The sequence below is a fragment of the Carettochelys insculpta genome, chromosome 3 (genome assembly GCF_033958435.1).
Source record: "Carettochelys insculpta isolate YL-2023 chromosome 3, ASM3395843v1, whole genome shotgun sequence".
Taxonomy (NCBI): Eukaryota; Metazoa; Chordata; order Testudines; family Carettochelyidae; genus Carettochelys; species Carettochelys insculpta.
Window position 1 is genome coordinate 30,916,046 of NC_134139.1, and position 288,358 is coordinate 31,204,403.

A 288,358-nucleotide genomic window follows, 5' to 3' on the forward strand; every position below is an offset into this window, starting at 1 on the left:
GGAGAAACAGGTCAGCATCGCTGTCTGGAAGCTGGCCACTCCAGACAGCTACCAATCCGTGGGCCAGCAGTTTGGCGTCGGCAAGGCCACCGTCGGGGCTGTCCTCATGGAGGTAAGAGGACCCACGGGGGGTGGGGGGAAGGCAGCCCTGGAAGGGGAGGGGGGCCCTGGCCGGGGAGGGCAGGGCAGGGGAGGGGAGGGGGGCCCTGGCAGGGGAGGGCCACACACACCCTGCTCACCCCTCATTGGTGCTCTCCCATGTGCTTCCCCTGCAGGTCGTCCACGCCATCAACGCCATGCTCCTCCACAGGCTCGTGAGGCTTGGGAACCCAGATGCCACCATCACGGGCTTTGCCACCCTGGGCTTCCCCAGTTGCTTCGGGGCTCTGGATGGGACTCACATCTCCATCCGTGCCCCGGAGCACAGTGGAGGACGTTACATCAACCGGAAGGGCTACCACTCAGTGGTCCTCCAGGCCTTGGTGGACAGCCAGGGCCGTTTCCAGGACATTTATGTGGGCTGGCCTGGCAGCACCCACGACGCCCGGGTATTCCAGAACTCGGGCCTGTGCCACCGACTGGAGGCGGGGACCTACATCCCCCAGAGGGAGATCCCTGTGGGGGACACCACCATGCCCCTCTGCGTCATCGCAAATGCGGCATACCCCCTCAGGCCCTGGGTCATGCACCCGTACACGGGCCATCTGTCTGCCAGCCAGGAGCGCTTCAACCAGCACCTGAACCACGTGTGCCAGGTGGTGGAGCGCACATTTGGCTGCCTCAAAGGGCTCTGGAGGTGTCTCCTCACCTGCCTGGATGCGGGCCCCACCAACATCCTCCAGATTGTGGGTGCGTGCAGCGCCCTACGCAACCTGGTGGAGAGCAAGGGGGAGGCCTTCTTTCAGGGCTGGGCTGTGGAGGCCGGCAGGGCCGCTGTGCAGCCACCCACTGCCCCCAGTCGCCAGATGGACCCCAAAGGGACCCGGGTCCGGGAGGCCCTGTGGGCCCACTTCGATGAGGCCACGGGGTGAACACTGGCAGGCCCCCCACTGCCCCACCCCAACTTCCACAACACTCCCTGCCCCTACGCCCACACCACGGAGCACCCAACAGCACACCCTCCCCCGACACTTTTCTTGTACAAATAAAAGCAGACACTTGTTTGTGAAATCAAACATGTTTACTTGAACTCTTCTTAATAATAACTATAGAACTTCTAACTAACATATATTACATGTATGTATATTAATATAAAAACAGATAACAAGGAAGGGGAGAACTATTTACATGGGGGGGGGAAGGATCAGACAGTGAAAAGGGGGGTCACAAATAAATAAATACAAACTATGTACAGGGCAAAAAACCAAAAAAGTGGGGGGAAGATATACAAAGCGGGGGGGTCCACGTCCTGGGCCCCACGCCCCTACAGTCCAGCACTGGGGGTGGGCAGCCGGGATCCCCGCCTCGGCCGCAGCCCTGGCCGGGGCTGACTGGGGGCTGGGCGGACTAGAAGATATGGCCGGCGAGTGTCAGCTGGCCCCAGGTCCCCCTCGGCAGAATAGCCCTCGGTGGCGGGTGGCAGGGCGACGGCGGACGGCGCAGCGACTGGAGCAGCGAGTGGTGCAGTGGGTGGAGCAGGCAGGGCGGGCACAGCGGCGGCTGGCGCGGCATGTGGGGGGCCAGGTAATCCTCTATGCGGTTCAATGTCTGCATGTAGGCCCCCCATGCCTCTTGGCGCCAGGCCAGCACCCGCTCCTGCAGGTAGAGGTGGCGTTGCTCCACCCGCAGCCGCTGCTCAGCGACCTCCACCTGCCGGCGGTGGAGGGCCAGCAACTGGGAGTCCGTCGCTGGCGGCTGCTGCTGCTGGGTCCGCCGTCTTGCCCGCCGTGGGGCCAGTCGTTGCTCCACCGAGGGGCTGGCCTGGAGCGATGGCCCCGGAGGGGATTCCGGGACCACTGAACCCTCGCTGGCGCTCTCCGGTCCTTTCGATGGTGCAGCTGCGGAACACGGGGGGGGAAAGAAGAGTGGAGACCCCCGTTAGTGTGGGCCCCGAGCCGTGGCCCTTGTCCCCCCACCCCTGTGCTGCAGGTTCCCCATCCCTGTCCCCGGGAGATGCTGCTGTGATGGGGTTCAAGGGTCCCCCTGCACTGCACTCCGTCCGCTGGCGGGCGTGACTCTCACTTCACTCAGCAGGTATGACAGGAGAGGTTTCTTAGGCAACAGATGCCCAGTTTCTCCCAGAAGCGACAGTACAGCAGTCACAGACAGTCCTTCCAACCCGTCCTGGGGAGAAGACCCCAAGGGGTGCCTCTTTGGGGTGTAGCTTTCCCCCTCCTCAGGCAGGCAGCCTTCTAGCTCTCCCTTCCCCTAACCTCTACCTGCGGCCCCCGATTCAAACCCAGCTCGGCTCCTCCCTCTTCTTTGTTCAGGGCAGAGGTGTAACCTGCCACTTGTAGCCCCAGGATCATCCTTAGCCACTGGGAGCTATTCAGCTTGTTGCTCATATCTAGCCTGAGTCTCGCATTTGCACTCCCCCCAACTCCATCACATGCTGCTGCTGCTGTTACTGCTGCTGGGTGTCCCACCCCCTCCCCCCGGGGGACCCTAGAGTTTCCGCTCCCCGCTGCCCCGGGGATGGGGCATGGCACTGTTGTGCTCGGGAGGGCAGGGGCTGATGCACTCCTGTGAGGGACATGCCACTGCTTTCCTTGGGGCCATGGTCATCTGGGCATGTGGAGGGCCCTGGCCATATCTATTACCCCTGCCCTCAACCCCGGGAGTGTGCACTGGGGGGGGTACATACCTGACAGTCCACTCCCACGGTCGGGGAACACCCGGGGGGGCGGATGCCCGGCTGCTGCTCCGGGATGGCAGGAGGAGGATCTGGAGGCTGGTGTTGGTGGAGGAGGAGTCCCCCTCCTCCTCCTCCTCCTGCTCCGGTGCCCCGGGGGTGGGCTCCTGGGGGGGGCCCCGGGGTGCGGGGCTTGCCTCCAGGGTGGACTCCGGCTCTGGGGACTGCTGGGGCTCCTCAGCCGAGGTGCCAAGCGTGGCCAGAGGGGAGGAGGTGTGCCGGGGGCCCAGGATGTCTCTGAGCTCCCTGTAAAAGGTGCAAGTGATGGGGGCAGCCCCAGATCAGCCAGCCGCATCCCGGGCCCGGGCATAACCCTGCCGCAGCTCCTTCACTTTACTCCGGACATGGTGCAGAGTGCGGGCAGGGTGAACCCGGGCGGCCAGGCCCTCGGCCAGCCAAGCGAATGCATCCGCGTTCTGCCTCTTGCTCCCCATTACCTGGAGTACCTCCTTCTCGCTCCAGAGCCCCATCAGGTCCTGAAGCTCGGCCTTCATCCAGGAGGGGCCCCGCTGCCGCTTCCCAGCCTGGCTCCTGCCCTGGGAACCCTGGCTCCCCTTCAGGGGGGTTTCCTGAGGGCGCTGGGGGGGCTGCCAGGTGGCCATCAGGTCGGTTGGGGGTGTGGGTGGCTGAAGAAGAACGTGCAGGCAAGCCACGTGTTATTGCTGCTGCCTGCACGCTCTCTCAGCTTCCTGCACAGAAAGGGAGGGGGTGGGGACCTTTAAGGGGCCGCTCCACGCGGCCACCATTGAGCTGAGGGGCTGGAGAGAGCGTCTCTCAACCCCTTAGCTGATGGCCGCCATGGAGGACCCCGCAATTTCTAAGTTGCAGGACATGCAATGACTACACGTTCCCTACTTCGACATTGAACGTCAAAGTAGGGCGCTATTCCCATCCCCTCATGGGGTTAGCGGCTTCAATGTCTCACCGCCTAATGTCGATGTTAACATCGAAATTGCGCCCAACACGTGTAGCCGTGACGGGCGCTATTTCGAAGTTAGTGCCACTACTTCGAAGTAGCTTGCACGTGTCGACACAGCTACTGAGTGACATAAGTTACACCAACATAAGCTGCCTTACACAATGGGGCTCCAGTTTTGATTGGTGGTTTTGGGTGTCACCTGATCATAAACAATACAATATTGAGTTAGAAATAAGGTGTGTGAAATAATATTTTTACTGAACCTGCTTCTGTTGGTGAAAGACACAAGCCTCTGATCTACACATGGCCCTTAACGGACATCACACTAGTCCCTGCCCTAACAGAGGAAGTAGTTTACGGATCAAATCTTTCCTTGTGTTTGACAAAATCTGAGACCTTTGTCAGTTAATCAGCAGTTACTCACACAAATGCCCATTGACAGCTAGGACTTCAACATTTATCTCAGTTCACATCCCTGTTTTCAGGGTTTGTTTGCTTTGTTTTTCATGTTCTTTAAACATTTGCTTTATCACAAAGTTTATTATTTTAATACATAACATTCTGACTTTACTAAGATTCCAGAACACTATTATGTGTGTGGAATGTGATTGTTTTCTCCTCAGAAAGAAAGGGAGAGGGGTTCTGGTATCAGGGATAGTTATACTCCAGAATGACTACATGGGGGCAGCAAACAAGCATGTCAAGCAGCCATGGAGCTCCACTGGCTGGGCAACACGACCTCCATCACCCCAGGGCATCAGCCACTCAAGGGCAGCAGCCATCCCCCAGGCAGCGTGGCCCACACAGTCCCAGTCTGACTCCTCGAAGCAGCTGCTGGCCATCTCCACCTGCTGTCCTGAGCCTTCCCATACTACCCAACCCCCTTCCCTCAGTCCTATACCCCTTCCCTGAGCTCCTTCACCACTGTCCTAACTCCTTCATTGCCCACCTCCTGTCTTGAAATGCCCCCCAGTCCCTGCCCAACCTCATCCTCCTGCCATTCCCTACGCTGAGCATCCCACGCACACCCAGACCCCTGCCCTGAGCCCCTAACATCTCCAAGCCCCTCCGCTGAAGGACCTGAACAATGCTGGGTAAATCTCCTAGCATAATCACATAAAAAAGCTGTGGGAAGACACATTGCTAGTCTGATTCTTCAAAGCTGCCAGTGAATAAAGTAAAACCTGCCACAGGATGAATGTAATATGATAAACAAAATTCGCACCTGAAAGCTGTCTGTGGTTTGTTCTGTCGTGACAACCAATCCTACCAGCTAAATGAATGTCTTGAATTGGAAATGCTAATGATCAGATCTTTAATATATACTAATCTTGAAAACAGAGCAGCTAGTTATTCATGAATATTCAAAAAAATAGTACATTGTTTTTAAATGATCATCCTGTGGTGCAGATTTGCACTGGTTGAGAGCAGGTTCTGGCAGCATAAACCAGCACACACAGATCTGCGGGCCAGAAGGTCCTCTAGAGAAGTATGTGGCAGCACAAGGCAGGTTACAATTTCCTTTCTATTAAGGGACCCGCCAGGCCACCAGCAGCCCCCAACAAGTGTGTGGCTTGGTTGGGAAGAGAAGGGAGAGAGCCATGACTGCAGTAAACCCTGACAATGGGCTCCCTTGCAGCCTGAAGAAGAACTGCAGCCACTGACCCTACGGGCCCGGCGTTACCTTGGAGAAGTGGGGTCCTGGGACTCAGGACATGGTGCAAATTGTAGATATCACCTAACACCTCTGAGAAACAGGCTCTTGGGTGTCAGCTGATTGGTTAATTTGCCCACAGAGGGGCCTAACCCAGCAAGGAGTGGGGCAGTACATGGATCTGTGACCAAGCTCAAATCATGGCAACCAGGGACCTAGGCAAACCAAGAAGTGGATCTCTTATGGCAGGGGTGGCCAACCTTTTTTCATTGGGGGATATATAGCAATTTTTTACATGTTTGGGGGTTGAACACAAAACAGTCCCAAAGCTGTCCCCTCACGCCCCCAGGCTTAACCCCTCTCAGCCCCAAACCACCCTCCTCCCCAGGCTTAACCCCTCATAGCCCTAAACTCAGCCCCAGGCTTATCCCTTCTCAGCCCCAAACCCAGGATTAACCTACCTCAGACACAAGCTTCATGCACAGCCACCGCTGGCCCCCACTGCTCCTTTGCAGTGGCCACCACCTCTTCCTCAGTGTGGGTGCATGGCTCCCTCCCAACTCTCCTAATTCCTTTCCCCCACCTGCAGCATGGGTGGCTCCCTGCCCTGCCATGCTGAAATAATGGAACTCAATTTAATTGGTTTAATGTCTGGATCCCTCTGCTGGCTGTTAAACGAATTAAATTGAGTTCTATTATTTCAGCACAGAAGGGCAGGGAGCTGGAGGAGGAGTTGGGATGTCAGTGTCCAGAGCCGCAAATGGCTTCTTAAAGAGCAAAGTGTGGCTCTGGAGCTGCAGGTTTCTGGCTCCATGCCTCACAGCTGGCTATGAAAATGGTGCTGTTGCTCACTTTGTGGGCCAGATGAAAAGGCTCTGAGAGCTGGAGTCTGGCCCTTGGGCCATGTGTTGGCCACCCCTGCCTTATGGCCATATTCCCAATCTCCTATAATGGAGTAGGGAGACCCAGTACTCCTGCTAGCAGCCAGGGAGCATTTGCTTGATTTGGGGGTGGGGAAGGGCAAAAGATCTGCTATACTTTTTGCCTCCTGCCACAAACATACATTTCAGCTGCGGAAGAGGGTGGTGAAGTCTTAACTCTGACATTTATGGAGCAGTCCAACCACTCTCAGGTGTTGTATCAGGTTTTCTGCAAATTCAGGTAAACACTTCTGCTTCACTGACTCTCAGTTCATGTTTTCTAATGGCCCTTTGAAATCCTGAGGGCTCAAAAGAATCATAGAGTCATAGAATCATAGGGCTGGAAGGGACCAAAGGAGGTCATCTAGTCCAGCCCCCTGCTTCAAGCAGGATCCAGCCCTACTAAGTCATCCCAGCCAGGACCTTGTCAAGCAGGGACTTAAAAACCTTGAAGGATGGAGAATCCACCACCTTTCTAGGCAGTACATTCCAATGCTTCACCACCCACCTGGTGAAGTAGTTTTTCCTCATATCTAACCTACACCTCTCCCTCTTCAACTTCAGACGATTACTCCTTGTTCTCCCATCTGACACCACTGTGAACAGTTTCTCATCCTCCTCTTTAGGGCTCCCCTTCAGGAAATTGAAGGCTGCTATTAAATCACCCCTAAGTCTTCTCTTCTGTAAACTAAACAAGCCCAAATCCCTCAGCCTATCCTCACAGGTCTTGTGCTCCAGCCCCTTAACCATTTTTATTGAAGCACATCCACATCCTTTTTATACTGGGGGGCGCAAACTGGATACAATATTCCAGATGTGGCCTCACCGGTGCCGAATAGAGGGGAACAACTACTTCTCTAGATCTGCTTGAAATACTCCTTGTAGTGCATCCTAGTATGCCATTAATCTTCTTGGCTGCAAGGGCACACTGTTTACTTATATCCAGCCTTTCATCCACCATAACCACTAGGGCTACGTCTACACGTGCACCCAACTTCGAAATAGCTTATTTCGATGTTGCGACATCGAAATAGGCTATTTCGATGAATAACGTCTACACGTCCTCCAGGGCTGGCAACGTCGATGTTCAACTTCGACGTTGCTCAGCCCAACATCGAAATAGGCACAGCGAGGGAACGTCTACACGCCAAAGTAGCACACATCGAAATAAGGGAGCCAGGCACAGCTGCAGACAGGGTCACGGGGCGGACTCAACAGCAAGTCGCTCCCTTAAAGGGCCCCTCCCAGACACACTTTCATTAAACAGTGCAAGATACACAGAGCCAACAACTAGTTGCAGACCCTGTATATGCAGCACGGACCCCCAGCTGCAGCAGCAGCAGCCAGAAGCCCTGGGCTAAGGGCTGCTGCCCACGGTGACCACAGAGCCCCGCAAGGGCTGGAGAGAGAGTATCTCTCAACCCCCCAGCTGATGGCCGCCATGGAGGACCCCGCTATTTCGATGTTGCGGGACGCGGATCGTCTACACGTCCCTACTTCGATGTTGAACGTCGAAGTAGGGCGCTATTCCCATCCGCTCATGGGGTTAGCGACTTCGACGTCTCGCCGCCTAACGTCGATTTCAACTTCGAAATAGCGCCCAACACGTGTAGACGTGACGGGCGCTATTTCGAAGTTACTGCCGCTACTTCGAAGTAGCGTGCACGTGTAGACGCAGCCCAGGTCCCCTTTCCATCTTACTGCTACTGAGCTAGTCGGTCCCCAGCCTATAACAATTCTTGGGATTCTTCCACCCCTCGTGCAGGACTCTACACTTCTCCTTGTTGAACTGCATAAGACTTCTTTTGGCCCAGTCCTTTAATTTATCCAGATCACTCTGGATTCTCTCACTACCCTCCAACGTATCTATCTCTCCCTCTAGTTTTGTGTCATCCGCAAACTTGCTGAGGGTGCAATCCAGTCCCTCATCCAGGTCATTAATAAAGATGTTGAACAACACCAGCCCCAGAACTGAGCCTTGCGGCATGCCGCTTAAAACTGACCACCATCCAGATATTGAGCCATTGACCACTACCCATTGAGCCTGACCATCAAGCCAACTTTCTATCCATCTTATAGTCCAAGGATCCAATCTATATTTCCTAACTTATGGGCAAGAATGTTGTGGGAGACCATATCAAAAGCTTTGCTGAAGTCAAGGTATATTACATCCTCTGACTTCCCCATGTCCACAGAGCCTGTTACCTCGTCATAGAAGCTAATCAGATGGTCAGGCAGGACTTGATCCTGGTGAATCCATGTTGGCTACTTTTGATCACTTTCCCCTCTTTCAAGTGCTCCAAAATGGATTTCTTGAGGCTCCCCTCCATTATTTTCCCAGGGACTGTGGTAAGGCTGACGGGTCTATAGTTCCATTGATTGTCCTTCTTTCCTTTTTTAAAGATGGGCACTATGTTTGCCTTTTTCCACTTATCTGGGATCTCCCCCCGATCTCCAAGAGTCTTCAAAGATAATGGCTAAAGGTTCAGCAATGACATCTGCCAATTCCCTTAGTATCCTTTGATGCATTAAATCCAGACCCATGGATTTGTGTACATCTAGTTCTTCTAGATAACTCAGAACTTGTTTTCTAGACAGCTCATAACTTGTTCCTTTCCCACGGATGGCTGCCCTCCATCTTCCCATACTGCATTGTCTACGACCGTGATGTGGGAGTTGACTTTGTCCATGAAGACTGAGGCAAAAAGATCATTGAGTTCTCTCATCCAGTAATGACCGCACACCTTCTCTGATAACCCGTTTATTGTTAACATGCCTGTAGAAACCCTTCTTGTTACTCTTCACATCCCTTGCCAGCTGCAGTTCCAATTGTGCTTTCACTAAAAAGCTGCATTTAAATAATGAAAGGGGAAATTCTAATGTAACCCCATGATTCCATGAGCTGGCACCCTAAGTATGGGCTTATAGAGACAATGCCTGACTGTCCTTTGCAGGTAAGATATTCTTGTCTTCTACGTGCAGGGAACTGGAACACACAAGGCTTTGCAGAAGCTTTGCATCTATTTCACTCAAGTGAGCCCCTCACAGTGGCTGTGCATTTGCTTTTCAGCCTGAGGGAAACAGTCTCAGTGCAGATTCACTTTTACTTTAAAAATAAGCATAAAACATCAAAGCTTTGCTTTCTAAAAGTTTTCAGGCATGGGTCCTAGTACACTCCGTGTAAATTCACCCTAGAGCTGTTCACTGGCATCAGAATTTGAAACCATAGTTTCTAAGTGGCAAGGACTGTCATAGGTTAATAACTGAAAATTTTCATGGGTGTAGATCCTCTGATATCTCTTCAGGTGCACTCATTTAACACAGTGGTAGTGTACCTACTTATCTTTCTCCAGCACTGGAAAGTATGGATGTACTTGAATAACAGTACTAAATGCAGGTTTCATAAACACTGTTCCAAACATGTTTAATAACCACATCGCTGTAAGTCTGACTCTTTTAGCAGCCATCATAGAGTGGAGAGTGAACAAACTGACATACAGTGGGAAGCTTGTGTTAATAAACATCAGTTCACACCTTGTAATTGTGAATAGGGTTGCAGACAACATTGGGTTTAAACAGAGCTGGTTGTCAGCTCTTCCATTATTTTAAGCCACTGAAACAAACTGAAACAAATCTATTTCTTGGATGTACTCCCAATTTAAGGTGACCTAGAAAGAGAGAGAAAAAAAATGCATTTCAGCTTTTTTTTTCCTGATGTTCTAAGAAGCCATTCAAAGGTTTTGGGCTTTTTTTTTTTATTATTATTTTGCAATATTTTCCTGCTTTTGTTATATTACATGTTCTGGTATCATTTATCCTTTTTTTGTTTTTTTCAATAGACAATATGGATGTTTCATGAACAGCTGTGATTATTATACTAGATTATTGTGCTTGAGAAACACTTGGGAACAACTTTTCTTTTTTAAGGATCACTTTGACCTTCAGTTGAGGGCTAAGAACATTCACCATCCATATTAGAGACTTTGAAGTTCTCAAGCATAATCCAGAGAAGACCAGGACTGGAATTTGTGATGTTTCCCAAAGGAGAGAAAAAAAAACAACTTACCTTTCCCTCCCCTCAACCAAAGCTTAATTGGTTTATTGATATTTCACAAAGGGTTCTACCTCTGACTTTTCCCCCTTCATTTGTAGGTCATTTTTAAACATATTGTTAATTTATCAGGTTGCCCATTAAAGGAATCATGCTTCATGTAGTCAGGAGATTACCACCAGATAGTGGAATGGCCCTTCAGTACTGTAGCACCACTGATAGATGATCATTGTCTTTACCTAGGCACATGTGAGTTTATTTTCACACTGCTGGAGTGTGCTCTGCATTCTGACTATGTATAGACCTTCTTATTTATGGATCCCAGGGTAGGTCCATTTCAGCATCATTGAATTCTAAACATCAAGTTGGCCATTTACACGGAGGAAAAATAATCTGTATTTTGAGCTGTGAAGAATATTAATTTATCTCAAATCAAAGCCTTGAATGCTTTCCTCTTGCAGCTTTCATATTGCTAACATCCAGCTTCTTCTTGTCTTTTCATTTCACATTTAAAGGTAATTTATTTTCCCTTTTTGTTGTTGAGAGGAAGCTAGTGGAAAGCCTACCTTTTAAAATAGCAATGAAGAAACAATGTTGCACATTACATTTTTTATAGCTGAGGGGATTAATGTACTTGCCTTTAGCTCACATATTAGTGTTCTTAGCTATCCAGAACAAAACATAATTTCTTTTTTTCAGAGCATTTTCTCTAACTTTAAGAGATATGTGTCCTTGCTGGAACAAAAAAAAATAATTTTACCTAGCAATTCATTCCTCCTCTGTCATGTATTACTTCCTCACACCAAATGAAAAAGCTCTTAAAAGCGGCCTTTAGCTGGCTTTATTATTTTTAAAACTTTCCAAACTCTATAGAAGCTGTAGTAGCAGTTCACCAGTCTTGATGGTACCCAGATGATGTTTTCATCAACACAAGTTTACTTGGGTATCAAAAGCCTTTTCTCTCCTCTTTATTATTCACATCAGTTAAGCACAAAGCAAACAAGTGGTAAAAACCTGATGTACAAAATTCTATCCAATGAACCCTTCTGATCCAGAGAGAGAAAAAACTGATCTCTCCTGAGCAATTTTTTTCCTTTCACAATTGTAGCATGAACTCACTCAACTAGGTCAAAAGCTCTGGATGCCTCTGGTCACTAACCTGATGCCACTACCCAATGGCAAGCTATGAACAGCTAAAAATACAGGTCTTTCCCATGAAACCTCATTAACTAACAAATACATGTGGTAGTCTTTGAGGTGCTGCAGGACCTCTGATTTTTCATCTCAGGTTTCTGAGTTTAAAAAATTATAAGGCTGGACAATTTGCTGCTTAAAACTACCAGCTCTTTTCTTCTATCTCCCATGCTTCAGGTACCCTTATTGGCCTAACAGCCTAATGAACTGGTAAACTAACAGATCAGGGGATACATGTCGTCTTCAGTTATACTCATATATCCTCCTGCCCTTCAGTGTGGTTAGACAAGCGTAAATCAGAGCGGATTTGACTACACTGGTTCTGTTTAAAGAGTTATGCTGTAGTATTATAGGAGAGACAATTTGGAGTTCCATGGTGAAAAAAAGAAATGAATATATGTCTGTAACATTAACTGTATTATAGACCATGTCGTGCATGTAGAAACCCCAATTAAGATCTTTGTCTGACAGCAGAGCTACTGAGCCTTACAGTTGTCAGGTTGACTAATGTCCAGTTGTAATAGTTCTGATGGTCACATTTTATATTAAGAATATATAAATACTATTAGCATGTTACAGAAAATACTGTAGATGTTTTTTAAGCAAAGGTTGTTAACATAAGAATATACAAATGGCCATGCTGGGTGAGACCAAAGGTCCATTTAGCCCAGTTTCCTGTCTTCCAACAGTGGCCAATGCCAGATGTCCCAGAAGGAGTGAACAGAACAAGGGTAATCATCAAGTGATCCCTCTCCTGTCATCCATCTCCAGCCTCTGACAAGCAGAGGCTAGGGATACCATTCCTATTCTTTCTGGCTAAGAGCCATTAGTGGACCTAAAGCTCCATGACTTTATCTAGTTCTTTTAGAATGCTGTTAATGTCCTTGTCTTCACCACGTCCTCTGGCAAGGAGTTCCACAGGCCTACTCTCGGGGCTGCCTCCTCGCTCTGACACTGTGCAGAAAGTGGGGGCTTACAAAAACCTTAAAAAATACCTTGCCTCTAAAGGTTTGGTTTAAAAAAAAAACAAGGTCACAAATTCCAGGACCCTGGGAGGTAAATACTGCCATCTCCAAGTGGAAAAAGCCCCCCTTAAGCCCAGGAAGACACACTTGGATATCTTCCTGTGGGATAAACCCCAAGCTTCACCCTTTCCTTAGGAGATACCTTGGAAACAAAGAGCTGTAATCTGATAGCCAACCTTGCTTTAGGCAGACTTTCACACAGACACTCCCTAGGACACAGAAATCAAATCATTGCCTTAAAAAAGTAATTTATTCACAAAACAGAAGACAGAAAAAAATCAAGAAAATAACTAACCATACTTAGTTGCTAGATGTAATTAAACAACTAATATTAGAGCTCAGAGAATTACTTTCCTGGGATTCAGTTTAGAAATTACAGAGTGCAAGGGAAGAAAAAACCCAGCCAGAGAAAGTTCCACACCAATTTCAAAATAAACATAACTTGATTGCATCTAACTAAACATTTCCTTTCTACTTACATGTCTGCGTGCTGATTAGGAGACAGCCAGGAGAGTTACTGGATTCATTCAAGCTGCTTAGGATCAATCATTTTTGTCTGTCTTCTCTGCATCAGCCACACAGACAAAGACCCCTCAGACTGCAATTGTTCTCAGTTCAAAAGAATTTATCTTCCTCGTGTTACCTGGCTGCCCTCCAAAGAAGCCCTCTAAGGGTTAACCTCATACAGGCATTCATTCGTGACAGCTACCGTGAGCTGCATGAAGAAAAACTTCTTTTTGTTGTTTTTAACCTGCTACCCATTAAAATCATTTGGTGACCACTAGTTCTTAGCAGCTCACACATACCTCCTTCAACCCTCCCCATTCCAGTGGGCATGGATAGGGGTCCTGCCTGTGGGGAATGTCGCAAGTGTCAGTTCCAGGGTGTGCAGGACTCAGGTGGACGGTGAGTCCTGCCTCTTGCCTGCAGCACCATGGAGAGGTAGCCCTTGCAGCTGACGTAGTCCTTGGTGGGAGGGAGAAAGGATGGGGATATGCATTTTGTCTCAGGCCTCCAGCCCCTACAGTTGAAGTCCATGTCGACAAAGCCATCCATGATGGCATCCACATTTCCCAGAGTGACAACCATGCACAGCAGCACCTAGTTGCTGGTGGAGACAACCTGCAGGAGCATGATTCTGATGGTGGATTTCCTCACACTGAACTGGTTCCGGACAAAGCAGTAGCTGTCCAGCACAGCACATTTCTGCAGGGTGATGGTGACATGTTTTCGCGTGGGGACGGCGAGTTTTATGCTGGTGTCCCGTTGCCTGAGGGCAGAGGCGAGCCACTTGCCAAGCTCCTGGAAGATCGCCTTCATCACGCAGAAGTTCTGCAGTCATTGCTGATTGTCCTAGCCCAGTAAGACAATGCAGTCCCACCAGTGGTAGCTGGCGTCACATGACCAGAAGTGGTGCTCCAAACTGTGCAGGGGATTGAGGATTCTGTGCAGCAGTAGGACCTGGGTGAGGGGGTCTGTCTGGTCTTCGTAATCTTCCCACTGGAGTAACATGAGAGTGGCTTGAGGAAATGTGCCATGGGATGCAGCATGAATCCCATGAGACTGGCAGTGCTTTGCGGCTGCCCGGGTTCCATGCTGTGAGTGCTGTGGCATCCGTAAGGGCAACTAAAGCATAAGGCTGCATAGTAACAGAGAGGAAGCCGTGCTAGTCTGTACACTATCAAAACAAAAAGCAGTCACGTAGCACTTTAAAGACTAGCAAAATAGTTTATTAGGTGAGCTTTCGTGGGACAGACCCACTTCTTCAGACCACAGCCAGACCAGAACAGACTCAATATTTAAGGCACAGAGAACCAAAAACAGTAAGCAAGGAGGACAAATCAGAAAAAGATAATCAAGGTGAGCAAATCCGAGAGTGGAGGGATGGGGGGAAAGGTCAGGAATTAGATTAAGCCAGGTATGCAGACGAGCCCCTATAGTGACTTAGAAAGTTCCCGTCCCAGTTTAAACCATGTGTTAATGTGCCGAATTTTATATTTTATATTCAAATTAACACATGGTTTAAACCGGGACGGGAACTTTCTGAGTCACTAAAGCTACGTCTACACGTGAACCCTACATCGAAGTAGCTTATTTCGATGTAGCGACATCGAAATAGGCTATTTTGATGAATAACGTCTACACGTCCTCCAGGGCTGGCAAAGTCGACGTTCAACGTCGATGTTGCGCAGCATGACATCGAAATAGGCGCAACGAGGGAACGTCTACACGCCAGAGTAGCACACATCGAAATAAGGGTGCCAGGCACAGCTGCAGACAGGGTCAAAGGGCGGACTAGCACTTCCGGGGCAACAGCTAGCCGTTCCCTTAAAGGGCCCCTCCCAGACACACGCAGCCTGCACAGCACGCGGTCTGCAGAGCCATAGGCACGCACACCTCGAGCGACGCAGTCATGATGGACGCCCAGCAGCAGCAGCAGCAGCAGCAGCCAGAGGTCCACCCAGCTGCCCCTGTAGGAGCAGTGCTCGCCCTGCTCCATGCCATGCAGGAGGCAGCTGAGCACCTCCTTGCCACAGAGGAGGAGCTGCCCGCAGGGGAGGAGGACGCAACCCCCAACCCTGCAGCACCCCAACCCCCCCCCCACCTCATACGCCACCAGCTGTGGAGCTACCCCACCAGCACCGACTCGTGGGAGCGGCTGATGCTCAGAGAGTGGGACAACGACCACTGGCTCAGGAACTTTTGCATGAGCCCGCAGACATTTCTGGAGCTATGCCAGTGGCTCACCCCCACACTCAGGCACCAGGACACCGCCATGCGGTGTGCCCTCAGTGTGGAGAAATGGGTCGGCATTGCTGTCTGGAAGCTGGCCACTCCAGACAGTTACCGATCCATGGGCCAGCAGTTTGGTGTCGGCAAGGCCACCGTCGGGGCTGTCCTAATGGAGGTAAGAGGACCCACGGGGGGTGAGGGGGGAGGCAGCCCTGGCAGAGAAGGGCCACACACACCCTGCTCACCCCTCATTAGTGCTCTCCCATGTGCTTCCCCTGCAGGTCGTCCGCGCCATCAATGCCATGCTCCTCCACAGGCTCGTGAGGCCTGGGGACCCGGATGCCGCCATCATGGGCTTTGCCACCCTGGGCTTCCCCAATTGCTTCAGGGCTCTGGATGGGACTCACATTCCCATCCACACCCCGGAGCACAGTGGAGGACGTTACATCAACAGGAAGGGCTACCACTCAGTGGTCCTCCAGGCCTTGGTGGACAGCCAGGGCCGTTTCCAGGACACTTATGTGGGCTGGCCTGGCAGCACCCACGACGCCCGGGTATTCCAGAACTCAGGCCTGTGCCACCAGCTGGAGGTGGGGACCTTCATCCCCCAGAGGGAGATCCCTGTGGGAGACACCACCATGCCCCTCTGCATCATCACAGATGCGGCATACCCCCTCCGGCCCTGGCTCATGCACCTGTACACGGGCCATCTGTCTGCCAGCCAGAAGCGCTTCAACCAGCACCTGAACCACGTGTGCCAGGTGGTGGAGTGCTCATTTGGCTGCCTCAAAGGGCTCTGGAGGTGTCTCCTCACCTGCCTGGATGCGGGCCCCACTAACATCCTCCAGATTGTGGGTGCGTGCAGCGCCCTACGCAACCTGGTGGAGAGCAAGGGGGAGGCCTTCTTTCAGGGCTGGGCTGTGGAGGCCGGCAGGGCCGCTGCCCCCAGTCACCAGATGGACCCCGAAGGGACCCGGGTCCGGGAGGCCCTGCGGGCCCACTTCGATGAGGCCGCGGGGTGAACGCTGGCAGGCCCCCCACTGCCCCCCCAGCCTCCACAACACTCCCTGCCCCTACGCCCACACCACAGAGCACCCAACAGCACCCCCCCCCCCATTTTCTTGTACAAATGAAAGTAGACAGTTGTTTGTGAAATCAAACATCTTTACTGGAACTCTTATTAATTATAGAAATTCTAACATATATATATATATTATTATAAAAATAGGGATAACAAGGAAGGGGAGAACTATTTACATGGGGGGGTAAGGATCAGCCATTGAAAACGGGGGTCACAAATAAATACAAACTATTTACAGCCCAAAAAAAAATGTAAAAGTGGGGGGAATATATACAAAGGGGGGGGCCACATCCTGGGCCCCACTCCCCTACAATCCAGCACTGGGGGTGGGTGGCCAGGACCCCCGCCTCGGCCGCAGCCCTGGCTGGGGCTGGCTGGGGGCCGGGCGGACCGGGAGATATGGCCGGCGAGTGTCAGCTGGCCCCAGGTCTCCCTCAGCGGAATGGCCCTCAATGGTGGGTGGCGGTGCGACGGCTGGAGCAGCGGGTGGCGCAGCAGGTGGAGCATGCAGGGCGGCCGCAGCAGTGGCCAGCGCGACATGGGGGCCAGGTAGTCTGCTATGCGGTTGAAAGTCTGCATGTAGGCCCCCCATGCCTCCTGGTGCCAGGCCAGAGCCCGCTCCTGCAGGTGGAGGCGGCGTTGCTCCACCCGCAGCCGCTGCTCAGCGACCTCCACCTGCCGGCAGTGGAGGGCCAGCAGCTGGGGGTCCGTCGCTGGCGGCTGCTGCTGCTGAGTCCGCCGTCTTGCCCGCCGTGGAGCCGGTCGGTCCTCTGCCGAGGGGCTGGCCTGGACTGATGGCCCTGGAGGGCTTTCCAGGACCACTGACGCCTCGCCGGCGCTCTCCGGTCCTTCCAATGGTGCAGCTGCGGAACACAGCAGGAGGGGAAGAAGAGCGGAGACCCCCGTTAGTGTGGGCCCCAGGCCATGGCCCTTGTCCCCTCACCTCTGTGCTGCAGGTTCCCCATCCCCGTCCTCAGGAGATGCTGCTGTGATGGGGTTCAGAGGTCCCCCTGCACTGCACCCTGTCCGCTGGCAGGAGTGACTCTCACTCACTCAGCAGGTATGACAGGAGAGGTTTCTTAGGCAACAGATGCCCAGTTTCTCCCAGAAGCGACAGTACAGCAGTCACAGACAGTCCTTCCAACCCGTCCTGGGGAGAAGACCCCAAGGGGTGTCCCTCTGGGGTGTAGCTTTCCCCTTCCTCAGGCAGGCAGCCTTCTAGCTCTCCCTTCCCCTAGCCTCTAACTGCAGCCCCCGATTCAAACCCAGCTCGGCTCCTCCTTCCTCTTTGTTCAGGGCAGAGGTGTAACCTGCCACTTGTAGCCCCAGGATCATCCTTAGCCACTGGGAGCTATTCAGCTTGTTGCTCATATCTAGCCTGAGTCTCGCATTTGCACTCCCCCCACTCCATCACATGCTGCTGATGCTGCTGCTGCTGCTGCTGCTGCTGGGTGTCCCACCCCCTCCCCCCGGGGGAGCCTAGAGGTTCCGCTCCCCCCTGCCCCGGGGATGTGGCATGGCACTGTCATGCTGGGGGGGCAGGGGCTGATGCAGTCCTATGAGGGACATGCCACTGCTGTCCTTGGGGCCATGGTCATCTGGGCATGTGGAGGGCTCTGGCCATATCTATTACCCCTGCCCCTCAACCCCGGGGGTGTACACCGGGGGGGTACATACCTGACGGTCCACTCCCAAGGTCGGGGGACACCCGGGGGGCGGACACCCGGGGGGCGGACACCCGGCTGCAGCTCTGGGATGGCAGGATGACCTGGAGGCCGGTGTCGGTGGAGGAGGAGTCCCCCTCCTCCTCCTCCTCCTGCTCCGGTGCCCCGGGGGTGGGGTCCTGGGGGGGACCCCCGGGGTGCGGGGCTTGCCTCTGGGGCGGACTCCACCTCCGGGGCCTGCTGGGGCTCCTCAGCCAGGCTGTCAAGCGTGGCCAGAGGGTAGGAGGTGTGCCAGGGGCCCAGGATGTCTCTGAGCTCCCTGTAAAAGGGGCAAGTGACGGGGGCGGTCCCAGATCGGCCGGCCGCATCCCGGGCCCGGGCGTAACCCTGCCGCAGCTCCTTCACTTTACTCCGGACATGGTGCAGAGTGCGGGCAGGGTGACCCCGGGCGGCCAGGCCCTCGGCCAGCCAAGCGAATGCATCCACATTCCGCCTCTTGCTCCCCATTACCTGGAGCACCTCCTCCTCGCTCCAGAGCCCCATCAGGTCCCGAAGCTCGGCCTCCATCCAGGAGGGGCCCCGCTGCCGCTTCCCGGCCTGGCTCCTGGTCTGGGAGCCCTGGTTCCCCTTGGTGGGGGTCCCCTGGTGGCACTGGGGGGGCTGCCGGGCGGCCATCATGTCGGGTGGGGGTGTGGGTGGCTGCGGAGGAGCATGCAGGCTAGCCGCGTGTTACTGCTGCTGCCTGCATGCTCTCTCAGCTTCCTGCACAGGAAGGGAGGGGGCGGGGACCCTTAAGGGGCCGCTCCACGCATCCACCATTGAGCTGAGGGGCTGGAGAGAGCGTCTCTCAACCCCTCAGCTGATGGCTGCCATGGATGACCCCGCAATTTCGAAGTTGTGGGACGTGCAACGACTACACATTCCCTACTTCAGCGTTGAACGTCGAAGTAGGGCACTATTCCCATCCCCTCATGGGGTTAGCAGCTTCGACGTCTAGCCGCCTAACGTCGATGTTAACATCGAAATAGCCATAGAGCTATAGCCCTTAGCCCAGGGCTTCTGGCTGCTGCTGCGGCAGCTGGGGATCCATGCTGCATGCACAGGGTCTGCAACCAGTTGTCGGCTCTGTGGATCTTGTGTTGTTTAGTGCAACTGTGTCTGGGAGGGGCCCTTTAAGGGAGCGGCTTGCTGTTGAGTCCGCCCTGTGACCCTGTCTGCAGCTGTGCCTGGCACCCTTATTTCGATGTGTGCTACTTTGGCGTGTAGACGTTCCCTCGCAGCGCCTATTTCGATGTGGTGCTGCGCAATGTCGATGTTGAACGTCGACGTTGCCAGCCCTGGAGGACGTGTAGACGTTATTCATCGAAATAGCCTATTTCGATGTCGCTACATTGAAATAAGCTACTTCGATGTAGGCTTCACGTGTAGACGTAGCTTACAGGTATTATTGCACATTAAAATCACAGCATAGCTTTCAAGAGCACAAGCTAGCCCTGGGCACTTACCTTTGAATTGTGAAATAACTTCATGCTTTAAATGTGGAGTTACATAACAAGGTGAAGCTCCATGGTGAGAATAGCTGTTATCGAAACAATACATTCATTTTGGCCTAAATGGAGCACACAGAAGTGACTGCACTGTCTGCATCTGTCACATTTGAAATGCAAAATATAAATACCTGAACATGTATTCAAATTAGCTAGTCTGACTTTCTGCTTATGCCTCACTTTAGAAACTCTAGTCCTAATCTAGTCTAGTCTACTGCTGAATGCAGAAGACCCTAAACAGCCACATTGGTTCAGCTTGTCTGTCTTAAGCCTGAAACAAAGTATTTCATCTCAAGGCCAGCACAAAAGTATTAGCTTCAAACTCCTCAACATCACCATGCAGAAGACCTGGGGTGGAACTGAAGGGAAAGCAAAAGAAGACAATGGATTCTAACTTGGACTAATCTATGGAAAATTTAAAAATTAAGTGGACCTGTGCAGATTTGGTCACAGTTATTCAAAATAACTTGATTTTTTGTAATTATATGTTAGTCACAAAATTTTTTCTTTTCACCCTTAACAAGGGTTTTGAAATGTTAGTACTTCAGCGACAGCTACAGCTTCAGCTATTTATTAGTTCCATCCAAAGCCAGTAACTTAATGAAAGTTATTAATGTGAGTAACTCATTGTCCCGTTCTGTAAACAGATGAGGTGAGAACACATTGGCTTCTTTTCTCCTTCCCAGGCTTGAATTCTAGTGCCTGCAAATGAGCTCTTGTATTTTCTGGCTAAAAGGTGTACACATTAAAAAAGTTAAATGTTAGATGTAATACTAGGAAATGAAACAAAGTAACTTAACTGCGGTGCTCTGTGCACCAATCTGTGAGTATTAAAACCTATGAATATTTGGTTTTGTTTTACTGAAACAAACTGAAGACAACTGAACTAGGGAAACTCTCCTTTTGTAAGACATTACAGCTACATCTACACAGCATGCTGCTGCCAGCAGGATCATATAAATGAAGGCACTCGACAATGCAAACAGTTGCTCATTTGCATAGTAGTGTATCTCATTCACATAGTTGCATGAGCTCTCTGTCCCTGCAGAGACTTCTGTAGTCACAAACCAAGCCATGTAGACAGGGATCTGTTGACCAAAACCCCCTTATCGACAGCCCCTCCTTCCTCTTTTTTTCAGGTTTGTGATGACAGAAGCCTCTGCTGGGACTATACAAATAACACACATGACTATGCAAATGAGTGGCCATTTGCATGACCCTGCCAGCAGGAGCATGCCGTGTAGACGTAACCTAGCAGTATGGATTGCTTCTGTACATTTCAAGGGGCTGGGAAGGTGCAAACCTGCAAAACAGCTGTTCCAGCATCTTGTTAACAGGATAGAAGCCAGTCCTCATGTACAGAGAGGTAACTTCAGAAGCCTTGACTCTATTAATGGTGCAGAACATATGTTACTTACAGCATACAGCCAATTCTTACAGTAAATCGGGTAGTTTCAGAGTTGCAGGCCTCTCCCAGGACCTGCAGCAACAAAAGGAGTAAATTGTGGGACCCCTGCTCCCATCACTCCATGCCAGCAGGTACTCCAGCACGGCTGCCCTTGTACCACCCCCTATCTCCAACCCCAATCCTGTCCTCCCACAAGGCTACTCAGACCCACACAGGAGACCCCATTGCATGGAAGGGCTGGCAGGGTACAGTGACACCAGAGGAGCTGTTGGAAGAACCAGGTCCTGCTCCTTTTGCCACTGTAGTTCCTGGGAGACCCCTGCAGTTGAGAAATCAATGTCTGCTGAAATCGGTATCTGGTGCAGCAAAAGGACAGAGCCTCCTCTAGGTAACATGTGAAAATGAAGGGACAGGGAGAGTATGAGGGGCCTCGGGATGCGGATAGATGGGGAGGAGTCACATGGGAGAGTCACATGAGAAGGTCACCTGCCCCATCTTTAGGTGGTGCCCCCTTTTGTGTCCCTTCTATGGCTCACCTGTGCATGCTGATAAGTATTAAAATCTATTTGTACCACTGGCTTAGATCACATTCAGTCAAGGACCAAAGGGAACTCTGCTTCATTTGGAGCTGATCCAATCCCCATTGACTTCACAATGGAGGGGAGGGTGAGAATTTTCCATTGATGTCAGTGCTGCTTAGATTTTCTCTAATATATAGCTTACCAGATGCACACTGAAATGAAGCAAGGCTGAGCATGCAAGGTGGGCTTAAGAGTTTGCTCAGAATAAGAAAGGAAATCTAAGACCTCCTGCGTAGAGCAGGGTAGCTCTTCATGGCTTCAGAAATAACAGGTCAAATAAAACATATTACCTGGCCTACCTTGTCTCTCTCATATCTTATGATCAACATGGCTACAACAACACTGCAAATTGTCTTGATTTGCCATAATTTTAATGTAATTCCACACAGAAAGCATAAGTTAATTATAACTGATATGTGAACAAGGATTAAAAAAACGATGAGGGCTCAGCCCATAGTGAGAAAGGCTGCAAGTAAATATTTGCATCATGGACCAAGATCATTTGTTTTCAATGTATAATGCTGTTGATAGTGCATGGGAGTATGGTTTCTGAAAGTGATGGTATTTCCTCAAAGGAATTACAGTGTTCAGCCTGGGCTCTGTGTTAACGTACAGATATCCAAAATAGTTTTTCCTCTTTCCTGTTTTTCCATGAATGAATGACAGCACTACTGCTCTCTTTATTTTTTTCAGATAGTCAGTAGATCTATGAATATTGATGAAGAGAGAGATCGTGCAAGTCCACAGCAGTGAATCGCCTCCAACCACTGTACCTTTACTTTAACGAGCAGATTGTTAAAAATAATAATCTACTGTCCATATAGCCCCAACATACTGTAGTAGCTGGTGTTCTGCATTGCACTTGGCTATGTTGTGTCAAAATATATTTTAAAAAACCCAAAAAATGAAAGATGCTGGGGAGTTGCAAATTTCTATGAGCCTGACGCAAATAAAAGAAAGCGTTGGTGACATTACCAGTTCTATGCACACTTATGCAAATTCTGTACTGTACCTCATCCATTATCAATTGTAAACATGTATACATGAATTTAAATGCAGAATAGCTAAGACTGGGTGACATGAACAAATCCCCTTCTCTTGCATTTGTCAGTTTGGAATTTATGAACAAATTTCTGATTTACTTCAATGCTGTTGACTAGATATGAAAGTGTATCAAAAATGGGGGGAGGGATAGTATTGGCATGACACACACTCAGTGTGCTGGTAACTAAATAAAAGCTCAAACTCTTGTTGAGACTCTTAATGAGATTATTTATGAGCAAATATCTCTACAAAGGCTTCCTCAGCCAGGCAGCTTACATCGTTTCTTAAGAGCATAATACTGTTTCACTTCTAAAAGAAGCAGTGAAGATAAAAGACAAGTCCTTAGACTAAAGGATAGTGCACTCCACATGACAAGGTATACCCAGTGAAATGGCTGGCTTTGTAAAAACCCTTTGTGCATCTTAGCCATTATCATACACTTCTGAGTGTATTTTTAGTACAAGTGGGAACATTTTAAAAAGGACTCCTCTCAGGAAAACCATTTTTTTCTGAGTTCCAGAGACAATTTTTGTGGATGTCACTCTAATTTTGTCCAAAATCAGTTCTTGGGTTCTCTGAAATTCCCATTGGGTAAATAAACTTATAGACTATCAAAACAAAAAAGCAGTCCAGTAGCACTTTTTGTTTTGATAATATATAGACTAGCACAGCTATCTCTCTGTTGCTAAACTTATAGACTGTGTGTGGTACTTTTCTTATTTGGATAAGACCCACATAAGTTTCAGAAGGAATTCTACCTGAATAAGGACTGCGTATCTTGGTCCTATGTCTGTGAGTTCAAACTAAACCACAGCCTATAATAAAGAGATTTAAGTGTATGGCCAACTTTTGCTCTTCTGTGAAACTGTAAACTGAAGACTCCTAGGTTTTGATATCACCCGTTCCTACTTTTCCCAAAGAGAAAAGAGAGCAAAAGGTGGAAAGAGTAGATGTTTATGGGTGCCAGTACTAAAACGGGCTTACAAAAATACACAAAGCAAATATGGACATTATCACTACCAGACATGTTGTACAGAGGATGTTGTATTTCTTTTTTCAGATTCTAATTACATTTTGCTTTTAAGGCTGGGGGATCTCTGTGCAGTGTATTTACTGAAATTTATTCCTTGCTTGCTATTTTTATTTAAGTGTAAGCTGCCCACTTGGCTATGGCATTTTGGGAAGAAGAAAAAAAACAGGAAAAGCATGAATATTTCTGTAAGGAAAGACAGAGTATGCTCCTTGAACAATGATCAAGAATGAGAGGGAAATATTCACGAAAATAGTCTGTCTCAATCTTTGAACAGGTAGCTGGCTGGTGCCAGTTTGTGAGAAGCTGATGAAGGCCTTTCAATAAAGCTGTGATGTGATATCATTAAAACCCATAATCTGTGGAAACATCCCCATTTTTTGTCATTGAATCTCCTGGAAAGATAGAGAGAAGCAGAAATATCATTTGGATGTGCTACACATTACTTCATGGTTTGCAAAGGAAATTCCTTCAAGACAGGGTCATTAAAATTCCTTGCTGCCAAGCGCTGTTTCCTTTTGCCTTCAGAACTGTATGAATGATATGTCTTCACTGCAGAGTCACCTCTGCTGATCAGCACCTGGGTATGAGAAGCTATGCTACAAAGCCACACCTGAATCACCGTGTCATCCCTGAAGACACAACTGCTTGTGTATGTCACGAGAACTCCTGGGGCTAGACCCAGAAATGGTTCTTAACACTTCAGTAACCTGGGCCACTTGCGTGTCATTCCAAGTACACAATGGGGAATTTGGGAAGGCACTGGAGATCCATCAGCACTGGAGTACATTCAGCTTGTGTCCTCATTGCCATGTGGATGGAATACAAGCCTGAGTGAAAGTGGACCCTGGGTTTTAACACCCACCCTCAGATACGCCATGTATTCTGGGTTGAAAACACCCATTAACTTGGAGGTGAGAAGGTTTTATATGTGGCTTGGAGGTGTTGCAGAGTAGAGATGCAGCACATAAGTAAGCCCTTGGGCTAACTCTACAATGAAAATGTATTCATAGACTACATAAAAACAAAAATGAGTCTGGATCAGTGAACATTCCACTTACCCCTGCTTGCAACTTTAGGCAGGAGCCTCTGGGTATCTTGAGTATAACTGGTCTTGATGGCTTTACCATAACAAAAGGCTGCCTGTTTCAGACATGCACCTTTCCCCAGGTAACCACAGAGTGCATCTTATTTCTGGTAAATTGTCAATGGTGATAAAAACCTCCAGTAGGTCATTAGTCAGACAATTTAACTGCTTGACAAGACAGCAATATATCTCACTCACTAGGTGGAAAAGAGCTGGACCAATTCAAGCAGAGCCTTGTTGCGGAACAGTGCCCAGTGCTTCTCACTCATAGCCAAGAAAAGGGCATCCAACACTACATAGCAGGACATTTGACATCTGCTTTTTCAAACAGTAGGTAATAATTATTGACTCATGGGGATACCAGGATGGGGAATACACACTTGAAAAGCTGATAAACGTTCATTATCCTATTTGACAAACTTGGTCTGAGACTTAAAACTCTGAGTTTTCTTCAAATCTGAAATTTTCATGTTGTCACCTGACTCCAGGAGCTGGCGCTTTAAGGAAAACACCAAATACCATGAGACTTGCAGTATTTGTGAAACTCTTTCATATCCAGCATTCTATTAACTGGAACTCTCAAATAACTGGCATTTAACCATAAGTAAATTTTAGTTACGTTTCTCATAAGTACAGTACAGTGAAAGTAAATACAAATAAAGACAGCAAACACAGTATACGTTTATAGTGTACAATAATACTGCTGCTAGTAAATAAAGTATTCTGTGTGAATTTTTGTTTGTTTCTTAATACTGAATCTTGTTTTTCTTTAGTGCTATGCATTGCTAGGTTTACCTCTCTATTTTCCAGACTATTTGACTAACCAGTAACCTCCTGGTCCCAGAGCTGCCAGATAAGAAGGAGTTTACTGTAATCAGAAACAATAGAAGTTAAAAAATCATAGCCGTTTTCATTCAGTTTCCTTCTCATTCTTCTGTTACTGGAGAATGCACAGAACTCAGCTTCCTTACAGCTCCAGTGACCCAGCATTGTGCTGGGTATTCTGATAGAAGCAATGAAAATAAAGGATATACATTTTCATGTGCTTGCACAGTTATGAAGTGGTGTTGGCACAGAATGGATGTAGCAGCTGATGTGACCTTTCAGGTACACATAGGAATGGATTCACCACTCTCAGGGCTTAATTTGTAATAAAAGACGTGCTGTAGCTCCATCGTTTTTTCTTTTAAATTCATAGAAGCAAGCAAGATGTGCTGGGGCTGTGAATTGCCAAGCCTGGCACAAATTAAGCCTTGCATACTCTACTTCACTAGGGTATCAGAACCAAGAATCAGTCCTACAATGTGTCTTTGCGATGTCTCCCTCTGAAAAGATTTGGTCAAAGGAGGTATTTAAAAACATGTTTCTTCCGACAAATTTGTAATCAATTTTATGTTAAATTCTGAAAATAAAAAGGAAAATCTTCCTTGAAATTAAACTAACTCAGTGTGTGATAACATATACTGAGGGAACATGTAACTGACATTAGCTTACGCACTTCATTCAAGATTAGTATATTGCCAAAACATACTCACTAGAGCCCAAATTCTTCTCATGCCATTTATTTCAGTGGCAGCAATGTTCACGTTTATCCAAGGGCAGAAGCCATCCCTAGAGAAGACCTAACTTCCTTTGGCACTTAAGCTTTTAAAGACTACTGGATCTAGGTTTGTAATTAACACTTCCTTGCAACAAAGCAGGGGTCAAATGTTCAGTTTCTTGCAGCTAATCTTATTATCACACTTGTGGAGCATCTAAGCAGTATAAAAAGCAACAAGACCTTATTGCCTGTGGTCAAGTGCTTTACCACAGATGAACTTCATGGCCTCTGGGACCAAGCTGTAAGAAACAAAGAAACGTAAGATTATATTAACCTTTTAACTTTGGAAGCTGAACAGAGGAACAATCTAAAATAAAACTCTCACTATTTGGTGATTCAGAATTTCTTTGTAAATGATCCTCTGTATTCTAGGGCTGGATTGACTGAGGCTTCTGATATTTCCTCACCTAGCACTAAATATAAATCAGAATACTACAGACACAATTACTTACATACTTGAAACTTGAAATGAAAAAAAACAGGAAACAAAACTGATTTGAACATTACAAGCAGGAGTTTCAACCATTCATTGAAGTAGAGAATGAAACTCTAGCAAAACATATTGAGAAGCCTTTGTCTACTTCAGAAAACCTACAAAAAGCTAAAGGGCCATTGCAGAAACCTTTGAGTTCTGGATAAAGCTATGCCGCCTATACAATCAGCAGCAGATGCTGCCAACACCACTTCATAACTGTACAAATGTATGTCCTTTATTTTCATTGCTACTATCAGAATACCCAGCACAATATTGGGTCACTGGAGCCATAAGAAAGGTAAGTGCTGTGCATTCTCCAGTAACAGAAGAGTGAGAATGATGGCATTAAAAAAGCTCTCGGACCAACAATATCCAAATTAGCTCCTATCAAAGGTGATTGGTGAAGGATACGCCTGGTGAGGGAGGACCTAGGGGGGCACCAACCATACACCTTCCCCCAGCCTATGGAGGGGCCAGGACCAATCCCCTCCACCCCAGGCCCTGCATCTCTCTGGCCTTGCTCTGCCCCTGCCCAGGCAGTCCAGAGCATGAGTGGGGCTCTGGGGCCAGTGCCAGCAGCAGCAGTCTAAGACGGCCCCCATCTCACCAGCACTCACCAGCAGTGACAAGGAAAGCACAGCAAGGCAGCTGCAGCTCACACTGCTTTCTAGCTGTGTTGCTCTGGGTGAGGGTTGTAACTGTGCCCATACTCACTTACAGGAAGCAAACAGCACAACCCTGAGCTGCCTGGCTATGTCTTCCCTGTCACCAGCCTCCAGCCCTGCTAGTCCCTCTGTCAGCCACTGGCTGGGGAGGCACATGGCCCATCAAGTCCCTGCAGCCCCTGTCCCTGCATCACCTCTTGCTACAAGTACTTGCTGAAAGGGTCTGTCCACAGATGCAAAGTGGACTTTGAGCAGGCAGACCTGCAGCGGCTGTGGTATTCTCCCTTCACTTACCACAGGCGAAAAGCAGAGAGCAAGGGGAATTAGTTGTTACTGCCTTTGTTGACCTGAGCAAACCGTTTAATGTGGTTAGTACATTCAGTCTGTACAAAATACTCTGAAAATGTTGATGCTCCCCAAAGCCTCTCAGCATCATACAGTCTTTCCACAAAACCACACAAAGTATAGTGCAATTTGAAGGTAACTCTGAAGTTTTGAGATTAAAAAAGTGGAGTGTAACTAACTTTAGTCCTGGCACCTGCCTGGAATATTTTGTGTACTTTTGAGCCATCCATTTAAAATATAGAAAATCATGTTCACCTTCATACACAAGCTGATGGAAAGCTCTTTAACCTTCCAAGACTGTAAGCAAAGACGAAGGTGTGAAACATTGCTCGGAGAGACCTCCTTTATGCAGATGACACTGCTCTGTTCTCTGGGAACGTCTACACTTGCACTTGATTGACAAATCTTTTGTTGTTCATGAGTGCTTAAGGCCTAACACCATGAGCACCAAAGTTTTGCTGTGGCAAGTGCAAATGTGAATGCTGCTTTTCTCCTGCTGGCAAAATGAAAGCTGCCCTTAAGGGTGGAACTATTTTGCCAGCAAAAGTGCCAAAAATGGCATTCATGTGTGCTGACTTTAGCAAGAGGTCTGTGTCGACACAGCCTTGTTGCTAAAAGCTGCATACTAACACAAACCCTTGCACAGCAAAGTTCAAGACCTTGTGCATCACCTCCAAAATGAATGTTAAGATGACGGTAGTCACCATCAATGTGAAAATGACAGTAATCATACAGCAAGGTACAGAATGCCGGCCTTCCTCTTAACAAAAAGCTGTCATGGGATGAGGAGCTGGACGTACATATTGGGAAAGCAGCCACCAATTTTGATCACCTCAAAACAACAAGCACGAAAGAAAAAGATACTTATAATGAAGACAAAGATCTTGATTTTAAAAGCCTGCATAGTCAGCATCCTCACTTATGGCTTTGAAACATGGACTTCATATAGCAGGCAAAAAAAAAATAGTCTATATTTGCTTTCTTCTATGATGCCTGAGATCCATTCTAGGCATCCTAGGAGAAAACTTACTAACGGAATCAAGAACAACCATTTTCATTGATTAGGTCATGTGCATGGGATGCAAGATGGAAGACTTCTTAAAGACATCTTATGTGGTGAGTTATGAGGGTCAAAAACAGAGCGGATGCCCAAGACTAAGGTTTCAACAAGGCAGCAAGAGAGTTAAAATGCTTGGGTATTGAGCCACCGTGAGTTTTTAGCATGTTGCCATTTCACAAAGCCAAAGGGGTAAGTCAAAATCTCTGATTTTGGTAGCAGGGAGGGCCCCCCTTCTGGCTGAGATGGGGCCTATTCTGGTTAGATTGGCTCTGAAGTCTGGTATCTCCCCTCAACAGTTTCTGCAACCTCTCTCTCACCTGTGAGGGTTGGTACTTTAGGCTGGCCTATGGCTGGAGGTATGGGCCCTCTGCTATTGAAGGGGAACCCAACTGCTTGGTTAATAATTCTTTAAAATAACTCCAGACTATGTCTACAATAACAGGATAAACAAGTCTTGGGGTCAGACCAACACATCTCCCTGTCTCCTCTCTGTGCACATGTTGTGACCTGACGGTGCTTCAAACTGGGTGTGGATTAGGGATAATGGCACTTTGTACAAGGGTCTGGGCACATCCCGAAACAACCAGCCAGTCATCTCTCTCCCATTTACTCACAATGGGATGTTCAGTTTGGCTGGGTCCCCTTAGCATGCTCATGTCTGCAGGATCCACATCATCCCAAAGTTGCGTGAGATATAAGGACAGTCTCTGGATGCTTGCCCACAACATCCACTTGTAAAACACCAATCCTGATCTTTAGTGGTACATGGGGTTTGCTGTCTGAGTACTTGGTTGTTCGGGTCCCCAGGAGCTTCACTGAGTTCCAAGCCAGGCAGGGGTTCTTGCAGCACCTTCTGTAAGTCTGTGGTGTCTCAAAATGGGATATGAACAAATGGCTCTAGGCTTCTGGGATAGGCAACTCTGGCACCTCCATGTCTTCAAGCCCTCTGGGACTCTGATAAGTAGGGAACATGTCTACGCTTCTCAAGGTCATGATCTCAGAACAGTGCCACCACACCCATTCTTTTCCTCCAGAGGGATACTGTATGCACTGCTTTAGTAGGTCCAGTTCAGTAATATGTGCTCCCATCTTTGTTTCAGGTTTGAGCTACACCCAGCACAAATCCTCAAGTCTGTCAGCTTCTGGGTATCCAAACAGAGCTGGGCTACCTGTGCATACTGTTCCCCATAGAAATGTTGCCACAATATCTCCTCCACGATATATGGGTATCAGGGATCTCTGCCTTAACTTGGGCGTATGCCTAGGCAGAAGCAGGGTCCAACATACACCATGTGGTCTGTGCTACCCTGGTTAAGTATGGGCCAACATGGCAGCTCAGTGATTTCAGGGCCACTGGACAACCAGAGCCACTCACTCCAAAGTTTCTAAGAAAGCCTCAGGATCATCACTGAGCCCCAGCTTGGCAAGCCTGATAGGGGCAGAGTTAGGCAGCTCTGCTAGAGCAGCAAGACAGAGGTCACTTATGGGACCAGCTGCTGCTGTGCTGCCAATTCACCAGTTAACTGCTGTGTGGCCATCTGCTGCAGCAGTTGCTGCTGTGGCTGTTAATGGCGTTTTGCTCAGCCAGTCATTTTGGCAGTTGTTCCACCTCCATTCAAGGGATTGTTTGTTTGTTTTATAATTAATTCCCTCCAGCAGGGACTGGGGTGATGACCACATTGTCCATCATTTGTGGCAGGGCCTTCAATGCCAGGGCAGCCTAGTGCCTAGATCAGGGATGGGCAATAAGAGGCACAGGGGCGGATGTGGCTCATTGGGGTTAGCCCTGGCAAGCCCCCACACACTTTATTTACCTGCACCTCTGCAGGTATGGCCACTTACAGCTCCAATTGGGAGCTATGGGAAGTGATGAGCAAGATCACTGGTTAGGAGACTAAAGTCATCTCTGTCTCCCACTGGTCCTGGCCCAGGGCCCTGCGTCACTCAAAACCCCAAGATCAGGGCTGGGGAACCTGCAGCCCATGGTCTGGATAGAGTCCATGGTCTGTATCTGGACCCTGAGGCTCAGGGCTTCCCTCCCCAGCATCTGGCCCACAGCAGGTGTGGCGTGTGGAACCGAGAGCCTCATGGGCTGGATCCATGCCAGCTGGGTCTGGATCTGGGTCATGGGCTTTGCCTGGAGGGGGCAGGAATCAGCTCCACAGCCTCTGCCACTGCTGTCTCCACTCTCCCTCCAGCTCCCCAGCTGGGGATATGGCAGCACAGCCCTGCCTGGAGAAAGGCTTCCCATGCTACTCTCTCTGATTGGCCAGAATCTGGGCAATCAGAGCAAGGAGGGGACAGTGCCTGAGAGCACAGAAGAAAAGTTTCTCCAGGGAGCTTTCCTCCCTGCTGCCTTTCCTCCAGCCAGGGGAGGGGCTGGTAGCAGCGCATGGAGGTAAACCTCCCCGCATAGCCCAGCCTGCTCCTGCCTCCTCCTCCTGCACAGACCACCCCAGTCTGCCCATGCCTCCCTTCCCACCCAGACTCCCAGACCCACCCTTGTCCACCCTGTTCCTGCACCCTCCCTCACAGAGAGTTTTAGGGCGTGCCTCTGTCTGTGTTACATTTGTTCAAGAACTCCTCTGAAACCGTTATCAGCTAGGACCACCAGTTCGGTATGCAGATTCCTCTCAGCCTCATTAAATCAAGGTCAGGGTTTGGATATGCATGAACCGGGGAAAGTGCATGAAATCCCAGGATTTCCCAGAGTAAGGAAAGGGAGAAGCATCAAAAGGAGGGGTGACATACTTATTGGGAGCCACAGGGAACCACAGCTCCACCCCTGCTTCTTTCACCACGGTTGGCACAAGAGCGCCGGCCCCAGCCCTCACCCTCTATGTCACTCTGACTGGGGTTTATTGCGATTGTCTAACAGTGGCAATATTCATTATATAAGTGGTCATGTTTCAGTCATACAGCATCATAGATGATCCATCGGAAAGAGAAATATAAAAGGTGGTAAACTGGGATGGTGGAGCTTTGTGTGAAGGTTTTCTTACACTGCAAATGTCCAGGGTTCAGATCTGCATCCACCTAAGTTTCTTTGGTTTCAACGCAACTTGTTGTTTGAAAGCCAAGCTCAGTCAGAACCTGACATTTCAACCTAGTTTCAGCGTCTACTGCTAATTTTATTTGATTTTGTAGCAAGCCCACATATCAATCCGCATGTCATCACAAGTTTTGTGAAAAATAGTCAGCCTTAGACACAGTCAGGCTGCGTCTACACGTGCACGCTACTTCGAAGTAGCGGCACTAACTTCGAAATAGCACCCGTCGCGGCTACACGCGTCGGGCGCTATTTCGAAGTTAACTTCGACGTTAGGCGGCGAGACGTCGAAGTCGCTAACCTCATGAGGAGATAGGAATAGCGCCCTACTTCGACGTTCAACGTCGAAGTAGGGACAGTGTAGACGATCCGCGTCCCGCAACGTCGAAATTGCTGGGTCCTCCATGGTGGCCATCAGCTGGGGGGTTGAGAGATGCTCTCTCTCCAGCCCCTGCGGGGCTCTATGGTCACCGTGGGCAGCAGCCCTTAGCCCAGGGCTTCTGGCTGCTGCTGCGGCAGCTGGGGATCCATGCTGCAGGCACAGGGTCTGCAACCAGTTGTCAGCTCTGTGTATCTTGTGTTGTTTAGTGCAACTGTGTCTGGGAGGGGCCCTTTAAGGGAGCGGCTTGCTGTTGAGTCTGCCCTGTGACCCTGTCTGCAGCTGTGCCTGGCACCCTTATTTCGATGTGTGCTACTTTGGCGTGTAGACGTACCCTTGCAGCGCCTATTTCGATGTGGTGCCGCACAACGTCGAAGTTGAACATCGACGTTGCCAGCCCTGGAGGACGTGTAGACGTTATTCATCAAAATAGCCTATTTCGATGTTGCTACATCGAAATAAGCTATTTCGATGTTGGCTTCACGTGTAGACGTAGCCTCAATGTTTTAATTTTGTAACCGAACATACACAAGTATATGAGCTTTCATAGATTATAAGGCCAGAAGGGACCATTGCAATTACCTGGTCTGATCTCCTCCAAAACACAGGCAAACGAATTTCACCCAGTAATTACTACGTTAAGCCCATAAGCTTTACATTGTTTTGAATTTTCTTCCAGAGATCTAGCACACTAGTTACCATTAAAAGGAATGTGAAAGATATATGTGTGCTGCTATTATGACTGCTGCTCCCAAATAAAACGTTAAATAAATGCCAAAATATTTGAATCTGAAATATGTTACCCATTTTTTTTCCCTTTTGGAAATCCTTTTCTTCTTTTTTGAATGTAGAGAATAATAATAACTGAACATATTGTTTTATAAAACAAAAGCATTAGACCTACTACATATAAGCAATGTTGTATGTTTTAAATTTTCTCTGGGAGTCAGTTGAACTGTTTCCTTCAAATGTCTGCTTAAAGTTTAGCCATTCAAATGCAGCCACACAAACACAGGTACAGACATTCAGTCTGGCCTCTCTACATCCAGAGTCAAATATTGTAAAAGTATCCACATAGGCCAAACAAGTCATAACACACCATTGATACAACATTTGTAAAGGCTGACACACATACACACACCCCAAATTGCTTTTTAATAAATTTCTTTAAAATAATGATATAACAGTGACCTAGCCAATGTAGAGTCTACTGTTGTAGAGTCTAAAGGGAAGACAATTTGTAGCAAAATTGATTTGGAATAAAATTGTTTTGGCCTGGACCAAGTGCTTTTATTGTAAGTTTACTTGATAAAATTGTTTAATGTAAGTTTACACAGTATATAGATGTTCCATACTGATTTGGTAATATTGGAGATTGCTTTGTTCAGTTTGTCTTGATACAATTGTTCTGTACAGTCAGAGGTTTGCTTTTGAAATTTCTGTTCTGTTCTGTGATGAAAAGACACCAGCAAATTACAAAAGAGGCAGTTGAGCAAATTAAATCACAAGCAACATTATCCTGAGATCCCTATGGCTGGACAGAAAATGCAAATTAGGGATACCAAAGTGCAAATGCACCTGCCCTAAATCAAAAATAAAATGCAAAATAAAAATAGGTGTAAAAAACAAAATATTATCAATGAAAAAGAACTGTGAAAATAACCAGTTTGTAATTAATAATCCAAGCATAACATGGCAAAGTCCATAGGCTCATACGAGGATTTGTTGCTATAAAATTTGAACAAGAGTTAGGGGGCTTTGGGATGTTATGATATCCACTTTGTACTTTAAATAAATATGGCAGATTGCATTTTAGTTCCCTGAAAAAAAATTCCACATGCTTTTTAAAAGCATAGCACTCTTACCCAAGCTGACCTTGATATGGTAACATCAATTAAGCTCATATTTTATTTCTCTGTCTGGAAGTTCAGGTTTTTATTATTATTTAAACACCACATTGAAAAAGTCTAGACAAAATGACTATGCGGAGTCTGATTCCCTATAACGTCATGTCTAATACGGTCGTTGACACCTGAGCAAAGCGGCTATAACTGATACCAGGCTGAACTGGGAGCACTTTGCAGCACCTTTACAGGGGGCTTAGATGACCACACAGAATGCAGAGCAGTGAAGAATCAAACTCTTTTCTTTAATGCTCTTGCTTTATCTCTTCAGTACACTGTTGACAGCTGATATCTTTTCAGTGGTATCCTTGGAAACAAACTGGCAAAACTGACAATATGCTTTACCCAAACAGATATGCAACAGAACAGGATTGAACTAAAAATGTAGTAATTTTGCTTTTTAGATTCATTCACAATTTTTATTTTAATATAACTGTGATGGGTTGGGGCCCCCTTGGCACTCTCACCTGATGTGGTGAGATCCCACTGATCCTGCTTACCCTGGTAGCCTGGGCATCCTGCAATATGTCTTAGTAACAGAGAGAAAGCCGTGCTAGTCTATATACTATCAAAAGAAAAAAGCAGTCAAGTGGCACTTTAAAGACTAGCAAAATAATTTATTAGGTGAGCTTTAGTGGGACAGACCCACTTCTTCAGACTATGGCTATGGCTGTGGTCTGAAGAAGTGGGTCTATCCCACGAAAGCTCACCTAATAAATTATTTTGTTCATCTTTAAAGTGCTACTTTACTTCTTTTTTGTAACCTGTCTTGTTGAGCTCCGCTCTCCAGCCTTCATCAGCTGACGCACAGGGATAGGACCATGACCCTAAGTCTTCAAACACACACAGTAAATAGCACAGTGTGAGACCGTTTCCCAACACTCACGCACACAACCCCTCTGCAAGATGAACTCTAGAAAATTCCATGTTATGCTGTATAGATATCTATACAATGCAAGCGTATGAAATTCATCCTCTTTCTCCATACATAGAGATGCACAGGTTCTTTGTTCCCTCAGGTAGTTAATTATTTACTTATGTTTATTACTAAACAAAAGTGATTTTATTAAGTATAAAAAGATTTAAGTGGTCATAAGAAGTAGCAGACAGAACACAGTAACTGAATGAGGAAAATAAATACACAAGCTAAGCACAATGCACTAAAGAAACTAGGTAGATCTACAATTTCACCCTAAATGTGGTTCTAATAATTTTCTTCATAAGCTACACACCTTTCCTGACTGGTTCCAGTTCCTTCCCCCAGTTCAGCCTTAGTTATTTCTACTAGTCATCTTGAGAGGAGTGTCTGGTGAGAACTCACAATCAAGATTACCCCTCTCCCCAGCCTGGCATAGGATTTGCCTAAGACAGAAGTCCTGTGTTTTACAGAGTTCCCCAGGCATGATCCATAATAAAGCTTGTACTATCCTGCTATATTTCCATCAGCTTCAGTGGCCTTATATCTGACTCACACCTGTGTCAGTACAAGGATAGTCAAGCCCTACATTTTTAAAGGAGTTATAAAACCCCCAACTTCCTCACTTTTTCATCATTCTTACTGTAAGAGAGGATTAGAAAAGAGGACGCTGTTTCTGACTAGAAGATGCTGCATCTGAGGTAAGCTTCCTGGGTAACTGCATTCTTTAAAAAGATGAGAGAAATAGTTAAATATTAAATAGTTACTTTCACAGCCTCAAGGACAAGCCCAGTGAAGCTTTAGCAAGCCACCGGGGTGAGCTATGCTACTTGATATGCAATGTAGTGTTTACCAGTTACTATTCAATCAGATATCTGTATGAAAGATATCCTGAGAATCTTAAGATGGGTGAAATGAATACTAACACAGCATCATATGGTAACTTTCATTAGATTCTTTGACTGAGAACAACATTGAAACAAGGCCAGCTGATGGAATAAGCCAAGACATCTCAGGTAAGGAATCAAATTTACAAAATCAGGTGCAAGTAGGATGTGATAAGTTCTGCAATTCTTCTGCAGTAATAGAAGAAATCAGAAAGAGAATCTCATTTGAAAGGGTTTACAGAATATTTGCCATGCCAAATGACCTTGTTATCCATTAGTCATGATAGCAAAGAACATGAATGCCACCCTGTGGTTATTGAAATTATGGTTAACATGACAAATTTCTCCATAATTAAAAAGTAATTAAGTCTTCCTTATTGCTAGCAGCTAACGTTTGTCATATGCCATTCTTTTTATATATACAAATACCAAAATTAAAGGGTCACAACATTTATTGAATGTTTCTGGAGGAGAACGTGCATAGAAATAGGATATAATCTGACTAATCCTACACTAGTTAAACAGTGCAAGTACAAACATGTTTTCAGTTGTACTTAACCTCCCTGCTTCATTTCATAATGCAAATTAACAAAATAGTGATTTTTAATTATTACTGTATGAGACATACAATGTGCAAATTAAATATATCACATAGACACTCAACTCCACTAATAAAATTGTAAAACCAAGTACAGTAGATCCCAAATTTACGTGGTGGTTGTATTCTTGCTCAACTCTGTGTAAGTCAAAATTTGTGAAACAAGGGGGAGCCAGGAAACTGACCAGTGCAGTTTCCTGTCTCCTGTGAGTGGCAGGCAGTTGAAAGCCTGGCTCTGGGCTGTCCGCTGCTCACAGGACAAGGGAAGCTGAGCAAGCACAGCAATCTGACTACTGGTTCCTGCTCCTGTCAGGGGTGGCAGACTAACTCGCCGCCCCTGACGGGAGCAGTTTCCCCACTCCTGTCAAAGACAGCAGCTGCTCCTTTCAGTGGCAGCAAACGAGAGTGATGCTCTCAGCTGCCCCCACTGACAGGAGTGGGCAAACTGACCAGGGCAGCATCCCTTGTCAGTTTCCTGGCTCCAGTGAGTGGAGGGAAGCCTGGTTTCTGGCTCCCTGCTACTTGCTGGAGCCAGGAAACTGAACAGTGCAGCAATGCCGGTTAGTTTCCCCACTTCTGTCAGTGGCAGCAACCAAGACTCTCACTGCCCCTGGCAGGAGCAGCGAGGCTGCCACCCTTGACAGGAGCTGAGAAACCACTCTTGCCAAGGCAGGCAACTTGAGTCTTGGTGCTCTGCTCCTGTCAGGGGCAGCAGCTGCTCCTGTCAGTGGTGGCATCTCAGCTGCTGCCACTAACAGGAGTGGGGACACCTCTCCCATCAGTGGTGGCAGCTATGTCAGCTTCCACCCCTACAGAAGCCAGGAAACTGACCAGCACAGCAGCGCTAGTCAGTTTTGCCATTCAGAGTGGCATTAACCTGAGATACGCACAACTCAAGTGCGTGTATCTTGGGGGTCTACTGGTCTGAAAATTTTTTAAATGCCTGAATTAGAGTTGTCTGTGCAACCTTAATGTGCACCATCTATGAGTATGCATTATCATACAGTCTTTCATTATGTAATCACATACTATTTTATATGACCCCTGCCTCATTCAGGCATAGAAAACGTGGATCAGGGCTCTTGCAATAAAGGAGGCTGTTTTTGTTTGTGGCAGAAGTTGGAAAGTATGTTATAAATGAGGCAAGGGGATTCAGGAAGAAAAGAATAATCTCATGGTGAAAATAATTGAATCCTGCTCTAGAACTCAATTCTATCTCTATCTCTGTCACCAAGTTCCTGTGGGACACTGAACAAGTCACTTAAACCAAACTTTTCACAGGTGATGCATTCTTCAATTTCAGGCAGCTCTGCTTGATACTTTAAGGTCTGGATTGCAGAAGTGCTGAGCATTCACAATTGCAAGCGGAGTTAAGGGGAGCTGTACCTTGCACGTATAAATACTTTATAATCCTAACTACTGTGAAATGTCAGGTCCTATGTGTCTCACATTGGGTACTCAAACTTATTGGAAACTTTTGACCTTAATGCTTTTATGTCTCAGAATCTACACTGTACACTGCAGAAAAGATCACCCTCTCACAAGGGTTTTGTAAAGATAAATAAAGATTTTGTATTGCTTAGAATCTATAGTGATGACTTCCACAGACAAGCCTATGAAGAAATTAATAATTCTGTCTTCAGAGGAGTGTTTCAATAGTATATAGTAAATTCTTGAATAGTAACAGAGAGGTAGCTTTGTTAGTCTGTATTCTAACAAAACAAACAAGCAGTCACATAGCACCTTAAAAACTAACAAAATAATTTATTAGATGATGAGCCTTTGTGGGGCAGACCCACTTCTTCAGATCTGCCCCAGGAAAGCTCATAACTTAATAAATTATTTTGTTAGTCTTTAAAGTGCTGCATGACTGCTTTTTTGTTTGGTTAGCAAATTCTTCTGAGAGCCATATACTGAACAATGAGGATTAAGTAAAATATTGAATAGTTGCTCATTCAGCCCTGGTCTGCATTAGAGGGGTCATTTCTAAATAACCCCAGTAATTTCACAATAGTGAGCTGTCTGTGAACACTAGACAGCCCATTATTTTGAAATAGCTGGGAGTTACTTTGAAATAATGTAGTCCTGCTGTTGGGAGGAGTAAGCACCTATTTCAAAATAGATATTTTGAAAAAGCACTAATGTGCACAGGCAGGGGGCTGTTATTGTGAAGTAACAGGCCTTCAAGGCCTGGCACAGCTGCAGAACCACTCTGCTGCTCACTCTGGACCTCCCCACCCCCCTTGAAGCCTTAAAGGAACCAGACAGAAGCAGAAGGGCTGGTTGCACATGATCTGCCCTGAAGCCCTGTGCTGCAAGGAGCCAGGCCAGAGCTCCAAGCAAGCCCCCACTGGTTGACAGCACTGCCAGAGCTTCTTCCACAGCACCTAGTGCCCCCAGATGCAGGCGAGTACCGTCCTGGACCAGTGTGGAGATCCTGGACCTCACAGAGCTCTCGGGTGAGAACACTCTCCCGGATCTCCGCATAAGGAGGCAAAATGCTGAGGTCTATGGCTGGATCAGCACCAGCCTGGCAGAGAAGGGGCACACCCGGAACCTGAAGCAGTGGCAGCTTGAAATCAAGGAGCTGTGCCAGGGCTATCACAAGGGCCAGGAGTCACCCTTCAGCTATGTCTACACCGGCCCGGCCTTTGAAAAGGGGCATGCAAAAACAGCCAATCAAAAATGCAAATGAGGCATTGATTTGCGTATTCAGTGCCTCATTTGCATAATGGCAGCCACTCACCATTCTGGAAGCACTGTTTTTGAAAGCCAAAGAAGCCATGTAAATGGGGTTCCTTTGAAAAGAAGCCCCACTTTCAAAAGCACCCCTCCTCCTGGAAAAAATTAGGAAGAAGGATGCTTTCAAAAGTGGGGCTTCCTTTCAAAGAAGCCACATTGACACAGCATTTCTGGCTTTCAAAAACAGCACTTCCAGAATGGTAAGTGGCTGTTGTTATGCAAATGAGGTGCTGAATATGCAGATTTTACTGCTTTCTACCTCAGGCCTATGGCCTGGCTGATATGTTCCCATGACTGCTTGTCCCTGGGCTATGGGCATTGCAATGTTCTGCTGAGACATCTGTGCCCCTGCTGAACAGTGCCATCTGTCTGGGCAACATATGGCAATGCTCAAATCACATCACCAACACCTGATGAAAGACCTTTGCTCTTGGCTCAGACGTTGGCACTGAGAGTCATACATAAAGTCCCTCAAGATGACATTCCTCATGACTTCTCCTCAGAGGTGGGCCAGCTGTGATGGTGGTTCATCCCCCATCTTCCATGCCATCCATCTGCCTTTTTGGGATTCGCAGGAGGAAACACTCCTGAGACAACTTGCACCAGAAGCAGATGGCCTGCCTGTGGACTATCATGGAGGGACTGAAGGAGGAGTGAACAGAGAGACAAGCAGAGGGGGGGAACTTCCAGGCCACGTAGGACCACCTGATGTGCAAGCAGAACACCATGGCTGCAGCAGTGGAGCACCTGCTTTCTTGCATGAAGTGGTCCACCAGCCATGTCCCCATTGGGGCCCCTGAACATAGGGCAGTGGAACTCCCCAGGCAGCCACAGCCTCCCCATCACCTGGAAGCAGGCAGTGCTTCAGCCTCATCCCTGAGCTCACCTCCCCCATCCTGCATTCCAGGTACCTGTCCCCTTCCCTGCCCTGTTGTATGTCCTCCCAATAAACATTTTGTTTTGTTTCAGAAAGTGTTCTTTATTGTTTTTTTCTGAAGGGTGGGGGGGAAGGACAATGGGAAGGGAGGGCAGGGGAAGGGCAGGGTGGGGATGAGGCACACACGGGAATGCAGGGACCCCTTGTAGAGAGGCATGGAGGAGACTCTTATAAGTAGTCCTGCAGAAAACTGTCCTTCATGGCCTTCCTGATATGCACATCTCATTGATGTGCTCTATGTGTGCTACTGGGGTCCAGATGCTCACAGACCCTGGCTAAATGTTTTGCCTCAGTCCTCCACGCTGGCAGGAAAGCATCCCCCTTGTTCTCACATAAGTTGTGGAGCACACAACAGGTTGCCACCACAAAGGGGACATTACACTCGCTGAGCTCCAGGTAAGTAAGGAGAGTTTGGAACCTACTCTTGAGGCAGCTGAATGAACATTTCACCACCATGCGGCACCAGCTCATCCTTGTGGTCTACAAGGGCCTGCATGAGCATGGAGATGTAGCACTTGTGGTTGACATAGTCCTCATCCTGGTGGGTGGGAGGCAGTATGGGGATGTTCTTCCATCTAGGGAACCCGGCTGGTCCTCGTCATCGTCCTGCTGGAACAACTTGCAGGAGGCTTGGAGGAAGTGTGCCATGAGAAGCAGCACCTGACCTATAAACTGGTTTTCAGAAGTCATGTTTATTCCTTAAACCCAATGCACTCTTACCTACTATATATATTAACCAGTTCAGACTATGTGACTTTTGATAGGCGTGTATCCTAATATATTTTGTACCTAATGTTATTCCACTAAGGTTCTACAGTGGACAGACATAAATATAACCAGTCACCTCAAAAATCAAAATCTGATGTGAAGAACACATGCTGTGGGTGGTTAGGTGTAGAAAAGGTTTTGCACTCCCCTCCCCACCTACCAACCAACTCGTTGACTTCCTGGTTGCCTGTCCTCTGCTCCACAGGTAGGTTGACAGGGAGATATTGGGCGGGAGGGCAGCTCCCTGGCTGCAGCTGCCAATGGCTGCCACCCCAGCTGGCCTCCCTGGCTGCCCCATGCCTCAGCACACCAGGAAGGACATGGCAACTGCACCGGTGCTCCTCCTGGCTTCCCCAAGGCACCAGAAGCCAGGAACCAGGCAGCAGCCACTTGGGTGGGCTCCCAGCTCTCCACACCTCAAGGAGCCAGGAAGGAAGTGACAGCCGCTCTGGTGCTCCTTCCAGATTCCCTGAGCTGCAGGGAGCTGGGAAGGAGAAGTAAGCAGTGCTGATGCTCTAGCTGGCTTCCCCCAAGCCTAAGGGAGATGGGAAGAAAGCAGTAGCCTCTCGAGTGCTTGTCTCAGCTCCCCAGGGCGCGGGGAGCTGAGAACCAGGTGGCAGCCATGGGGATGGGCTCCCAGCTCCCCAGGCCTCAGGGAGCCAGGAATGAAATAGCAGCAGCGCCTGTGCTCCTCCTGGCTTCCCTGAGGCATGGGGAACTGGGAACCAGGCAGCAGCCACAGGGGTGATTTCCCAGCTTCCCTGCACCTCAGGGAGCCGGGAAGGAGGAGGCAGCCACCCCCTGTGCCACAGCATATCTCTCTTTCTACAGGGCCCCTGCTGGCTCCAACTAGCTGCTGTGCCTGTGTGCCAGCAGGGAGCTGGATACAGGGCAATTAGCCCCTTTGTTAAAATAAGTCAGGAGGCCTTTCTGTCACCCAAAATATGGGGCTGTCCTGCTAAAGATGGAATGGATGGTCACCCTATCTTACAGGTGAAGCTCTGATGTGTATCACACACAATGCTGTGACTGGCTCTTGGAGCTGTCTCCTGTGAGAGCCAAGTTACTGGAGAAGGGTGCTGGGTCCAGTCCAGTGTCATGAGCCAGACCAATGGTGCTACCATACAGATTGTGCATCAATCACTGGGCCCAACCCCACAAGGACAGGATAGAGCTGGAATAAAAGCAGGACTTAGTTGGCTCATTCTGGATCCCACCATAAGACAAGAGCACTGCTGCCCAGATTGTTCATGGGCTGGCTTGCTCTCCACTCTCATGTGCCCAGACCTTCCCTCTTCATTGGGCCAGGATAAAGTTGTGGGACAGGAGCTACCATTGTTGAGGATAAATGCAGGGCAGATTCAGCCTCTAAGCCTCTCTCCTTAACTCCACACCAGATCTCCCCTCCATCAGTCCAGGATGGAGCAGGACCCAAGCACCCCCAGTACCTCTAACAAATATCTTCACCCTTCACCTGTGGTGATTATAACAGCTGCAGCACAGTGTTACCATAGTAACCAAGGCTCTAAAGTGATCTAATCTACTGCTAAATTTCAGCTTTCAGACTGATAAAAGAAACATAAGGATAAAAAATATGTAAATTGAGAAAGACAACTAGAATATTTCAAGTGAAATGTTACATCAGCTCCCCAAAATTATATCACAAAATCATAATAAATTTGAGAAGGTATTTTTAGGCATCTGAGTCAGACAGCCAGTGCATTTCTGTTTCTAATTTTGATTTAAAATTAATAAATTGCAAATTTAGAACAAGTATGTATTTATTTGAGGTTGGGATCTGTGTTTGTCCCCATTGCAGAGCTGGGGAACGAGGCTGAGTCTACACTACAGATAAAATTCGATTTCAAGTAGTTTGCTCAATATTAAAATGTCACTGCCTTCACTGTTCATACTGTTAGCTTGATTGAATGAGCCATAATCCTGATTGCAAAATATTGATATTACAGGATGGGCATAGCATCAAATTCAAATTTAAAATCTAATATCAAGGCTAGTGTGGAAGCTCCATGTCCTTAAGTCGAATTTATTAGCCTCCAGAAGTGTCCCATATACGTCCCACCAAGCTATGTGGTGACCCTCCATGTATGGTCACTTCTCTGTATGCTGTTCTCCATCCAGGTGTGCAGGAAGAAGGTCACAGTAAGCCCATGAAGTTTTGATTGAATTTGAATTTGAATTTGAATTTGAATTTGAATTTGAATTTGAATTCAGCAGCACCCAGCCCTGCAAATATAAAGAGAACCCATTATGAAAAAATTCCTTTGCCGATTGCATTGCACCGCTTCAGTAGCAATTGCATCATTAGACATATACAGCGATCATGAGCACTCAGGGTAGCGATCTGCCCAGTATTTCTCAGGGTTGCAGACAGCCCCAGCGCAGACCCACTCGGAGAATCTAGATCTTCTTGGAATTTGGGGAGACCAATCAGTGACAAAGAGACTTAGGGTGGCCAAGAGAAACGCAGCAATCTATTAGCAGAGGGTGTGCAAGATGACCACCCGAGGTTACTCCCAAGACTCAATGCAATGTCAGGTGAAGGTGAAAGAACTCTGGCAGGCCTATCAAAAAGTCCAGGAAGCCAATCAGTGGTTAGGGGCAGCTCCACATACATACCACTATTATGAACAACTTATGGGGAGCAACCGCACCATGGAGCCCGGTCTGAATTAAGACATCTCTGGAGGCCCTGTTATGGAGTTTGGGATGAGCCCAGAGGAAGAAGGGGGCAATAACCAGGGGACAGAGGAAGTTGTGCCAGACAGCCCAGAGCTCTTCACCGTAGACCTGGAACCAGTCCCCTCCATGCTGGGCCCCTCCATGCCGGTCACCTGGATGCCAGTCCCAGAGCCTTCTGGACCAAGTGGTTTGGGCAATTATGTATTCTGCATGCTGGAAGCAGGTTGGGGGTGAGTATAGCTATAGGGCTGTGTATGGGTACGGATTTGCTAGCTATGGTTCTATGCCCCTCAGAACAGCACGTTACTGTTTCTTGTGATGGAGCACTTCTCCTTTTTGGAGATCTCCTTGAAGGCCTCATACAGGCACTCTTGTATTTTTTTCATCAGGTTCTTGGGCAGGCCTGACTTGTTGCAGCTTCCATGGTAGCACACCTTGCCACACCAAGCTACCAGACAGTGATCTGGTGTTATGGCGCCACATAGCATTTTAGCAAATTTTCACGGCTTTTGGTCACACAGCATGAGTAGGTGTTCTTTCTCCACCTCTATTAGTTTTAGGAGGGTGATGTCTTCTTTGGCAACCTGCAGAACCACAGGAATTTGCATCTTTTTTTTTAACATGCTTCCTGCCCCTTTACATTTGCCTGCAGCAGCTGGTGGAGTCTCCATTCCCTTCCCCCAACATGGTTAACAGGTTTAGTGGGGCTTCTACCCCCTGCATGTCCCTTTCCCCCAGTATTTCCTTTCATTTTTCAGGATTCCCCAGCACCACACTGCTGCCATGCACTGCTGGGTGTCTCCCCTCCCGTGTTCCTTTACATCCAGCATTTCTTTTCATTATTTATTTTATTTTTCTTTACATTTCTTTCGTTGTATATCATACCTCCACACACAACCATCTGTGTGGCTGCAGTCAAACCCTTCCCCACCATCTCCTCTACACAGCTTGATCATTGAGGAGGATTGCTCCAGAAACAGCCAGAAAAATTGCTTCCCTGTCACAGGACACTCCCCAGGACACCTGGTGGCTCCCCTTGCTTTTCAGCCTCTCCTTCCCCCAAAAAGTGGACAATTGCTTATAGCTTACCATGTCCACAAAGAAATGTACTGGATAAGTGATGGCAACTGATGTATTGCGAAATGCACTCTTACTATCCCATCCTTAATAAGCTGTCAGTGGCTTTCGAAAAGTTAACTTTCCCTGAAAGTAGACACAGAGACCCATTCGTTCCATTTCAAAGCACATTATGTGGATTATATCTTAATTTTGACCTTCATTTTCCAGAGCCAATGTCCAGCATAGCAAAGAAGAACAGAAGAAGAAAGAAGTGCAAACAGGATCTTATCCCGCAGCACATGGAAAATATTGAGGCAGAGCATACCAAGCTGACAAATGATGCTGCTCGTGCCATCACAGTACAGCTGAGTGGCATCACAGTCAAGCTGAGTTTAACCAAAGAATGCTGAACTTCCATCAGCAGCAAGCGGCAAAGCAGAGTGAGACCATTGCAAAGCTCGTAACAGCATTTACAAAGCAAACAGAGGTACTGTGCTCTCTGCTTCAGCTGCAGAGGAATTCCCAACACAGCAGTGCAGGAGCAGATACCTGCTGCCCAGAGTCCCCTGAGGAAACGTCACTCCCCATGCCCCCGTCGTCACAGTCCCCAAAGGCGGGGAGGGAGGACAAAGAAAGTCTGTTGCTCCAGCCACAATGGTCACTGCAAAAGGCTATTCAAGCACCCTTGAGAAGGCTTCTTTTCCTGGCCACTTTAGCCTCTCCTCCCCACCAACTAAAATCATTCCTTTGAGCTTTGTGTGATTTCATGGCATGCAGGAGCAGGGGGGAAACACGAGTCAAACCAGGAGATTGGGAGAGGGCTGAAGGCACAGCTGCCTACTGATGCTCCCAGGTCCACAGCACAGCAGATATGCAGCTGAGAGAACTGGGCAGGTTGAAGGAGAGCTGAAGACACAGCTGCCCACTGATACTCCCAGATCTGCAGCAGACACACGGCTGAGGGAACCAGGAGGTTGGGAGAGGGCTGAAGGCACAGCTGCCCACTGATTAGGGTGACCATCCATCCCATACTAGGTGGGACAGTCCTATATTTGGGACACCAAAAAGGTGTCCTGACTTATTTTAAAAAAGGGACAAATTGTCCAAGCCTTGAGGAAGCAGGGGGATTGCCAACAGCTGCCACTTCCCTGGGGCTCCCAGGGAGTGCTGGCAGCTATGGCTCCCCCTGGGCTCTTGGGGATCACCAGGGGATGCTGCTTCCAGTGTAGGATGGTGTTCTGTTTGGGTTGGTTGTAGGGAAAGGGATTGGTGTGGGAGGATTATGTTTGTGTTATTTCTTCACTTTATATATGTACATGATACTGTATGGTTATATTGGAGAAGGCAGTGAAGATGGAAAGGTCTGTGATGGTCCTCAGCTCTTGGTGGAATTGGTTTTATAGTCTGGGATCAGATTTGGAGAAAACTCTCCCAGGACCAAAGGGATGTACCTGAGAGGGAGAGACCCCAGAAACAGAGGCTGTCTAGTAACTGTGGAAAGAAGGGTTAGCAGCTCACAGTGGCATATTCAGTGAGAAAGACTGTAAAATTAGAGAAAGAAAATGCAGGTATCCCTGCAATGGTGTTAGGAAATAATTTTTATAGAAAATGAGACACACTGGAAAGCATTTTGATACAGTTGACTAGGTTATTAGCTGAGGTAAAGCAATGTAGCTCCACTGACTGTGATTCCCCCTGGAAGTGGATGTGGCTCACTCTTCACCACTAAGGATACCAACACCACCGAGTTGTGGTTGGTATGTTTGTTTTGTTGACAGTGTTTTTTCTTCAGACTCATGTTTTGCCAACTTGCCCTTCTTGTAGTTTCTTCTTGTATTAAGTTAATGAAGCCCAATGTTCAAAAGTAGCCTCCTACACTGGGTAACAAACCTTGCCAGCTGTACATGTTAAAGGCATTGAGGTCATGGTTATGATCTTGTGACTAAAGAACAAGACTGGAGCTGGGCACATGGGGTTAATTTTTTGACTTTGGCATATATTGCCTATAGGCTTGACAGGTCCGCACTATGATGCCTCAGTTTTGCCATCAGTAAAATGGACTTCTATACTTACCTATACAGCAAAGATGTGAGACTTTAATGCTTGTAAGGTGTTTTGTGACCCACAGGTGAAAGATGCTATAGAAATACAAATTGTGATTATTAGTTACTCAGTTTGTACATAGTTGTATGTTTGTGTGCACATTAAAAGAATTGGTGCTTACAATTCAGACAGCCATATCTAAAAACTGGGCTTCAGATGTCTGTAGACTAATTTACTCTTTGGTGCCAGTGGAAGAACTCCCATTGACTCAAGGCATGATCCTTCAAACAGCTTAGAAAGGTGTCTCCCACCCACTTCAGTAACACAGAACACTTCGATGAGACAAACAATTCCACAGCACATCCACTTTTTTCATGTGAATCGTTTGCTCATAAACAGCACATTTACTTACATTTACTGTGGTTATGGTCTTACTAGAGAGGTTTGCAACACAGCAGTGCACACAAGCTAAACAAGCATCAAATGTATTAATGTTTCAAAGCCACCACACAATACGCTGTCTTAAAGAGCGAGCACAGACACATTTTCAAAATCTGCTCGGTGCCATGTTAGGGATGTTGAGTAAACAAGCAACCACAGAAAGCAGGCACCTTTCCCTGCCAGCCTGTTGGAGCCAGGATGGAGCATTTGCACTGCATCTCAGCTCCAACAGACTCTCACCGTACTTCCCCTGTTGCCACAGCAGGGAGTGGGGGCAGGCTCCCTGCCAGATTGTTCAGGCCAGGAAGCAGCATTTCAGCTGCCTCCCAGCATGAGTAGGGTCCAGTAAGGTCAGCATGTCCCCTCATGGTGTCTGGCAAAGAGCCACAGGGAGGGGAAATTGACAAAATTCCATGGCACACTTGGACAGTTCCTGCAGCACATGCCACATGCACATTGGTTGAAAACTACTGGATTAGAATTCGGAAATTGGTGGGGCACTGAATTGGAAAGACGTTCTGTGCATGTCGATCTGTTGGGCAGAGTAATTCAAAAGTATTACCTGACAGATTGCTGTTGAACGGAATTGTTGGATTGTAGATGGAGGATTTACACTGATACAGGTACAAGCAAGTCTATGCTGCCCCTGTATTGTTGTAAGTCCACTGCCAGGAAGCTATTGTGTTCCAAAAGGTGGAATTAAAATGATAGAAAAGAATTTGGACTCAACACAGGCTGTGCCAACAAAAGGCGAAGTCTGCGAGCACAACTTTTGATTCTAGCCCAGGGCGTGAATGTGTCTGCATCAGGGAAATTCAGTTCACATTTCTGAGGTTTCCTATGCAACTATAGCTGCGTCTACACGTGCACGCTACTTCGAAGTAGCGGCACCAACTTCGAAATAGCGCCCGTCGCGTCTACACGCGTCGGGTGCTATTTCGAAGTTAACTTCGACGTTAGGCGGCGAGACGTCGAAGTCGATAACCTCATGAGGAGATAGGAATAGTGCCCACGATCCGCGTCCCACAACGTCGAAATTGCCGGGTCCTCCATGGCAGCCATCAGCTGGGGGGTTGAGAGATGCTCTCTCTCCAGCCCCTGCGGGGCTCTATGGTCACCGTGGGCAGCAGCCCTTAGCCCAGGGCTTCTGGCTGCTTCTGCGGCAGCTGGGGATCTATGCTGCAGGCACAGTGTCTGCAACCAGTTGTCGGCTCTGTGTATCTTGTGTTGTTTAGTGCAACTGTGTCTGGGAGGGGCCCTTTAAGGGAGCGGCTTGCTGTTGAGTCCGCCCTGTGACCCTGTCTGCAGCTGTGCCTGGCATCCCTATTTCGATGTGTGCTACTTTGACGTGTAGACGTTCCCTCGCTGCGCCTATTTCGATGTTGGGCTGAGCAACGTCGAAGTTGAACATCGACGTTGCCGGCCCTGGAGGACGTGTAGACGTTATTCATCGAAATAGACTATTTCGATGTTGGCTGCACGTGTAGACGTAGCCTATATGAGCTAGACACTTACTTTTTTAAAAGGTGAAAGCTGAGTTTCAGGAGAAAAAGATAACTGCTTTAGAAAGGTGCTTGATTGTATGAGCCTGCTTCTGAACTAGCATTACAAAAATTAGTAAAGTTACACGTCTGTGATCAGAATCAAAGTTTTTGTGATGCTTATGACCATGACGTTACTATTACAATAGTCATCTGAATCCAGATGGACAGATTTGTCTGCACTGAGGTCATAGGATGTCTGTATCTATGCTGTTGGATGATGCAGCTCTGTGGTGTCTTTTATAAGCAGGCTAGAGATGACTTAGTCAATCCTGCTGAAACCTGTTACATCGGGGTGGGTGATGGGGGGCCATTCCAAGATTTTGATAAGTGGTCAAGGGCTGCGCTTCTCTAAGGAAGTGGTGTGGGAGGTCTGAGATGAAGGCTGGTACAGAAGAGAGCTTTGGTTAGGGGGCAGAGGTGCAGAATAGTAGGGTGGCAGGTCTGAGCTAACTCCGCCATGAAGCCTCTATGAGTTCCATGCCAGTCTCAAGCCTGGATGAAGGAGGAGGATTGGCCAGATGTGTGTCAATGCCCTGACCGTCAAACAACAGTATGAATTAAATCTGATGCCAGTACAACTAAATGACAAAAGATGCCGACTCAGACATCGCCTGGATAAACAAGGTCCACGATGCCAATCAAGCGACCGGAGTTGGGTCTATAAGTTGGCTACCGAAAGAAAATAACAGCAAACACATATGCTATCCATCGGAACATGGAACTTCCGAACACTGTGTGCAACTGGAAAATTAGAGCTGCTTCTGAAGGAGATGGAGAGATACTGATGCAATATACTCGGACTGGCAGAGATGCATTGGATGGGATCAGGAGCAATATGCAGTTGCGAAGTCATTTGGTCAGGAAACGAAAAGACAGTACAGAGGAAGAGATTGGGCTATTCTATAAAGACTTGACAAAGACGATGGAGGAGATACTGAAGAAAGATGTGTTGATCATCAGAGGAGATTGGAACGTGAAGGTTGGAACAGATAATGAAGGTTGGGAGAGAGTCATGGGAGGGTTTGGATATGGAGAAAGAAATGAACGAGGTGAGAACCTACTAGAGTTTGCTACAGAGCATGAGATGGTGATCTGCAACACAAGATTCCGACAAAAGGACTGTAGGAAGTAGACATGATGATTGAATGATGGGAAGTCCAAGAACATGATAGATATGATTTTTATAAGAAGAAGATGGATAACATCGGTACAGCAATGCTGAACTTTCCAAGGAGCAGATATAGACTCAGACCACAGTCTAGTGATCGCAAACATCAAGATAAAACTCAAAAGAAAATGTAAGACACAGCTTAAAAAAAGAAGAGACGTGGCAAGGCTATGTGAGGAAGAAAGAGGGAATGTTTACAGAGCAGCACTCGAAGAGAAGATTAAGAATATCGCCACAGAGAGAGACCGAGATAAGAGTGTTGCAGGGATAGCCATTGCTATAGAAGAGGCAATTGAGCAGACTGTTCCAGAAGAAGAAAAGATCAATAAGAAGTGGATTACCCAGGAGACACTGAAGTTGGTTCAAGAGAAAAGAGCGTTGAAGATCAGAAGAGATGTCTCTGAGATGGCAGAACAGCAATATAGGGTGAAATGCAATGAGGTAAGAAAAGCAGCCAGAAAGGACAAGAAGAAATGGTTAGAAGAGCAATGTGAAGATATAAGCTAAGTCTACACGTGTATGCTACATCGAAATAGCTTATTTTGATGTAGCGGCATTGAAATAAGCTATTTCGATGAATAGCGTCTACACGTCCTCCAGGGCTGGTGCCGTCGATGTTCAACGTCGACGTTGGGCAGCACCACATCGAAGTAGGTGCTGCAGGGGAGCATCTACATGTCAAAGCGGCCCACATTGAAATAAGGGTGCCAGGAAGAGCTGCAGACAGGGTCACAGGGCAGACTAGCACTTCCCGGGCAACAGCAAGCTGCTCCCTTAAAGGGCCCCTCCCACACACACTTGCACTAAACAGCACAAGATCCACAGAGCCAACAACTGGTTGCAGACCCTGTGCATGCAGCATGGATCCCCAGCTGCAGCAGCAGCAGCCAGAAGACCTGGGCTAAGGGCTGCTGCACATGGTGACCATAGAGCCCCGCAGGGGCTGGAGAGAGCGTCTCTCAACCCCTTAGCTGATGGCCGCCATGGCGGACCCTGCTCTTTCGATGTTGCAGGACGCGGATCGGCTACACATGCCCTACTTCAACGTTCAACGTCGAAGTAGGGTGCTATTCCCATCTCCTCATGAGCATAGCAACTTTGACGTCTCGCCGCCTTACGTCGATGTCAACTTCGAAATAGCGCTCGCCCCGTGTAGACATGGCGGGCGCTATTTCGAAGTTGGCACAGCTACTTCGAAGTAGCTGGCACGTGTAGACGTGGCTATAGAGAGGTATTATGGTGAATATAAGACCAGGGAGGTGAATAAGACAATTAGGATTATTAATAGGAAATGGCAACCAAAGCAGATGGCGATCAAAGATGAGAACAAAGAAGTGCTCATAAACAGGGAGAAGATTGTGCAGCGATGGACGAGATATTGCACCGACCTATACAAAGCACCGATGGACCCAAGTGTCTCAGAGAGACTGATTGAAGAACTGAAAGAGATATCTCCACCAAGAATCGAGATCGGTATTTCGAATGAGGAAGTAGAAAAAGCAGTGAAACAACTAAAGAACAACAAGAGTCCTGGAAATGATAAGATCACAGGAGAGATGATCAAATACAGTGGAGAAAGCATGATTCAAGAAATACACCAACTATGTAATATAGCATGGAAAGAAGGGAAGGCACCTAAGGAACAGACAAGATCTGTGCTAGTGACAATACCCAAGATAGGAAGTACATTGGAATGCAAGAGCTACAGAATGATTGTCCTAACGAGTCATCTAGGCAAGGTGCTGATGACGATACTGACTGAGAGACTAAGATCGCAGATAGAAGAACATACAGCAGATGAGCAAGCGAGGTTCAGAAAAGATAGAAGTACCATACAGCAGATATTGGCACTAAGACTGATAGCGGAGAAAGCTCGACAAAAGAACAAGAACATATACACTTGCTTCATTGATTTTCAAAAGGCATTTGACAGTATAGATCAGAAAGAAACTTAGGCAGTGTTGGAGTCATACAGAGTGAATAGCAGACTGATACAGTTGTTGAAGGATGTCAATGAAAATGCGGAGGCAGTGGTGAGAAGATGCAGGGAGTTGGGAAGTTGGTTTAAAACAAGTAGAGGTATGAGACACAGAGATCTAATATCACCCCGTATCTTCATCGCACATCTGGAGAGAGTGATGGACAAGATCAAGGAAAAGGTGGAAGGGGTATCTGTGCACAGGAAAAGAATTAACAACTTGAGGTTTGCAAATTATATAGTTATTATTGAGAAAGATGAGGAGAAGCTAGTGAAAATGGTGCAGGTGCTAAACAAAGAAGGGAAGTGGTACAGACTGATTATGAACATCTACAAAACAAAAATAACGGTACTTGGAGATAAGGAAATAGGAAGAAAGATCAGTGTTGATGGTATTGAACTAGAAAATGTAGAGAAGTTCACATATCTGGGGAGCAACATAACGTATGATCTAGACTGTAAGAAGGAAATAGTGACTAGAATAGCAAAAGCAAGAGCAAGTTTGAAGGCGATGGATAAGATCTGGAAAAGCAAAGCAATTAGCTTAAGAATGAAACTGAGCGTCTTGAAAATGTGTGTATTCAGCAGCATGTTGCACGGATGTGAGATATGGGTAATAACAAAAGATTCGGAGAGAAGAATATTGGCATTCGAAAGGAGTTGTTATAGAAAGAGTCTGAGAATAGGATGGATGCAGATGTCACCCATGAGGAATTATATAGAAAGATACAGCCGAAAGAGAACCTGCTGCAGAAGGTTATAAAACGGAAGCTACAACTATTTGGGCATATTTGCAGAATGAACGACGAATGAAAAATCAAGACCCTGGTATTTGGCATAATGGATGGTTTGAATAGGAGAGGCAGAACCCACAGAGAATGGGTAGATGTTATAGTAGATTGGTGCAGAGCTAGTCTACAGAAACTAAGCCACTCTGCACTGGACAGGGAAAGATGGAAGGAAATAGTGAGAGAGGCATCAGACACCAATGGGCGCTGAGCCCACAGTTATTGATGATGATGAGGAGAAGGAGGTCTGAGCTGGAGTTCGGGTGAAGGCAGAGTTGACACCTGCCCTTAGACTAGTGGGGCTTGTCTACACTACCACCTTCCTTCGAAGGAAGAATGGTAAATAGGGTGTTGGTAGTTTACTAATGAAGTGCTGCCAGGGCAACTTCGAAGTACCGGTGGGTGAGCCGAGGCTAGATGCGTGCCGGTACTTCGAAGTTTAAAACTTTGAAGTTGCCATGGGGAGCAATTTGCTTAATGAAGTGCTGCCTATACATGGCAGCACTTCATTAGTAAAGTCCCAACACCCTAATTACCATCCTTCTTTCGAAGGAAGGTGGTAGTGTAGACAAGCCCATGGGGTCAAATTCTCTCATTTGGCCATTGTGGTGGGCTTGACTAAGGGATTCTGCCCAGTGGTGCTGCAGTTACCACAGCGTCCTGTGGTTTGAAGTAGTATTAACAAATACCAACTGTATGGTTTCCATCAGCAGTACCTCTACTATAAATTTTGTTCCAGAACCCCTGCTTTGTTCCCCAAGGCAAGGGAAGGGGAGTTGGATTCTTAAAAGTAGCTTGGCTAGAGGTCAAGTCACCTGTATGAGGAGAGAAAGCTGAAAATATGCAGGGGAAAGCTGTGGCAGAGTGTTGCAATCCTGGGTTTTGCTGTGAGATGGTGCTGCCAGAGGGTGTTTCTGATATCTCCTTACTGTTAAAATACCCTTAAATTGTCTTCAATTTTCTTCAGTGAAGGTTGGGGTTTTGTTGGTGCTGGTTCTATTTATTTTTTTATTTATTTATAGTTTTTCTTTGTTCTCTTGTTTTGTTTCCTGTTAACTTGCATGTATGATAGAATACTAACTGGGAAGTAGTCTCTAGTGGATATTTAATATATTCTTATGTTTCAGTAAGTGAAATTTCTTTTTTTCTAAACCATGCTTAATACCCATGGCTTTCAAATCTAGAATACTGGCAGTAGGTGAGTCACTGGGTGGTTCGTTCTTTTTATGTCTAAATTTTTCTTTGGGTTTAACTAAATTGCTCCCAGCAGCTCATTATTTCTTGTTCTGTCCTTGATGACAATGTGACTGTAAATTTTTATGTACCTCCTGTTACTTCCTCTTCTTAATCAAACCAAACAAGTTAAGTATTACAGTTTTAATGCTATTTTTATATAGACACTACTATGTGTGTAGAATGCTAGTTTACGGTTAGTTGACCTTGAACTGTTATATCTGAAAAGCATTTCTCTTCCTCATCTACTATAGTCTCTCCTCCTTGCACCTTCAGAACAGAATCCACCTATTGGCCATGTGCACTAATTCCTCCTGAGCTTTGAGTCTGAGTTTTCTGGACTAAAACAGAGGGTTTAAAACAAGCTTTCATTTTGTTTAAATATTGTGTTTAAATCACTTTCTTTCAAAAGCATTTTTCCCAAGTGTCTCACCTTTATGTACAATTTTTCAAATGTAAATTAAACTCTTAAAACTTTAAAACAGCCTCCTCCTGAGGTAAACTAGCTAAAATAACCATCACTTGCAGTTTAAAGAGCAAAATTCTTCCTTCAGATCTGAAAGATAGAACTTACAATCCTCTCCTATCACTACAGCAACAGTAATTTCAATGTCACTACATCAGTAGAAGAGAAAAATATAAATTTAACTTCGACATTTTGTATTCTCATTTCTTAAACCTGAAGTATGTAATAAAAGATGACTGATTTAAGGGCTTGTCTCCTATGTCATCTGAAGAACATCAGAATTATACTTCTGGTTGTGTACAGAATATGCTGCATATTTTTGTAAGCATTTGAGACCGCGGTGATTAAACAGGAATATTTTTTTTAAATCGATTCATGTGCCTTTTGGAATATGAGTGTATTTTGCTTATGGTTTTTATTTGATAGTACCAAGTTGTCTGTTCTTTCTGGTTGTTCTAAGTCATGGCAAAAGTCCACCATTAATAACACTGAGTGCTGACAGTTCCTGAGGGAAGACATATATAATAAAAAGAGCAATTATGTATTTTAAGATTCTGTAAATCCTGGTAAGGAAGACCAAACTAGTGTAAACGTAAAAGTTTGTACAGCATTTCCTCATACTGGGGTATAATAGTAGAGTAACATTTTTGCTCTATTAGTACATGAAGAATTAGTATGCTGCAGCTGTGCCTATTTTCTTCTCTGATAAAACTTAGCTGGAGAGGTATTTGCTGATGATTGTCAACAATCAAGTGAATTATAGATGATGTTGGCAAACAAATGCTGCCTTGATGAATGATGAGTTAGCTATAATATGACAGGACTGCTAAGTCATTCAAAATACTGATTAAACCCATTACAGTAAAATAATCACCATCCATTACCTTTAATGTCGTGAACTGACAACCTAGTTAAGGCAGCTGTTGGTGTCAGTAAAATGATTTGTTGGACCTCAAGTCCAATGATAATAAATCATTTCGATAAATCAATGAACAGTAGCAATAAAACAATATATTTTCATTTTTCTTGACATTCAATTACAGAGTGTGAAAACTGACTTATTCTTAAACACTAACACTGATATGACAGGATTCAGCATTCAGCAACAACTAACATTTGGGGAAGGGGGAGCTCTCCCCACACAGTGCCCATCATGGCTTTTTTAGCAGTATCCGCTGTTTCTGAACCTGAAAACTTAAGTAGTAGTTGGTAGTGCTCCTTCTTCTTCTTCTTGTTGATAAATTCGATAATTTGGCTTACAGGCTGGCAGATAAAAAGTGTTTCAGGTCACCTTTCAGCTAAGACCAACTTTCAGGCTTCTGTTTAACTTATAAATGAACAGCTGATAATATTGCTAGCACTGAAAACTAGCAGGAAGCTGCAGACCTTTCAATATTTTGATACCCCTAGGGGAAATGCAGAACTCTGAACCAGTCTTCATAGGCAAGCAAAGAAGGACAGTATAGTCATACCGCCTCACATACACGTATATATGAGAAACAACTGTATTTACCCACCCTCTGCTCCAAGGGTCAGCACCCCCAGCACAAGTGCCAAGAGTGGCACATGAGCTAATTTTCATTGGCATGCAAGGCAGGAGCTCAGACTTACCCCTCCTCTCCCATGCAGCCAGGAGTTTACTAAAGCCATGCCACCTGTGGATTAACAAAAGACCAGTTAATGCTCCCAACCACCACCTAAACAGTAAAGCTCTGCCTTTTAATTTATTAATGAAGCTGTCAAAGGTCAAATTTTGGCACTCGCCTTGGATAGGTTGCTGATCCCTGCTCTACACATTTGCTCTTAAATCCAAATACTGATCCTATTGAAGTAAAAATCCACACCTCTCAATACTGATGTGAAGCAAACCATCCCCTTAATGACTTGCAGTCTGAAAACTATATTCATGTAAAGTGTTCTGTCAATTCAGAAAGGCATGAGCCAAATTTTAACTGCATTCTTTTTATCAAAAGAGAGGCTTCTAGGACTAGGACAGCTCCTCCTCTAGTTCTTTTTCTCTCTCTTGATTAAAAACCATACCCAGAAAGAAAAGCATATCTCTGACTGAATGCATCTCCATGACTGCGACTTTTTGAAAGATGGTCTTCTGGAAGATCTGTTTTGAAGGAGTGCAGCCACACACAAAAAAGCGTATCGAAAGATGGATCCACTCTCTGAATAGAGAGCATTCACACAAGCCCCGATCTTTTGAAAAGAGTCTTAAGGATGGCTCTTTCGAAAAAAGAGCCTGCAGAGCATCTACACATTTTAAAAAAAAAAAAAAAAAAAAAAAAAAAAAAAAAAAAAAGCTTTTGAAAGCAGGTGCTCTTCCTGATACAGGTACAGAAGATGGCTTCTGGAAGAAAAGCGGCATTCTTTTGATTTCAGATTGAAAGAGCGCATTTTGTGTGTGGATGCTCCGCATGTTCTTTCAAAAAAGGGCCTGATTTTACAAGACCTTGCTAGTGTAGACGCAGCCAATAGGATGAGGCTTTTATAGAAACAGACTGATAAGAATAAGAGAGGGCTGAAAAATCATAGAGCCTTTGGACCTACTGCATAGGTCCTTAGCATATAAGCTATGCAGTTGTTAGGACTTTGTTTTGTCCTGCTGTAACCTTAAAGTCCTTGGAGAGTATATGCAGGTGTGGCTATTTCATCTTTGCAAAGATGTGAATTTAAGACCTGTGGCATTTGCATCAAGAACAGTACCAAAGCCTGAGTGTCATTTCTGTGATAAAGAGGCCATATGCTTTACTTTGTAAGTTGGTTAAAATTCCATCAGCATCTTGATAAAATCACCTTGAATTTATAATCAGTTGCAAGCCCATAGTAGAGATGCTGTATCCATCAAGCAACCAGGATGCAGAGGTCAGCCTTAATCTTACGCTTACCTCAGTAACACAGACATTCTGAAGGTGGGTTGGGCAGAAGAGGGACATAGCCAGTCTGCCCTTCCCACACTGAAAAATGAGAGACTTCAAATAGATTAAAGGGCTGCAGAGGGTCCCAGCATGGGACAATGGAATATATCATGTACAAGCATTCAGGAAAACATGTTAATATTGACACATGATACCTATTGTCTCTGAAATAAAATATTGTTTGTCTTTATATAGAATCTTTCCTAAAAGTTCTTCCTATTGCAGACAGAGATAGTCCTAGAAAATAAACATATTCCATATGGCTTATCACATGCACGTGAGACTTCTTCCTTCTTCCTTTTTAAGATGGGAGATGTCAGTAGAGAATGGTTCCCATTGGGCGTATTGGTAGCTGTATCAAAAAGCTGGACATCACTAAAGTACAGTAAAATGAAATGATGGCTAGAACTTATTTTGGTGTTCATATTTATATGGAGCAGAGTCTTGGAAAAATAAGTCAATCCAATGCAAAATGGTGAGCATTTGATGTAGGTGTCTTGAATATTACAAGTACCCTGGACAGGTAGAATAAGTAACAGAGTGGTCCTACACTGGACACAGTACCTACAAAAAAAGAGAAGGACTTTCATCTTTTAAGAATGTCCCTAGTAAGCTACCTAAATAAGCATTTATTTGGTGATCCCTGGGAAAAGACTGTTTGATCTATAGGCATACTCCATAACACAATAATGTCATAAAAGGCATGACTATATCTGACTATAAAAGATCTAGAAAAATGAACCCAGGACAGAAATAACTGGTGCCATTTGACTTCTGTTTTATGCATCTTATGGTCCAGGGAAGAGGACATTAAAGAAGAACATAGGAAAGAAACTAAGCAGTGTCGATTATGTAGTAGCTACCTGTAAGGGAGTAAGAGGAAGGCTGGTCAAGGCAGGAGTTAAACAGAGCCAGTTTGCCCAATTAGCCCCATCCCAGTTCACCTGCAGCCAGTGTCAGGTTTGGAGGCAGTATAAAGGAGGAGAGGATGGCCCAGTTTGAGGCTGACCAGCCAAGAGGCAGGAGCTTGCTCTGGCACATGCATGGCCTGAGATCAGAGCTGCCATCAGGTCAACTGTTGGAGGAAGGAGCCTCTGAGCCCTTCTCCAGGCAGGGAGATGGGGAAGAGCCCCAGAGAATGCCCCCACCCCCCGCCCTGCAGAGGGGAAGCTAGACTCTCGGGGCCACTCCCCAAACCAAAACTACAGGCTGCACACCTATACCCTGGGCATCTAGGTTCTGCAAGAGGCCTAGACACTAAGCCACCCTGTCTTCTGGGGAACTGCTTACACTACCAAATAAAATAGTCCTTATTACTGGTGGAAATAGCTGCTAAGCCCTGGAAAAGACTTGCTCTGAGTTTACAGAATAAATGATCAAATAGTGCATATTAAAGCACTTCTTAAATGCAGACTTCCAAAGCAATGAAGAATATATTTGCTCTATATGATACAAATATTGTTTTAGAAAATTGTTTTCAATTTGTGTGGAATTTCAAATATTCCTCAGGGGAAAAAATCATGAAAGAGACTTGCTTAACACCCAGTGTCAAATTGTTTGGCAGTCTGGAGTATAGGGTCATAATTCAAAATGATCTGGATAAATTGGAGAAATGGTCTGAGGTAAACAGGATGGAGTTTAATAAGAACAAATGCGAAGTGCTCCACTTGGGAAGGAACAATCAGTTTCACTCATACAGAATGGGGAGAGACTGTCTAGGAATGACTACAGCAGAAAGGGATCTAGGGGTTATAGTGGACCACAAGCTAAATATGAGTCAACAGGGTGATGCTGTTGCAGAAAAAGCAAACATGATTCTGAGATGCATTAACAGGTGTGTTGTGAACAAGACATGAGAAGTCATTCTTCTGCTCTACTCTGCGCTGGTTAGGCCTCAGATGGAGTACTGTGTCCAGTGCTGGGCACCGCAGTTCAAGAAAGATGTGGAGAAATTAGAGAGAGTCCAGAAAAGAACAACAAGAATGGTCAAAGGTCTAGAGAATGTGACCTATGAAGAAAGACTGAAAGAATTAGGCTTGTTTACTTTGGGAAAGAGAAGATTGAGGAGTGACATGATAGCGGTTTTCAGGTATCTAAAAAGATACCTCTAAGGAGGAGGGAGAAAACTTGTTCTTTTTGGCCTCTGAGGATAGAACAAGAGGCAATGGACTTAAACTGCAGCAAGGGAGGTTTAGGTTGGACACTAGGAAAAAGTTCCTAACTGTCAGGGTGGTCAAACACTGGAATAAATTGCCAAGGGAGGTTGTGGAATCTCCATCGCTGGAGATATTTAAGAACAGGTTAGATAGATGTCTATCAGGGATGGTTTAGACAGTATTTGGTCCTGCCATTAGGGCAGGGGGCTGGACTCGATGGCCTCTCAAGGTCCCTTCCAGTCCTAATATTCTATGGTTCTATGATATGATTCTATGGTTTGTCCAACACAACTGGGGGTTAGAGTAGGGGAAATGGTGAAGAACAAGGTAGAACTCATAAAATGGTGGGAAATCTTCTTTTTCAAGCCACTGTCTTTTTCTGTCTTATTTGTTCTGGGGAGAAAACTTATTGGAAGAAAACATGCCATGTTGAATTCCTATTTGTAAAGGAAAAAAATCAGCGACATAGACTTCTGAACACCAAAAAAGTTTGCTCAGGTTCAGGGCAAAGTTTCAGGTAGATTTTGATTTTATCTAAACCAGATTTCAATCTCCCTTATTTTTTTAAATCATGCTAAATGACATTTCAGCTGGTAATTATTCAAGTTATTTAACAGGCAGTTATCCCACAGGGAATGAAGTAACGATAACTTTGCAAAAATAACATGCAGTTGATAAGTTTTCAGATGATGGCCCTTCACTTAGAGTTGCACAATGTATTTATTTTACAAAGCCAGGCAAATACTTTCTACACTTCTGATCACTGAGCTGTGTAGTTAGTTGTTATATAGTACAGATAAAATGTATTGCACATGGGCATTTGGCCACTCTAAGCTTTTGGTTTATTGCTTAATTAACAGTCAGATGCTATATACCTGTTAAATAATCAAGTAATGTATATATGTGGAAATATCCAAGTTACATCACTTGGAAAAAGACTTTATGCGTGAGGCAGGTTTCCTGATGGTAGCTGCTTCTCTTACTAGACTGATCACAGGTGTAAATTAATACATATTTTTAAGAGCAGAAAAAGTTTAACTGTTTAAAAACACTTGTCAGTATTTTTGTCCCCTTGGATGGGTGTACTGCTGCTGTCATCTTACAGCCAGCAAATAGCATTCTGTGGTCATTGAAATTCAGGGAAGATTCAATACATTAAATCTACGCAGTGGAATAATTATTTAAGAATGATCCTGATATGTAAGTCTCCAGAGGAGAAAGCCTGGCTCTACAGAACAGCTGTGTGATCTGTCTAAACATTTTTGTGACATCCTTGTGAAGATAGAAAGACATTTGAGATAAAATTTTAAATCCTAATTTAGAATACTGATCCAGTCTTTCTTTGTTTTGCAGAATATAGGTTTAAAAACATGTCAAATTCAGCCATAATTCAATTAAATTCTGTTGAAGGACATCATGGCTAGTGCAACTATAAATCATTCTTCTGAATTGCTCTGAATTTATCCGTACAAAGATATTTAACTAATACCACAAGTGTTGTTTTGTTTTTCATCAGTAGTGCCCATTGGACCATCTCCCCATTCCCATCTCACATATGTATAGGATGCTTTTTTACCAATGTAAGTTTAGCATTTTCAGCTATGAATAGCACATGAATCTTGAATAGTGACAGAGAGGTAGCCATGTTAGTCTGTATTCTACCAAAACAAAAAAGCAGTCGTGTAGCAACTATTTTGTTAATCTTTAATGTGCTCCACGACCGCTTTGTTGTTTTCACGTGAATCTCGGTCAAATCTGAAATGTGACTAGCACACTAACTTCATTTCCTAGTGGACAACAGTCAATATCACAGAACTATAGCATGGAATGAACTTCATTCTGGCATCTCTGGCAATCAGGAGTGCCTCACAGCTGGAATTAGCTGGGGCACAGATTACTGAATAATCACTGACTCACTGAGAAGGTGAATCTCAGTAGACTAGGACAAAGATCAGTAGCAGATGTGGAGGGAGAAGAGTGCAATCACACTGAGTTTTTATAACTTTGGCATATGTGTTGTCATAGTATTTGACACCTTCCCTACAGTATATGCAGAACTGAGCCAAATAATGTCTTACCACAAAGAGCAAAGCCATGGTAGATCATTAAGGCAATTTTATTTCACAGTTCACCATTAAGGTCTAGTAAGTAGCCACAAACCAAAGATGATTACCTGGGAATAGGATTAGGCGTTCTTTAAACTGTTATTTTCCCACTCCTCATCACCTCCCCTCCGCTCACTGCAGTATGTTGCCTTTGAAACCACTAGAGTGAATGAATGCCAATTGCACTGACCAGACAGATACTATGGCACTGACAAAACTGCCAGCACCAACAGCCCTACCAGTGCCCCATCCACTTCAGCACCAAGCAAGTCTTCAGGCCTATCTGCTGGCTGTTCATGAGCATGCACCTTTCTCTTGTCATCAACACTTACCTACAGCTGATAATCTTCCCCAGGAGTTCAGACACCCCAAGAGCCTATTTCTATCTGATATGCCTGAGTCACCACTACTCAGACAACCTCTCTCTGCTTTCATACTTTTCTCACGCTACCTTTTCTCCTCTAAGTTCAATGCCACCCTTTGCCAGTGATGCACCTTCATACTTGGGACAGGAACAAAAGATGTCATCTACATGTCCTTACTATCCACAATCTACAACTAGACAAGGACCAAGGTATGGACTGCCATGGTTTCAACCCCATGTGCCACTCCCTCTATGTGGCCATATTGGGATCCTTGGGCCATGTACAGAGCATAGTTTGGGATGCCTCTGATAAAGCACAATTAGACACCTGCATAGTCACCAACTTCCTCAGTCTCTCAATCACTGGAGGCTAGGTCTCTCCCCACAGCAGATGACAGGAAGAATAAGGAGAGGAAGTTCTACCTCAACTCTGCTTATCCTCTTCTTCCCCTAATGAGGCTCTCATGTCTCTACCACCTACTGCAGCTCATTACTTTAAATACTTCCAATAGTTGTTTTGCAGGATTGAAGACTCCCTCCAGATTCCTTTGGAAGAAATCAAAGATCAACAGCATAACCTGCTCAACATCCTCAACACATTCTCATCTCTCCAAATAGCCCTCCCTATCAATGACGCCCTTCTCAATCCTGCCAGGGTGCTCAAGAAGAGCCCCACAGCTATCCCAGGAGGTACCTGATTTCTAATTTGAATCTCTCTGGCTATTATTAAGCTTTGTTGCAGTTACGAATCTGAAGTGCTCCTTATCTGGTGATAAGCCTTCACAAGACTTTCAGTTTGATAAATCCACAGAATAGGTAGGATTGGAAGGGACCACAGAAGGTCTTCTAGTCTAGTCCCCAGCACTCAAGGCAGGACTGTGTAATAACCAGACAATTTCTGACAGGTGTTTGTCTAAGCCAGTGTTTCCCAATTTTATTTGGCCAAGGAACCCTTTTAAACTTGAAAGAATTTTACAGAACCCCAAGCTTTACCCACATCCTGCAAACCCACCCCACCATTCCCAGGCTTAACCCCTCTTGGTCCCAAAACCTCCCCATGATTAACTGGCTCCTGAGACTAACCCATCCATGGTTCTGTGGGGAGCCTACACTGGGGAGCCATGTATGCCCAACATAAGGAAGGCTGACATGGATGTGTTCTGCTAGTACTAGTGAGCTCAGCCACACCCACCAGAGGGGTGAGGCCATGGGTAGCAGGGCAAGTGAGGGGCTCCCTGACCTGCTGATGCTGAAATAATGGAACTAAATTCGGTTGATTTAATGGCCAGATCCCTCCTGCTCCCTGCCGGCCATTGAACCAATGAAATTTAGTTGTACTGTTTCATCAGCAGCCGGGCAGAGGGATGCAGTGGAGTCAGCTATTGTAATGGAATTTTTTCACTGAACCCTTATTTTCACTTCGCAGAGCCCCAGTCTAAGCAGGTAGAAGCCACCCTTTTAACTCATGCTTTTATTAGTGTTTGAGTTTGTGCATGTGCACCTTCTGAGATTTTTAGTAGGTTTTATGTCCTTTTGGAGTTTTGTGTTTTTAAATCTTTCTAAATATGTTTATATTTTTAAAATATTTTGTAAGCCACTTTGAATATTTTAGATAGGCAGGGTAAAAATATTTTAAATAAATAAATTAAATAAATAAAGTCTCCAATGATGGAAGTTCTACAGCCTCCCAAGACAATTTATTTCAGTGTTTAACTACCCTGATAGTCAGGAAATTTATCCTAATATTCAACTTAAACCTCCTTTGCCACAATTTAAGACCATTGCTTCTTACTCTACCCTCAGAGGTTAAAAAGATCAATTTTTCATCCTCCTGCTTATAGCAACTCCTACATACTTGAAATTGTTATCATATGCAACCTCAGTCTTGCCTTCTGCAAACTAAATATACCCAATTCTTTCAATATTTCCTCATATGTCATGTTTTATAGTCTTTACTAATTTTTGATGCTCTCCTTTGAATTTTCTTCAATCTATCCACATCTTTCCTGAATTATGGTACTCAGAACTGAATACAATACTCTAGTTAAGACCATATCAGAGCTGAAGATTTCCTTCCAACACTTCTGCTAATACATCCCAGAATGGTGTTTGCCTTTTTTTGCAAGTTACACAGCTGACTCATATTTAGCTTGTTAGCTACTGTTATTTACAGACCCCTTTCTGCAAGTACTTCTTCATAAACAGACATTTCCTTTTTTATGCTCCTTCCAATATGACAGCGCTTTATCGGATGCTGTCAGAAACAGGAGCGGCGTCAAACAAGGATGTGTGCTTGCTCCGACATTGTTCGGGATCTTCTTCACACTCCTCCTGAAGCATGCCTTTGGATCTTCAACAGAGGGCATCTTGCTGCACACAAGATCTGATGGGAAACTGTTTAATCTTGCAAGGCTGAAAGCTAAGTCTAAGGTGTGGGAAGTCCTCATCAGAGACATGCTGTTCGCAGACGATGCTGCTGTAGTGTCTCACACAGAAGACCAGCTTCAAAAACTGCTGGATCAGTTCTCCAAAGCGTGCAAGGACTTTGGGCTTACCATCAGCCTAAAGAAGACAAATGTTCTCGGTCAGGATGTTGCTGAATCCCCATCAATCAGCACTGACAATTGTACATTAGAGGTCGTCCACAAGTTCGTTTACCTCAGGTCCACCATCACTGACACCCTGTCATTGGACACTGAGCTAAATAGGAGGATCGGAAAAGCGGCCACAACTCTGTCCAGACTCAGCAAGAGAGTGTGGAACAACAACAAGCTGTACACTCACACCAAAATGCAAGTCTACAGAGCCTGCATCCTCAGCACCCTCCTTTATGGCAGCGAGACTTGGACCCTGTATGCCCACCAGGAAAAGAGGCTGAATGTCTTCCACTTGCGCTGCCTCAGGCGCATCCTTGGAATATCATGGAAGGACAGAGTGACCAACACCGCCGTCCTTGAGCAAGCCAGAATCCCAACCATGCACACCCTCCTCAGGCAGCGTCGACTCCGCTGGATTAGCCACATCCACAGGATGAATGATGGAAGGATTCCAAAAGGCATCCTGTATGGTGAGCTAGCCTCTGGCAAAAGACCTCCCGGACTCACCCAGTTGCACTACAAAGATGTCTGCAAGAGAGACCTCAGAGAGGTAGACATTGAGCTGGACAACTGGGAAGAACTAGCAGACTACCGCAGCAGATGGAGGCAGGGGTTACACAAGGGCCTTCAAAAGGGCGAGATGAGGATCAGACAGCTAGCAGAGGAGAAGCGAGTGCACAGAAAGCACAATAAGGACTTGCCAGACACCCACAACATCTGCAAGAGATGCAGCAAGGACTGTCACTCTCGTGTGGGTCTTCATAGTCACAGTAGACGCTGTAAATGAAGCCCTCAATTGAAACTATAAAGGGCACGATCCACAGTCTATGCAGACTGAAGGATGCCTACTAATATTGCTCCTTCCAAAGTGGAGTGCTTTGCATTTTCCTTCTTGAATTGTATCCTATTACTGCAGACCTTTTCACCAGTTTGTCCAGATTATTTGTGTTTTAATCCTGTTCTTCAAAGGATTTACAACCTCTCTCATCTTGGTTTTGTACTGAGACTTTAAGTATATGGGCTTAATTGCAGCAAGGAAAGTTTAGGTTGGACATTAGAAAAATATTCCTAACCGTCAGGGTGGTGAAGCACTGGGATAAATTGCCTAGGAAGGCTGTGGGACCTCCATCATGGGAGATTTTTAAGAGCAGGCTAGACAGACACTTTACAGAGTTGGTGTAGATGGTTCTTGGACCTGCCCTGAGGGCTGGGGACTGGACTTGATGACCTCCTGAGGTCCCTTTCCAGTTCTAGTGTTCTATGATTCTATACTCTCTCTATGGCGTTGTCTAAATTATTTATGAAGATATCGAACAGCACGAAATCCAAGATCGATCCCTGAAAGACCTCATTTGATATACCAACCCAGCTTGATTGGGAACCATTGATAACTACCTTCTGGTGATGGTTTCAAGCAGTTATGCATTCACTTTATAGCATCTCCATCTAGGCTGTATTTCCCTGGTTTGTTTATGAGAAGCTCATGCAAGACAATATCAAAAGCCTTTACTAAAGTCACACCTACCACTTTCCCTATCCACACGTCTTGTTACATTGATAAAGAAACCTCTTACACTGGTTTGACGTAATTTGTTCTTGACATATCCATGTTGACTGTTATTACCTGATCTTCTAAGTATTTTGCAAATTGATTGTTTGATTATTTGCTGAACTAAACTGTCTCCAATTCTCTGGGTCCTTATTTTTCCCCTTTTTATAGTTTGGCACTATATTTGCTGTCTTTTGTGTGTTTTTGAAGATGATCACTAATGGCTTGTATCTCCACAGGACACTCAGGAAGCTGATTGAGATGTATTTCACCAGGATTCTGCCAACTTGAAGACTTCTAAATTTTCTAAGTAATTTTTAACTTATTATTTCCTTTTTTTAGCCTCAGATCCTACCTCACTTTCACTGGCATGAAAACTCTGGCTATGGTAGGCATAAGATTGATACTAACAGATTAGTGGAACAAAAAGTATCACTTCTGCCATTTCCACGTTTTCTATTATTGGTCACCCTCACCTTCATTAAGTAATGGGACTATGCTGTCTGTGGTCTTCCTCTTGCTTGTAATGAATTTGTCGATTTTTTGTTACCCTTGATCTCTCGCTAGTTTAATAATTGTGCCTTTGTCTTTCTAGTTTTCATCCTACATGCCTGTGGTCTTTTTTAATATTCATCCTTCATAATTTGTCCCAGTTTTGTATTTTTATAGGACTATCAGTTTCAGAATTCTGAAGATCTCCTAGTTAAGACAAATTGGTCTCTTGCCATAATTTCTGCCTTTTCTACACAGAGGGATAGTTTCCTCTTTTTCCCCTTACTCCCCTGTGCAGTCTGCCTGACTCTGTTACTGATTTTTTTTTAGAAAGTGTTCAGTGAGGCTAGGTAAGAGGCCAATGTTTGAGTGAGAGATGATACATCTCACCTGGGTGTGAGGGAGAAGTACGGATCTTTCGTTCACTCCTCACAAAATGCTAGCAAGAAGGTGAGCAGGCAACTTCAATTCTCCCAAAAGACACTACCAGTAAAGCTGGTTGGAAAATGGGTAGGAATTTTTCTGCAGAAAACTGAAAATCATCATTGAAAATCAGGACACAAAAAATTTCAGATGAAAACAGAAATATTCCTATTCAGAAAGGCCCAAGAAGTGCCTTGTGCTGCATGCACAGGTGGGGCTCCCTGAGTGGACCACACCTTCATGTTGCAGCAGTGTCTCTCCCCTTGGGGCAGATGGTGCAATATGTCATGGCAGACAAAGCCCAGTCACCGAGCCCAGGTGTTAGAGACTAATGGGACAACTGAACTATAACTTCCATGTGCTACTGCAGCAACCGTCCAAGCAACACTCTGTTTTCAGCCATGATACTTTGTGTTTCCAATGAAAAGTCAAAACTTTTTTTCCTGTGGAAAATAGACACTTCTTATGAAAACACTTCATGAAGTCAAACCTGCAGTTTTCCTTTGATAATAAGTGACTCCCCGTAGTACCTCAGCCCAAACTATCAGGTAAAGGCACTGAGGGATTGTCATTGAGAGAGCAAAGCATATGTTGGGACAAAGGGATTCAATGTTAAGGTTCAGAAGGTGGCAGGGGGTCCTCACAATGCCCAGGGGTGGGCTGCAGGGGATCCTAGACCTCCAATACCAACCAGTGTCCATGGATCTCCTGGCCACCGTGCAGCTGCCCCACTAGGTAATATATGGACCCATGGAGCCCCATTCTTTCATTGACATTTTTAGAAAAAGTAAGGTCACCACATCCCCCATCCTGAAAACGGGATGAGGGTGATGAGGAATGGCTCCCCGGCTATGGGTGCCAGGGCTGCCACTCTGGGGAACCTTCCCGGCTGCCCCATGCCTTGGGACACCGGGAATCAGGCAGCATCCACACAGGTGGCCTCTTGGCTCCCCGCACCTCTGGGAGCCTGTGAAGGAGGTGGCAGCCATGCCATTGCCCCTCCCAGCTCCCCCGAGGGGTGGGGAGCCAGGAACCAGGCGACAGCTGTGCCAGTCACATCTCCCTGCGCTTGGGGAAGCCAGGAACTGGGCAGCAGCTGCTCCACTGCTCCTCCCAGCTCCCCAGGGCCATGGGGAGCCAGGCAGTAGCCACACTGGTCTGGCTGCCATCTCCCCTGGGGAGAACCAGGAAGCAGCTGTGCTGGTCCAGCTCTCAGCTCCCCCGAGCTGCAGGGAACCAGGAGTCAGGCAGCAGCCACACTGGTCTAGCTCCCAACTCCCCCCATGGGAGCCAGGCAGCAGCCACACTTGTCCGGCTCTCAGCTCCCCCCACACCGCAGGGAGCTGGGAGCCAGATAGCAGCCATGCCCCCCAGCTCCTGGAAGTTTAGGATTTTTGTCACCACAAAGGGCTATATGTAAGTGAAGCAGCTCAGGCTAGTTCTGGAAATCAAAATCTTTACAACAGAAACTGACATACAATTTTAATGCAGGTGGTTCTGCCACTCAGCCCTAGCTATATTATACAGTTAAAAATGGATTTTGAAGTAATTAAATAAATCTTAAGCAAAACCACTATCATCACCCCCAGGCTTTGTGTGTTACAGAAATGAAAAAATCCAGACAGCAAAACTCAGTGGTAGAACAGATAATAGTTCAGCATCTCCGTTGTCTCCTTCAGTAGTTTTGTTGGGAGATAGTTCCATGTAATCTGACAGAATGCAACTTTCTACAGCCTGCTGAATAGATTTCTTGGAACTGAGTTATTCCAATTCTTAAAGAACCTTAAAATAGAATATATTGTTAAAAAACTTCTCCATATGAAAAGAAATACAAGATTCTTTCTTTCTGAGATATAAGACCTTAGTCTTACAGTTCCCAGTTCCTTGCCCTCAGGAAGTGAACTAGTTTCTCTTCTCTGAAAAGGTTTTGTGCATAGTAAAACACCAACGAGTTCAGGGAAGTATACATGTACTTCTCTTATCCCTGTGCTGGTTGGAAACACAGCCAGTTGAATAGCAGGCTTTTCTTGGTTTTGATTTTTAGATTTGAATCAGAGGGGCAGTGTTAACCACTTGATTTGTCCTTAGCTTTCTGAATATGGATATTGAGTCACAATATTTGTGGTGTCACAATATTCATTACTCATAGTTCTTTGGAGAGCCACATTCATAAAACGTACACAAATCTCAAAGCTTCAGGAGTTTTCACCCAAATGGCTATTCATACAGGCTAGTCATAAGTATTTGTTCTTTTTCCAATAATTGCCAGTCTAATCAAGAAGCAGAAAGAAAACCACATGAGAGAGGTAACCAGCCATACCACACACAAGCAAGGAAGTAAAAATAGTTGAAGAAAACAATTTGTATTGACCCATGGGCTGCCATTATCTTAACGCCATTTGGCACAGCTCAGAGGAGAAGGGACATAGCTGATGGTGTATCATCTTTGTGGCCCAAGATCCTGGAGATAGCCAAGGACAGTCTGGTCCCCTGAGAAACCTTCAAATATTGTCATAACAAGCAGGAATTACCAAAGCACAGCAAAGGTCTGATCTACCATCTTCTATATTTATGCCCTTTCACTAGATCTAATTAAGGGAAATTTTCTTGTGGCCAGTTAAATTGCAACCATGTTGTTAGCTGTCAATAATATCTGTTGCATATAATATGAAATTAGGATTATTCATGAGAGCATGCTTCAGCCTATGGCATGAACACAAACCATTAGCCCCAGCTCCATATTTGGGTTGTGCTATTTGCCTTGTGCTATTTGCACTTCATACTTGGTCACATTGAGACATGTGCTATTGTTTCTTCTCCTTCCCAAACCAATGGATAACTATGTCAGAATATATGTAAACATTTCCAGTGGAAATGGTTGTGTAAATATACACACACTTTGTGAGCTTTGCTATGTGAATATGCATGTAACCAACACTTTCCCTTTCCACACACATTCTTTTGAACGAACTTAATTTGCACAAAATTTGGGGGAAACCCCATTTAAGGGATCATGTATGTTCTCAAAACACAAAAACTAGTTTTACTGGAATGAAGATTCTTTCTTATTTTAGAGATGTAGCCGTGTTAGTCTGTATCTTCAAAAACAACAAGAAGTCTTGTGGCACCTTATAGACTAACAGATATTTTGGAGCATAAGTTTTCGTGGGCAAATACCCGCTTCATCAGATGCATCTGCCAAAGAGGTTCTTTGCCCATGAAAGCTTATGCTCCAAAATATCTGTTTTTCTATAAGGTGCCACAGGACTTCCTATTGTCTTTCCCATTTTGAATTTTAGCAGTGCTTTATTCTGGATTGTGCAATATTTTTACAAAATATAATTTTGATTTATGAACACACTGAGTCACAATTTGCATGTGAGTTAAACTTAATTTAAAAAAAAAAGTTGGAATTGCCTTGCAATAACAAGACTCCAGGAGTTGGGGCTTTGGTTAGGGGAACCAAACCAAGCTAAGTGTTTTGAGACTTGATGAAATCACAGAAGTTGATGACATTGAATTAGCTCACATATTCTTTATTACTGAGTATCTTTAGGTCATAGGCATGACTGTCTCTCCAGACACCTGACAGTCTGAGCCTACAGAAAGATGGAAAAAATGATTAAAATGGCTATACTATAGTGATGTCTCTTTGGCCTGAGCAGTTAGATAGTACTGAGGACCTTGAAGGTTTGTTTTTGTTTGGAAGAAAAATCTATACAGCATAAATATATTCTTGTTTACAAATGGTTGTACAAAATCCTGTTTCTGTGGACACTATGGCTATGTCTACACAGCAGGCACTATTTTGGGATATGGTGGTAGCCCGAAATAGCTGCCTGCATCTAAGCAACGGGCCCATTGTCTCGAAACAGTTTCCAAGATAATGGGCATGCTATTCCAGCATCCCTGTATACCTCATCACATGAGGAGTACAGGGGTGCCTCAAAATAGGGCTTTATTTTGGCAGGTGGCACCATTAGACAGTGCCACATCTTGATACAGCCTATTTCAAAATCTACTCAAAATAAGCTATGCAATTTGCGTAGAACAAATTGTATATCTCATTTTGAGCTTATGGCACCATGTAAACATAGCCTATGGAAAGAATTCCTTTCTTTAACAATATTGCTATACCTTTGGGCTGTGGAGGAGAAATTGTTAAATATTCCTTTTCCCACCATTCCTTCTTCCTAATATTCTTTTCTGCTTTCAAATCACTGAGGTGGCTTTCTTGTAGGAAGATATATGCTTTCAGACTTGTCAGATGGGTGATAATTTTTTTTCTGTTTAGCAGATGATTGACCCTTATGCTGTTCCAGGAAACACATTTTATATTAACAGTCATGCAGCACGTTTTAGTCAATATCTCTTTATCAGGTGCTAACTTAACCCATATGCTCTGGGAATGCGCCTACATCCATATGCTGGGGACAAAACTTAACTGCAGAGTTAATGATTTTCCTATAAAATTATGCTACAAACTGAACACTTAATTTTACACCTAATGCATGATAATTGGAAGCTCCATAAATCTGAAACCCTCCAGTTTAGCACAGCACTAACATTTGCTAGAGGTCTAGCACCACACAGAATGGAAATTCAAAAAGCAACAAACAAACAGCTGAAGACTGCATAAATATCTTAAGTTTGGCCACCATGGGAAGAATTGTGTAGTATAAGCAATAACTTCCTCAAAAATTCGTAGAGATTCTTTTCTGAAATTATCCAAAATATCCTGTTAAATGGATCCTTCCTCTCCCCACAACCCTGCCCCTCACCACTCTCTAGCTTCCTTCTCTGAACGTGGCTTTTGTTCTCTATCATAATTTATTTTTTCTTTAGTTGAATTTTTACAAGCATTGTGGGTTGTAAATTGTGTAATACAAATAACTTATTTACATTTTAGCCATTCATATGAACTGTCTCAAGTATAGTAAGGTTAAATAACAACTTGCTTATATATTATGAAAAGAACTGGCATTGACTAAATGGGGTTGGGGGGTGATCCTTGGGAGAAGATGCAGGGTGGCTGTGGAGTCCTGCAGCTGAGAGCCAGGAATGCAGCTCCTCAAGAGAGCACCAAGCCCAGTTGCTGCTGAGGTCCACCCCTGGCCCCAAGCTGTGGGGCTCCACAGCCACCCTTCCTCTTCCCAAGTGTGACCCCCATCCCCATGCCTTCCCTACCCTGTTTTTCCTTGTATTGTAGTCTTGCTTTCCATGGAACCTTCCCTAGCAGCTCTCTGAGTTTACTTAAGTCTTCCTTCTTGAAATCACTGTCTTTATTTTGCTGTTCTCCCTTCTACCGCTCCTTAGAATCAAGAACTCTATTAATTTCATGTTCACTTTCACCCAAGCTGCCAACCACTTTCTAATTCTCAACAACTTCTTCTCTATTTGTTAAAATCAAATCAAATTTATTCCATGATAGCCTTCTCCTCCTTCTTAAATAAAAAATTGTCACCAATGCATTCCAAGAACTTGTTGGATAATCTGTGCCTTGCTGTGTTCTTTTCCCAACAAATGCCTGGATAGTTGAGGTCCCTCAAGACCACCACGTTCTGTGTTTTGGATGATTTTATTAGTTGTTTTAAAAAAGCCTCACCTACCTCTTCTTCCTGATTAAGTGGTCTGTAGTAGACACCTACCATGATATCTCCTCTGCTTTCTACACTGTTTAACCTTATCCAGACACTCTCCACAAGTTTGTCTTCTATGTCCATATCAACCTCAGTCCAAATATACACATTTTTAATATATATGGCAACACCTCCTCCCTTTTTCCATAGAATCATGGAATCCAAGGGGTGGAAGGGACCTCAAGAGGTCATCTAGTTCAGACCCTTGCCTAAGGCAGGATCAACCCCAACTAAATCGCCCCAGCCATGACTATGTCCAGCCAGGACTTCAAAACCCCTAGGGATGGATATTCCACCACCTCTTTTGGTAATGCATTACAGTCCTTCACCACCCTCCTGGTGAAATAGTTTTTTACTACTATCCAACCTACACCTCTCCCTCTGTAACTTCAGACCATTGTTCCTTGTTCTGCTATCTGACACCATTGAGAACAGTCTCTCTCCATCCTCTTTAGAGCCCCCTTTCAGGAACTTGAAGGCTGCTATCAAATTGCCCCTCAGTCTTCTCTGGGACCTAAATAAACCCAAATCCCTCAGCCTCTCCTCATAGGTCATGTACTCCAGACCCCTAATCATTTTCATTGCCCTCCACTGAACCCTCTGCAATGTATCCACATCCTTTCTACATTATGGGGCCCCGAACTGGACTCAGTCCTCCAGATGTGGTCTCACTAGCGCCAAATAGAGGGGAATAATAACTTCTCTTGATCTGCTGGAAATGCTTCTCCTAATGCACCCCAATATACTATTAGTCTTTTTGGCTACAAGGGCACACCATTGACTCATATCTAGCCTCTCATCCACTGTAATCCCCAGGTTCTTTTCTGCTGCACTGCTACTTAGCCAGTCAGTCCCCAGCCTGTAACAGCACTTGGGATTCTTCCTTCCCAGGTGCAGGACTCTGCACTTCTCCTTGTTGAACCTCATCAAATTTCATTTTGCCCAACCCTCCAATTTGTCTAGGTCATTCTGTACCCAATCCCTACCCTCCAATGTATCTACCTGACCCCCTAGCTTAGTGTAATCTGCAAATTTGTTGAGGGCGAAATCCATCTGCTTATCCAGATCATTAATAAGGATATTGAACAGTACTGGTCCTAGAATTGATCCTTGGGGCACTCCATTTGAAACCAACTGCCAAGCAGACAGACACTGAGCCATTGACCCATGGCTCATGCTGGGCCCATCCACCAAGCCAGTTTTCTATCCATCTTACATTCCCTGTATCCAATCCATGCTTCCTTAACTTATGGATGAGAATGTTGTGGGAGATGGTGTCAAACCTTTGCTATAGTCAAGGTATATAACATTCATTGACTTACCCAAGTCCACAGAGCCAGTTACCTCATCATAGAAGCTAATGAGATTTGTCAGGCACAACCTGCCCTTGATGAATCTGTGTTGACTATTCTTGACCACTTTCCCCTCTTTGAAGTGCTCCAAAATGGATTCCTTGAGAATCTCCTCCATGATTTTTCCAGGGACTGAGTGAGGTAAGGCTGACTGGTCTATACTTTCTTGGATTGTCCTTCTTTCCTTTTTTAAAGATGGGCACTACATTTGCCTTTTTCTACTCAACCAGGACCTCTCCTGATCTCCACGAGTTTTCAAAGATAATATCAAAGACTCTGCAATGACATCTGCCAATTCCCTCAGTACCCTTGGATGCATTAAATCTGGACCCATGGATTTGTGTGCGTCTAGCTTTTCTAAATAGCTCATAACCCGTTGTTTCTCCACCGAGGCCTGCCCACCTCCTTCCCATATTGCATTGCCTAGTGCTGTAGTCAGGGAGCTGACCTTGCCTGTGAAGACTGAGGCAAAAAAGCACTGAGTACTTCTGCCTATCGCACATTATCTGTCCATGCCTGTCCTTCCTGACCATACTGTACCCTTCTATACTAATATTCCAATCATATGTATTATCCCACCAAGTCTCTGTAATACCAGTTATGTCATACTTGTGTTTATTTACTAGCATTTCAAGTTCTTCATGCTTATTACCCATACTTCTTGAATTTGTATACAGGCAACTTAGATGCTGATTTGATTTTACCCTCCATTTCTGCCTTATCCCTCCTTTATTTCTGCTATTATAGCCCATGCACCCTCCAGTTCCTGACTTATCTCCAAGCTGTCCATGGTTTTCACTTTCCTGTAGGCTTTGGTAACCTGCCCCCATCGAGCCTAGTTTAAAGGCCTCCTCACTAGGTTACCCAGTATGTATCCAAATACTCTCTTATACTTCCTATACCTCTGCTTAACAATCCTTCTTGAACCAGCTTCCGGTGGTCAAGGAAGCCAAATCCCTCCAGGCAACACCATCTCTGCAGCCAGGCATCCACCTCCAGAATTCACCTGTCTCTGCCCAGGCCTCTATCTCTGACCAGAAGGACTCAAGAGAACATCACCTGTGCTTCAAACTCCCTCACCTGTACCCCCAGAGCCCTGTAGTCACTCTTGACCCGCTCAAGGTTATACCTTGCAGTATCATATTGTCTTCTTTTTTCATAGGCTCTCTGAGACTGCAGGCAGGGAGAGGATCTGAATCTTCGGCTGTAGAAACCGATTTGCCTCTTTTTGGGCTGAGCTATGCACATGCTCAGTGTTTTCAAGGGTGGCATGGGAATCTTTTAGCATGTGGAGAGAGGCATCTGTCAAACACACAAACAGTTTCTTTCTTTCAAATGGTAAGTCCTCTGCTGTGTTTTGCACCTCCTTAGAGAAGACTGAGAGATGCAGCCAGGAGGCTTGTCATATTATGACTGCTATGGTAAATGACCTGGCTGCCATTTTTGCAGAACCCAAGGAGGCCTGGAGAGCTGTACTGGTCATGAGGGAACCCTTCACAAGAGTAGCCTTGAACTGGTCCCTTGTGTCCTTGGGTAGCTTGTCAATAAAAGATATTAAAGACTCAAAGTTGTTAAATGTATATTTTGGTGGCAAACAGAATAGTTCACAATTTGGAACTGGAAGGAGGCCGAAGAATATGCCTTTCTCCCAAACAAATCCAGTCTTTTCCACTCTTTGTCAGAAGGTGTGGACTTAAACTGAGTCTGTTTTCCTCTCTGATGTACTGCACCATGACCAGAGAGTTGGGCATGGGGTATGTAAATCCTTTTGCCAGGACGTAATATTTTTGTCAGCTTTTGTTGATGTACGAGATATGTTGGCTGGTATCTCCCATATTACTCTGGCTGGGTCCAGGATAGCCTTGTTAATAAGGAGCGCTATCTTGTTTGATGATGAGGTCTGGAGAATGTTTGTGACCTTACATTGGGATTTTGGCAGGTCTATGAGTGAGATCTCCAATGAGTCCACTCCCCTTTTACACAAGACCTGAAAGGATCTGAAGTTGTCCACCACCGTGGGAGGAAGGAGCATTATTGTTTTCTCTGGTGATGAAAAGGAAATGTGTGACAATAACATGCTGTCCTGTTCCTGGGGGTCTTCTACCTCTTCCTCCACCTGCTCTCCATATGGAGGGAGGCTGTGTAGGCCCTGGAGTGGTGGGCTTCTGCACTGTCTGGTTTTGTGCCTTAAACTGTCCATAGGTCTCAGAAAGTCCATGTGGTAGGCACGAGCACTGGGAACATCCAGGGAAAAAGCTGTCACTTTGGGTTGGCTGGGCAGGTTGTTTGGGAGAGGACAGGTTGGGTATCTGAGGAGTTAGTTCTACCTCCTCCTCCCTGTCAGAAGAAAATGGTGGTGCAAAGCTAGCTGGCATAGATAAGAAAGTGGGTGCTGATCTGCTGGGGGTAGCATCAATGCCAATGAGTGATGCTTCTGGTACCAAGTCAAGAGCCAGGTCTGCTTGGGTTGGCAAGGGTGGAGGTACTACAAATGCCAGGCTGTGTACCATGGCTTATGTAGTTCATGGTGTTGGAATGTGCACTACAGAAGTAACAGGTACCACAGTGTTGGTACAGAGGGCTTCAGTGCCATGGACGTGTTTTGTTTTTTCATCCTTGTACCAGCAGCAGGGAGAAGCTTAGCCATTGCCTTCTCCCCTCTGTTTCTTCGATGTTCCTCATGCCTCATGGTCTGGTGGAGCTGGTGCTGACAGTACCAAGAGAAGGTTCCTTTTTGGGCCTATCTTTCTGGGGTGAAGACTGCATCCTGTGTTTTGTTGGCTGCTTAATTTTGGATGTGTCCTGGTCTGAGGCTGCTGTTGGAGACATCTCTGTGGGTGAAGCCCTAGTTTCTGGGTCTGAGGCTGGTTTAAGAGATTTATCCATTAAGATCAGCATCAGCTGTAGGTTTCTCACTTTGAATGGTCTGGCAGAGAGCCTTTTATAATGTGGACACTTTTGGGTGACATGTGTCTCAACCAGCCAGCAAATACCCTGAGTGCCCATCAGACATCAGAATGGAGACTCCAAGGTATGCATCTCTTGAACCCTGGTAAGTCTTGAATTTCAGTTTTAATTTCTCCTATTTCTTTCCTTAATCCTTTTTTTTCCTTTTTTTCTTTCTTTTCTTTTTTGAGGGACAGAAAGGGAAAAAAGGGTGCCAATGTTGACAAGAAAACTTTAAAAATTATTTTTGAAACCAAGTAACAATGAGGTCTCAATAACTTGGGGGAACAACAGGGCAAACAACTAACTAATTTACTCATGACTAACTATTTTGAGAGTTAAAAACAGAGAGCTGCTGGAGTTCTGACCTCAGCCATGGATGGTAGAGAAGGAACTGAGTGACAGTTGATGGTGCTTGGTAGTAGTATCTTACAGACATGTAAGATGCATATCCCACATGCATGCGGCACTGGGGCACTGCTGCTAAAAGCTTCCAACTAGAAGTGCAGGGTACAGTAAACAGCTTTTGTGGAGGACCCACAGGGACACTCCTCGAAGAAGAACTACTACTTACAAAAGAACCCAACTTACTTAGAATACAATGCTGATATCTTCAAGGAGCAGCTGTTCTTTTAGATGTTCTGGTTTTGAGAAAAGGCCTCAGTTCTCTGTAAAATGTTGTGAACGTGTTTTCTTGTTGCTTTCCCATCTCAAGCAGTGGGTAATGGTGTGCATTAGATAGAGTTAGCATTATTCCTTTGTGGCAAATCTGCACATGAACAGGATTCAGACCTGGTAAGTTTCTTGTGTGTCTGGGTTGGAGGGAGAGGAGGTAAGGGGCAGTTAGTGAGCTAGCTGGCTTCGGGTTGTGTTAATACCTCTGCACTCCCTGCACACTGCTCATTTTTAGAATAGCAGCACGTGCCACAGCTTTTCAGCTTTTCTGAATCATGCTGCCCTGTGAACAATTGTGTGTTAGAGACACACAAGCCCTCCAGACCGCTGCTAGCACTCCGCTCCCTCTTCTTCGCTGGCAATGCTGAGGTGCAAGAGGTGATTTTTTTCAACTTGATAATGTGCCCATTTACACAGTACAACTTCAACACCAACACAACTTTCAAAATGGAAGCTTTGGAGTGCCTCTCCACTAAGAAGCTGTAAGAGTAGAAGGGTCTTCGTGTAATGAAAATGTTGCTTTCATATTTTTGTTTGCTACTTTTTCAAAACCAATAGTCATTTAGATTATATTTAATATTAAATTGTCTGCTTGCACAATCCATTTCTGGCATCACAGCAGCAAGCCCTGCATCTCTCCAGTTTCATTTCATACCCATGCAGAGAAGGTTAAGCACTGAATTAGCAGGCAACTTTGACTGTGTCATGAACAACAACCGGCTGCAATACATTATCAAATAATAGACTATAAATTATGTAAGCATTGAAATACCAGCCAAACAGCAGACCAGAATTTTTGCTGCTAAATAGAAAAGCTAAATAGGTTAGAAACCACAAGCCATAGTGATAAATTCATTTTGAACGCCAGAACAGTAACACTCAGCATCCAGTTCTCATTTTCTTTTGCCTTTGCATATAATGAAGTAGATTTCCAGCAGATTTCCCATTATTACATGTTCACCAATCAAGGGTTGCACCCAGGAAAAAACCTATTTAAATAAATATACATGTCATGCATCAATATATAACCTCTTACATGTGCCTTGGAAAGAGATCCTATCTCCTTAGGAGGGACACCAAAGATGCCAGAAGCAAATGGTATCCTTGGAGTTTTCAGTCAAAGGCTTCCCCTTTTCTAGCTATTATGGACGATGTTCTGCTGTGCTTAACCATAGCAGTGATATACACACTTGTATACCATGAGATTGCTTATATGATCAGGTGGTGCTTTATGGCATGCATGGGAGCCAGCGTATGGTAATGGTCTATCGGGCCTTTGCAAAATGAGAAATACACAGCAGGCAAGGAGAGAGTAAGAAAAAAGGAACTTCTTGTTGACTAATGGCAACTAACTTGTGTGTACTTTGGATTCATTGACTAAAGCTCCATCTCTACAGAGCTCAGAGTCAGCTGCTCTGCTAGTGTCTGGGTCAAAATAAGGAGACTTCAATGGGTTTTGGATCAGACTTTTATTGAGGGTACTCTTAAGTTCTAAACTCACTTTTCACCAAGGCACAAGCAGCCTGCAGGAGAGTCCCAGGAGCCCAGCTGTAAGCATGCCATGATGACTCCTGCAGCAGAGTGCCCCAGCCAGACAACTCCTTCCTGCTAGAGCAGCATACTGGCTTACTTTTATCTCTGGTCAACATTACTACCAAATCCTTATGCTTCCCTTCAACCTGCCACAGCTCCATGGTTTATCAGGAAGTGTATGGCAGTGATATCCGTCTTCCTCAGATGCAGAGGCACGTACATCTACTCATACCTCAATAACTGACTGATCAAAGGCTGTTCACAACCTCAAGTCCGGGAAAGCATTAGCACATGCAGGCCACCTCCCAGGCACTGGGCCTGTTGATAAATAAACAAAAGTCAGTTTTGATCCCTGTTCAGATAACGGTGTTCATCTTGGCACTGTTCAACTAAGCCAGATTCTGAATTATATCGGGCCTGATCACCTAGGTCATAACTCATCTGTGTTCCCTGTACACTGAGCACATGCATGGCCCTGAAAGAGAGATTCACGTGCCACCCAGTCATTAAGCATGTGTTCTGCTGTCCTTTCCCCCCTCCCTTTTCTCCATCCTGCAGATGCTCCTTGGAGGAACCCTCCTACTAGCTGTACAGAGTGGGGTGGACAGCATGGAAGTGCTGATTTCAGGGTGTGCCCCTGGGAAGGAAACAGGGAGCAGGGGCTCATTGGAGAACTCTGAATTGCTGCAGTCTGAATCATTGCTTTTCTTACAGAGACAGTGCACTACTTCTGAGATTTCCACAGCAGCCAGCTCAATCTGTCTGTCTCCTCCATTCCCCTGTACTCCGGCTCCTTAAAGCAGAGAAAGCAGACAGACCTTGGTTTGGGAAGACTTTTGCTGTGTACTCTGAGTTTTACTCTGAAGGATGAGTCCCCTTCCTAAAGTAACAGTGCACTGTTTAACCTGAGATTTCCTCAGCAGTCAGCTCACACAGTCTCGCTCTCTCTCACTCACAAAATGTAACCAAACACACTCTCTGCTGACCAAATGGGCAATCAATTCCCAGACTGCCTGAAAGAGAAGACTCCAGCCTGGTGTGCAGCCTCCGCAAGTGATCTCCAGCCAAAAGAGACCCTCCTTGAGATACAACGGCAAGCAGCCCACCTTGCTGAGAGCAGGTGAAGGAAGAACTATACTAGTAAAGGCCCCTTGGGGTACAGGAGGGGAACCACACACTGTTCTGGTAGAATCTGATGCTAATACTCACCTGCCAGGCAATCTGAGGATGGAGGAAGGCATCATGGATGTTGAACATGGGAAGGCTTGTATTTATCTGCAGAATGAGGACAAACAGAGATAGTAGGGAGGACCCAACATCAAGCCACCACTTCAGTGGTCTATGGCACGGCTAGCATGAGCAGCAATTTACAATACTCTACAGTGCAAGAACTGAGTGAAGAGGCACAGGCCAATGCTGCAGAGTCAGAAGCAGACCTGGGTCAGGTAGCTGTGCAGGACCCACCTCCACTGAAGATGCTAGAAGAAATGTTGAAGCAGAGTGCAAATGTATTTTCTAAACATGACCTTGACTTGGGGTGTACTTCCACAGTCAAACACGAGATACCTCTGACTGAAACTACTTCTGCGAGGCAACCCTGTTGGAAGATACCTACCTCAGCACAGTACCAGGAGATCCACAAGCACTTGCAGAGGATGGTAGAGGCAGGAACAATCAGACCACATCAAAGCCCATATGCTTCACCAATGGTGGTGGCAACGAAGAAATGGCAGAAGAAGATAAAGCCAAAACTGCATTCATTATGCCCATGGGGCAATTTGAATGTAATCAGATGCCCTTTGGTCTATAGAATGCACCAGGTACCTTCCAGAGGTTGATGAGACATGTCATTGGCCGGGCATAGAGTTAATCCCAGGCTGCTAGGCTACCTGAGGAAGAATTGAAGAGGCTACAAGAAAACGATGCAGTAATCTCTCGAATAAGGCCTACATGCCCAGACAACTGGCACCTAGTGCCAGGAAGAGGCAGAAGGAAGTAGCACCAGTGAAGATATTACTAAACCAATGGAAATGATTGCTGTTGGTAGAAGGGATCCTTTACAGGAGAAAAACAGTCCCAGGAGAGGGACAGATCCAACAGGTGGTGTTGCCAGACAAACTCCAGAGAGAAGTGTTTGAAGCTCTGCACACAGATATGGTATATATGGGGACTGACCATACTGTGAATCTCATCCGTACTCACTGTTACTGGGCAGGCATGCAGTCTACCATCCAGAAGTGGTGCCTTGCCTGAAAAAGGTGCTGCCTAAGAGAGAAAGGCATCCCTGAAAGAAGAGCTCCACTTATCTCAATCCATACAAGTAGGCCCCTGGAGCTAGTATGTTTAGACTTCCTCATCCTGGAACCATCTTGGGGGTGTGGGTATCAAGAATATCCCTGTAGTTACTGACCACTTCAGTTGCTATGCTCAGACATACCCTACTCATGACCAGGAGGCATCTACTGTGGCCAAGGTTATGTGGAAACAGTTCGTCCGCAATTACAGCATCCCTGAAAGGATACATACAGACCAGGGGAGGAATTTTGAAAGTAACCTTCTTGCCCAGCTTTGGAAACTGTTGGGTATTTCAAAGAGCAGACACATACCCTATCATCCTCAGCGCATGGGACTACTGACTTGTTCAACCGAATACTCATGAATATTCTGAGAACCCTGTGCTCAGGGCAAAAGGCAAATGGAACTACTATGATTCATGCCTACAACTGCACCCAACATGAGTCCACTGGGTTTTCCCCGTTCTTCTTAATGTTTGGCTGGCAGCCAAAGCTGAAGATAGATCTGTCCCTGGGTCTCCCCCACTGAGGAAATTATGGGGGAGGTGTGGAAACGTATGTCTCCCAGCTCAGAGAATGCCTACAGACAGCATACCATCAGGCTGCACAGGCATCTGAAGCTGCCAAACATCACCAGAAAAAGTACTATGACCACCAGGCACAAGAAGCCCCATTGACTCCTGGAGACAGGGTGCTAGTAGCCAGGGAAAAGAAAGGGAGACAGAAACTGGAAGATAGATGGGAACCAATTCCCTACATCATGATTAGAAAACAAGGGGACTGGCCTGTCTATGTGGTACAGCAAGAATAAGGAGAGGGGGAACGAGTGATACACTGTAACCAAATTACCCCATAAGTGTTTTTACTTATCAGTGGAGTCCATCAACCAGAGGCAGAGAAAGAATTTATCGGAGGCCCTGTTGATAGACCAGACTGCTCAAGGGGGAGGACATACACAGGGAATACCTGGGACATGGGGCAGGAGCAGTGCGATGAAGGGGAGCCAGGGTTACTGTGCTGGGAGTCCCCAGACCCAGACCATTCTGACTCAGACTCCCAGTACTCTGACCTGGGTGAGCCTGACCAGCCCATGGAGGCAGCAGAAAAGGCTGACCAAATTGAGGAGAGTCTGATCAGACCACAGAGGTGCCTAGATATAACCCACCAGCCCTGCAACACTCAACAAGACAGCTCAGAGCACCTGTCCAGTTTAGAACAGAGGGCAGCCTGAGGAAAGTAGATTTAAAAAAAACAGGTTTTTGACTGAGGGAAGGGACAAGGACACCCTTTCAACAAGTGGGGGAAGGGTGTAGCCCAAGGAACAGTGCGCTTCAGCAGTAGCCCTGGGAACTACAAGTAGTGGACTACAAACTGCAGCATGCTGGGAGAATTTCCTAGTTCCTGCCAGGATGTGCCCTCTGCCCCCAGCAGGATCTCAGCAGAGACTGTGCTGGAAGCAGCATGCAGGCTGCAGGCAGGGAAGAAGGGCTGCTGAACTGTTATTCTGTTTTGTGGGTATTTTTAGAGAATAATGCCTGTTCTTGGTGGTTTGTCTGAGTGTGGCTGGTCTGAGGTACACACATTAATACACAACTCAGAGCACACCAAGTAGCCTGAGGCCTATTCTTCCCCAGTTGTGTAAGAAATCACAAGGCTTCCCCTACATTGGATAACCTCACACTACACTAGTGAACAGAAGGGGTTACACTAGGTATTACAAAGCCTTCTACCTGTTCTACCTACCTGGTCAAGTGCAAACTTTTCACTTGGTGGGCCTTCAAACAGAATCTTTCTCTGTCCTGGTCTTCTGTACAGTCTACCTTGGATTATCTGCCCCATCTAACATATAAAGGTCTGTTTCTTTCATCTATTAAGTTTCATTTGTCATCCAACTCAGCCTTCTATCCTCCAGTGCAGGGCAGACCAGTCTTCTCCCATTAGAGGTCAGTTGGGTTGCTCAAGGGCCAGGAAAAAATGTTACCCTAAGTTTATGACCAGATTCCCCCCATGTGCCTTAAACTTGGTCCTGTCAGAGCTCACAAGGCCTCCCTTCATTACCGATCTCTTGCTCCATAATGCTTCTTTTTTGGAAGACTGCCTTCCTGCTTGTGATCACCTCAGCCAGCAGTATCTCTGATGTCAGAACTCCTTACATGGTGTTCTTCAAGGATGAACTCAAACTACACCCTTATCTGGCCTGTCTCCCTAAGGTAGTATCACAAAACTAGGACATTTTTCTTCCAGTCTTCTTTCTGAAACCTCATACGGTCACTGGAGAATGTCAGCTCCATACAGAAATGTTATGTGGGCCCTTGCTTTCTATACTGTGGGGACTAGCCCACCTGAAGGTCTCTTTGTAGCCGTAGTAAAAGGTTAAGAGGGCTACTTACATCATCTATGTTCCCTCTAATTGTTGCCACCCCAGGATCATTGGAGATATTTTCTCTTCACCGTCTTGGAAAGTTTGGATAAATTTCAGAAAATAATTTGCAAATGGATCTACACCACATTACTCTGAATGAAATGTGTGGACTGGTGTTACATGACCCTAAAAATCCTACAGCTGGCTGGGAAGAAATCACCTGGCATAGGCACTGCTAGAGATAGCCAGAGGACCTCATTAAAGTCCCAGGTGTAGGGTTGAGAAGCACATGCCAGGGGCAGGGCTAAAGAACAACGCTGAGGCAAAGAGATTACAGTCAGCAGTGTGCTGTATACTGTAGCCCAGGGGTGGGGAACCCCTGGCTCACTGTCTGAATCCAGCCCATGGCTTATCTAGATCCAGACTGTGATTTGCCTGGATTTGGAACCCAAGGGGCAGGGCTCTCCTCATGGTATCCAGCCCATAGTGGGATGGCGGGTGTGGAATGCTGAGACTCTCAGTTCCCATCAGGAAAATTGCAGTCTAGATCTAGACTGTGGGCTCTGCTGTGGGTGGGGCATGAAGTGGTTCTGGGCTCCACTTGTGGTTGCTGCTGTTCCCCCAGCCAGAAGATGGGGATGGGGAAGAGCAGAGGCCTGGGCAGCCTGCTTGGAGGCTTCCTACCAATGCTCTGATTGGTCAGAATTCCCACCAATCACAGCAGCAAAGGGCAGGATCTGGGAGAAAGTGGGAACTATGTTCTTCCGGGGTGCTGCAAAGGTAAGTTGCACTCCCGTCACCCAGACCCTGTGCACCCAGACAGCCTTTGTGCCAAACTCCCATCTAGACCCTCACTCCCACCCTCGTTCTTTCCCTTCCCTCCCAGACCGCTCACCCCCACCCTGACCCTCCTTTCCAGACCCCACACCCTGCACCCTTTCTCTCACTTAGACCCACACCCCCAGCTAGCACCTGCACCTCCATCTGTCCAGACCCACCACCCATAACCCACTCCTGAACCCCTCTCCAGCCCAGATCACCCACCCCTAACCCAATCCTGCGCTCTCCCTCCCACTCAGGCCCTGTAGCCCTGGCCCCCATCCAGTCAGGGACCACATCCGTGAGGGTTTCTTTGTTTTTTTCAGTTTGGGGTTTATTTATTTATTTGCTTCTCACTTCTGTGGCCCCTGACCAATGGGTCAGTGGCCCCCAACCCAACCCTGCTGTAGCTCAAGGGGAAAGCTACTGTAATTACAAAAGGCCCTCAGCAGTTCACAGCGCAGCCATGATTTGGGAGGGTGCAAAAGTCATTTAAATCCCGCACCAGCAGCAAAGCTCTGAACTGTCTTTCCAATAAATGCAGACTGAATCTCCCCAATCTGTTGGGACTCACCTGAGCCTCCAGATGTTTTCCAATTTGAACTTATAGGTGCCTTGGTGCCCTAGCCTTCATAACAAGGGCAGGAGATGGATGGCAGGAGATAAATCACTTGATCATTGTCTTCTGTTCTCCTTCTCTGGGGCACCTGGCATTGGCCACCGTCGGCAGATGGGATGCTGGGCTCGATGGACCTTTGGTCTGACCCAGTATGGCCATTCTTATGTTCTTATGTTCTAACTTTACTGCCTATGTTGCGGGAGGTTTTTAAATCTCTTAATAGTACTCGTTCCTCTTTGCGCTGTGTGACTCACAGAGGGCAAGAAAATGGGATCCAGGTTTGTAAAAATAGTTTGCAGCCATCCACATGCAGTTTGTGGTTGGGCTTGTTGCTGCTTGAATTGTTATTGTCAGCTTGATCCAAAAGGCATTTTTATTTTTCTTCATAGCTAGACAGAACACAATAGGATATGTCATTAGTTGATGAATTGTGTCACACCAAACCAGAGCTATAAGTCAAAGGATAAAGAAAATTCCATTAGGGGCACAGAAAGATGAAATATGCTGGGAGGGGGATTGTTTTTTGAGAGTGGCTTCTTTTATAGTTTTTCTTCTTTATATTTAAAATGGTCATTAGCTTTCAAATTGTTTCAAATATTTAGCTCTGTCTTCTGGCTCCAGCATTGTCTTAGGGTCCAGAAAATGCTGGAGGGCTCTCTTTTGAGAAGCAGAAATAAACCTTAAATCCTAAACACATCAATTCCTTCAAATCTTATGAGAATTTTTGTAGAAGTCGGGGTATTTTTATGCCCTGACTAAATTTCAATTAAAGTAATTTATTTCTTTGCTAGATCAAAAGAGTCCTTTTACATCTAGTTTGTACAGTTTATTTGGATCCCTTTGAATAACGAGTAGCACATACATTTTAGGAATAATGAGAGAGGAAGGATAGTCCAGTGGTTAGGAAATTAGCATGAGTCTGAGGAGAAGTGGCTTCAATCCGCAATTTTGCCACAGACTTCCTTGTTGACCTTGGTTAAGTCAATTAGGTCTCAGTTTGGTCTATCTGTAAAACGGGTAAAAACACTTCACTACCAAACAAGGGTGTTATGAGGGAAACATCAAGTAAAAATTATAGGTGCTACTACAGTAATGAAGGCCAGAAGGTTGAGGGTGTGAAGCTTGGTTTTTTTCACTATTTGCAGTTTTACTAGCACTTCTCTCTTTGTCTTGGAATGGTTGGAAGGATTGCACTTCATCCCCACTGTTAGAGGGGACTCAGGAATGTTGAGGAAAGGGAAGGGCTGAGAAGCCACATCTTCCTTTTCAAAAGTGAGCACCCAGCTACCAGATGGACCTGGCTTTTTCCCCCACCCTGTGCTAAGAACATGTGCAGGAAGACCAAGAACCAGCAATTCCTTCCTAGGTTTCCTTTCGTGCAATTGTGGCAACTTGTTTTCAATAACAAACCCTCAGCCGGGAAGACCTACATTGAATCCAGTTGATTTCTCATAGCTCCAAGAAATATTACATAAATGAAAGTTTATTAAAGCCACTTGGAGAAGTTATTTCATTGTAACACACATCCTACAAAGATGTGCAAATGTTTATCTTTAAGCAAGTGACAGAGAGGTAGTTGTGTGAGTCTGTATCCTAGCAAAACAAGCAAGCAGTCCTGTAGCACTTTAAAGACTAACAAAATAATTTATTAGGTGATGTGCTTTTATGGGGCAGACCCACTTCTTCAGATGTGGAGATAGTGCTGTAAGCAAGTGGGTAGTGAAGATAAATCTAAGCATGTGCCTGCAGGACTGGAGTCTACGAACATGTTCTATTATATTATATGATAAGGGCCAGATTCTGGTGCCCTTATTTACGTTTGGTAGCTCCAAATTCCATAAATAATCTTACTGATTTATGTGGAACTACTAGTGAAATAAAGCACTATTCATCACGGTTACGTCCACACTGGGATGCTACATCAAAATAGCTTATTTCGATGTAGCGAAATCTAAACAAGCTATTTCAACGTGTAGCATCCACACATCCTCCAGGGCTGGTGCCATCAACGTTGAACGTCGATGGAGGAAAGCACTAAATCAAAATGGGACCCACAGGGGAGTGTCTACACACAAAAGTGGCCCTAATCAGAATAAGGGGGCTAGGAAAGTCTGTGGACAGGGGCACAGGGCAGACTAGCCCTTCTGGGGCAACAGCAAGCCACTCCCTTAAAGGGCCCCTCCGAGGCACACTTGGCCTGCACAGCACAGGTCCACAGAGCTGACAACCGCTTGGAGACCCCGTGCATGCAGCATGGACCCCCAGCAGCAGCAGCCATAAGCCCACATGGCCGCCTCCAAGGCAGTGGCCACCCTTCTTAGCATGGTGGAGGAGGCCGCCTAGCACCTCCTGGAAGATGAGCTGTCCTCCTTGGAGGATGAAGGAGCTGCCCCAGACCACCATGTAGCTGTCCCAGCTCCCCTGCTGGGTGTGCCGCCGGCTATGGAGGTACCCCACCAGCACAGAGTGTTGGGAGCGGCTGGTGCTTGAGAAGTGGGACAACGACCGCTGGCTCCGGAATTTCCAGATGAGCCAGCAGACGTTCCTCAAGCTCTGCCAGTGGCTCACCCCGCCCTGCGGCACCAGGACACCCCTATGAGGCATGCCCTCACCGTCGAGAAACGGGTCAGCATTGCTGTCTGGCAGCTGGCCACTCCAGACAGCTACTGATCCATAGGACAGCAGTTCGGTGTGGACAAGGCCATCATCGCAGCTGTCGTCATGGAGATCAGGGGACCCTGGGGGGGGAGCCTGGGGGGAGGGGGGACCCCTGGGGGAGGAGGGGAGCACAGAGGGAGGGGGAACCCCAGGGGAGAGCCAGACACACCCTGCACACCCTTCACGGGTGCCCATGTCCTCCCCCTGCAGGTGGTCTGCACGCTGAATGCTCTGCTGCTCCACAGGCTCATGCAGCTCAGGGACCTGGATGCATCCATCGCGGGGTTTGCTGGCATGGAGCTCCCTAACTGCTTCAGGGCACTGGACGGGACCCACATCCCCATCTGTGCCCCGGAGCACAGCGGAGGACGCTTCCTGAACAGGAAGGGCTACAACTCGGTGGTCCTCCAGGCCATGGTGGACAGCCAGTGCCGCTTCCTGGACATATATGTTGGCTGGCCTGGCAGCACCCAGAACGCCCATGTTTTTAGGAACTTGGGCCTGTGCTGCCGGCTGGAGGTGGGGACCTCCATCCCCCAGCGGGAGATCCTTCTGGGGGACACCACTGTGATCCTCTGCTTCGTGGCAGATGCAGCCTACCCCCTCCAGCCCTGGCTCATGCACCCCTACATGGGCCACCTCAGCGCCAGCCAGGAGCGGTTCAACACCCGCCTGAACCATACATGCCAGGTGGTCGAGCAGACTTTCGGCCGCCTCAAAGGCTGCTGGAGGTTTCTCTTCACCCGCCTGGATGCAAGGCTCCCCAACATCCCTCAGGTTGTGGGCGCATGCTGCGCACTCCACAACCTGGTGGAGAGCAAGGCGGGGGGCATTCGTGCAGGGCTGGACTGTGCAGGCTGGCACGGCCTACCCCCAGCCAACCGCCACCCCAAGCCGCCAAGCCAACCATGACGGGATCTGGGTCCTGGAGGCCCTGTGGGCCCATTTTGACCAGGAGCGCGGTTAGCGCTGGCGGGGCCAGCCTGATGGGCCACCCACCGCCCCCCACACTGTCCACAACACACTACACTCCCCCCACGCCCACACTACATGCCCTGAGAGCACACGACACACATTTGTTTTGTTTTAAATAAACTGAACATTCTTGAAACAACAAAAACAATGAACTTTCTAAACATGAATGCGGAACTATGTACATTGGGCGGGGAACAGCTACTAAAGCGGGGTGGGACAAGGCAACTATTTACAAAATGGGGGGGACTATGTACAAATGGGGGTTTGGGGGGCCCAGTCCTTGGCCCCCTTCCCCTTCCCCCACTACTGTCCAGCGCCTGTTGTGGGGGGGCGCGACCCACATCTGGGCTGGAGGCCCCGTCGAGGCTGGGTGGGGGTCAGGAGGACTGGAAGGTATGGCCGGGCTGGCCACTGAGCCCCATGGTCCTCCTCCTCGGCAGGCTCCAGGGCAGGTGGAGGGTGGCTGGCAGGGACGGCAGCCAGAGCGGCAGGGGGTGTGACATCTGCTCGGCGATGTGCTTGAACATCCTCATGAAGGACCCACAAGCCTCCTGGTGCCAGGCCAGTGCTCTCCCCTGCAAGTGGAGCCAGGACTCCTCCACTTGCTGGTGGCGCTCTGACACCTCCTCCTGACACCGGAGGGTGGCAAGGAGCTGGGGGTCAGCGGCCGCCCATGCCTGGCTCTGGCAGTGGTGGGCTCATCCCAGGGCTGGTCCCTGCTCCGCCACCTGGCTGCCATGGTGCGACATCCCTGCTGGGCTGTCTGGCACAATGGATGTGGAACCCATGCTGCCATGGCCCTCAGATGATGCAGCTGCTGAATAAAGTGGAGAAGAGCGAAGAGGCCATTAGTCTGGGCCCTGACCTGTGGCCCAAGCCCCTCACCCCTCCGCTTCAGGGTCCCCATCCCCTGTCCCCCAGGATGATGATGGGTGTGGTGTCCCTCATGTGGGTGACCCCCTTCGGGGGTTCTGCTCCCCCTATCCCCAGGGATGGGGCGTGGTGCCATCCTGGGGGGCAGGTGCTGACAGGCTCTTAGGGACATGCCACTGCTGTCCCAGGGCTGTGGTCTGGCTGGGCCATGGTGGTCCGGGATCAGCTGGGTGTGTGGAGGGCCCTGGTCCTGTCCCTTGCCCCTGCCCTTTCACCCATGGGTGTGCACCTGGGCTACATGCCTGACGGTCTTCTCCCACAGTTGGGAGACACCTGGTGGGTGGACGCTCTGCTGGAGCTGCAGGAGGGGAGGTCAATCAGAGCCCCCGTTGCTGAAGCCCTCCTCCTCCTCCTTCGCTGTCCCAGGGTGGGCTCCTCTGGGGGCCCTTGGGTGCAGGGCTGGCCTCCAGGCCGGACTCCGGCTCCAGGACCTGCTGGGGCTTGTCAGCCAAGGTGTCAAGGGTGGCTGGGAAGGGGAGGAGGTGTACCAGGGGCCCAAGATCTCCCTGAGCTCCCTGTAAAAGGGGCAAGCAGCAGGGGCAGCCCCAGACCAGCTGGCTGTGTCCCAGGCCCGGGCATAACCCTGCCAGAGCTCCTTGACCTTACTCCTGACATGGTCAGGAGTGCGGACAGGGTGACCCCGGACAGCCAGGCCCTCAGCCAGCTGGGCAAAGGCATCTGAGTTCCGCCACTTGCTTCCCATTACATGGAGCACCTCCTCCTCGCCCCAAAGCCCCAGCAGGTCCCAGATCTTGGCGTCCGACCAGGAGGGGCCCCACCACCTCTCTGCCCCCCCTCCCCCGGCTGGTGGGCTGGGAGCCCTGGGTCCCCTTGGGGGGATGCCCTGGGAGCACTCGGGGTGCTGGCGGGCTGCCATGGGCTCTGGGTGGTGGATCAGGGTGTCTGGAGGGTGTAAAGGCTGTGCAAGTGTCTGTGCTGCTACCTGCATGCTCTCAGCTTCTTGCCACAGGAAATCAGGGGGCGTGGAGCTTTAAGGGGCTGCTGCACGCAGCAACCATAGAGCCCAGGGGCTGGACAGAGAATCTCTCAACCCCTCAGCTGATGGCCACCATGGAGGACCCCACTATTTCGACGTAGTGGGACTTGGATCATCTACACATGCCCTACTTTGACGTTGGATGCCAAAGTAGGGAGCTATTCCCATTTTCTGATGGGGATAGCAATTTCAGCATCTCACCATTTTGCATCGATTTCAACTTCAAAATAGCCAGCTAGTGTAGACGCAGCTCATGAGTAGCAAGAACCCAGACCTGATCCTAAATGACAGCAGTGATATCTCTTGGAGACAGATGCCTTAGAGATGAATTATTTAGATTGTATTACTATTTCATGTAAATTTGATTATTTAAATAAAAAATTCTCTTTCACAGTAGAAAATCCAAACCAAATAAGCATCAGCTGCTTTTTCGTGGAGGTTCTCAACCTTTTTTTCTGTGCCTCCCCAACATGCTATAAAAACTCCATGGCTCTCCTATACCACATCTGCTGTATTTCCACATATAAAAGCGACTGTCTGCGTTAGCAGGTAGCAAGCAGGGCAATTGCCTGGGGCCCCATGTCACAGGGACCTACACATTATTCAGGCTTCAGCTTCAGTCCTGGGTGGCAGGGCATAGTGTCCTGGGCTTCAGTCCCATGCAACGGGATTTTGGCTTTCTGCCCTGAGCCCTAACAAGTCTAATGCTGGCCCTGCTTGGTGGACCCCCAAAACCTCCTCATGGCCTGCTAGGAGCCCCGAACCCCTGGTTGACAAAACACTGTGTTAAAACAAAGAGTAGACATTCAGTTTCTCTTTCATAATGTTGAAAAACAGCTAGTGGCAGTTAGAGCCCTGGTTAGCACTTCTGTGGTCTATTTAGCTCACCTATCACCATTGTAAATAGCGTGCAACACCCTGTAACCCTTTACAAAGTAACTGGGTGATTTTAAACGATCCTTTATCAATATTACCTACATAACTGCACATTGATTTCATGACAACACCACACCCCCTTCCCTTTAATCTGCTATTGGGACTAGTTAGTCATTTAAATCTTCTTTGGAGAGTTTAACAAACGTTAATTTGTCATTTTTACCTTTCTAGTTATTTCATTGAGTTTTAGGATCAAATGCGTTTCCCAAAAGTGTCCTATTCAGTGTCTTTCATGTATCACTCAGTGCAGAGCTCTTACTTCTCTCATGCAGAGCTGGTTCCTCCTAAGCAGTGTGAGGTCAAGAAAAGAGGTAAGATATTTTTTACTCATTGCGGGGTATCTTCAAAGTAAAGACGTAAGAAGTAGAAAGCATAAGTGGCATATGGCTTGCTGTTAAAATATCTCCATTGATGCATCTGCTATATTTTAATGCTTGACATTCATCCAATTTGAGAGGAATTTGGTGGAATACAGTTTGACTGGTCATGTTAATGTCGTTAACAGCCAATCTATTGGGGCAAAGATATAAGGCAAGTTTTCTCTGATGCACTTCAGTACTCAAAAATATTTATGCTTTTCCGCTCTTGTATCTCTTCTTAGTAGAAGATGCTGTATGTTTTGAAGATTTGATTAGACTGTTTCTATAATCTAATTTATTTTATTTCTTAATGAATGCTTCTTTAATTCAGATCTCTTTCATTGGCATAAATAAGAGCTTTACAGTGGATATGATGCTGTAAATCTTCCTGGATATTAGGCATGTGAAATTTAGAAGAAGATAAGGTAGTGCCAGATTGTCAGGGAAATGTTATTCTTACCATTCTGATGAAAATGAATGTTCTCTTTGGCTACGTCTACACTAGCGCCAAACTTCGAAATGGCCACGCAAATGGCCATTTCAAAGTTTACTAATGAAGCGCTGAAATGCATATTCAGCGCTTCATTAGCATGCGGGCAGCTGCGGCACTTCGAAATTGACACGCCTCGCAGCCGCACGGCTTGTCCAGACGGGGCTCCTTTTCGAAAGGACCACGGCTACTTCGAAGTCCCCTTATAAGTCCCCCATAAGAGGACTTGGAAGTAGGCGGGGTCCTTTCGAAAAGGAGCCCCGTCTGGACGAGCCGCGTGGCTGCGAGGCGTGTCAATTTCGAAGTGCCGCGGCCGCCCGCATGCTAATGAAGCGCTGAATATGCATTTCAGCGTTTCATTAGTAAACTTCGAAATGGCCATTTGCGTGGCCATTTCGAAGTTTGGGGCTAGTGTCGACACGGCCTTTGTGTGTTAAAAGATTGTTCCTCACTTGATTTAGTAGCTGAGTCAAATATTGTAAGCCCACTCTAATGAATCTGGGAATGTATACTTTTGAGAAAGGGTGTAGTCTTGGTTGGCACTTTAAACATTGCAGGGGAAATTTCTGAGGACACAAATGGCAGATAGGTGCCTAATCCCCATAGAATTCCAGTGGGAACTGGACACTGATAGACTCTAAAAATCTCCCCTTTCCTCTGTTGCTTTACGCCTTTATGGCCCAGTCCTGCGGTTATCTTTACACTGTGCCACCTCATCACATCCCGTGGAAAAACCCTTGGGAGGGCTGTGGAAATGCCTCCACAACTCTGTCATTCTGTGGGGGGGCCCACAATAAGCCATTGCTGAGGGCAGGGAGATGAAAAAGTGTTTATATGGAAACATCTGGTAGAAATGAGCAGAGGGATTGTGGCTGCTTTTCTGGCCTGAAGCTTGGGTATCAGCTCGAGCAGGGTAGGGCTACCACAGGAAGGGGCAGTGCCAAGGGAGCCATTTCAGCAGGGCAGAGAGGGCAGCAGCTGTATGTATCAGAATGCTGCTTGCCTCTTCCCATTCCCAACTATCAGGGAGCAAGGGGAAAGTATAGGGCTTGCATGAATTACTCCTCTGCCCCCTCCCCTCACTGGCCAGCAGTGAGAGGCATGCACACAAGCCATGTACTTTCCCCTCGCTCCCTGACAGGGGAATGAGAAGAAGCAAGCAGTGTCCTAGTACGCATGGCTGCTGCCCCCACCTCCTCCCTGCATCTGCTTCTGAAATGGCACCCGTGGCCTGTGTTATTTTGCTCTGCTTGGGGTTTGTGTGTATGAACTTAGTCTCCCTCAGCCCTGGAGCATTTCACCTGCACAAACCCTGAATCCCATTTCTGAGCATGGCATTAGGGACATCCAGTAAGCAGTGTTGGAGAATCCTCTAAAATCCTAACTTGAGGCAGGCTCTCCCCAGGCAGAGTGAAAGATTGTCAGGGAAAATATTGGAAGGGAGACACAGCCAGAAATAATCCCCTCCGCCCCCAGCCTATATATCTGCTCTCACCACTTAGGGAGAGCCATTTATACCGGTGAGCAATTAAACCTTTAAGAAGCTAAAAGGGAAATGGTGGGAAGAGCTCAGAAACGTAGGGTTTGGCATGATAAATGTAATGCCTTAGTCCTTCTCTTCCTATAGACCTGTTCATTATTCCATCATCTGCAAAACTGCTGTTTAATAGGCAGGCAGGTCATAGACAATTATATAACCAAAGCTAGGCAGTCACAGTGGAGGAAATTTAATCTCAAATACTGGGCATGTCTGTGCAACTCTATATAATTTTTTTAAGTCTGTTATTTTCCCTCTACTGGATTCAATGTTTCTGTTCGGAGAGTGAATGGGTTCCCTCTTGTGGCTAATTTAATATTTTTGCTGTTTGACCAAAGACTCTGAGAAATCTGGTGACTGAGATTATTGAGTGTGAAACCAGTATTTTTAATAATCAGTCCACCATCTGAGGGGAAGGATGTTTTATTTGTAGCACAACACCAGGATGTGGGGGATAGTATCTGACCATTTAAAAATATTAATTTTCAGCATTCATGAAAAGGCCAACCTAGAAGATGTCTTTAAAGATAATTTTATATGTTCAGAATAGACATAGGTTTGGTCTACACTGCATATTTACTATGGCATAACTATAAAAAATCCATCCCCTCAAGTGATGTTATTATACCAACATTAACCCTCCCTGTAAACAGAAGGAGAGTTTCTCCCATTGAGGTAACTACTGCCTCTCTCAGAGGTGGACTTACAAGGACAATGGGAGAACCCTATTCCATGTGCTTAGAGCATCATCATCAGATGTGGTGCAGCCATGCTGATGTAAATGTTAAGTGTAGACACGCCATAAGGCTCATGCTCTCATGTTTTGCTTTAAGGACATTTGGGCTATGTCTACACTAGCCCCCTCCTTTTGGAAGGGGCATGGTAATGAGCAAGTTGGGTATATGCTAATGAGGTGTTGCCATGAATATGCAGCACCTCATTAGCATAATGGCAGCCGTGCACAATTCAAAACTCTCTGGACTTTGAAAGCCCCTTCTCCCTATTTAGTTTTAATCTGGGAGTGGGGGGGTCCTTTCCAAACGCCTTCATCTACACAGGCAGTGCACAATTAGAAAGGAGCACTTTCGAATCGTGCACAGTCTCCATTATGCTAATGAGGCACTGCATATTAATGGTACAGCCTCATTAGCATCTTCCCAACTTGCTCATTACCATGCCCCTTCTGAAAGCAGGGGGCTAGTGTAGACTTGGCCTTGATGTGTGGCTTCAATGGGACAGTTCACACACTACAGTGAACTGGATCTAGCTCTGCTGGATCAAGGGCCAAATGAAACAAAAACAAAGGAGTCAGTTCCTGAAAGTAAAATGACAACTAACTTCCCCTGCTCTACCTGACTCATCTTATATTTAGAATTCTAAGCTCTTCAGGACAGAACCAAAAGATCACGCATTCTGGTAAATGAACTTCAGTGTGCTGATGGCGCTGTAATGTGTGCTCATTCAGAAACGGATATTCAAGTTACCCTCAATGCCTTTGTTGAAGCATACCAGAAAATGGGCCTGACACTTAACATCTGCAGAACAAAGGTCATCTATGAATAATTGCTAGTGAGCAGCTCCTAGCAATGGCAATCCAGCTCCATGATAACCACCTACAGAAAGTGGTACATTTCCCATATCTTGGAAGCCACCTCTCACAGACAGCTGACGTCAACAAAGAAATCCTGTACAGGCTCAAATGTGCTAGCTAAACTTTTGGTCATCTGAGAAAGAAGGTGTTTGAAGATTGCAACATCAGCATTAAAACCATAGTTCTGATTAAAGAGCTGCTGTGATCCCTACCCTATTATATGAGGCTCAGATGTGGACAACATATAGGAGACATCTTAAGATGTGGGAGCATTATCATCAACCCCCGTATGAATAAGATTTTTCAGATGAAATGGGCTGATAATGCACTAACATCAGTGTCTGCATGCAAGCTAATGTCATAAACATTGAAGTTATGACTATGAATCATCAGCTTCGCTGGGTGGGTCACGCTGTTCAGATATGCCTGATTCTAGACAATCTAAACAAATTTTTTATTCTCAACTCAGCAAAGGCAGGCCAGAGGAGGGAAGAAAAAATGCTACACAGATATCCTCAAAGTTAATACGAGGAAATTCAGCATTGACATCAACTTGTGGGAATGTATAACTCAGGACTGACAACAATGGAGGAATTGCTTGAGGAGGGGACTCTGTGCTGGGAGAACCAGAAGCAACTATGTAACAGAAGAATGGTAGTGACGGAAAGAGTGCGCCATGGTTTGAACCAACACCGCAGGTTAATGCTCACCCTGATTGGGAATACATATCTATCAAGTGCCAGAGTCTGTGGCTCTAAAATAGGCCTCATCAGTCATCAGCTGGCCCAGAGATAACTTGAAATGGACAGTCCATGAAAGACAATCATCCTTGACTTAAAGGAGGGCTTGCCAATGACTTAGATATATAAACTCATCATGGCAGGTGACACCTTTTGTTGTGCATTTTTTCCAGGGCAAATAAAGCACCAAAGAGTCTGGGGTTCATAGGTTCTACCTCAGAACAAATAATAAATAATTCCGTAAATCCCTGCCTGGGTCCTACATCTTGGAGCAAGGGATTGTGAATGATGACGTCTTTTCTCATTGGTTCTGTGTATCACTATTTCATTATATCCTTCCGCAAGTCATCTATTTCTTCACCCAACTATGTTTTATTGAATACTTTGTGGGTAAATAAAGCTAAACTGTACAATGGCTTTTACCAGCTAAGAAGCACCATTCAAGGACTGAGGCCTTGGAACCTGCATTTAGCGAGAATGTTTACTTAATTTGCCATAGAAAAGAGAGACAGAATAGAGAGACAGAAGCAGGAACAGTTCCCTGCTTCCTGGCTTGTTTATATGCTTAAATACTTGACAGATTTTGTGTCTAAAAAGAAAGTAGAAGTCTTACCTAAGAATATATTTGTATAGCACCTCTCAACAAGAAGGATTCTAAAGTGCTTTATAAACTATGACCCTGATTCAGGAAAGCATGGAAGCACATGTTTCTAATTAAGTATGTGTTAGAAGTACTTTCACATATAGGGATGCTTTCAATATTAAAGTCTTAGGGTACGTCTACACAGCAAATTATTTTGGAATAACAGTCATTATTTTGAAATAACTATCCTAGAGTCTACACAATGCAACCACTATTTCAAATTAATTTTGAAATAGCAGTTGCCAATTTCAAAATTGGTAAACATCATTCTATAAAAATAGTGCCAATTTCAAAATAGCTATTTTGACATAAGTGCTGTTAAGACAGGCTGCTTCTATGCACGCCTCTTCCTCTATTGAGTAAGAAAGGGATTCCAGAAGGAGGGTTTCCTTCCAGGGAATCCTCGTGGGCTGCACATCTACATGTCTATTTTAGAGTTTGGAAAAGCTTGGACATATGTTAATGAGGCCTCATTAGCATCTTCTGTGCTGCTCATTACCATATCCCTTCCAGAGGAAGGGGTGTGTGTAGAAGCAGTCACAGGGAATAGAGCTTATTTAGAAATAAGCCATAGTGCATCCAATGGCTCTATTTCAAAATAGGCTCTATGGCTGTGTCTACATCTGCCTTCCTCTTTCAAAAGGGGCATGCAAATGAGAGAAATAGAAAATGCAAATGAAGTACCTCATTTGTATATTCTTCTTTCGAAAGAGCTTCGTTCGAAAGAAGAGACAGCAGTGTAGATGTGGCTTTTTCCAAAGTAAACCCCATCTTCAAAAGAACCCTTCTTCCCATAAAAAATGGGAAGAAGGGTTCTTTCAAAGATGGAGTTTACTTTCAAAAGAGCCCACGTGTACACTGCTTCTTCGTTCGAAAGAAGCTCTTTCGAAATAATATGCAAATTAGGTGTCAGATATGTAAATATGCACCTCATTTTCATTTTTGAATTCCTTCATTTGCATGCCTTTTTTGAAAGAGGAATGCTAGTGTAGACACAGCCATAGTGTGTAGATGCTACATTTCGAAATAGCTAAGTGCTATTTAAAAATGCATTTTGTGTGCAGCAGCATTATTTCAAAATTAGGTATGCCAGAGTGGCTCTTCCAGAATAACTTACTTTGGAATAAGGCTGCTGTGTAGACATACCCTTAGTCTACTCTACAGCAATCACTTCAGCACTACTGAAGCTATCATCTCTGGGGAAGAATGGTGCAGCTACCCTCCAGTGTAAATGAAAGTACAGGGTAGCCATCTGAAACTGAGCATTAATTTAGATGGTCATATATGTTGCATGCTTAGTCCAGAAGAAATGCCATTTCCTCTTTAGTTATTGGGAAGCAAATATGGCCCTCAGCGTATGGATTTCCTCACTTCCACATAGAAGAGACTCAGACAGCACTGCAGCCTAATTCCTACACTTGCGAGGCCCTTGAAGCCCTGCCTGCATAGAATGAGGTCAGTGCTGGAGCAAGGGGTCCCATTTATTTCCAATCATGTGGACAAGCCTCCATCAAGTCTGATGAGTCATTATGTCAGTGTCACAGAGATGACTAAATGCTTTTTCTATGTGGCCTTCTCCATATAGACTCGGCTAAGAGCAGTTATGGCAGTTCTAGGGACTGGGAGGGAGAGTTTATGGGTGGCTTGTGTATGTACACACATATGGGCAGGGTAATGACTGCAAAATCATTCAATGTTGGCCCTAACTATTTCCACTGTTGTCAAAAAGAGCAGTTAAGCCAATGCTGAGCCCCATGCTTAATTTGTTCTCCCTAGTAGAAATCTAATTCTTTAACTCGCACAGGCATGTAGCTTATCTGTCATATTTAATTAAACTCTTCTTGTTTGTTCCTAAGTTGCTTCATGTTTTGGCAACTTCTATCTAACCACCAGAGAAGAGACTTCACCCTTCTAGAGCCAGAGCCCCAGCTGTTGCATATTGGTGCATGCCAGTTCACACTGGCTGAGAATTTGCTAACCAAATGTCCAACAGCTATCAATAGATAAATGAAGGAACGAGATCCTAAGAATGGAATTAAGGTTAAGATAATTGTAAAATATATCTATAAAAATGCTGATGGAAAAATAGAAATTCAGAGACAATTTATTGGCTATAGTTATTAGGGAAAATTTTCCCTTCACTTATTATATAGATGTGAAATCCGGGGCTAGGTTTTGTTATATCTAGTCCATCCTCCAAACCCTGAACCAGGTGATCTGTGAGTGTTGGGAGCAGACTTGATAAGGATTGGAGGTGCATTTCCTCACACTGCTGGAGGTAAGCTAGCACAGAATACATAAGAGGTGACTGAGAGCTTAGCTGGCACAAGGTATCTTTAGTGTTGCCTGGTCTCATACCTTTATGTGAGTGATGAGATTCTGTCTGGGGCTGGAACCAGAAGATCCAGACCTCTGGTAAATGTGAGCCCTGCCAGGCAGCTGTGACCCTTTCTGCCACTTACACATCTTCTGAGGCAGTGTTTAGCTTGGAATGAAAGAGGTGCTGAAGCTCAAGTGATTTTTTTTAACTTGCATAACTGGTGGAGCAATCAGACATCCTACAGCTATGAACTAACTGCCAAGCCTACCGATTCTGGGGCTCAGCACAGTCATACCTGGCTGAGCAACTAGCACTGCCCCAAGAACAGTTCTCAGAAACCCAAAGCCATTCTGCCTGTCATACAGAGGTAGGAACAAAGAGCTCTGCCACTCAAGTTGGCTCCATTCCCTCCTCTGTGCAGTGAGAAGAGATGGTGTGCATGCTCCTCCCTTTCATGCAGTGGAGCACAGGGAGATGAAGAGGCTCTGGAGCTACTTTGCCCCATCCTGAAGGAGGGAGAGGTGACCTCCTGAAGCCTCTTAGGCCTGGGAGAAGGGAGTGAAGAACCCAGGAGAAAAGGTGAGGCAGGGAAGTGACTGGTGAGATCTAAGGGGTGGGAAGTGGCAGATGTGTGATTGGGAGTTCCTGCAGCAGGGATCCAAAACACCTTAACAAATAAACTTGGAAGAGTGGGAAACACACACTGTCCCCTACACACACTGGAGATGGGCAGAAGGAGACCAAGAGAAAAAATAAATAACATGTTCACTCATGGTTTTAGGGAGCCTGACCCATGATTTTTTTTTTTAAATCTCAGAACTTCATCCGTATGAGAGGCCCTGACCTCCTACTGATCCTCTGAAATATGTAAAGGTTTTTAAGCTCCAAAGGGTTTGTGAGTGGGCCCCACAGCTTGCTCCATGAGCTGTAGTAACTCTTCTTCCCAAGAGAGAGAGGAGCCATGATGGTCAGTGAAGATATTTAGAAGAACTGTAACAGCTTTATTATCTTAGTGTCCTGCTTTTTCTCAGACCTTACTCTTTTTTTTTTTTCAGACACAGTGGTTTGTTCACAGATGTCTATTGTAAGGCAGCAGGTAAAGAGTCTAATTGATATTGGTCATGTATTTAAAAAGTCAATGATTTTATATATAATCTATATAACTATATAACTATATATATATATAGTTGTACTAATATTTTAGAGACAGGCCTTCAGCTGTTGTAAATTAATGTAGTCAGTAGCCTTCACTGTTGTAATTTGAGAATAACTTGGCTGAAGACAATGGAGCAACTCCAACTTCAAAGCAGCATAGGGGAGCAGAGTCTATCCCTTCAGAGGAAAGGTTGAAAATCTCTTATCAACTCTTGCAGGCTGAAGAAACTCCTTTCATTCTTAGGTGATTGTTGTGAATCAGACACTGGATCTAATGCAGAGGGTAATCCAGTGTTGCCAATGCCCAACATTTTATTGAGTCTCTACACATGGTGGCTTTTTTTGTTTTGTTTTGTTTTGTTTTGTTTTTAAAGCCCTGACTCTTAGGCTGGGTCTACACCTGCCCCCTCCTTTCGAAAGGGGCATGTTAATGAGCAGGTTCGAAATATGCTAATGATCTATGATTGGAAGAAGGGGTTTCAAAAACTGGGGGGGGTCCTTTTGGAAGGTCCTGTCTCCACGGGCGGCGCGCGATTCAAAAAGCTGCACTTTCAAATCTCCACGGCCGCCCTTATGCTAATCAGGCGCTGCATATTCATTGCAGCACCACATTAGCATATTTTGAACCTGCTCATTAACATGCCGCTTTTGAAAGGAAGGGGCATGTGTAGACCCAGCCTTAGGCTCATACTATTTTGTGAGAATCGCAGCATTTTTTAAAAACTGTTTAGCCTTCACTGTTGCAAAGAAAAGCTTGAAAATGTCAATTTCAGAAGGTTAAACTGAAGAATCCACCTTTTTTGAAATACCTGATGATTTTGGGGTGCTCGAATCATGATTTTAATTGGTTTGAGTTATCAATACTTGTAACAACAAAGCTTATTTAACTCTTGATTGCTGTGGCTTTGAAACTCGATAATTAGGAAAATATTTGTGTGTGTCCCATGATGATGGTCTAAATTTAATCTCCAGCATCCCCATTCTTTCATATATGGTTTCTACCAAGACTAAACAATAGACGTATGTGGGTAAATGGACCCATAATAAATCAAATTGAGATCTGTATTGTTATGCTGCTTTATGGGTACTATTTAACAGATATATTAACAAATTTCAGTGTAAGATTAAGACATTCCTCTCTGACTAAATGTTCTTCTGCCCCACGTAATTCTGCAATATCCTGGCACTTTTAATAGAAATTTCAGTTAAAAGTTTCAAGAATTAGAGATTCAGTACAAGAACATCTCAGTCCTATTGAATTTTTTGGCCAAATCCCAAAGCCTTTATTCAAACCAGCTTCAGTGAAGTAATATGTTTGTCATTTAAATCAGTGGCAGTTTGTTTGAGTGAGGACTGAAGAAGAGAGTTGGCTTGTTAATTTTGGTTCCAACGTTTCAATTAGAAAATGAGGGAAAGGTTTAGTTTCCTACTTCTCATATGAGCTACTGTAAGTTCCCAGAATGATTCACTGTATGGAAATAGTTGCGATACATCAAGGATACTGATTTTGTAACAACAGTAACGAAAAAGAATTTAACATCTGCCCATCACTAGTCACGCTACAGTTCATGGAGAGGGTCTGGTTCAGTTCTCATGTACACAGCTATAAATTAGGGATGACTAATGTAAAGGAACAACCTCCCCAAGACTGAGTCTTGCCCCACTGAAAACACTTCTTCCTCTGTCTCCCAGGCAGCTGCTCTGGCAGCCCTTCCCATTTGCCTGCACATGAAAGTGGAAATGAGATTAAATCCTTGTTCATCAGAGACCATTTATTGTCCCTGTGTGCTCTCTCACAAAACACACAAAGCCAAGAAATGAGCTCAGGTGGTCCCCTAAAAGTAGGAGAAATTTTAACAAAAAAGTTGTATTTTGCTTTGGTTTGGAGCAGTCCATTCTTTTAAGTCAAGACCTTATTCAATAAACTGCTGCTTGTTAACTTACCATGCACAGTTTCATACAAGTTCACGGGTTAGTGTAGGAGATTTATAACAGCAATGTTAAAAGCAGAGCACTCTGTCACAGTCGTGAAATCACCATATCCTCCTCAAAACCTTATTAAGCTCCAAAATGAGTCTCTGTTGCTCTGCTCTCTGTTTTAAGACCCGTATTGAGAAAAGATCAGTTCAATAAAGCCACAGAGCCCATGTGTGCTTGTCACAGGAACAACTATGAAAGCAAGCATACAAGTATAAGCACTGTCGCATTTGTAACAAGAGAAGGATCCAGCAACAACAGGTAAAAGTTCTTAGGCCTGACTACTTATTGTTTCATGTTGTAGATGCAAACCCAGCTGTAGAAATTGAACTTTTTGTAGTGCACCACTTTAAACATACAATAAGTTTTACCAGATGTGTTCCTGTTAGCATACAGCTCCTCTCCATACCATCCCTAAAATGCTCAGGGAGGGCAGACCATGAACTGAAACTTTTAAAGAAGTCAGCCCTTAAAAATCACGTGATTCATTTCAGCTTTTAGGGCGGATCTTCAATTAGGAGAATCATTCCTGGGCAGGCAGTGGAAGGTTATGGAGCTTTCCTTTTAAATGAGGGAGGAGAGCACAAATGCAAAGACAAACATGTCTCTTTTTTTAATCTCTTTGGTGGCTTTCCTGGGCAGTTGCTTGGGATGTCAGCATCATCTCTGTCAGTGCTCTGACAGGGTATTCATCTGCCAGGAGAGCCAAGTGACCCAGATTCCTCGTGACATTCCCAGGAACTCCACTGAACTGTAAGTAGGGAATGGGAGCGGTTGCAATTTTCAAGCTGCAGCTTTGCTGGTGTCTGGCAAAATAAACTGCTGCTTGTTAACTTACCATGCACAGATTCATAAGAGTTCATGGGTTAGTGTAGGAGATTTATAATGGCAATGTTAAAAGCAGAGCACTCTGTCACATTCATGAAATCACCATATCCTCCTCAAAACCTTATTAATCTCTAAAATGAGTCTGTTATTCTGCTCTCTATTTTAAGACCCGTATTGAGAAAAGATTAGTTCAATAAAAGTGTATGAAACATTTTAAACAGCTTTCTTTTGGTTCAAAGAGTTTCAAAAGGAATCCACATTTGTATTACTTACTCTATCCTAGTATCTAAGAATCTAAATATGCTTTGCAACCTGCTTCAGCATAACAGAAAATAAATGTAATATGTATCAGGTTTTGCCTGCCATCAGGAACTTTGGAAATATTTTTGTTCATATAGTAGTAACTCTCTAGAGAAAACAAAACTTGTGGTTTTCATGTGCGGTCATGCAGCATTTTACAAGGTTATCAGTTCCACCCAGGCCTACCCCAAACCATTCAGAGGAAAAAGGTGATTCTGATCATTCATTGAAACACTGGCTCCATTAATAATAATAATTATAAAGAAAGATTTAGTGTTCTCAGCTAATTGTTTTATTATTCTTAGAATCTCTAGCTGTTTCCCGTAAGATAACATGTACAGTATTGGACATCAGATGTCTCCCAAATTTAGTGACAGAGCTAGCAAGATAATTCACATAAAAGCCAATATTGAACAATAAAATAAGCCAAAGTGTGTTCTCTCTTTCTTTGCTTTGAAGCAGCTACTCCAATAATCAATTAATAAATAAACCTAATGCAAAATAAGCATACTGGGGTAAATCTTTAAATAGCAATTATAGAAGCCAATTTAGATGGAAAGCAAAGGTAGAATAACAGAGATGATACCTCACTAGCTAGACCTTGCAAACCATTTTACATCTGCTACTATAAGATGACCGCACAGCTTTCGAGCACAAAGAATTTTACTTGTAATCAACAGAAGTAGTGGTCAAAAGGTATGTTAGGCAAGCGGCTTTAATAAAAGCAACACTCCAGAATAATGCCTAACTTAACTACAGACAAGCAGTGGAGGTTTAAGTCATTATACACCAACTAGAGGGAAAGTCCTCCACCAACAATCTGGGTGGTCTAAATCCTGGGTGAACCACTCCAAGTATTTTTTATTTGTTTCTTTAGACTACACAGTTAGGACCTAAGCAAACCAGAAGATATTTCTTTTTTCTAAAAACTAGAACTCCTAAAATATTGGCACCTGTTAAAGAGGGGGCTTGGGAAGGAGTGGGCAACCATTTAAGAGGTTATCAGGGAATTACAAATTAGTCAGCTTCTCAGAATGACTATTAACCCTGTGGAGCGTGATCTCTGAAACCAGTCTTTGTTTGTATGGTTGAAAATAGGAAATAAATGCTTTCTTCTTGAAATATTGTTTTTCTAATTACATAGCCTTGAGAGTTAGAAGCATTAGGCCAGAACAGTTTAGATCCCTTGATGAAATCTTGGCCACACTGTCATCAATGACCAAACTTTTACTGATTTCAGATAGGTCAGGATTTTCCCCATAATCATCCCTAATATATAGCTGTGCAAATGAGAAGAGAACTAGACCTTCTCCATGAGCTGTGGCCAGATTAGTGATGGGAAGCCTCAAAGGTCCATGCCGTGTCCCAAAAGGGATGCTAGAAATGGCACATTCCTATTCAAGATGCTCTGCTGTGGGTCAGGTGCATTGAATGAACTGCACTCTCCAACTAGCACTGCAGCTTCAGCATAGCAAGATTCTTTTGTAGCTGTGCAACTTTCTGACAGCATTGATTCGCCCAAAACAATCCACAGGCTATGTACAGTTTGAATAATCTGCATAATCACTAAGGAATGGTGCTATAGAAGAGGCAAAATCTTTTCTCCTTTGGCTGGCATCATTTCTTTTTGCCCAGGTTCAGCTTCTGCCATCTGCCTTTCGCTCAGGCCCTGACTGTGTGAGAGAGCTGAAATATGGTGAGGTTCATTTTTTGCCTTCCTCTGGGCATGGATCACTTGCAGGTTTAAACTTGCATGAACAGTGAATACTCTGGAACTTAAAGTATTTAAACTGTGATGTGAGAACTTGAACTCAGCCAGAGGGTAAGGGTTTATTTCAGGAGTGGGCGATGTTCTGTGGACTGCAATGTGCAGAAGGTCAGACGAGATGATCATGAGGTCCCTTACAACCTTAAAGTCTGTGAGAGAGAGGGTCTTGGTGGTACTCAGCAGACTTCTGGATTTCACTCTGGTTTTTTCACCAGCTAACCTAATGGCTTCATATAGGTGCCTAATCATGGAACGAGCCTTGAGCCTCCATATGTGAAAGCTTTAGGAGTGCAGGAGGATTTGCCCATTGCAAACCTGTGGGGGTTAGTCCAAAGGGAAGGACCTGAGCCACTTTGGGATGTCTCTGCTCCACCCCAATATATGGCAAATTTTTGGAAGAATGTTCTGCTGCCGGTTGTTTTCTTGCTGGATTAGAAGACCTGCCTGGGTGCAGGCCCCCTGGAATTCCAGGCCCCAAGGCAGCACAATCAATGAGCCCCCATTCTCCCTCCTTCAGATAGCACGACAGGCCCCCCACCCTCCTGGCCAGGGAAAGCCTGAGCACCACCCAGAGGACACACTTGTCAGTTGCAACTCCATCCCCCACCAGCCTGCAGGTGCCCCTCCCACTCTCCTTCCCTGTCTGCCAACCCTGCCTGGCTCTGCCCCCTGGTGTTCCTGTGCCAAGCTCAGCTCCTTTCCCCCAGCCCAGCTCTGCCCACCATTGGTACTGTGCCCAGCTCAGCTCCTTCTCTTGTCTGCACCTGCAACAGTCCCGTGCCTGCCCCCCACACTCAGCTTCTTTCTCCCAGCTGTTCCTGCCTACCTCTGCACCCCCTTCCTTACCCTTCCCACCCAGTTCCTCTGCCCTCCCCACAGTCTTGTTCCCGGCTCTACCCCAGCCCAGCTCCCCTTCCCACTCACTCACACAGTTACAACCGCTGGACTTCCCCTCCCACCCTGCAGCTCTGCCGATCTGAGCTCTGGGGTTCCCCTCAGTCCTACCACGCTGTTACAGCAGCACTATTTAAAAAAGCCGGAGACCCAGGCAGGGCTACAGCAGCACAGTGGCGGCTGCAGGCTCAGGCCCCGATGCAATTGTCCCCACTTTATCCCCACATCAGTGGGTCCGCCTGGATGGAATTTGGTAGGGTCTAGGCATTCTAGGAGACCTCTACAGTGTTACTCCTGCCTGAGGGAGAATCTGCTCTATTCAGGACAAAAATCTGTCCAGGGTGCAGCTCGCTGTATGTTTCCACTGGTAACTGATGATAAAACAAAGGTGGAGATTTCAAACAGCCCAGAATCTTTGGCTATTGAATCAAAGGGTTGATTAGCTGGTTGATTTTTAGACAGGTCTGCCAATGTCTCCATAAATAGCTTAAATGCAGGGCACTATGCTTATTGAAGACTTAAATGTTTTTTTGGAAGCCATTATTTAAAGTTTTAGTCTTTTCTTCCTGTTCTTTGTTAACATGAAAATTAGGTGTGGGTGAACTTTTTAGGGTTAAAAAACCAGATTTGCCTTAGATCCTTCTTGGGATTTGGCAAAATACACTTCAACAACAACAAAATATGCACTGTTGTTCTTCATGGTTTCAGCTGGGAGTGAAACTAGAAATATCACAAAAGAAGTTCTACTGTAACATGCAAATCACAGCATTGGATTTTCCTTGCCTTCTATGTAGGTGTCTTTATATTGCTGCTCAAAGATATTTATTTTTCTACCATCGTGTCAAGCTTGGAATAGTCCTTTTGAATAGCCAGCCACCTTGGAATAGTAAATTCTGTATCAATCACAAACAAGCTAGATGTACAATCTAGCACCTTGTACAACAGCTGCAAATGCTATTTGCAACAGGATTTGCCATCATTTAAACTCTTTAGCAAAATCTTTAGCAAAAAAAGTTAAAGGCTTGTGCTGTCATGAGGTTTCATAGGTACTGTTCCCAAATTTTCAACAACACTGGTAAATCGCCTTAAAAATAAGGTGTCTTCTTCCAGGTTCCTGATGAGATACTTGAGTTCATGTGCTGAGATTCAGTAATGAGAAATGAAGTCCTGTGCAAATATCAATGCATCTCTTAAAACAGCACCGACAGTCCCACAACAGCTTGAGTCTCACCTATCTCTAGTGAAGCCTGTCAAATTATATAGTTGTAAAGTCTGTGTGAGCCCAGAATCAGGTCTCCCGAGTGCTGTCCCAGCTTGCATTAGACTCAGCATAAAACCTGGAGTAGACTATCTGAGGCTGGTCATCTTGGGCATTTCTAAAGCCTTTCTGTGGGGCCTAGAGGAATTCAATACTATACAGGGAGAAATGAGAATATGAGAGAAGTAAAGGAGAAGCCATAAAAGCAGGTGGTACCATAGGAGAGGGAGGGAATGAAACAGATACGACGGGAGTTAGCAACCTGTGGTCTGGAGCCACATGTGGCACTTTAAGGAGTCATGCTGCCACCACTGACTTCTCTGTGGCATTCTACTGCACCCCCGTGACAAGAGCCCTCAGGCAAGGCCTGGCCACAGTGCTGCCTCAGGCCTCAGAGCTATGGGAGTGCTGTGCGCCTCTGGGCACGTGCATCCCTCCCTAGCACTTCAAAGGAGAAACACTGGGCAGCAGCAACAATGGCGAGTCATGGCACTGGATTACAGTGCAGGGGCGGGGGGGCTGTGGGGTGCCTGGCTCTGGAGGAGGGGAGGGGGATTGAGTTAAAGCGAGGGGGCTGGGGATATCTGGCTCTGGAGGAGGGGTGGGGGATTGGGTTAAAGTGGGGAGACTGGGAGGACTTATAATTTTTCTAAAAAGGGGATATTATATTTTTTTTAAAAGAAGGTTGAGAAACACAGGCGTGGAGGGTTGATGTAAACACTGCTCCTTCCTACTTAAGAACCTATCCCCAGGCACAGTGTTTTCCTTTTCCTCATTTGCTCTCCAAACCGGGGATGAAAGTAACTTACAATTTCAAACTGGCACCAATCATTGTGTGCGTACTGTTCTTCAAATAGGGGTAACAAAAAGGACAGTTTGACATTACTTATTAGGGACTGTCTCATATTCATGTGCACTGCGGCTCTTGAAGTATTGATTTTGTAACCGAATTTGAAAAAACATCTTTTCTCGCTATTTTGGTTGCAGACCCCTGAAACAGGAGAAGATGACAGGGAAAGGGAAGGACAACAGACACAGGCAGTGGAACAAGGCAAAGAGAAATATGTGCAGGAGCACAGCCATCGAAAGTAGAGACATTCAGTAACCAATAGGAGAAGGGAAAAGACAAGAACAAAAAGAAATTAAATAAATTCAGAAGGTCAAGAAAAGAATAAAATTAGTGCAAAGGAATAGCAAAACAAAAGTTTAGGCCAGTGGCTCCCAACCTGAGGTCTGTGGACCAATGTGGAGGTCCGCATGGGTGTTGCAGGGGCTCCATGAAATAAAATAAAAGATAAATAAAAATGATCATAGAAAATAAGTTTTAAATAAATTGTAAAGTTACAATCACTATTTTTAAATTAACTATCTTCCACTAAATTTTATTAATTGCTGTCCAAAAATCTATGTTGTAGTTACCTTTTCATTTAGTGAACTGTGCATAGTGGCTAGAATTGGCTTTGATGGGGGTCTATGAATTGTTTGGTGGAGGTGACTGAGGGTCCTAACTAGTGAAAAGGTTGTGAACCACTCATCTAGGGAATTGGGGTGGAAAATTTAGATAGCATCTGAAAGGATAAAGTGGCAAGAAATGTGCACAAAAACAGGGAAACGGGTAGGGTATGTGTCTAATTTCATGTTTTAGTGGTAATTTTGGCATTTACCCATTTTTCACCATTCCTGAAATCAATCCAAGCCAAACCTGGGAATTTGTTTCAGATTTTCCATCAGCAATCATATGTATGAAAAATATTGAATCTCACAGTGATTCAGACTTAGAACACGCAGGCTATATCTAGACTTTGGTTGCTATTTTGGGAGGCAAATGTATCCCAAAATAGCAACCCTGTGGCTAAACACCGCTTGGGAAGTAACGGAGCTATTTTGAGCACAGTGTTTCGTTCCTGCTACCCCTCGTCGTGAGGGGGGTAACAGAAAGTTCAAAATATGCATTTATTTTGAAATAATTAGCATCGTGCAAATTGTATAAGTTATTTCACGTTACAGCTACAGTGTAGCCATGGCCTTAATTCCCTGCACTTCCTCTTCTCTGGTGGCCTGAGGCCTAACTGCTGCTTTGTGGTTCCTTCGGTCTCCCTCTTCCACACAGTGTTACTTTTGGGGGAGTTACTCCCACCCTCATGCTTCTGATCTCTGTCAGCTTTGAAATATCTATCTCAGGTTTCAGGCAGGGTTGGTAATCAGCATGTGAGGAGGGGTCTTTTATTTCTACTTTGAAAACACATGGGGGAAAAAAAGAGTGCTACACATAAACCTGTCAGTGAGCATTTCAATGGAGTGGGCCATACTGTTAAAGACCTGAAAACATGTGTCTTAAAATGAAGAGACTTTAACGCCGGATTACAAAGGGAGACATCTGAACTAGAGTTAATCCTCAAATTCAGTACTTTGCTGCTTGGCCTCACTAGAGATAGCAATTACCTTATGCATTACAATCTTTGATATTCGTAGTGATCTCAGGAAAGTCACTTAGTAGACACTTGCAGTAAATAATTTTCCCCCATTCCTCCCCACCCTTCACTCCCCCCTCTGTCCTGTGCACCAGATTTGTCAGTTTTCATTTCATTTTTTTTGGTTTATATCTTTGTTATATAATCATCATGCCAATTCACTTTCAGTACTATTTCCAGTACAGCACTATTTCCAGATCTGAAGAAGTGGGCCTGCCTCACAAAAGCTCACCACCTAATAAATTATTGTTTTTAAAGTGCTACCTGACTGCTTTTCTGTTTTGTACAGCCCTCATTGTTCACGTTTGTGTTTGCAAAGCAAGGGCAGTGGGTTTGGTTTCGAGAGGCACAGACATGCAGTCAGTGTGAGGTCTCCCCCCCACACAACATGGCTGTTCTCTGGGATGGTCCCTTGAAGCCCATCTCGGCAGCATATCTAAGGTAATAATTCATTGGAGATGAGCAAACAGAGATAAATTTCCTCAGTGTTATCAAGTAGAACTCCCCCTGGTCACTGTGCACGATATCAGTCTTCTCTGAGCCAGAGAGTATGACAGGGAGTGGATGCTGCATTAATGTGTCCAGAAACCTGGAATTTATGCGACTCTGCTTTGTGCTGCAATCACACCAGATCATTTACTGCTGGCTTGGTGTGGTGGAGTGTCCGACTGTGGAGCATGGATTAAGGCGGCCCTCCCCAGAAACCTTCTGAGAAGGATTTCCGAGTACCCTGATGAGAGCTTTGTAGAGATAATGCAGGCAGGATTCCCACTCCATTGCCAGGTGTGTTAACAAGCTTAGCCAGGGAGTAACTGTTGCGGAGGTGGACTGGCAGCCACTGTATCCCAGTTGTTCAGGACAGATCAAATATTAATCCAATTACGTAAGTGGGGTCCTCCCCACCATCAGGGTCCAGCAACAATATGTCATGAGAAGAGCATGGCTCCAGAGCAAGGAAAGATAATGGGGTTATTTGTTTGGTTTAAGTTGTGATGCTGAAGGTTTCCAATTACTCTGACATGTTACTGGGGTCATGAGAATTGCATGGGAAAAGCATCAGCAAATTAAATATTTATCATCTTTAATCTATTTCATTTTGAAGGAAAGGAATTTCTGCTTTATCTAGTTTTACTTGGAACACTAAATGGTGAACTACGTAACAGCTTTGAAAGTCTAAAAGTATTTGGGACAAGTCCACCATTCAGTTCAATTGAAATTTTTCACCAGTTGAGGATCAGGCCCCCTGGCAGGAATGCGGAAGAACACTAACTCTTAAAAGAAGCTGTTAGTGATGTTTATTCTTTGTGCCAAAAAAAAATTATAAAAGGTAGGTGCTATTTTTCATAATGGTTTATATTGGTTTTGCCTATGAGGCGCAAACACTCTAGTAGAAATGGTCACATTCTTTTTCAGAACTTGACCTTTCCAAGAGAAACAAGTACATTTCATTTTACACTGTGTGCTTCCCATTTGATTAGACTGCTCTCTGTAGCAGTAAAATTTAGGTAATTAAAATTTGGATCATATCAAGTCATAGGGCAGATTCAAGCCAGGATTTCACACAAGTTCAGAGAATATAGATAATTATTCTTCTTAATTGCCTTGAAACATTTGTTTTTAATAAGGAGTTCTACTGAGCCATCGTTATTCAAGCATGTAAATGACTCCAATCCTGCAACTCTTAGGGCCAGATTTTTAAAGATATCTAGCTATTGCTATGCTCAGTTTTGCTAACTGATTTAGAGCCTGAATCTCATTTTCAAAAGGGGTTTAACAGCCAGATGGTTTTGATACAGAGCATTGCAACATCTTCACCTGTGCTTGTATACATATTCCTTTCTGGAAATCTATGCATGAGTAAAAGTTGCAGGAGTGCAGAATTCAATTTTACTGGACTTTGTCCTTTCACTCTCTGCCAGTATTTGCATTTCCAGTCTCCAATAAAGTCCTGGTCCATTACTTGTGTAATTAAGTGCAGAAAACAAAAATAAATCTCTCCATTTGTGTATGTGACCAAAAAGCATCAATCCTGTTCCATACAAACCCTTCCTGAAGGAAGAGTCATAAGAAGAATCCAATTTCAGAAAATAATTTGGAATATCAAAACCACCTCAGGAATCCCAAGCCCAATAACAAAAATGTTTCTCAAGTTCAGGCTTAGAAAGGGGATAAATGGTGCATATCTTGTCTAATTTCAGACAGATGGAACAGTCAGTTATAAAACACAGAAAAATCACAAAATGTTTCTGGAAACAGAACGACTTCTTGTGCAAATTCTTTGGAGGAGGAGGGAGTCAGGTATGGGGGAGGGTATACTATTTACTGTAATGCTTTGAAACGTTATTAAATGAAACTCAGGAAACAACAGCATTGGGGAGGAATGAAAATGTAACTGAGAGGAATGGCAGAGAAAGAGGAGGAAACAGTTTTGTTCAGAGAGAGATAAAAGGGCTTGTGATGTACTCTATGCACATTCCAAGCAGAGCATGAAAGCAAAAATCCATCAGGAAGGAGATGAGACAAATGCTTTCTTTTTTTCTTCATTTGGCTTCTTTCAGTAGGGTTTGTATTTTCAAAGAAGGGGAGAGACATGTGTGGTCTTTAAAAAAAAAAAGGAAAAAAAAGCTGTGATGTAGGAGGCAGGCAAGGGGGAGAGGGAGAACCATTATGTTTGTGGGGGGTGTTGTTTTTCATATCTGATAAAGTTACTATTGGGAGAAGAGGGAGGTGCTTGCTGTCATTTTCCTCTTTCACTTGAATATTCTGTTAACACTGAGAGCAGGTGTGGCACAGAGAAAACAGTTAAACACCTTTTCAAAAATGAATGTATGGTAAACCCTCAATTTAAAGGACTAATAGAGGGGAAGGCGTGACCGTTAATGCCGAAAGTCTGTTATATCAAAATGGTTATACTGTATGATGATGCACTGACCTTCCCAGCCCATCACTTATTCCTGTCCTCTGTCCTTCCCAGCTCCTGCCCCATTCTTCCCCTCACACCTCCATCTCCCTCTCCCAATGACCAGGAGAGGAGCTGAATGCCGGCCTGGCTCTAAGCTGCCCGTGCAAAGGTAGAACATGGTCGCCCCTAGCCTGCCAGAAGGCAGCAGCCTCTGACGCCACGGTTGTTGCTCAGCGCCACTGCAGGCAGCAGCGGCTGGGCACCGACATGCTCCACACACACAGGGTTGGGGGAGGAGAGCTCTTGCACCCTGCCATAGCCACCCATCCCCCCAGCTCCTCTGGCCCCAGTGGCCCCAGCTGCTGCGCTGGTCCCTCCAGCTCTGGTAGTCCCAGCCATTCCAGCAGCTCTTCCAGCCCTGGCGGCGGCTCTGGGGAGTCTCCAGCATGTATGTGGGGGGAAGACAGGAGGGCTGAAAGACAGCATCTGTTGTTTCCAAAGTCCATTAACTCAAGGGTTTACTGTAGAGGAAGCCTGTCAAGCTGCTACGTTAAAAATGTGACCAGCTTTCTTTATGTAGGTCTTTGAAATCTACGTCCGCTTGTCCTCTGTAACAACTCCTCCTATTTATCTCAACGCGGGCCTGGTCCTTTCACTCCGTTACATGTGCTCGTCCCCCACCCCTGCCACAGAATTTGGCAGAATTAGGATCCAGATCTTAACTTCAGATCTGATTCCCTGCCTCCCATTTCAGCACGTGACCTAGATGCAGCGCATTACTGCTTTCAGGGCTCCAGCAAATACCCTCAGGAAAACACTCCATGTCCCAGGTCATCCAATGTCTGCAGCAGCACTCTGCACCCACTGCAAGGTCCTACACTGATAAGCAAGCAGTACAATTGGTCTGGCACACAATACCTGAGCGCCTGCCTTAGAAAACAATTCCCTTAGTGCTTCCCCAGTCTCTCTCTCTAGCTGCAAGAGGAGCCAAGAGCAATGGCATGACACTTGTTGGCCCTCCATGATGTTCTGTGCTTATGTAAGCAGGGGAATGGTCCTGCTATTGAGGGGACCTCTCCTGGCTTCTATACTACCCCTGTGAAATGGGCCAGCAAACGGATCTGAGTCTGCTCCCACTTCTTTACCCAAAGGCCTCCCTGACCCCTGACTTCCACTCTCCTGTGTGGCAGAGTCCGTGTAACCCCAACAAAGCTGGCACCCAGAATCTCTGGGGGCTCAACCCCCACCTTTGTATACACTACTCCACTCTACGGCACAGAGACCTCACAGACAGCATCTCTGGTATCTCAGACCAGGTCACACTTAGTTTCTTGTACGTCCCAGGCCTCCTTCTCAGGCCCTGGCTGTGCTGCAGGGATGCAGCAGGTCAAACGCTTGCTCTGGGTGGCAGGACCTTTCTCCCCAGCATCAGCCCCTCCCAAGTCTGGCCTGAAAGGCCTCTTGGCTGGTGGAGTTCCCCTGCTTTGGGCCTGTACCCAGGGTCCCACTGCTCTCCCCTGCTGTTCTCCACACCTAGCTCCAACATGGTCCCACTCCACTCCCTGCTGCATTGCCGCTAGCTCCTGGGCTGCTTCTCTGGCCCCTCTGGCTCTGTGGGTGCAGCCCCACTCCCAATATGGCTCTGCCCTCAACACTGGGTCTCAGGATCTCTGGCTGCAGCTTCCCCCCCACAGCACAGTTCTGCTGCTGGACTGACTCTCAGGATCTCTCTGGCTGCCACGGCTCTGCTCCCAGCTCCGCTCAGGCACACGTTGTCTTCCTAGCTTGGCCAGTTTCACACAGGCAGATCCAGCTCACATGGAGGATGGGACTCCCCTTGCCTTCTGACTCTCTCATTAGCCTGCCCACCCTGTCAATCAGGCTGACCTGGCATGTTCACCCCTTCCCATTGTTCCTGGCATTGTCGGTCCCATCAGAAATCAGAACCCTTCCCTTTCTTTTGGTACTGGGGCTAGCCAGCCAAAAAAGCCCTACTTAGTTTTAGTAACGAGCTAAGAGTCCCTTCCACTTATGCTCCTAGCTGGGGAATGGACAGCTCTGAACTGCTCGCATGGAGGCCTGACATCTCATAGCAAGAATACTCCTGGAGGTGTGAAGAGAGCAGAGAAAGTAAGATGGTAGAGCAAAGGATTTGTAAAGATCTCCTTGCTGACCTTGGGTGAAGAGTTGACCTGGAGGAGCACCCTGTCCCTGAAGACTGTTCAGGGCAGTGGAAGTGCTCTAATGAGAAACAAAACAAGTAGTGGGGAATGATAAAACAAACACTGCATTATATGGTGAAAGCAGCAAAGCAAAAAATGCCCTGACCCAAAACAGCTCCCTTTGACTTGAATAGTGTCTCCAAAACTGTCTCTGACCAATAAATATTTCACCACAGTCTGAGGAACTCTCATTTTCCTAGTGGTCACATACATTGCTGCAGCTCTGCTTGGAACCACACAATTTGTATCGTAACACTGGATATTTTTTTATAAAGCAAATGCTTATGTTCTTTACAATATCACTGCCACCAGCCTCTGCCATCACAAACCTACAATAAAACCTAGCATCCCAATCCTGCAAATGCGTACGCTTAGGCTAAATTTTACCATGTGATCAGCCCTCTTGAGTTCAGTGGGATGACACTTGGCCCACCTTGATACTGATAAGTGTTATCTATGTCAGGATCCCATTTTGTTGTAAGGTATGGAAAAACATCCGTGAAGAAAGAGATGTCACAGGGGTGGAGCTCAGAAAACTAGTTGTAAAGAGTAATATTTCTTTTAAAAACAAAAAAAAGCCTCAAATCAGGAAATATTCTGATTTTACTATTATACCATTATATTTAATTTTCATAGTATTGCTCTTCAAAGAATCTGAGTGTTCAAAAATTATTTATTAAATAAGCTATGGCTGTGCTGCTATCTGAGGTGTAATTGCAACAGTAGTCCACAAAGCCACTCTGAAACCAGCAGTATGGCTCCAGTATAGACTGTATGTGCTCCCCTGTCTCTTTCCCTCAGGGCTCTAGAAACATACTCATGCTGCTAGCCTGGGATGAAGCCCAACATGTGACCTCTTGTCTAGCAGTGAAGATAGTAAGTATCACACCACCCCTGATAAGTAAGCGAGTGTAGTTATCCTCCTTTCACAAAGGGCTAGTGATAGCAGTCAAAGGAGAAACTACTTTCACAAGGGTGCAGACACAGCTGCAGATCAGAGACAGAGAAAAAAACTAAGGCTCCATTTAATCTCTAGTTTACACTCCATTTGCAATATATTTGTGAGTTTTTAAAGTACCATTTGTACCTTCATTTGCCATTCTAACAACATTTTCATCATATAAAAACCTTTACCCTTAGCACATGAAATGTCTTGGTATAGCTAAACTATAAATACACTGTTTCCCAGGCGTAGCCACCGTGGCTACATGTGGCCATCAGGGGCTTTTGTGCAGCCACAGACCACCGGGGGTGGAGGGGCATAGCATTGCTCCTTCTCCTGCCCTCCATGTTGCTTCTGGATGTGCCACCCTGCATCACCTCTGGAGACAGGAGGAGCATAGCATGGAAAAAGCAAGGTGAGTCCTCAGCCTGTGGGGATGGGGGATAGTGGAGGCAGGGGACAACCCTGGAGTGGTTGTCAGCAGCCCTAGGCAGTGGGACTTTAGGAGCCTGGCTGCATGGACCCAGGCTCCAGCCCATGGACCTTTGGGCACCAATATCCAGCACCAGATGCAGAGTCTTGGGCACTAATCCACCAGGTCTGGCCACACAGCGCTGGCAGTGGCAGGCTCTGATCCCTGACTCTGGCCATGTGGCAACAGCCCTTCTTGTCAGTCACTGGCCCCAGGCACTGAGCCACAGACTCTTGCTCTGACTCCCACGTGGCCCCTGACCGCAGGTGCTAGTCCTGGCCACCAGCCCCAGCTGCTGATCCCCAGCCCCAACAGCCAGTGACTGCCACCCATGGGTCCTGGCTCCACCTGCTGACCCCGAGCCCCACTGTGTGGTAGATGGTGCTGACCCTGAGCTCCAGCAGGTGCCAGCCCTGGGTGCAGCTGTTCACCAACAGACGCGGGCCCCAGTTGGAGATCCACAGTGGCAGGCTCCAGCCCTTGACCTGCATGCTGAGCTTGGGCCCTGGCCCTGGCTGCATGGCAGTAGCTGCTGGCCACAAGTGCTGACTAGGCAGCAGTGGGGGCTGACCTTGGGCTCCTGTGGGCCCTGGCCCCAGGTGCTAACCCCAGGCTATGCAGTGACAGATCCTGGGCTCTGGCTGTACAGCACCAGGCACCTACCCCTGGATTCCTGAGACCCTCATTGCCCCTGGCCACTGCTACCTCCCTTGGCCCTACATCCATTTACCCCACCACTGCTCCTTGGCCCTACTGCCTTCCAGGCCCCACCTCATTACCAAGGCACCGCCACTGCCTCCCCGATTGCATCCATGCCACCAATTCCTGGGCCCCACTGATTTCCTCACCCCCCCACCCTGCCACCCTCCCCCAAAATCCATATCCAGGACTCGATTAGTTCTGGGGCTCACTGAGAAAAGTGATATTAACAAACCTGCATATATCATCTCTTCACAGCAGACTTACCCGCTAGTTAGGAGGCTATAAAAAGCGATAGTTATGTGTTAGTGTCACTTCAGAGCCTCCCAGGGAGCAATTAAGAGACCTGTGAAAATTGGTATTAACAAACATGCAAATGTCACTTTTCCCAACATTATTTTTGTTATTTAGTGTGGGAGAAAAAAAGCTGACATAATTTACAATTTTTTGGATGTGTACCTGTGCATAAATAACTTTAGGAAAAAGAAGTACTTTTGGGGAAAAAAGTAATTGAAGCCACTAACAAGAGTTTGTGGCCACATTCTGAGGCCACCAAAATATTTGTTCTGAGAACACCTGACAGTACAAATTAAGCTATGACTTTGTACAATCAAAATGTTGCATACATTCTTTTGGTCTTTTCCCCTAAATTTATTTTTACTGATATGGTACAGCGACATCATCTCCTGTTCCACCTTCTTAATTTCTATACTTATCAGCTTCTGTCATTTTATTAGCACAACATTTCAGAGTACTGTTACAGTAAGTAAATTTAAAGACTGCTGCGGCAGTGATTTTTGGCAGGCATTCCAATTACAGATAACTGACAGATCAGTTAGGGTCACCAGGACTGCAGATAGCTTACTAAGTTGAAGATTTTAGTCCTTGTATAGGAGATGCTTTTGCATAAATTTAGCTTTTCGCTTTTTGCATCTCTCCCTCCTTTGTTATATCCCTTCCTATATAGATGACCTGCATGTGGAAATAGATCTGTATGCTGTATTTATATGTCTGTTATTTTTCATGCTCTAATGACTCTGACACCAACTACTGCTGCTTTTTGCATGCACAGAAATGAGTGGCAAGCTCAACATTTAGTCTTATGGAAATGCCTATCAATCAATAGTTTAAAAGGCATCCATTCATACCATGGGCAAGTTATGGAAGGACTGCCCTGTGGTTTCACCACTGTGGGTTCCCAACATATTATAGTCTCCATTAGGTCTGTCTACCAGAGATATGAACACAGTCCGGGAGAAATGCTTTCACACTCTGGGAATCAGGGAGGCAGTGTTTTTGTTCAAGGTTTTGCATCTTTTTCCCCTTCAGGCTGCCAAGGAACGGCCTTGGTTCTAGGTATAGATTCAGCTGCTTAATGTCCTCCAAGCTGAAGGAATGCAGTAGCACTTATCAGCAGAAATAGGGAGTAAGTCAGGGGGTGCCTCAAACCTCCACAATGGAGTATCCTTGAAGATTTTCTACAGTCCCTGGAAGGTTTGTTAACATTTAGTTTGTAGAGATGGGAGTCTTTTTTTTTCCTTGTGCTGGTACCCTATTCTTTAGCTTTTGTGCCACACTTTGCTCACTTTAGAAACTACTTTAAACCACAACACTCTGGTATCCAACATATGAGCAACAGGCTTATTTCCCAATCCCATCTGCTTAAAAATTGAGTTCAGTGGCCTTCTGATGAGGCTTTAATTTTTTTATACAGTATATGCTATTTTTGCTTATGCACTCCGTAGAACTGCACAAAGGCAGAACACCCAAACTCCATGCTGACCTAAATATGGGCCTGCCAAGTAGGGCTTTGGCTTCCCTGTGTCACTGTGGCTGCTTTCAAAGTATAAGGTGAAGGCAGCTGACAAGCCCCTCACTTTATATACTGTAGCTTTGTTCTGAATTCCTAGGTGCACTTTTTCCACTGATCAAACTAACGCCACATTTGGCATTAAATCTGGAATTTTTGTTTGTTTTTTTCCTTTCTACTCATTTAAGAACAGGTTTAAATTAAAATGATGGTGACTCCAAACACAGGCTACCGAAAAGGTGCCAAATCAACCAACCACCGTTGTCTCTAAACCCCCATCCCAAATACTGGAACTCTACTTGTCATTACATCAGGAGCTCATTTTGCCAGCAAGAAAGGGTAGGTAGATACAGCCTGTGTATTTGTAGGGTTGACCTGGAGTAATAGAAAGCAATTAGAGATCAACATTAAAAGAACACCCAAAAAACCAACTTAGACAATTAAGTTATTGTCTTTGTATTCTTTTCTCAGTATTTCCTCCGAGGTACAGTAAACTGTCTCTAAACTGGCATTCTATCATCCAGAACTCTCAAATAACTGGCATTGTAACCATATGTAAATGTTAGTTGTTTTCCGTAAGTGCAGTATAGCGAAAGTAAATACAAATAAATACAGCAAATGCAGGCTAAGTTTACAGTGTACAATACGGCTGTTTGTAAATTATTCTACATACATTTTTGTTCATTTCTTAATGCCTAATCTTGTTTATCTTCAGTGTTATGCATTGCTAGGTTTACCCCTCTATTTATCCAGAATATTTGAATAGCTTGCAACTGCCTGGTCCCAGGACTGCCAGATATGAAAAAGTTTACTGTGACTCAGAACAGGTCACCTAAATATTGGGTTGGTGACTTGTAATAGCAATGGCACTCACACAAGAAGACAACTGAACTGCTGCAGTAGTAACAATCTCTTAAACATCCTTTACAAGCGACAGTTCCAAAGTGTTCAGTTTCTTAGTACAGAAAAGCAGTTTGTTAGTTTGTTTTCTTTTCAGAAAGTCAGAGAGGGAATGGTCTTCTCCACTAATGTTTACTGTAACTACCACTTGACTAAACTATTTCTGGCAAAAAATTGTATGTTGTGTTTTAAAACACAAACAAACAACTTACATAAAGGTACTGAACTGCTGAGCACAGAGCCTAGTCCAACTGTTCAGAGATGGTAAATTTATTCTATGTAACATATTCAAAAACTTTAGATACTACATTAGATGATACATTTTTTGCAAGTTAGTGATCAACTACAAAAATCCTTGGTGCTCTCACTCATTTTGCACATGCACCTACTTTCTTTGCTCTAGAACAAAATATTAACCTCTCAAAACAGGGCAAAAATAATATCCTTACATCATGAGGTTACAGCAGGGGGAGGGAACTCAGACATGGTAGGAAACTTCACAACACCTCTGGAGACAGTAAAGAAGCTGTTTCAGTAAAGAAGCTGTTTTCAGGAAACTTAAAATTAATTTCAGGACTGGGAGTGATATATCCTTTCCTTTTTTGCAGGTACTAAAACCGAAAAACACAGAATTCCCAAAGTAAAACTGGGCCTATTTGAGTATGAGCTGTTTCACCAAAGACTACCAGACAGATGAGATGTACAGTACCTAATTTACAGTACATTTGCTGATTGTGTATACAATCCAATAAGAATGTAAAGGTCAACAGTTTTGACAAGCTGTTAATATAAAATGATATTACAAGTTAAAATAGTGCAGCTCAGGACATTTAAGCCGTGTCTACACGTGCACGCTACTTCGAAGTAGCGGCACTAACTTCGAAATAGCGCCCGTCACGGCTACACGTGTTGGGCGCTATTTCGATGTTAACATCGACGTTAGGCGGCGAGACGTCGAAGCCACTAACCCCATGAGGGGATGGGAATAGCGCCCTACTTCGACGTGCGGACCGTGTAGTCGTTGTGCATCCTGCAACTTCAAAATAGCGGGGTCCGCCATGGCGGCCATCAGCTGAGGGGTTGAGAGACGCTCTCTCTCCAGCCCCTGCGGGGCTCTATGGTCACCATGTGCAGCAGCCCTTAGCCCAGGGCTTCTGGCTGCTGCTGCTGCAGCTGGGGATCCATGCTGCACGCACAGGGTCTGCAACCAGTTGTCGGCTCTGTGTATCTTGTGTTGTTTAGTGCAACTGTGTCTGGGAGGGGCCCTTTAAGGGAGCGGCTTGCTGTTGAGTCCGCCCTGTGACCCTGTCTACAGCTGTGCCTGGCACCCTTATTTCGATGTGTGCTACTTTGGTGTGTAGACGTTCCCTCACAGCGCCTATTTCGATGTGGTGCCGCGCAACGTCGAAGTTGAACATCGACGTTGCCAGCCCTGGAGGACGTGTAGACGTTATTCATTGAAATGGCCTATTTCGATGTCGCCACATCGAAATAGGCTACTTCGATGTAGGCTTCACGTGTAGACGTAGCCTGAGTTATGGAAGTTTATCATTATGTCATTAAATGGCTAAGCTCTGTATACAGCTAGCATACAGTGCATAGAGTTTATTTTGAAATTCTAATAAGAAATATTGAGGAGGAAAGCAGAAGATCCAAATATCATAATACTCAGTCCAGAACATAATGTTTTTACCAACTGCCTTCCAGGTGAGCAGCATGGATAAGCCACTGATCTCTAGCCCATCTAATTTTTATCATCCTTTTTGTTGTCGTGTAATTACAGTGTAAGTGACACTACTGGGAAAATCAATTCTTCCTGTCTGAATATGAAATAATTTACACAGCACTTGAGTTTTAATTGGTATTTTGCTGGAGGTATTTTCCAGAATACACTCAACTTCTGATTTCAGCTGGAGCTGAGTGAGCTGTCTACCTGCTAGCAAGGCCAGGGCTTGCCATAAAACTTTATGAAATTTGCCTCCAATTGGATCACAGCAGAAACCACCAGTGGGTTTAAACTCAATTTGCAGTCACACTTTCAATATTATGTCCCCGAAGATATAAAAGTCAGGCTTCTAGAGTTACTGGGAAGAACGAAGGTCATTCTACAGCTGTGTATACAGGTTCCTATACAGTGTTCAGCATCATAGTATTTAAGTACCTTCAAGTAGTACATTAAACAATGTAACTAACATCTTCCATGAGTGTGTTCTGTTGTTATAAGGGTATTATTCTTCCTTTACCCTTTATCTACAATTCAGCCACAACAAAGATAGGGTATCTTGTAAACTATTTGTGGGCACAAAACCCACATAATTCATGCCAATCATTTAAGTGGAGACTGAACAGAAGCTAACGGTGGTGACTGGTATCTTGCACTGTTCTCCCAACTCTACAATGGCACATGGCCTACCAAAAGCTCTGCATTTATACGATAGTTGATTGCTGAAGCATTTTCTGCGTTGGTATTTTATATTTCATTTGGGTAGGCAGCCATACTATTAAAATATGTTTGGTTCTTGATTCATATAATATTTTCATAATAAAAATAATGTCCTGTACCATGCACATGTTCCAGAGCAGAAGATAAGTATGTTCATGAGAGGCCTGAATCAAAACCCCAGTACAAATAATAAAGGATCCAGATTTTAGAGTTTTCCTATAATGGACCAAACTAAACATCTAACACTAGACAACCTCTAGTTTAAAAGCATTTGTTGTTCCAGATTTTTAAAAGCGGGTCAAAAACTAGGCAAATTTCTGTTTAAGAGGTTCCCCCCCACCACCAAAATTTCACTTTAGGAAAAAGGTCCTTTTTACTTCCCTAACAAAAGAAACTTCATATTTACCTGGGACTCATCCCTAATCTGAAAACTCTGCACATGAAAACTAGGACTGATGCTTATAAGCCCTATTTCTCATAGTTACAAAGAGTTGATGATATATATGATATGTCTTCCCACATGTTTCAAAGGATAATCCCTGGTCACCTCTCGATGCCTCTCAAACCACCTCTTCTTATGGTCCTTTCCAAAACAGGATGTGTTAATAAGTCATCTAAGTATGTGAACAAGAGTCAGGCTTTCCTGAGCATGTACTCACATATGTAATCTGGGATTCATTTTAGTGCTCACATTTTCGGGTTTTTTCACGTTACTTTCGTTACTACTTCATTTACTGTCAGGGCAAAGGATTGAAATGTTAGTTTATTCTACAAGGGAAAAAAATTAGGGATTTAACCCCAGTTCTTAGTGTGTGTTTGTTCAACCTTCATTTATGCAAAACAAAAACGACGTCAAGTAGCCCTTTAAAGACTAGCAAAATAATTTATTAGGTGAGCTTTCATGGGACAGACCCACTTCTTCAGACCATAGCCAGACCAGAACAGACTCTATATTTAAGACATAGATAATTTTTTTTTCTGATTTGTCAACCTTGATTACTATTTTTGGTTTTCTATGCCTTAAATATTGAGTCTGTTCTGGTATGGCTATGGTCTGAAAAAGTGGATCTGTCCCATGAAAGCTCACCTAATAAATTATTTTGCTAGTCTTTAAAGTGCTGCTCTACTGCATTTTTGTTTTGACAGTATATAGACTAGCACGGCTTTCTCTCTGTTACTCATTTATGCACTCCAGTTCAGCACACAGTCCAGCCAGTTTTTTACCTGAGTACCTATGCAGCTGTCCCTCTTACTTACACTTACTCACTTACAAGCTCAAGGGTCTCCTTCACAGTCCCTCATTATACACATGATAGGCTTATGCTCCATGACATCAAAGCTCAGGTCTTCATCAATCTGGTATCTGTGCTTCAGCCCTTCTCCACACTTTGAGGTTATTGATTCTATTTACTGAAGTAAACTTGATAAACCATATGCTATATACTACTTGTTTTTTTTCTTCCAAGTCCTATAGTTCTAGGCAACTGATCTGAAGCCAATCCATTCTCTTCCGACTTATCTCACTTTGTGGTCAAATTTATTTGTTTTTTGTCTTTTAGAGGAAAACCCTTATTGCACCTTCACGGGGTCTGACAGAGTCCTGACCTCCTCTGCTGATGCTGCCAGTGAGCTCACTGAAGTCACCCCAAACTGACAGCCTGACTCCTACACCTTTCTCTTCTCACACATCCCATTGCTGGTCTTCTAAACTCCCTCCCACCTTAACATATCCTGTCTTTGGCCCAAACCCTACTCTTAATTATGGGGGCATAACTGCATTCAAGTCAGTAATGTTTAATGCAGACTTGCATTGATGTCACTGAGCTTTATTGACTTTCCCTCTGTTGCCCTAAAAAAGGAGCTGTGTCCCTATTCAGGAAAGCACCTAAACATGTGCCTATGTCCTATTGAAATTAGGCCTTATTTGAATTATGAGACTTGTTCCTATACTTAAATGCTTTCTTAGGCTGAAGATTGTCAGCTGAGGAATTGCACTACCACCAGCAAGGGCTGCAAATAAACATCTTTCCAAACTGATAAAAAGAAATGAGGCTCTTGAAGGCCCACAAAACTAATTTTTATATATAAACATTAAGATGAGGCCACCCAATAAACTCAAGCAGGAGAAGATGCTATGGCCCACTACCAGCAGTAAATATGGCTCAGCATTTGCTCGCTGTACATTTGTACCTTGGCATTTTCCCAAACGTGAATAAAAAGTTAAGAGCACACATTAGTTTCTTCAGCCTTATAGAAGTAAAACCTCATCAGTGGCAGGCTTCCCTCAGGAGACAGAGCCATGCTGCCACTCCCTGAACTAAAGATGTCAGGGGCCGTGTCTACACTAGCCCCAAACTTCGAAATGGCCACGCAAATAGCCATTTCGAAGTTTGGGGCTAGTGTAGACGTAGCCAAGATGTTATATCCCCTTTGTCTGATCTGACTTGTTTTTAACTCTTTTGAGATATACTACTGATAATGGGCCTTTTCCACCCTGACTGAATAGACCTTGTCAGCTCTGACCCTCCCTTTTATGGGGACCCCACTCTTTAAATACTCCTCTGAAACCCCTCCCCCAAATCATGCATCTGATTAAGCAGGTCTTTGCCCACGAAAGTTTATGCTCCAAAATATCTTTTAGTCTGTAAGGTGCCACAGGACTTCTTGTTGCTCTTAAATATCCTCAGACACTCAACATCTCCCAATCCTGTATCGTTTTGGAAAAAATAAGTCTTTCTTGAGGTGAAGAAAATGAATACCGTTCTCTTGCCCTTGGGGGATGAATCAGTCAAGATGTTTGTTTTGAGGTGCAAGGTATAAGTAAAGATACAGAGAAGAACATATGTCTTTTGGAAAGTCCCAAAACAGCAATCCTATTTGAGAGCACAATTGTGTACTTATTGTGGGGCTTTAGTTAGGCCATAGCTTTAAGATGCATCAAAATATTTGCTTATAAAGCCAGGCTGCACCTACCAAAAAAGTAAGGTTTAAATGAGCTTAAATTCTTTGCCCTGGATTCTCCTTAGGAACTTAAGCCAAAAGCCTAGAATGGGTGCTGGAGATCACAGCTGAGTTACATTACCATATCTATAGGTCATTCTAGACCACACTCTGGGCATGCTCTTTGAGTGTTTGTTAGTGGTTTACTTTCATGGCAACTAAGTTTACTCACAATTGCTAATGGAGCCTTTCTAGGCAAATCAAAAGCTTTGTGAAATCAGTGTAACATTTTGAACAGTTATAAGGTGGCCACACCTCACTTACCAGCTAAAGCAAAAGAAAGGGTGGGAGAGGTAGAATGTTGCATTTCCATCACTTTAAGGCATGCAGCCCTGGGACCTGCTCCAAATTACAGAGTCCAAATTACCTCTTTTCCCCATCCCTGTCCAAAAAACAGAGTAAAATGCTATACCAAGAACAAATTTCTTTAGCTAGCTTGCTGGGAAGAGACAGAAAGAAACATCCTGTAAGTTAGGGCTTGTCTACATGAGCAGCAAGCTGGGGAATGAATCTGCACAGCACTAGCCTGCAACTCACTATCTGTCCATGTGGAGCCTGCTGACACCCTCTAACAGTTTTTCATTGTGCTTTGAGATGGCAGTACATGAATGTGCACCAAGGTACCATTGATGTGGGCCAGTAGGGTCCATACGGATGATTAGCGTGCCACAGCCTCTTGTGGGTCTGAGTCACACCACAGCTTGCTGTGAACTGTTCAAGTACACAAGCCTCTAGTCTCTGGCAGGAATATATTCTTTAGCGTCACCTTCCCAGTTTCTCCTTGTGTCCTGCTCCTGAATCAGATGTACATCCTGACCCTGGGGCCTCCCTGGGATTCAGCAGGCCTCCTCCTAACCTCCACAGAGGAGGTTACACAGCTTCTCCAAGCAGGGGATGTTCTCTGCCTAGTTCCCTTTGTACATAGATAACCCTACCCAGGATTTCTTTAATGTGGGGTTCTCTGCACCCTCAAACATGGCACAGCCACATTTCTTACCACTTGTTAAGGATTCAGAAACATTTCACTCCAGCTCCATAAAAAGTTCTGGGAAGCTATACGAATGTGCTCCCTTATGGTACTGGAGGGAAACGTGCCCCTGTAATTTCTCTTAGGGTGTGGAGGTTTTGTGTTATGGTGTCACTAACAGGGGTAAAAGCTGGTTCTGCAGGAGGGAGTGCAGGCAAGACACATGCCCCAGCCATTCTCCCTCACAATATCGCCTCTGCACCTGGAGGGCATGTACCCACTGCTGCCTCCCTTCAACCCGGCATGCAGCCTGCCTCTGCAAATTCACCCCCTGCATGCCTGGAGGACACCGCACACTGCCACCTCTCTTTAACCCAGCACGCAGCCTGCCCCGCCTCCTCTGCCTCCCCCTCCACTGCCTGGCTGCACTCCAGTACAGTACCTGTACAGGTTGAACCTCTCTGATCCAGCACCCTTGGGACCTGACCCGAGACGGAAAGGAGAATTTTCTGAATGAGGGAAAGTCATCTTCCCTCAGTCCTCCACCCCACCCCAGATTCAGGCAGCCCGCATCTGTTCACACCCCACCAGCCTGGCTCCCTGAAGTTCCCCCAGCTTCCCGCAGCTCCCCACTGGCCCCCCACTGGGTCCCCACAGCTCCCCAGCAATCCTTGCTAACTCCCTGCAGCTCCTCACTGGCCCCTCCAGCTACCTGCTGGCTCTCCCCCAACACCTCCTGGCTTCCTGCAGCTCCCTGCTGGTCCCCCCAACTCCTCCTATCTCCCTGCAGCTCTCCATCACCCTCCCCCAACTCTCTGCAGCTCTCTGCTGGTCCCCCACTGGTCTCTCATGACTTCAGGGCTTGCCTCCAGGGCCCCTGCACTACAGCACCTGCTGACCAACCACCGAACAATTCAGCTATGTTCCTGGCTTTTGGTCCCCTGGCTCCTAAGTGACATAAGTGTGGATCAGTGCAATTTACAATGAGTTTACTTTCATGAATTAATGACATATTTGTGAAATGACTTCACAGCAAGGTGACTTATAAGGAGGACCACCTGTATGAACTTGCATTTTGCCTGAATTTATTGCTACCCAGCCCTTTGCTTCAATAACCCTGTTTGGATTCACAGGGTTGGCACAGATGAACAGAAGATGACAAAGTAAAATACACTGAAAGAGTAAAATACCTAGTGGTTTTGTAATGCTTCTTCGGTTTGTCAGGGAAGGCTTCCTGTGATCTTCTTACAATTGTGTGTGTGAAAACTTGCTCATGTTGAATGAAGTAAGGACCCAAAAACATCCAAATGGCTGCAGACAACAAAATGTTTGTCAAGGATGATACTCTCTTATCAATGGCCTCACATTTTTAGGAGAGCTGGGTGAAGAAACCTTGAAAAAGAGGACACTTTTATTTTTTGTTTGTTTAATGTAAGAATGGATGGTAATCAGTGCTCAAGTTACATAGCTTTCTATACAGTAAGCACTCACTAATTTCCAGTTCTCAGTCATAAACATAAGATGATTTCAGTTAGTGAAGTTAATTTGTACAAAATATTTTCTGAGCCTGTTCTCAAAATACAGTACATTTTCATGTTCGGCAGCCCTGGGACTGGGAGGTTGCCAGATATTCAAATATTCTGGATAATAGAGAGGCAGACCTAGCAATGCATAACACTACAGAAAAAAAATTAGATATTAAGAAACAAACAAATGTATGCAGAGTACTTTACTTACCAACAACAGTAGTATTGTACACTGTAAACTTATAGGTTATGTCTACACTACACAGTTCTGTAGACAAAACTGGGGTTTTGTAGACAAAGCTCTGGAGCGTCTATACACAAAGATTATGTCTACACAGAGCCATGCCACCAGCAGTGTGATGCAAAGGAGGGTTCTCAGAAATGCAAATGGAAGCTGACTTGCATTGTCGTTCAGCTACTTTGCATACTCCTGGAGGAGTAGAAGTAATTTTCTCAGCGAAAACCCCTTTATGGAGCTGCCAACAAAGGGGGTTTTCGCTGACAGAACCATTTCTAAACAGTGTGTTTTCTGACAACAGCAGGCTCTGCCAGCAGGGTGATCCTGCAGGAGTATGCAAATTAGACACATGATTATGCAAATGAGTGGTCATTTGCATTTTCTAGAACTCTCTTTTGCATCATGCTTCCTGAAGCATGGCTCCATGTAGACAAGCCAAAACACATTTTGTTGAGAGAAACTGTTGACAAAAAAAGCAGCATAGATGTTCTGGGGGCCCTTTTGTCTACAAAGTGGATCAAACAATCAATCCACTTTTATGTGTAGATGCAATATGTCAACAGAAGTTTTGTCTGGACATCTCTTCCAACAGTAACTTCTCTGGACAGATGCTTCTAGTGTAGACATACTTATACAGTATTTACCGTATTTATTTGTATTTACTTTCACAACACTGCACTTATGGAAAACATAACTAGAATGTACTTGTGGTTAAAATGCCAGTTATTTGAGAGTTCCAAATGATAGAATGCTGAGTATGAAAGAATTCACTGTAGTACATGCACCTGATAACTGTATTTTCAGTTTTCTGTGTGCCCTTTTTATAGGCATATCATTTGTCAAAGGGCCATGTCATCTTCAGGCAATCTCACTTACAGAAGAGCCATTGTGATTCTTCTTCATGGAGTTAGAACCTGGGTAAAGGATCTACAATTCCTCCACCCTCAGAAACACTTAATCATGTATTGCAGCCGCAAGAAGCCTCATCCCTGTGGTGTTGGGCAGTGTAAAAACACAGAGAGTTCCTTCTTTCAAGTGCTGACAGTTTAAGCACTGCTCTCTGCTGGATGCAACCTTCTGTAAAGGTGCATGGAGCACCGGCAGCCAAGAAGGGAGGATTCTAATGCCTTGAGAGCTGCAAACCTTGCTTGAGCAAAGCTTGTTGAGTCCAGTGAATTACACAAGGAAATAAGGAGGAAAGAAATAGAAATAATTGTAGACAAAAGAGCTAAGCTTGAATGAGATTAAATATCTGAATAATTGGAATAAAATTACTCGTTGCAGCCATTTAAAAGGTGGGCCTTTCCATTTGGGTCAGACACACAGATAGGGAGAGGTTTCAGTCTCACAAGGCACTGAGTGCCGCTTGCAGAAAATGCTCACCGCCTCTCTGGAGTTGCTCAACTCATTTCCCAAAGAAAACATCCGACAAGTGATGTTTGCTGTAGAACTAGCTGCACATGTGGCCTTGCACAGAGGCTGTCTGGAGTGCGGTTGTAGAGGAGCAATGTTATTAAGGACGGTGGATGCTTTGTCCTGAAATGAAAAGTGTATCAGTGTTGAGACTGAACAGACCATGTTTTGTTCATTGCAGTTGTAGGTTTTTAACTGGCCTCTCCTGAGAGGCCCTGTGCCAGGGAAACTTAGATAATGAGTTAGGTGACTCAAGCAGTTTCAGGAGAATAGCCATATGTTAGCCTTTAGGGTGCCACAGGACTCCTTTGTTTTTGCTGAATTAGACTAACATTGATTTGGATATAAGCTTTCATGGCCTGGAGCTTTGTTAGTCTTTAAGATGCCACAGGACTCTTCATTGTTTTGACTTCAGAAGGTTTCTTGAAAAGGAAAACATGTCTTTTCTGGAAGAAAGTACTGTGGATGCCAGTGTAGGCAGAGGCTAGGGCTACACTGTAGCCTGGGCCCAAAAGAAGTTGCACAATGCAAATTATGTAACTTATTTCAAGGTACCTTATTTCGAACCTGTTGCAGACTACACTGCACCGGAGTTCAAAATGAGTGCTTATTTCGAACTTCCTGGTAACCCTCATATGACGAGGGTTACTAGGACTGACATACTGTGCTTGAAATAGCTCTGCTATTTCAAGTGCTGCGTTTGGCCATGTAGTTTCTATTTTGGGATACATTTGTATCCTGAAATAGAATGCATAGTGTAGCCTTAGCCAGATTGAATTTAAGTCATTTCAATGTAGGCTTGTTCTGTTGCATATCATGATAATATAATGTTGGTATCTAAGGCACAATGTGCTGAGAAATGCAAGCTCAGGACTGAAATTAAAGATATACGTCAGTTATGTGCCATGTGCATTGGATGTACTTAAAATTTTTTTAGTGGTGCATTTAGACTGGGACTACAGTTGGTACAATTAATATCTTTATCTATTAATAAAGAGGTAAAATGAAACTAAGGGAACCCACTATTGGAGATACAGTAGCAGTTTTCACAAGCTAAATAACAATCCCAATAACTTTAAAAGGAGCTGCACAAATTATCTTCATTACAAGCAGATCTGCAAAGAAGACTGGTGTCACCCCATGTCTAGAATATCCACTTTGTCTTTATGTTACTTCATCTAACAGGAGCATATGGAGAAACATTTTAATTAATGTAGGAGATTTCTATCTCTATAACTGCCAAATCTGAAGGCATTCCCATTTTTATAAGTTGTAAAAAGGCATGTATAATATTTACCATTTCAGATCTACAATGAAATCTTCAGTCACATAGTAGAATGGCATTCATGTTCTTTCTTTATAGAGCAGATGAGTTAGGCCATCAATTCAATGCCTTTGTGTTTTATGTATTATACTACAGTAAATCTTGTAAAAGATTAATGTTTTCAATAGTTTCTATTTCCTCTCTAGGCAGCTATATCCCCTCATATTTTTATCAACTTCAGTAACAAAAAGACATGAGATTCTTGGCAGGAATTCATTCTCCTGAATTTTAATTGTTAATTTCCTCATAGTAATCTATATTGAGTTTGGCCAAGACTGACATTGAATCATTTCATCAATTGCTTCTGGGGAAAAAAAATCAGTTGTAGTAGATGTCATGTTTACCTATTTCTACCATCAGGGCTACGCCTACACTAGCCAAAAACTTGCAAATGACCATTTTGAAGTTTACTAATGAAGCGCTCAAATACATATTCAGCGCCTCATTAGCAAGCGGGCGGCCGCAGCACTTCGAACTTGACGCAGCTCGCCGCCACGCAGCTCGTCCAGACGAGGCTCCTTTTCGAAAGGACCCCACCTACTTCGAAGTCCCCTTATTCCTATGAGCAGATGGCTAGTGTAGACACAGCCCAGGACACTATCTATATAGTCCCTGAAATCCAGCCACCAGATAGAGATTAAACCTGGAGACAAAGGGATCTCTGTCTTCGTACTTAATCATGATAATTACATCCATAAGCCCAATAGATAATCTTCTCACCTAATTTTAAGACCTCAGAGACGATTTCACACAACAATTCAATAAGAATTTAAGTATACTATCAAAGCTTCCTCAAATGCCTCCAAGAAAAAAAAACTAACCTCATCCCCCACTAAACCAGTAATAGACCTTCTATATGCTTTCCAAGATACATAAAACAGGAGAACCCACACACAGCTCCCATTACATCTGGCCAAAGTGTTCTTATTGACAGAATCTTTAAATTGCTTACCGCACAAAGGGCCAACTTCCTCCAAGACACTGATTTCCTCCAGAAACTCCACAACATTAACAACCCTCCTCAGCACAGCATCTTTACTGGCTATCCCCTCCTTATGCCCCAGTGTCCTTCACTGGGAAGGCATCACTGCCTGCTCAAAATACATATAAGGTCCAGCAATCAGAAGTTCACCCAGAACACATTGCTAAACTCATTCATTTCATCCTCACTTGCAACAGCACCACATTTAACAATAAACAATTTGTCAAAACCATGGGAACTGCCATGGGAACTAGGAAGGCTCCCCAGTATTCTAACTGCTTCACTGCCCACCCCAGTGCAGAATTTATGGAAATAATGCACTGTAAGTCAATGACATAGTTGAGATGCACTGATGTTTTCATTCTCTGAACAGAAGACCTATACCCCCTCATAGATTGCTACCACAACTTCAGTAACCATCAAACTCTAGAACACTTCCACACCTGCACTAAACTAATCATGGTATCTGGGAAGTTAAACAATGGAACCCTATAAATAATTATATATAAGAAACTTACCAATCACCACACTTACCTCCACAGATCCATCAGCTATCCAAAGAGGTAGTCCAGGTTACACACACACACTTAAACACACTCAAAATTGCCTTCACTAAACAAAGACACTCCAGAGAAACAGATAGCACCGTGGAAAGGATCACCAAATATCCCCAGCAGAACATGTGTTAAATACAGAAAAAAGAATCCGACTGACTGTTCTCTACTTCTAACCTTACACTCCACACTGGAATCCATGTGACATATCTTCAAAAAGATGCAACCCATGTTTGATGGGGAGCAAGTCTTGAATAAAATCTTTCATGAACCCCTTCTTCTGCTCTTCAAAGAAGCCCTTGTCTTCACCAAACTCCTCACACCACTACAAGGTAGCACTAAATGCTCACAAAACATACAAAAGTTGCTCACCACTGTTATAACCAAAACCCTTTACAATGCCCTTAAGGATTCCTGGGGCTGACACATGCTTATCCCAACATATTGTTGACCTCTAATGGGTCAAATTTCCCAGAAAATGTGAGTAAAACAAGATTATCAATGTATTCTCACATGAATCCCCCTATGAAAAATGATGATAAACCCCAGTACTTAAGGGTTAATGTTTTGTGAAAAGTGGTCACTCCATCAGATCTTTTACCGCTTGTCCTCCAGGGAAAACTGCACAATCCCTTCAAAAGGCAAGCCTAGGGACTCACAGTGATAATTTTGCTAGACATCAGAAACAAGGTTTTAATGGAGATCCTGGTTTTATGGCTTTTTATAACACCAAACTGCCTGCTACCCTTAACTGTCCACCTAACATCCTTTATGCACAAAAATCTAATCTGATTACCCATTTAATTTCAAGTGACTTCCTCCAACATCCTTTACTGCTTCTGCTCAAAAATCTTTCCCAAAATCTGTATCTGCAGACACTGTGTTTCCTTCCCCAGACCTAAGTGCCCCATAGCATGTGCTTTCTTCATACAGAAGTTGGTCCAATAAAAGCTATTGCAAGCCCTATCTGGTCTTCCTCATCTAAAAACAACAGGCTTGTCTACACTGCCACCTTCCTTCAAAGGAAGGATGGTAATTAGGCTGTTGGGAGTCTACTAATGAAGTGCTGCCGTGCATAAGCAGCACTTCATTAAGCAAATTTCCCCCCGCAGCAACTTCGAAGTTTTAAACTTCGAAGTACCGGCACGCATCTAGCCGCGGCGCACCCACCAGTACTTCGAAGTGCTAGGGCAACTTTTCAGGAGTAAGGGGACTTCGAAGTTGCCCCAGCACTTCAAAGTACCAGGGGGTGCACTGTGGCTAGATGTGTGCCGGTACTTTGAAATTTAAAACTTTGAAGTTGCTGTGGGGGGAAATTTGCTTAACAAAGTGCCGCCTATGCACGGCAGCACTCCATTACTAAACTCCCAACACCCTAATTACCATCCTTCCATCGAAGGAAGGTGGCAGTGTAGACAAGCCCAATATGTAAAAGCAAGGAATTTACATTCGGTCTGTCAGTCCATCTTGGAAACTTCAGCGAAGAATGATTTTTCAATCTTCTCCATAAAAATGGATTATTTATTTTCTCTTTAAAACTTTCACTTCCACTAACTACTGTGACCTCAGTAGATTCTCATCCTGCTTTATAAAGATGCTGGTCATTGTTTTTATGTTTTGGCTGTAGTCTATATATGTCACTTTGAAGTCATGATATTGTAACATGATGCACATAGGATTTTGCCTTCAGACCACTCGGAGTGTAAACAAGCCTAGAATTCAGAGCTTCCAGATATCCGTGGTGCTGCCAGTTCTCGTAATTTTATCATGACTTGTATGATTTTTGGTTTTGGTTTTCACTTCTAGCTCTTGGAGTCAAAAGATGTGAGGTTCTTAGGTCTCATTTTTACTTTTTAGGGTTTTGGGGGGTTGTTTTGTTTTTGTTTTTAAGTATGTCTCTATCCTTCATGGCTTTTCAAAAGAGCATGTAAACATGACATGAGTACCCCCTAAGGCTCTGCAACCAGAAAGCAAATGAATCTCACCCCCACACACACCCCCACCACCACCACCACATGATGGGGTTCACTTACCTCAGGAATGTGCCCAGTCAAGTGTGTGCATGCCTGCACATTCTCTCCCTGTACCACTCCTTGGGCTTAGGTGCTTAGCTATTCCTATAATCTTTCAGTGGACACAGCCCTGGCATCAAGCCCGCCTCCAGGATAGAAGTCCTGGAACACATGGCCTCACCCTCTCTTGCTGGGCCACTAAATGGTTCAGATCCCTTTCTGGGATGCATCATTGTCCAGGCCACTTGTCCCCAGCAGCTAATGGGGGTCGCCACTAATCTAGAGACCTTGTGGGTAACAGCCACGACCCTTTATCTAAGGCTGTCTCTACACTACGAGATAAAATTGATTTTAAGTCACTTAATCTGATTTTTCCAAGTGTCTGTCCTCACCGTAAATTCCATTAGCTCGATTTACGAGCACTTAAATCGACATAATATTGAAATCCTAAAATCTTAGTAACCTGACGGGTATTGTGTTCAGTTGGCATTTAAAATTCCAAATGAAGGATAGTGAGGATGCACCATGTCTTTAAAGCAAATTCATTAGCTTCCAAATGTGTCCTGTATGTCCCCCACAATCTCACACAGTCCTCCACTTTGGCCTCTTCCATCTCCATTTTTCTCAGGTGCAGAGAGGAATTAGCCAACAGGAAGACCATTATAATTCAACACCTAGAAGCCCGTGGCTGTGGTGTCATGAGAGGCTGAAAAAAATTTTCTTTCTTTTTCTTTGCTAGTAGCATGGCTGTGGGGTCTGTGGTTCTGTGTATACCCCTGCTAGTTGCCTTTTTTTTCTGCACTGCCCCCCATACCATGTGTCAGCTAGTCTGTGAGTGGGGTTTGTGCTTCTCTGGTAGGCTGAGAAACTTCTTTTCAGCTATTTACATGTTGTCCTGACCCCTCCCTGAGAGGCCCCACGCCTTCTGGGACTTTCCCTAATCTGCATCACGTGGCAGCCAGTCTGTGGGTGGGGGTCATGCTTAGACGAGAAACTTCTATTCAGCTGCTTGCATTCTGTCCTGACCCCCACTTCCCTCCCCTTCCTTCTCCCTGGAGGGGCCACGCAGTCTGGAATATTCCCGTGCCCAGCCGCATCATGTAGCCTGACCCCGAACAAATAAAAGGACATGATGGGCAGGTGCCAGGCAGCTTGCATGCAGTAAGGGTCATGATTTTCAGGGGCTGGCTATAGCCTTGGTCTTTTAGCTGTTGGTTGGGAGTGTCCCTTGGCAGTCATGGTTTTTGGGGCTGGCTGTACTCAGGGGTCCTTTATGCACCAGAGGGATGTTTCCCTCGATGAACACAATTTTTGATCGATGGAAGAAGATACTTTGTCACTAGAGTGGCTGTCCTCTGGAACCAAATCTTTTATATGGGCTTTATGAAAGGAGAAAGGGGCTGGCTTTATTCAGGGGTATTTTAGCCGCTCCAAGCCCTAACTGTTTCAATGATTCATTCTAGTTTCAGTGTAGCAACCATGTCTACTTAAACATATTCTTCTTCTAAGGGTCTTCTTTGGCATGAGGCCTAAATCCAGATTCAGGTCCAAACATAATCAAAGTGGGGGCAGTCACAATTTTCAGGGCTGTCAAATGTCTATTGTCTTTTAGCCACTCCAAGTCATTACTAGTAACTCATTCGAGTTTCAGTGTAGCACTTGTGTCTACTTTTCCAAGTCCTCTTTCCCAGGAAGCCTAAATCCATATCCAAGGCCAAAATAAAGCCTGCACGCTTCTCAGAGGGGCAGGTGGTGGGTCTCCCTGGGTGGACGTTGTTTTTGGAGCTGTCAAACATCACAATTTTTGGGTTCTAGCTGTAGATGGGGGTCTTTTAACCACACCAAGCCATACGTGTTTCAGTGAAGGCAGTGTAGCAGCTATACAATGACCACAGCTCTGGAAATAAGGCTTGCAGCAGGGAATATTCTTGTTCTGAAGGTGTTTTTTGGCAGGTTCAAAGCTGGCTGTGGGCTGGGTCTTTTAGCCACCCCAAGCCATAACTGTGAATGATTCATTTGCGTTTCAGTGTAGCACCCATGTCTACTTAAACATACTCAGCACAGCAAGGGAAAGAGAGGAATGAAATGCGGGAAGATGTCATCATATACCTACATCTACTTGTGGGGCCAGAATGCTATGGTGCTCAGGGAACTGTGGGGTAGGTTCCCACAATAGACTGCTGCAGCACTCAGTTTAAGCTCAATTTAAACTACTTGTGTGTGGCAGCAGTAAATCGATTTTGTGGAGAGCATGTGGGAAGATGAAGATGCTCAAAATCGAATGGATAAAACCCAGTGTTAAGTGATCAATTTTAATAAAATCAATTTTATCTCATAGAATAGATGCAGCCTAAGCCACATTGCTGCTCTGAGTGCTTGGGCCACTTCCCCTTAGCCCTGCAACCTCCTGCACCCTTATCTCAGGGCCTTCTCCTAATGGATAAAGCCCTCAAAATCTAGCAGCTTAGCTGCAGATACAGATTTTGTACCCAGGGCTCTGCAGCACAGACTGCCCACAACTGAGGGATTGCCACCCAGCCTGCAGGCTCCAGCACAGCCTTCCGTACCACATAAACCTCTGGGCTGTCTGCGAATTGCAGTCGTCAGCTTACTTTGACAGAAGAGGTAAGCCACGTTTCCCAGAAGTGAATAAGCCAAGTGCCATTTTGAAAGAGGGGTGGTGCTGTAATGTAAACAAGTGGGTGGCGAAGTCCTGTGCTGTGAAGGGAGAGTCATTGTCACCGCTCTCAGTGTCTGTGCTAGGTTTGCTTGCATTACAGCCCCCACTCCTCTGGGAGGGTGACACTGCACAGGAAGCAGGGAATGAGGCACAGTGAGGGTGAAGCAGGTTTTGAGGAGGAGGTACTTGGGGGAGAAGTGGGAGCAGTCAGGGGCTTGATACCATTCAGCATCACTGACAAAGGTGCCAGAGCCCTCCCGAAAGTGGAAGCAGGGACCAGCAGCCAGAGCCAGTTGGGGAAGAGCCCTGCAGGATGCTGTGGGGAGATGGCATCAGAGCTCTCAGCTCGTCCATCCCATGGGCAAGTGAAAAGTTCACCCTGGCTTCCCACAGCTTTCTGGACTGAGCTCCACACAGACCTGGTTAAATGGAAAAGGGCTGGGCCCTCAAGGGAAGAGGGATCAGGGTCCATCACACTGACAAGTGGATGGGGCAGGTCCTCCCTCATTCAAATGGTGGTCACTGCTGCATGGTGACCTGTGGAGCTGTTCAGAACCCTGAAAATCCAGATACCTGCAGACAATGTTTGTAGATTGGCTGAGGACACACAGTTTTATATCTACACAAGGCTCTGCAAGTGCAGTTCCTGCAACCAGCCATTGGCTCCTCACTCCCTTTGTTTACTGACAGGCCCACCACCCACACTCCAGAAAGGAGCTACTCTCATTCTGGTCCTGCAGCAGTTCTTATATTAGTGTTCTGGGCCCTGACTGGCTATATGGGACACAGTCATTCTAGGCAGGTTGGAGGACCTTCTCCATTGCCCTTTCCTGGATCAAAGAGTTGCAGAGCCATGAGGACTCCAACATGAGGCTTCAGAGAACTTGATATACCCTGTCACAAAACCCCACTTGCATTTTTAAAAAAATCTCATTTTTCTTGAGATAGTCTGAAGGTATATGGGCCTAACTAATGATATTGGAATGTCTGAGAAGCTAATAACTGTTACTGTAAACCAGCAAGTGTTTTGTAGATGAACGTTTGATAAATTCTGTCTAATGACCTACACAAAATAAATAAATAGAATGTATTAGCAAAAGAAAGCTAAAAACACATGTTCTGAAAATTGGCCATCTAGGAGCCCAGTACTAGCACGTGCCACTTGCTCTTCAATAAGGTTCTGAGTGTCCAGTTTACATTTGCCAGATAATTTCCAAGAAGCAATTTGTGGCTGACATACATTACCAAAACAACAATTCTAAGCTATTTCCAACTTGGACAGTTATGACAAGAACTTAGAGTCTTTCAGAATTCCAAATTACAGGGCAAAAACATACCATTAGTTTTAATAGATCTTCTAATTACAGTCAGTGCTTCCTAATGACAAGACTGTGAACCCACCAGGCACATGCAAGCTACTCTCTGCAAGAAAAGGATATATGTTATTCTGTGTTCAGGGCTTTCTGAAGCCTTTTGCTGGGCTGAACAATTTGGCCCTGGGGGACTGAGGCATGAGATGGCTAAAATAAAAGCACCTTTCTAGGTAAAACTGGGAATATGGGATGTAGTGAGGCAGAGTGACTTCCCACTGACCCAGAAGGGAAGAGGCCACTGCTAACCCACTCTGTGAGATTTGCCAAATCAATGTTGATTTCTGTTTAATAACCGACGGTGTGATAAGTCTCAAAGAATCCTATTGAGTTTGCATGGTTGGTTTAAAAGCAAACTTACAACGTGAGTGGAATGATTATTTTGGCAATGCCCATTAACTCTCTACAATAAGATCTCTAAACTGATCGTATGACTTTTCAAAACAAAGTCATAGCCCTAGTTTGTAGGTTCTGTAACCCTACTTCATAAGTGCAGTGGGACTTTTCACATTATGTTTGTTAATAAGGTTTTTTTCTTACTGGAAGTACTGGTTCCTTCCCATACAGTTGAGAAAAAATATCCTTCTGCTAATATATCTCTTCTTACAGTTTTTCTAGCAAAATTATGTTCATTGGCCCCATTTTAATCCCTGTTGTCAACGGGACCAGTTCTAATCTTACTCCATTTAATTCACTAGAGTAATTCATGATTTTCTCAAGTTTAATTGAGATCAGAGTTGGGCCCATAGTAATTTTGCATTGACTGTAATGGAAACCAGATCATAAGCCTTAGAGCTAGATCAATGATGCTACACTGAATTACATTTTCTGGGACTCAGGCCCATTGCATTTATTTTCCTGTGTTACATGAAAAGTATAGTGTGCCCCATTGGTCAAACAAGAGAAAACAATTTGGAAGAGGGTTTCTCTCTTTTTTTTTTTTTTTTGCAAACTACAGAGAAAAAGAAAGTATATACAAAAGGGTTCATTTTTTGTTATTGTAAAGTAGAGACTTGTTTGTGCTGGAGCATAAAGCAGAGAAAAAAAGTGAAAAAAGAAATTAAATTTCTCAGTAAATGTTTCCTTCTGACAAAATACACATTGCTGCAGAAGATTAGTTGGTGATAACATCAGTCTATTACCTCAGAGATTAAAGTAAAATTTTCTTCAACTCCTATCATATTTACTTCTTTGGAACTGAATCTGGTGATTTGGCATTATTGTCACTAAGGCTTGGCATTTTATTTTCTTTCATTGTGGTGCTTTCTTTAAATAATAAAGTTTAGGGTACATACTTGATGTATAAAAGCAATCCTGTAACATTTTAAAGACTAACAAAATAATTTATTACATGATGGGCCTATCTCATGAAAACTTATCACCTAACAAATTATTTTGTTAATCTCCAAAGTGCTACAGGATTGCTTTTTTGTTTTGTGAAGATACAGACTAACATGGCTGCCTCTCTGTTAGTACACTTGATGTAGTTCATTTTTAATACCATGAATTTGCCTTTTATAAGAGTCAAAGGAAATGCTACAACAGATATGCTTCCTAACACTGACTTTTAAATAGAACAGCAAAACACGAATAAAGAGTATTTGAAATACCTAAGTTCAGCTTTTACTTGGTGATGCAAACATTGATCTTTTTCTTGATCATGATAATACAATAATCAGTGAAAGTCATTGGCTGTACAATGTTATTGCCAGCTGTTAGAAATAGTTGCTGGCAAGGTGGATTGATTTACATCAAGGCAATTTAAATCATAGATTTAAATCACAATTTAAATGACCAAAAAAATCATTGATTTAAATCAAGTCACTTAAAAAGCTAAGATTGACTGGGCTTGGAGTCCACTTAATTTTGGAGTAAGCTCCATTGAACACACCAGCACTTCGGCTTTTAAAGAGAACAGTAAAGAATGATATTCTATTGGAAAAGCTGAGTCATGCTGACGTAAACTAGAGAATAGACTTATCATAGTGGCATCACCATTATAGTCTGTGGCCATGAAATTCCAAAATAAGAGGCATATATTATGTAATATAAAATAAGACAGTGACACCCAGTGGCAGGCCTGTCCTCACCTACAGACAGCCTGCCAACCTTAAACAAATTCTCACAAGCAACTATAGACCACAACACAGTAACTCTAAATCTGGAGCCAATCCCTGCAACAAACCTCACTGCCAACTTTGCTCACATACCTGCACCGGTGATGTCATCACAGGACTTAACATCAATCATACCATCAGGGGCTCTTTCACCTGCGCATCTACTAATATAATATATGCCTTCATCTGCCAGCAATGCCCCACAGCAATTTACATTGGCCAAACTGGACAGTCTCTACATAAAAGAATAAATGAATATAAATCAGACATCAGGAACAGTAATTTACAAAAACCTGTGGGAGAACACTTCAATCTCCCTGGACACTCAGTAACAGATTTAAAAGTAGCAGTCCTAAAACAAAGAAATTTCAAAAATCAAATGGAGAAAGAAATCTCTGAGCTGCAATTTATTTGCAAATTTGACTCCATCAACCAAGGATTAAACAGAGACTGGGAGTGGCTGGCCCATTACAAAAGCAGCTTCTCTGCCCTGGGCGCTAACATCTCCACATTAGATTCTAACAACGGGCCATAACCCCCCTGTCTGATCTGACTTGTTTTTTCCTTTTTTGACACATACTACTGATAATGGGCCATTTCCACCCTGACTGAATAGACCATGTCAGCGCTGGCCCTCCCTTTTACTGGGAGCCCACTCTTTAAATACCCCTCTGAAACACACACCCGCCAACGCACCTAATGAAGCAGGTCTTTGCCCACGAAAGCTTAAACTCCAAAATATCTGTTAGTCTATAAGGTGCCACAGACTAACATGGCTACCTCTCTGATACAGTGGCAACTGGTAATTCTAAATTTTTCCAATTACTTTGGCTTTCGATACAGTATTCTTGGGTGCTAGATTCTTAACCTATTTATCTAATTAAACAAGCCATAAGGATTAGCTAAGATAATTTTTTTTCCTAACAACATTTGACAGAGCAAACAGCTTGGAAATGCACTTGTCAAATCACACTTTTACCAAAAGGCATGGAGAGTCTTAAAGAGTGATGCATTGCAAAGTGAAGCATTTAAGTTAGTAACCAGTGGATCCACTTAGCCATATCCACAGCCTCATCCACATCATTGTCTCCCAATAAGCAGTTTTCTTTATAATGTTTCACTCTTGCACCTAGGCCCTGCATCTTCTTCTGGCACTAGTTACACTTGACACATTTTCCTTTTTTACCTGGAACATTAATTTCTTCAAAATATTCCCAGGTAGGGTCTTTTACACCCCGAAGCAAAAACATACTTTCTATTCCAAAAGCGTGGAAGAATATAGGAAGCTGTGCACGTGCTGAATAAAGCCTTCTCTTCTCCTTAACAGTCCACTCCACTGTTCCTTTCTAAGCTGTCTCCATCTTTTCCTGCTTATTGTCTCTGTCTTTAAGACAATGTCTTAACTAACTCCTCTACCATGCTTGGCTAAAGTCCACTACCACATGAGCATAGAACAAAAGCAGTCCTGTCCAGCATGTGTCTTTTTTGCATATGTTACTTTTTAGTCCACCAAGAAACAGAAATTGAATACCCAGCACTTCCAAGAAGGTGGAACTTGTAATTAGGCTGGACAGTCTAGAGCCATTAATTCATTTTTTGAGACTAAGTGTGTGTAGCATGTTTATGATGAGATTGTAACTTATTTTTAAATGAGAAATTTAGTATGTATTGTTCATTTAAAATCCAATTTTGATTTTTTAAATTCTTTTCTAAATTATTGATTTGTGTCTACCCACGCTGCTGTAGGAGTTGGTAGTATGATTTTGCTTTAGCTACTTTGTGAAGTAAGGATAAGAATCCAGCTCATGGTTAGGTAAAAGCCTTTATCTAAAATATCCTTCCCAGTGTAAGGTAAGAGTACTTTAGGACAAAGTCTTCAAAATTAAGTGGACTAGCAAAATGCATGGCATTCAGGTATAAACAGTGAACACATAATACATCTGCTTGTGTTGATGCTGCCTGTTGATGCAAAAACTATATGTCTTGTATGCAGTGGGGCCCACAGCCACTGCGGGCCTTGGGTAAGATAGGAGGGGGGCCTAGTTCCGTGCTCCAGAAAGGGTGCGGCCAAGGGCAGCCTGCCCTAAGCACTGCTTGGACCAAGGTGCTGGGCCCACTTCCCCTACCTAAGAGCTGTGCAATGCGTGGAGCAGTACACAGGACTTCAAAGGAGCCTGGAGCCCCAGGCTGCTCTGAGATGCGGGGGCCTGGAGCAACTGATCCCATTGCCCCCCACAACCCACCACTACCTTAGCAGGCCTGCTGGCATGCACACATACTTGCATGTCCACACATGCATGGATTGCATATCCAACTCTGGTACTTAACACATCTAAATTGTCCCTGAAATGTTGTTTTGCTGTGAAATGATTATCTGCTCTTTGAAGACTTATTCATAATCTAGATCCTAAGTGTTTGTGTGATTCCTTCTTGAGAGTTACCTGCTGGGATGGGTCTGCTTTCCATCATTAGTTCAGTTTGGACCAGGTGGAGGTCAGGACATTCACTTTTCTGTGCTTCTGCTTCCCCTTCTGTCAGGAACTGTGGGCTTGGGTTCCCTCCCTTCAGCATGGACATAGCCAGGTCATCTCTCAGGCTAGTTAATGACCCCAGTGGGCTGTGGCAGAATTCCTTGATTGACTAGACCATCCAGTTGGCTGCCAGGGGCCAAAAGGCCTGTATTTAACCACAGCAGCTGCTCAGCACTTATGCATGTGATCTATCTGGCATCTGTCTTGTTCCTAGCATTGTTCTTGTCTGATCCAGTCCTGATTCCTTTCCTGGCTCTGACTCTTGGTTCCTGTCCTCAGTGCTAAGCATTACATTGGCTTCTGGCTTTAACCATTAGATGATCCTAATCTCAGGTCAGGCCACCGGGCATTTCCATAATACAAATAATATAAGCTTTAACATCATGTTTTTCCAAATGTACACCATAATAAATGTAATCAGACTCTGGCCCACTAATAAAATCCTATCGTAGTGATTCCAAAAGGGGAAAAGATGAGCAACCAGAGATTTCTTCCAACTGGGAAGAGTGATAATTTGAGTGTGGAGGTTAGATACCATAAAATACTTTGCCCAAAGAAATACATATAACAAGTATGTAGACACTTGGCTACTTGTCATTGACTGTACTGGAAGAAGCTGGACTAGGAAACAGCTCTCCAATAAATTGTCCCCATGATTTGATTTCTTTTCTGATGCAAAAGCCCTTTGAAGTCACTTGGGGTCTTTCAATTAAATTGGCTTGGTCTAAAACCATTCGTGAGTAGATTCTATTCACTTTAGCTTTTAAACTGCAAATTAAACACTTCACTAACCAAATATAAAATCCAATATGCACACACTTGCATTGTAAAAATGCAATTAATAAAAATCTAAGGATTGAAAAAACACGTACAGCTACAAAAACACATCCAAATAAAAGGAATAAATGTGATGGTGACACAGAAGTGAAAACACCCACACACCAGGGCTGTTTTACAGTGATTAGAGATGTGCTTGTTTCCATTTTGTGTAAACCCTTCAAATGTTTTAGTTTGACTCTTGGGACTTTTTTTGGCTTAAAATGCTTAAGCAAAAATATGTCAGTTGTCACCTTACTAAACCTCTTCTAAAACAAAGCCAAAGAAGTGGTTGCCAGTTATGTTTTATGCTGATGTCTGAAACAGGGAATTGCTACTTAACAATTGTTTGAAATTAGTTAAATACAGGCTCAATGTTATTTGCAACAATGAGAATGTTATTACAGTTCAGTTATGCAAAGTGTTTAAAGATAGTTTTTCTAAGCATTGTGCATGATATAGCCACTGCACACCAAGTCAGTTTTAACGGCTCCACTACATTATTCACACTGGACTTGTCTACACTACTACCTCCTTCAAAGGGGGCATGTAAATGAGCCCAAGCGGGGAATACCAATGAGGCTCTGCGCTGCATATGCATATGCAGCACCTCATTAGCATAATTCTCACAGCATGAACTTCATGCTAACTTTGAAGCACCAGCAAGCAGTCTAGCTGTGGGCGGTTCAAAGTACCCACACTGCTTCGAAGTTCCCTTCCTCCCAAAATCCTACCACAAAGACCCCAGAAGGGGAACAGATGACCAAATGTTTTGGGAGGAAGGGAACTTCGAAGGAGCTATACTGTTTGCTGGCATTTTGAAGTTAACAACATCGAAGTTCACCTGTCAAGAATTATGCTAATGAGGTGCTGCATATGTAGCGCAGCACCTCACTGCTATTCCCTGCTCAGGTTCATTTACATGCCCCCTTCGAAGGACAGGGACTAGTGTGGACCAGGCCCCTGAGTAGCACTTCCTGTACAGGATGACTAGTTGCAAAGTAAGGTCCTGATTCTGCAAATACATCAATACACATACATAATTTTATTCCTCTGAGGAGTCTAGCTGTGTTCAGGGGGCTGTGGCACAGTACACCTGGGTCTTGCCAGGGTCCCACTCCTCTCCCTTCTTGCTGGAGGGGTAACGCTGCACCCACTTCTGTCAATCTGGGCTGGCTGATCAGTCCTTTCCCCTTTTGAAACAGTCAGAGCTTCAGCGTCACTGCAAGAAGGGAGCCCAGACACTCTCCCACTCAGCTACTCTCTCTCCCCTCTGCTGTGTTTTGTGATTGTTGCTTGCTCTCCTTAGCCATCTGCTCTCCTCTTACCTCCATTTCCCTACCTTGTTCACCTACTCTCTCTCCTCTGCCCTGTCTGGGACAGCTTTTTAAGCCCTCCCAGAACTCCGGCAGTGAGTTCAACTGGCCCTCATAGATGAACTGCTGCCACTGCCTGTTGACTCCACCTGAAAACTTAACTAGCTCTTTCTCTTCCTTCCCTAGCCCAGGAGGCATCCTGAGCTGCTATTCACCCTTCCAGCTAGGGTTTGCTGGCCTGACCCTGTTACAGGGTCTACTCACATGAATGTAGTTACTCATGTGTAATTGTACGCACCATGGGTAACTGAATCTAGTTCTTAATTATGTGCATCTTGATGCTCAGCATCCACATGAGGAGGATTCAATTTAGAGAATTTTAATACAAAACTGGCCAAAATGTTAGATGGCCGTTCATACTGAGCATGCATTTTTGTGCTCCCTAGTCAAGGATTTAGGGTCACAAAGGGATGGCTGGAACAGGTTTCAAAGCAGATCAAAATTACACAGTTTTCTAATTGGTTCAGCTTTGTAACACTAAGCCTACTGGGTATCTTGAAGGCTTCCATAGTATTTAGCTGAACTCTGGAAGTCCAGACATAGCTTTGCATAAATTATCTTCACTGTATTTTTGGTAAAACTTGACAAATTACCTAGTCCAGTTTGGGCTTTTTCTGGAAGCTCTTTAATCCTTCAACATTTGCATAATAATCTAAGTGCTGCAATTCTTATGTGACACTGCGTGAGAGCTATTTCTGAATAGTTTCAATTAATAATAATAATAATAATAATAATAATAATAGGTAACACTACATCTTAGTCACACATATTTTTAGTATGAGTCATGGATGGGTCATGAAGCGGGTCTTTGCCCACAAAAGCTTATGCTCCAAAGTATCTGTTAGTCTATAAGGTGCCACAGGACTTCTGGGTGTTTTTGTGGATCCAGACTGACATCATACTCATACAGGCTCATGCTAGACAGTCACCAAAAACTCATGGCCCTGTGACCTGTCCATGACTTGCACTAAAAATTCATGGCCCCATGGCTAAACCTTGGGAGTGCTGAGAATGCTTGTGAGAAGCTGTGGGTGCAGCAGGAGTGGTTGAGGAACGTGCAGGGAGTGGGAGCTGCGGGGTTGGAGGTGTGGGCCTGGGTAGCTCCCTACATAGCTTCTTAGAAGCCGTAACACATCCATCCTTCAGCTCCTAGATCCATGCTCTACCAGCTTTGCAACTCCCATTAGCCAGGAATTGCAGCCAATTGGAGCTGTGGAGGTGATGCCTGCAGACAAAAGGAGGATGCAGGGTTAGGAACTGAGAAGGAGGGACATATGAGCTGTGTCTACACGTGCACGCTACTTCGAAGTAGCGGCACTAACTTCGACATAGCGCCCGTCGCGGCTACACGTGTCGGGCGCTATTTCGAAGTTAACTTCGACGTTAGGCGGCGAGACGTCGAAGTCGCTAACCTCATGAGGGGATCGGAATAGCGCCCTACTTCGACATTCAGCGTCGAAGTAGGGACCGTGTAGACGATCCGCGTCCCGCAACGTCGAAATTGCCGGGTCCTCCATAGTGGCCATCAGCTGGGGGGTTGAGAGATGCTCTCTCTCCAGCCCCTGCGGGGCTCTATGGTCACCGTGGGCAGCAGCCCTTAGCCCAGGGTTTCTGGCTGCTGCTGGAGCAGCTGGGGATCCATGCTGCATGCACAGGGTCTGCAACCAGTTGTCGGCTCTGTGTATCTTGTGTTGTTTAGTGCAACTGTGTCTGGGAGGGGCCCTTTAAGGGAGCGGCTTGCTGTTGAGTCCGCCCTGTGACCCTGTCTGCAGCTGTGCCTGGCACCCTTATTTCGATGTGTGCTACTTTGGCGTGTAGACGTACCCTCGCAGCGCCTATTTCGATGTGGTGCCGCGCAACGTCGAAGTTGAACATCGACGTTGCCAGCCCTGGAGGACGTGTAGACGTTATTCATCGAAATAGCCTATTTCGATGTTGGCTTCACGTGTAGACGTAGCCATAGTCACTTCCAGAGAGTTCATACACACAAAGGTGAGCGCTGCCCAAAGCCCTCACCCCACCCCTGAGCTCCCCACTCAAAGGCTTCCTGCTGCTGAGGTGTAGGCGTGGGGCAGTGGCCTATGACAGCCCCAGCAGCAGTCAGCGTGAGTGGCCTAGGAATGGGACAGAGCAAGAACAGTCAGTATCAGTAAAAAAAGGCCATTTTTTTTCCTTTTATAGCCAGTATCTTTGTACCGGAAAGGGTTTGAGTGTGATTTCTGTTTCCACAGCAGCTGTAAAAATAAGGATAAACTCCTTGACCAACACACTATATATGTGGCCCATTCCCACCACATCACAGTTTCTTGTCCAGGCTTCTAAAGCATAACAACATGCCAGATAGTATTATGTAACCTGAGAAGCAGGTAATTTCAGCAAAATGAATTCTTTGTTTTTTATCTCTACTGTAACGTATCCAACTCACCACTACAGCACCTCCTGCTCATTATCCTCAGAATTAGCTCCCTCATCAGGAGGGCACCCACTTCTGGCTGGTGTGTCACCCATTGTCACTCTGCTCTCTCTTTCTGCACACTCCAGTCTGAAACCACATCACTCCCAGTTTTCAGAGCATCCTCTTCAGGCAAGCGGTGCCCACTAGCAGTTTCTTGCTCCCCGCCTCCTTTGGGAGCATCAGATCTCCTCAGTCCTACACCTGTCATTGTGGCCAGGGTCTAGCCCCTCACTTTAGGGGCAAGCTGCAGTCTGTATTGACCACTGTCCTTGGTGTCAAGGGTTAGTGCAACTGGGGATGAAAGAGACCCATTGTGCCAGTGACCCATAGAACCACTCACAGTGCATAAGGTGAGACTTATCAGTGTTTCCTCCACTACCACATGCAGGTGGGTCAGAAAGGGCAGCAGGGGATAGGGAATGTCTCCATCCCCTGCCTGACAATCCATTGGCCATCATAGCTTCCCCCATTATGGACCCAGAACTGTTTACTCCCTGGCAAAGACGTGGGAAGACCAAAAAGGAAATTCTGATTCATTGAGTGACATTCTGCCTCTTTGGGTGCTCCAATTGCAGAAATATTCAGGGCAAAGATCTCTGCCTCTGTGTTTCTGCCAGCCATAGGACACTGGACCCACAATCCTCACTGGGCCACTGGGCAAAATTGTGAAATACATAATAAATAATCATGAATTTTCTTTATTTGCAGGAGATTTGTCCTCACCAAGGTGAGAATCATTGCAAAAGGAGCTTTCTCAGGACTTGGTGACCTAGAGAAAATGTACGTATTGCCTCCACTAGGAACCAAATGGTTTTATTTTAAACAGAGATTTGGGGTTGTAGATCCTTTTACTTTCCTGTTCTGTAAGCAAGTCACTAACTCACTGCACTGCCAAAATATATTTTTGATCTAATTACAGATTTGTGAAAAATTGAAACAATAAAAAAAGATAAGCCAACATTCCAAAACATTGTCACAAATACATCCACAAGAAATAGTGTTTGGGCAAGGGTTGAGATCAGCACGCAGTGTCAGCATAATTTTCAAATAAAATGTCATAGCAAAACTGCATGGGAATCTGAACAGCCTAAGAATTCTGTGTTTCAGTATGTCAGCTCAGGACCAGCAAGAAGAACATCTCCATTCAGAACTATGGGCCATCCCATATCCATTTCACCAGTGAACATTTCTGCTAGTTTGCTGTATGTTTTATGGAAAGGAAGGGGAGTTACTGAGTTGGGCTGACGTTTTACAAAGCCACCTACCAGATTGAGACATCCATTTCCTATTAATTGTAGTGTTCAGATACTGTGATGAGTAAGTAGATTTAATTACAGAGGGTTTGAGCTATTATTAATCATTATGATTAATTATGGGTGTCACCAGAAAACAGATATGTAATGCACCCATTCCTGTACTATGCCTGGGACACAGCCTTGTTCTGAGTGCTCCGCAACCAATGGAGGAAAAACAAGTAGTCTGTCCAATTTTTCTCTGCAACAGAAAGTCATAGACTCATCTCTTTCAGACTAGAAAGAACTCTTGTAATAATCTGCTGTGTTTCCTTACTTCACTCCTGGCCCCAGCTCCAGTATGCTGCGTGCAACATTTTGTTTTCTTTTATTGAGGCTAAATCCCAATAGTATTGTTTCATTTGCCCAATTCAATAAGCATCACAAAGACTTATAATGGCAGACTTCCAGGTTCACTGAGGCACTTAAGCACCTGCTTACCTCTAAGCATGTGGGTGGTACAACCCCAATGCAGCAAAACTCTTAAAAAATATGTTTAGTGTTAATTGCATTTTTGTCCCATTGGAAGCAAAGAAAAAAAAGACTTTTTGACTGGCAGTTGTAAATTTTCTGTTGCAAATTCTAATGTGACTTGAGATCCTTAGCACAATAATGTGTTTGATTTTGATTAAATGTTTTCCCTTCTTATTCACAATTATTCTTATTCTTATTCACAACTCTCAGATGAAGTCAGTGTAAAAGCTTCCATTCACCTCATGCTCTTAGACTGGGCTCTTCACCCTAATTACATTTTTCTTTTAAAAGAAGATGAAATGATGAATTGACTTTTCAACTGGGCAGCAATTGCCTCTCTATAACAATCCACCAGTGAAGCCTCAGCTAGGAACTGGTGTAGGGACTAACTCTGAGGCCGTGTCTACATTAGCCAAAAACTTCAAAATGGCCATGTAAATGGTCATTTTGAAATTTACTAATGAAGCGCTGAGATACATATTCAGTGCCTCATTAGCATGCGGGCAGCCTCAGCACTTCGAAATTGACACGGCTCGCTGCCACATGGCTCGTCCAGACGGGGCTCCTTTTCGAAAGGACCCCAGCTACTTCAAAGTCCCCTTATTCCCATCTGCTCATAGGAATAAGGGGACTTCAAAGTAGGTGGGGTCCTTTCGAAAAGGAGCCCTGTCTGGACGAGCCGCGCAGCAGCGAGCTGCGTCAATTTCGAAGTGCCTCGGCCTCCCGCATGCTAATGAGGCGCTGAATATGTATTTCAGTGCTTCATTAGTAAACTTCAAAATGGCCATTTTCATGGCCATTTCAAAGTTTAAGGCTAGTGTAGACATGGCCTAAGAGTAATAGTGTAGGCCGGAGTCTGTGGTCCATTCATGTAGTGTTCTCTCTTTTTGCGCTGCTCGTGTGCATGCCGGTTAGTGGCAGAAGTGCTTTTGTGGAAGTAAACATCTGTGCAATAGGTCCCCAACACAGACCATCAGGACATTTCAACCAAAGTCACTGAACAGCGGTCACATAGTGATAACTTTCAATCATAAACAAAATGGGCTGAATTTGAACCAACACAGTTTGTCCCCTCTCACTTGTAATGTGAAACTACCACCATGCTGGGGTACCTGACTACAGCTCTGTAGTTCCTACCATGATTAAAACACTGTTTGACCTTTAAGCTTAGATGAGGTCCTGATTGGTGTTTACATTTGTGGTTCAGAACACAGTTAAAACACAGTTTGGTCTACCTACACTGCAAGACCAAGCCATGTTTGCAAAAAAGCAAGCGTCATTCTGGGACGCATTAACACAAGCATTGTAAGCAAAACACAAGACATAATTTGTCCTCTCTAGTCTGTGCTGATTAGGGCTCACTTAGAGTATTGTGCACAGTTCTGGGCACCACATTTCAGGAAAGGGGAGGAGAAATTGAAGACAGTCCAGAGAAGAGCAACAAAAGTATTAAAGATCCAGAAAGCATGAGCTATGAGGGAAGACTGAAGGAATTGGGTTGTTTAGTGTGGAAAAGAGAAGACTGAGTCCCTTCATGATAACAGCTTCCAAGCACCTCAAAGGGTGTTACAAGGAGGAAGGAGAAAAAATGTTCTCCTTAACCTCTGATGATAGGACAAGAAGCAATGGGCTTAAATTGCAGCATGTCAGGTTTAGTTTGGACATTATGAAAAACTTCCTACCTGTCAGGAGGGTTGAGCACTGGAATTAATTTCCTGGGGAGGTTGTGGAATGTCCCTCATTAGAGATATATAAGAGCAGGTTACACAAACATTTGTCAGGGATGATCTAGATAAGGGCTGGGCAAAATTAACCCAAGCTGCTGGATCTAGCCCATGGGAGCCTCAGCTGGCTCCCTGCCTGCTCTGCCCTCAATTCCATTCTCAGAAAAGATGGCTGTGGGGCTCTGTGAATGCTGCAAGCCCAGGGGACAGAAGAGAGGCTTCTCACACTGCCTCCACTACCAGCAAAATCTTGCTGTTCCCATTGGCTGGTTTCTGGCCAATAAGAGCCGCCTGTTTGCAGGACAGGCAGCATGTGACTTGCCCCTGTCCCCACCTCGAGTCTCGCAGTGTTTGGTTCAGAGCAGCACACATGGCCCCTGCACCTGCTGTGAGTGGTTGTGGGGAGCATGGAAGCCAGGGACACTGGCTAAGGAACCTGCTGGGCTGCTGGCTACGAGCTGCACGAGGCAGCCTGCCTCTGTCCCCAGAGCCCCTTCCACCTCCTCAACCCTCCGCACCACCACTCCCGCAAGTATATTCCTTCCCAGACACTGAACCACCTCCTACATCCCTCCTCAAGGTCACAAACCCCTCCCAGACCTCAGTCCCCCAGGTTCCCTACCATTGATCAAGGCCCAAATCCCTGCACCCCTTCCTTCACTCCTAACCCAGGTCACTGCCCCCGCCCAGACCGTGAATTCCTTCCTAAACCCTTCCTCTAAGTCACTAACCCCGTCCAGACCCTGCATTCCCTCCTAAAACCTTCCTCCAGGTCACTGCCTCTGCCCGGACCCTGAATTCCCTCTTAAACCCTTCCTCCAGGTCATAACCCGCTCCTAGAACCTGCACCCAGTTTGGGTGAAGTGTGGGGTTGTGATCTGATTCTGAGCATACCACTCCATGATTATGTCTACACTAGCGCAAATCTTCGAAATGGCCATGCAAATGGCCATTTGGAAGATTACTAATGAGGCGCTGAAATGCATATTCAGTACCTCATTAACATACTGCCAGCTGCGGCTCTTCGAAATTGCTGCTTTTCACTGCCACATGGCTCATCCAGACAGGGGTCCTTTTCAAAAGGACCCTGCCAACTTCGAATTCCTCTTACTCCTATCTGCTGCTAGGAATAAGGGGATCTCGAAGTTTCCGAAATGAGAAAAACAGGGAACTGAGGAAATTGTGTACATACAATGTTGCAGAAGAAAAATGCCCTTGAGACTCAGTACCAGAGATTCCATAGCACTGCCGCACCAGATCTACACACAAAAGGAGCCAGTAATGCCTACATGGGGCCCCACAAATATATTTGGCACCAGGCCCACAGAATGTTAATCCGGCGCTGCATCTAGTCAGTAGGAATTTGTCTGTTTCCTTAAACTCCTGTATGAGTGCTGCCGCTGACCTGGGTGCTTTATCAACTGTTTACTTAACGTGGGCTGGAAAGCTGTGGTTGAAAAGCTTTGGTTCAAAATACTATTGATCTTATCCAAAATGTCTTTTGCGGATGGACTAGAAAGAGAAAATCCAAAGAATATAAGAGAAGGTTCCCATTGCAGGGTTGTCTCTAGAAACTTTACTCATGTTTCCATGATAGGGGTTCTGAATGCAGAGGTGATACAGATGACTAATCTAACCTCCATACCATAGCTGTTGATATGTGGTTAGGTCTAATGCTAAGTAGTTGACCTGAAGCTGGGGGGAAACAGTGCTGGGTAGTTAGACTTTTGAGTAGTGTGCTTGTGCTTGTGCTTGTTTGCGTTTTCTGCAAGTTGGAGATGTACTGAACTCTCTAAACACATACTCTATGTAAATAACTTAAGAGTATTTAATATAAGCTGTCTGGGGTGATACAATTTAATGTTCACTTTAATGTGATGAGGAAGAACAGAAACTACAGCAGAGGTGATTGAATAGGCTTTATAATTCCAGGAAATAAGCAAATGACCCTTTTTACAAAATGAGTAACAGAAATGTCATGTCAGTGACATTTACAAGCCTCAAAGTGAAATGACAAAGCTTATCATGAGTACCACTTTAAAAAAATACCATATGGGGAGTTATTTGACTTTATTAGTAAAGGCACAAGTACCAGGCTTCAAATGAAGAGGATATTCCAAAGTACAGCAATGGTTGTTGGGTTTTGTTTGTTTGTCTGTTTGTTTGTTTGTTTCTGAGATCCTGTTTAGGGGCATATTTAAATGTCCCTGGAGGACACATATAAGTGTCCCTGGAGGCCTAGGAGGAAGACACTCAGAGAAGCTGGATAATTCTATTTAGTTCAGAGAAGAAGCCCTGTTAGTCTGTATCTTCAAAAACAACAAGAAGTCCTGTGGCACCTCATAGACTAACAGATATTTTGGAGCATAAGCTTTCATGGGCAGGAAGATGCATCTGATGAAGCGAGTCTTTGCCCACGAAAGCTTATGCTCCAAAATATCTGTTAGTCTATAAGGTGCCGTAGGACTTCTTGTTGTTTAGGAATTCTATGTAGGTGTATCTTTGTTTGGAGGAAGAGACATTGTGATCAACTCTCTCTGCTGTGATATTGAGGGGTCATGATTTCCTTATCCCATGCAGGCCCAAACCAGCATCTGTGACGCTGTCTCTGGGTACCCAGCACAGTGGGTTACATTGTTGGTCTCCTGCCTCCCGTGAGGTGAGAGAATGCATGAGAGGTCATGGTTGTGTTTACCTGGGTGTCATGCAAGCAGGACTTATAATGCTTTACTTGCATGTGAACTCCAGCAGACAAGTGACTATACATCCTTTTAGTGTGACAGAAACTTTTCCATCAACCCTGCAATATTAATGACCAGTGTAACTTGTCGTTCATTAAAGACTTCACACAGTGTTCTTCATAGATGAATACTGCAGCAGTGTGCCAGGTGTAGTCAGTTTGTCAGGCTTGTCAGGCATTTCTGTCATGGACTAGCAAACCCTTTCCCAGCTGGCATCATTGGGTCTCGGTGCTACAGCTTCATTCGTTCATCAGACATGATCCTTTGAGAATTCGTAGCTCCGCTTTTGTAAGACTAATGCTGAAGCATAATGTTCTGTTTCACCACCCACTCTCTGACCTATGCTGGAATGAAAAACTCGTCCTCTTTTACTCAGTCCAAGAAACATTCACCCTGGTGTGTGACTGTGTTCTGTGGCTACATGTTGATAAGGAAAAAAAGGCTTTATAAAGGTTGTTGGGGGGCAGGACTTTTTTAATGATTTTAGGGAAATTTTCAGAAGTCCATGAATGATTTAGGAATATAGACTAACAGAAATTTTGGAGCATAGGTTTTCATGGGCAAAGACCCGCTTCATCAGATGCATGAGTGGGGGTGGTGGTTTCAGAGGAGTATTTAAAGAATGGGGTCCCAGAAAAAGGGAGGGCCAGAGCTGACAAGGTCTATTCAGCAAGGTGGAAATGGCCCATTATCAACAGTACTTATCAAAAGAGGAAAAAAACAAGTCAGATCAGACAGGAGGATATGAGCCATTGTCAGAGTCTAATGGGGAGATCTTAACACCCAGGGCAGAGAAGCTGCTTTTGTAAGCTGCAAGTCACTCCCAGTCCCTGTTTAATCTATGATTAAATGGAGTCAAATTTGCAAATAAATTGCAGCTCAGAGATTTTTCTCTCCAGGGAGACTGAAGTGTTCCCCCACAGGCTTCTGTACATTACCATTCCTGATGTCTGATTTATGTCCATTTATTCTTTGACGGAGAGACTGTCCAGTTTGGCCAATGTAAATTGCAGTGGGGCATTGCTGGTGCATGAGGGCATATATTATATTAGTAGATGTGCAGGAAAGGAGCCCTTGATGGTATGGTTGTCTTTAGGTTGATGGGTTGCAGATCACTGATGACATGCTAGAGAGGCCTTAGTTGGGGGCTGTATGTGATAGTCTGTGGTGTTCTCTTGTTTTCCTTGTGAGGCCTGTCTTGTAGCACAGAACTATATCAAGTTTGTGGGGGTGATGGGGCAGAAAGAGAGTCCTTGAGAAAGGGCATATTCTTCTGCTGGGCTGAGTGTGTAGTTGGATAGATTTACAATATTGCTGAGTGAGTTAAGGGTACCACTACTGTAGCCCCATGTGGAAAGTAGGAGTTTAGATAGTTTGCAGAGCCAGACGGTATCCAGAAGCCACCTGCTAAAGCCTCTCCAACGCATCATCAGTGATCTGCAACCCATCCTGAACAATGATCTTTCACTCTCAAAGACCTTGGGAGGCAGGCCTGTCCTCGCCTATAGACAGCCTGCCAACCTTAAACAAATCCTCACCAGCCACTACAAATCACAAACCAGCAGCTATAGACCTGGGACCAGCCCCTGCAATGGTCCTTACTGCCAGCTCTGCTCACGTATCTACACCAGTGACATCATCATAGGACCTAACATCAACCATATCATCAGGGGCTCCTTTACCTGCATATCTACTAATATAATATATGCCATCATGCGTCAGCAACGCCCCACTACAATTTACTTTGGCCAAACTGGACAGTCTCTCCATAAAAGAATAAATGGACATAAATCAGACATCAGGAACAGTAATGTACAGAAGCCTGTGGGGGAACACTTCAATCTCCCTGGACACTCAGTAGCAGATTTAAGGGTGGCAGTCCTGAAACAAAGAAATTTCAAAAATCAAATGGCGAGAGAAATCTCTGAGCTGCAATTTATTTGCAAATGTGACTCCATTAACCAAGGATTAAACAGAGACCGGGAGTGGCTCGCAACTTACAAAGGCAGCTTCTCTGCCCTGGGTGTTAAGATCTCCCCATTAGACTCCGACAATGGCTCATATCCACTATCCGATCTGACCTGTTTTTCCCTCTTTTGACACCTACTGTTGGGCCATATCCACCTTGCTGAATAGACCTTGTCAGTTCTGGCCCTCCCTTTTTCTGGGCCCCCATTCTTTAAATATTCCTCTGAAACCACCCCCACCCCCAATCATGCATCTGATGAAGCGGGTCTTTGCCCACAAAAGCTTATGCTCCAAAATTTCTGTTAGTCTATAAGGTGCCACAAGATTCCTTGTTGTTCTCGAAGCTACAGACTAACACGGCTACCTCTCTGATGGATTATAATGGGAGTTGTACACCTAAATCATGAAAACTTCAGAGCTTAAGGAAGCTGCCAGATTAGAAGTCCAGAAGATTGAAGCCCACCTGTCTATAGGACAGAGAGTAGAAATACAAGCACCAGTTTCCCTTCAGCTCCCCACTAATGTCCTTCACCTGTATTCTAGAGGGATCAGCTATGGATAAGAGGCTAATTTGGTCAATAGACCTAATTCAGCACTTTAATTTCTCTGCTGAGACCACCAGCAAAGTTACAATTAGTGCCACATCTAGTTGTGATGTTCATTGAGCTACTAGGAACAAGACATGATTGAAACCGCCAACTAATGTTATATAAGGCGACCAAGCAGCTGTATAGATCTAAGAATATTTAAGTCATTTCCATCCTAGCTAAACATTGAGCTATCCAGTCTCTCATGCATGTTTATTCCACAAGATCCCAATCCCAAATTCACTGACTGGAGGACTGTTCCCACTGATGTTAGTGGGCTGTGGATTAGACTTGGTTGCATCTTTTGATTAAAAAAATGGTCTAAAGCCAAGTGATTGGTGAATCAAGGCATTAAATGGCAAGTTTCATGGAGACAATGTGCCTACTTATGTGTACAAAGTTATGCACACACAGGCAGGCCGAGAGAATTCCCAGGGACAAGGTTGGAGGCCGGTGCTCCTGGAAGGAGAAGGATCTCTCAGAAAAGGGGCGGGGCTGGGCCAGCCAGCCCTCAGCATCACCCAAAGTACATCACACCCTTGCCAGCCTTCAACCCATTGGGAGTGCCCTGTGCAGCACTCCAAAAGCAATTTAAAGGGCCCAGGGCTCCAGCCACTGCCACTGCTGCAGTAGTGGCAGCCCGGAGCCTTGGATCCTTTTGAATCACCAGGCTCTAGGGCAGCTTCCCCTTTTCCCTTCCTCCTCCTCCTCCAACAGCAGCCTGGGAACATGCTGAACTACCTTGCTGGATCTGACTCTCGAACTCCCTAGTTGTAAGCATTTCTACGTTGGCTGTAAAACACTCGCCATGGCTGGAACTTGATGCTGAGGATAGAATCACTAGCAGTAAGGTCTTTTCTCTTCTGGTTATTTATCTAGCATTCTTGTTACAAAGATCGTCAGTTGCAATCCCTCCCAAAAGGGTGGGGAGCAAGAAAGCCACTAGCCCGGCCTCCCTCTACACCCAGTATCAAAGCTGGCAGGTCCCAGAGAAAAGCTTGTTGCCAATGAGTGAGTGGTGTGGCACATGCATTCCCATTTGTGCATATGCGGTGATGCAGCTTCACAGAAACCTGGTATGGGCTGATACTTAGTGCCACAATCCTGCACTAAATTTAGTGTCATATGTCCCAAATCAGGGACAGAATTTAAATCATCAGGCAAGGAGGGGCGGCATGGGTCTGGTCTTGCCAAGAATGCTTCCATTTTGGACACAAGTGGCCAGACCTTTTATTTGCCTGTTGGAATGCATTGTGTATCACATCTTTTGCTATTGATGGGGTAGAGAAGAAAGAAAACAGTAATTTGACTTATTTGAGAGGACTTGTTTAAAACATGAACTTAACAGAGTCCCCTGGAAACTGGCTACAGATAGCAGAGACCTTCTGGACCACTATGGTCGCTCTGAATGAGGCTACAGTCTTGAAAAAAGGCAACATATGTATTTGCATGAGCTGATGTGATATATCAGGTAAATGGACATCCACAGAAGTATTAAACACCACAGAGTGTAAGGAAGAGAAGATATAAATGGCATTCATAGCAAAATACATAACAATCATGGTTTTCACAATAAATATTCAAGGGTGTAACACCATGTATATTATATTCTAGTTTATCTGGTTGGAGGTTCTGTGGTAGTTATCTTGAGAATTGCTAGAGATGCAAATAAACCTGCTACTGTATTTATATCAGAGTATATATGCATTTTCTCTCGGGCAGCAGAGAGCTAAGCTTTTAAAGAAGTGAAGGTTCTTACATAAACCAACAAAAGTAAGAAAATCCAAACTTAAAACTGACAAGCCAGAGGCTGAATATATTATGTGTCTGATGTAATAGAGAACTTCTTATTCCTCATTCACCATCTCACAGGCAATGTAAGGCAGCAGTGACTGAAGATTATGACCATCTAATAAATATTTGATAACATGTGTGTCATGAAGAATTACAGGTTTTGGTCCTGTTCCTCATCATAGGATTCCACATCCCAAAAGATAGCATCCCAGCTGCAGTTTGAGTGGAGCGGTCAGCACAGAATGGATAGAAAGACTGGACATTCTCTTCTGACACCTAAATGGCACCATCTCCTCTAATCTCTAGAGATGATTTCTCTCATTCAGGCCTGTAGTTCAACAGCAAAACAATGTAAGGAAGCTTACATTGCCACTATGTAAATAAAAACACACATGCAGTGACTTGGTGTTTGTATTTGCTATTAGATAAACCATATCCTGTATTATGTGTGCACACACACAAAGAGGCAGATGATGGTAGAATTGCCACCTCTCTAACACTACACCCTACCCTGTGAAGCATCTTCCTAGGCTAGCTAGAAATGCTCCAGTCTCCCAAGGGTTCCACAGTATACTGTCAGTGGAAAATCTAGACAGAGATTCATTTTGCTCTGCATCTGAATGTAGCTGGATTTGGTTGATTTGAATTTCAATCAATGATAAATTCTCAAGGTGGGCTCACTACCCACAATGCTCTGCCTCTAGCCCCTGCAAATATCCATTTTCAGATCACTGTCCTAAGTTTTCTGCACATAAGAACACAGTGGGAAGGTTTTTATTTTAGTTGTTTATTGTCTGGGAATAAAGGCTATGTGCTGTAATCTAGATGTTATCAATACAGTAAGGTCTCAGAGTACGCAAACCCAAAGTACGTGACCCTGCTCTTACGCGGCTGAGTCCGATTCCTACAGTAAAGCCTGGAAATATGCGATTTCCAGTTACACTTAACTTGCCCCTCCCACCCCAGCCCTGGCTCAACCCCCTCCCCAGGCTCCACACAGCCCCGGCTTAGCCCCCACCTTCCAGCTCTGCTCCCCACCCCCGCCTCTGGCTGTAGCTCACCACCCCTCAGGTGCAACTCTGACTCAACCTCCCCGTCCCCAGTTCAACCCCACCTGCCAGCTCACCACCTGCAAGCAGCTCCGGCTCACCCATCCCTGCGTCCAGCTCTGGCTTCAGCTCACCACCCCTCATGTGTGGCCCTGGCTCAGCCCTCTCCCCTCCCCCGCCGCCCTGGTTCCAACTCCTCACACGTGGCCCCAGTTCCGTCTTCCTGCCCTGGTTCAACCCCCCCGCATGCAGGCCTCCAGTTCAACACCACCACCCTGGTTCAGCCCCCCCCACATGTGACTCTGGTTCTATCCTGCCACCCCAGCTCTACCCGCCCCCCACACACCTCCAGTTCAACAACACCACCCTGGTTCAAACCCCCACCCCCCCACACGCAACTCCAGTTCCATCTTCCCGCCCTGGTTCAATGCCCCCCCACACAGCTCCAGTTCCATCCTCCCACCCTGGTTCAACCCCCCCCCACCTCCAGTTCAATACCACCACCCTGGTTCAACCCCCCCCCACGCACACCTCCAGTTCAACACCACTGCCCTGGTTCAACGCCCCCCCCCACGCGACTCCAGTTCCATCCTCCCACCCTGGTTCAAACCCCCCCAGTGCATGGCTCTATTTCTACTCCCCCACCCTGGTTCAACCCCCTGCATGCAGCCACGCTTTAAAACCCCTGTGGCTCAGCTCACCAACCCTGTGCACAGCTCTGGCTTAACTACACCCCTTGCCCCCCTGCAGCCTAACCTACCCCAGGCTTAACCCCCTTCACTCTCGCCTCCCACAATCCCAACACACTGCCAGGCTTAACCCTCCCCTACTGCCCTCCCACCCCAGGACTTACTTTTATGTTGCTTCCCTGGCTGCAGAACATGTGTTCCACTGGGGAAAAAGCCAGACACCCACTTACACAAAATCCATGTTACGCGAGGGTGTGCTGAATGGAACCCTCACGTAACTCGAGGGTCTACTGTAATGAACTTGGGCTATTTATTTACAATTCTAACTTATAGAATACTTGTGCAGCAACACCACCTGGTAGTCTGCCTTTTCAAGCCCTCTGTGGGAGAGACCTTGAACTTTGTATTCCTCTCATCATTCCTCACAGACACTCAGAAAATTGCACTGTTTTTTAACTACCCCGGCAGTAACTCACATTTGGGCTACGTCTACACGTGAAGCCTACATCGAAGTAGCCTATTTCGATGTGGCGACATCGAAATAGGCTATTTCGATGAATAACGTCTACACGTCCTCCAGGGCTGGCAACGTCAATGTTCAACATCGACGTTGCGCAGCACCACATCGAAATAGGTGCAGTGAGGGAACGTCTACACGCCACAGTAGCACACATCGAAATAAGGGTGCCAGGCACAGCTGCAGACAGGGTCACAGGGCGGACTCAACAGCCAGCCGCTCCCTTAAAGGGCCCCTCCCAGACACACTTGCACTAAACAGCACAAGATACACAGAGCCGACAACGAGTTGCAGACCCTGTGCATGCAGCATGAATCCCCCGCTGCAGCAGCAGCAGCCAGAAGCCCTGGGCTAAGGGCTGCTGCACACGGTGACCATAGAGCCCCACACGGGCTGGAGAGACAGCGTCTCTCAACCCCCCAGCTGACGGCTGCCATGGAGGACCCCACAATTTCGACGTTGCGGGACGCGGATCGTCTACACGGTCCCTACTTCGACGTTGAACGTCTAAGTAGGGCGCTATTCCGATCCCCTCATGAGGTTAGCGACTTCAACATCTCGCCGCCTAACGTCGAAGTTAACTTCGAAATAGCGCCTGACGCATGTAGCCGCGACGGGCGCTATTTCGAAGTTAGTGCCGCTACTTCGAAGTAGCGTGCACGTGTAGACACAGCTTTGGTGTCCAAGTTAGTTCTTTACTTTAAAAATCTACTAGAAAATCCCAAATGGAATATTATGTTTATATTTGCATATGTAAATTAAAGTACATATTTCTTTTTGGTGTATTTTCATTTCATTGTGAAGTAACTATGATGATATATTTTGCTACTCTTTTCTACCTGGATAAAATATATTTAGAAAGAAATACAAATATATTTTACTGTTGCTTTCTTTTCTTTAACAAGAATGACCATTTTGTTTTAATTTATAGCAGCATCACGATTTAATTGACAGAAAAAAATTGAAGTGTGTTTCACAGAAGAATCATTCAGAAGTTCATTTATGATTCCTATTTTATGAACTTCCAGATTCCAAAACAGGTAGCCGTAATAGTGGAGACCCACCTTCCTGGGTGTATGGTGAATACTTTACAGGCTACCACTAACATGTCAAATAGTTCAGACTATTTGAATTCAGAAGAAAGAATCTTGTTTGTGTCAACTTCTTTTGTTCTTCAAATATCGCCAATGCTCTAAGTGTGTTTTTGGAAAGGGGTATGTGTGTATGCCCTTGCTAAGCAGCATATCGTAATTTACATTAGCTCAAAGATTTCTTCATGAACATTAGAAATTTTACGTGACACACGAAGTCCAGAAAATGAGATGGAGACTCAGAATTACCTAATCTAATTGTATTTTACATCTGCTAATGCAATTCACATCTTAAGCATGGCAAAGGATAGTATTGTAATGTTATCTTTCAAAATGCTGCTCTGGTCAAAATGACTGAATTTGTACCTTTTATGCATCTATCATTAACAATTCCAAACAATTCTGTGAATCATTCAGAATAAAGTATATTAAGTTAAAAGCAAAAGTGAATGTTGGTATAAGTTAAGGTTGAGAAACTGAGCACAAAAGTTCCACAAATTAAAATATGTTAAGTTTGTGAATTAGACATGGCCATAAAATGTGCTTTTTCTGTAATTTTTTTTCCATTTTTTCAGCACAAAATTGAACACTGAAAATATTTCCACTGAAAATCAAAATAATTTGATTTCTAAATATTGCCTCATACATGTTGTAGTTCTGATGTCTCATGATCCCATTTCATTTCTAGGACAGGTTCTCTAGTCATATCACATATCAGATGATGCACCACAGTCTCAGTGGTTTGAGCATGGGCCTGATAAACCCAGGGTTGTGAAGTGAATCCCTGAGGGGGCCATTTAGGGATCCAGGGCAAATAGATTAAAAAAAATCTGCCAGGGAGGTGATAGGTCCTGCTGTGAGTGGACGGGAGTGGACTTGATGACCTCTCAAGGTTCCTTGCAGTTCTAGGAGATAGGTATATCTCCCTTCATGCTGAGGGAAGGCAGTTGCTTCATGGAAGTCTTTGCCTTTAGTGCAAAGCTGGGGATAGCTGGTAAGTTGTGGCAATAGAGAAGAATGGAGACATAGAATCATATCATAGAATCATAGAAGAGTAGGACTGGAAGGGACCTTGAGAGGCCATTGAGTCCAGGCCCCTGCCCTCACGGCAGGACCAAGCACTTTCTAGACCATCCCTGAAAGCCATCTATCTAACCTCTTCTTAAATATCTCCAGTGATGGAGATTCTACCACCTCCCTTGGCAATTCATTCCAGTGTTTGATCACCCTGACATTTAGGAACTTTTTCCTAATGTCCAACCTGAACCTCCTCTGCTGCAATTTAAGTCCATTGCCTCTTGTTCTATCCTCAGAGGCATGGAAGAACAAGTTCCCTCCCTCTGCCTTATGACACCCTTTTAGATACCTGAAAACTGCTATCAAGTCCCCCCTCAATCTTCTCTTTTCCAAATTAAACAGCTCAATTCTTTCAGCCTTTCTTCATAGGTCATGTTCTCTAGACCTTTGATCATTCTCGTTGCTCTCCTCTGGACCCTCTCCAATTTCTCCACATCCTCCCTGAACTGCGGTGCCCAGAACTGGACACAATACTCCAGCTGAGGCCTAACCAGCACAGAGTAGAGCGGGAGAATGACTTCTAGTGTTTTGTTCACAACACACCTGTTAATGCATCCTAGAATCATGTTTGCTTTTTTTGCAACAGCATCACACTGTTGACTCCTATTTCGCTTTTGGTCCACTATAACCCCGAGATCCCTTTCTGCTGTACTCGTTCCTAGGCAGTCCTTTCCCATTCTGTATGTGTGACACTGATTGTTCCTTCCTAGATGGAGCACTTTGCATTTGTCCTTATTAAACTTCATCCTGTTTACCTCAGCCCATTTCTCCAGTTTATGCAGATCCTTTGGAATTATGACCCTATCCTCCAAAGAAGTTGCAACCCCTCCCAGCTTGGTATCATGTGCAAACTTAATAAGTGTACTTTCTATGTCAATATCTAAATCGTTAATGAAGATATTGAACAGAATCGGTCCTAAAACAGACCCCTGCGGAACCCCACTAGTTATACTTTTCCAGCAGGATTGAAAACCATTAATAACTACTCTCTGGGTACGGTTATCCAGCCAGTTGTTCACCCACCTTATAGTAGCCCCATCTAAGTTGTATTTGAGTAGTTTATTGATAAGTATATAATGTGAGACCGTGTCAAGTGCTTTACTGAAGTGTAGGTATATCACATTCACCGCTTCTCCCTTATCCACAAGGCTCGTTATTCTATCAAAGAAAGCTATTAGATTGGTTTGACATGATATGTTTTTAACAAAACCATGCTGGCTGTTCCCTAGCACCTTACCACCTTCCAACTGCTTGCAGATGATTTCTTTAATGACCTGCTCCATTATCTTTCCTGGCACAGAAGTTAAGCTGACTGGCCTGTAGTTTCCCGGGTTATTCTTGTTCCCCTTTTTATAAATGGGTACTATATTTGCCCTTTTCCAGTCTTCTGGAATCTCTCCCGTCTCCCATTATTTTCCAAAAATGATTGCTAAAGACTCAGATACCTCTTCTATCAGCTCCTTGAGGATTCTAGGGTGCATTTCATCAGGCCCTGGTGATTTGCAGACATCTAATTTTTCTAAGTAAATTTTAATTTGTTCTTTTTGTATTTCAACTTCTAAACCTACCCCTTTTTCACTAGCATTCTCTATGTCAGGCTTTCCTTCAGATTTCTCAGTGAAGACCAAAACAAAGAAATCATTAAACATCTCTGCCATTTCCAAATTCCCTGTTACTGTTTCTCTCTCGTCACTGACCAATGGCCCTACCCTCTCCTTGGTCTTCCTCTTGTTACCAATGTATTTGTAAAAAGCCTTCTTGTTTCCCTTTATGCTTGTAGCTAGCTTGAGCTCATTTTGTGCCTTAGCCTTTCTAATCTTGCTCCTGCATGCTTGTGTTGTTTGCCTATATTCATCCTTTGTAATTTGTCCTAGTTTCCATTTCTTATAAAATTCCTTTTTTAGTTTGAGATCATGCAAGATCTCCTGGTTAAGCCAAGGCAGTCTTTTGCCATGTTTTCTATCTTTCGTACGCAGTGGGATAGCTTGCTTTTGGGCCCTTAATAATGTCCCTTTGAAAAACTGCCAACTGTCCTCAGCCATTTTTCCCCTCAGTTTAGCTTCCCATGAGACCTTACCTACCAGCTGTCTGAGTTTACCAAAATCTGCCTTCCTGAAATCCATTATCTCTATTGTACTGTTTTCCCTTCTACCCTTCCTTAGAATTGTGAACTCTATGATTTCATGATCACTTTCACCCAAGCATCCTTCCACTTTCAAATTCTCAATAATTTCCTCCATATTTGTTAAAATAAAATCTAGAACAGCTTCCCCCCAGTAGGTTTTTCAACCTTTTGGAATAAAAAGTTGTCTGCAATGCAATCCAAGAATTTATTGGACAGTCTGTCCCCTGCTGTATTAGTTTCCCAACATATACCTGGATAGTTGAAGTCCCCCATCACCACCAAATTCTGGGCCCTGGATGATTTTGTTAGCTGTTTAAAGAAAGCCTCATCCACCTCTTCCACCTGGCTAGGGGGCCTGTAGTAGACTCCTAGTAGGACCTCATCCTTGTTTTTCACTCTTCTGAGTCTAACACAGAGACTTTCAACCCGTCCATCTCCTATGTCCATCTCCACCTCTGTCCAAGTGTGTACATTTTTAATATACAAGGCAACACCTCCTCCCTTCTTTCCCTGTCTGTCCTTCCTAAGCAGGCTGTACCCTTCAATACCAACATTCCAATCATGAGTATTATCCCACCAAGTTTCTGTGATGCCAATGATATCATAGTTGTATTTATTTATTAGTACTGCCAACTCTTCTTGTTTATTTCCCATACTTCTTGCATTTGTATATAGGCATCTCAGACATTGATTTGGTCTTGCCTCCCAGTTTTGCCCTGGCCCTCTTTTTACTCTCCCAGTGTAGCCCATACTCCCTCCCATTTCAAGTTCATCTCCCAGGTATCCATGCTCTCCACTTACCTGCAGGCTTTGCTCCCCTGCCCCCGTTGAACCTAGTTTAAAGCCCTCCTCACTAGGTTAGCCAGCCTGTGTCCGAATATGGTCTTCCCCCTCCTCGAAAGGTGAACGCCATCTCTGCCTAGCAGTCCTTCCCGGAAAAGGATCCCATGGTCAAAGAAACCAAAGCCTTCCTGGCGACACCATCTACGCAACCAAGCATTCACCTCCAGGATACACCTGTCACTGCCTGGGCCCCTACCTCTGACAGGCAGGATTGAAGAGAATACCACCTGCGCCCCAAACTCCCTAACCCATGCCCCCAGAGCCCTGAAGTCACTCTTGACCTGCTCAGCATCACACCTCGCAGTATCATTAGTGCCCACATGGATGAGAAGCATGGGACAGTAGTCAGAGGGCTGGATAATCCTCAACAATGCCTGCGTAACGTCTCGGATACAGGCTCCCAGCAGGCAGCACACCTCCTGAGAGGAAATGTCAGGGTAACAGATGGGCGCCTCCATCCCCCTCAGAAGAGAGTCTCCAACCACCACTACTCTATGTTTCCTTCTTTCAGGGGTGGCAGTAGACTTCCCAGCCTTGGGGGTATGAGGCTTCTCCTCTTCTGTATGGGGTAATTCTTGGTCTCCTGTATCAAGTACAGCATAACGGTTTTCCAGTACCACAGTGGGAGGGTTCTCAGCAGGGGTGGGACACTGCCTGCTGCGAGAAGTAACCCGCTGCCAGTGTCCACCCTGGTCCACCTCCTCCAGTGGTTTATCAGCTGTCCTGAGCACTGGGACAGTTACCTCCGCAGTCTCCACCTGAATACTACCCACGAACTGCTCATGGACTCGGATACTCCTCAACCTGGCCACCTCCTCCTGTAGCTCCCCCTCCTGCTGCCTGAGAGATTCCACCAGCAGGCACCTTCCATACTGAATATTCCCCTCAGCCTGGGTATCAGTAAGTGGGAATGGCAAGCCACAGTCCTTGCAGAACCACACCAGGATCTGGGTAGAAACATCCATGGTCAGACAGTCTGTCTGGCTACAGGCACAAGTGGAGGAGACAGCAGTAGTGCTGGCACAGGTGTTGCGGGTCTTCCTAACCATTATAGTCCTCTTTGTCACACTCCCTCCCAAACTCCCCTGTCTGCAGCTCCCTGTCCGCTTCGCTCCCCTGGTTGCTCCTGCCTCTGGCTTTTAAGGAAACTGTACTATAATTTGCATGTCATAGCAACAGGATATGCAAAATAAAATATTGCAGTTTTGGGGCAGATGATTGCTTGGTGAAAAATTAAAAAAGAATCCACAAAAAGCAGATACTTGTCACTAAAAGTATTAATCAAAATCACAATTTGCTGTAAATAATAAAAAATAAAATTAGGGCAGAAGAACTTTGATCATCTCTATTTTGGATGTAACTTTAACAATGTCTGATGGGAAGTATGTGACCTTAAAATTGTGCCAGAATTTTACTTCTTTTAAAAGGCTTTTTGTTAAGAGGAAGTTGACTTTAGAACCACATTCAACCACAGGAGGATTTTCAGAACATCCTATGATGCTAATTTTATTTAGTGTTTCCAAAAATGACATACACTTTATATTTAAGAAATAATGTCAGTGGAATTGGCATGTAGTTTGAAGGCTCATTTCCTGCCTCCTCACAACTACTGATGCAAACATGAGCATTTATATGACATGAATATTGAGGTGAAATTAAGATGTTTATTTTCCAAGCAGGACTCATGGGTTCTGCAGGAAGATTCAATATTTCACCACTTTAATTCCCATTATACCAAATGATTGATGTACTCATTAGTTTGATAAAAACAAAGCAGCAGAAATGTAGCACTTTAAAGACTAACAAAATGATTTATTTGATGATGAGTTTTCATGGGACAGACCCCCTTGGATCTGATAAGTGGGTCTGTCCCACAAAACCTCATCACTGAATAAATCATTTGGTTAGTCTTTAAAGAGCTACATTTCTGCTGCTTTGTTTTGTTGCAGTACAGACTAACTTGGCTACCCCTCTGTTACTATTCATTAGTTTGATGAATGTTTTGTTCACTCCAGTTGACAGCATCCTTTCATCTGTGAGAGATGATGAGAATTGCAGCCTAGATGCAGATGCTTTTTGATATTTCCTGTGACTCAGTTGTCCAATGTTAGATTTTCATGACCTTTAGTAGTTTTTCCAAATGTGCATATTTCAGTTGGCAGGAGCTTGCTTCTTACTGGTTCTTTTCTCTTCAAGCTGTAGGAACCAGCTTCTGTCATGGACTTTAATGCCCTGAAGGAGGTAATGATGATGCCACTTTTTACATTCACTGGCCAAGAGTGGTCAGAATCAATTCCACGTTCCTTCTTATCTCACTTGCATGTTGGAATGTTCTGTTCTCTTGTTCCCTCTGATAGCTGTCCATAGTGCATGTCCTTAGGTATGACTGCTTCTTCCAAACTGATCAGAAAGCTCAGCCAGCATAATCATCTTGGAGCAGGACTTTCATGCATGGTAAATTTGTCCTTAGAAAAACCTCTGCATTGGTAACTTTATCTTGCTATTTCTTGTTAAATATGTAGCATCACAGTGTAGTTGGAAACTGTTTGACCATTTCTGCTAATAAACATAAGTTGGGCATGTTTCCCCACCATACATGAAAGTGCTGAGGACATAAGCTTGGGGCACAAGCATTTTGGTCTTGTGTATTATTCCATGATACTGGAAACCTTTCCAATGTGAACAATTTAGTCCTTCATCCAGCTAGAAGTTGGAGGTCAATGTAGAACCTAAGTTGCTGAACTTTTGGGTTACTTCTAGTTGACTTGTATTTAAGGCTATTGAAGGCTCTTGTAGAACCCCCTGTCATCATGCAACTGATTTCTTAATGTTGATGGTGAGAGCAAATGCTTGACAAGCCCTTGAAAGGTCATTCATGAACTTTTATAGTAGATCTTAATTGTGGGTTCTCATCAGCAAAAATTCGCTTTTGAAGTTCATCTTTGCCTGTCATGAAAGAGTGAAGAGTTTCCCATCCAATCTTGTACAGAGATACTCTCCTTTTCTCATGTCTTTCAATGCACAGTTCAGGATTGCTGAGGAAAAGATTCCAAAGAGTGTAGTGGCAAGAATACATCCTTGCTTCACTCCAATTTTCATGTCAAAGTTGTCCAAAGTGGACCTATGGAACTGAACAGTTTTGCTGATGATTCTGTGGAATAAACATATGAGACTTAACGGGTGAGGCCCTGCTGTGCTGACTGTGAACACTTTGGTTAGGGTCATGAAGATGAAGAACAGTGATTGATTTTGCTCTCTGCTCTTTTCTTGGAGTTGTTGCAAAGAAAATATCTTGTCTGTAGTTGCTCTTCATGTCTTAATCTTCATTGTCACTTGGGATAGACAAAATTTGCTACATGTGGTAGGCACCCTAAGATAATATTTGAAAAAAGTTTGTCTGCTACATTTAGTAGTGAAAGACTGCTTAGGGATGCCCCATAGTTATCCTTTTTGCCTTTATTTTGTATACAATGATGATGTTTGTGACATGAATCACTTGTGGTACCTCACTCCCTCCCCAGCATTTATGCAGCAGTTGATGAAGATGCAGTAGGAAGCTTTCTTTCCTGTGCTTGGGGATTTCTGCTAGGATGCCATTTTTTTCAGAAGCCTTTCCACTTGACAACAAATCAATGGTCTTGCTTAGCTTTTCCACTGTGGGCTCTACATCTAGCTGTGGTATGATCTTCGTAGTTGGTATTTGGTCTAATGATTTACTGGTGATGTTTCTTTTTTATGCGTGTAGCTTTGAATAGTGCTTAGTCCAACAAGACAATTGTTTACTTTTACCATGAATGATTTCACTGGTATGTAGTATGGAAGGGACAGTTTTTATGAGAGTAAGAGTCTATCCCTAGAGCTCTCTTCAGGTCACCACACATGAATTTGAGGTTTCTGGAGTCTAAATCTGTCTATATTTCTTCATGGAGTTTGCCCCAGTAACAATTTGCACAGTGTCTGCTTGCTCATTATACCTCATTTTTTGCATGTCAGAGTCTCACTTTGGTGCTTTCTGTTGGCTTCTTATTGTGTTCCAGATAGGTTGTGTTCTTAACGTCGACAAGAAGTAATTATTTTGCTACAATTTCTTCTAACCAGTCCTTTTTGATTTCCTCTTTCCCCCAAATGTAGCTAAAGCTGTTCTATGGATTTTTGTTCTTAAATCTTTCCAAAATTCCTTTGCGCTTCCCATGCATGCTGAGTTCAAAAGCTCCTGCCGTTTCCTCTGAGTTTTGGTGCTAGTAATGTTGATTTTGGGCTTGCTCCTAAGTTTTGCTCTTATGTGTAGACACGATCTGTTGACAGAGGTACTACCGAGGTACTACCATGTAGACATAGCCTCTCTCTTTAGTTTGTACAGTTAACCTCTATCAAAGCTAACTTCTGTAACTTGTGTATTTTAAGTGGTCCTTGGTTCTGACATACTGGCTTCCAACCCAGAAAGTTCATGGCTTATTATTTTTGCCAGGTGCCAGGTTTCCCTCTGCCTTTAGAATTTGTTCTAGCACTACACACCCCATGTTTCAGACAGAGCAAGAAGGGTCAGTACATAACTGTCCAGCGACTGCCCAGCTTTGTGGTGGGCTGCGGGTGACCAGTCGAATGCAGTGATTCCTCCCACCACCAAAGGTGACCTATGAAGCCCTCCTCTGTGCCAGTGAAGTCAGAGCTTATAATCCCTAACTGCCACCACCTTTATTGCATCCATGCTGCCAGCAAGAATGGAATGTCACCTCTGTGTAATGGGACTGCAATAGCTATGGGCAATTACTACGGAGGTACTATTTTGCCCATGTGTCAGCACCCGCCTCTCGACTTCACTGGTTTGGACCAAAGGAAGACTGGCAGTTAACACATTGGGAGCTAGCTGTGCTGAAGGAGTTGTCAGCACAGAGGTTTTCCCTCTGCCTCCCTTTCCATCTCCACTTCTAGACTGAATTTCAGTGCAGCTAAAGGGCCCAATCTGGGTGAATTTGCTCATCCACTTTTTGATGTCATTTTCTCCATCCAGGATACTACTACTCACCTCAGAAACAATGAGGAGGCCCGTGGCACCTTTAAGACTAACAGATTTATTTGGGCATAAGGTTATTTGGGCATAAGGTTATGAGAAGAGCTAAATGGGGAGCCCAAATTTCCTTCGCTATCCTTTTTTATGTTGTATGCCCCTGCTCTTGTATCATTCCTGTTGAATTGCTGACAAGTGGTTAATAACCAAAACAAAAGATTTTTAGAAGCACAATGCAGCATTTACACACTTTGATATTATGAGGTGTGTTTCTTGCAAGGTACTCATTGGCACTCTTCCCAGCATTTAAACTCTGAACCTAGTCACACATTTTTAAAAAGCAAGTCTATTTTTCCATGTGTTCCCTGCTGCCATATTTATTCATAATATCTGGCTGCACATATTACAGCTTTCATGTTAACGGAACCCAGAGTGGAAGGAGACCGTCTATCAGTGTGGCTCTATTATAATCAAAGGAGAGACTGCAGTGTATCTAAGTAAAACCATTAACAAGATTAATGCTAATAGAGAAACCAGTAACAGCAAAGCCTCAGTAGTGTGAAGTACCTGCAGGAGTAAGTACCCAGGATCCCGGACAAGCTTGTATAGCCTGCCCTGAAGCCCATGCTATAAGAAGTTCACTGGTATTGGTAGATTAAGCTAGGATCTGATCTGGCTACATATGCTGCTGCAACCTATTACCCCAGTTACAGTGTAGATATACCCTAAAAAGCATATTATCTTTCTAGCCCATTGTGTTATCAGGTGTTGTACTTTCAGGAGGAAACACAGCATATCAGTAACAGGAAGGATCACTGTAAAGTGAGTCGAAAATTATGCAGTGATAGCAACTGCTCCTGGCCACAAAAAGTTAGGCCCCTGAAAGTGGTCCATAAGCTGTGCCGTGTCAGACTCCCTAGAGTTAAATACTCGAGACACAGAAGATTTGATTGCATTAGATTTACACAGTGTAACTTCATTGATTTTAGCAGATATGCCTGAGTTATGCTCTTGTGAGATCAGAAGCAGGCCCATCGCAAATCTTGAATACCCTTGTAATCTCCATATCTTTTGTAGTTGTTGGCAGATTAAAAGCTTTTTGCCATTGCAAGAGTCTTTTTGTTTACACAGGCAGCAAATAATAAAGGAATATCTCCCAGCCTTGGGGAGAGATTGTTCAATACTCTGCTCCTTCCTTCTTGTCACTGACTCTCCATAGCCTTTTTAATAAATGTAAAGGACTTACTCCTGCACTGACCTTGCCTAACCATATTGATGGTTAGCAATCGAAGGCTAATTAGAGAGCATGTTGCTATGGTAATGCTTGAGTCATAAAGAGGCAATACTGTTAGAAAAACACTTATGCATGGTGACTCGTAATACAGCTAGACTGTACAAATTAAAAATATAATTCATATGAAGATGTAATATGTAATAAGAAAGTTTTTCCTTTGCTTCCGCATTTCCCCCTCCATCCTCATTTTTACTCTTTTATTTTTCTGTTCTTTAAGTTACGTAGAAATTTAGAGCCAAAGTATAAAACAAGGAGTTATTTTAAACACACACACACACACACACACACACACACACACACACAGCATGTTAGAGTTAAGTTCTATAAATGACAGAAAGTCAGGTAAGAGAAAATGGGATACAACACCTCGCATTTCTAAGTTCATCTGATCAAATATAGCTCATGTTGCTGGAATGGAAAGTTTATTTCAATCCAGTGCCACCGCCATTGACGTGAATGGGCTGCCTTGTTTTCCAAAGGTTGAAAGAGACTATCCTCTCACTTTCTAGTGGGTGATCCAATCATACTTGTGAAACACTGTAGGAAGCCTGCCCTGTCAATGGCTTGGCCTTACTGCTTCTGGGGTAAAAGGAGGATTTCAATTTCCAGGGCTGCTGGTCCTGTTTCTGTCATAAGCAATACCTCTGTTTCACATTATTTTTCAAATATGAGCCACAAACCAAAATGTCACGTCTGTCCCTACTGAGCACGGAAAGGCCACTTCCTTCTCTAATCCCGTGCAAAACATTAAAAATACACACACACACACACACACACACACACACAAAGCAGACCTCTCATGATACATACGTGAGCACAAGACGTTAAAAATTTAAATTTTAACAATAGTCTTTTGTGGTCTATGAGCTTGTTACACTCCTTAAAGTGGAGCAAACTGACAGCTAAAATGCAGGATCACATGTCTGAATGTTAGATGGCATTGAACTGAACAGCAAAAATACCTGAATTTACTGTACTCTGTGCCAGCCGGAGGCACCTGGTGTTCTCAGCTTCGTTATTTTGTTTAATGTATCTTATGTACACTTCACCTTCTTTTCAAGAAAGTATAAAGATGCCACACAACATGAACCCCAGTGTTGCCTACTCTTCTATCTCTATTGTGAGTCTCCTGATATTTAGTTGTTGTAAAAGCCACAGTGCTTGGAGCCATTACAGGAATCTCAGTTCTCATGATTGTAAAGAACAATGGGGAAATATGACTTCAGTATACCCTAGCAGAGTGCAAATTAAAAGAACCGTATGAACCTATCTCTTTTTAAAACGTCGGCCTCCTTATTCTTTCGTGAAGGAGGGGCAGCAGATCTGACTCATGATTTTTGAATATTTGGCAACCTGTAAAACCAATTATTTGAGTTTTAGGTTAGGAAATACTGGGACAGTGGGAATGAGATGCAAGGGGCAATTATCTGACTCTAAAGGGTGAAACTACCACAGTCTAACCAAATGTTCTATTAACCTGTCTTGCAGAAATATGACTCTACACAAGACTTAAGCAGAGAAAGGCAGTTTCCTTTCATGGAGAAGTTCAGAACAAAACAAAATGTCAAATGATTTATCAGAATTTCTAAATTCCCCATGCAAAGAAATGGATCCTCAGCTCTCGCTTCTGGCACACAGCTATTATTATTTACTAACCATCACAACCAAAAAGGAAAGTAACAAAAATGAAAAATAAGTGGCAATAAATTCATCTGGTAATACTCTGAAAAAATGTTACCAAATGGGCTGAAAGGTCGTGTTGCTAGCTATGGACCATTACACGCAACTTGGCATACAAAGGCTTTCTATCAGCTAAAAGATGTTTTGTGAGATTAAAGCCTCAAATATCTCAATGGGCCATGATATTTCAAGAAAGAAGTGTTTCTTCTGTGATGGATGGCTGTACTGTATTGGAAATGGATCTTCCTTGCCTTTCCCAAAAGACTAGAACTTCAAAATCTATCCCAAACCAATGTAACTCTAAAGATGAGACAGAGACAAATTCCACTTCCTTGTTCTGTGTAAATTTAGGCCATCTTTTCAATGAATGCTTTCATCTCAAAATTCCATCCATAGCCATTTTTCACCTTTGTTCCACATAACCACTCACAAGCCACAGCTTTATTTGGAGATACGAAGTCAAGACATGTTGATTACAAACAATAAAAACTTGAAAAGCGACTGCTCAAGAATGATACAAAGATTCAAAAGCTGAGTATGAAATTATAACTAATCTATACAGACACAACTAACCATCAAAGATATTGCATGAAAAAGGCCAACGTTAAAAATCAAGAGCTGTGGAGCACAGGAAGTGTGCATGCTCCATATCCACAACCCTTCATAACCTCTCACAGTGGATGCTGGATTTCTGTGGCAAATTGCCATTTCCTCTGATATGCAGCAGTGTTGGTGTTTATATGGCTCAGGGAACTTCACGCATTTCCAGCTTTATTGAACAATAAAGTAAAATTACTTTAGTCCATCCTTTCTGGAGGCCAATGTGGAAACACATCTATTTACCAGTGCCGTGCTAATGATAAAACCAGTATTGTTAATAATGCAACCCCTGCATTTGAATCTGGAGGTACTCTATTCGCATTGCAGACTGAGCAGGCACTTTGAAAGATCACTTTAATCCTGCTACATTATCGATTAATTTGATGCCACAAAATTTTATAGGACTTCCTTGGGGACTGTTGGCACATTTGTCAGGCACTGATATAAATCACAAGTAGTGACACGGGCTGCTGTCTGTGGTATGCAGAAACTTCCAATATATTTTTTTTAACCTATGCTTCAGTTAAGGTACTTTGGTGCTGTAGTCTTATCTTATCCTTCAGGAGCAGAACTGCAGTTATACCATGTCATTGCATCTGGATTGGGTTTGTCGGCATGCAGCTGTTGTGCTGATTTGACAAACTCAGTACAGCACTGAAATGTCAGAAGTATTCGTAGCACCCAATTCTGTAAGTTTATTCTATCCAACAGAGCATGTGTATAATTTGGAGTTTTGCATGATAAATGATGTAAAAAAAGTTCTGGTCTTCTCGGGAGCAGGCAAGGAAAGCCAAAAGTTGTCACCTGTATAAAAAATATCAAAAGTCTCAGCTTACATTATTTTAACCTAACTAGTCCATAGATTACAATAAACATCTTTTTAAAAACCAATGTAGAAATATTTAGCTAGAAGTTTGAGCGGGATTTTCAAAAGCACTCCACCTGGGTCTAGCCCTGCTCCCACTGCAAATAATGGGAGTTCTGCCATTTTTTTTTTTTCAATGGGAGCAGAGTTTGGCCAGTGCTGAGCGTTCTTGAGAAATGTTACTGTCTTATTTCAAACTGCTACTCTGGCTGATAGATCAGTAGTCACACCTTGTGGCTTCTATGAACATCTATGAGTGTGTGGCATCACGGTGTCTGGAAGTAAAAACATAGTTCTGCTGGTCAGAGGAACAAAATGGTGGAGTGTCTGAGGCTATGTCTAGACAGCACCCTAACCTCAAAATAGGCTATTTCAGCATGTGACACAACCTAAATGGCGCCACATGCTGAAATAAAGCCCTATTTGGAGGCACCCTGTACCCCAGGGGTGTCGGAGTAGCATGCCTGTTATCTTGAAAACTGTTTCGAGACAACAGGTGTGTTGCATAGACACGGGCAGCTATTTTGTGGTATTTCCCGGAATAGCACTGGCTGTCTAGACATAACCTGACTGACTCACATACAGAACCTGACTGACTCATCTATGCCAGCACCCTTGTGTAAAAATTGTGTTTCAAACTTCTTAACTGTATAGCTGGTTTTGCTCATGTCAGGTGTATTTACGACTCTGGGAAAGTACCAGTGTAGTTTAAAAGCATACTTCCAGTGACTAAAGTGCTTCTAGTGTAGATATTGCCTCAGTCTTCCTCCTCCAACTTGCACCACAGCCCTCTAAACTTTTGCCACTAGCACTGATTCCAGCTCAGTCCTGACTTCAGAAAAATATGCAACATTGCGCCCTGTTGCAGTCTCTCCAATTTGTCCAAATCCTTTCCCGAGTGGAGGGGCCCAAAACTGAACACAATACTCCAGAGGTGACCTCACCAGCACCAAACAGAGGGGATAATTATTTCTCTTGATCTGCTGATAGTACTGCTAATGCAGCCCAACATGTCATTGGCCTTCTTGGCACCAGGAGCACACTGTTGACTCCTACCCAGCTTTGTGTCCACAGTAATCACCGGGTCCTTTTCTGCAGAAAGGCCACTGAGCCAGCCAATACCCAGCCTGGAGCAGTGCATGGGACTTTTCTTTTCTAAGCGCAGGACTCTGCATTTGTCCTTCTTGAACCTCATTAGATTTCTTTAGGCCCAATCCTCCAATTAGTTCAGGTCACTCTGGACTCTATCCCTACCCACCAATGTACCGCTACCCCTAGCTTAGTATTATCTTCATACTTGCTGAGGGTGCAATCTAGCCCATCATTCAGCTCATTAATAAAGATGTTGAAGAAATCCAGACAGAGGACCAACCCCTGGGGCACTCTGCGTGATGCTGGCTGCCAGAAAACATCAAGCGATTGATCACTGCCTGTTGAGCCAAACAATTTAGCCAGCTCTCTGTCAGCCTTATAATTCATTTGTCCAAGTCACACTTCTTTAACTTGTTGGCAAGACTACTGTGGGAGACTGTATCAAAAGCTTTGCTAAAGTCAAGGTATATCATCCACCTTCACTTTGCAAGGCTTTTCATACGGTCTTCGGCAGTATTCTTGTCAACAAGTTAAAGAAGTATGACTTGGACAAATGAATTATAAGGTGGATAGAAAGCTGGCTAGACACTGGGCTCAATGGGTAGTAAATTAAATTTCCCTTTCTCCCATCATGAGGCTATGAAAATCCTGACTAAATCTACGTTAAAATTCAGTGATGTCTGTGATCCAGTAAACAATCTGTGTCTGATAGATAGTGCTAAGTAAAGTCATATGTGCAGGTACCTGTGGCAGTTTATAAGACCTTTAAGGTCTTGTGCATAGAGCACAGGAGTGAGACTCACTCTATTACTTGGTCTGCCGCAAGCCTGCCTTACATCTCTGGGCTCCTGTTTCCACATCTGTAAAATGGGACTAATGATAAAGTACTGTAATGATAAAATGTAAAATACTTTGAGGCATATGAATGAAAGGTGCCATTTTAAATTCTAGGTATCACTCTTCACCAAATACCCAAACATCTTTGCTTTATCTTTTCCTTTGTATTACTGCATGAAATTATCTCAGCTTCTTTTCTCCACAGAGAGATCTCCCAGAATGATGCCTTGGAAATCATAGAAGCTAATGTGTTTTCCAGCCTCCCCAAATTACATGAAATGTAAGTAAGTGAGCAATAGAAGTTCGTAACATAGAAATCTAAAGACTGGTGATGATCAGATATCAAAGGGTCTGGGTTTGGTCCAGTGAACCTTAAGGAATTTAAATGCATAGATATACGCTGAGATCTCTCTTTTCATCTCTTTCCCTCCTCTTCCCACATTCCCTTTCTTTTCTCAACTAGATGTTTCCCTCTTCTCTTTCCCTCAACACTCTTACTCTTTGAGTTAAAACACTCTTGGTAATATGAGGGCTGGGATTTTGTCTGTCCTACGTTTTGGCTGGGTGCTCCAATAAGGTCATGTAGAGATATCCCACATCAGAAAAGCCCCCAGATTTGTTACTCTCCTGTATCTAAGCATGTCCCTGGATCTATTTTTAAAAAGTTTATCCATATGTTATAATGTTTTCCTTTTTCTTTTGCAGAAGAATAGAGAAAGCAAATAACCTTGTATATATTGACCAAGATGCCTTCCAGAATCTTCCTAGCCTCAGATATCTGTAAGAATTTTTGACTTTAAATTATAATCATTGTTTGAAACAATATGAATCCATTTCTATTATCTTCCATACAAATGTTCATAAACATTTTCACTCTGCTTTCTTTCAACAATGTCAGTACATCAGCAATGGCTTTCATTTGTACTTGGCACTGGATGATTAAATCCTTTTAATATGAGTTCATTTGGTATTCAGCTTCATTTTATTTTAGTTTAAATAGAGCTCATTGTGAATGCCATTTGCACTACTGTAGTTGCCATCTCTGCTCCCAGGAGGATGCCATCATAATTCTGTGATAATTAAATTTGCCCTTAAAGTATTATCCGAAAATATTCTTGCAGCTTTTGGCATGCAGCCTTAACCTGACTGATAATCTCTCCTCAACTTTGTATTAAATACCAAATTCAATCCAATAGACTCTTTTATCAGTAATTTTGTTTAGTAGCTGGATGCTTAAGTAGGTTCCCTGGGTCATCTTTCATATGCAGCTATAGTCAATGTCTACGCTACAGTGGTATTTTGAAACTAAATATTTCAAAATGGCTATTTCAAAAGATCTTATTTTGAAACAACACAGCTATATCTAAAATGCATTTTGAAATAGCACCCAGCTATTTCAAAATAGCATTTCTGGACATGTAAGCTGTGTCTACACATGCACTTAATTTCGAAAGTGCAGGCCGTCTTTTGAAAGAATGCAGCAAGTGTCTATACGTACAACATGTTCTTTCAAAAGGAAATTGGAGGAACGTGGCTCAGACTTTGAAATCCAGACCTCGGCCCCATATTAGGAAAAGCAACCCCTTTCGAAATTCTCTTTCAAAAGAAGCTATGTGTAGACGCTCCACGGCCCGCCCTTTCAAAAGAGGAGTCCACTATGGCGCCAGCCAGATGGAACGCGGAGACACACTGGTCCCAGCAGCAGGGCCCTATGATCCCTGCATCCAGTCACTCTTAAAGCTGCATGGACCCAGAAACCCTACGGCAGGAAGGTGAGAGTATGCTAGCAGCAAAGACACAAGTTAAGAGCATGCCCTCACAGCCACCCCCAGAACATCGCTACCCAGCAATGGCCAGCAGCCACCTACCACAGGAGCCCCAACCCCCCCAGTCAGAGCCCTCACAGGGCTCCCAGGAGCCACAGGCCTAGAGAAAAAAAGGCCCCCCTCCTGGACAGAGCCCGAATTAAGAGACCTCGTGGGACTGTGGAAGGAGAAGGAGGTATTGAGGGAGATGAGGGTGAAGCATCACAATGCTGCAGCCTTCACCTGCTTTGCCCATGGTCTCAGCACCTGGGGACACCCCAAGCACACTCTGGACCAAGTCCAGAGCAAAGTAAAAGAGGTCCAGCAGGGCTACACCTGAGCTTGGGATGAGGCTGGGTGCTCAGGGGCAGGTCCGTTGACCTGCCCCTACTAGTGGGAGCTCCAATCCATCCTGGGGCCCCAGGACAGCTCCCTGCCACCCATTATCCTGGACATGGCTGCGGACCAGCCCAAGGAAGAAGATCAGGAGGCTCTGGGACCAGGGAGCCAGAGCCAGGGGCTTGACACCACCCTTGAGTGTTCCAGTGATGAGGATAAACTCATCATTAACGTGCCCTCGCAGTCATCCAGCCGGGCAATCAGAAGCTGGGCATCACCAGAATTCACTGATGGACCCTCTGGTAAGTCAGTAGTGGGGCACGTACCCCAGATAGCGGGGAGGGGGGCAACACACAGACCTAGTGGCCCAGGCCCAGACACATCTCAGTCAGCCGTGACCCCTAGCACACCGTGATGCCCACTGGTGACAGCCAACACCAGGCCCATTGGACAGCTCCATGTGCCGCATGTGTGGCAAGGGGTAGGCAGGGCTGGACCACACATGGGACAGTCCCACTTGGGCAGGGAACCCCTGCATGCCCCCAACACCCCATGGATGCCATGCCTGCATTATCCCCAAGGAGTGGTCATCCCCAGGTGGGGCATGTGTCATCCCTGGGCAGAGTGGGTGTAGTCCCCAGGGGGCACGGCCCCAAGGTTCCTCATCAGGGACTGTAACATCCTTCTCTCCCTTCAGCTGCGCCATTCGAGGGCTGACAGAGTCCTGTGCTCTCCAGGATCCCAGAGAGCCCCCTAGAGGTGACAGAGAGGGGCCAGACACCTCCATCAGCACCACCACGGTGGACCTGCAGCCGAAGACCACAGTGGCATTTGGGGAAGGACACCATCAGCTTCCACCGGGCTGAGGAGGCAGAGCAACGCCTCCGGCTGGAGAAGACCAACCTGGCCTGGCAGAGGGAGGCCTAGGACCACCTACTGTCCCACCTGGAGGGCATACACAGGATCCTCCAGGAGCATGTGACCAACATGGCCCACCACCTGGCCCACTGTCCTGTACCCCCTGCTGCACCCCCTGCCAAGCTCCCGACCACACACCCCTACACAAGCCCCTGCCAAAGCCCTCCCACGGCCCTATCTGCCAGTGCTTCCCACCCCATTCCAGCCCTGCTGCGGACCCCAAACCCAGAGAGGGAGGGGATCCTGGGGCCGACGGGCCTCTCAGCTTGCAACCCCTGCCCCTGAGTGACCCTCCCAGTTCAGTTCCCTCCCCACCCCTGCTTCCAGTTCAGGGCCTTCCCTGCCCCCACAATGTACATAGTGCCTCCTGCCCATTGTAAATAGTTTTTGTTTATAAGGTTCACTCATTTGAGATTTAACCGTAAAGGTTTTATTTCACAAAGAGCCCATCTCCCATGTTCTTAGGGGGTGGATGTGTGGGACAGGTGGTGGTGGTGCATGTGGTGAGGGGTGGATGCATGGGGGGAGGTGAAGAGTGGTTGTGGGTGGGGGTCAATGGGACCCAAGAGAGAAGCTCTCTCAGAGGACCTGATGTGGACATCATCCCAGCTGGCCTGATGACTGGCAGCAGCGGCCAGCTACTCATACCCAGGCCTGAACTCGTCCTGCCACCCCTGAACAGCGGCATCCTCGCTTCTCTCCACAATGTTGCGGAGGCCACGGCAGACACCCACCCCCACCGGGACATTCCGCACCCTGACCTCCAGGCACGAGCGGAGGCACTGCCCTTCAGGTGCCCAAAGGCCGGCTCCGCAACATTGTGAGCCTGGTTGAGGCCGGTGCTGTGTGGTGGCACGGATGGGAGTGTGCATCCCATCCATGTTGCTGAAGTAGTTCAGGAACCCAAGTGCTGCAAATCCCCCAACAGCAGCATCCAGGTCCCCGATGTGGACAACTCGGTGGAGAAGCATCGCATTTATTGCTTGGATGACCTGCACAGCAAGGAGGATATGCGCTCTCATGATGGTGTCATGGGCGGTTCACAGCCAGCAGCCCAGCACACCTGCCTCCTTCCAGCCAGCAGCCCCTGCCCCCTGTCCCCCCTTCCCCCTGCCCCCTCCCAGCCAGCAGCCCCTGTACCCCTCCTCACTCCTGACCCCCTGCTGCTGAGGGTTCCAAGGCCCAGAAACCCCCTCACCCTCCCCATAGCAGGGGTGTGACGCAGGCCCATCTCATGTCATGAGGACAGCTGTGACAGTGGCCTTGTCAACCCTGAACTGATGCCCCACTGAGCAGTAGCTGTCCAGGGAGGCCAGTTTCCATATAGTAATTGCAACCCACTTCTTGAGGGGGAGAGTGGGCTGCATGGTGGTGTCCTAGTGCCTTGGTGCAGGGTCGAGCCAGAGGCAGAGCTCCTGGATGGCCTCCCTGCTCATGTGGAAGTTCTGAAGCCATCTGACATCATCTCATTGCCCCAGGACCAGCCATTCCCACCAGTCCAAGCTGCTGGGGTGGCTCTAGAGGTGCCGGGGTACCTAGAGGTGGAATCCAGGCTTGGGGGGGGCTCCACATCCATGTGGGGGCCACTCAGTCTCCTGAGGAGGAGCGGGGTGGCTCCAACAACTGTGCACAGCAGCTATAGGACAGTGTCCAGGAGGTCAGCATTTAAAGCCAGGAGCAGGTGCTTGTCATCCTTTGTGCTGTGTGCTTGGCTTACGGTAGCTCCGCAGGCCTCAGCTCATTCAGGGCAGGGGTGTTTGGGAAGTGGCTGGTTGTGGGCCCTGGAAGGGCTTGGCAGCCACGCGACCCTGTCCACAGCGTCTCCAGCTCTGTTCTATTAAAAGAGCACGTGAACCCATGTGGCCGATCCCTTTCATTTCAAAAGAATGGAGCGGCCTTTCGAAAGGGTGGATCGAATCTTCGATCTGCTTTTGGTGTGTAAAATAACCTGGTCAATGAAAGGTCTGATTTAACGCCCCCTGTCATCAACAGAAAGACTCTCTTTGACTTCAGTGAGATTTGGATTAGACTCCAAGGCTATATATAGAACACAGGGTTTTGTCGACAAAACAGCCGTTTTGTCAACAATATCCACAGAGCATCCAGATTGCCAAGCGTGTTGACAGGAAGTTGACAGAACACAAGACTTTTGTTCACAGCTGTACCCTGTTTGCCATGAGGAAGAATGCCTCTGTTGACGGAGCCGCGTCGACAAAACACCAGTCTGAACATTCCAGGGGGCTTTCTGTCAACAGAAAGGGGCTCCAGGACACTGACCAATCCTGTCTGCTCTGGTTCTGGGTGGCCATTTTGTCAACAGAGTGGCCGAGCAGTCTGGCCATTCTCTGCAGCCAACTGGATCACTCTTGCAATCTGCCCTATGGTCTGAACGCGATTTGTCAACAGAAGTTTTGTCGCAAGTTGTCTTCCGACACAAACTTGGGCCGACAAATCGCTGTAATATAGACATAGCCCAAGTGCTCTGGATTTTGAGCAGTACCAGCAGGCAGCTCATTATTCTGACCCTAAGAAGGCACCTCCTAAATTGTTTTATCATTTGCAAAATGGATTGATCTTTACAAGTCACAAACCATTCTTATAGTTTTGGGATAGGCGGCTTCTGTCCTTTTGGGATGCTCAGCCCTTAAAGAGAGTCTGGGCAGAGCAGTGTGGAGCTCTTGTTGTCTAGCACAGCGGGTCGGAAGTGGACTCAGACTAAAACAAATCTTTTGCAAAGGGCTGTGAACCATTGTAAGGCCTGCACCTCTTCCTGGATTCCATGGATTTTCATGGCTTCTGCTGTTTGCTGCAATGGCTGCATCTACACTAGCAAGTTCTTTCAGAAAATCCAACCCTTTTTTGAAAGAAGACACACACAAAGGTTTTGTCTACACTACCACCTTCCTTCAAAGGAAGGATGATAATTAGGGAGTTGGGAGTTTACTAATGAAGTGCTGCCTATGCACGGCAGCACTTCATTAGTAAACTCCCAACACCCTAATTACCATCCTTCCTTCGAAGGCAAGTGGTTGTGTAGACAAGCCCAAAACGCTCTCTTTCGAGACAAAGCCATCTTCCACTTCTGGATCAGGAAGAGCAACTCCTTTGGAAAGCTTCTTTCAAAAAAAGAGTGTGTGGATGCTCCAGGGGCCCTGTTGTGGGAAAAGCAGTCCTCATGGCACTAGATTTTTCAATCCCTGTCCCGTTCTTTCGCAAGAAAGGGGGCTGTGTGGATGCTCTGTATCCAAAAGCAGATCGATCTTTTGATCCGCTTTTTTGTGTGTGGACATGCTCTTTTGAAAGAAGTTTTTCTCAGAAGAGATCTTCTGGAAGAACGTCTTCTGAAAGATCGCTGTAGTGTCGTCATAGCCAATGTGTGCAGCACAAAGTTCTGTCTTTGGTGGATTCCAACGTTGAGCTCCACATGCCTTTCTGCTTTAGGTCTCTCTTTTTATAGTATTATGGATTGTTTACCATATCCACAGTGTCAGTGTCTAGCCTCCATAAAGTCATCAGGACTGAGTGACTTCTTTTAACTGGCAAATTCTACTTACTTTTTCAAGGATTATTGTGGGGTCTTCCAGTAGTTTCTTTGAATTGTTTGTCTCTGATCCTTATCATGATCTTGTGTGAAGCTCTTTTTATGCACAGCCAGATGGAACTAAATCAAGAAGAGCTCTTGCAAACATCTTAAGCACTGAATAATAGCATATGCCTACTCAGTTTTGTCCCCTTTTATTGGGAGCTTGGGTTTTTGTTGGATCTGGAGATGACACCATTATTTGTTCAGAACTAATCCTTGTTTATGTGGACAGCACTTCAGATATCTGCTGACAGCTGAGTTAATATATCCTTCGCCAGATATTCCTTTATGCCTATTGCTGGTGGCTACACTGGTCTGAAAAGAGAAGTGATTGTGGTCATTTCAGGCAACAGTAGTCTAACTCTTAATGGATTTTACACCTTATAGTTCACTGCTAAGTTCTATGCCAGCAGATGTAATCATAGACTTTGGACTGAGTTTGGATTTTAGAGTTGTGGCATTAAAGCTGCACAAACATTTATCATTTAAAGCTTGGTAAAGTGGAATACATGGCTTGAGCTGCTCTATTCTGTAATTTCTGTATTATCTTTATTGCATTGCAGTTATATATTTACAAAAGTTATGCCAATCTAATCTTGGCTGTGATTTTATTTCATACTGACAAACTGATGGCATAGATGGAAAAACTAGTGTAGTTCCTCAGAATATTACACACTCCACTGAGAAACCAAAAGTGATTTAAAAATATGATGAAATCTGCGTAAGCTACAGAACTAAGTGTAAATTTCTTTATCCAATTTTTATTTTCTCCATATACTGTTGGAGGAGGCAATGGTTCTGAGGAAGGAGAGAGACAGATGGGTGAGCTAGAGAAAAGAACAGAAAGCATTGACTGACTGGCCAGCACTTTAGAATTAAAACTCCAGCTGAACAACACTTACCTGCTTTTATGCATACATTTACAATTACATTTTGGAGGACAGAAGCCTATGTTTTGATCACAGAGATTGCAATAAAATGATTATCAAGGGGTTAACTGAGTTACTTGTCATGTAACCAGCTGGAGCCATGTTCTATTCCTCTCTTTCTTCCTTTTATTTAGTGGAGGTTTTTTATAAGTTATGCAGTTAGAATACCATGTTCCAAGTCTGCAGTACTGCAAGTGGAGTGTGTTTCGCAGAACAGTCCCTTTACAAAACAGACTGTGGGTGTCTCTTACACATCGACCAGTGCAATGAACCTTTCCACAATTTTTTCAGTCTCCATGAATTCGGCCACAGGTGTAGCCCCTGCAGGCTCCCACCCTGTGCCCTGAAGTGTAGCTGGAACCTTTCACACAAACTACATCGCAGTGATGGGCTGAAATGTGGAACACCCGTGTCTCATGTGCTACATCACAACTGGCAGATTATAGTGGATTTTTTAAAACCATAAAGCCTTCAGCGCCGCAAGCCCTGGCACCTTGGAGGTAGGGGGAACCTTTATCTGAATTGCTTGAAATCTAGAGAGACAAGGCCATGGCTGTGCTTACCCACTGACACTGGTTGCATCAGAAAGTTCAGAGGAAGATTGCACATCCCTGAAGCCCCTCTTGGTCATATGGCTCTGTACAGTGGCTCACACCACACCAAACCTGATGCATGGCTGTGGACTAGTCTGGTCCAGCATCATCTTAAATGTGCATTTCATTAGGATGAAAGGAGCTACGTTATATACTACACCTAGAAGAAGCTATTAATAGGCAGGAAAGATAAAACCAGTAAAGAAAAAGGGCTAAGTGCCTACAAAACCACTAAAGAATAGATTCTTATATTTGTTATAGTGTGTGGTACTGTGAGACATTATGATTTATCTTCAGTTATTTCATTACGTTAGAGCAACCTATGTATACCGAATAAAATAACTGCTGGAACTGCTGTGATAAAATAATCTCATTAAGTGCTATAATGTTTGGGACATAAAAAGAGAAGGGTTCACCACCAGCAACTCTATTATTTGTTTTACTCATTTCTTTGACTCCTCTTGACACAACACAGTCCTTGCACACAGATTGCAGCTATGCTTCCAGCCAATAAAGATTGTGAGAAGTTTCACAAGACGAACAGGAGTGGTGATTTTTAATTTTTTCACTGATTTCATTAAACTGTGGTATGAAATCTTCTTCTGCTGTTGCATTTGATTTAATTATGAAGAGAAAGCAAATTTGTTCAGCTAACGTGATGCTCCAGTGCCCACAGAACCTAGCCCAGTGGTGGTCAGCCTGTGGCCCATGAGCCTCACATGGCCCATTAGAGTTCTATGTGTGGCCAACAAGACATTTTGTTAACTCTTGCCCATGCACAGAGTTGCTTGATTGCATTGGGTCCAGCCACGCGGGTTTTTCCCTACCCGTATTACTAAAATGACACATGCACAAACCACAGGCATGTGAAATGAGCTACATGCTGACCGCGCACAACATTGACCATGAGAGCTGTGTGCTTCCTCTGCATCCAATCAAAGCACTGCTCCAGTTCAATCAGCACACCCTGCAATTTCTAGATACATACAGGCAGTCAGCAGAACTACTTTATCCTGGGCGTCCATCCTGGATACAACAATCTTACAGCCCACTAAGATGAAGAAGGGCCACTCATGCAGCACACTTCACTAACCTAGAGTGCCCATCACTGTCCTAGGCCTATCCCCAACCCAACCTCACTTTTGACTCTGACGAGCAAGTTCCTGTAACAGTCCCATAATTATGTTAACCTGAAATAATCTTCCCGGGGAATTGCCACAAATTCTAGGTATATGAGTGGCCGTAGAAAATCCATGTTCTGGTTGTGAAGGAAGCTGAAAGATGACTCGGTGTCTTGTGTTTTATGAGTCTTCTTGTTGTGTAGTACAGGTGCAAGATCATCCTGGTGAACTGCTTGAAATCACCTTTGCAGGACAACCGCAGGCTTCCGGAAAGCGTTCTGTGAGCACATTAGTGTTCCATGCAGCCCTGTTAAATTACACTTGTTAAGCTGATGAGTAAACTGCTGGGATTCACCGCTGGTTTAACAAAATAGCAAGCTCAGAGCCACCTCTCACAGTGGTGTAAATCAGGAGTCACTCCACAGGAATCAGTGGTGTGAGAAGGGAATCATATGCAGTCATTCTGCCATTTGAGCTCCAGAATACGCTCTGCTAAATGTTACCCACCACACTGATATTTTGTTGCAGGCTTCTTGTCATTAAATAGCAACATCATCACATATGTCTGCTAATTAAAGTCTTAGACCTTCCTGTAATGCTAATGAAGTTTGTCTAATCTGTATGCTTCACTTGATCTGTCCACTTGATCTCTTATAGATCTGACCTGACCATAGGTGCTTTTAAACATAGCCTCTTATGAGTTGTGTATTGCTGGAATCCTCCTCTCTGTCCCCACAGTACATCCCTGCTGGGCTGTGTGGTTGCATTCTTGAGTGTCTGAAGGTAGCATTCTAGAGCTGCGTACGCTCAACACTGGAGATGGGGGCACATGTCAGGAAGCCAATTATAGTTTCCTGATCCACAGGGCCAGAGGAAGTCCTGAAGCCACTTCTAGCTGCAGCCAGGGAACTTTGCATTTGGCTAGGGACAGAGGAGCCTTCGCAAACTCCACAGCAGCATAGCATTGGTGCAGCAGAACACAGCTGCCTTCACACCACATCCTCATCCATTAGGAAGTAGGCTGGGAGGCGCAGGGCCCAATGCAGTGCAGTGCTCCAGAAGGGAGTTCCCCTTCCCCGGTGGGGCAGGGGTCTGGGGTCTTGCTACTGAGAATCTTTGGGGCTGTAACCTAGTAAGAGCCTGTCCAGGTATCTGCTACACTAATGCTAGCTGCAGCCACAATTAAATTTGACTAACTGAATGTCAGGGCATTGAAAAGGAAGTAACAAGGCACATATTGAATCCAAGAAGGCCATCTTCTTCTGAGCAGAGGCATATTTTCTTGGCAATGGGGAAGATGACTGGTGCTCTGAATGTCATGAGTAGCATTCACATGCTTTTTTCCTTTGCCTCTCAGGCTAAATGTTACACAATACACTATGAACTACTAGGCTTATATTTGACAGCAGACAGCTACATAGGTACAGAAGTATGTCATGGTTTGCTCTAAATAAAATTGTCACAGCAAACAGTGCATAGCCCATGGCAGATGCAGTTTCCTTGACAGGGCTAGCACTGCCAGAGAAAGGAGTGAATGAGGGCATATTTCCCAAATATGACTAACTGATCTATGGAAACAAAAAAGTATCTGGTTTTGCATAGATACCAATGCACAGTTCTCACTCATTTTGCAAGTGGAAATGCCTAGAATATGATTCTCAGAGAAAAGTAAACCTTCCCAGTCCAGTAACCCATTGGAGCCACTGGCAGTTTCTCCATTGACTTCAAGAGATGCTGAACTGTGCCTCAAGTGAGATAGCTACAAGGCTGCTGGGACCAACAAAGAAGACACACACACTTACAAAGGCATGGAAATGGAACTCAAAGCCACTAGCAGACACCAGTTATCTGCTGCTCACGACAGGGTGCTAGTTCTCTCCTCGCAAAGTTGCACTGCCTGACATGTCACTGGTGATAATTCACTAGCAGCTCTTTCACATTCTGCCTCCTTTTTTCCTTATCATTTTTTCCCTTTCCCATACTTTTCCTACATTTTTGCTCCATTTCATTGCACCTTCACAGTTCCCCTCCTCAATAGATTTGGGGCAGTGCTTACTACAGTTGAATGAGGGGGAAGTATTTCGGAGCAGTGATCTGAGAACTGAAATGACGAGCCTTGCAATATTATTCAGTGATAAACTTGAATAATTATTCAGTAGCTGTTGCCAACAAGTATCAGAGAGGAAACCGTGTTAGTCTGTATCTTGGAGAACAGCAAGTCCTGTGGCACCTTATAGACTAACAGATATTTTGGAGCATAAGCTTTTGTGGGCAAAGACCCACTTCGTCAGATGCATGAGTGTGGGGGGAGGTACTTACAGAGTGGGTTCCCAGTAAAAGAGAGGGCCAGAGCTGAGAAGGTCTATTCAGTCAGGGTGGAAATGGCCCATTATCAGTAGTATACATTAAGAGAAGAGAAAAAACAACTCAGATCAGTCATGGGGATGTGGCCCATTGTTAGATTCTAATGTGGAGGTGTGAACTTCCAGGGCAGAGAAGCTGCTTTTGTAAGGGGCTAACCACTCCCAGTCTCTGTTTAATCCTTAGTTGATGGAGTCAAACTTGCAAATGAATTGCAGCTCAGAGATTTCAATCTCCATTTTATTTTTGAATTTTTTTTGTTGTGTGCACTTAGTAACCGATTTAAAAGTAGCAGTGCTACAACAAAAAATTCGAGAATAAAATGGAGAGAGAAATCTCTGAGCTGCAATTCATTTGCAAGTTTGACTCCATCAACTAAGGATTAAACAGAGACTGGGAGTGGTTAGCCCCTTACAAATCAGTTTCTGTGATCTGGAAGTTCACACCTCCACATTAGAATCCCCCGATGGATGTGACTTGTTTTTTCTCCTCTCTTGGTGTATACTGCTGATAATGGGCCATTTCAACCCTGACTGAATAGACCTTGTCAGCTCCGGCCCTTCCTTTTACTGAGACCCGCCTCTTTAAATACCCCTCTGAACCCCGCCCCCCCCGCCCACTCATGCATCTGATGAAGCAGGTCTTTGCCCGTGAAAGCTTATGCTCCAAAATATCTGTCATTCTATAAGGTGCCACAAGGCTTCTTGTTGTTGCCAACAGTTCTCATGTTGGGCCAGATTCTTACCTGGGGTAAATCACTGCAGCAGCATGGAGCTGTACTGATTTACACTGGCTGGGGATCAGACACAATTTTCACAATTGTTCAACCGGCTCTGCTGATTTTTAATTCCTTGGGTACAATTGACAGACCCCCTTGGGCAGTTAAACTCCAGAGTTAGATAGCTTAGTCATTAGACATCTGAGTACCCATGCACCACACCACTGTGATGCACAAAACTCCTGCTTGGCTTCTGCCTAACCCCCTCAGTGCCTAAAGTGACAAGGCCTAACTTTCTGCTGTTCCCAAAGCACCTCCATTTTGGACACTGCTGCCCCACTGTGAACCTATCTCCCCTTAAGTCTCAGGGCAATTTGCAAACCTGGAAAAAAGAGACATCCTAGAATTGAAGCTGCATGTAGGACCTGACCTGGTAGGTAGCTTCAGAGCACTGGACTCCAGATTTCCCAACTCTCTCTGACCCAAAAGGATTATGTACTATATAGTCATGCTGGAACCATCATGGGGTTCAGAAAGAGAGAAGGACTGAGTGCTGTGAGGGTGATGGACCTTTCTCTTTTCAAGTCCAGCCCCTCCTGTGCCTGCAGTGACACCCAGATGCTCTTCCTTGGCACATTTCTGAATGAACTATTGCAATGTTCCCCAGGCTCTTGACTGATTCACACGCTACCATTTGCCTTTTTCTCAGCCTCCCTTTAGAGACCAGAAATACATTTATTTCACATAAGAAAAGATTGGGATAAAACTGGGTTTGATTGGGTTTAGGGAGAAAACTGCTGAAGAAGGACACAATCGAAATGTAAAAATGAACAACTGGTAGAAATAAGGTAAATTGGGTTCTCCTATTTTTCCCTCCTTGTACAACAAGATCAAGGGGCTACCCTATGAAAATGGAAGGCAAGAAACTTAACACTGATCATGGGCAGCGGATATAAGAGGATGGGGAGGAAATGGCTCCCTGGACCTTAGTGCTCAACTTCTCCCCCATTCCTATCTCTGTTCTGATTGCTCCTGAAGGCTCCCACAGCAGGCTATTGCAGCTTGCAGACTGGGGACTCTTCCACAGAAGTGGCTCTGTTAACTTAAAAGTGAGAAGCCTTCCAGCTTGCCAGACATATTATCATAACACTGAACCTATAAAAAAGCCATTAAGTAGTAATGAAACCATTTAATATTCATGTGCCAACCCTGTGACAAAAATAGTTATGCAATGGCTACAGGGTCTAAGTTTAAAAATTGCTTTAAATATTTCATTATAAAATCACATCTCTAAAAAATCCATGAAGAGACATTTAGATGCACAATCTGACTACCCAGCTTTAGCCTTACATACTTGAATCTTCAGACATCCAGTTTTTAAATATATTCTTCAAAAGCTCTACACACTGAATATTAATCTTGCATTGCAATTCAGCTCTGATAGAAGTATATCCCCAGATGCAGTAATGAAATCCACTGCAGTCCATTAACATCCTATAATATTATTGGGGAAAAATCAGAGGAAAACAAAATCCTGTACTAAAATATGAAAAAAAATTCTGGGTGAGCTATCATATTAAAATACATCCTAAACTTCCTCACCATTTTTTCTCAAGCAGAGGCAGAATTGTTAATTGGCCTTCTTGAGTATATACCAAAGAAAGATTCTGTTTCAAAATCGTAACTTGTTGACCTTTTCACAGGTACAAGATCATTTAACTAACTCTCATTAGGGAAAGAATAGTATGCTGAGATATTATATGTTGACACCTAGCAGTGCCTTTTCAAACCTCCCTTTCCAGTATTAGTTCACATTTGTAATCTAAGGCCTCTGATGTTGTTACCTTGAATTATTTCAATTTAAAAGGAAAGAAGGATTTTAATACAACATTTTCAGAACATTATTGGGGTTGTATAACTAGGTCTCAGGAGAAACTTGAAATGCTGACCATGTTGCATGCAAAATGTAGTTTGCTTTGTAGATGGCAAAACCTACTGTCATAGGCTTTCCATCACTGTGTTTGTGCATGCAGGATGTGACTTCTTGGGAGAGTTGACACACACACCTAATAGCATGCTTCCTAATTCAGAGATTTTTGGCCTTACTGCATGGATACCATGCAGCACAATGATAGTTCACACTGAATTCCATGTCATCCCTGATCCCTGAATGTGTCCGTAGGAGGGATGAGGAATGCAGGTGTGCATAAAAAGATAGGCCCCACCTATATGCATGCTCTGCTCAGAGGTCAAGGTCATTTGTAGCCCTTGGACTCAGGAGAGCACTTTGACTATATAGTCCTGACTCTTTCTGTTGCAGTCCATAGACTGAACCAATACAATGAAAACGAGCAAGGGGCACCACCTAAAATATATCTGGAGGCACCTCAGAAGAATTTGGTTATGTTTCCCTGAGATACTATCTGTCCCATAAGCTCCTGCTAGAGAATGGTGACTCTGCCATTCTTTCTACTCAGAACTGTGCTTAAGTGGCTCAGACTGCCCCTAAGAGTTTCGTGGTAATCTCTCATACACACAACGCACCTTCCAGAGGTTTGTTAGCATATACTGAAATACTTGGTTAGTGTTTACCTGCTGGAGCTTTGTTATGGAACTGACATTCCACTTAATCATTATCAACCATTAGAAATGAAACATTCCAACCAAATATTTGTGGTTTTGCTGGTTTATTTAGAATATTTTTTAGAATTTTTTGTTGATGTTAAACATAACAATCTGCAGGTAACATACAGGATCAGCTCTGAAGCTATTCACCTTTTTGTTCTGAAACATTACTTGAGGGTGTTCTTAACTGCTGAAATGTTTACTAAGCTTTACCAACATCTTAAATGACTTCTATATTTAAAACTAACTTCAGATCTTTGTTTTCATTAGGATGTGTGTGGTATATGTTTACAATATTCATAAACTAGTGAGCAATATTTAGCAATCTCATCTTTTTCTCTGATTTGCATAAGCATTTAATTTAATAAGGATGTATAATAAGTGAATATGTTAAACCATATTCTCAGTTTTACGGGGCTGTTCCTGTGGTGGTTATGTAAATAAGAGTAGAATTTAGATCAATATCTGAATACTAGCAGACAGAAAATCCAACAGAGGTGAGGAGGGCAGTGATTTGGAAGAGGGGAATACTCTCCATCCTGTGAAAACTTTCTAAAAGTAAACAGTTACAATTTTGGAATGCAGTCATCAGCAATTTAAAGCGAAGTGAGCTGCTACAAAGCTATTCATATGTATGGTTGGTGGAATTTGGTTATTATGTAGATTAAAATTGCCAGATGTATAAAGGAAGCATTCACAGAATATATATATTACATGGTAAATAAATTGACAACACTGCTCAGCAGGAAGGATATCCAGTAGATGGGATTTTCTATATCTAACAAAACTATCCACTTATCGGTCTCTAAACTAGAGATTTACCCGTTGAGTAAAGAGAAAGAAAGAGGAGGGGAGAGAGAGAGAGAGAGAGAGAGAGAGAGAGAGAGAGAGAGAGAGGGGCCCAAGAGGACTGTGGTCTAACAAGTGTTTTTTTTAGATTTTCTGCCACACGACTTGCTAAAAAAGTCTGTTCTGTTTCTAATCACTGCCCTGTCCACCAGTGCATGCCACACACTGCACCAGCTGCTGATTTACTAAAAGTGTTCGGGGTTTCTGAATGGTACACTCCATGATCCCATGCCATTAAAGCCAGTTGATGAGATGAGAATCCCTCCTATTACCAGTGGGAAAACAGAAGGACTGTGACTGCTGCATCAGGCAGATACTACAAATTCCCCTTCCCAACAGTGGGATGCAAGCTCTGTTGACCAATATAACATGTTCTTGCGGGGACCTCCTTGTGGTGGTGGTACAAGAGTATTACAATCCTTGCATGTCTGAACACAAGGACCAAGCTTAGTTCTGGGGAGTGATGCGGGAAGAAAAGCTATTCATTCCCTCCACTTTGTCTACTGCCCTTCATAAACTGCCCATAATCTGGTTTAATACACACATTATTAAAACAAAAACACATTTATAATTTGCATTGAAATACAAGTGACTCTCACATGTAACACCTTAAACAACTGTATAAAATTGTAGCTACATGACTCTTATTGAAGATCAAAGGCAGCTGTGTAGCTCAAACTGCACACAATTCTCAGCTAATTTAAGGATCGAACTTCAAGTACCATAAGAGGGTGAAAGCACTGTCTTTCTATCTCTTTTAATGATTGTTTGCAACCTCTGTTCAGGAAGTAGTATTGCAAGGTGTACATTAAAATAAAAATCCTGTAATGTACTACCTGCTGCATTAATGTTGCCATTCAGTTTATCTGTATGTGTTAGTTTTCTGTTGTACATAGTTACACCTTTCTTGGTCACATGTGATAATTTTGAGTTGTTTTTATTTATTCCAAGCCTGTCTGTGTGAAAGATAAAGTAATTATGGCATGTAATAAATTGTCCCCAGACTATATTCTTGAGCATTCACTGCCATTCTGTGAAATGCTCTTTCATGCAACGCCAAAGCTTTTAGTGCTAAAATGAGACCTCCAAGAAAGCCATTTTTCAACTTATCTAAATAGGATATCCAGATGGCACATTTGAAACCTGAATCAGCACTTGGGCATGGAAATGGTCATTTTATGAACCTAACTGTCAATTTATATGCTCAGATATAGGCGTTGGCTGTCCTGGTTAGATTTCCATATTCAGCCATAAATACCTGAAGAGTCTTTTAAAACTGTTCCCAAACTCTTCAGGTTCACATTGAACACTATAAGAATGCACATTATGTTTTCCAGAGTCTCAGCCAGGGCTTTTCATCATACTTTAATTATTCAAGAATGTAAGAGTACCTAAAAAAAATCACATCCAGTAACTGAAGATTGTCTTTATGTGTAGGTGCTAATACAAAAGCTTGATTTACCCTACAATGTTAGATGAGCTTAACTAAATTTCTCAGGACTGTGAAAAATGCCATGTTCTCTTCAATTTAGTTAAGCCGACCTAAGTCTGAGAAGTCTTCCATCAGCCTTGCTAATACCACTTTGAGAGGTAGATTTACTACAATGGCAGAATAGCCCCTTCAGTTCCTGAAGTAAATGCCTGAAATGCAGAGGAATCCAAAGAGTACTTTTCATAGGTATCGCTGATATCTTTCTTTAACAAAAAAAGGCAACCAGTATTCGCAGTTCAAGTTCCCTTGAATACCACCTCACGCAGTAAATACAGGCAATTTGTCATAAGGGAAGCATGTTCATCTTTTGTTCTGGCATTGCATCTGGCCAAAGCCTAAAGCCAGGCTACCTTGATGGTACCTGTGGCACTGTCCTTTCATGATATATAGGTAGAGCCCTGTGTGAATACAAAATTGTGGATCTACATCCAACGTGCATCCGCGAGGCTCAACTCACCATCCAATCTGCAGTCTGTTATCCGGATTTTACTTGCATCCGCACAGCTAACCATCTGGAGGGGAGAAGGATGGGAGCAGAGGGCCATGAAGGGAAGGGGCAGGGAGCGCACAAGCGGGGAGTGGGGGTAAGAGGCAGCACAGAGAGGGGAGGGTACAGGGAGAAGGGGCAGCATCAGCTCCAGCCCCAGCGCCACAGAGTTGGGCCTGCCCTCCTCCGAGCAAGGCAGCTCACTGCTTCACTGGGAGCCCTTCTTCTTGCCTGGCAATGAGTCCCATGCACGTGCCCAGCTGCACTAGCCCAGAGCAGCATGGGGGTGGACGGCATGTGCCCCTAAGCAGGACATGGGGCAGCACTCCTCCAGGTCAGTGCTCACTAGGCAGAGGGCGGTAAGGGGCTGAGCTGTATCCTACTGCTGCGAGATTTTGGAGCTTGTCGCTTCCCTTCTCTTCTGATATCCCCAACCTTGCAGCCTAGCAGAGGAGTGGAGGCAAGCCCTGTGTGAGTGACTGCTTGACTATGCATGGACATCCACAGATATCCAGGGCTCTATAGATCGGTGATAAATATGTCATCAGTGTGATCAAATTGGATAAAATGTGAGGAGCCAAAAAAGGCTGGTTTTCTATAACACTCTGCTCAGGCCTCGTGTCAGGGAGTGCCAGCTCCGCCCTGGGCTAATGAGTGTTAAACAGCTGCTAGGAGCCCCCACTCACCCCTGCCCTGCCACAAGGATAGCTCAGTGGTTTGAGTATTGGCCTGCTAAACCCAGAGTTGAGCGGTCAATCCTTGAGGGGGCAATTTAGGGATCTGGGGCAAAATAGATGTAAAAAGTAGCTGGGGGGGGGTGCTGCCAAGAAGGCAGGGGACTGGTCTTGATGACCCCCCTCAGGTCCCTTCCACTTCTATGAGATGTGTGTGTCAGTGCAACATTTGCACTTGCTGTCAGGTAGTGAGAGGAGCAGCTGAAAGGGAAAGAGGAAACCTCACCACAAGCAGCCCTGCTAGCGTTTGCTCCCAGAGGCGAGGGCATGTGTTCAGTACCTTTCCCAAGCCTGATTGATGGAGCTGTCCCAAAGGAAGGTAGAATTGAGACAAGGTATTGTCCTCGTTTTCTCCATGGAATTAGTTCTTTGTTCTGTTGCAAAAAAAAAATGAGGTTCTTTCTCTGCCACCTGGCATTAAACCAATGAATTGAAAAAAACAATGGCACGGTGACCCTTGCCGAATAAGCCCTATGGACTTCTGAGGGCTGGTCTACGATACAGCCTTAAGTTGACCTAAGTTATGTCGACTTAGAACAGGGTCTGCACTACACTGTGTCAATGGGAGATGTTCTGCTCCTGATTTCCTTACCCTTGTCAGGGGGCTGAAGTACAGGAGTTGACGGGAGAGTGTTCTGCTATTGATTGCAGCAGTGTCAATGTAGCTGTAAGTACACACAAGCCCTGAATCCCACTCCAGTGTGCCCTGCAATGTGCCTTGAACTCTCAAGAGCCTGGCCACAAGCCTCAATCACAATCACAACCCCTGACACAAACAACTCTTGCTGTGGAAGAACGTTTGATTTAATTCTAATTCCAATTTTTGAAACTCAGCCTCATCTTGAGTGGGACTAATTGCTACATGTCTCTTGTGTGTACAAAAATATAGACACCCAACCCAGTAGGGAACAAACTGTCTAGTTTTTCCTACTTTCTGAAGTGCTGTCATTTTTCCAATGAAAATGAAAATTCCACTAAAATAGAGGTTAAAATTGGTGTTTTAAATGGGTTTATATCAATTGTTAGTGTTATACTTCTTGTTAATAATCTTCATTTGTTCTCTTCCTCTTCAGGTTAATATCAAACACTGGGATTAAGTTTTTACCTGCTGTACATAAGCTACTCTCTCTCCAGAAAGTTTTACTGTAAGTTAGGCTATGTTTGATTTCTTGTTATCTCCGTGTGAATGGTCTGCTCCTCTAACAAGATCTTAGAAGTATTTTCCTTTGCATTTGTTGAGTGCCTTTGTCAATGCATCATTGATTATAATCTTGAGTACACTGAATTTTTATTTTACAGTATTTGAGTGTTTGTGTGGCTTCCCAATACAAGATTATATACATGCTACTTGACAAACCACTTTGCATTTGGTTCATGGGACCGACAATAGCCTTTCACCTCTAAATTACCAATTTAAATTCAATCCAGGCTGGCAGAGTCAGAAATTTATTGTCATCTGGTGATTGCTGTATGGTCTGTATGAAAAGAGTTTGGCTCGATCCAGTTCCCAGTGGACAAGTCACAAAAGATCACTGTAGTTAATGCCCGTGCTAGCAACAGTAGAGGGTGTTGGAAAATGGGTAATTTTTCCCTTAGAAAATGTCAACAAAAATTGAGAGAAAATCATTTGTTTAAAATTTTCTATGGAAAATTTTGACTTTATGTTGAAAAACCAGAAATGCAAACATTTTTTTCAGTTTTGGGGTTTTTTTTTTCAAGAAAATGTCACCACTTTCCATGAAACTCTCTGAAAAATTTAATTTAGTCAAAAATTCAATTTTTCCAAGAAAAATGGCATTGATAATCCTGTCCGTTTGAGGTCAATAGGAATTTTGCAATTGACTTTAATAGGGCCAGGAATCCACTATCTACAACACAGTTTTGATAGAGAATTTTTCAACAGTTGTGGTTGGCAGTCATAAGCAGAGCAGCCAGGGAATGAATAAGCACTCTTTTTTCACCCTTATGTTAATAGAGGCTCATTGGGAGATATTTCTACTGCTCTTGCTTAGATTTAATAAATCTGATAAAACCTTAATCTTCAGGAATATTAATCCAAGGGCTTCTGGAATTGTACTGTAGTTCTTAGTGACTCCCCGGCTGCATCTACACTTGCATTACTCTTTCAAAAGAGGTATGCAAATACAGGAAATCAAAAATGCAAATGAGGTACAGATTTATATATCTGGTACCTCATTTACATATTCTTCTTTTGAAAGAGCTTCTTTCAAAAGAGAAAAGCAGTGCAGATGCAGCTCTTTTGAAAGTGAACCCCATCTTCGAAAGAACTTGTCTTCCCTTTTTTATGGAAAGAAGGGTTCTTTCAAAGATGGGGTTTACTTTCGAAAGAGCCATGTCTACACTGCTTTTCTTCTTTCGCAAGAAGCTCTTTCGGAGGAAGATTATGCAAATGAGGTGCCAGATATATAAATCTGCACCTCATTTGCATTTTCAATTTCCCACATGTGCATGCCTCTTTCGAAAGAGGAATGCAAGTGCAGATGCAGCCCCTATGTCAGATACAGCATGCAAAGTACCATGTAACCTTTTTTTTTCTACATAGCTTTGTAATCATCTTCAGACTTAGCTGCTCTGGATTGATTTGTGCTCGTAAATCAGGAGTTATTTGCCTAAGATGAAATTCTGTCCTTTGCAAGAGGCTAGCATGAGGCCTACAAACCAACTGCAAAACTCACATTGACTTCGGAGGGGCAAGATTTCACCCCATAAATGAGAAGTTAGTGTGAGGGGGGATGGGCATGTATCGGTGTTATAAGACCAGGTGCTGGTTTTTTGTATGGGGAGTGAATTTGTTCCACTGCTCCTATTGCAGTGAGTTCCAATTGTTCCTATTGCTTTCAATGGGAGTTACACTTACAGAAAGAGGAGCCCGTTTATGTATCATATAACTCAGTATCATGACCATATATAATTCAGAGTGAGGCAATTTGGAGCTGCATTAGGTTTCAGGCTTTGCAAGGAATTCATTATGTTCACTGCTTTCCATTAAAACAGCATGAAAACAACAATTTTCCCCATCTAAATTATGTTTGATACTGCCTAATTTCTTGGAGCTGCATTTTGAGCAAGTCACGGAAATGTGTATAAGCACAAAATATTACTCAGTGTGTATCCATCTGAAATGTACCACTGTGGTACTGACCAAAATGAATACTGGTCAATGCGAAAGACAGTCAAAAGCCCCAGTTTAGCCTGTGCCTAGTCTTAAGCCCATGAATAAGGCAGCAAGTTTGTCACAGGAGACAGAAGTCACAGATTCTGTGATTTTCCATGACCTCCATAACTTCTGCAGTGTGAAATGCCACTGGCGCTGCCTGAGCAGCTCAGGCACTCTGGCTAGTTGCTCCAGCTGCTGCTGAGGCAATCTCAACCCACCATCCACAACCCCGGGAAACAGCAGGAGGAGGTTGGATGGGGTCTCATGGTGGGGGTGGGGAAGGGGTGAGGGCTCTGGGCGGTGCTTACATTGAGGGGCTCCCAGGAAACCTTAACATGTATCTCACTTTCAGCGCCTAGCTCTGTGGTTCCCACCCAATGGGAGCTGTGAAGCTGGCAGCATGCAGAGCTAGGTGCTCAGTGTGAGATATGTCACCCCTTCTAAGAAGCCAGCTAGGGAGCCTGCCAGCCTTGCTAACCCCCCAGCACCTGTTGGCATCCTAGGCTGCTCCCAACTAAGCCCTAGCTGCTTGCCTCAGACTGTCCCCACACCCTTGTGGCATCCTTGAGCCACTGCCCCCCTTAGCACCTCCTGCACTGCTGCCCACCCCAACACTCCCTGGGCTGTCCCCTCAACACCTGTGTCCCCCCATGAGCACCCAAAGCACTACCAAGATTTAGTCATGGGGCTTGGTGGAAGTCATGGACCGCTCATAGGGCTGTGACTTTGTTAACCTCCTGTGAACTGTGCATGGCTTTTACTAAAAATACCCATGAGTAAAACATAGCCTTACCCATGGGTAGCTGACATTTGTGGAGGAATTACTTACATGCATAAGTATCTTGATGAGTCAGAGCCAAAGAACTGCTCTTCTCTGCTTTAGTTTAGGGGCCATTCCTGAAATGTCTTTAATTCCTTCTGGTGGCAGTACTGTTCATGGGTCTAAATGGCATAGCAGCGAGCCTCAAGGGCATGCTATGGATTTTACCTCACATAGGAATGCCCTCAAAAGCAAAAAGTAGCAGTATGGATGTGATGTATCCCATTTCATCCCTTGCTGTACTGGGACAAACTTAAAGTGATTTCTTTCTGGACATGCACATGCAAAATATTTTCTCAGGTCTAATGTAAAGAAAAATTACATTGATGTTTAAAGCGTTTTTTCCTCTCCAAGAAATGAATGCATCACAGAGCTACAAAATTGTTTAATATTTACTATACATTCTTTTTCAGAGATGTTCAAGATAATATAAATATTCGCACAATTGAAAAGAATTCTTTCATGGGCCTGAGTTCTGAAAGTGTCATTATGTGAGTAAGAATTGGCAAATACCACCTCTTAGTTCATACCTTCTGCAGAATGGGCCTCAGGAACCTTGTTGGGTGCTATTTCATGAATTTGCAAAACTAATTTGACTGCATGGCCTTTTCGCCTTTTAATTCAAGACTGAGAGATTTTTTTTCTTTTTTACCTTGTGAAAATTGAATTAATTTAAAACAAATTCTAGCTATATATGTGATATGTATCAAGGACAGAACTGCCCCACAAAAGTCAGGCTGGTCAGCATGCAGATGAGGCCAGAAGCACATCATGGAGCCAATAAGCCTGATGGCTGTCTCCTCCCTCCAGTGCAAAAAATAAACTCCAGGCACCAGAGAATCTTTAAATATTCGCTTTTTTCCATCAGAATGGTGTTCCTCCCCAATTGTCTTCGCTCTTTTTATTCTTCAGTCTGTCTGTGCTCTGTTCCGTTTGTCATGCTCAATTTTCACTAGCTTTTTGTCCCGCGGAGCCCTTTCTCCTCTTCCCTCCTCCACCTGTTTTTCTTAAGTAGAAATTGAACCCAGAATCACTTTACTAGCCCATGATATTTAAATGGGTTTGCAAATGGGCAAAGCTCCTAAGAAATATTTCTCTTCTTCTTTTATATTTTCAGTACTCAGTAATCTCTCCTTAACTGCTCTTACATTCCTGCTCTGTATTTTAGGGACCACAGTAGAGTACGGACCAAATTTAATAATTAATGTTACCAGGAATGAAGACTGTGATGATTTTGTTCTAAAGGACAAATTGGTCATATATATTTGCAATCAGTTATATCTTTTAAAGACATTCATTACTGAAGTGAATTTCATGTAGATATGGGTAAAATATGGTATATTTGTACATAACATTAATGTATTGTTACAGGGTAGGTCACAGTGCTATGTAGTGAGATGATTTATCCTTTGACTTAACAAGCATGTGTATTAATGACTTTGCTGGGTTTGAATGTTTGAAAGCTATGCTACATAGTAGCAGTAGTAGGCATCCTTCAGTCTGCATAGACTATGGATCACGCCCTTTACAGTTTCAATTGAGGACTTTATTTACAGTGTCTACTGTGACTATGAAGACCCACAGGAGAGTGACAGTCCTTGCTGCATCTCTTGCAGATGTGGTGGGTTTCTGGCAAGTCCTTAGTGTGCTTTCTGTGTGCTCACTTCTCCTCTGCTAGCTGTCTGATCCTCATCTTGCCCTTCTGAAGGCCCTTGTGTAACCCCTGCCTCCGTCTGCTGTGGTCGTCTGCTAGTTCTTCCCAGTTGTCCAGCTCGATGTCTACCTCTCTGAGGTCTCTCTTGCAGACATCTTTCTAGCGCAACTGGGGGCATCCAGGAGGTCTTTTGCCAGAGGCTAGCTCACCATACAGGATGTCTTTTGGAATCCTTCCATCATTCATCCTGTGGACGTGGCCAAGCTGCTTTCATTCCACCTAGGCCATCAGTGCATAGTTTGTAAAATGTACTGTTAGTCCCTGCAGCTTGATACAGGAAATTGGGTCAGACAGCAAGAGACCGATTCTGTGCCTACTGATTTGGACAGAAGTGGGATCAAACTCTCAATATGTGAAGATAAAGAAATAGCTTAGTTAACCACTATCACCCTTCTTGTCTACATCACCACTTATCCACCTCAGCCCCCTGAAAGTCTACCAAATGCAGACAGTACTCCCTGAAGAGTGAAAAAAGCATAATCAGGGTTATCTCCACTGTTATGTGGAATAGATATCCAGGGAATGACACCCTATTTGTTAACTTTGTCCATGTTACTCATAATTCGTAGCACTTGTATTTAGCACTTTGCATCTTCTAAGCACTATATAAACAGCAACTTCTGAATTTCGGCAAACCCCTAAGAGGAGAGATGACTATCTACTGTGGAGCCAGGTTCTTCCTTCTGATCTAATTTGTTTATGTCACCCTGGCAACATGAAGGGACCAGAAAACTCCTTATCTCTTTAGCCAGGGATGCCCAATGACTACAGCAGTATTGTGTTGACCCTGAGGCTCTCACGCCACCCATTTCATAGCATAAAGATCATTATGGGAAGAGTGAGATCTGAGTGCTATTGCACTCCAGCTGTTCTGTGATTATGTAATGGTTCCATGGGATCAGAGCCAGCTAACTTTGGAGCTGACCTCAGGCTGCAGTAAACTACATGAGAGTCTGGGTTGGCATAGAATTAGTCCCAGAATCAGGGAGTCACAACCAGCTCCTCTGTACCCCCACATCAATGACATCCACAAAAAAATGAAAGACAGCCTAATACGCAAATGCAGAGAAGACATCTAAACTATGGACTGTTTAGTGAACTGCTGATCTCTGAGATGCTCCTTAAGTGTGACAGCTTTGATTCATTTCATGTCTCCGGAAGCCATAGAGTGGATCACATACCTATGGCTTTAATGTTGCTTTTCAAGTTGCTGTACCAAATGACTGCATCCAGTTAACAATGGATGCAACTAAGAACACAGGCACAAGGGTTAGCTGGCATATTCAAGACCACTCAGTGAACCAATGACAAATATAGGTTTAGAATTAAAGAGTGCATGACTCCCAGCCACATTCCCACTTAACTAAACCAGAAGTCTCTCATAGTCCCAACCTTGGCAGACATATCTGATCACTGCTGCACACAGTAGCCAATGCAGACCAACTAAAAAGAACATTCAGCATTATAGTTCAGTGAAGCACTTCACAGATAATCACCACCAGTACCTCCACGAAAAATTGTATTTTCAGAAGGATGTTTTTAAAAAGAAAAGGTATAATGTGAGTCACTTCCACTCTCAGACAGCTCTCTCGCTAGTCAATTTTATGCTTCAGCAGCTTTCTCATTCAGATTATTTTAATACCCACTAAATGTTATTGATTTCATTGTGCCAGGGTTTCTCCATAGAGTTTAATAATGTTTTCAGACCTGAAAGTCAAACCAGATCTGAAGACACTATCACAAGGGGTTGGGGGAAGGGGAAACTGAAGTTTGATGTAAGTTCAGTTAAGAACACCTAAAAATATATAAATATTGAAATTCACCCCAATACAAAGTCAAAGTCCAACCTTAACCTTTACAAATCTGCTTAAATGAGACTTAAAAAATTACAGCTAACACTTATACTATCAATTGGAATGTGGAACATCCAAACACCGTGGGTGACTGGAAAGTTAGAGCTGCTTCGAAAGGAGACAGAAAGATACTGATGTGGTATACTTGGACTGGCAGAGATGCATTGGATGACATTGGGAGAGATGTGCAGCTGTGAAATCATTTGGTCAGGGAACAAAGTGAAGCATGAGGCAGAAAATGATTCTTTCTTAGAAAAAGAGCTAGAGGAGCTTTGTTAGGATACAAACTGATGAGTGTAAGAATGATGGTAGCAAGATTCAAAGCAAAACCATTCAACTTACATAAGAACATAAGAACATAAGAATGGCCATACTGGGTCAGACCAAAGGTCCATCAAGCCCAGCATCCCATCTGCCGACGGTGGCCAATGCCAGGTGCCCCAGAGAAGGAGAACAGAAGACAAGTGATTTATCTCCTGCCATCCATCTCCTGCCCTTGTTATGAAGGCTAGGGCACCATACTTTATCCCTGGCTAATAGCCATTTATGGACCTGACCTGCAAAAATTTATCAAGCTCTTTTTTAAACCCTAATAGAGTCCTGGCCTTCACAGCCTCCTCAGGCAAGGAGTTCCACAGGTTGACTGTGCGCTGTGTGAAGAAAAATTTCCTTTTATTAGTTTTGAACCTACTACCCATCAATTTCATTTGGTGTCCCCTAGTTCTTGTATTATGGGAAAAGGTAAATAATTTTTCTATATTCACTTTCTCCACACCATTCATGATTTTATATACCTCTATCATATCGCCCCTCAATCGCCTCTTTTCCAAACTGAAAAGTCCCAGTCTCTCTAGCCTCTCCCCATATGGGACCCTTTCCAAGCCCCTAATCATCTTAGTCGCCCTTTTCTGAACCTTTTCTAATGCCAATATATCTTTTTTGAGGTGAGGAGACCACATCTGCACGCAGTACTCGAGATGTGGGCGTACCATAGTTTTATATAGGGGAAGTATGATATCTTTTGTCTTATTATCGATCCCTTTTTTAATAATTCCTAACATCCTATTTGCCTTACTAACTGCCGCTGCACACTGCGTGGATGTCTTCAGAGAACTATCCACTATAACTCCAAGATCCCTTTCCTGATCTGTCGTAGCTAAATTTGACCCCATCATGTAGTACGTGTAATTTGGGTTATTTTTTCCAACATGCATTACCTTACACTTACCTACATTAAATTTCATTTGCCATTTTGCTGCCCAATCACTCAGTTTGCTGAGATCTTTTTGTAGTTCTTCACAATCCCTTTTGCTTTTGACTGTCCTGAACAACTTGGTGTCATCTGCAAACTTTGCCACCTCACTGCTTACCTCATTTTCTAGATCATTGATGAACAAGTTGAACAGGATCAGTCCCAGGACTGAGCCCTGGGGAACACCACTAGTTACCCCACTCCATTGTGAAAATTTACCATTTATTCCAACCCTTTGTTTTCTGTCTTTTAACCAATTCCCGATCCATGAAAGGACCTTTCCTCCTATCCCATGACCACCTAATTTACATAAAAGCCTTTGGTGTGGGACCGTGTCAAAGGCTTTCTGGAAATCTAGGTATATTATGTCCACTGGGTGCCCCTTGTCTGCATGTTTATTAACCCCTTCAAAGAATTCTAATAGATTAGACAGACACGACTTCCCTCTGCAGAAACCATGCTGACTTTTGCCCAACAATTCGTGCTCTTCTATGTGCCTTGCAATTTTACTCTTTACTAGTGTTTCTACTAATTTACCTGGTACTGATGTTAAACTTATCGGTCTATAATTGCCAGGATCTCCTCTAGAGCCTTTTTTAAATATTGGTGTTATATTGGCCGTCTTCCAGTCATTTGGTACCAAAGTGGATTTAAAGGATAGGTTACAAACCACTGTTAATAACTCCGCAATTTCACATTTGAGTTCTTTCAGAACCCTTGGGTGAATGCCATCTGGTCCTGGAGACTTGTTACTATTCAGCTTATCAATTAATTCCAAAACCTCCTCTAATGTCACTTCAATCTGAGTGAGTTCCTCAGATTTGTCGCCTAAAAAGGCTGGCTCAGATTTAGGAACCTCTGTATCATCTTCAGCCGTGAAGACTGAAGCAAAGAAATCATTTAATCGCTCCGCAATGTCTGCACCCATGTCAGACAATATGAAGGAAGAGATTGAGCTATTCTACAAAGACTTGACAAAGATGCTGCAGGAGATACCAAAAAGAGATGTGTTGATCATTGGAGAAGATTGGAACACAAAGGTCAGAACAAATAACGAAGGTTGGGGGAGAGTCATGGGAAGGTTTGGATATGGCGAAAGAAACAAACAAGGCAAGAAACTACTAGAGTTTCCTATGGAGCATGAGATGGTGATCTGCAACACGAGATTCCAACAAAAGGACGGTAGGAAGTGAACATGGTGACTGAATGACAGGAAGTTCAAGAACACGATAGATATGATCTTGATAAGATGAAGATGGGCAAGATCAGTACATCAGCCGGACTTTCCAAGGAGCAGATATGGACTCGGACCTCCGAAACCACAACCACCCCCCGGCAACTCATGCATCTGATGAAGCGGGTCTTTGCCCACGAAAGCTTATGCTCCAAAATATCTGTTAATCTATACGGTGCCACAAGACTTTTTGTTGTTCTTGAAGCTACAGACTAACACGGCTACCTCTCTGATACTTATCACCATGCAAGTCTAATGATTGCAAACATCAAGATGAAACTCAAGAGAAAGTATAAGATGCAGTTTAAGTAAAGAAGAAATATGACAAGGCTAGACAAGGAAGAAATAGGGAATGCATACAGAGCAGCACTCAAAGAGAAGATTAGGAATGCGGACACAGAAAAAGACCTAGATAAGAGAGTAGAAGGTACAGTCATAGCGATAGAAGAAGCAATTGAGCAGACTGTTCTAGAAGAAGAGAAGCTCAATAAGAAGTGGATTATGCAGGAGACACTGAAGTTGGTCCAAGAGAGGAGAGCACTGGAGATCAGAAGGGATGTTTCTGAAAGGCCAGAACAGCAATATAGAGGGAAATGCAACAAGGTTAAGCAAAGCAGCCAGAAACAATAAGGCAAACTGGTTAGAGGAGCAGTGTGAAGATATAGAGAGGTATTACAGTGAGTGTAAGACTAGGGAGATATATATGATGATCAGGAATATTAATAGGAAGGGGCATCCAAAGAAGGTGGAAATGAAAGACGAGAATGATGAGGTGCTCATGAACAAGGAGAAGGTTGTGGAACAATGGACAAGATATTGCACCGATCTGTACAAAGCACAGTTGGACCTGAGTGTCTCAGAGGGACAGATCAAAGAACTGAAAGAAATATCTCCACCAACCATTGACAGCAAGACCGATATTTTGAAGGAGGAAGAAGAAAGAGCAGTGAAACGACTAAAGAACAAGAGCCCTGGAAATGATAGGATCATGGGAGAGATGATCAAATATGGTGGAGAAAGTATGATTCAGGAAATACACTGACTATGTAATATAGCATAGAAAGAGGGGAAGGCACGTAAATAATGGACAAGATCCATGCTAGTGATAATCCACAAGAAAGGAAATCCATTGGAGTGCAAGAACTACAGAACAATTGCCCTAACAAGTCATCTAGGCCAGGTGCTGATGATGATACTGATGGAAAAACTAAGATTGCAGATACAGGAACATCTAGCAGACAAGCAAGCGGTATTCAGGAAAGACAGAAGTATCATACAGCAGATACTGGCACTAAGATGGATAGCAGGGAAAGCTCAGCAAAAGAACAAGAACATCTACAATTGCTTCATCAATTTTCAAAAGGCATTTGACAGGATTGCTCAGAAAGTGACTTGGGCAGTGTTGGAGTCATATAGAGTGGATAGCAGACTGATAGACTTGTTGAAAGATATCATCAAGAATGCAGAGGCAGCAGCGAGAATGTTTGGAGTGTTGGGATGTTGGTTTAGAACGAGTAGAGATACGAGACGAGGAGGTCCGATATTGCCAAGTATCTTCATCATGCACCTAGAGAGAGTGATGGACAATATCAAGGAAGAGGTAGAAGGGATATCTGTGCATGGGGTGAGAATCAACAACTTGAGGTTTGTGGATGATATAGTTATCATAGAAGAAGATGAAGAAAAGCTAGCGAGAACAGTGCAGGCAGTAAACGAGGAAGGGCAGTGGTACGGATTGATTATGAACAACAATAAAACAAAAACAATGGTTTTGGAGATAAGGAAATAGGAAGGAGTATCAGTATAGAGAGGATCAAACTAGAGAACATAGAGAAGTTCACATATCTGGGGAGCAACTAATCTTCATGTTGACCTTAGCCCATCCTCCTGAACCTTAGATATTAGTGGGTAACTGTAAGAAGGAAATAGCAACTAGAATAGTGAAAGCAAGAGCGAGTTTGAAGGCAATGGATAAGAGCTGTAAAAGTAAAGTGATTAGTTTAGGAATGAAGCTGAGCGTCTTGAAAACGTGTGTATTCAGCAGCATATGGTACAATGTGAGATATGGGTGATAACAAAAGATTTGAAGAGAAGGATATTAGTATTCTTGAGGAGTTGTTGTAGAAAGATCCTGAGAATAGGATGGATTAAGTCACCAACCAGGAATTATATAGGAAGATACAGCCAAAAGAGAATCTACTGCAGAATTTTATACAACAGAACTTACTGCTATTCAGGCATATCTGCAGAATGAACGTTGAACAAAATATCAAGACCCTGGAATTTGGCATAATGGATGGTTTGAATGGGAGAGGCAGACCCCACGGAGAATGGGTAGATGATATAGTTGATTGATGTGGAGCTAGTTTACAGAAACTAAGCCACTCTGCACTGAAGAGGGAAATAAGGAATTAAATAATGAGGGAGGAATCGGACATCAACGGACACTGAGCCCAAGTTTGTTGTTGATGATGATGATAATGATAAATGAGACTGAAATGGTGCTAGAAGCTTTGTGCTAGCCTTCTGGACAGGGAGAATTTCATCTTAATTTTGTAAAAGTGCCGATAGAGTGATCAAACATGAACACAAGATGCCAAATTCCAGAGCTCTCATTTTTACTCAGCTTACTTAGGTAAGATTTCCATTAGTCTGAAGCTGATCAGCATATGGACTGGTTTAAGAGAAGAATACAGGCCCAGGGGAAAGAGGTTATGTGAGAGTTGAGTGAAAAGTGACTGAGGAGTCCAAAATTTAACTTAAAGGCAAACTTTTTTGATTGAAAATGGTAGGTGTGGTTTTCCTTCAGGTTTTTGCCATGCAGCAGTAGCTATTAGGTTGGGTTCCGCACTCAGCAATGGAGGACCTTAGCATCTTAGCATCATGGGCAAGGATAGAAGATGAGTGCTGATATTTTGATTCTTTTTTAAAAAGTATCAGAGTGGCAGAGGCTAACTAATATGAATGATATCAAATGATAAATGTGGCAGATGGTATAAACAGCATCCTATTGTCTTGCCTTTCTCTGTTGGCACACTCATTTCTAATAGCACAAGTGAGACGATGTGTCAGGAGACAATTTCCATAATCTGATCTAACACACATTGTAGACTTTGACCCATGCACATCTGTCTTTCATGGTCAAAAAGGTTATCTTTCCAGTCAGGCCTAAAACTAATTTTCATGTTGACCTTAGCCCACCCTCTTGAACCTTAGATATTAGTGGGTAACTTATATGCTTTCACTGTGAACGAGGAGTAAAATGTGTAGGTTGTCTGACAGTTACATTAAAACATTTGTTTTGTGCCATCAGTCAGGCCTGTCATTCAGTGCCAGAGGAGGTGAGTGGTGCAGAGTTACAATGGAGACAAAAACCTATAGCCTATGTCTACACTAAAGAGTTTTGTTGGCAAAACTGGCGTTTTGTCAACAAAACTCATGGAGCATCCACATTGCAACGCATTCTGTGGACTACAAATTGACAGAATGCGGCACTTCTGTTGTCAACGTTCTGCCATTCCCCCAGGAGGCAGAACACCTTTCTTGACAAAATCTGTTGACAGAAAGCCAGTGTGGATGCTCCGGGGGCCCTCTGCTGATGGACAGGGCTTCCAAGATGCTGGACAGCCCTATCTGCTGTGCTTCCAATTGGATGTTCAGTCAAGAGAGCAGCCAGGCAGTCTGGCCACGCTTTGTCAACAGAGTGAACCAGCAAAACAATCTGCTTTTGTAACAGAGAGGCCCAATCTAATTCTTGACCTTCCCCCCCACCCCTCCACTCTCTGATTTGCTCACCTTGATTGTCTTTTTCTGATTTGTCCTCCTTGCTTACTGTTTTTGGTTCTCTGTGCCTTAAATATTGAGTCTGTTCTGGTCTGGCTATGGTCTGAAGAAGTAGGTCTGTCCCACGAGAGCTCACCTAATACACTATTTTGCTAGTCTTTCAAGTGCTACTTGACTGCTTTTTGTTTTGAATCTGCTTTTGTGTGGCTGCAATCTGTCAACAGAAGTTTTGTCAGAAGAATGCTTCTGACAGTAACTTCTATTGACAGATTGCTGTAGTGTAGACATAGCCATACAGTATAAATGATAAATATCACTGAACCCAATGTAATTTTTTAGGATCATGGAGGAATAATGGGATAGGGACATTAAGCATTAATTTGTTAAAGCACCACAGTTAAAACTCAGCAGAGAATTCCATGCATTTATGAAATCCTGATTCTTTTCTGTCATGAGAGAATAGAGGAGGCTGTGGAGCATACTACAAATGTAGTCTGTGAAGGCAGCAGATGCATTAGAAACTCAGTAGCTATCTCAGCAAATTCAGCACTGTTTCCACCCAACCCTCAGGTACAGCCAGTCTCACTGTTCTGCTGGTGTCTGTCAGGGAGGAGAGAGGACATAGATGGGGAGTTACTGCTAGTCCCACCAGCACTTTTCATAATAAGTTAGAGGAGAATACCAAAGAATCTGGTGGCTCCTTGGAGGTCCCCTTTCCATTCCCAGCTATGTCGCCTCCATGCCAAAGTTCTGAACCCCAATCCTGCAGAACTGGGTCAGTTTCTGGAGGCAAGGGAGTGCTTTCTCTGAAGCTTCTGCTCTTCACCTTCCATCTCTTTGCGCTCTTTACTATTTCCTTTTGCTCCTCTTGGCAGTAGCTAGCAGCACTTAGCCCAAGGTTTGAACAGCACTTTGCAAATGCATTAGTGTCAACTGTCAGAAAGCTTGTGATCTCACTTGCTCTAGTGTAAATCTGGAGGACCACTTTTGACTTCAATGCAACTACTCTGTTTTTACAAGTATCAGAGAGGTAGCCGTGTTAGTCTGTATCTTATGAAGCGGGTCTTTGCCCACAAAAGCTTATGCTCCAAAATATGTCAGCCTATAAGGTGACACCGGACTTCTGGTTTTACAGTCTACGGAGGGAATGCTCAGGACTGACATTCATATTCAAATTCAACACATTAACATGTGGTTTGAACAGGGACAGCAATTACCTGACTCATTATAAGGACTCTTTTACATACTTTGATGTTTTATCTTTCTCTTAACTTCCCCACCCCACACCCACCCGCTGTCACTCTGCTCTTCTGATTTACCAACTTTGATAACAATATTTCTGATTTGTCAACTTTGATAACAATTTTTGGACCTCCATGCATTATATATTGAGTCTGTCTGGCTATGATATGAAGTAAGAGGTCTGTCCCACGAAAGCTCATCACCTAATAAATTATTTTGTTAGTCTTTAAAGTGCTACACAACTGCTTTTTTTGTTTTGGTTTTACATCCGTGTAAGTGAAAGTAGTACCTGGCTTAGGACATTCAGTACAATTTATCCCAAACAACACTGGTTGGGATTTTATAAGAATTTTCTGTTAATCCCAGAGATCCTCATTTAGTAGTAGTAGTAGTAGGCATCCTTCAGTCTGCATAGTTTGATATCACCCAGTAATTTTGGAGCATCTACTTAATATGCACAAGCATCACCTTTTTTTTAATCACCATTTCAAAATTTGTCTCTTTGCTGCAGATGGCTGAATAAAAATGGAATTCGGGAAATTCAGGACCATGCATTTAATGGAACCTACTTGGATGAGCTGTAACTATACTTATTATTTGGTAGTCAGCACAACAATTACCAGGAAATGGTAACCATAGCAAAGTTTATTGTCGCTGATTGTCTTATCATTATGTTTATGTTTTACAGAAATCTTAGTGATAATCACAATCTAGAAAAATTACCTAATGAAGTTTTCCAAGGAGCCAATGGCCCAGTTGTTCTGTAAGTAACAGTCAGATGTTGTTTTCCTCATTCTTAACTTTCTAGCAGAGATGGGCTTTAGACACAAAATTCAAATTTGGGTGCAAATGTGAATTTCAAATACTCAAAAATCAGGAGTGCTCAGGTCTGGAGGTTTATTTCCACATGCAAATTATGGGTCTCAGTCCAGATTCAGATTTGCAGCTATGGATCAGGTTCAGGTTTCATACTCCCTCACAAAGTTTAAGGGAGTTTGAATCCAGGGTTTTGCCTAATGATTATCTCTGCTTTTTTCATTAAGCTCTGTTAGAAGGTAGCTGTAACGTACTTTATGCCAAAAAGACATTGCTTATTTTCTTTTATTATCTTGATCCAATCCAAAGTGGGGAGCTTCTCTGCTGATAGACTTTCTCCCAACTTCAATGGCACTAGGACAACTTGACCCAGCTGAGAATCCCTCCTTACATCTCTGAAGCCTAAATCTAATGCTTAATGTCATACCCTGCCCCTTGCACAATTTAGGTGGCCTCTTCTTCTCTGCACAATAGTTAGGAGAGAGTAACCTGTGCAGTGAGGTTCCACAGCAGTAAAATTCTTATAGATCTCTGTCCATCTTTTTACAATGCACTGAACAACGCACTGCTTCTAAACTCTACAACCCCAATGCCGTCATCTTGCCACACAGCAGTACTCACTGTTATCTACCCTATGTGTGCCTCCTAAAAGGCTATGCTCACCTGCTCTGACTTCTTATTGTCATGCTTTACATAATGAATTGCTATATACCTGGCAGACACTGGAAAGCAGAGGACTTGTAACATTACCTCAAGCCTAGATTTAGCACAGCTCTGAGGCTTACCTGCAAGTGTGAGCAGTTGTTCAGGCTTCTCTTCACAATTTCATGGGAGAAGTAACAGGAAATGTATGATTCCTTGTTCAGCACCAGCTTTTCTATGTAGCTGTCTCTCTTCCCTGAGGGCTCACACGCAGCATGCCTCAGGATTTCTGGGGAGAGGCATGGGTTACCAAGTGAGTTGCAGTGGGGAGAGGGGTCTGCAATTCGGGGTGGCAATGTTCCTTGTGCCCTCCCCCCAGGTCATATTAGCAACAGCTGCCCTGAGTAAAATTGAGGGTAAGAAACTGTATTATGTAAGTGTCACAAAAGATTTTAGTGTGGTTAGAAAACATAAAAATGAGACAGGACAATGGCACATGGAACTGAAGAATCAAATTGGAACTCTTCTGTGGTGCTCATCTTTGTGCTTGCCATACTCTTCCTCCATGCTGGGATGCTTAATGCAGACTTAGTATAAAGCTCTACCTTAGGAGTTCCTCCGTGCTTTTTCCTCCCGCTTTCAGGACTGGATAGCTACCAGCCCCTAAGTATGGCTTTTGCCTTTGGATAAAATTATTGACCTAACCTCTTAACACCAATACAAATGCTGTTTCTTTTTGGGGGAAAAATAAACAGTTTCCTGCAGTGCAAATTGAATGTCTTGCCTTTGCAAGCTGGGGCCAATGCAATCATATTCTGAGGGTTTAGCAAATCCATTTAACAATAGTTCAGACTGATTTGATAGTTCAAATTCAAATGCAAAATTATTTGTATAGGAATTATTCTTTTCTATTATTACTGTAGCCACAGTTTTATGGATGGCAAAATGCCTTTTTATTCTTACTGATACCATGAACGAAAGGCCTTCCAGTCATCTGTCACCATAGTGTACAACAGAAAAGCACTTTCAATTATGGAAATGATTGTCCTGTAATAGCATCTAGGCTGGGAAAAACAGAATTGCTCATATCACATTTGTGATGGAAATTGCAATGTTTTAGTAGTTGGTACATTTAATTATTTTACTTCTTGTTCTTCCTGAGCCAGTATCCAGCTGGCAGTTAGCATCTCCTTGTATCTTCCGTCTTGAACTACTGAAATACTGTAACAGATTCATAGTCATAGATGTTAAGATCAGAAGGGACCATTGTGATAATTGCATCTGAGTTCCTGTACAACACAGGTCATAGAATTTCACTCAGTAATTCCAACAACAAGCCCATAATGTTTAGTTGCACTAGAGCCTATCTCTTAGAAAGACATCCAGTCCTGATTTAAAGATTTCACATAATAGAGAATCTAACACATCTTCAAGTTCCAATCAATAATCATCCTTACTCCTAAAACTGTGCACTTCATTTCCAGTTGAATATTTCTAGCAACAACATTCATTCTGGCATTAGCAGTGAAGCTTCCCTTCTGGCTACTAAATCAAAAAGTCATAGGAGGCTCTTTCGGGGTATGCCAGTCTCTAGCTCTCTGCAAGCCAGAAATCGACCATATGCTCTCCTCTTACTCCCTCCCTCCCCAGTCTTTACCTACAATGCTGGAGGTGTAGTGGGATAATCTTATGTGAGTCAGAAAAGGATAATCAGCTGACAGCACCATTTGTTTCATCAGGTTTTGCTGTGCCTACTAAGAAACACGAGAGAGAACAGAGCAATATGTGGCACATATCTGCCACTGGTTGCATCCTGCAGTTAAAGGGAAGGAAAGACTCCTAGCATGTTGTTTAGTTCATTTTACTGCTCTTGCCAAAGGAAGCAAAAGTGCTTTCAGTTATGGAAATGATTGGTCTGCAATCATGCCGATGGACACAGCATATACAGGAACCAGGTTGCCAGCTGGGCAAACCCCCTCTTTAGCAGACAGTGCCCCACATGAGATGTGCTGTGCCAACTATAATTCTCTGGAACACTGGGGAGTGAAAGGCAACTGGTCTTCTTCCTTCATCTGTGCAGCATAAGTAAGGATTTTGCTTTTGCATATCGGGATATTTCCCCTCTCATTACTTGTCTAATTCTTTTTTTGTAATAACTTCGTACTTGCAGCCTCCATTACTACTTTTGATAGCCCATTTCACACAGAATTGTCTTCCATATGTATCTGTACATTTTGTAACACTTGCCCTCTTCTTAGGTTCAGTCTCTGCTCTTTTTCCTTTTTGAACCTCTTACTCTCTGGAAATGTTTTGTTGTGTTCACACCTAGCAATTTGAAGCTTGTCCCATCTTTCTACACAGTTGTTACCCACTTCTGAATCTCTGTTATGCTATCGAATATCTTCTGTGTTTTGCTACAGTTCCTCACTTTCCTTCCTATAATAAGATGTCCAGGATTGTCCATATTAAAAATGCAGGTGTGATTTCCCCAGCCCTTCACATAGAGCCATCAAAATCTTCCTCACCAACTGATGCATTTCAATATTTCCTAAACCCTGCTCCATAAAGAGCTAATGGTTTTCAGTTGTTATGTACGAGATCCTTTATTGCTACCACAGATTAAAGACCACTTCTCCTTTTTCAAAATGACCCTGTAATACTCAACGGTGGTCTTCAATGAACATCAGCCCATGCCTCCCACTTTAAACCCAGTCTCTCTTTATTTCTTTGGTACCAATCTTCTCAATCATTTTTTCCTCGACTACAAACATCCACAATTTTTTGCATTTCCTCCTCCTTTTCATCGATGTGTAGTTTGAAAAAGATTGGACTTAACATCAATTACTGATTTTCTGTTCTTGGCATTTTTCCTTCCACATGATTTGTATGACTTGTATATTTCAACTTCAGTTCCTAAAGCAAGTTTTTATGCAGTCAAGAATTTCGCTTTTTTTCTTTCAGTAGTTTTGTGTTGAAAGCCTTCTTGAAGCCCACAGGGGAGCCAACAGCCCCATCTGGGCCCTGGGCAAGGTGGGGAGGCTTAGCCTCATGCTTCTGGAAGGGGCAGGGCCGAGGGCAGACAGCCCTCAGCACCTTCCAGGCTCTGGTGCCCCCAGCCCTGCCTGGAGTGCACAGCCTGGCACCACCACCTCATCTGACAGCCCGAGGAGCTGTGCCGAGCACCACGGTAGTGCTCCAGGGGCAATTTTAAGGGCTCAAGGCTCCAAGTACCACTGCTGCCACAGCAGCAGCTGAAGACCTGGGTCTCTCTAAACCACTAGGCCCTGGGACAATTACCTCTTTTTCCCTCCCCTCCCGCCATCAGCAGGCCTGCAAGCCCAGTTATATGGTCTTTTCTTTCATACTTGTCAACTCTTAGGGTGCATCTACACTTGCATTCCTCTTTCAAAAGAGGTATGCAAATGAGAGAAATTGAAAATGCAAATGAGGTACAAATTTTCATAGCTGAAACCTCATTTGCATGATCTTATTTTGAAACAGCTTCTTTTGAAAGAAGAAAAGCAGTGTAGACGTGGCTCTTTCAAAAGTAAACCCCATCTTCAAAAGAATCCTTCTTCCCATTAAATAGAGGGAAGAAGGATTCTTTTGACAATGGGGTTTACTTTCGAAAGAGCAGTGTCTACACTGTTTTTCTTCTTTTGAAAGAAGCTATTTCGGAATAAGAATATGCAAATGAGGTGTCCAATATGCAAATGTGTACCTCATTTGCATTTTATTTCCCTCGTTTGCATACCTCTTTTGGAAGAAGAATGCAAGTGTAGATGCACTCTTATTGTCATAATCTCAAGGAAATGTATCCTATTTGTTAAACATGCTTTCTCCCTTCTAAGCTATGACTAGCTTTGATGTCTGTACCTCTCCAAATCACCTCTTAGTTTGTTCCAGTTTAGTGAGTTTTCAGAATCTTTCCAAGGCAGATGTCAGATGGATGAAAGGAGAGAGTACAACTTCATCCCCTGATCCTGTATTCAGTGTGGCTTTGCAGTCAGCTTTTTTCTTGTATAATATGCAGCAGCCAAAAATGAATCTAAATGAGTGGTGGGAGAGAGTTATTAATTTACCTTTTTCAGAGAGTATTATGTGTTTTCTTAAAGGGATATTTCAAGAACAAGAATCAGTTCCCTACCCACCTATGGATTAGAAAATATTAAGAAGCTAAGAGCACGATCAACCTACAATTTGAAAAAGCTGCCTTCTTTAGAGAAGTTTGTTGCACTAATTGAGGCAAACCTCACCTATCCTAGCCATTGCTGTGCATTCACAAACTGGAAAAGACAAATGTGAGTAATTTCATTTTTCTTTGCATCTCTGACAGCTAATCAAGTAATCAAACTGAATCCCTGGAAAAGAGGATAAAGATAGGTATGGAGTTATTTTTCCTATGAATTTATCATACAAATACATCTATACATATATTTGTATATGCTGAGAGCAAAGTGCGTATGAGGGACCAGATCATACTCTGGTGTAACTAGTCATATTTCCATTAACATTGCATTCAGTATGGTTCAATGGGATTTGCTGAGGCGAATCAGAGAAACAACAGGCAGTTTTGCCTGCATGGTATTGTATTATTAGTAACTTTGATATATCTACCTGTGCTAATAGGATTTGGTTTTTGCTCCTTGATTCATGCTCTTCAGGTTTATATAAAAATTTGCTGCCAGCGTTCTCCATGTGCAAGCAGTGCAGTTCTTCATTAGGAGCTTTTAAGTGGTTACACTTCACATGTGAAGATCAGTCACATGCAGAATGCTGGCAGCAACTTGTTACTGACACATTAATATTGTACATAGAAACAAACACACATACACAAACATCCAACTTTGTTTTCTTAGACCTACATACTTATACATTCTAGTGGATCCTTATACAGGTTGAACCTCTCTAGTACAGCACCCTTGGGATCTAACCAATGCCAAACAAAAAGATTTGCTGGACCACAGGAGGTCAATATTGTCTAGCAGCATTATCAACACTTCTACTGCTTACTGAGCTCTTAGAAGACATTTAGGGGTATATAACAACACAGAACATTGAGAGCCAGAGCTGGTGGCTGTTAACAAACTTTATGAGACGGCAGGAAATTTGGCCACACCCATGATAAGTGGTCATCCAGCTACCTAAAATCATGCCAGATTATGGATGTTGCTGGACTAGAGAGTTCTGGATTACAGAGGTTCAACCTGTATTTCATGCACATAATCAAGAGTCACAGTCCTTCATAGCAGGAGGTGATTAACGGCCCTGCAGGCTTACATCCCCACAGAACCTGCAATGGACTTTCCAACTCCAAATTGATTCATGATTGATGACTAGCAACTTGGATTTGCCATCTTCCACACAATGATTTCCACTCATTTATCCACTGTGAAAGCAGCTCTTATTCTAGTGTCCTTGTACTGCATTGCTGGAGCAAACTCTGCACTCAGTTCCATGAAGGCAGATTTGCACAGCCAAAAGGTCTGAAGCCACAGCTCATCATCCCATACGTGCATCATTCTGTGATCTCACCACTCAGTTCTTGTTTCCTGAGCCCAGTACTGACAGTCTGGCTAGAGTGTGCAGCTGGTCCATGAATGCCAGCAGCAAACCTGAATCATTTCTTTAGATGGTACATAGCAGGGCAGGCACCACAAATTCACCTTCACATTTCATAAAATACCGCAAGACCAGTCACATTGTGTTCATCACACTCATCATCAAACTGGGCAACAGTTCAGGATCCAGACTATCAGGCAGAGATGGTGGGTGCACAGTTAACAAGAGCTGTTGACAAATTGTGTGAAATGAAATTAGAAGCCCATGGAATGATGGGACTGACAGATCTGCATCATGGAATGGTGAGGATGCACCCATAATGTACCATGAGCCATTCCCAGAAGTCCCAGCAGCAGAGGGTGGTGAGCTGCACAATGAGATAACTACCCATGATGAAACACTTTGGCTATGTCTGCAGGAGGGGGTTTTGTTGTAAAAACCCACAGAGCAACTGCACACAAAAAGAGCTTTGTCAACAGACTGTAGGCAAAACCAGGCACATCCACTGGCTGTGTTGTGTATTCTCTACATTCAGGCATAACGCCTTCTTTGATAGTTCCCTGTCAACAAAAAACTGTGTAATCGCTCTGGAGACCCTTTTGTCGACACACAGGGCTTGCAGTTCCCCAGGCAGCCCAGTTTGCAGAGCTTCCAGTTGGCCCTTCTGTTGAGAGAGCAGCCAGGCAGTCTGGCCGCTCTCTGTCCACAGAGCAGATTGCTCTTTCAATCCATTTTTGTGTGTGAATGTGATCTGTTGACAGAGATTTTGCCAGAATATCTCTCCCAATAGGAACACTTGTCAACTGATCTCTGTAGCGTAGGCATAGCCTTTGTGGATTCACTCCACCAAGACAAGGAGCATTGTGTGGGCATGTGAAACTAATGCAATTAATGCAGCTTACAATTGTCAACATAACTTAAGTAGCCTTAACTCTATAGTACAGACATGATATAAATCAAAACAGAGACGCACTTACAGAAACAGAAACCAAACATAAATGAAGACATTTCCACAGTTAAATTAATGCAAAGCAGCTTACACTGACACTGAAGTGTAGCTCAAGCATATATCTAAGATAGTGGCATTTGCTTCTTTCTAGCCTCTAATATCTTGTTTAAGAGCAAGACCCTTTGAATTTAGAAAAAGGATTATAACATTAATTCTTCATGTGTTTATTTTTATTAAGCTACTGAGAAGTCAAAAAAAAGCTTATCTGGAGCAAATTATTCAAGCAGAGACAATATGGAGAAGAGATTCCGTTAAGTCCCATCCTTATAGTGAAATAACTGAGTAATCTAAGAACCCTGTACGGTAGAGATTTAAAACAGAAAGGTTTTAATTCAAGAGAGTTACATGCTTTGAATCTGAACCTCAGAGTCATTTGCATGTGCGTTAGAGTAGATGTTGGGAATAGGATGTAGTAGATACACCTGCTTCTATAGCAAAGCATTTTCTGGATCTGGCACAAGCTGTGTGTGTACTCAGGACTGTTCAGTCATTTTGAAGAGTCCTTAATGACGGGTAGTACATGTTCAACCCTACTGTGATGATTGTCTGATCAAGGACTACATTTTGATAAGTGGAAGAGAGATTATTATTCATCATCATAAGAGTACTGGTGTCACTTGACTTTATCATACATTATCTCAAGACCATTATATCTCTTTTCAAGATTACCTCCAGGATGTCATTTGTCAGGGGGATAAAAATTATCTGCCTGATAAATTTCCTTAAAAATGGCTAATCAAGGGTGAGCCTAATGATTGTTACAAGAGAACCCTCAAAGGATGTTAAGAGTCAGATCCTTGGCCCCATCCAGCTGCTCCAGAGATGCAAAACTACCCTAACAGCAGTTAAGCAACACTTGTGAGGTCTCTGCTGTACTGGACAATCTTTAGGGGGTGGCAGCTGCCACAGCTCCTACACTATCCTCTTTCCTATCGAAGTGCCACTGCGTCAGTGATTACTGGTTCCCAGAAGAACACCTGAGGGCAGGGGTGGCCAACCAGTTAGGGATGGAGAGCTACAGACAGAGTGCAAAGAGCCACATGGACAGCATGCAAAAAGTCACATATTATAGCTTCATTTTTATCTACCTATCTATCCCCCAGAGCCAGGCACTCCCAGCCCCCTGCTCTCACCCAATCTCCCTCCCCTCCTCCAGAATCAGGCACCCCCAGCTCCCCACTGTAACCCAAACCCGAACCCCTCCCCCAGAGCCAGGCACCCCCAACCCCCTCCCACTCTAACTCAATGAACTCCCCCTCCCCCAGAGCCAGGCACCCCTAAACCCCTAACTTGATGCTGCTGACTCACCAAAGCCACCCCCACACTGCTCCAGAGCCACCGCTGCTGCCACATGCTTCTTTCACCAAGAGCTGCAGACGGCACTCCTGGCATGCAGCTCTGAGAAGACACGTACAGCTTGAGAGCCATGGGTTGGCCACCCTGCCGTAGGGACCATGGGAAGCCAATATAAGTTACAGGAACCCAAACTGGTACTGGGGATCCAGCAAAAAATGGACCAGCCTCAGGACCCAGGATTTGTAAAGGTGGACTAAATATGTCAGCTTTGTCCCTCCAACTCAAGCTCCCTATTCTTGTACAAACCCTGGATAATTTAGCCCAGAGGATCTGGCCCTAAGATCTGATTTTTTTGCAAGATTATGGCTATAGCATCAGTTGTAGAATCATTATGCTAGAAGGTCTGTTGTTGAGCAAATAAAAATGCACAATACTTTATACAATCTTGTATAAACATTGCTTTACAGAGGTGTTAGAGTGTCTCCTTAATCTGTCTAGGATTAAAAAAATGATTTTCTCCTCTGTATGTCCTTGACACTGACAATTCCCATCAGGAACTCCAGCTATCGTTTTGTTTGTTTTGATATAAAGAACAGCTTCCTAAAGGAATCATGATGATCTGACTTTCTTCTTATGTTTGGAATTGTCCTTTGGAGGACATGTCTACATGACAAAATTGTGTCGACCTAATTTTGGCCAGCATATAGCTAATTATTAAATCGCTGGTGTGGTTATGATCTGAAGAAGTGAGTCTGTCCCACGAAAGCTCATCACCTAATAAATTATTTTAATAGTCTTTAAAGTGCTACTGAACTGCCTTTTTGTTTTGATAGCGTACAGACGAACACGGCTATCTCCCTGTTACTAAATCACTTGTCTGTGTGCTGATTTGGCTTCTTATGTTACTGGTGGTGTCCGCACCTGAAGGATTTGTATCAATTGTATTGTCAGTGTGGGGTGTTGTGGATTGGTGCTTGAAGACCAGTAACAATCAACCTATGAGAGACACTTACCTTTGTGGGAACTGAATATATGGGGCAACACTTGCACAGTCAGGTCAACACAATGCAGTTTATGTTGACCTAACCGAGAGGCCAGGCCTCACCCTGTTGCTTTTCAGTAAGCATAGTAACTTGGAGCAGGCAGCTGAACCTTTTTTGGGTCAGGGGCCACTGACCCATAGACAAATCAGTCAAGGGTCACACAAGCGAGATGTCCCCAACTGTATGGAGGCCAGGGCTATGGGGTCTGGGCAGGAGGGAGGGTGCAGGAGTGGGCTGGAAATGGGGGTGTCTGGTCAGGAGGGGACAGGAAGGGGAGGGGTGTGGGTCTGGGTGGGATGGAGGTGGAGGGTTTGGAGTGGGTGATCTAGTGGGAAGGAGTCAGGGAGGGAGGATTCAGAGAGGGGGTGGGAGCTGGGGTCTTCATGGGTGATGGGGGGCAACTTACTTGCTCAATCCCAACACACGTCTCTGTGCCCACACCCCAGCCTGCTCCCAGGCACCACCCTCTGCTGCTCTCATTGGCCAGAATTCCGGCCAATCACAGCAGCGGTAGGAAGCCTCCAGGCAGGCTGCTAAGGCCACTGCTGCTGCTGCATCTCCATTCCCCTGACTGGGAGAACAGCAGTGAGTGGCCGTGGAGCCAGGAGATGCTTCCAGCCTCCAAACTCCCACCAGAGCCTGCTGTCTGGCTCCAGACTATAGCTTGCCTGATCCAGCCGGTGAGGCTCAGGGCTCCAAACCTTCCATCCCACTGCTGGCCAGATGCTTTGTGGGGGAGCCCCAAGTCTCAGGGTCTGAATCCAGACAAGCCCTGACTTAGACCTATGGTCCAGCTTGCCTAGATCCAGCCAAAGAGGCTCAAGGCCTTCTGCCCTCGCCGCATGGGTGCAAGCTGGTGCTGGCTCTCTGGCCACCTGGGGAGCACTTTGGCTGGTGCACCAGCTGGCTCATGCCACTCTGGGGTGGGAAGGGGGGCCCACCTTCACAAGCCTGATTCAGGCCATCCAGGGCCAGATCCAGCCTACAGGCTCTGTCTGACAGGGGAAGAGGCTCTGTGTGCTACAGAGAAGTGCTCTGCGCAGGCATTGCCCACCCCCAGCACCCATTGCTCCCATTGGCTGAATTAAAGTCAGAGGGAGAGGTGGTGATTGGTGCCAGCGGGGAGCGCTTCCCTGCAGCATGCAGAGCCACATAGAGTGATGTGCATGCTGCCCCTTGAGCTGCACCAGGTGGGCACCCACACCCCATTCCCTGTCCCCTCTCTTCCACACCCAGCCCCTGTCCCTGCCCGCCTCCCAGATCCTGCAGCACCACACCTAGCATGTTCCCATGCCCATTCTTCTTCCCAGACACACCCCCACCTTGCTCCTGCACCTCCCTTCCAGACCCCATGCCTCCCCCTCTAGCTGCTCCTGCACCCACCTTCCAGACCCCCCACCCCCACCTCAGCCCACTTCTGCATCCTACCTCCTGCCTTCACCCTTCCTCCCACCCAGACCCAGCACCCAAAACTCACTCCTGCACCTTCCCTCCAGCCCAGGCCCCACATCCCAATCCCAGCCTGAGGCTCAACACCGCCCTCCTATTTACAGAACCTCTCAATTTTGGCCTCACACCAGAGCCTTGGAGACCCACACAAAATCTGTTAGCACTGGTTTTCCCAGGGCCCTGGGGTGGAGATTGAGTATTGTGAGTGAATGACATAGTTGGGGGCCATATCTTTGAGGGTTGTTGGTTTTGGGTTTTGTTTGTTTGCTTCTCACTTGCATGTCACCCCCAGCTGATTTTTCTGTGAGTCGATGATGCCCAAACGAACAGTTTTCCCACCTTGACTTATAAAGAGTGTCTCATATTAAATCTAGATTTGGCCTATTTATTCTGCTGAGTCAATTTTTGAGCTCAGGATCCAGCTATTCCCTTTGTTTGCTTTTCCTTAATTTGACTTTCCTTTTCCATCTGTGTTCTGTGGTTTGGAACAGTTCATACCATGCGTATCATAAAGTTGCTAAACACAGATATATTTTCTCTGTTCCTAAGGGGGTATTTTCTAAGCTGTTTCTTCCCATTCATTTGGGCAGCATCGTTTGGTGGACTGAGTATGAGGCTGGGAAAGGAAACTTCTGAGTTCTCATGTTAGCTCTGTTGCTGGCTTTTGTGACCTTGAGCAAGTTACTTAATATGATGGCCTCCATTCAAGCCTCTTTAAGGGTTCCCATGTCTTACAAGAAAAACTTAGTCTTGCTCTTCACTGTACAAGAATAGTTAGCTATGAATGGTGCTGTGCAAACTTTTTTGATGAAAGGGGAAACTACTGGTTTGTAATTACATTTAAGTTTTCAAGATATGATTGATTTTATAAACTATTTCCACTATGGAAATGCACTTGAGTATCTTTGGAAGAGCAACTTCAGAGAATGATTCAAATCCTTTTCCTCTGAAAGAAAAATGAATTTATATGAAAGATCAACTAAAAATGATCTTACTCCATGGCATTACAGTCACGAAAAAAATATAGAAAATAAATTCAGATGGAGGCTTTTTTTTTCAGAAGTACCTAAGTAACTTAAGTCCCATAGGGACCCTTAGGCCCTCTTTAAGTCACTTCGTACAATGATACTTACTTGCCAAGTCACTTCAAACTTTTTACCTGCAGTCTTTACCATGAAATACTGAAACTGGTGCCATGTCTACACTACCGCAGAAGATCGACTTGCTCAGGGTCAATCTTCCAGGATTTGATTTCATGCATCTAGTCGGGACACACAAAATCAACCTCTCAGGGGTCATAGTTAACCCCTGTACTCCTTGTGAGACGTGAGGCGTAAAGGAGGTTGATGGGGAAAACTCTCCTGTTGGCCTTCCCCAATATACACTGCCAAGTTAGCTGAGTGCAGATATGTCAATTTTAGCTACGCAACTGTCATAGCTAGAATTGCATATCTGTGTTTGACTTACTTTTCCTAGTGTAGGCATATCCTGGCTGTGATTCTAGTCTCACAAAGTGACTAGTGATTGTATTTGATCTTTTTTTCTACTACACAGCTTTTTAGGAAAAAATTTAAATTTGAATATGCAGAACCAACCTGTACCCCATCCTTCACAATGGACATTAGAATGCATCCCTTGAAATATATAATAATAAAAATGATTCTTTTTAGGACCGTAAGTCTAAATCTGGATTTTAATATTTGGTTGATGAAACACTCTTCAAAGTTCAGCATGAAGCCATTTCATTTGAATGCTGTTGCACAGCATTCTTCAGCTTTTGCCAGTCTGGTTGTAAAAATGACCCTAAAATAAAATTGTGTGTCTCTAGGTTGAGACAGACTGAGAGGAAAACAAATCACTGAGCCCTAACACTTAACTTTTCCATACTCTTTCTAAGATTTCATCTACTGTTACTTAAATAATCAGCAGACTACTGTACAGAAAACCCTCTATTTAACAGACTAACGGGGGATGGGGTGTCCATTAATGCCAAAAGTCCATTAAATCCGAATGGCTACACTGTATGATGATGCACTGACCTTCCCGGCCAATCACTCACTCCTGTCCTCTGCCTCCACCCCTTCCCTTCTCCCTTCCTGTCCCAGTCTTTCCTTCATACCTCGGTCTCTCTTTCCCAATTACCGGGAGAGGAGCTGCACTCCGGCCTGGCTCCTTCCACCTCCTACAGCTTTGGTGCACTCAGCACTGCAGCTCCTCCTGCCCCAGTGGCCCCAGCTGCAGCAACAGCCCCAGCTGCTCTGGCAGCCCCAGCTGCAGCAGCAGCAACAGCCCCAGCTCCTCTAGCCCTGGCAGCTCCAGTGGCAGCAGCTCTGGTGATCCTCCGGCATTTATTTAGCGGGTGGGAGGCTGCCTGAAAGCCTCTGTTATTTCCATAGTCCATTAAATCAGGGTCTTTAAATCGAGGGTTTACTGTACTGATAGGTCTCGAGAGCGGATTCAGAATATATTTTGAGACAAATAAAGATTGATGGATTGCCAAAATAATGGAAGGTCTTCTAAATCACCAGTAGAACAGTAACATGTACTTTTAGTATAGCTTCAATATCCCAGAGAAGGGCTGGAGCTGATATATTGATGGAAGAATAAATAAAGCCAGAGAAGTTTTAACTTGGTAGAGATCCACAATGAAATCATAAGCACTGGACTTGATAATTCTGGTGATTACATAACCCCTTGATGTCCACATGTGGTGAACTGGATACCACAGTGTGGTGAAGCAGCTCATCAGAGGCGCACACGTGGAGCCCTGATTCAGCAATGTGCTTACCCATGTAAGCAATCTTACTGGATACTAGAGCAAGTTTTATACGTAGAAAGTATTCAGAAATTACAAGCAACCTGATTTGCTAGCAGACATGCAAATCTGCTACCAACAAGCAGAGAAAATAATTTACCTGTAATTAATTGTGCTGGTCGAGTCTGAATAAGATGAGGAAAAGATGGCAGTGAATGTAATTTGCTTATCTAGCGCATCTTGTCCCAGCTGTAATTTTGGCACCTTCTTTCGGATCTTTGTGCATGCTCCCTCCCCCTTGACTTCTTAGGTTTGCTTCCTGAGATGCACACCAAATTCTGGGAAGAGAATACATACTTCACACACTTGCATAAAAAGAGATCACTGCTTGAGTTTTCACGGAAAATTTCCAAACATTTGCAAGTTTATTTTTCTATATTTCCTGCCCTCCCTCAACCAGCTGTATGTTTTGCATTTATATTTTGTCATCGTTTATGTGATTTCACCCCCAGCTATATGTTTGGGGTTGGTAGCACCTAGTGCTTCTGACTCTAAAAACCCTTGTTCAGATGCTTAACTTAATGCATGACAGTAACCCCATTGACACCAATGGGATTACTCCTCTCTGTAAAAGCTAAGCATGTGCATAAGATTTGCAGGACTGAGGCCTCAAATCTTGGTGCAAATAACTGGTTAATAAGAAGGGCAGGGCTGTTAGTGAAAACTCCATGATACTGCTTATATATTGTATTTCTTCTGCTGCATTTTTAGTCACTAATTATATTCTGTTCTTCCATTCCAGTTCTTCAATGCATCCAATATGTAATAAATCTGATGTCATTCAAGACTCTGATGAGCAGCCTAAAGGCAGGTTGCACAGAAGATCTGCAGCTGAGGATTACATTTCCAATGACTACATAGGTTTGGACTTGCTAGAAAATGAATTTGACTTTGACTATGGCTTATGTAATGAAGTAGTTCATGTGGCTTGTTCTCCTAAACCTGATGCCTTCAATCCTTGTGAAGACATTATGGGATACAATATTCTCAGAGTCCTGATATGGTTTATCAACATTCTAGCTATCACTGGGAACATCACTGTGCTGGTTATTTTAATAAGTAGTCAATATAAACTCACTGTCCCTCGGTTTCTAATGTGCAATCTTGCATTTGCAGACTTATGTATAGGGATCTACCTGTTGCTGATTGCATCTGTAGATATACAGACCAAAAGCCAATATTACAACTATGCTATAGACTGGCAAACTGGCGCAGGATGCAATACTGCAGGGTTTTTCACTGTGTTTGCAAGCGAACTTTCAGTTTACACACTAACTGTGATCACTGTGGAAAGATGGCATACGATCACCTATGCCATGCAACTGGACCGCAAGGTTCGTTTTCGGCATGCCATGGTTATTATGATTTTTGGTTGGATATTTGCCTTCACTGTGGCCCTTCTTCCCATATTTGGAATCAGCAGCTACATGAAAGTCAGCATTTGCTTGCCCATGGATATAGAAACACCCATGTCCCAGGCTTACATCATATTCCTTTTAGTGCTGAATGTTCTTGCATTTATGATCATCTGTGCCTGTTACATCCGCATCTACTTTACAGTGAGAAACCCTAATGTTATCTCTTCAAACAGTGACACCAAAATTGCTAAGCGCATGGCTATACTGATCTTCACCGATTTCCTGTGCATGGCACCAATATCCTTTTTTGCAATATCAGCATCACTCAAGCTTCCTCTCATCACTGTGTCCAAATCCAAGATCCTTTTGGTTTTGTTCTACCCTATCAATTCATGTGCCAATCCTTTCTTGTATGCAATTTTCACAAAGACCTTCCGCCGGGATTTCTTCATTTTATTGAGCAAGTTTGGTTGCTGTGAAATGCAAGCCCAGATATACAGAACAGAGACTTCCTCATCTGTGCATAATTCCCATATGAGAAATGGTCATTATACTTCATCTTCTAAAACCAGCGATGGAACTATTTATTCATTGGTTCCTCTGAAACACTTGAACTGAAATACTTGCTTGGATGTTATGTATATGGCAACATGATTGTCTTTACCTGTGAATTTGTATAATGACTTTAACATAACATGTAAAGTTATATTTTCAACAAAAAAACATTTTCTGTTGTACATTTCATTTTTATGAAGAGCCAACAAATACAACATATACTCAGTTCATGAAGAAAAACAAAAAAATTCAGTTAATGTGGTCTTTGAAGAATTTCTCAAGAATTATGTGTGCTCCAGAGAATGTCTTCTCTCCACACCCTCTTTTAAAGTTGTTATAGGCTATTTACTGCTTGAGAATTCACTGTTGACTGTCAATGGCTGAAAGAAGAAAAAAAAAGATAGACTTAAAATGTTTTGCTACCAACACTTTTGGCTACCAACATATTTTGTTAAGGATACAATAACTTGACAAAGTAGTAATAGGTATTACACATTCAGCTGATAAGAACTAAAATTATTTCACTTACCCCACTGAGTGGTATTGGAAGAAGAAATTTTAGCCCATATTGTTTTTAGTTGCCCTCACAAAAACGGTTGAATAAAAGGTATCTTCAAGTTCATACTGGTTCATTGCTGGGCCAGATCCCTGTGGTGGGAAGTGTCCCAGTTCCCACACCACAGTCCACTGGAGAGAGTCATCAATATACTTTTCCTCAGTGAGGTGAATGGAGCTGTAGCAATCACTCTCATTTCAAAACAACATTGGTGGAATCTGGCAATGTTTGTGACTTTCTAGCACCGGATTTGCACAGATGAAAGGCCACGTAGACCCTGTAAATCTCTGTGTGGGGCGTATAACAACAGCACGGAATTTGGAGGAAAGAGCACAGGCTTCAGGGAGGCAGAGTATGGAGGAGGCAACAGCCAATTTGTGTGCTTATGATTTGAATGCAAGCTGCAGTTGCAGCATCATTGTACATATTTATCTTAATAAAGAGCCAATTTAGTTTTAGAAATATGGAATCCTCTCTTATTATTCAGCGCTTGGTACATGAAACCATGCTCAAGAGTGAATGAAAGATGTTCTCTCTAGCGAAGTTCAGGGAGAAGCTATGGATACAAACTAGGTGAAGTACTAGAACTTACATTTTCAAAAGCAATTAGTGCTTCTAGGCGCCTTAATTTTTGACTGCCCAACTTTAAAAAGTGCTGGGTATCTGCCATCTGAAAATCAAGCTCCTTGAAGGTGTCCTGAGACACACAGACTCACTGATCCCTTTTGAAAATGTTCGCAGTAGTAAGCATATTATCATTCACACGGAGCTGTAGTTAATCTCAAGTTCACTGAGCACTTGGTTCCATATTCACAAGTGTGAAAATATCAGTAAGGCAGACTGGACTTGCTGGAAGACCTACACTTAGGTGCAACCTTCATCTTGCTAATGAGGTAGTTAATTCTACATTTCTTCTTAGTTTTTACCCCTGCTCCTTAGCAAGAGTCATTTAGAAACCGCACATCAGTTGTCTTATTAGTGAAAGACCAAGTTCCCCTCATGCACTGAGCCCTTCTTTATAATTGCAAACTTTTGCACTGGTGTAGGACATCCTTAGGATTTGTGGGGCTCTACACAGTAATATTAAACTGGTACCGTTACACCCCACAGCAGCCCTGGGAGGGAGGCAATTAAAATTTTTTAGAGATGTGATTTTATAATCTTCAGCAATATACCAGTGAAATGTTTTTCCTGTAAATTTTAAACTAAGGTCATGTAGACTACCACAGTAAAGTCGGAAACTGACAAGCCACACCAGGGGCTGCCAAATGCCTGTTAAATGGCTTCATTCACACCTGAATAGCTCTTTCAGAGTTTTAATGTCTGCTAATAGGTCTGGCAGGCTTTCAGTTTTCAGTTAAATAGACCCTCTAAAGAAAGCAGAGCCATAGAACAGGGATAGGAAGAGGTGGATGGGTGGATATTCAAACCCAGTAGCATGCCAAATTTTTGGGTGCCATCCACAGCTGTGTACTCTGCGCATGGGTGAGGACAGCTCTGGTCCTAAGGTTCAAAATTTTAGATTTATTGAGATTATATCTTGCCCAGAGATCATGGAGTTTAATGCCATAAGGGGACCACTCCACCTTATCCAGTCTGACTTCCTGTATTTCACAGGCCACCAACACCACCCAGCATCCCCACATTAAATCTCACAACCAAAATTAGATCAAACTATTGCAGCCCACAAGACACCAGCTATTACCTGGCACTGAGAGATAAAAGGGCCCAAGATGCATCAAAGCCCAAGGCCCCTGCCGTGGCAGCAAAATGATTAAGTGAGATAATCCTGACAAGTGACTTGGACTCTGTGCAGCAGATGAAGCTGAAAAATACTCAGGGTCACTACCAGTCTGTCCTGGGAGAAAATTCCTATGTGACCCCACACAGTGATTGGACCCTGAGCATGTGAGCATTAACCAAGCACCCATACACCTGAGAAAGAGAAATCACTCAGTGCCACTACAAAGTCCTGGCCCACCCTATCCAGCGCTTCAGCTCTGTTTTACTATTCTCTCCAACTGCAGAGATCTACACTACCGCGATCTGTTGACAGAAGTGACTGCCAGAAGAGATTTTCCGGCAAAACTTCTGTCGATAGATTGCATCTACACATAAAAGCAGATCAAAAGTGCAATCTGCTCTGTTGACAGAGCAACCACACTGCCCTACCCTCTCTCGACAGAATGGCTGACCAGAAGATCTGCAAACAGGGCTGCCTGGTGAACTGGAAGCCCTGTATGTTGACAAAAGAGCCCTGGAGTATCTACACAGCTGTTTTGTCAACAGAACATTGTCAAGAGGGGCATTATACCTGAAAGGGGACATGTATAAAGCTACCAGCGGATGTGCCGGGTTTTGTTGACAAATTGTCGATAAAGCACATTTGTTGTGTAGATGCTCCATGGTTTTCCCAGCAGAAGCCTGGTTTTGCCAGGAAAAGCTGCTCAAGTAGACATGGCCCTAAAGATTATTGCACCACAAGTATGTATTCAAACCATATTTTTTCCCAAATGAGCATCTTTTACAGTATTTTATGTAATGACCACAAATTGATGTTTGGTGCAAAAATGGTATTTAAATTTCAGTCAGTAAAAAGGAGAATGAAGGTTATAACTGTTAAAGGAGTCAAATACATACCACAATTGCAGAGTTCTTGGGTCAGATTTGTAGCAGCGAAGGAATAAACTGCTATCTTAAGTAAAGTCTCTGGAGTATATCTGCAACTTGGATGATTCACTCCATCCTATGTTTAGAGCTTCAGTTGGTAGCAAAGATCCACCAGAGATGAGAAGCAGGATTAGGACAAAATAGAAGGGTTTCCAGAGCCTTTTGTATCCTCTGCCACCTGGAAGGAAACCTATTGTTCTTAATGGGGACAGCTGCAGCAGCAAGTGTGGAGTCACATGCACAAATCACCGGTCTATGTGTAGTACCCAGAAGCACTGGGAACTCATCTGGCGTGAGTGAAGTCTCTGCTCTGCAGCCTTGGGTGAGAGAGAGCTGGTCTTTAGCTCACATGGCAGAGTGCAGGGCTTTAGATCCTGAACTTGCAGGCTCTATCCCTAGAGCAGGCAATTCAGAGCTGTTGGTGTTGGAACAGGTGCATGGGCTGGGAAGAACTGCTGGAAGGTTGGGAAGCTTGGGATGTGCTTCCTCAGCCCAGGGAAGCAGGTAGTACCCAGAGGCTCTGAGACCTCACCTGGGGTGAGTGAAGTCTCTGCTCTACAGCCTCAGCTGAGAGTCAGCTGGCCTTTAGCTCATGTGGTAGAGTGCAGGGCTTTAGACCCTATGCTCACTGGTTCTGGCCCTGGGGCTGGTAACCCAGGTCTTTCGGCTTTACATATGCATGATTCACTTCTTTACAGGTAGAAGCCATTGCTTACCTGCTAGTCTGAACGTTAACAGGAAGGCTTCTCAGATGGGGACTGGCACCTCCAGTTTAACTTGTTTAACTTAAATGGTCCTTTCACAATAGACTGGACAAATGCTTCACTGGTGTTTCTCAAAATCAATTACAGTGAAATACAAGTCCATAGCCAAAGCTCAAAACTTCAGATACAAAATGATACATACATGTAATAACATAATCACAATGACTAAATCACAAGCTTTTCATACCTTCCTCATGTGGCCCACTTTGTACAAGACTCATTGCACATTTGAACAATGGTTGCACTAGTGACACACATGCTCATATTTTAATCAAATCACACCTCATTTTTTAAAATTCTTATTTTAAGAAAAATAACTGATACAAAACAACACAGTCCCATCAAGCTAGTGGGCAATGATATGAACTGCCTATTAGTACCTGGCTCAGAGTTTCTCAGCACTGAATAATCTGCTTATATGGGTTAAATTCCAATTACTTTGTACACATATTTCTGAAATCTACTTTATGAAAATATAAAAACAAAATGCCATGAGAACAAGTGCACCACTCAAAATAGATATGCTGAAGTAGATAGTAGATGTATCACTTATCTGTAGCTTTAGTTATCCAGCACATGCTCCACAGGCAGGGTCGTTATGACCTACTGCAGCAATTCACTCTATGAAATACTTTGTCTGAAGATAACTCTCTGTATAGTTGCTGTGAAACACTAAGAAAACACAGAAACATACCTGGGAGAGTTGTGGAATGGATGATTTAGTTGCAGCAAAATGTCTTTGCTTTAGCTGGTCTAATCCTTTCTTTCATTTATACAACTGAACAAACAGCTTTTTCCTCATGGAAACCATTTAAAAAGAACTTTAATTAGAAATAGTTCTGCTTACATGACTTTATATATCTTTATTTTCTCTACCTGGTTTAAAAACACAAGGGACTAAACTCTCTGCTTCACTTAGTTTAAGCTCAGAGAAGAGTGTGGGGAAAAGGGGGGACCCAGGAGGGAGCTGATTCTCTGCCCTGCTCTGGCTCCTGTTAGAAGGGCCTAGAGGCTGCCTGAAGCTGCACCAGCCAGCAATGGGTCCCAAAAGACCACCTGTTAGCTGAAGATGGACCAAGTTGCAGTGCCTTACTGTTACACCTCCTACCTTCTCTGACAAGTCCCCTGCAGTCAGGAAGGGAGAGGCATGGCTGGGGCACATGAGCCAGCTATTTCAGGTCTATGTCTGCTGGGCACTCACCCATATCCTGGGAACCCCCAGTTAATGAGATATGAAAAATCTCCATTTCTTTTTCAGAAAGTGGCACAAGCAGGGCTGAAATCTGCCTCCTTTAAAATCATCATAAACCTGTCTTTGTATGTTTGACAACATAACTTCCTCAGGAGTGGAATGTTTAGGGAACTGGGTAAAAAGAAACAGAACCTCTTATTTTGTCTGAGAAACAACATGTTTTGAACTGTCTAGAGTTGGTGGTGAGTGAATACTATTCATTACCATTGTCATGCTCTGGGGCTACATCTAGATTACGGCGAGATGTCAACAGAAGTTTTTGCTGGAAGATATCTTCCAACAAAACCTCTATCGACAGATCATGGCTAAATTGCCAAACATATTGCAAGAGTGATCCGCTCTGTTGACAGAGAGCAAATGGACAGCCCATCCTCTCTCTGGACAGAAACAGACAACCGGAAGCACAGCAGACAGGGCTGTCCGGTGTCCTGGAAGAGCCACCTGGTATGTCCAGACCAGCTTTCTGTTGACAGAAGAGTTACGCTTCATGCAGAGTGTGGTAAGATTGTTGACAAAGGTGTTGCATTCTGTTGATTTACTGTCGACAGAACGTCTTGGGAATTTGGACATTCGCTGGGTTTTGTTGACAAAATCCTCTAGTGTAGACATAGCCTGATAGACAATGTAAAATGGACTAGTAGCCTCAACTCCAGTGGGCAGATGCCCACATAAAAAAAAATCTCCTGCCCACACACACTGACCAGTAAGGGACATTGGAACCATTGATGTAAAGGGTCACCAAAAGCCAAGCAGAAGCTGAGGATGAACTACTCTCTATGGTTAGCTGTAGTCCCTCCAGCTCACACAGTGTTCAAACATATCACTGAGGCAACATGAGGACCCCAGTACACACATGTGACATCTGGATAGAATATGTGTCTCTACAGTGCAGCTGGTAGTCTAGCACCTATCACTGGCAGCAAGTTAACTTCAAAAAGAAAGTGAAGATATAATTTCTTTACAAATAACTTTGAATTTATGAATAGAAATTTCAGGTGGTGTGGCAAGGTATGCCCACCCCATCCCAACAGGAGCATCACTGGGATGCATGGATGCTGCTCTTATTGCTGCAGGTCAGTCTGTAACCTAAGGCAGTCAATTACCATAGGGAAGCATGGGCTAGTGGTTGAGTCTATAGCAGTAGCCCTTGCTTTCAGGGAAGTACAGCCTAAAGTCCAGTACCAGCAGGATTGTCCCAACATGGAGGGGGCTGGGTGGCAATCCCAGAACAGGGAGCCAGCCCACCCAACTCCTATGGGCTCTGACTTGGGCTGTGGCAGTGGTGGAATGTTCCTCAGCAGGGAACCTCACCAAGCTCACTCAGGTGGAAAATACAAGTTGTGCACCCTCCCCAGGTGGCTTCCTACCACCTCTGGTGGTGGGGTGATCTGTAAAGCTTCAGGGTCCTCCAGCTCCACAGCACTAGTCACTCCCCAGGGTTCCACCAGCTCCAGAGGCTTGTCCCAGTCACCTGGACCTCTGGCTGCCATTGTGAGGACCTGTTGCTGGTCTGCCTCTGGAGCATCTACTGCAGATCCTCTCTGTCCAGTATCCAGCCCAGACTGAGGTGAGTTGCTCCCTTTTATAGTAGCCCAGCACTTGAAGCACACCCAGTATAGCTGAGGGGGCAGGACTTCCTCCACCCACAGTGTATTAACTTCTTCCAGCCTAATGTGGGGTATCCACACCTTGTCACAGGTGGATAAACATATAGCAGTATCAGATGGTTTCTTTAAAAGTAGGTCCTTCTGAGTAAGGTAAACCTTCATTAATAAAATACTCAGGCAGCTGTGTAGGCCAAAATATGGCCTACAAGCTGAAATGATAGAATCATAGAACTGGAAGGGACCTCAATAGGTCATCTAGTCCAGTTCCCTGCATTCGAGGCAGGACTAAGAATTATCTAGACCAACCTTGACAGCTTTTAGTCTAACCTGCTTTTAAAAGATCCCAGTGATGGAGATTCCACAACTGCCATAAGCAGTTTATTCCAAGGCTTAATAATCTTGACAGGAAATTTTTCCGATGTTCAACCTAAGCTTCCCTATCTGCAATTTAAGCCCAATGCTTCTTCTCCTACCCTCAGCAGTTACAGAGATTAATTGTTCTCCCTTCTCATTGTAACAGTCTTTTATGTACTTGAAAATTGTTATCATACCCCACCTCAGTCTTCTCTTCTACAGACTAGACAAATCCAATTTTTTTCCATCTTCCTTCAAGAGAAAGTGTCTCGGACTCATAGCCTGCAAACCATCTATGGCCAAAGCATGCATATTCACAATCCAGCCTGGAAATCCCAAGGGCTTCTGACGACAGGTTTGTCCCTATCCCCAAAACCCCACCTCTTCCCAACACTGCCATGCCCTCTCCCCTGTATTGTACTCCTTTCCTCAGCCAATGAGGCCTTGGAGATTTCCAGGAAGGGGACTTCAGTACACTTCCCCACAGCTCCCACCACCACAGGGAGAGTGCGGGGGGCCAATGGCTGCAGCTGCTCCCCTGCCGGCACTCCCCAGTAATCCCCAATGCCTTTGCCCTCAGGGGTTGGGGTGAGATGCGGGGTGAGAGGGTAGGCTGGTGATGGGAAGGGGAGGGGCTTGAGGGACAGTTATGGACATGCCCCGGCCCAGGCTGCCAGGACTCCCAAGCTGGAGTGTGAATATGCTCTGGTCCTTGATAGCCATGGGCAATGAGTTTGAGACTCCTGCACAAAAGTCAAGTTTTCTTGACCTGTAAGCACTTTCGTTGCTCCTTTCTGAGCTATCTCCAATTTATTCACATCTTTCCTGAAATACGGCACCCAGAACTTACCTCTCAGAGCTTACTTGCAACACTCCTGCTAATGCATACCAGAATGATGTTTGCTTTTTTGCACCATTGTTACACCATTCCCTCATATTTTGCTCATGACTCACTATGACCCTGAGATCCCTTTCTACAGTACTCTTTTGTAGACAGTCATTTCCATTTTGTATGAGTACAACTGATTGTGCCTTCATAAATAGAGCATTTTGTATTTGTCTTTATAGAACTTCATTTACTTCAGACCATTTCTCCAGTTTGTCCAGATCATTTTGAATTTTAACCTTATCCTCCAAAGCACTTGCAGTTACTTCCAACTTGGTGTCACACACAAACTTTACGTGTACGCTCTATCCCACTATAGAAATTGTTATGAAGATAACAATTAAGAGGAAGTAGGGATAGCTTAGCGGTCTGAGCATTGGCCTGCCAAGTCCAGGGTTGTAAACTCACTCCTTGAGGGGCCATTTAGGGATCTAAGATATAAAAAAAAAAGAAGTCTAGCAGGGAGGGTGATAGGTCTTGCTGAAGGTCCCTTCCTATTCTCTCTCTATATATAGTAAACTGAACCAAGACCTATACCTATGGCACCACTCTTGATATGTCCTCCCATCTTAACTGTGAACCACTGATAAATAACTAGACTGTGCGAATAGTTTTCCAACCAGACATGAACCTACCCTCTAGTAGCTCTATGTTGTATTTCCCAAATTTTTGTATGAGAAGTTCATGCAAGCAAAGAAGGTCAAGCAGCCCTTGTTCAAGAAAAGGTCAAACTGGTTTATTGACTATAAAAATAGATTTTAAGTGATGATAAGCACTAGGTATAAAAAGACACAGATAGTTACCACAGAAAATAAATATATGCTCACAATCTAAATCTTATATCTAATTGAACTAGGCAGTATTTAGATTGAAAAATTTTCTCACCCTATTTGATGCTACAGTCTTTAATACACAGACTTCCCTCTCGAAATCTGGACGAGCTTCCTCACATGATATCCATTGCCTTGGCTTCCCAGTTGTTTCAAGAGCAGTTGTGGGAGAAGAAAAGGCCCCTCCCATTTCTTGTTTTATGCCCTTGGCCCAGGTGCCTGGTAGACACTAGCTCAGTCATGTACTGGAAGACATTGCTGAGTCACAGTGAAACAGCAGCCCCTAAAGAACAGTGATCGCTCAGTTCTCATTGTGTGGTACTTGCATACTGAGTCACACAGTTAATTAATAGGTGTTTGACACCCACCTAGACAGGGACCATTTGCATGCCATTAGCAAACTTGCAGAGTTGAATAACAACCACATAGCACAATCTCACAATTTTACACATACTAATATTATACATATTTGGACACAAAACTGGGTTGCAGCAGATTATGCCCTTTCGTATGATTACTTCCCTGGCATGCTTCATTGAAATATGACAAACATATAGGAAAGATGAATATGGGTGGTACAGGGGGACATTTTGAGGCACCGTGTGTCACAGTTCTTAATAAGAGCACATACACCATTCCACTGTGCATGAAAACTAAGCTGTACTTGCAAATAGCTAACTACAGCCAGGCTTTAGAATGAATGCTGCCTGGGACCAAGCACATATATGAAATTTTGGGCCTTGTCCCTGTAAACTATAGGGTCAGAATTCAAAATGATCTGGAGGAACCGGAGAAATGGTCTGAGGCAAACAGGGCAAATGCAAAGTGCTCCACTTAGGAAGGAACAATCGGCTTCATACATACAGAATGGGAAGCCACTGTCTAGGAAGGAGTACTGTGCAAAGGGACTTAGGGGTCATAGTGGATCACAAGCTAAATATGTCAACAGCGTGATGCCATTGCAAAAAAAGCAAACATGATTCTGGGATGCATTAACAGCAGTGTTGAGAGCAAGACATGGGAAGTCATTCTTCCGCTCTACTCTGCACTCATTAGGCCTCAGCTGGAGTATTGAGTTGAGTTCTGTATACCACATTTCAAGAAAGATGTGGCAAAATTGGAGAAGGTCCAGAGAAGAGCAACAAGAATGATTAAAGGTCTAGAGAACGTGAGCGACGAGGAAAGACTGAAAGACCTGGGCTGGGGTAGTTTAGAAAAGAGAAGACTTAGAGGGGATGTGACAGTGGTTTTCAAGTACCTCAAAGAGGGTTAGAAGGAGGAGGGAGAAAAATTATTCTCCTTGGCCTCTGAGGATAGGACAAGGAGCAATGGGCTTAAACTTCAGCAAGTGAGATTTAGGTTGGACATTAGGAAAAACATCCTAATTGTCAGGCTGTTTAAATACTAGAGCAAACTACCAAGGGATGTTGTGGAATCTTCATCTCTGGAGATATTTAAGAGCAGTTTAGCTAGACATCAATCAGGGATGGTCTAGAGGTTGCTTGGTTCTGCCATGAGGACAGGGGACTGAACTCAATGACCTCTTAGAGATCCCTTGCAGTTCTGGTACTCTATGATTCTATAACTAGTCAGGCATGGGAGCAAGATTTTTACTGCTGTCATCTGTTTAATTAAACTCTTCATTAACAGTTATTCTCTAACCAGTAAGTGACCTTTAATTAGGGATGTAAGTACTCAGAAAAGACATTAAGCCTTAAGAAATTACAGAGGCCTCTAAAAACATCAGTTGAAGGCCTTTTTTAGAAAACATTTTTCCCCAAGGGAATTGATGCAGATTGTGATTAAAATAATGTTGTCTGAGCTAAAGACTAAGGAATAAACTTACCAAAAATGTGCTGCCTTTTACTTCAGCTTACTAAAAAAAGTGCACCTTTTTCTGTCTGATGAAAACCTTGTCACCCATAACTTTGCAACCCCAGGCAAGATCACAGCAACAAGCTATGCCTCAGACTAATTGGAAAGGTCCCATGAAAGAGATAGCTAATTCAGAATGAGCAAGATGCACTGATAAACACATGCTACACTTTACAAAAGGGTGGGAGATTCTCTGACTGTACATAGCAGGAGCAGGAATCCTTTTTGCGTTGGGAGACAGTGACACGCAGAAAAATCAGTCAGAGAACATGCACAAATGAGGAAAAAAACCCTCCTCGTTCACCTGGTCCCCAAGTGAGAAGCAGAAAAAAAAACTTCAAAGATGTAGCTCCCAACTGAGGAACAAGGGGAAAAAAAGACACTCCCCTCAAGCTCCACTGGGGTGGGAGGTGCGAGGTTCAGGGCTTACCCCCAGGGCTGATTAACTGTTCTGGAGGCCTAAGGCCAAAATGAGCGGTTCAGTGTATGTGTGGTTGCCATCCACTGCAGTCCAGTGTAAGGCCTGTGCATTTCTATTCAGCCACTGGCCCTTTGTTTGATTAACAGGGGCTGTTTCTGTCTCAGTTTTGTCCCTTGGTAAACCTGAAAATGACTCATTCACAGTATGAAATACCAAAGAGCTCGCTCCTACACACAGCAGCAGACTGAGCCAAGTAATTGAGTTACATAGATGTTATTGAAGCAACCTGTAATCTCTGTATTCTTCTGTGTATAAAATGCAAATGCACATGCCCAGTCTTGCTTTGTTAAGAAGAGCAATAGAAAATGTATCACCATAAATATGGTAAAAATGTATACCTAGATCAATAGGTGGCTCTTTAGGGTGCCTTCAGTCACGGTTGTAATGATCTTACTCATACAGTGCTCTGATGGCTGCCAGTGGGAGCCTCTTTCATCAATGGTCATGTGTGTGTATATGTGTCTTAGGGGGAAGTTACATAGTGCCTCCATCTCTCCTGGGCAGATGAGAATAAACAAACTACTGAAAGCAATGCTCTGGGGAGGCAGTAAAGTAGCCAGAAATCATACAACAGAAATTCACAGAACTTCTGCCTACAGGAGCTCAGCAGGCCAGCAGAAAGGAAATACGCATAATAGCTTGAAAAAAATTAAAGGGTTCCGACGTCTCCTGGAGGCCCAAGCAGCGCAAAGGGAGAACACTGTAGCACTTTGTCACAAGCTGCCACACACATCCCACCCCAACTGGAAGGTGATAGGGGAAGGACATAGCGCCCTGGATTCTTCTAAGGGAGTAAGTCTGGGAGGTTCATTGCACCCACTCTGACTTGGATAATTTAGCAGAGCCTGAGGTGTAAATCATTACAAATATAAGACTGCTTCTACACCTGCCACCTCCCATTGGAGGGCAAGGTAATGAGGCAATTCGAAGCAGGCTAATGAGGTGCTAACATGTATATTCAGCACCTCATTAGCATAATGGTGGCTGCGTGAATTTTGAAGAGCAGACTGTGAATTGCAGATTGACAATATAGATAGGGGCAGCTTCGAAGTAAGAGTCCCACTTAGACATTTCCTTACTCCAATCTAATTCTTGGGAGTAAGGGAATGTAGAAGGAGTAAGGGGATGTAGAAGTGCGGCACTTATCTCAAAGCTGCCCCATCTTCACCGTCACTCTGCTATCCGAAGTGTGTACTTTGAAATTTGTGCAGCTGCTATTATGCTAATGAGATGCCGAATATGCATGTTAGTGCCTCATTAGCCTGCTTTGAATTGCCTCATTACCATGCCACCTCCAGCAGGAGGTGTAGAAGCAGCCTATGAGAAGGCAGATACAATCCTCAGCAAAACAGCCACAACTTCGGACAATCTGCATTTTTAATTTTATCCCTCTTTCTGTATATACTAATTTCATTCCCTCAGTGTAGGATGCACTCTGTGTTTGGGGGAGGGTTTATTTTGTTTTGCTTTGATTTCTGGTCTACCTTTTAACATAATCTAAAAAATTTAAAAAGTCAATAAGAACAAATGACCAGGGTTAGACAGTATGGTACAGCTGAGACAGGCTGCGGGGAGTGGTAGTTTCTGTTGCACTGTGTGAAAGGTACCCAAATTCTAGTTCTGTACTTTCTCTTGCCCTCCAGGAGCTAACAGGAAGTTGGAGAGCTGTGTAAGCAATATTCTTCTTATCAGATGTAACACTGAGCCCTGCATCATTACCCAGCAATGACCCTTCCAAGAATCTGGCAGAAAATTCTCACCGGCGGAACCAGCCATCTCATGGTTTTTGCAATTACTGACTTCAAAAAGTGTATTCACCTTGATATATTTGCCAATTTGCTACCCAAAAAAGGACAAATTTCATCTTGGGGCAAATTCAAAATAATGGGCCATTTTATTGCTCGCCCAGATTGACACTTGAGCACATTCACATTCCCAGCAAATTTGGTTGATTGGCGAAGAGCTGCAGAATGTTCTGCCTCTGAAGTAAAAGGCAAAGTATTTCTATCATCTTAAGGGCTGGGGGAGGGGTTGGATTTATAGGCCAACTAATTAAAATGAAAGACTCCCACTGACTTCAATAACTTCACATTGAGCCTTACAAGTGAGATTACCCACAACTAAGGAGTCCAGCGCTAAGAGGTGCCAAACATGTCCTACAAGGTACATAGTGCCCTCAACATCAAGCACAGCCACTTCTTAGGAACAGGCAAGGCTTTAAAACTTGTGCTGAGAGGGATCTGAAGTTGTACCCAATTTTCCAAAAGTTGGTGGTGAGCAAGGCAAGTGCTGATCAGAAGAGATGGCTTACAGGTGTGGAATGAGTCGCGGAACTCTGCAAGATTGAGGAATGCATCGCTCACTGAAATGTGCCTTCCTAAAGAGGAGTCATCCTTACACACTTGATTCAGTGAAATCAAATTGTGTATGCCGGTGATTTGGGAGAACTAGCATGAAGCTTCCTTAAAAATAAAGTCATACTTCATGCTTAATGTGTATCATTCCAACAGCAGTACAGCATTTCTAATGCTTTATTATTCTCCAGTAGAACAGCGTTAATGTAATACTTAAGTGTCATATATCTACTCAGTATTCTCATGTTTCTTATTTTATGAGCCATAGTAAGGCATAAATGTGCTCTCTCAGTTTTCTAAGAAATGTCTAGACATAAAAATACTGCCTTTGTTTTTGGCAGCTGTGGTGTTGTGGATTATTTCTTTTATTATTTTTTAATAATCATGGTCAGTCATAGCAACAAAAACAACAAACCCACAATGTTCCCTGAGCTAGTATTGAAGAGGTTATCATTTTTATGAGAAATCCCTGGGAGGCAATGTATGCAAGTTCTCTCTTCAACACAGATCAGAAACATTTCCCATATTCCTAGTAACAGTACATTCAAAAAAAATATGAGCTGCACTACCAAGCATAAATTATGCAACTTGTTAAGTGTAATAACTAGAGCCCCAGAAAAATATTTGTATCTTGTGATAACTAAAAGGACACAACTCAGAGAAATGCCACTACTTCCACTGCAAAATGTACAAGGCTGACAGTTCCCAGCTGCAAGGTTACTGGCAAAAATGCCCCCGTCTTTCTGCCAAAGACGGAACAGCAAGAAGGAAAAGGCATTCCCTGTAAGAACAGTTAGCTGCAAAGTTCCCACTGGCAGGAGGAGCTAGGGGCAGTTAGCTGGTGTTATTTCCCAGAAGGTGTTGGTGTGTCCTTGTTATACCAAAGCTGGAGATTCAGAAAAGCTTATGCATTCAAAGTTAAATTCAGCTAAGACTTCCAAACTTGGCCAAGTTTTAACTCCAAAGTATAACCACTATCAACCATATCCTATCCCAATCATCACAGGCAATATAGACATAGGAAAAGAAATTGTAACAACAACCTTCCTGAGCCCCACCTTCTTCAGTGGTGGAAGGCTGGCAGGCCAGTCCACTTACATAGTCAATCTTTGGGGGCCTGCATAGTCATCCTACTCCCTTCAGATCCACAGGTGCAGCCATCAGGAATGAGGGCTGCCCACCACTTCCCTGGCATTTGGCAGTCATAGTGAAACTCATTATGCGGCATGGTTTCAGCCTATTCCACCCGGGCCCTGCTATTTTGTACTCCTTCCCCAATCTCTGGTGTGCACACCACATCCTCACTGTTACAGTATTACCAACCAAAGTTACATCCTCCCTGTAATGTTCAGTGGCACAAAGACATCCCCAGAATCACTTCTGTTGGCCACTTCAGCAGCACCATACGCCTCCTTCCTCAATGGCTAGTTAGGATCTTAAGGCTAATGCAGCATCTTCTGACATTTGGAGGCAGCACTGCATGAATGGAAGATAATGGTGGAGTCTCCTCCCACAATCCCCAACTGTGCTTCATAGTATATCCCATTACTGAGGAATACAGCCTATGAGGGTTTTTTAAACATAAAAGGCCATATCAGCTACTTTACTATGTATTACTATTATTTTTGTTTTGCTAATACACTCATCCCTCACTATACAAGCACAGTTGGTTCCCAAGTTTTTCTGCTTGTAGGCAAAAACTTGTAAGAGGGACCCTAAATTCCCACTAAAATACGTGTAAAAGTCTCCGATTGGTTGCAAGTGCTCGGAGTGGCGGCAGATGGCGCTGCTTTTGAAAGGTAAGTGAACCTGGGGTTGAGGGGGTGGGAATAAAGTTTGGGGGCAGTTTGGAGACATGAGTGGGAGGCAGTGTTAAAACATGGTGGCAGGTTGGGTGGGGTGTGGGGAGCGGGGTTCAGGCTGCTGCTGGTTGGGTCTGTAGGGCCAGCGGGGGGTTAAGGCTGTGATGGTTTTGGTCTGCAGGGCCGCCGGGGAGGGAGGGCAGTTCAGGCTGTGGCATTTTAGGTCCGTGGGGCCAGCGGGGGATTAGGTTTCGGCGGTTTCCTAGGCCACGATAGCATTCCTCTTTCAAAAGGGGCATGCAATGAGGGAAATAGAAAATGCAAATGAGGCTCAGATTTAAAAATCTGGCACCTTATTTGTGTATTCTTTTTCGAAAGAGCTTCTTTCAAAAGAAGAAAAGCAGCAAAGACACAGTTCTTTCGAAAATAAACCCCATTTTCAAAGGAACCCTTATTCCTAATTTTTTTAGGAATATAATTAAAATACTTTTTTTAAGGAATAAGGGTTCTTTTGAAAAGAGGGTTTATGTTTGAAAGAGCTGGGTCTATGCTGCTTCTCTTTTTTCAAAAGAAGCTCTTGTGAAAGAAGAATAGGCAATGAGGTGCCAAATATGTAACTCTGCACCTCATTTGCATTTTCAACTTCCCTCATTTGCATGCCTCTTTCAAAAGAGGACTGCTAGTGTAGACATAGCGTATGTGTGTAGATGCTGTATTTTGAAAAGCTAAGTGCATTTTTACGTGTAGCAGTCTTGTTTTGAAATAAACTATTCCAGAATAGCTTATTTCAAAATAAGATTGCTGTGTAGACATGCCCTCAGTCTCCAAAATTTCAGAGGCTCCTGAAAGGAACAAGTACATTTACTGTTTCTTTTTCTTTAATGTAGATTTTCCTCGCAAGTCAACGATGCTACAGTTGACAAATGATCTTAAATATGGTGCTTACTTGCGACTGTAAAGAAATGACTGTCCTTAGGGAATGAATAGTATTTCTGAAAGACATCGCAGGGTTTTAGGGTCAAATGATACATGTTCTTAGCAGCCATCTAGCTAGAAAAAGTACTTCACCCACCCCCTTCCTTCACTCTACAAGCAGACACACTTGTGTGAATAGGAAACAAATCCTATTATACTAGCAGGGGGTCTAGAGGTTCTGATTTTTAATGCTCTTAGATGTTATTTAGGGACTGAAGCAATATGTGAAAAGAGTCAGAAGTCAGAGAAGAAAGGTAACCTCAGCAAGGGATTTAAAATCCCTTTTATGTGACCAGTGTTTGAAGGAAAAAGGGACGCCTCAATTCCCCTTTCCAGGTTTACTTGTTTTCCGCCATACATTATGTTTCAGACTTCAGTCAAGTGGGTTGGATTCAAGTCATTTCAAGTCACGTTTTGGTGGCCGGGTGGGCAGTGCCTATATCTCCACGACTGTCCCGTTCAAGGACTTGACTGAAGCTGCAAGTTGCAACAATCACAGATTATCCTCAGTTCCTCGTACAAACATCAGGAACCCCAGCAACTTCCAGAGGATGAAAGAGCTTTGGCCTCTGATGGGATTACAATGGGAGTAAAAAGTTTCTTATTCTTAATCTTGATGCAGAGGAGAAATCAGGGGTGACTAGTGAGGAGAAACACAGCCCTGCCCAGCCATATCACTGCCCCCCCCAACATGACTCTTCCCCCCCGCACTCCTAACCCAGGGCAGGGCCAGCACAATGCCCTCCACCTCAGGCCCCACCTCAGCACTGCCCCTGCTCTGCCCCTATGTCCAGTCCTGTGAACAACATGGCTTCGGGGTCTAGCAGCAGCCCGGAGGCAGCAGCAGGAGTCAGGTCTCCCCACATTCCTTAGCACCATCAGGGGAAGGGGAGAAATGTGGCCCTAGCTCACTCTGTTCTGCCAACCCCCAGCCACACTGCTCCACTTCCCATCAGAGAGTGCTAGGGGACATCCCGTTGCTCCCCTAACTGACAGGCCAGCAACTGGGGGAGCCGAGCCACATTGCTCCACTTCCTCCTGCTGCTGACAGTGTCTGGGGGCTGCCAGAGCCCTGCTCTGAGCACCAGGCCCCCGCTATCCCTCCAGGCTGCCCACAGGCCCTGGTACCTTGCCTCTCCCATCCAAGGCATTGGGAGGGTCACGTGCCCCCTCTACCCACCCACACGCATTATCTCTGATAGAAATGTACACAACGCTGTGGCCAAGAGCTCAGACAAGGCCCCTTCCCCAAGTATAACATAGCGAACACAGAAACACCTAAGAAAAGAGCACCTGAGGGGGTGTCCAAGCAACCAGGGATTGAACGACAGAGAAATGGGTTTCAGGCTAGCAGACACCACCCACTGTGATGCCCATTCCCTCTCCTGGTAGCGGGGAGGCACATGAGAGTACTCAGTTACCCTCTTATTTCCCTGGTCCCCACCCAACTGCCTCTCTTTGGGAGGCTGCAAGAGCCCCCTGGGATCCGAGTGGAGTTTCTAAGCTAGGGGAGCAAGGAGGATGCTGGGTAGGGGGGGGCCACAATTTAAAGGTCCCCCAACAGCTCAAGTGTCAGACCTTACCCCCCCGCCCCCGCCAGCAGCCCAGGCCTCCTCCTTACCCACAGCTCCCCTATGGGAAAGCAGCTGTTCCTTCCTCCCCTATCTAATCTTGCTTGCAGAGATGAAGAAGCAGCAGCTGCTGTTCAGTCCTCCCTACTACTCCCCAGCTATTCAGTGCACCTGCTTTTTGTTTGACTCTCCTGTGCTGGCCCCAGGATGCCTGCAGCAAACAGGGAACAGAGCAGGAAGGAGCTGGGCAGGCAAACCCTGACAGAAAACCTGGTCAGGGATTATGACATTGTGACCCAGTGCATGTCCCACCCCCATGTGTCACCTCTTCAGGGAAGGGCTGGGATAGGAGCAGGCAGTCTGCAGCAGCTCCCTTGGTTAGCATGGTGCTCATTGTGTAGAGCTAAATGTGTGCCCCCGTCCTGTTGGCAGCTCCAGGAGAAAGGGTAAGCCCCTTCCTGGGCAAGTGGGGCTCCTAAGGAGGAAGGGGAATAGATGGCAGTAGACCCAGACCCGCTCTATACAAATGAACAACCACGTATCAGGGCTGCTGCAAGCCAGCAGGAACACAGAGACAAGCTGTACACACACTCTCCTCCTGCAAACCCTTCCCTACATCCTCCCACCCAGCCACCAACCTCAGCTGCCCATACAGGTCAGGAGCCTCTTCTAGCACCGCCTGATGCATCCACTCCCCACATGGAATTTACAGGGAGCCCTCTGTCCTGTGGAGAATGGGGAACACCCCACTGGTGCACCCACCCCTGCTTCTGCTCCCACAAGGCCAGAGGAGTTACTTAAGATGAATGAGTGCCTCTTTTCCTCTCTGTCCCTAGCTGAGCTGGTTGTGGTGCAGGTCACATAGGACATCTCCAATGAGCACGTCGCCCTGACTACCAGCCCTGCTTGCCCTGGTCAAAGCTGGAAGTGCTCCTAACTTACCGGTGAGATGGATGTGAGAGAAACCTCACATTCACTCTGATCTCTCTGCCTACTGTCAACTGACTGCAGTGTGAAATTCAAAGGAGTGGCTGCTGTATGCAAAGCACTAAATGTTGTAAGTCAGCTTACTGACCACTTCACGGCCTGTACTCCTTGCACTCAGCAAGACACTGGACCTTGATACCCCAAGGGTAAAGGTTTGTGGGAACTGGAGAAGAGGCATTGCAGAAAATGGCAGGGGCTCAGCAATCTGTTCTGAGGAGAAACATATAAGCACACATGTGGACACAGTTAGAAAAGGGTGCAAGATGCATATCCTTGACCTTGGTGTGGGGGGAGGAAGTAAGTAGCCTCAAGATTTCTTCCCGACCTATATTTCTATGATTCTGTGGCTGTAAACTGCAAGCTGCAGGGAAGCAAGGAGTTTTATTACGACTTTTGGAGTTTTTTGATGAGGTGTTATATCATCAGATGTTCCCATTTAAGCCTTGTAAAGTGTACTGTGACATTTGATTGACAGGTGTTGAACATATGCCTCAAATAATTTTGATATATATAGACAGGTTTTGGAGATAGATAACTAGAGACAGATTTTGCCCTTTGCAAACATGCCACTTTGCAGCAAATATTATATGTAATCTATCTGAGATGGTTTGGGACCCCTGAGATGCCAACTGAAATACAGGGATATCACTGAGTCAGCCAATTCTGCAGCCAGAGCCTCCTTTAAGCCCTGTCTTGCCGAGCTGGGCATTAACCCCCTACCTCCCCCTCAGCAAAGATCACAGGTAGGGTCAGCCTTAGCTGCAGAAGTCTGGACACTGAGGTCAGATCTGGGAAAACTCAGCTTAAAGGACTTGCCCCAGCACTCAGATGTCCCGATTTCCCCTTTGGGGTACAAACCCAAAGTTATATGAAGTTCACCTCCTTCCTCAATGTGAAGGAAAGTACAACAGCCTCTTCCTATCTCCCAGTTAGAGATTACAGAAACTGGGTTATATTATAAATCAGAAATTAGCGTGTTAACTATATAACGTGTATTTTAAGTGATTAAAGAGGTAGCAAACAGAACAAAGCTGATTACTAACCAAATAATCAAATCACGCAATCTAATCTAGATTCACTAAACTAACTGGTTACAAATAATAGTTTCACACCCTAGATACTGTTTCAGTAGAGTCTTTCCTGGGCCAGATATCTTTTTACCCCTGGTCCTGCAGTTCTTCTCCCCACTCCATCCCTTCAGGTACAGCCTTTTTGTTTCCAGATGTTTTCAAGCATCTTTTTGGGTTGGGGAGGCAGAGTTCAAGCAAACTGAAGAAAATCACTGTTTTCCTTCCCTGTCTAATATGAATTTCCATAAGGCAGGAAAACTTGGTTTGATTTCCCTCACCTCCTGTGGAATAGTTTGTCAGACCAAGGAGCTGATTGTTATCAGTTGACCACACTATCTGACTCTTCCTTCCATGACTCAGTAGCCTTATGGAACCTCCCCAGGAAGCCCAAGCCAATTCACAGTCCATTGCACTAGCTGATGAGCCATTAAGGCCTGTCTGGCTTTCCCATTGTAGGCCCTGAAGTGTCAGCAGTGGGAGTCCTGTGGCACCTTATATACCAACAGATATTTTGGATGCATCTGGTGAAGTGGGTCTTTACCCACGAAAGCTTACGCTCCAAAATATCTATTAATCTGTAAGGTGCCACAGGACTTCTTGGTGTTCTCGAAGACACAAACTAACATGGCTACCTCTCTGGTAGCAGTGGGAGTGTGATCCAAAGTAGGAAATGCACAGGTCAATATTCCTAACTTCAGGTACCAAAATTATACATGCATACAGAATGATACAATCATATTCAGTAAATCAGAACCTTTCCCATGACATCTTACATGGGCCATCTCGCATAAAATGTATTGCACTTATGTCAGATGATAAGTAGTAGCATCCTTCAGTCTACGTAGACTATGGATCGTGCCCTTTGTAGTTCCGTTTGGCATCCTCATTTGCAGCGTCGGCTGTGACTGTGAAGACCCACACAAGAGTGACAGTCCTTGCTGCATCTGTTGCATATGTAATGGGTGTCTGGCAGGTCCTTGCTGGGCTTTCTGTGGGCTTGCTTCTCCTTTGCTAGCTGTCTGATCCTCAACTCACCCTTCTGAAGGCCCTTGTATAGTTCCTGCCTCCATCTGCTGCGATCGTCTGCCATCTCCTCCCAGCTGTCTGGCTTGATGTCTACTTCCCTGAGGTCTCTCTTGCAAACATCTTTGTAGCGCAGCTGGGGGTGTCCGGGAGGTCTTTTGCCAGAGGCTAGCTCGCCATACAGGATGTCTTTTGGGATCCTTCCATCATTCATCCTGTGGACGTGGCCAAGCCTGCGGAGCCGCTGCTGCCTGAGGAGGGTGTGCTTAGTTGGGATTCCAGCTTGCTCAAGGATGGTAGTGTTGGACAGTCTGTCCTTCCACGATATTCCAAGGATGCACCTGAGGCAGCGCAAGTGGAAGACATTCAGCCTCTTTTCCTGGCAGGCGTACAGGGTCCAAGTCGCGCTGCCGTAAAGGAGGGTGCTGAGGATGCAAGCTCTGTAGACTTGCATTTTGGTGTGAGTGTACAGCTTCTTGTTGTTCCACACTCTCTCGCTGAGTCTGGACAGAGTTGTGGCTGCTTTACCGATCCTCCTCTTTAGCTCAGTCTCCAAGGACAGGGTATCAGTGATGGTGGACCCGAGGTAAACGAACTTGTGGACGACCTCTAACGTATAGTTGTCAATGCTGATTGATGGAGAATCCGCAACGTCCTGAGCAAGTACGTTTGTCTTCTTTAGGCTGATGGAGAGCCCAAAGTCCTTGCATGCTTTGGAGAACCGATCCAGCAGCTTCTGAAGCTGGTCTTCTGTGTGTGACACGACAGCAGCGTCATCTGCGAACAGCATATCTCTGATGAGGACTTCCCACACCTTAGATTTAGCTTTCAGCCTTGCAAGATTAAATAGTTTCCCGTCACATCTTGTGTGCAAAAAGATGCCCTCTGTTCAAGATCCAAAGGCGTGTTTAAGGAGGAGTGCGAAGAAGATCCTGAATAATGTCAGAGCAAGGATGCATCCTTGTTTGGCACTGCTCCTGATGCTGAAAGCATCTGATAATGTGCCATTTTATTGGATGGTTCCTCTCATGTCTTTGTGGAAAGACTGGATCATCTTGAGTAACTGTGGCGGACATCCTATCTTGTGGAGCAGTTTGAACAGTCCATCCCTGCTGACCAAGTCGAAGGCCTTGGTTAGGTCGATGAAGGCAATATAGAGTGGCTTCCTCTTCTCCCTGCATTTCTCCTGCAGCTGCCTCAGAGAGAAGACCATGTCGACGGTAGATCTCTCTGCACGGAATCCGCACTGTGATTCAGGATACGCCCTCTCAGCAATCTTCTGGAGTCTGCCAAGGATGACGCAAGTGAACAGTTTACCAGTGATGCTTAGGAGGGAGATTCCACGGTAATTGTTGCAGTCGCTTCTGTCTCCTTTGTTCTTACACAAGGTTATGATGTTAGCGTTGTGCATGTCCTGTGGAATCTCTCCCTCTCTCCAGCACAGGCACAGTAGCTCATGTAGGGGTTCCAGGCCTTTCCTACTGCAATGTTGTCGATGGCTTTCTTCAGTTTATCCACAGTTGGTTCCTGGTCCAGTTCGTCCATTACTGGTAGGAGTTCGACAGCATCGAGGGCTGACTCGACCACAATGTTCTCACATGAGTACAGCTCAGAGTAGTGCTTGACCCAGCGCTCCATCTGTTTGGCTTTGTCAGTGATGACTTCACCAGATTGGGATTTCAGAGGTGCCATCTTGTTCTGGGTGGGTCCTAATGCCTTCTCGATGCTCTCGTACATTCCCCTGAGGTTACCAAAGTCAACACTGGTCTGGATGCTGCTGCATAGCTCGAGCCAGTAGTTGTTGGCACAGCGCCTGGCCGTCTGCTGTACTGTTCTTCTGGCTGCTCTGAGCACTTTCAGGGTATTCTGGCTTGGCGAGCATTTGTACTCCAGGAGCGCAGCACGCTTTTTTTCAATGGCTGGAATCATCTCATCGGAGTTAGCTTCGAACCAGTCATTTGTGTTTCTAGCTCTTCTTCCAAACACCGACAAGGCCGTGTTGTACATTGTATCCCTCAGATGCTGCCATCTGGATGTCACATCAGCACCCCCAGGGTTGCTGCGCAGATTGTCCTCGAGGGTCGCTCTGAACTTTTCAGCTCTCTCTCAGTTAGCCATCTTTCTGGCATCGATGCGGGACCTTCCAGGTGGTTTAGAGTGGCGCAGCTTCTTGGGAATCACCTTGAGTTTGGAGCAAACTAACGAGTGATCTGTATCGCAGTCAGCACTATGATAGCTGCATGTCAGAAGGACGTTTTTGAAGTTATCACATCTAGCGATGACCACGTCTAGTTGATGCCAGTGTTTTGAGTGTGGGTGTCTCCATGACACTCTGTGCTGGGGCTTGGTTTGGAAAAATGTGTTTGTGATGCACAGATTGTGGTACGTGCAAAGTTCAAGAAGACACTGACCATTTTCATTCATTTTTCCCACACCAAAGTAGCCTAAGCAGGAAGGCCACGAGTCACGATCAGCTCCAGCTCTCGCACTGAAGTCACACAGCATGTACAGTTGTTCGTGAGCAGGTATTTGTGCTATGGCAGCACTAAGCACATCATAAAACTTGTCTTTTACTTCCAGTGCAGTGTGCAGGGTTGGGGCACAAGCACTGATCAGGTGGACAGGAGCGGCGTGAGTTTGAAGAATGACCTGAAGGAGTCTTTCTGATCCACCCATGACTAAATCCACCATTTGTAGAAGGGTGTTTCTGATGGCGAAGCCAACACTATGCTCCCTGGGTTCTTCTCAGGCTTTACCCTGCCAGAAAAAAGGTGTAGTCCTTTTCCTTTAGAGATCCCGAATCTGCAAGACGTGTCTCTTGCAGAGCAGCAATGTCAACTTGGAGCCTCTTCAGTTCCTCATTGATGACAGCGGTCTTTCAGGTGTCGCTGATGTCCTGAGGATAAACAGATGATAAACATTTTCATAAACCATGCAATGCCCCCTTACACTGTTCACCCATTTAGTAAACTACAGTGACTTTTTCTGTGTTTTTTTATTCTGTATCAGGGTTCAGCTGTGCGGCATCGGATACTAAAGAAGCCAGTAAACATCACAGGGGATTAATATGGCTTCAAGTGTTTCAATTCCATTCCAAAGTAACATATAGCCCTTGACCAGCCAAGTGAAAATTGTGCTGAGGTAACTACATTGGTGTAGTCAAACGGATACAAACTCCTAATATAGATACAATGCACTTGTGCTATTTACACAGATAAGGGGCACAGATGCCCATATAGATACATTCATGTACTTGCACCAGCACAGAGCACAGTGTAGGGAGGATGCAAGATTGTCAAAAACAGATGCCTCACTTTAGGAGCCTAAATCCATACTTGGACAGATTTTCACAGTGCTGAGCACGAAGAGGTTCCTCTGAACCTGACTTTTGGTTGCTGGGTATTCAGCACATTTGGAAATATGTCCACTTGGGTCTCTGATCGTGTATACAACTAGATAACAAGGTAGTTGCACTGACTTCAATAAACACAGTCCTTATTTATACTGGTTGGAGTCAGAGCACAGGCACTTGCACTGTGGATGGGATTTCCTGAGGTGCACAGCCTGGGCTTTAACACTATTCCCAGTGAGGTCAGTGTGAGTTCTACCGTTGCCTTCAATTGGAGCATGGTTAGGTCAGCGCTAAAATACAACACTCCTGAATGCGTAAAGAATTCTTAGCTACAGCACTTCCATCTTTTCTATTTTTCACAACCATTGAAAACTGGACACTTGTTTCAATTGAAGCATCACACCCCTTGCCTGTATAGTGTGCTGTGCTTGATTCTCCTCTTACTGGCACCGCTGTAAGGATGAGTCTGTGCTGCAGTTGGGAGGTGTGATTGCACCATGTGCAGGCATAGACAGTCTAGCTTTGATCAGGCTAAATAAAAACTATCTTGAGTAACAACAGCAAGGAAGCCCAGGCAATATATGGAGCGTCGGCTTGAGTATGCACCCAGGGCCTGGAGTGGTGTGGCTAACCCATACATCCACCCTTGGTGCTAGATCTTCAATGCTTTGTTAATGGAGGCTTTGATCTAGCCTGATCAAAGCTGTCTGTGATATGTCTACACACACTGCATTCACACCTCCCAACTCCAGTGTCTGCATACCCTCAATCAGGAGCATCTCCACTAGAGGCAGCAATTGTGAGAGGAGAATCAGGTCCAGAGATTCAGAATGCTGCATTTTTAATATTCTCCTAACAATAAATATTCCCCCATCTTCAGAGCTGCCCACATGAGAGGGAGGGGTAAAGGGGGCGATTGACTCCAGTCCTTATTGAAGTGCCATGGCAGCGGTGCTGAGGCTGTTCACGGCTGTGAGGGAATCGGGCGAGGGACAGAGCTCTGGTTCCCTTCCGCAGGGCCATTCCACTCTTGGTCCCGCCCCTTGCAGGCCTGGAGCTCGGCCCCACACACACACTTTGCCCGGGGCCCACGTCGCCTGTCAGCATCGCTGTCCACCTCCAGTCTGACACCTCAAGCAAGATGCACACACACAAAATCAAAATATTTTAATGCTAAAGTAATCAGATTCTGAGATATTAAACCAGAGCCTATTTCTTGTGCCCTTACTAGGAGGCTCTTGACACTTTGTGAGGGACATCAGATTGGAAGACTATCTTGGTGGTTTGGAAGAGCTATGGCACTGAATGGTTTGGTGTGGCAATCCTTATACTAGGGACGAGATAGATTCTGGAAGTGGAGGGTGCTGGATTTAAGTTGGGGGATAGCTCTGCTGACCATCTTGAAAATGTGTGTATTCAGCAGCATGTTGTACAGATGTGAAACATGGGTGATAACGAAAGATTCAAAGAGAAGAATATTGGTGTTCAAGAGGAGCTGTTATAGAAAGATCCTGAGAATAGGATGGACACAGAAGGTTACCAAAGAGGAATTATATAGCAAGATACAGCCAAAAGAGAACCTACTGCAGAAGGTCATGCAATGCAAGTTACAGCTATCTGGGCATATTTGCAGAATGAACGACAAACAAAAAATCAAGACCCTGGTATTCAGCATAATGGACGGTTCGAATGGGAGAGGCAGACCCCACAGACAATGGGTAGATGATATTGTAGATTGGTGCAGGGCTAGTCTACAGAAACTAAGCCACCTCACACTGGACAGGGAAAGATGGAAGGAAATACTGAGAGAGGCATCAGACACCAGCAGGCGCTGAGCCCATGGTTGCTGCTGCTGCTGCTGCTGCTGATGATGATGATGATGATAGCTCATGGTTTGTGCAGCTCTGTTGAAGTCAGTAGAGCTTTGCTGATCTACTTCAGCTGAGGATCTGACCCTTAAGTAGGGTTTGTTTCCTTTATTTATAAATGTTGCCTGAAAATGACATATTTTCCAAGACAGGCAATAGATATAAAAGCTGAATTTTTTACAATAATATTAGAAAGAAATTGTTTTAAAGCCACAATATCAGTGGCTGGGTTAAAAAGAAGAAGCTTATTAAGTTAATACAAAAGTAAATCTGTCAGAATGAACTGTGGAAACATTGGCCATAGCATGATAAAATGGCTTCATAGGGATTATTGCTTTACTGGAATAACTATAATTAAGCCACACTTTTATCACTACAGTTATCAATGCATTTTTGCTGAAGTCCCAAAATGAATCCCATTTAAACTCTTAATTTGAGGTATATTTTGTGCAAGTGACAAGAATATTAGGTCTTGGGAAAAAGCAATATGGGTATGTCAGTCCCCTGAGATGGGGCGGTGGGGTGAATCCCAGCCAGAAGAGACTTACCCACTCTTACATAAAGCCTCCACCCAGTCTAGTACGATGCAAATGTAAGTTCCGTAACTTTCAGTCATGGCTGGTTTTCAGTCCTGCAACTTTCTGTAAGCTTTGTAACAGTAGCTTTGTTTTGTAGATGTAGTTTTGTTCTACATGGTTGTGTTTTGTTTCATGAGCTTTGTTTCATAGCAGCTTCTGGGTCTATATTAGCCGTGTCTACACGTGCACGCTACTTCGAAGTAGCAGCACTAACTTCGAAATAGCGCCCGTCACGGCTACACGTGTTGGGCGCTATTTCGATGTTAACATCGACGTTAGGCGGTGAGACGTCGAAGCCGCTAACCCCATGAGGGGATGGGAATAGCGCCCTACTTCAAAGTTGAACATCGAAGTAGGACACGTGTAGCCAATCTGCGTCCCGCAACATCGAAATAGCGGGGTCCGCCATGGCGGCCATCAGCTGAGGGGTTGAGAGACGCTCTCTCTCCAGCCCCTGCAGGGCTCTATGGTCACCGTGTTCAGCAGCCCTTAGCCCAGGGCTTCTGGCTGCTGCTGCTGCAGCTGGGGATCCATGCTGCATGCACAGGGTCTGCAACCAGTTGTCGGCTCTGTGGATCTTGTGTTGTTTAGTGCAACTGTGTCTGGGAGGGGCCCTTTAAGGGAGCAGCTTGCTGTTGAGTCCACCCTGTGACCCTGTCTGCAGCTGTGCCTGGCACCCTTATTTCAATGTGTGCTACTTTGGCGTGTAGACGTTCCCTCGCAGCACCTATTTCGATGTGGTGCTGCGCAACATCGATGTTGAACGTCGACGTTGCCAGCCCTGGAGGACGTGTAGACATTATTCATCGAAATAGCCTATTTCGATGTTGCTACATCGAAATAAGCTCCTTTGATGTAGGCTTCACGTGTAGACGTAGCCATTGAGTGTTATAAGTTAGTCAGAAATTCTTTATAGATACCATAAGTCTAAGAAATCCCAACTGTTCCCTTGGAGGGGAGATTTCTTTCTCTGAAGTGAGCTTTCCTTTGTGTGAGTGAGGAAAGTGTAAATGTGGGTGTGCGCGCAATGGAATCAGTCCCTGAAGCCAACCTCCCTGGACAACCAGCTGCCAGCAGCACCTTGATGGCCAGAGAATAATAGTAGTTGAGCCCTGCAAAAGACCCACCCAGGAAAGAGAGAGAGGCCCCATCATGAGAAAATCAAAGTCCCATCTGCTGTTAGCTGATGACTTATGGCCAGACTATGTCCTGGGACAGCGGGACGTGACAATTGCTATTGGACTGAAACACATAAAAGACGAGTGCAAAGTTATAGACGTTCTTTTCTTCTCCTTGCCATCACCTCTCTGCCTTGGGCCCCTCTCTGTCTCTCCAGGATGGATGGTACTGACTGCTTCTAACTACTACACTGACAAGAAAGAGAGCAAGCTGACAAGGGGGTCATGCAATCAGCTCGCAGCCCTGGATTCATGGCAGCAGCCAGACTCATTGGACCTGCTATGCCTTGGCTTCCTCCACTGTCCCTTTGCACCTCTTTGCCTGGGTGAGCATATGAGTGCGGGGGTGGGGGGTGCGTGCATGTATGCGTGTATGCTTGAAAGCTAGTTCCCCTTTTTCCTGTAATCCAATAGTAGCATTTAATAAAATACATTTGAGTGTAACTCTGTGGTGGTCTCTAGTCTAACATCAGGGTAACAACTCTAGCTCTGATTGAGATGGTGTGCTATAAATAGATTGTAGCTGTTGCACCATTAGTGGTGGGAAGGGCTAGCTGCCCCATGTATTTTCTAAGGGTCTTGGATGGTTTGCACACAGGTCAGCTAGCCTGTCCCACTGCCCAGGCAGCTGTGACTACACTATTTTTATTTTTATGTGTCCATGAACTAGGAAGCAGAACCCCCTCCTGCCCCAGCTCAAAGCATAGCCATATCCTAAGACAGAAGGGCCTGACATAGGAAAGGTTCCATGGTGTGATAGTTAGCACTTGGAACTCTGAATCTAGTAATCTCAGTTCAAACCACAACAGGACCTCATTTCAAAGTCCTGGCTGGAATGATTTGGGATCGGTCCTGTTTTTAGCAGGGACTTCTACTCCATGACCTCCTGAGGTCTCTTCCCACCCTATGATTCTCTGATGACTAGAATGCAGAGGCCCAAGTGGATGTGGGAGTGTGCACCTATTAGTGTTGCTCTGGGTTTTGATTTAAGCAATTCATGGTTTTCATGAACCACTCAACTTCATGTAGATGCCATCCAAAATGCACAGGATTGCTCAAACCCCACCTATCATAGAATCATAGAACAATAGAGCTGGAAGAGACCTAAGAAGCCACCAAGTCCAGCCCCCTGCCCAAGGCAGGACCAAACCCCATCAGATCACCCCAGCCAGGGCTTTGTTGAGGCAAGACTTAAAACACCTCCAGGGATGGAGACTCCACTACTTTCCTAGGTAGACCATTCCAATGCTTCACCACCCTCCTAGTGAAAAAGTTTTTCCTAATGTTCAACCTGGACCTTTCCAACCACAGCCTGAGACCATTGTTCTGTGTTCTGCCATCTGTGACCACTGTGAACAGCCTCTCTCCAGCCTCTTTGCAACCTCCCTTCAGTAAGCTGAAGGCTGTTTTCAAGTCCCCACTCAGTCTTCTCTTCTGCAGACTAAACAGTCCCAATTCCCTCAACCTTTCTTCATAGGTCATATGCTCCAGCCCCCTAATTATTTTGGTCACCCTCTGCTGGACCCTCTCCAGTGTGTCCACATCCTTCCTATAATTGGGGGCCCAGAACTGGACACAGTACTCCACATGTGGCCTCACCAAAGCCAAATAAAGAGGAATAATCACTTCTCTGGATCTACTGGCAACGCTCCTCTTGATGCAATCTAATATGCCATTAGCCTTCTTGGCTACAATGGCACACTGTTGACTCATGTCCAGCTTCTCGTCCACTACAACTCCCAGGTCCTTTTCTGCACAACTACTGCTAAGCTAGTTGGAACCCAGCCTGTAACAATGCTTGGGATTCTTCCAGCCCAAGTGCAGGACTCTGCACTTGTCCTTATTGAACCTCATCAGATTCCTTGTGGCCCAGGCTTCCAATTTGTCTAATTCACTCTGGACCCTATCCCTACCCTCCAGCATATCTACCTCTCCCCCTGGCTTAGTGTCATCTGCAAACTTGCTGAGGGGTTCAATCCAACCCCTCATCCAGGTCATTGATAAATACGTTGAACAAAACTGGACCCAGAACTGAACCTTGGGGTACTCCACTAGAAACCGACCGCCATCCTGACATTGAGCCATTGATGACTACCCGCTAGGCCCGACCTTCTAGCCAGCTTTCTATCCATCTTACCATCCATTTATCCAATCCACATTCCTTTAACTTGCTTTGTGGGAGACCATATCAAAAGCTTTGCTAAAGTCAAGATAAATCACATCCACTGATTTTCCCCTATCCACAGAGCCAGTCATCTCATCGTAGAAACTAATCAGATTGCTCAGACATGACTTGCCCTTCAAGAATCCATGCTGACTATTCCTGATCACTTTCCCCTCCTCCAAGTGCCTCAAAATGGCTTCCTCAAGGAGTCCCTCCATGATTTTTCCAGGGACTGATGTAAGACTGACCGGTCTATAGTTCCCTGGATCATCCTTCTTCCCTCTTTTAAAGATGGGAGCTACATTTGCCTTTTTCCAATCATCTGGGATCTCTCCTGATCTCCACGACTTTTCAAAGATAATGGCCAAGGGCTCGTCAATGACATATGCCAACTCCCTCAGAACCCTCGGATGAATTAGGTCCAGGTCCATGGATTTATGTATGTTTAGCTTTTTTAGATAGCTCCTAACCTGTTCTTTCCCCACCAAAGGCTGTCCACCCTCACCCCACAGTGCATCACTTATTGCATTAGTCTGGGAGCTGTCCTTGTCCATGAAGACAGAGGCAAAGAAAGCATTAAGTACTTCAGCTTTCCCTACATCATCTGTCACTGGGTTAGCTCCCTCATCCAGCAGGGGCCCCACGCTCCCTCTGATCACCTTCTTGCTAACATGCCTGTAGAAAGTTTTCTTGTTATGCTTCACATTCCTCACGAGTCATAATTCCAGTTGCACCTTTGCCTTCCTGATAACTGCCCTGCATTCTTGAGCTATGCATTTGTATCCCTCCTTAGACATCAGTCTGAGTTTCCACTTTTCGTAAGCTCCCTTTTTCTGCCTAAGTTTTCCAAGGATTTCCCCAGTAAGCCAGTCTGGTCTCATACCATATTTACTTCTCTTGCTGCACATCAGGATGGTTTCTTTCTGTGCCTTCAATAGGGCTTCCTTAAAATACTGCCAGTTTTCCTGGACTCCTTTTCCCTTCATGGTAGCATCCAAGGGGATTCTGCCCATCAGGTTCCTGAAGGAGTCAAAATCTCCTTTTTCTGAAGTCTAATGTCTGTAATTTACTGCACTCTTTCTTTCCTTTGGTCAGGATCCTGAAGTCTACCATCTCATGATCACCGCTTCCCAGGTTGTCACCCACCTCTACTTTCCCTATTAGTTTCTCCCTGTTTGTAAGCAGCAGGTCGAGCTGTGCATGACCTCTGGTTGGGTCCTCCAGCACTTGTACCAAGAAATAATCCCCAACATTCTCCAGAAACTTCCTGGACTGCTTGTGTACCGCCATATTGGTCTCCCAACAGATGTCAGGGTAATTAAAGTCCCCCATGATAATGAGAGCCAGCGATCTGGAAATTTCTCTCAGTTGTCCAGAAAAAGCCTCATCTACCTCATCATCCTGATTTGGCGGCCTGTAGCAGACACCAACCACCACATCTCCAGTGCTGCCTGTGCCACTAAGCTTGACCCATAGATACTCAACAGGCTTTTCTCCCTCTATGTACTGGAGTTCCAAGCAATCATGGTGCTCTCTTACATACAGTGCAACCCCTCCTCCTTTTCTCCCTTGCCTGTTCTTCCTGAACAGTTTATACCCTTTCATGACAGTGCTCCAGTCATGCGAGTCATCCCAAGTCTCTGTTATCCCAATCAAGTCATAGTTCCTGGACTGGGCCAGGGTTTCTAATTCTTCCTGCTTGTTACCCAGGCTTCTGGCACTGGTGTACAAACACCTTAGATAACCAGTCGATCTCCCCGCCGTCTCTACTCGAACCAGGGGTCCACTTTTGTTGTACATTCCTCTTTGCATTTCTTCCCGGCCTCAAAGTTCCTTTCTCCCCTCAGGGTTTTGGTCACCTTCCCCCAGCAAACCTAGTTTAAAGCCCTCCTCATTAAGTTTGCAAGCCTGCTTGCAAAAATGCTCCTTCCTCTCTTGGTTAGGTGGACTCCATCTCTTCCCAATAATCCTTGTGTCCCTGTGCTACATATATAATAAACTTGACGCCACGTGAGTTTCTGTGGAGTGCTACAAATACTTCATGCAAATCTAGCTGGAACCTGTTTGGCCCATACAGAATTTTTGTAGTCCAGAGGAACCTACAAGAACTTAAGCTCAGAGGGCTCAAGTCCCCATGGAAAGGTTTATGTTTTAGACTTGGCCCTTCAAGTCCTCCTGGTCCAGCGGGACCAAGGTTTGACTAGATTTTGGCCAAGCAAGCATAGGAAAGAAGAGCTCACAGGTAAAATATCAGCCTTGAGAACGTTCATTTTCAGCCATGTTTGTAACCACATTCTTGACAAAAATATGAACCCAACTATCTACCATATGCAGAAGCCAAATCAAAATAGCTGTGGAGTCAACATGTGACACTTAGAAAGGTGTGTTTATTTCAACAAGTTTAGAGTTTTTCTGATAATAGGCCAAAACCTAAATATACACACCCAAACAGAAAATATGATGACTGTAATTTTAATACCCATTACTGTTCTAAGAGAAAACAAAAGGTAGCCACACAGGAGAGAACATTGCTTCGTCTTTGGTACTCTTTCTATTGCAGTGCCATGTATTTATGCAGCTGAGGTAGAATGCATCATAAAAAGGTGACATTTTATAACAGCAGTTCATAAATTTTACAGAAGCTTCCTGTCTGTAAATCACGCAGTTTATCCCCTCACTGGCTTTATTAGTGCCAACCCACCAATGGATAAACTCTATGCCAGTTTATTTGAATTTATCTTTTTTATATTCAGACTGAATTGACTCCTTTTAAAATTCCTTTTCCTCTAATGACCAAGACATCTTGATAACCTTATTTCTGCTGTAGAATTTTGAATGACTTTTATTTCTCTTGTAAATGGAAATCCTATTTTTGGTAGTTTCCATCTCACCCTTATTTTGCTGGTATTTCTTCTGTCAGAAAATTTGCTGGTTGCCCACTCCCCCCCACCCTCCCATTTCAATTACTTGTATTTATTTTTACTCTAAATCCTCCCCAGGCATCCCAAATCTTTCTGGGCTGAGCTGTCTCCTTTTGACTTGCCACACTGTGATTTGACTTGCTTCACAGCCAGAGAAAGCAGACTGCTTTTTAAAGGAGCAGCTCTGCACATCCATTTGTGAAAAACTGTCCTTTTTTGTGACATCCACATTTAATTTATAGCAACACTATGCACTTTATTTTCCATCTGTGCACAGAATATTTTCACATTTATGTAACCCTTCTGCCAAGCAAAAAAAGAGTTAGATTCAATTTACTAGTTTTTTTCTAAAAAGAGTTACCTAACACCAACTCGAGCCCCAACAGGAAACCTGGGAAACTATATATGCCACCCTGAATGCCCCATTGCATAATTCTGCCCCCATGCAAGCAATCAGTCAAGAACTACAACAACAAATTGCACTGGGGGAAGACGGTGCAGCAGAATGAATTGGAATAACGAACAATTAACAAATTAAGTGATGAAAGACTCCTGACTACCAACGTGTCTTAACCTCAGTCCCAATTTCAGTCTTCTTTGGCTGTTGAGAATGGCCCATTTCCCAGCTCCACATTCACAGCTAGCTGGCCTGCGTTGGAAAAGTCCAAGGCTCCTAGCTGGCTATTGCTGCTTGATCTGTTCCATGGGCCAGGCTACCTAACCCAGCTTTAACTACTGGTTAGGGAAACAGTGTTCCCTGTAAGTTGAGCACTTGGGCAGCCACCCAGGAAAGATCCAGGTTCCACCCAGCTCATTAGCAGAGCATCCTCAGCCAGCAACGTGTTTCTACTGGTGGTGTACTTCTGCACATCCCTCAGTGCACACAACATTTATTCTGCACGTGGATGGAAATAAATAGAGAGCACTTCAGCAGGGACACCCACGTATGTCCCTTGGGGAAGCTACTGCTCCCTCTACATTTTCAGCCCAGGCTGCCTAGGATCCCTAATGCCCTGTTCTGTCCACCCCTTCAAAGGTGCCACCACTACTCTGATCCATGAATGGCCTTGGAAAAGCTACTGCACCCACTGCCATTCTGGGCTGCTACCCCCTTGGAGCACCTGCTGTCTGTTGCCACAAAACTACTGTCTGTTAGAGGACTTCCCCTTCACCCTCTCCCTTGGTTCTTGTCATGCAGACAGAAAGCAGAAGACCAGAAGTGCAGACCACTTGATGTTTATTAGGGTGACTTTCCAGCAACCATGTCCCATAACTTTAACACAAGAAAGCCTTGTTTCCTAATGTCCCATCCCACCTCCTCAGGAGGTGTCATTATACCTGAACAGCATGTCCACTGCCCCATCCCTTACAATTTAGGGTCATGCTCCATTTTGGGTTGGGGGAGGGGCAGTCTTCATCCCCCCTCATTTGTACCCAATGGGAGGGGTAAGAAGTGAGGTTGCACTACAGTCAGAGATACACCTTTGGTCTTTTAGTGTTTTATGCCTTCTGCCCACAATTCTTTGCCCCTCCCTGAGGAGCAAATAAGCTGTGCTCCAAGTCCTAAATAAGGGTGGAGGTGAGAGGTGGGTGAAGTGTTGAACTGGGGAAAAGGGAGGGCTGTTTCTCAGTGATGGCCTGCTCCACTGAGAGTGATTGTGCTATTTATTACGAAACTAACTTAATTATAGCTGTGGCTTACACCACACTACTAACAGGAGGAATAGGATTACACCTAAAACGAAAAGAAACACCCCCTGGGGTTTTTCTAACTCCCAGTAGTTCTCTAAAGTAGCCCACGGATTGGTGGAATTCATTGGCTGTTATCTATCCTGATTTCTAAGCGCTGTTATCTATCCCCAAGAAGTGTGAGTTTTGAGTTTCAGGGGATAGGACTTAAGGATTAATAGGAGAAAGTGACGTACAGATACAAACAACACTCTGTTCTGTAGAACATGGAGGTTCAGCAGACCACGCTTCCCAGCTGAAGCAGCTTGCTTTCAGAGCTTCCCAGTCATTGGGTCAAAGCCCTCTCGGGGGTCCTGGGACATCTTTGCCTCAGCCTTACACATGACCCTTACAGACTCATAAAACTAAAGACATACACACAACAATACACATAGCTATGGCAGGGTATCAAAAGAAAAGTCAGAGATAAAATTCAACTGCTAACTTTTACTTACGTAGCTGAGCAGGTACAGGAACAAAACAATAAAACACTGCATCTGGCTATCTAAGCTATACTGTTACAAATTTCTTTGTGGTACCAATAGGTTTTCACACACTACTCTATTTAACTCGTGAGCAGGCGGGAGGAGCGGCGAAGGGTGATCAGTCCTTGTCACAGACTGCATCCGGTCTCTCCAGGATTCAGGAGTTCCTCCCCCTCCTTACTTAGTTGCCCCATTTTATGATCTGCCATTTGCTGGCTCCTCCCAAGGCCTGACACATCACATCCTGGTTGCTTCTGCTTCTCTTCGCCTGCAGCCCCTCTCAGCCCCCTCCCCTTTTTACACAACCATACATCCCATATTTCTTTTTCCCTTTCAAGGTATGCAGCTGGCACCTCTGGGGTGCTAGGTCAGAGGCCATGGCTCTTTTCTGTATAGGTTTCTCCTGTTTGTCAATTTTAGACCGGGGAGGGGGTGGCTGCAGACAGTGCAGTTTGCAAGCACTTCAGTAAATTCCATTGCTAACTGGATTAGACTTCTCCAGTTCACTTGGTTCCTCAATTCTTGGTCTGGAGTTTGTGTTTAGCCTTTTGTGCTAAGGCACATTTCCCTATCACAATTTAAAAGGGTCTCTGGACTCTGCCTCCACCCCATGTACCTCACCGTGTTGTTCAAGTGCCCATGCAATTCACCCTAACATGCCCGAGTGTGGCCATTCACTTAAGGGTCACCAGGTAATTTTGCACACTCCCAACTCTCTGCTTAACTTTGCCTTGAGATAGAGGTTGAGACCATCATAAAGTGGGCTCTTCTCCTTTCCTATTGTACTAACAAACCCCTCTGACTCAGCAAAAACAACATCATACTCAATTTGTTTACACATATTAATGTAAGACTATCAAAAAGTCACACCCCATATTCTACCCCAGGCTAACAAGCAGGTCCATATGCTACCATTGCCTTGAGATGTCTCTGAGCTACACTGTCCCACCATTCAGCACCCTCTTAGAGAAGGATCAGTAACATGTATGATACTTCATAGGGACTTCACCACCCTCCAAGCATTCCCAGAAATAGTCAGGAGTTTTTCTTCATTCCTCCCCTCCCTACTCTAAGTCTGTTCATGCTCCCGTTCTCAACCACACCTGTCAGCAGTCCTGGTTAAGATGGCTCCAGGTACTTTCAGTGTCAATGTCTTATCCCTGTATTTCCCAACAAGGGCAACTGCATTTTATTTCCCCAACTCAAAATTCAACTGAATTTCAACTAAAATGCCCCCATCACATCACAAAATGGAAATGAAAATTGGGCATGACCCATTCAATCAATTCACTTTTTGCTCACCAGCAGATAGGACTCCACTGATGGAGCAGTGGACCCTATGAAGTTACGAATCTCTGGGCACTCCTCTTCCTTTTCACCTCTTCCTTTTTCCCCTCTAAGGCATCAGGTCCTGGATCTTATGCTGAGCTCTGACAAACGTTCATGGAATTTTCCCAATAATTGTTGGAGGTTTATGAATGAGAAGGTCACTCACTTATCCTAAGGAATTCTCTGCAGACTCACCAGAACCCCTCACTAAAGTCAGATTTCACACATACCCCTCCCACTTTACAGTCTTCACTGGTTCTTACACTCCAGCTATGGCCCAAGTAACACTTGTTTTTCTAGACACATTTGAAAAATCTGCATTGTGTTTAAACACCGCTTCCAGCGTGGTCTGCTTGGGCCAATATAGACAAGACCAAACTCTTTTAAAATTGTTTTGAAAAATCATCTTCGAATCTGCTAGTCTGCAACAAAGCTCTTTGATACCAATCTGAAAACAATTTAGCCTTGTTTACTCTGACCAACCAAATCATGCTGGAAGCCAGCTTAGCTGGAGTTGAGTTTAAAACCATTCTCCCAGGGAACCAAAACCTCATTCAGCAGAGCTGCGCTGATCCCAATGGAACTATGTCAACTTAGAGCAGTTGAGAGTCTTCCACCAAGTTTTCAGATATGGCTCTAGATTCTGGGCCTGATTCTGAACACATGTACATCAGTTTTTCTCTTGAGACACCAGGCAGCAGTCATTGCTCTCCTTTCCAGGACCCTTTGTGGAGCCCATTGCTTCTTTTCCATAGCCTAAGGAGTTGCTGTTGGGAAATGTGAGAAACTTCCACTCTTTGGACTGAACAAGTTCTCTTTGCAGTCCCTGCTAGCTACGGGGATATGGTAACAGCTAAAGAAACTGCAAGTGCAAACTGAGATCAGTATCTAACCCCTTGTACCTTGCAACATATCAATACAGATCATTAGCACAATGGCCAGCACTAACAGTTATTTGGTGTGATGTTCATTTCCCAAACTGCCTTAAGTTCCACTGATTTTTTCTCGAGGATTAATTTTCCCCAAAGTTTAATTAGGAATTTTATAATGGCATTACATTTTGTAACTGCTAATTACATACTCTAATTACCTAATTACACATTGTAAATATGTCATTACATAGATTTTCACCAAATTTATAATTATATTTAATTACACCAATTGCATCAATCTAAACTAATCAACTATAAAAAATACAAGGAAATGTCATACAAATTAAAGCAACAGGAGAAAAAAATTACGAGGCTGATTCAACATTCCTGATGGACCCAAATCCCTCAACAAAACCAGAAGGAATTCTGGGTGCACAAACATTGGACAGGGCCTCAGGCTGGTGAGAAATAACTGCAAAAGCAAATATACAAGACTGGCTTCACTGGGGACTGCAGGCATTTAGTACTTCAAAAATTGTACCATATACATCCATTTGTTACCTTGACATAGTGAAGCGTCAGTCTAACTTTAGCCTAGGTGAGGAGTGATATCAGAGTTGGATGGTGTTCAGCATCTCCTGGGAGCATGCCATTACAGGTTGAACCTCTCCTGTCCAGCACCCTCGGGACCTGACTGGTGCCAGACAAGAGAACTTGCCAAACAACAGGAAACCAATATTTTCTAGCAGATTACCAACACTTCTGCTGCTTACTGGGCTCTTAGAAGACATTTACAGGTAAATTAGAGTTAAATAACAGCACAGAACCCTGAGAACAGGACTGGTGACTGTAAATAAATTTTATGGGACCACAGGAAACTTGACCACACCTGTGATAAGTAAACTAAAATCAAGCTGGATTACAGATATTGCCTAATGAGGGAGTTCCAATTTAGAGAGGTTCAACCTGCAGTTCTGTTCTGTGAATTTACTGTCCCTGGTGGGGTTCCTCTCATAACTTTAGGATATACACATAATTTTTGTTACAAGAACAATACTTTTCTGACTATTAAAGTGAATATTATGCATAAATGTAACTTTACTAATTGAGGTTTATTTTTCTGTCAGATACTTCTGTCTCCAGGGTGGGCTTCTAGCACTAGGATATATGGTAGTGTTGATGCATTTTAGGTAATTACATTTCTTCCTCAATATTTATAGATATTTCCTTCCTCAGGGGAGCAATCCTGAGATAATCAGTGGAAATCCTGTTGCTCAAGGAGAGTCATGCTGTTACGGGGTCTCCCTTTTTTGAAATCACTGTGCCGTCTGTAATTAAAATTGGTGTGTTGTATATACAGGTCTTGCACATCCCAGATGAAAATAAACTTTTGGCAATCAAACATACCAGCTGTGTCTATGCTAGCCCCTTTCTTTGAAGGGGGCATGGTAATCAGCCTGATCAGAGAATACTCATGAAGTGCTGCTAATTCTCCCCACAACAACTTTGAAGTGTCAAACTTCGAGGTGCTGGCCTGCTATATAGTGCGGGCACTTCGAAGTGCCTTTACTTCCCAAGTACTCACACTACACGGCTTGCCAGCACTTCGAAGTTTGACACTTCAAAGTTACCACGGGGAGAATTAGCCTTATGAAGTGCTGCATATTCATCGCAGCACTTCATTAGTATTCTCTGCTCAGGCTGATTACCATGCCCCCTTGAAGAAGGGGGCTAGTGTAGACACAGCCACCATGTATTTAGACATTGGCTCATGAGATACAGTAACAGTATATTTCCCTCTGAATGCACATTTGCAAACCCCATTAACGCTCATAATTTAACAATGGTGTATACTTGAAATGGCTGTTCCCAGAAATCCAGAAGTGACACGACTCTACTAGGATAAATTGGGTGCACTTTAAAATGTTATGTTTGATCTTCCGCAAATTGATTCCCATGGAAATCTTGTTTATTGATCTTTCTATGCTGGCTAATTGACTGAATCCCTTCTTCTGCAAAGAGCAGGTGATGATCATGCTTCAAAGCCTTCTCTTCAGATGAACATACCCAGTATTCTCACCTGGTCAGTCACAACCCACTTAGAGAGTTGTGACAGGCAACCGTAGGGCTTCATAAGGAGTAAAAATGAATTACAATCTGAAACACACAAAATCTTGCTTCCTTTTCCCAGTGCCCTTACCTTTCAAAGTCAGCTTTTTAAAATGCACATACAAATACATTATACTGGCTTCTCGTTGTTAGTAATGTGTTTTTTTTACTCTTACTTGTATAGTAAATGTAAAAGGAAATTTTTAATTTGATCTGGAGATTGTTAACATTAAAAGATTAAGATCCACTAAGCTAGGCTTGGGTTACTCCACTAAGCAGTTATCCAACAAGCAGTGGGGTTGCTCACCTGATAAAATAGCATCTCTCAAAAGATGAGTTTTCATGATACTAAAATAAAAAAATAAAGACCTGTGTTAAAAGAACAAAAGGGTTGCAGCATCAGAAGTTAGGAAGTGCCAGAATTAAGGTTGCTCGTGTTGTAAAACTTTACAAAATGAAAAGAACAATAATTCCTTTACGTGAATCTCTATTGCCTCTCCCACGCTACGTCTACACTAGCCCCAAACTTTGAAATGGCCACGCAAATGGCCATTTCGAAATTTACTAATGAAGCGCTGAAATGCATATTCAGCGCCTCATTAGCATGCGGGTGGCCGTGGCGCTTCAAAATTGACGCAGCTCGCCGCCACGCAGCTCGTCCCCACAGGGCTCCTTTTCGAAAGGACCTCGCCTACTTCGAAGTCCTCTTATTCCCAGCTCATGAGCTCATGCACATCCCAGATGAAAATAAACTTTTGGCAATCAAACATACCAGCTGTGTCTATGCTAGCCCCTTTCTTTGAAGGTGGCATGGTAATCAGCCTGATCGGAGCCTGATGAGCTCATGAGCTGGGAATAAGGGGACTTCGAAGTAGGTGGGGTCCTTTCGAAAAGGAGCCCCGTGGGGATGAGCCGCGCGGTGGCGAGCCGCATCAATTTCAAAGCACCACGGCCGCCCGCATGCTAATGAGGCGCTGAATATGCATTTCAGCACTTCATTAGTAAATTTCGAAATGGCCATTTGCGTGGCCATTTCGAAGTTTGGGGCTAGTGTAGACACTGCCCCAATGAGTCATCATTGTGGTTGGCTGTTGAGAAGAATCCTCTGTCACTTGATGTGATGGAGTAATTGGTAGCAGTAGAAGGGTATTATTTTATGGGATCTACATCTAAAGGGAGATGGAAACACGCTTTTCCAGTGGATTTCAAAGCTATTTTCTAAGAAGTCAAGGAAGGTTTATGTGAGATTTATGTGAGAGAGTAATTTGCTTATTCAGAGCTCCAGTTTATGGAAGGAGAAGAGACAGTTGAGTGTCTTTGGGTTAAGCTTAGAAGCGGAAGCAACAGAGGTGACATAGTGTTTGGTGTCTGCTATTGGCCACCAGATCAGGTAGATGAGGTAGATGAGAATTTCTTCAGACAACTAAAAGAAGCTTCCAAATCACAGTTGCTGGTTCTGATGAGAGATTTTAACCACCCAGACATTTGTTGGGAGACCAATACAGCAGCACCCAGATAATCCAGGAAATTTTTGGAAAATGTTGGGGATAACTGCCTTGTACAAGGGCTGAAGGAACCAACCAAGGGCCATGCACAGCTTCACCTGCTGCTCACAAACAGGGAAGAAAGAGTAAGAGAAATAGAAGTGGGTGGCAATTTGAGCTGCAGTGATCATGAGATGGTAGATTTCAGGATTCTGACAAAAGGAAGAAAGGGGAGCAGTAAAATTCAGACCCTTGATTTCAGAACGGCAGACTCCAACTCCCGGCGAGAACTGATGGGCAGGATCCCCTGGGAAGCTAACATTAAGGGGAAAGGAGTTCAGGAGAAATGGCAGTATTTTATAGAGGTCTTATGGAAAGCACAGGAATAAAAAACCATCCTGATGCACAGTAAGAAAAGCAAATATAGCAGGCAACCAGCTTGACTTACAAGGGAAATCCTTCGAAAGTTTAAACTCAGAAAGGATGAGTATAAGAAGTGGAAACTTGGACAGATGAATAAGGAGGAGTATAAATATATGGCTGGAGAATGCCGGGGGCGTGGAGGAGGGTAATCAGGAAAGCTAAAGCACAATTGGTACTGCAGCTAGCAAGGAATGTGGAGGGCAACAAAAAGGGCTTCTACAGGTATGTTAACAATAAGAGGGTTATCAGGGAGGTGTGGGGCCGTTACTGGATGAGGGAGGTAACCTGATGACAGATGATGTGAGACAGGCTGAAGTACTCATTGCTTTTTTTGCCTCAGTCTTCAAGGACAAGGTCAGCTCCCCGATTTCGGCACTAGGCAATGCAGTATGGGAAGGAGGACAGCAGCCCTCGGTGGGGAAAGAATGGGTCATGAACTTTTTAGAAAAGCCAGACTCACACAAATTCATGGGTCCAGATTTAATGCAGCCAAGGGTACTGAGGGAATTGGCAGATGTCATTGTAGACCCTTTAGCTATTGTCTTTGAAAACTTGTGGAGATCGAGAGAGGTCCTGGATGATTGGAAAAAGGCAAATGTAGTGCCCATCTTTAAAAAGGGAAAGGAGGACAATCCAGGGAACTACAGACCGGTCAGCTTCACTTCAGTCCCTGGAAAAATCATGGAGGGAATCCTCAAGAAATCCATTTTGGAGCACTTGGAAGAGGGGAAAGTGATCAAGAGTAGTCAACATGGATTCACCAAGGGCAGTCATGCCTGACCAATCTGATTAACTTCTATGATGATGTAACTGGCTCTGTGGACAAGGGAAAGTCAAGGGATGTTATATACCTTGACTTTAGCAAACCTTTTGATATAGTATCCCACAATATTCTTGCCTATAAGTTAAGGAAGTATGAATTGGATACATGGACTGTAAGATGGATAGTAAACTGGCTTGATGGACAGGCCCAATGGGTAGTGGCCAATGGCTCAGTGTCCGGCTGGTGGTCGGTTTCAAGTGTAGTGCCCCAAGGATCAGTTCTAGGGCCATACTGTTCAACATCTTTATTAATGACCTGTATGAGGGGATGGATTGCACCCTCAGCAAATTTGCAGATGACGTTAAGGTAGGGAGTCAGATAGATACATTGCAGGGTAGGGATAGGGTCCAGAGTGACCTAGATAAATTGGAGGATTGAGCCAAAAGGAATTTGATGTGGTTCAACAAGGAGAAGTGCAGAGTCCTGTACTTGCGACGGCAGAATCCCAAGCACAGTTACAGGTTGGGGACTGACTGGCTAAGTAGCAGTGCAGCAGAAAAGGACCTGGGGATTACAGTGGATGAGAGGCTGGATATGAGTCAACAATGTGCCCTTGTAGTCAAGAATGTTAATGGCATATTAGGGTGCATTAGGAGAAGCATTTCCAGCAGACCTAGAGAAGTTATTATTCCCCTCTACCTGGTTCTGGTGATCCCTCATCTGGAGCATTGCATCCAGTTCTGGGCCCCTCAGTATAGAAAGGATGTGGATGGGTTGGAGAGGGTTCAGTGGAGGGCAACGAAAATAATTAGGGGTCTGGAGCACATGAACTATGAGGACAGACTGTGAGATGTGGACTTATTTAGTTTTCAGAAGAGAAGACTGAGGGGCGATTTGATAGCAGTCTTAAATTTTCTGAAAGGGGGCTTTAAAGAGGATGGGGAAAGACTGTTCTCAATGGTGATAGATGACAGAACAAAGGAGCAATTGTCTGAAGTTACAGTGGGAAAGGTGTAGGTTGGATATTAGGAAAAACTATTTCACCAGGAGGGTTGTGAAGGTCTGTACTGTGTTACCAATGAGCTGGTGGACTCTCCATCCCTAGAGATTATTAAATCCCAGTTTGACATAGTCATGGCTAGGATGATTTAGATTGAGTTGATCCTGCTTTAGGCAGGGGGCTGGACAAGATGACCTCCTGAGGTCCGTTCCAGCCCTGTGATTCTACAATTCTATGATTCTATGAAGTTTGAGACTCAGGAATAATGAGTACAATTACAGGCCTGGAGGGGAGTGTGCTGTAGTGTCTTCTGTCCTTGATACCTACCCCAGAATCCTCTTGTCCTAGCTTCTTCTCTACTCTGCCCCACCATCACTATCCATTCCTGCACCTGTCTATCCCATTCTAACCAATGATTCTCCCTCCCACCCCTAACTCCTATTCTCTCCATCCCCTCTCTCTGCAACTTGACCCTGCCATCCCACCCCAGCATATGCCCTAATCCCTGCCCTCACTTCCTCCTGCCATGGCTGCTGCTTCCCACATACCTGACTCCTATCCTCCCCATGCCTGGCTCCCACCCACAAGCAGGTCGAAGGTTTGGTCTAGAGAGAGTTCAGCCCCATGCCAATCTATCTACCAGGTAACTTTTCTCCAGTTTTAGCAGGACCATTCATATGTGCATATGAAACCTGACAGGTAAAGCTCCAAGTCCAACAGAGCCAGCGGCAGAAAAGGCACAGGGCAGGGGGGAGGTGTCCTCTCGTACACAGAGGACATGCATCTACACAGACTCATGCATCATGGCTCATGCACTCATGCAGCTGTTGCAAGCTCCTCTCAGTCTGTGAGCAGGAACCAACATGCCAGAGCAGGAAGCCAAGATCTGCCCACAGCAGCATCGGAACTCTAGAGCGTCTCAATGAAGTGGTTGTAAGACTGTTTTTAATATGAGCAAAACAACATATGTTTCCATAAACTCATCCTGTGAAACTGATGAACCATTTTAACAAACTCCACCTCTTCCCCACGCCCCCAAAAATCTTTTTAGGCAGATATTCACCATGGAAGAGTTCAGCATGAGTGGTTCATATTGGGCAAAGTAACAAGCAATTGAAAGCATGATCATATCAGGAAATGTCTTATGCATCTTTAACTAACGGCATCCTCACAGAGCCACCTATAATTTTCAAACAGCCAAGGGCACTCTTATCAGTGGTTGGCTTTTACAATATGTATTTCTTCTGGGCAATTAGTCAGTGTAGCAATGACAACCTCTGCCATCCTCGTCTGGAGAAAGAATGGCTTAGTCTGCAAAGGCAGTTATTTTCTTCAGTTAGTCTAATACCAACCCGGAGTGAGGCAGAGTGGCCTCTGTCCAGACCAGGGAGTGAGGGGGCAATACACTCCCCTTGCTGGTTGGAGCCAAATCTGCTCTGAAACCCTCCCTAAAAGTACCAGGGCAGGATCAGCATATAAAAGGAAGGTTCCACAGCTCAGCTGGGCTGGAGCCTGTGCAGAAGGACAGCTCTGCTGTGCTGCAGCCCCCACGAGGGGGAACTGAACTCAGACATTCTCTGGTCTCAGAGGAAACAGACCTCAACAAGTTATTGCCAGGATTACCTTCAGCTGTGTAACTCATGAAGCCCAAGAACCACCATGGCACAAAACCCCAGGGAAGTGGGAAGAAGCCCAGGGTAGCTGACAGCTGGGCAGCCACAGAGCTATTCACATCTCAGTGTGCTGCAGCTGAATCCCTGCAGACCCAGTGGCAGGCCAGCCACTGCTACCCTGCCACCTTGCTACTGCTGGGACCCTAGGCTGGGATGGGGTGGAGTGGTGGTGGCTCATGCCCGCTGCCACCTCTGCCCTATGGTGGTTCATTCCTCTCCCTTTGCCAGAAGGCCTGTGCTCCCCAAAAAAGCCCTTGTTAGCTCCTGCTGGGTGCGCAAGTCCTTGTCTGATCCCTTCGACTGCAGGAGTGCTTTTCCCCCTCACCTGCTCCTTTAGACTGTGTGTTTGCTGGCTGCCTGAGCCCAAAAGCCAGGCTAAAGCCTGCTCTCCGCTCGGCCCTGCCCAAGGACCAGAGAATATAGACTATGTTATCTGCTGGCTGGCTGAGCCTAGAAGCCCAGAATGTGAGCGCAGGCCCAAAACTATTATTTTGAGTTGCTTCTGCCAGATGGGCCTAAACCTCTAGGCTACAGCCACCTCAGCCCCATCGTGGTGACCCCAAGCTAACAGCACAACCCCCTGGGGCAATGTAGCAGCATGGCCTCCTTCTCTGCTGGAGAGCAAGGGGGCACTGCACAACTGAATTTCCTTCTGTGCATCATTCTGCCCATGGGAGTGGAAGCCATGTCTCTCTATTACATTCCAAGGGCTGGGTCCCGTTGTGAAAGCTCAGAGATGATCCCCACTCCTAGCCAGCTACTGAAACAGTCAGTACAACCACTCTTTGGCACTGCTACCATGACCACATTGCTAATTTTAGCCTGTTAGCGTGAAGAGAGCTAGCGCAAGTATCTCTCTTTGAGCTGGGTATCATACCTCCTCCTCCTCCTCTAAGTGTAGGCACACCTGCAGTTCAGGTTTTCATTGCACTACACATGGAACGAAGGGTGTCCAATTGAAAACCCAATACACCACTTTCCTAAACACAACAGAGAACAGGTTGCCTAGTACAGACTTTCAAATCTGCTGAAAACAGGAGATCAAGAGAAAACAGAATGACCTGAACACAGGAATGGGAGGATATGGCTGTAGTAGCCAAGCTATGGCTGTGTTAGGAAATATGTCAACAAATGCCAATGTAGAAGAAAGAGGGTCAAGAAGCCATCCAGCATGCTTATGTTGTTAGTGGTCCCTTAGAACCAAATCCTGCCCTGCTTACTTAGCCAAGTAGCCCCCTTAAAGTTGGTGAAACTAATTGTTTGAGGAAGACCAGGAGGCTCTTAAGGTAAAGAATTAAACCTTTTCAAGGATAATAAGCCATTGTGTATACTTATTTTGCTAATCAAAATTTCAGGAATTAAATGCAAATTTATTTGAAAGTCAAATGATATTTGCAGTGCTAATCCTTGACTATATCCAGTGATATCTCTGAGGGTATGTCTACACAGCAACCTCATTTCAAAATAAGATATTCTGGAAGAGCTATTCCAGAATAACACACTTCAAATAACGCGTCTACACACAAAATGTTTTTCAAAATAGTACTTAGCATCTTCAAAACACAGCATGTACACACACGGTTTATTTCAAAAAGAGAGCCATTTGATGCACTATGGCTTATTCCGAAACAAGCCCTAAGCCCTGTATTATCAGCACCTATTTCAAAATAGCCTTTTCGAAATAGGTGTTACTCCTCACACAGGCTGTGTCTACCCTTGCATTCCTCTTTCCAAGGAGGCATGTAAATGAGGAGAATCAAAAATGCAAATGAGGTGCAAATCTGATGAGCTTCAATAAGGACAAGTGCAGAGTCCTGCACTTGGGCTGGAAGAATCCCAAGCATTGTTACAGGCTGGGTTCCAACTAGCTTAGCAGTAGTTGTGCAGAAAAGGACCTGGGAGTTGTAGTGGATGAGAAACTGGACATGAGTCAACAGTGTGCCATTGTAGCCAAGAAGGCTAATGGCATATTAGATTGCATCAAGAGGAGCGGTGCCAGTAGATCCAGAGAAGTGATTATTCCTCTTTATTTGGCTTTGGTGAGGCCACATCTGGAGTACTGTGTCCAATTCTGGGCCCCCAATTATAGGAAGGATGTGGACACACTGGAGAGGGTCCAGCAGAGGGTGACCAAAATAATTAGGGGGCTGGAGCATATGACCTATGAAGAAAGGTTGAGGGAATTGGGACTGTTTAGTCTGCAGAAGAGAAGACTGAGTGGGGACTTGAAAACAGCCTTCAACATACTGAAGGAAGGTTGCAAAGAGGCTGGAGAGAGGCTCTTCACAGTGGTCATGGATGGCAGAACATGGAACAATGGTCGCAGGTTGTGGTTGGGAAGGTCCAGGTTGAACATTAGGAAAAACTTTTTCACTAAGAGGGTGGTGAAGCATTGGAATGATCTACCCAGGGAAGTAGTGGAGTCTCCATCCCTGGAGGTGTGTAAGTCTCACCTCGACAAAGCCCTGGCTGGGGTGATCTGATGGGTTTGGTCCTGCCGAGGGCAGGGGGCTGGACTTGATGGCTTTTTTAGGTCTCTTCCAGCTCTACTGTTCTATGATTCTATGATTTGCATATCTGGCACCTCATTTGCATATTCTTCTTTCAAAAGAAGAAAAGCAGTGTAGATGTGGATCTTTCAAAAGTAAACCCCGTCTTTCAAAGAACCCTACCCTTTTTTTATGGGAAGAAGGGCTCTTTGGAAGATGTGGTTTAGTTTAAAAAAGCCACATCTACACTGCTTTTCTTCTTTCAAAAGAAGCTCTTTTGAAAAAAGAATATGCAAATGAGGTGCCAAATAGGTAGATCTGTGCCTCGTTTGCATTTTTAATTTCCCTCATTTGCATGGCTCTTTCGAAAGAGGAGTGCAAGTGTGGACACAGCCACAATGAGGTTTACCAATCTTGAAAAAAGCCAATTGGAACAGTGGAAATAGTGAAACTGATGGTTTGTTGACAAAACTTGTGGAGCATCTACACTAAAAATGCATTGTCGACAGCAAATCAGCAGAATGTAGCACATAGGTCAACAGCATTCTGCCATTGCCCCAGGAGGCAGAACTCCTCTCTTGACAGAATCTGTTGACAGAACGGCAGTGTGAATGCTCCAGGCGGGCCTTCTGTCGACCCGCTTCTCCAGGGGGGTGGTGGGCCACAACAGCGTGTCCAGTCTGCGGAGGGTGGGGGCCAGCCAGCCACAGTGCTCCAGGAAGGTGGTCCTTTCTCACGCAGAAGTTCTGGGGCCACTGCTGGTCGTCCCACTGCCCCATGAGCAGCTGGTCCCACCGGTATGAAATGGTGCTGTGTCTCCAGACCTGCCTGATCATCCAGGGGGATGAGTGCAGGTGGGGCCCTGGGGCACCGAGGGCATCCTTCCTCAATACTGGCATCAGGCTCACCCCCCCAGAGGAGGTGGCGGACAGCTGTGATCAGCAGCTTGAGCAGCTGTGAGTCGGTCCAGTGCAAGTCAAGGGGCTGCTCTGGCACCATGGCTATCTGGAAACATCAAACTCTCTCAGAAAGTGTTGGAGCCCTGCAGTAGCTATGATGTCCTTCAAAGAGATAGGCAAGCCTCTGCCTGGACAGGGAGCATGGACTGGGGAGTCCCTGTAAGGGTGCACTTAGCTGGGTCTCCTGGAAGGGACTGCCAGCCATGCGACCCTGTGTGACAGGGTTCTGGGGGCTGTTCCATCAAGAAAGCAGCTGGGCAGTCTGACCACTCTCTGTTGACAGAGCAGAACAACAGAGTGATCCACTTTGCTGTGTGGACGTGATCTGTCAAAGGAAGTTTTGTCAGAAGATCTTTTCCACCAGTGACTTCTGTCAACAAATCGCTGTAGTGTAGCCATAGCCTAGGAGCCCTATAGAAACCAAGGGAGTTACCGTGGTGTAAAACTGGAGTAACATGATGTTGAATCAGATCCTCAATTAAATCTCCTCTTCAGTCAGAAGCAACCTTTACCTTCCAAGAAAGATGTTGTAATTCAGTGTGAATTTTAAGAAAGGCAAATACATAATTTGAGGAAATGCGATCAATGAAATCTCAGGTGCCACTTCACCTTTCCCCAGGAAGTTTAACAATTCTTGGTGATGTTAGAAAGGATACAGAAACCGATTTTGTTGCATGAACTTTTAAAAGCAGAAGCAAAAAGCATCCCACAAGGTTACATTCAGGTTTTGGGGTGGCTTGAAGTTCTGTGTGTGCGTGTTTGTTTAATTTCCCAGACTTTAAAATACTCCACAGTTGATTCTCCCATTCTGCTTCATACCACATGATAGTATGCTTGCTAAAAGATGATAAAGAAAGCAGATCATTAAAGAGACTAGAGTATTGTCAAATTATAAATTCTTCATAAGAGTAAAAAAAGATGCTTCTGACAATGAGATCTTAAATGAGATGTGAGACTTTCCACCAGCAATCTGGGAAAATAATTTATCAAGGACACTAGAGTTACCTATTTAAAAGATTCCCATGCCCCTAGGAATCCAGACTGCTTGGTTCTTTTACAAGTTCAGCAGTCCCCCAGGATGTCTCAGTCTCATTATAAAGAAAGGAAAAGCTACAAGTGAAATACTTTCCACAGAAAAAAAATTGTAGTTCCATTCTTTGTTGATATTAACAGATATTTCATTCTCCGGTGAATTGTGCAGTGCAGCTGTAATTAGAACATATCCAGAAAGCTATATAAGAGCTAGCAAGATACAACTGTGTAATACTGATGAGAAATATCATTTTGAGTTACAGAAAACATCAATGTTAAAGAAACGTGTGATGGAGATGTTCGTGTTAGGATTAGAAATGGGCCTGATCCAAAAGCCCTTGAAATCTGGAGTGCTAAGTGTCCAGAGCAGAATTTTGAAGATTGTTCCATCTCTAAGTAAAATAATGAAATTGGTTTATTTGATATCATTCTGTTATATTCCAATAATGTGCTTTATTTGATAGACATAAGAAGGACACAAACCTCTGCCCAAATCATTCCTGTGATATACAGAATGATGAGTAGTATGGGAAAGATAAATCCTGTTTATCTTCTCATAGTACAAGAAACAAGGGACTAGTCAGTAAAAGCTCTCAGATTTCAGGCCATAAGCCAGATGCTCATTGAGGATAAAAGGAAGAAACTTCACTTCGGAGTATATTGTTCTAAAACCGTCTACAACAATATTTCTTGCATCTTCTCCTGAAACATCAAGTGGTGACCACTGTCACAGACAGGCTACTGGATTATTAAGCTATGGTTACACTAGCTGGGTTTGTCAACAAAACTGGTGGAATGTCCACACACAATTTGCGTTTTGTCAACAGTTTGGTGACAAAACTCAGCACTCCCACCAGCAGCTCTCTGCATCTCAGCATGAGGCATACCACTGCTCTCGACAGATGCTGTTGACAAAAAAGCTGTATGGATGCTCCTGGAGGGGAGCTTCTCTCAACAGACAGGGTGTCCACAACAATGGGCAGCCCTGTCTGCTGTGCTTTCAGGTGCCTGTTTTGTTGAGAGAGCAGCCGGGCAGTCCAGCCACTCCGTCGACAGAGCGGAGCGCAGTTCCAATTGGCTTTTGTGTGTGACTGAACTCTTTCAACAGAAGTTTTGTTGGGAAATCTCTTCCAACAGTGACTTCCTTCAACACATCACTGTAATATAACCAGAGCCCTAGGAGACTACCTGTTCTGATGTGTTTTGGTAATTCCTATGTTCCTGTATCACTTGGAAAGGAGGCCTGTCATGGTTATAGAAGGGAAGAAGCACATTTCTCTTATAACAAGTGTTCCTACAGTGACCTAGTTCTCCTGACTGATGTTTGGCTCTTGATCACAAAGCAGCAGGAGGGAGCTGAGACAAAAGCTTTGTCTACTTTACACAGTTTATAGCAACACGACTGTAAAAGTTGGGCAGGGTAAACATCCTTGGCACTTTTGCCAAAAAAGTACTTCTAGCCCCTCTGATGGAGTGGGGAACTCCCAGCACACTGCTGTCCCATGCCCCTGGGGAAAACATGGAGCTGTCAAACCATTGAAGGACAGATAATGTGAAGGTAGGCCCATCTTTTCTCCCAGAGAAGAAGGTAAAGGAACCAGAGTTAGGAAAGTTAGCGAGGTGATGTAGAGGGATGGCCACCTCCATCTGGCGGGGAAAGGGTTAAAAGCATGCCAGCAAGAGCCTGCACAAACCTGGCCAATCAGAGGAAAGTAGAAGTCTGCCAATCAGGCCAACCTGAGCCCTATAAAAGTCTGTGGGGCTGAGTGCTTCCTCTGGCCAGGACGGATAGTGTCTCAGAAAGGAGGGGCTGCATCCAGGACAAAGCTTCACTGAGCAGTGGTTGATCTGACTGACTAGACTGTGGGCCTTGGTATAAGGGCTGGGTGGGTGCGAGCATGCACAGGGAAGTGGCACAGGGAGCATGACCAGTAGAGGGGAGAGAAGGAAGGCAGGACACAGGTGCTGCCAGAAGTTTCCTGTGTCAGGACCTAGAACAGTGGGGGGGCACACCTTATCACACTGCAGCACTGCCAAGGTAGATGGCAACTTGCCCCTGAGGTGAGAGACAAGACCTTGGGGCTGCAGCTGGCTGCTGAGGTAGGTGCATGGACTGAGGAGTGTGATGCTGCTGGAAGTGGGGAGAACAGAGCAATGGGCACTGCTGGAGGGCAGTGCTCTGAAGCAGATGCCATGGACCAAGAAAGCAAAGTGGGTCCAGAGATCAGAAGGTGGAGACAGGAGAATGGGCGAGACACTGACCAGATTCAGTGGACTGAGCTAATTTCCATCATGACCTGCAGGACGTGCTGCTGTGGCGAGTCCCACTGTGTTACAGGGGAAAGGAAGTATTATAAAAATAATATTTTAATTTTTATAATGTCTTTTGTTCAGCTCAGTACATGTAGTCTGAAATGCTCCTGAGAGGCAGGTATGCTTTCCAATTTAACCTGGAAAAACTGAGACATAGCAATTAAGTGACTGACCCAAATTTACATAGGAAAGTCTGTGACATAACAGGAATAGAGCCCACACCTCCTTATGCATAACCACAAAGCTCTATACAAACTGGTCAGAGCAAACAAAATTGTCCACCACCCCGTGTTAGAATCTTGCATTTAAGGGATACCACATTTGTGTGCCTAAAGTTGTGTGTATAAATGCTGCACCTGCTAAACATGAACCTAAAACTCAGTGATTCAATGCAAGTCTCTGAAATATACTTCATAAGGCTAACTGGGCTCACACAAGCTTTGTCACAGAGCAAGATTGTAATCATCTCACAAAACTAATTCTCTCTCATTGAACAAAACTGAATTAAAAATAGTATGTATATGGAAAATTCTACACTCATTTTAAGTCCAGATCCCTGTAAGAAACTTGTATTGCTCCAGGTGTCAAGACACTAATCCAACTCATATGACATAAAACACTTTTACAACTTAAGGAATATGGAAAAGGTTGGGAATAGATGCAAAGTATTGTAAAATAAATTCTGCTCTTGTAGGCCAGAGTAACTTTCCTGAAATCAGTGGTATTGCAGTGGTGTAACTGGAAGAAAAATGTGGCCCATCATTTCCCCAGGATAGTCTGTTTCCTATGAAATGAGTAGATTGTAAAAAATTACTAAAAAAAACAAAACTTGCACTGTTTATCCTTGTCATTGTCCAGCTGTAGCTCATTTGTCTGTTTGTTCCTTGTTTCCCATTTCCTCTCATCCCACAATTTCAAATTGGGATCGAGTATTCAGCAAACAGCTACATACTTACTTTGCTTAGGCTGAACAATCAACCATATTATCTGCAAAGGTTATCAGGATCTGTAACTCTACCCAGGAAGAGTCCGATAGAGATGGAAAAGTGCCTCTTATGGAGATTAATATTTTGCAAGAGGATAACCAGAGTTTGACAAATGAATTTTGAAATGACTGATTTACTCAGATTTCCAGGTTTATGGGTTTGCCAATGCTATCATCTGTACCTGTTGTCATCTTCTAGCCACATTTTGTATGTTGGTGAAAGCATTCATCTTTTGTAATGTAGCACCACCACCTGGCTTCTTGTGTTTAAAACTCCCTTCATACCACAGAATGAAACAATTTTGTAATGTTTCTCAGGCACAAATATTAAGTAAACGCTTGAAGCCAGTTTCTGCTTGGAGCTGGTGCAAGATCAGATAACTCATTCTAGAAAATCAAAATCAGAATTCTCTCTCAAAGCTGTAGGATTCCAATTTCCCTTTTGACTGCTAACACTTTCCACACTTAAATAGCCTTTCACATAGAACAGCTGATTCTCTTCTTCTTTGCATATTTCTCAGGAATCATTTTCAAAATGACTCGTACTGTAATTACTACCAATGCAGGTGGTGAGCAGGGATGGGGTCGGGGGAGGTTGAACCAGTGAAGCACAGGGCCGGGGGCTTTGAGCCAGGGCCGGGGGAGCAGGATTTTGAGTTGTACTTAACTCGCGTTAATGTGAGTTAAGCACAACTCTAAATAGTGCATTTTGAGGGTTTACTGCATTAACTTTGGGGATTTGTCTGATAGGTCCACTTCAAGGACCTGAAATAAGGAGTTTTCGCCATTCTGCTGTAGCTTATACACTTACTCCCCTGTACCTGTCCATTAGAAGAATGGCTCCTCCAGCACATACAGAAACTCTTCTCAGTTAACTAAAAAGCCTTTCCTTTATGTGTGTCCTTACGTATTATGTTTCATTCTCCTCTCTAAACCAAATATAAGAAACACAGGCAAAGTGAGAACTGAAGTGCTAGAAGAGTTATACCAGGAAAATGCTGATGTAATGCCTATATTTCAGCATGCCAAAAAAGGTTTGCGTTAGGGGAACAAGAGTATCAAAGGTACATACTATTTCAAAGCTCCTGGTTGAATATTTCAGGTCATCCCCAGTTGCAGAGTACATGCAAAAATGGCAGAGACAACATTCCCTGTAATCTCTAAAGTTTATTTCTTATTGTTATAATTCTCATATCCAAGTTATTTTATCGGTCTCATATGATAAGTTGGGAGGCTTCAGATTTGCAGCTGCTGAGCTCCCTGAAAGCCCTTTGAAGTTGATCTGAAGGAATTAAGAATTGTTCAGCACTTTAGATCAGCAACCCCGGGAAAGGCAGATTAGACATTGCTAGCACAGTGGCAAGAGCAGTGAAACTGATGATGATGCAATTTAAGATATTCCACAACACTTAAGAATCTCCATATATCTACCAGCGCCTTTTTAAAAAGTTCACCTGTGCTGCAGCACCTGTGACAAAACCAGTACACAGAACTCTTGCTGTGGCTGCTGAGACAAATAATTTTAAAAGGCTCTCGGGTTATTTACACCTAGGTTAGAAAATTAGCCGTCGGGGAAAAAAAATCAAGTATTCAGATATAATTTAGTTGATATCACAAAGTTAAAAGATTCTGTTTGAAGGATGCCACATGGAACCATAATCTGAATTTATTACTGTTATTTCATCAGAAGAGCTGAAATCAACGGGATAATACATGAGTTAGACCAGCAAGACTTGAACCAAACCCACCATTAAAACAAAGATCAGAAGAACTTAAAACATTTTCCCTTCTCCCTCAGTTACAAACTAGGGCTTTGAACATGCAATTGAACCCATATGAGTGGATGGACCCTTGTTCTTCAGTGGTGCCCTGATAAAAACCAGTGTGGTTCCATGCGAGTGCCAGAGTCTGTCCCTGTAGATCTGATTGCTGGATACAGGCCTTCTATTTTACATTCATATCTTTTGAGAGAGACGTGTTACTTATAAAAGACCTCAACAAATAAAATCGTATCTTTTATCATTTCCTTAGCATGCTGACCGGGCATGGGTGGTCACATTGGCCATTTCCAAGTACTCATCTTATTACTGGCAGAGCCACTCTGTTCTGTCGCTCCTGATGAAGCAGAAACAAGAAACACCCTTTTTCCTACCCTGTTATATTGCCCAAGTGACTCGTGCTGATTTTTGCTATCATTCCACCACTATGATTTACATGAATAAAGAGAATTTGATTCACCTCTCGATTGTAGTGCAATTTTTTAAAGATGTGTTGTGTTTCTCGTAGTACATTTCTGTGTATAGTGAAGCCTCAATTTAACAGACCATGATACAACAGACTTCAGAAACAACAGACGCTGTTTGCCAGCCCCTGCTGCACCCCCCCAAATAAATGCCGGAGACTCACCAGAGCCACTGCCAGGGCTGGAGGAGCTGCCAGAGTAGCTGGGCCACAGGGGTCACCACAGTGGCTGGCGTTATCAGGGCCAGAGGAGCTGAGGGGAGGGGCCGCGGCAGGGCACAGGAGATCTCCTCCCCAAGCCCCGTGTGTGTGGAGCATGTCGGTGCTAGGCAACGGGTGCCTGAAGTGGCGCTGAGCAGCGGTCATGGTGTCGGAGGCTGCTGCCTGCTGGCCAGCTGGGGGCGACCATGCTCTATTTTTGCATGGGCAGCTTGTAGCCATGAGCTGGAGGAGCTGCAGCGCTGAGAGCTGCAGGAGGTGGAAGGAGCCAGGCCGTCATTCAGCTCCTCTCCTGGTCATTGGGAGAGGGAGATGGAGGTGTGAGGGGAAGAATGGGGAAGGAGCTGGGAAGGACAGAGGAGTGAGTGATGGGCTGGGAAGGTCAGTGCATCATCATACAGTATACAATGGACTTTCAGCATTAACAGACACCCCTCCACACCCCACCCCCACACCCCACCCCAATTAGCCCTTTAAATCGAGGGTTCACTGTAGATGTCACTGTTGAGACAACTTGGAAATACAGAGTGGTCCAGTAGAGAGGGCACTCTCACCTTCACGTACAAGGGCAACAAAATCTAGGCTTCAAACTGTTCTGTTGGCATCCAGTCAAGTAAGACTAATAGGCAGATATTTTGACTCTTGTGATTTTGACAAAGCCATCAGTAAATTGTAATTAACCATTAAGTCCATTTTACTATGGGAGACGCACAAATCTAGACTAAGTGCTGCTTCCAGGCACCTGAATCCTGCACCTATACAACAATTGAGATTGCAAGAGATTTGAGGCTACCACAACAAGAAGTGCCTTCTAAGACAGCACTGCTGGGGAAGCTTGAAACACGAGCAGCAGTAATGGCAGTGGGCTGAGATGCCACCAACACAACAAATGGTGGGTAAGATAACCGAACATTGCAGCGCTACAGAAGAGGCTTAGGTTCTGGTTTAAGCTCATTGCAAGGGAAGGGAGAAGTTCTAGGAAGATTGCTATTTTAAGTAACCTGGTTCACTCATTCCTATTAAATGATGTGGTGGTATAAATAAAACTCTCTTATCCATTGCTGAAACTATTCTCTTTTCAAAAACCTTAGAATGAGATTGACCTAAAAACTATCATTTAACAACTGACACTGTTAAAGCGCTAAAGATGCTGAGTTTTATCCAATCAGGAAACTGAGGGGAGTAATGAGGTGCTGGTGCCATACATAATCTTTCCAAAAAGCTTTTAAAGTTAATAGCAGCTGAATACAGAGTGAAGATATAAAATTATGCCCTAGGGCCATTCTGGCATTAATGCAGCAGAATACCTCTTCTACCTGTATAATATGCATTGGCTGAATAATGATTTTCTTATTGCAGTCAACATATGTGTACTGGCATCTATTCTGAGTAAGCTATGCCAATAAGGAAGCAGGATTCTTTTTCCTTAAGATTTCCCTAGAAGTACACTTTACACCCTTTCTGCTCAAAGCATAAGAGAAGAAATAATTAAACACAAGTAGCATACAGAATACACTATGGATATCTGATAAATATTTGCCTTTTATATTTTAATTACAAGAAACCTGATGTAAAGAAAAGCTTGGAGCTTTGAAAAGAGAATATGTCCTCTGAAGAGACAAACACTCAGGTAAATTAATATTTAGCACGGTTCAGTCATTCAGCAATCATCATTATTCATCATCAATTAACTGAAATGGATTTTGATTCTTCAATGACTAGTCTCATCCCTTCCAGGAGGTGATACTGTGTATCAACTAAAAGATTAATATTTTGCTTTTCTATAGAGCTTTCTAGTTCAGGACCTCAAAGCACTTTATAAGCTTTAATGAAGTAAGTATCTCAATGACTTTGTGAAGTTCGTTCTTACAACCTCCATCCTCATCCACAGGTCAGTAAAATCACCAAAGCCCTTTCAAGAACATGTAAGGGCCCCCATCCTTTTTTGAATTAAAGGAAAGAATGACCAATGTCCCTTTTTGCATACCCCAGGCTTACTTTGGAGGTCTTCCATCCAAGTACTGAGCAGGCCATCCCATCTTTCACTTATGAGACCTTACAATAGCCCAACATATTATGATAGGGCTGTAGGGGTTAGCTCAGATCTGAATTAAAGTAAAATTTGATTTGAGTTAAGGAAACAAATAGATCATCAAATCTTGACTAAGAGAAAACACTGGAAGTTTTCACCCAAGTGTTTTTGTTTTGGTTTGGTTTGGCTTGGTTTGAGTTTTTTAACAAAAAGTATTTTCTTCAGTTTCTGGGAATGACTAGCAACACTTGCCTGTGTCACTTTAGCACATCACTGGCAGACTTCCGAGCGGAGACAGCCTGAAAGCATGCAATATACCAGTCGTTGAGACAGCTTAGCCATCAGAACACTTTTCCACTATGAGGTTATGGGTATGGATGATTGCCACTTAGCTTTAGTGAATGCTAGTGGGGAGTGTTATGTAGGGTTAAGATATTTAAACTTCCAAAAAAGAGGACTTCCCTGAGAGGGAATGTATCTGTATCAGTGTCTACCCACTCATATTGTATTATTGCATTCTGTGTTACTATATATATATAGTATAGTAATACAGTTAACTCTTTCATATCCAGCATTCTATCATCCAGAACTCTCCAGTAACTGGCATTTTAACCATAAGTAAATTTTAGTTACATTTTCCATAAATACAGTATAGTGAAAGTAAATACAAATAAATACAGCAAATACAGCATAAGTTTACAGCGTACAATACAACTGTTGTTGGTAAATAAAGTACTCTGCATACATTTGTTTGCTTCTTAGTATATGATCTTGTTTTTCTTTAGTGTTATGCATTGCTAGATACGCCTCTCTATTACCCAGAATATTCAAATACCTGGCAACCTCCCGAACTCAAGGGTACTGGATATGAAAGAGTTAACTGTACAATGTGAGTTGGTAGATACACTTCCTCTCAGGGATGTCCTCTTTTTTGAAAGTCCAAATATAGTAACCCTAGGTGATGTCACATTTGTGAAACGGATGGTATTCATATTGTCTGCGGGTTCAAATGAATTTTACAGGCTATCCTCTGCAGCTTGCTGTCCGAGAATACCTAGCTCTGGAAAGAGGTATCCTCAATGATGTGAAAGTTAATCAGTCTGGGAGGAAAGTTATCCTACTTCCTCTTACTTGGCAAAGAATCTCTAAGTAACAATTGGGCTAAAGAACATAAGTACACCATATGCAGGATTGCATAGGGCAGGGGTCAGCAACCTTTCCCAGGCAGAGTGCTGAAATTTGACCTTTTGACCTCTATGTACAGTCCCAGTGTCAGCGATACTTTTTCAAGTCACTAATAGACCTACTTACATCATGATGCAGAGCTTTACTGCTTAAAGGCTAAATTATTGAAATACATCATGATAACTGGGAAGTCAGAGCAGAATAATTAACAGGATCAAACTACAGCTGAAAAGGAGACTTGCCATTTTCATTTCTTACAAAGTAAGCTGAGATTTGTCTTTGACCCCAAGGGATGCCATCCTTCCTATCTGTCCCAGAGGGTTACAAAAATGTCTTCACCAAGGGACCACAAATCCCCACAGCCCCTGTTCCCAGGCAGGAACAGGAGAACACCGGATGCCCACATCTCTGGGAAGTCAGCTGGCTGGCCAGCCTTGCCCCCCCTAGAGACAATGCCACTGGAAGGATGCTTCTGTATTGGGCACATGGCCCACCCATGTGGGCGGGCAGCTGAAGGTTGGGGAGCAAAAGGAAGGGAGGAGCAACACTTGCATGGGGGGGGGGGCTGCTGGCTGGTACTAAGAGTGGGGACCAGCTAAGCCCTGCAGGGCATTGGAAAAAACTGTATGGGGGTGGGGATTGCTGACAGCCCCTGAACCAAACTGCAAAGCCCGGCATCTTGAATATCCCTATCTGGCTTGTTGGCTGTGAAACTTAAATGCTAAGTAGAGATCAAAGGAGAAAATGTCTTAGATTGCCAACAAAATCCTGCATCCTGAAAGTGACAGCAAAAAGTCATTACAGGTTCAAAGCCTGAGCCTGCCTACCCTTGTGCAAGCGCAGTCCTAACTCCCAAATGAGCTCCATTGAAATAAACAGAAAGGTTTGCCTTACCCAGCAGTGCTCAGAGAAGCAATGGTCTCTTAATGCTAAACAACTCCATGGTTTAAGATCAATTAAATCCTTTCTTTAGTTCTCTCTCATCCCCCGTCCTTGTTTGATCAATCCTAAATGTCATAGCCCATCAAAGTACCAAAGACCCCCATTCCCCAAGGGTAGCTATCACTTTTGGGGGGACTTTCCCTCCAGCTGAGCTGTTTTGCTCCTTTTGGAACAGTTTTGCTCAAGGACTGGGGGACAGGGAGGAAGAAATTCCTATATCTGCCTAATAACAGGCACTGCTAACCTGTGAAAGCAGAGCAGGGAACTGCATAGACTGCTCTTTAGACAGCAGAAAACTCTCCACATCTCTGGCTGCAGCAGCTGGAGTGAATGTTAAGTCGGCTGTGGGGGCTGCTGCAGACCTCAGCGATATGCACGGAAATACAAGGGAGTATGCACAAAATGCTGAACCACTTTGGAAGACAATTAAGCTCTTTGTGCAGGGTCCTTGGCATGGATCTACAGCAGAGGCTTTGAGCAAACTCCCAGCTGCATGCGGGTGGGGGCCTGAGCTTGCTGTCTGCTAATGAAAATCAACTCACGTGCCACTCTTGGCATGCATGCCAGGGTTGTCAACCCCTGGTGTAGGGTAAGTGCAGCTGGTGGTCCACAAGTGAGGTACTATTATCTCTGAGATATTGCAGGCAGCTTAGTGTGCTTTAATACAGGTTAAAATGCAAATTATTTACCCATTTGCCATGAATTGAGAAAAAAGACCTGTGCTCATTTAATTTCCAGTAAATGGTAGTTTGCTGACAGCTTGCAAGTTCCTGTCACTTCTAGTGCAGCAGTCATTTTGTATAGCCAAGAAAATCATAGCTGTTTTTTTATTAAATCTGTTACATTTTTGTTTTGTTTTAGGATGTATTAATTTTCCTATTGATGCTTTAAATTCACTGGGGATAATTTTAAACTAATCTTCACATATTTTGCAGACAGCTCTCCTCAATAAGTACTGAAGGAATAATTAAAATATCCCTCCATGTAAAACATCCTAAATCAGAATTACTGTGGGGAGTAAATTGCCCTAACAGAGAAACAATGCCAGTGCCTTCATTTATGAAAGATATGTAACTGCAAAACAAAATGCTCTTGAAGCTGTAACCAGTTTTTTTTTCCAGAAGAGCTTATTTTAAAAAGATAAATAATCTGCTTTGGTCTAATATTTCCTCTTCCCTTGTGAAGAGATACATCAGTGGAGAATGCACGTCATAGTTCAGTCATATATGTTAGGGTGGCATAAGTAAGGCTGTGACACTAAGGCTATGTCTACACTAGAAGCATCTGTCAACTGGTAAGTATCGACGGAACCTCTGTCAACAACTCGCACCTGCATACAACTTGCTCTGTCGACAGAGAACTGCCAGACTGCACTGCCCTCTGGTGCCAGAAAGCAGAATGGCAGCTCTACAAAGAGTGCTGCCCGGCAACCGGAAGCGCTCGCTGTTGACAGACGTGTCTACACTGCACTTCCGTCGACAGTACTCTGT

The 288,358-nt window shown here is 44.6% G+C and overlaps 1 protein-coding gene across 1 annotated transcript; it reads left to right on the forward strand.

Annotated features, from left to right (window-relative positions):
• The first annotated feature begins 103,262 nt into the window (after positions 1-103,262).
• FSHR (follicle stimulating hormone receptor) lies at positions 103,263-227,550 on the forward strand. Its single transcript, XM_074988510.1, has 10 exons — positions 103,263-103,447; positions 148,674-148,745; positions 177,518-177,592; positions 178,018-178,092; positions 196,940-197,011; positions 200,278-200,355; positions 211,454-211,522; positions 211,631-211,705; positions 216,516-216,701; positions 226,317-227,550. The coding sequence occupies exons 1-10, from the start codon at positions 103,263-103,265 to the stop codon at positions 227,548-227,550; spliced, it is 2,121 nt and encodes a 706-aa protein (XP_074844611.1).
• Positions 227,551-288,358: the final 60,808 nt, after the last annotated feature.

Bases quoted from the DNA above. Each gene is read 5' to 3' on its own strand.
- FSHR (XM_074988510.1), top strand. From the start codon at position 103,263: ATGAGGGAGGAGAGCACAAATGCAAAGACAAACATGTCTCTTTTTTTA. The intron at 177,593-178,017 runs GTAAGTAAGTGA...TTTCTTTTGCAG, and splicing joins CTCCCCAAATTACATGAAAT to AAGAATAGAGAAAGCAAATA. The intron at 197,012-200,277 runs GTAAGTTAGGCT...ATTCTTTTTCAG, and splicing joins TCTCTCCAGAAAGTTTTACT to AGATGTTCAAGATAATATAA.